General features: G+C 39.1%; 2 protein-coding genes across 14 annotated transcripts; both read right to left on the bottom strand.

The window, feature by feature from the left end:
• Window positions 1–1,117: 1,117 nt before the first annotated feature.
• SREK1 (splicing regulatory glutamic acid and lysine rich protein 1) lies at window positions 1,118–38,771 on the bottom strand. Of its 6 annotated transcripts, XM_075727051.1 has the most exons (14): window positions 28,657–28,684; window positions 28,551–28,579; window positions 24,664–25,845; window positions 21,127–21,250; window positions 20,721–20,836; window positions 19,194–19,358; window positions 17,998–18,176; window positions 17,277–17,407; window positions 15,674–15,788; window positions 13,045–13,164; window positions 10,166–10,708; window positions 5,354–5,449; window positions 4,735–4,870; window positions 1,118–3,637 (listed from the first exon to the last, which is right to left on the bottom strand). In XM_075727051.1, the coding sequence occupies exons 5-14, from the start codon at window positions 20,781–20,783 to the stop codon at window positions 3,485–3,487; spliced, it is 1,701 nt and encodes a 566-aa protein (XP_075583166.1). In that variant the 5' UTR covers window positions 20,784–20,836; window positions 21,127–21,250; window positions 24,664–25,845; window positions 28,551–28,579; window positions 28,657–28,684; the 3' UTR covers window positions 1,118–3,484. The 6 variants fall into 6 exon arrangements, with proteins under 6 accessions (XP_075583166.1, XP_075583163.1, XP_075583165.1 ...); XM_075727048.1 differs by lacking the exons at window positions 21,127–21,250; window positions 24,664–25,845 and adding an exon at window positions 38,610–38,771 and having other exon boundaries at window positions 10,166–10,314; window positions 10,423–10,708; window positions 28,551–28,684; XM_075727050.1 differs by having other exon boundaries at window positions 21,127–25,845.
• Window positions 38,772–54,462: 15,691 nt separating this feature from the next.
• On the bottom strand, window positions 54,463–193,114 carry ERBIN (erbb2 interacting protein). 8 transcript variants are annotated; one of them, XM_075726831.1, is made up of 28 exons: window positions 193,007–193,114; window positions 172,034–172,146; window positions 150,293–150,349; window positions 128,443–128,640; window positions 124,081–124,198; window positions 110,303–110,381; window positions 109,452–109,541; window positions 99,928–99,984; window positions 93,925–93,988; window positions 92,032–92,106; window positions 90,585–90,729; window positions 89,395–89,467; window positions 88,166–88,295; window positions 87,352–87,467; window positions 86,244–86,313; window positions 85,121–85,220; window positions 82,945–83,066; window positions 82,147–82,317; window positions 81,182–81,364; window positions 78,814–78,931; window positions 76,928–77,111; window positions 74,599–76,120; window positions 65,617–65,760; window positions 64,652–64,783; window positions 62,154–62,363; window positions 60,896–60,988; window positions 60,225–60,299; window positions 54,463–57,679 (listed from the first exon to the last, which is right to left on the bottom strand). In XM_075726831.1, the coding sequence occupies exons 4-28, from the start codon at window positions 128,629–128,631 to the stop codon at window positions 57,575–57,577; spliced, it is 4,365 nt and encodes a 1,454-aa protein (XP_075582946.1). In that variant the 5' UTR covers window positions 128,632–128,640; window positions 150,293–150,349; window positions 172,034–172,146; window positions 193,007–193,114; the 3' UTR covers window positions 54,463–57,574. The 8 variants fall into 8 exon arrangements, with proteins under 8 accessions (XP_075582946.1, XP_075582950.1, XP_075582947.1 ...); XM_075726835.1 differs by having other exon boundaries at window positions 78,814–78,928; XM_075726832.1 differs by lacking the exon at window positions 193,007–193,114 and adding an exon at window positions 192,206–192,220.
• Between the last annotated feature and the right edge of the window lie 38,418 nt (window positions 193,115–231,532).

Here is a 231,532-nt window from a genome sequence, read left to right as displayed (position 1 = left end):
ATCCAAGCTCTGCATATGTTGCTGCTGTTAGCCAGCTAATGTAAAGCTGGTTCAGATATATCTATCTGAAATTTCCATCAAAAAAATTAGCAGGTGACTAATGAGTAGGCAGAACCCACACCTCACTGATTTCTCAGGTATTCTTCAGATGTTTCTAGTTTCGAACTGAAGTGGTTTTTTCCTTTCTTAGTTCTAATTCTGAAATATGAAAAACAACATTCTTTAACGTTGCCTACTACTATCAGTGTTTGCAAACAAAATTTCATCCTTCACACCTATGCAAACCTATTGACTTCACTGAATTTATCTAACTCACAGCCACCCTTATTTTGATCTTGGAATCCTGTTTCATCCACCAGCAGCTGTCTTCTGCTACCACCTTCTTTCAAAATCCAAAGAAAATTCCTATCTGTTATCCAGAAACACTGCTGTGAAATAACTGTGGTCACTAATGGAATCTTACACGTATGTGCTTTACATGGTCTTAGCAAAATGGCACCATATCATCACTTTTCTGAGCAATTACGAGTCACAACATTTTCAAATAAAGGCTGACTCAAATTAAATTACATTTAAAACAATACAGCTATCATGAACGACACTGTTCTCAAAACCTCCACTCAATTTGATCTCACTCCTGTTGGGAGAAAGCAGGAACTTCATTACTGTGCTACACTACCAGTTTAAAAATGAGCTAACCTCTGCAGAGACAGGCATTTTACAGAATAACAGTTCTCCAATACTGGCTTTTCAGGAAGAGGGGAACTGTAAAACACATAATACAAATAGACAGAACTTAACTACCTCACTGCAGAGTATTGACAAAGCAAACCCAGAAAATACAGCATTTGTAAGAAAATATGAATTGAGGTGGGGAGGGAATGCATGTGTTTGGCGGTTGGTTGTTTTGGCGAGGGGGTTGCCTTTTTTTAAAAAAAACCTCTTTTCCTAAGGAAACCATTAATTCACATACAATATAACAATGTGCTGCATACGGACTTTCACCTGTGGTAAGTTAGCTAGTAAGGCTGCCATCCTAACTATTAATTTCTAAAGCCATGTTTCTTAGCTTACTGTACACAATCCTTTACATATTGGATTCCATTACATATGTAACTGATATGTAATAGGGCTATGCAATTTTAGGATAACAAATTCAAGAAATCAAACTATTCAACTGAAACATTATACACTGCAAGAATTCTAATGCCTCCTAAAGGAGAAACTTAGCTTTTCAAAGATATTATAAACAATACACGTATATTTTCACTGGTCTCCACATTTCAAATCAAAGAAGCTGCATGAATAAGACCAGATCAACTACAAATATTCCTTTAATAAGTACGTACCAGCAGAAACTTCCCTCTAAAATACTTAATTTTATTAGTGAAATGGTACCAAAGATAACAAGTATACAAACAATCTCTTTGCTCTATGCTACTTACACATCATAAATAAGACAGCTGTTGTTGCAAGACACAATCCTTCACAGTCTTCCTGTAAGCATACAGATTTGTCATTCATTTATCAGAATAAGCTGTTTATCAGCCAACAGCATGTGGCTTAAACATCACAAAAATGACTGTCTATACTTTACATGGTAAAGCATTTTCTATAGTCTTAAATGTACACAGTGGCAAGAACATTAAAACCTATCGAAAATGAAGAATGATTAAGCAGCTTCACAATCAAACTGGGTTTCATTACCTTAGGAATTGGGCAAATTTTTCGTTCCCTGTAATATGCTTTCTCTTTTTTTTCCCCCAGAAGAACTAACTATGCAAAGGAAAAGAAAAACAAATTGAAAGCAAATCGCTAATATGTTATTAAGTTTTATTTTTAACTGAAAGAAGTAACTCTTCCCATGAGGTAAGGCAATTAAGTCATTTGATTGTATTAAGTTGTATTAAAAATAACAGACTCCATTTCAGGTACAAGTAAGTTTTAAAGGTATGACTCTTAAGAAATCTCATGTAACTGATTAAATTAGAACACAAGTCATGTTTTACCATGACAAAAATACTTGCTTTGTCATTCTCTTCTTAAATGCTTTCTTCCCCAAAGAATGAAAAAAGAATCTCTACCATATAACTCCTGTGTAAATTAGAACTTTTTTCCCCAAATTATATATCCCCTCTTCTTTGCATACAATTCCTTTTATATAACCCAACAGGTATCAGAGAAGATGATGGAGAGGTAACAATTAAGGCCATCCAAATGTAGATTAAAAGTCTAAAGGGTTGTCTTTGATGCATGTGATCAGAAAATGCTTTGTATTCAGCTACTACTTTTGTACAGTGGTGGTCCCCAAATTGCATCTTTGCTTTCATCTATAAATCTCTTCTAAAAATAAAAAATAAAAGTAAAAATGGAGCTTTAGTACTTTAACAAGTGAATCAAACAACTGCTCTGACAAATCACTTGCATTCTTGTCTACAGTATGGTGGTGGCAAAACAGCAATAATGTAAGATTTAGCTGAAAATGAGTAATAGCACATATACATTTCTAGAAAATACCACATTTTAAGAAGGCACTAAAGCTTCTGCTTGTGCTCCCATATTTTTTTAAACAAATAAGAAAAATTTATTTTCATAATGGCACCTGTACTATTTGCAGCTGAACAGACACACTGCAGTACGGCTCAAAACAAAGCTGTAACTTCTAATAATATCGTACAGATGTGCTCACTTCTGGAAGGATAAAAGAAAACAGCAAAACAAAACAACCCCAAAATAATCCGCTAAGCTAACCTATTATCTATAACATGGCAGTGTTCCATTTAGGAACATAAAAGTAGCATGCATTGTTCAAATACTTCAAAAGAAATATTAATTTTAGGGATATTAGTAAGAAATTCTTTTAAATAATAAAAACCAAGAATCTCAAGCAGTAAGCAAATTAAAAACATACTACTCAGTGGGTATTTAACATACGAACCGTAAAACTGTGTTTATGTTTAAAAACCCTTTCCCTACAGCTGTCATTTACAACAAAAGAAACTGTATATTTATGCACCATTTCCAAGCACATAGAACAGTACACATTGAAGTTTTGTGGATTTTTTTTAACCCACAAGGTAAAACAATACAAAATTCATCAACAAGCAGTATTTTAAACAACCTTCAATGCATATACTCAGCTTTTTTGGGTAGTACAGGTTTGCATCTTTCAGTTTCTACTTATTTGTAACAGCTTACGGCAAACTTAACATAAATCATTTCAGAAATAAGTACAGCCATCATGGAAATGCATGGATTTTCAGAGATGAATAGTTCTGATGGCATCTGCCTTTTCATGGTATAACTACTGGTCCGTGCTCTCTTGCTGCACAGCAAGAAGACAACAAAGCTATCACAAGAATTGGAAGAGCTACTAGTACTATCAACACGTTCAGGTTGATTGCTTTGACATTTTCTTCCTCATTCTGGGAAATAAAAAGCTTTGGATTTCATTCCTTAGTTGAATCAGAAGTCCATTCTTTGCTTAAACCTCTTCCATTTTAATTGAGAGGTTTTCCTCATTGGGTTGACAGTTTCCATTCTGTTGTAGTTTGACTTCGTCTGTCCTTTGTGTATCTCTGTTGTCTACTTCCTTGTCAGTTTCTGAATTCTGATCCTCTTTAGTGTGATCTTTGTCCTACCAAAGATAAAATTATTTTACAAAAAAATCATATTCTTAGCATTATAGGATATGACTTCCAACCAACTCTTGGTTTTTCATTGGCTCAATTTTTGCATGCCTATCTTGTCTCAGCAGTTTTTAGAATAGAGGCGTCAGCTTCTTTTCCTTTTTTTAAAAAAAAACTTTCTGTTCCATTGGCTGAAGTTAGGCACTCATAACAACCCGTCATCCAAGAAATCATTGCCATGAAGTGATCTGTCTTTATCATCAATATCCAGAAAAAACAGAATAAGCAGCATCATGGAACCTATGAGAAACAGCTCCAGAAATTAAGATTTCACCATATTTTCTAAATAAAATACGATTCAATTTTTTTTCCTTTTTTTTTCAGGTATCTGATGCATTTTAAGAGAGTTCTTGGGTAAAATAATTACTTAAGCATGTGGACAGAGTCACCTAAACCAGCTGTTTTATAACAGTTGAATAATTCTGAGTACAACAGACTACTCTTCAAAGGCATACTGCTTTTCAAATTCTAAGATTAAACAATCTGAAAATGTTTCTTTTCTTAAGCACATCACCTTCTATTTTGCAGGGGAAAATCCCATACCACTCCTCCCCAACACTTCAACTTTACTCCTGCAGAGTCCAATATGCAGACCAGGACCAAAGCAACCAAGGAGCAGCTGAACCGCAGAGTGAAAATTTACTAAAAAAGTAATCTTTTCAGCTTGACAGTCAAGCTGCCCCTGAATGCTGCTCCTTAGTCGCAGTGTCTGCTTCCTGCTTGCTCATACAGATAGGCAGCCAGCCAAGTCCCAACATATGGCACAGAACAGGAAAGAGAAACCAAAACAAGTGTTTCCGTAACCCATTCGCACAAGCTCCTATAGGTCCAGTAAAGTTTGAAGACAGAGACTTACAAACTGGCCCACTAACACCAACGGTAGGTCTCCAACCAGCAAAAGCGAAACCCAAATGGTAATAATTTACTAAGGAAAATGGGAGAAAAAGAAGGGAGGAGGAAAAGAAAGAAAAAGAAGGGAGGGAATTTCAATAATGGCTCCACTAGCACCACTTCGCTCTGCTTATCACTTGGTCACACAGCTTACCTTCAAAGTAGTGGTGCTTTTGTCAGATTTCTCCTTTCCCTCTTTTTCTTTACTACTTTTTTTCTTGGAGGTGGAGCGTTCTCTTTCTCTTCTTTCATTATTTGTATCTCTTTCTCTCTTTTTTTCTTTCTTGTTTCTATTTAAGAAAATTTTCACTCAAATAAGAATTTGATCCAACAGCAACAACCTTCAAACCATTTAACTGCAAAGTAAACTCTCATCTGTGGGTTTTCCAAAAAAACCCAAACCATCATAAAAACCCCTTCATAAAGACAAGGGGATTTTTTGACTGAAGAGAGCTAAGGAATGCATGTGTTCAGTACACATGGTATTTGCAAAGAAAAAAACAGATTAATCTGTATCCAATGAAGGGTTTTTACTGACTTGAAGCAAATTTGCATTGCTCACAGATTTGAAATTCTCTAGTTGAAAGCATACCAAAGCTCAAATCCATGAAGGTTTTTGTTTTGTTTTTGTTTTGTTTTAAATTAAAACTGAATCATACCAACCACTGGAAATAATTTGAGCTGATTAGTGCAAAGGCAGTTAAAACAATGAAAATACTGTAAATTCTTCCTCGTTTACTGCTCATTAACTTTTATGTTTACATCAAACTGACCTTCTTGGAGAAGGAGTTCGTGAAGACTTTCTTTTTGTTGTTTTGGATGTTTTAGGAGACTTGGAGGGACTTCTGCTCTTCCTTTTACGCCTTTCTCTACAGGACCAAGAAATTCAAGATCATCAAAGAATAAAAATAATAAACTTAGGAACCAGATAAAAACAGAAAGCTCTTAAAATGATCTGACACAACAACTAAGTATCCTGAATTTAATATTATATATCACCAACAATATATGAACTGTACAAGTAGAAAAAAAATTTTTCATATGTTTCAGTTTGGTAGGAAAGGGGAGGCTGGAAGTGGGGAAAAAAAAGGTTGTGCCCTTTCAGATTTTATTTTTTTGTTTATCCTCACATGCTTGTACTTATACCTGTTAACAATAGAAATACACCAAATTCACTAATCCTGTATTAAGTAAGAGTTTCTTCATTCAGGAAAAGAATCCAGTTGAATGAAGAGCCACATTAAGACAAAAGGCGTAACCTGAACAATACAAACTTCAAAACATAACATTACAACCTGGAGACCACAGTAATTTCAGTTCAGCCTGGCTGAAGCTTAATTCCTAAATACATGAGCTAGCATTCCTATGGTTTAGAAGCAAACAGTGCAACATGAAGCTCAAGCTGTTGTCAAAATCAGAATAAATAAGTTAGTATCTGTTGTTTTCCTAGTAGTCCTTGCTCAGCAAACAGAATGTTATTCTGTAACACACTGAAGAGCTCGTAGTATTTTACAAAACAGCTGTTTTACATAGATGTATAGAATTTGCTGAAGTTGCTATTATGGAGTCTGATCTTGAATAGAACAAAGCATTAAGTAACCGGTTGCAAACATGCTGAGGCACATGTTAAAATAAAGCAAAAACTGAACCAGTGAAGGTCCATTCAACATAAACTTAGGACCTATCTCTGTCAAAGTAAGACAATTTTTTCCTATCACCTTTTCATAGAGCAGGAAAAGCAGACAGGATGAACCATCAAAGAAAAACAGGGAGGTTAAAAACTAATCGAGAGGGCACTTCAAGATACGGCACAAAAGCTATGCGCTTACGCATACCAGGTTTTGCAATTCACACCATTAGGTGTGCGTATTTATTTGTTCAATATTTAGAAAGGCCAAGAAGTCGACAGTTACTAGATAAATTACAGAAGGATATCTTAAGATATGCCTAGTATCACTATCTAGATTGACAATACCATCTACTGTGACCTCCTGAAGCTCCACAGGACAAAATTTCATAACTATTTCGTTCAGCAAGCTCTTGATTCAATCTTTGGTAAATAAAAATATAAAGTGGCCTCAAAATCATGGAGAAATAACACAATCACTGATCAGCTGTTCACTAGTTAACATGAATCTCATTTCGAACATCTTCACATTTATCATCACCTTTTTTCAAATGAGGATACTGGAAATTGATACATTACTCTGACAGTGCTCCCAAGTTGGGCTACATTGAGTACATCCCCACTTTATTTTGCTTTCCAGCATGTATATCTGTGAGTAACCAAGGGCCTTAGTAATGTGTTCGAACTAGAAACTGTTTATTCATGAAATCTAACTTTCAGTTTCTGCTTTTCATATTTCAAATCGAAGAACTACAACTGTGTCTGACAGTGTTTTCCCATCTCTATTACATTTGTCATACCAAGATTTTTGTGCACCTGTTTTAATGCTCTTAAGCAATACTAATACAGCAAAATTTAAGAAAAAAACCCAAGTCTGAATACTTTGATAGTGATCCTGTGTCTCTCAATACGCACAGAACTAATATTCCATACCTATCTCCTCTGCCAGCCTGTAGTCTGTTGGAAAAGGAGCCAGATCCTCCTCTTCCTCTGGTCTACGTCTCTTCCTTCAGCTAGGAATCACAAATAGCCATCTGACTCCTAGTACTTGCATGCTGTCTGTCAGTAAAGCAAAGTCAGCTGCCACCTAGTTCTCAAAAGGTCCTCTATGTCCTATTGCACCTTCACCTCTTCTCCAAATGTCTCCAACATGACTATTTGTCCAATATTTAAACTCGTCAGGTAAAGGAATCAGCAGTCCCAACTCAGTGCTACACTGTAAATCCAGGCAGCTGAAGTGCCAGTTTGTTGGGTAATCTTCTCCGGAAAGGTTTGTAACCATTTCAACTAGGCAACATCAATCACTAAAGTAAAGAGATACCCCTAAATGCAAGCTAACTGGGACTCTGTAGCCCAACCTATTCACAATCAGTTTTCAGAGGGTAACAGAATTACTGAGGTTGGAAGAGCCGTCTGGAGACCACCTAGTCCAAACTCTCCCTCCCCCACCTTAAAACAGGGTCAACTAGAGCAGGTTACTCAGGGCCACATCCAGTCAGATTTTTAGTATCTCCACAGATGGAGACTCCACAATCTCTCATGGTAACTGGTTCCAACTTGCCCAGAAAAAACCCCACAAATTAAACATCAGACAACACAATTTAAACATTAAATGAAAAAGCCTTTATTTCCCATATGTCAATATATGCCTACTGCCTCCTAGCCTGTCACTGGCCCCTACTGAGAAGTCTGGCTCTGTCTTCTTCACACTCTCCCACCAGGTACTCATACACATTGATAAGATGCCCCCTCAGCCTTCTCTTCCACAGGCTAAATAATCCCAGCTCCCGCAGCCTCTCCTTGTATGACAAATGCTCCAAGCCCTTTATCAGTTTTGTGGCCCTTCACTGGACTCACTACAGTATGTCTGTGTGTCTCTTGTAATGGGGACTCCAGAACCAGACACAGGACTCCAGATGCGGCCTCACCAGTGCTGAGGAGATGGAAAGAATCACCTTCCTTGACCTACTCACAACACCCTGTCTAATGCAGCTCAGCATACCACTGGCCTTCTTGGCTGCAAGGACCCACAGGTCCTTTTCTGCCAGCCAGCCCCCATGCTGTACTGGTGCAATGGAGTTATTCCTGACCAGGTGCAGGACTTGGTCTTTCTCTTTGTTCAACTCCATGAGATGCCTGTCAGCCGGTTTTTTCTGTCTGTCGAGGTTCCTCTGAATGGCAGGACACTGCCACTCCAGTGTACCAGCCTCTCCCCCCAGTTCTGTATTGTCTGCAAACCTGCCAAGGGTGCACACTGTCCCACTGTCTAGGCCACTGATGAAGATGTTCAACAGTATTGGCCCTAGTATTGATACTGTAAGGATAATGCTATATCTGAAGAAAGAACTGCGAATCCATACAAAAAAGTGTATTTCTCTCATCCTCCATCTTCAAAAGAACATTGTCTTTGTTTAGTAACATCTGTACAAAAAACATTAACTTCATATCAAAGTAAGGTTTTGTACTGGGAGTCCACTAGGAGAGATGCACTAATTTTCACTAGAATTCTTTGTCCAAGTACCCATTTGAGCCTTCCATGGCACTTTCTTAAATAGCAAGATCCTAAAAGGGAAGCATGATTGTTGCAAACTAGAGCATGAATTTTTGGAAACATCCAGCTAACTACAGTTGCTATTTGACATTAGGGACTGGGTCTTCCTCCAAGGTTCTTATATAAACTACACATTGTCAAAATCTTAAATCTTTTTTCTACACTTACCTCATTCAACACTCTTGAGGCCTACAGACAGAAAATGTTATGTTTTCAAAGCTGGCAGAACTACCTCAACTCTGTGAAGGTCTTCAACCCATGAAATAATGTTAAAAATGCATTAAAATAGGAAGCTGCATATGCTTAAAGAAGCCACAGTATTTTGCCCGCAAACCTCCAAAACAACACGGACATTTCATATAAGGCAAACAGAATGTTCAGAAACCATTACACCCTTTTCTGCCTTGTATGAACCATGAACTCCTGAATTTTGAGGACTGTGGGAATACTGCTTTTGTCCAGTGAAATGATTATAATACGTAGAACTTTTCCCAATTCATCCATCATTTCATTCTCTCAAGGTAACAGATAAAATTTGGTATCTAAATTTGACATGTGATATTACTGAACTCCCTAATTCCTGAGGTTATTCAGAAAGGACTTTTTCCACCAAAGCTTCTGAATTTAAGTTAGCCACAACACTTTTAGAATATGCCTGGAGTTAGTCCACCTACAGAGCTTTTAATCAATCTCACAACCTCCTTTTGCTGTACTGAATTTATCTGGACTTCCACCCAGTTTAGATTCCCTCAGAGGCAAAAACAACAGCTACCTTACCTTGAATGTTTTCCTGTTTACTATCAGCATTAAGGAACGTTACTTTTTACTTGTACCTGGCCATCTAACCAGCTAAAGAAGGTATCCTTATCCTCCAGCTAAGATTGATTCACCTTCTGAATGGTTAGCCAGCCAAGTGACATGCTTGCTTCCTGCTGTTCAGCCATTCAGCTGAAGAGTGGCAAGTACTATCACTCAACTGTTCGTAAGATCTACAGACCAACACTGAACAGTATGTAAGTAACCAAGGAACTATGTAACAACGACTCAAACTTTCATGAGGACAAAGATGATGTGTGATGTTGCTTTATCAGAACTTCTCGATGACTCCAACACCAAGAAATGGCACAAGAATCATCCACTGACTGTCCTCAAGGACTATACTATATAGTTATGTGAAAGGCAAGCATCAGCAGCCCAACAAGAAACTATGTTCTATCAGACATCATACAGAGCTCTCTGTAATAGCTTTTACTTTATAGGAAAATCTACAAAACAGAAATAATATCAATTTAAATAGTAAGAGACATGGTGATACTGATACATAAAAACTGGTACTGATACAAAAAAAAGGATGGTGCCTCACTGAAATGGCAAGTCAAAAAAGACAGGAAAAAAATCTAAACAAACCTGCTGGAGCTACGGGATCTTCTTGAAGAGCTATAGCTTCTTGGGGGTGTTCTGGATCTCTTCTCTTTCTTCTTTTTATCATCTCTCTCTTTTTCTCTTTCTCGCTCCTTCTCCTTATCCCCATCTTTTTCCTTTTCTTTGTCTCTGTCCTTCTCTTTGTCCCCTCCTTTGTCCTTATCTCCCTCCTTGTCCTTAATCTTCTCTCTGTCCTTCTCTGCTTCTTTCTCAATATCTTCTTTTTCCTTGTGCTGGTCTACCTCTTCCCTGTCTTTTTCCTTCTCCTTATCTTTCTCCTTTTCCCTGTCCTTGTCCCTGTCCCTATCTTTGTCCTTGTCCTTATCCCTGTCTTTGTCTCTGACTCTCTCTCGATGATCTTTGTTTCGCTCTTTGTCTCTCTCCCTGTCCTTCTCCCTGTTTCTCTCTTTATCTCGCTCTCTCTCCCTGTCTTTGTCTCTGTCTCTCTCCTTCTCCTTGTCTCGGTCTCTCTCCTTTTCTTTGGCCTTTTCTTTTTCCTTGACCTTTTCTTTGTCTCTTTTCTTGTCCCTGTGAAAAGCCAAACACAAATCCATTAATTAATCTTTGAACTTTCCAATTAAAATTACAACTACCTCTTTAGCATACATTAATTGCTCAAGATAAAGTATATGTCTCTGTTGAAAAATAGTAATTATTCAATATTCTAATTTTCCACCCCTGTTCACCATGAGGGAAAGGTTATATAGCTAGGAAAAATTTTGAAACCAAACTGGAGAAGAGGAGGCCAAAATCAAATCAAACCGTGATCTTCAGAGTGATGTTATTACACTTCAAGAGAGTATGTCTCTTCACCTCACACTTATGTTATTATACATACATAAATTTTCTACATCTTGTAAGGAGTGAGACAAACTCTACAATCTGTAAATCCACTCTTTACTAAAAGTGTGTCCACATAAAATGGACTGCAGATAAACCACCCCCACATGAACAATGACAGCTGACTGACAGAAGTCTTCATTCTACAGTGTTCTCTCAAACAGATATCCTGGAACTGCTTGGAAGTCCAACAACAACTAATACACAGAAATAAAAAACAGGGATAAAATTTCACCAAACGAATTCCCTCAAAAAGCAAATGTAAGGTCAAAACTCAATTAAGACAATTCAATTGTCTGTAATGTCATTAGGAATTCAAATATTTTTGAAAAATTGTTAATACAGTAAAAACAGAAGCAAGGACAACAGAACAAGTCAGCTTCTTTGGCAGAGGCAGAATGATACATGTTCATAAAAAGAAGTAGTGAGGAAAATTCCAACTGATGTTCTAGTCGTCAAGCCAAACAACAATTGATTAGATCACAGCTTTGGCTGGAAGATTACGTTTTGGTATGGGATTATTTGGAAGCACGAGATTCCATCTTTCCTTTCAGGCAGACACATGACTCCTAGACTTGCCTCTCGGACATATGAAAATGAACAATTGTTCAGAGAGAGAAACAAGAGAAAGCACAAGAGAAGTTATTAGCAGGCCTTTACATGTCCAAGAGAACCAGACTGACAGAAGCTGCTGTGTCTATTGGTATTGGTACCTATTCTAGGATTTTTAAAGATTCTCAAAGAGACCCCTTCACGCATGAAAGGTCCTAAGCACAGCCCCCACCTTTCTTCAAGGGAAGAAGTGTTTGGCTGTATCTTCTTCTCAACTACTAATAAATAGTAGGCTGTTGTATGCTCTGTGACGTGACAACTTTAGTTCCCATCAGGTTTTGGCAAATACTTCTTTAGAGAAGTCTCAGAGAAGGAAGGTAACATCAAAAAGGTGAAACAGCACACAATCCCTGCAATAGCAAAGTCTCACAATGACCCAAGAAATGCCTTCCAGTTAATTTAGCACAGAGATTTAATTGGACTTGCCCCTTCCAGTGAGTACATATCTCAAGAAGCTCCAGACAACAGCAAGAGAGAAGCAAAAGGATCCATCAATAAAGCCCAGCTAGCTACATAGCCTACTCCTGTTTCCACTGAGGTCCACAGATCTGCAGTTCTCTTTCCTATGAAACTTCTTCCCTCAAAAAACAAGAGGCAACTGCACAATCTAAGTATGAAACTCCCTTTAAATCAATCAGGGGAATTACAGAGATGAAACAGAAAGAAAAGTACCAAGAATTCTATTCATGAAGCTACTTTCATAAGCACTTTTGTGAATATTCACTGCTTCATCCCTCAGAAAATTATGTTATCTTGTTGGAATTTCACAGTTCAATAATTAGACAATCAGACTTAAAAAATAACAAACTAGGTAAATATAGGTGTATTAGATCCTGAAAGGCAAATAAGCCATGTAACAGACACATGCATTTGTGCCCACAGCAGTGCACAGCCAATATGAGACAGCCAAAGGTGAAAATAAAAGCTCATGCACAAAAACTTTATACAAGTTCTCAGAATGTGGGATCAAGTTCAGCCTGAATCCAGCCTTCTCAACAGACACAGATTGAACAAACATCATCCACTTTTTGTGGGTTGCACAAGCTACACAGAAGATTCCTAATCTATTGGTTAAAGTCTGGCAATTAAAGTTACCTATTGTCAGTCACCTTGCACATGGGTATAAATGTAGACTAGCCTATCAAAATTTAGGCACCTCAGTGTGGTGGTTTAACCCCTGTAGGCACCATATGAGCTACTATGAAGAAAATGAACTCTATGCCAGCTAAAACCAGTACACTCAGCATTAAAATTTAGTTTCTATTCTTTTGTTCCACAGACAAAGCCTAGGGACAGGCTAAAGCATTTAGAGATTCCACCTTTTACCATCACCTAAAAGGTTTGTTAGATTTTTTTCAAAAACTCTGTACTGCGTGCTAAGGAGAACGGTATTTCGTAGGAATGGAACTCACCGAGAATGAGAGCGACTTCTTGATTTCCGCCTTTCCCTAGATCTAGACCGTTTTTTCAGGGGACTTCTGGATCTGCGTCTATCCTTGTGTCTTGAGAGTGATCTGTTGCCAGATCTACTTCTAAATGAACATTGCCAGAAGAAAAATACTTTAATATGAAACTTCATAAAAATTAGGTCAACCAACAAAGGAAAAAAAACCCATAAATCTTGCCTCACTACAGAAAATTATATAAAGAGTTACACCTCAGCGTAAGGGCTCTGCACTTCCCTAGCCTACCAACATTTTTGCATATATGGACACTTTATTGTTCACCAGGTGCATGTGCCCTCTTTTGAAACAATGCACCATTTAAGCAATACCCATGTTTCATAATAACTTCCATGAACACTCTGGAAAATAGAAACTCTTGTCATATTAGGATAGCTGTCCTCAGCAAATTACAGTGCATAAAATCTACTATAGACAATTTCTAGTAGGTTGTAAAAATAATTAGTTACATTTTGTTTCCCTTCCACATCCAGTCACTTACTGCAGTCTTGGTCACTGGAGAAAGATGGCTTTAAGTGGTCTCTTTTTGCTTTGTTCTCCAGCCTTACAATTTAAATGAAGCTTAAAAAAAATCAAACCAAAACAAACAAAAAACCCCCACTATCTATGGTTCAGCATTTAGTCAAGTTACCTTTTCAGTTGAAAGGACTTGTTAGCATGGATTTAAATTATAAGAATTCTCAAGGAATGGAATGAGCATTTACTACATGACAAATAAGGAATGCAAATAATGTGCAGATACAGATAAAAATCCAATTAAAGTCTTCTGATACACATAGTATAGTCACAGATATGATGAATAAGACTTTTAAAAATTACTGTATTGTTTTTTTCCAAAATATTCCCTATTTTTGCAAGATCATACTCCCTAGAAAAGCAAAAATAAAAAGCTGAATTTGAACATTAAGTTTCAAAAAACCACACCATTGGATACTTTGCCTGAGAGGTTAAGGTACCATGAAGTTTAACTTACCAAAGACAGAAAGGCCATGTATATTACTCAATAAATCCTGAAGAACAGGGAGGTACAAAAAATACCAGCTCTACCCGTCTCCTGCAGCTCAAGACACACAGAGTAATACATACCAAGAGGAGAGGGGAGGCAACCTTTTTTTACCTACAGCTTTGCTCTGCTTATCAGTTCAGAAATACAAACTAAGTACAGGGCAAATTAATTACAGTTGAGTCAAAATTAACACCTTGAATAAATTTTGTATCATAAAGACAAAAATGATTTAAGTGTTTTATAAAACAGTAAAACAGGAAAGTGGTAAGGATAGTTTATTCTTAGGGATGAAGTTGCCTCAACAGATCAAACTGGCCTTTTTTCAGCATGTTCTCAAAACTGACAGTAGTAGTGGTAAATCATTTAAACAAAAAAAACCACCACCAAAATATAACCATCAACAGTTGTTTAAAGCACGGGTTTTCCACAAGTAAAAAAATGCAAGTTTATCTTCTAAGAATTGATTTGGTTTGTTATACAAAACAAAGATTGTTTTTCAGTTATGTCCTGAGTTAGAGAAACAGCACAGAAGCAAGCAATAAGGAAGTGACCAAATAAGTCTTCTTGCATTAAAAAGGTACTTAATATTTTGATGTCATTAGATAACATGTACAGTGGTGTCTCACTATTGCAAAACTGAAGCCTGCACTTGTATCGTATTTGTTTGGTAGTATAATTGATGGTAACTCTCTCCGGTCAGCTTTTCTGTATCTAAAAGAATTCTAGTTGCCTTGTTAAAATACGATGCATGAAAGGATGCAACAGAGCTGTTGCTGCAACACTGACAACACTCACCTTTTTAAAGTGTAAGCTACCAAATACATTCTGAATTTCTTTTGGTTTTTTAATACTTAATGTAGCCAAGTATGTTCAGATTGATTACACAGATGCTCAGAAGACATTCCTGACATTGAAAGAATCTGAACCATTTCAGGAAGCGTTTGTAAGTCTCACATAGCAAGACTGTCTCATTCTTGGAAAAAATCTTAGTGAGTATACTTTAAGGGTGATCTACTGATTTTATTTCCTCCCATATTCCAAAGCCTGTTTCAGAACTGAACCAATTCAGCCAAGCAAACAAAATCTGAAGAATGAAAAACTGCCCCTAAAGCCTTTTTCTTCTGCTTTTAAAAAACATAGCTTTACATTTACAGTACAGTAAATAAAAATACTGCATTTTTTAACTCTATATTTAGAAGTTCAGGACATCAGGAACTTTCTACTAGCAAAACCAGCCAGCCTATCTGCTCAGGGTGTTAATAGTAAACTACATGTTCGACTCACAAAATACAGGTAACTATTTATTTTTAAAATACAGGTCACAAAATGTGCCATGAAACCACAGAACTGGTTATCCTACACAGCACAAAAAAGTGCCTTCTAGTGTGTTTTAACTGAAGGTAATCCTGAAGACATTTAGCACTTAAAGGGAGAGAGTACCTGCTCAGAGACAAAGTTCCTATCTGCTCACCAGGGATACTTGCCTTGTAACTCAGTAAGAAATTTCAGTAACTACCATCACGCAAAAAAACCCAGTATGATCTCTTAGTCCAAAATAAAAACCATACCTACCTGTGTTTTGAGTGTGATCTTTTCCTTCTAGATCGGGATTTTGAGCTAGACCTGGATTCTGAACGAGAATGGGAACGAGATCGACCGCCTTTTCTTTCACTGCTCTTTCCAGACTCTGAGAGGAAAAAACCACTTTGCAGTGTAAGCTCAGAACATTTAAAGATCCCAGTTAACAATCTGGCACAAGTGGAATGTACCACACATAGTGCAAGGGGCCTACTCTTTGCACATCTTCCTTCTTTGCAAATATCCTTCAGAAACATCCAAGAAAGTCATTGCATATACTCGTTGAGTGCAGCCATCCTGCAGCAGTACACATAAACCAGATAATTATAAACAGCTAGCTCTATTAGGAATGGGATTTATGTTGCTGCCACAATGCACAAGATCACAACACGTTCTCCTCTTGGTCTATTATTTAATGTAATTACTTTCTTTTTTTTTTAAATAACCTGAGAAGAATGGAGTAAATTTAGAGGGCATAGTTTTGAAAACAAGCATAAAATGTAAATAATAATTAGTACTTTCTATACTTATAGATATTTCAACCACTGTACAAATATTCAAGTTTTATTCCTCAAACATTGTTTTGTGGGAGGAAGGGATGGAGAGAACAGGGTGAAAAGTTTGATCCAAAGGCCAGGAAGTCAACAGAAACCTTAACAGTGACCTCACACCAGACTTTGGTTCAGACTCTAAAAAACTGTTATTCCGCGCTTAACACTGAGGAAATGTTAGCGCTATTTTTCTTCCAACCCTAAAACCCAGAAAATACTCACCCACCCCGCCAAAAATGACCTTCAAGGCTCTGCACTACCTAACCTACATAAGACAACCTCTGGGTTTGTTAGTAAGAAGAGTGACAGAATCTTGCTGGTGAAAAGGAGGAGGATCTCAACTGCAAGTTTAACAAGTTGAGAATTTTTTTTATGCTGTGGTTTTGCAATCAGTTTAAGTCAGCATAAATCAGCACTGAAATGTCCGACTAACCTCTCAACCCACCAACACACCACCTTCCTCCTTGACCTAGCATCTCAGTGTTAACAGGGATCAGGGAACCAATCTGGACAAAAAAAAAGTCCTTTACAATATGCTAAGTTTTATCCCAGACTCATTCTCTGATTCCATTTGCTATGAGGATGCACATGGTCTTGGGAAAGCATGCAAAAGAGCATAGAATAGGGACAAAATTAACCTGCTGCAGCATAATGTTACTGCTTTCAGAACCATGCTAGCTCCCTCTCATCATGAAACTATGGCATTAATGGGTGGTAGAGGAGAACAAAACAAAATATAAAGCATTTTCTTTTAAAAGTTTCTAAGTACTTTGAACTTAAAAAGCACCAACATTAAGTATTTGGTATTAACGTATTTTTGAAAACATTCAGTGACTGTGTATCTGAAAATAAGACATGATGAAATAAAAAGTCAGCTTCATTCCATTGCTTTGTTGCATGAACACAATTTTGATCCCCACCCCACCCCCCCACCACATATTGTTCCCCTTTGAGTACCCTTTTCCTGTGTTTGAAAATGCTCATGAAAGTGTATGCCAAGGTACACAAAGAACGTGTCTGTTAGGTAATGAACATAATATACCTACCTGGCTCAATAGCAGCAGATATGAAAGACTGGGCTTCCCTTACTCTCTTCATCACTTCTTCCAGTTCCTTGGCAGCAGCTTGTGGTGTCATTTCAGGAGGCTTCACTATTGCATTATTGGAGTGATTTATTCTAAATTAAGGAAAAATAAAACTTTTAACTCCCAAACACTTGAAAAGAGAAAATTAAAAACAACTAAGAAAGGAAAACACATCAACTTGCATGTATAACTAAAAACTTCAAAGTTCAGCAAAAACACAGATTTGTCCTAAAACTCACCTGTTCTAAGTATCGGAAATGTCTTTAATTGCTTTCAAATCTTACGACTTTTAAATAAATGTGGCACAATATATCTGTGTTAAAATATTTTCTAGTAGAAGTCTAGGAATCTATTTATTTCAGATAAAATCTCTACGTTAAGGCCTACTAATTGCATACACATCATATAGAAAGCTTAATTAGTACTAAGGACTTTGCAGATTCTTTCAGTATAATAGCTTCCACTACCTCAAAATTAAATATAAATGTTTTACTCAATGCCACTCATACTCTTCTCAGAGAAAGATATGCCCAACCTTGAAATTGGAGTTTATAAAAATGTTCCCGTTTGCTAACAATAGGTCCTTGTATTGAAAAAATACTCATGCACATCAGAGTCATAAATGTATGAGGATACAAAGAAATCTTTCATTCAACAGTCTTATGGATAATTAATTTCTTACTTCAGTGGCCTGTCTCCAAACATAACTCCATTAAAGGCAAGAGCTCGAGGTACAGAGTTTTGGTCTGCAAATTCCACAAAAGCAAATCGTGTTGGTTGCGTCTCATCACCCGCCATTCGCACAAATTTCACTTCTCCAACTTGCTTAAAGAATTCAAGCAGCTGATCTGCTGTTGTGGTCTAGAAAGAGTCAAAGAGCTCAGCTGAAGTGAAATAGGTAATGAAAACCACTTTTCCAATATATCAGGTAATCTAAGAGCTACAGATTTTGGAAAGATATCTCATCATTATTACAAAGGCGACATGAATTTGGTAATGTTACACATTAAGAAAAATGTGTACTTTTTCTTCCATTGATCTAAAGAACATACTACAATATAAAATAGTGCAACCACAAGCCCTGAATTCCTACATCTAGGTTAAAAAAGCATTTGCATAGGATTTTGCACTTTTCAGGCAACTCATTTAAAATAACTGATGAGGAATTTCCTTATACACCTGTTTCCAAGCTACTGACTGTGAATTTTGATCAATTAAAAAAAAAAACATCCACACAGTGCTTTTCTATTAGCTTCCCACTCGGTTTATTTTATTGGTATCAACAGTACTTTTACACTCTAGTAGCTAGTTTGGCAGTCAAAAAAAAAACAAAATAAAATACTTGTATTGCCATCAGTCAAAAGTAAATTGGTTTTTAATTAATTCAATAAATTGCTGAAAAAACAAGTTTCTGACAGACCTAACTTTCCTGTTTTAGAAACTCGAAGCTATTTATGCTAATTTTGCAACTTCCACTAGGACACATCATTCCCTTTTACTGCACTTAGGCAACTGCACAGTGTTGTGGTGGACAGCTACCAGGATCTCATGACTTCTGAGGCATTACTCAGCTAACACAACCCAGCTGGACATTTGATCAACACACACAATCATAAGTATGTTTCTTTTGAATTCAGCTACAGTGTGATTTCTCTGATATCCTGCTAGAATGAATTTCTACCATCTGGTCTGACCTGATTGGCACAGGAGTATTCAAAATTCAAAATATCACTAGTAACCAAAAAGACACTTTTTTTTGTTTGTTTAAATTCCTACTGTCATCAACTAATGAAAACTCTTTACCATGTAAGATCAGAATTCATAAATTACAATTCTACACCTTCCATTAGTATTTCCATTACACAAAAAAAAAGCTACCTGGGAATTCAAGTTTCCAACATAGACTGTTCTCCTGATTTCATCAATTTTGGATGGATCCACATTCCCCATAATTGGTGGCTGTGGTATTTCTCCCAGTGCTGTAATGTTAGGGTCCAATGCTGCTGCTGGTATAGCCCCCAAAGTGCCAAGTGAAACACCAAGCTGGAAAACACAGAAACAGAATATGCTTTGCAATCAAGCACTGGTGGGAGATACTTCACTTGTTAATACTTGCCTGCCTTATGCATGTCTGTAAAACTAAATCTAACTAAAAAATCTAATACTTTAAACTATAAGTCCCCAGCTGAGCACTTTTTAAAAATAATAAACCCATAAATAACCTTCTATAGTTAACATCTTCTGTGGGCTATCAGTTAATCTGGCCAGGGATGCAGTGTATCAATCAGAAAACACATAGGCTTGAATTTCTAATGCTTGCAGTCAATCAAGTTGAGTAAGATGCCTTCAGACATTGCTACTATTATTTTTTTTTTTTTTTTTGCCACAACAAGTATTATTAGTAGATGAGGAACTGCTGAGCCCTTGCCCAGCAAAAGAAGGGAATTTGCAGTGCCCAGGGACAATTTGTTCTGTAATAGATATCAGTCCATCAAAGGGACAGATAAGGTACCTTTTGGACAAACACATCACATAAGGCGAGATTAATTACAGTTGAAATGCGAAGGATATTAAGTCTAAGTTCTTTCCCTAGAAACACAGCCACTTCCTAGAGAATGAGGGCAATACAGCTCTCATTTTTGGAACTGATAATTGAAATCTTTCCTGAGGAATGTTGTAAAAAATGCCACTTAAAATCACTACTAAATTGGTCTGCTGAGTTCCTAGTTTGAATTTTTTTTGCTCCACCCAAAAGCGACTTCCTTTCCAGCAAACAGATTTTCTAACAAGTGTGATAAATTCTCAACAAGCCACCAGTAATTTTTTTTCATGTCACAAGAGAAAACTATTCTATTATAACTTGAAGTTTTCCCTGAATAGGTCACAGCAGCCTGCTGATGTCAAGGAAGTATTATAGAGGCAAAAGGGAAATGAGCAGAAGTAGCAGCAGCTAGCTCCTATGCTTTTTGTAGTGAAAACATTGTTAGGCAAACAGTCAAAAGCCCTGTCGTAGGGATATCAAGTAAAAGCACCATAATGCAGCATTTTAATATTCCAAAGAACTGTGTCAATGTAACTATTATGTCTTAAGAAATTTTTAAAGTGGATAGCACTGCCACTGCAAATTAATGGGTCTAGGGAAGGACAATAATTAAAACGGACACAACCAAAACCATTATTTACCCACTATTTTGCAGAATAATAATCTGAAAGAAAAACCCAGGAAAGGTAGTGCATAGACATCTTGTGATTTACCCTCAAAAGAGGCACCACAGCTAAACCCTCAGGATCTAGCATGTAAGAGGACAACATCCATGGATCAGATAGTTCTTGTTCTCTGAACGCAGAAAAGGCTACTGAGTATAGAGGAAACCAGAAAACAATTATCAACTGAACTTTACTTACTGTAGTCAAAGGGGTTGGTGTAGGTATAGGAAGCAACCCTGCACCAGGCATCAGGCTTGTCATAGTAGGAGCAGGCGCCAAGAGAGAAAGGGCTTTGGCTTCATCTGGGATTTTACCTGAAGAAGCAAATGAAAGCGTTACACAGAGTTGGAACACTACACAGATGTTACTCTTTCTATGATTTTACAATTACCCTTGCATTTAAAAATGTAATAAATAACAATGAATCTATCTACCAGATCCTTACAAAGAAACAAATAAGAACTTAAGTTTTTCCTTTTACCCTGCTCTACTAGGAAAAACAAAAGTGAGCAAAACTTCAAAGACTAGCAATCTCATTAATGGATTATTATTTTAAAAACTGAATAATGTATACAATTATTTAACACTTTGAGCTATGGGTCACCTGTACTGGAAACTTAATGTTCATGAACCAAACGATATCAAGCATGGACGCTTTCCCAGGGCGGTGTTTTCGCGGTGATCGAAAGTTGTTTTACACATGACAACCGTTCGTGTTGGCTGCATCACTAATAGCACACAGAACATCAGATACAGAAAAGAAGAACATTTTTTAAAGTTTAATCCCCAGAAATGGCAAATAACCAAATCAGTAAAAGAAAAGAAAAAAAAAAAAAACCAAAGTATGTGCTAACTGAAATTTGTGCTTTTTTTTATTCCTTTGGTGCTACCTACTTTGGATGTAAAAATAAATAAAAATAAAATAAAAAATACTGGACTACTGTGACTGTACACAATACATACTACAAGCAAAACTGAAGGTGGAAGAAGGGAAGGCAGAAAAAAATTTAGATTTGTACTGTCTGAGATTCTAAGACACCTCAGTTTACATGAAACTTTGATAAATTAGCTTTAAATTTACTGAGATTGAAGAAAATCATAACTTATCAGCTAAGCAACCTGTATTTTCCCAAAATATGTATTTCCTACTATTTCAACCAGATTATACTCCCCCATCATGCCAGAAGTTTAAGTAATATCTAATCTGAATCAAGCGCAGGTTTCATTCAATATTAGTCACAATCAGACTGCTAAATGAACCCCGAAAATCTTCAAAAAATCAAAAGATTTAATAGTTAAACAATTATGATTACAATTAAATGTACATATTAAATTTGAAAAGCAATTGATTTAAACTGATACAAACATTAAACACTAAACTGAAAAACTACAGAAAGAAGCTCTAATTATACTAGGTTTCTATGAACTATTCAAAATTACTGGCATAATTGTAGATTTGCTATCCAGCTGAACCTTTTGGTATTACCCCATGCACTTTATAATAAAATAAATGCTTTTAAATAAAAGGTATACACACATACTGTGCCAGTGGCTTTTACTGCTTTGGTTCAAACTGTATATCTTTTAACTATAAACCCCCTAACTTCAGGATTTAAAAATTAATATATAAATATTTTTATCAAAAAGCAAAATATGAGGTAAGTTTCAAAACACTGTGCAGTTTTAGCTATACAAGTTCCAATAGACCCCATAGGAAACATACTACTTTAAAAAAATAAAAAGAAGAAAAAAGTGTTGCAAACCTGTTCTACAGATCTGCAGCAAGGACTGAGTTACAGTTGGATATGACCAAAGGACGAAACAAATCTAAATGAAACTTAATTTATATGTAGCATGGGTGGAATAGAAAAGATAAAATAACAGTACCCATTTTTTTTTCCTCATGCTTCCTATTTACATCTATTTTATTTATGTTAAATTTTGAGGCACCTTGCTCCTTAACATGTAACAAACCACTTGAGTTTGCTATCTAAAGGAGAAAAATAGGAAAATTATTAGCACTTAAGAATTAACTGTGCAATAACGACTTCCAGGGCTTTTTAAAAAACATGCATGAATCTGAGTCATCATCACAATGTTCAGTACTCTTTACAGATCTCATTTTGAAGTCAGGCATGCAATGAGAGGTATACCTGATTTGCCTGACTGCTCATGAGTATCAGGTACTTTCCTGCACATCCTGCCTAATATGTAGCTAACTAACAGGCTTCCAAATATACAGTTCCAGCAGCTGTGCATGCAAATTAGGCATAGAATTATGTACCAGTTCTTCTGAAAATTGAAAAACTTAAAAGTGTTTTCAAATGACTAATGAACCAGACCTTATCCTGAACAGCTAGTATCTTGCAATTAACTGGACACTCATGCAGGTTTCTACAAGATCAACAGGCATGGCTCAAGTAAACCCAATGGCAGAAATGGCTCCTAAAGTGGTGTGTCTGCATTCTAATTTAGATCCATGGCCAGTAATATACATAAGTATATGCCTAATTTAAGTAAGTGCTTACATACAGCCAATTCAAAATACACTTAACCAGATGAACTTAAGAGATGCTTAGGCATTTAGCCCTTTTAAATAGGAACTGAGTTAGGCACATAACTAAACAGACAATGAGTCAAGTTCAGAAAGGTACTTAAATACAAGCCTAAACTTTAAGTACACGGGTTATCTTACTGAAATAACTGGAGTTATTCATTTGTTCAAATGTTGCTCAAGGAATCCACTGAACACTTTCGGTTAAGTGCACTGTTACGGCAGTTCAAAGAATGAGTAACATGCATATCTAAATTGTAAAGTTAAGCAGCATTATTTCCAGAATACTTTGGTCCTTCAACAATGTCATGTTTTACTTTAAATACAAAATCTAGTTGGTCAGTTCCATGCCACAAACAAAGGTTTATTTTATTCAAGAATGAGAATGGGTCTACCTTTACAGACAGAACCCTGAAAATTTGCCTGTATATTCAAAGTCTTTTCAAAAGATCCTTCTCCAGTTTTGAAGACCAGGTCAAATTTTTTAACAATTCTACAGAAAACACACTGTTGTGGGGAAAAAAAAGAAAACCTGAAATATCTTGCAAATTTACTTCCCTGTTCTTCAGACAGTTTTGAAAAATAAATTAGAATGTGAGGCCAAATAACCTCACAAGTTACAGGCTTTAAGTTTTGGAGTTTTAGCTCCATGAATTTATTTATAAAAGGAATACAAGCCCACAAAGATAAAACAAAACATGTGGGTTATGCCACAACAAATTAGGACACTTTAGTTTAAGAATAACTGTTTCGTTCTTTAAACTCATGGTATTTAAAAGCTGAATGGAAATGAGGTAAAGATACTTATTTTCTAATGAGGGAAACAGACAAAATAAATATGCCACATCTATACCACATCCTTAGAAAGATTTCTTAGAAGCTCTTGTGTTTAGTAAATTACAGATTCTATGATAATTTATTTATTGATTCTTTACTTTGCAAAGGAATCTGGAAGCAGATGTAGATTAGCTCTGCACTGCCTAGAGACATCTTATGTTTCTTAGGAAATGTACAGTTGCCCTCAACTTGATTATTACTTTTTGTATTAGCAAAGTGCTTAAGAGCCCTAGTCAACCTAGTCCATACCAGAACCCATTTTGCTAAATGCTGAACAGAAGTATCTGCGTTAAGCAAGTACCAATCACAGTATTTTTATCCCCCTCCAAGTGCTTAGAAGAAATTAATTTCCTACTCTTTCTACTTAAACTACATGGTTAATCATCCACCCCAAAACTGCTTCTGCAATAAGTTTGCTTGTTTAAAAATACTTACAGTTCACATCTACTCTAAACATAATTAAAGGAATTGTTATTTTCCTGCTATTTTAAATCAATGGAAAATGCACACTTACAAATAAAATAATTTCTGTGTGATCCAATTCATGATTCTTATTGGATTTAGCAGCAGTGATTAAAATGATTACACCTACTAGCAATTACCTCAACTGCCACAGCTAAATCCAACAGAGATCAGGAAGCAAAGCTCTTCCCAGCTGCAGTGCACAGCCTGGCGCATTACCGGAGTGAAACCAATTGATCCCAATGCAGCTGGCTGGGAAGAGCAATGCCTGAGGACTAGACACACCACCTGGTCCACCACTTCTGTTTCAGGGCTTCCATTTCACAAGAAGTAAGAACGCCATTTAGGGATGAGAACCTTCTCAATCACTCCAGCATGAACTGTCAGGGCTTCTGAGATTGTGAGATGACCGAGAAGACACATTTTTTTCTTCCTTTTTTTTTTTTTTTAAAAGAAAAAACCTCTTCTTGAAATAACCACCACTGGAGCATGTCGAAGGGCAATATACACATACATACACACACACACAGAGAGAACTGATTCAATCTTCCCACAAATAACAGTGTTAAAAGACAATGTGCCTTACATAACACATTCCAACCAAAACTTCAGGCAGCATTTGTACTTATGAGTGGTAAACAGATTGTTCTGAAAATTACAAAAACAAAAGGATGAAATCTTACTGCCACGGACCTCACTGGAGTAAGGTTTCATCAGAAGCAAACAAGTATTTCATGACATTCAATATTCATGAAAGTTGAATTTCAGGAAGAATTAATTTAAACTCTTCGTATCAGACACAAATAGTAAGCCTTCTTTTAAACAGACCGTGCAACCCAAAATAAAACTACTCTGCTGAGAAGACAAATAGCAGAGAAAGATCATGACTTTTCTTCGTAAAGCAAATTTCTCCAGAATTAAGAGTTTCAACTGTCCTTTCCCAAGATAAACTCATAAGGCATAACATACGAAAGAATGATTCTTAAAATGGATATATTTTTTCACTATTCCTGTCTTCTGACACAATGTGCTCATCTGTTGAATTTAGATGCTTAAACGCATTCCAAATCAAATTTATCTGTAATTCACAGCATGAAAATCAATCATATTCTAAATTCTGTGTATACCATCCACCATTCATAAGCAGCTTCAGGTCAACTTCAAAATGAAACACTGTGAACCCTTTACAAAACACCATTTTTACAGAACTGAAGTACCAGTTCACAAGTACAAGGGAAAGAGATTTAACAGAACAAAACAAAAAAAGGGACAAAATAAAATAAAAATAAAAGAAACAAAGGAAAGAAAGCAAAATAAAATAAAAACAGAGACAGGGCGTCCATCTTCAGCAGGCCAGACTTCGATCTCATTTCCCCCATGAAGGTTTCACTTGGCGGCAGGTTTAGTGGCATGGCAAACAATGCCTAACTCAGGCAAGTGTAACAGGTCTGCCTTGGCCAGTCTAGTCATCTAATAATGCACAAATATCACACAGAGAAAACATACAAAACCAAATTAATAGTCAAAATCCATCTACCAGATAATGTGGACATAAAATTTAGAATGATTAGGGTGGCATCTTTGTTTATCTTTCAACCTTTGTGTTCTCAAAGTATAACTTTTAAAGAAAAACCTACCGATACACACACACAAGTCATATTTTGACACTTTAATAATGTTACTTCATTTACAATTACATTTTTGTTAAATTATTTACTAAACGTCACAAAATTGTTTTCATTGTGTAGTAATTCCCTCCTTATACTCCCTTGATTTACCACTGTCTAAATACACTCCAAATTTCAGATTTTATTCTGGTTTTTAAAACCAAGTTTTCAGAGTTCTGTTTTACCTCTCTTCTATGTTCAATTCGGCGCATGAGATGTTTTATTACTGGCACCATTGGCCAGGTGTATAATTTTACCTCCTGGTAGAATACAGCCATCACTACTATTAAAGCCCATGATACACTCCACTGACTCCATTAACAATGCATCATATGACACATAATGAATCAAAACTCTTGCGCTATGGTCTCCAAAGCCATACTTATTCCACACGATAAATTCCTCAGAAAGTTAAACCTATATAAATTCACATCATTATAAATTAAAGTTAGTGACTCTGTTAGGAAGTTACATAGAACCAGCATTCTGACTTTAAAAAAAATTTGAACTCACAACCAAATCACTTGTTCACCTAATTATGCATAAATCTCTGTGAGGTCCAGAATGATTTTGAACAGTGACAATTTTTCTGTAATACGTTTTCTGAGAAATGCCTAATAAGTCAGCTACAAATGGGGTTGGAAAAAGATTTGTCAAAACTTTAATTTTATTCTTCCATTCATTGTCTACCACCAAGAGACACAGGAAAATGGACCTTTACCTGCCCGTTGCCATATCATGTCAGGCAGTAATCTCATCACAAGAAAAACACCAGCAAGTGTTGTTCATTCATTAGGTGGCAATCTTCCCTCTCTGGCAACACTGAACCAGTGTTAAGGTCTTTTCGATGAAATGTAAAACTAAGATCCTGCGTAATTTGTAGTCAATTATTTAGGGGAAATTTTTCAGTAATAAGGACTCTGGTCCCATTAGCCTCTACAGAGCTTCAAGCAGATACAGCAATATCCTCTTTGTGGTTTAAGAACAAGTTCAAAAAATAAAATCAAAAAGCCCCCAAAACAAGGCATAAAAGCAACTAAAAATCTAGGCTTCACAAAGACAAATATATGTGCCAGATGCCCTATTAAGAAGGCTACAAGAATAGGCAGTAGGTCAATACACCCTTTAGTAAAAGTACTTATAGAGTCTATGAGATTTTGGAGACTTGTCAGAGTGTGCAAGGAACATCCCAGACCATTATTTACAACAGCACTAGTCTCATACTATCCAGATCATGATGTGGCAAACATGCCAAAAAGTGGTACTCTGGGACCACTGTTAGCAAACTCCAAGAAGTCAACAGTATTTTTTGAAACAAAGCCTGACTCTTGCAGTTAAGAGAAATTATGTTAACAGGAGGTATTTCTGGACTTGCTACAGTTTATGGTTCAATCATTCTAAATAAAGTTGTTCATGACAAAACAGCTAATATGTTCAAAGTGAAGTTAGGTTTACTCCACCAGCTGGTACGTTTCCACTCCAAAGAGGCAAAAAGTCCAGAACCAAATGGGCAGATCCTCAGTTCCACAGTGATCCCAATGAAGTCAATGGGGCCCTGCCTAAATCCAGCGACATGCCTACCATAGGGCCATGCTTCATATAACTGTATTCAGATCTGGGATATTACACTAACAATATGAACCACGTTGTATTCAACACATAGAAGTATGGCCTCAAAGCTAGTCAAAGGAACACATTTAGTATTCACCAAGCATTTTATTTGACTAAGAGTTTTAAAAATATTTTATGTTCAAAGCATTCTATACAGATCACTGCATTTTTAAAGAGATATCTAAATCCAAAATGGGGTACCAGGATACCTAAGAAAGCCTTTTTATGGCACACAAAGTAATATTTTTCACAATAACAAGAAAGGAAAATTGAATTTTTAAAATTAAACTAGCAGGCAAACACACATATTCAAACAGTAATTATCACCAGGAATGCTAAGTATTTTAGATTAGATTAATCTAAAAAGGCCAAATGCATGTATCACATGTCTACAAGACAAGACTGGGATTCAGTCTAAAAAAAAGGAAAAATAATCAGTATCTTAAAAAACCCAAACAAACAAACCAAAAAACCCCACCACACCAAAGGTGATACATTAAGATCCAAACTGCAATGTTATCAGTGCCAGGAAATTGCCTAATCTTTTCAGTGCTCCATTGACTTCAGTGAGAACTCTGTGTTAGAATAAGCTTGCCAATACAAACCATATTGAAGGGAATTATTTTACCTTCTTTTACTTCAAAATATGTAATAACCATGGAAAATTGAATTATCCTAATTTAAATCAACTGTCTTTTTTCTAATGCTGAATTTCAATTCAATCTACATAACTGGGTTTCTTCATTTAATTTTCAATTTTGTTTCAAGACTTTTTTTCAAAAAGCAATAAAATAAAATAAAATAACAACAGAGCACCACCTCTTTACATGGAAAGCTTAAAACAATTAGCAGACACGACAAAGACCAACATTACAGAGTAATATCTAAAATACTAACCTTCTGCACAGGGCACAACTATCAAAGCTCTGTCAATAAAAACCGTGTTAGTTAGATGCTGGGCCACACCAACACTCGATGCTTCACGAAACTTAATATAACATACTTTGGAGGAAAAAGCAAGAGGTGCGTTGCTGCAAGATAAAAGGAAAAAAACAATTAGTCACATTGAATAATTCTATGCATGTATTTTTAGCCATTACTCCTTAATAAAAAAATAGGGTTTTAGCCAAAAAAAAATAGGGTTCTAGCCAAAAGGCTAGAGTATAGAAATTTACTAATTTACCTACCTACTATGTCACTGAAAAAAGCATAGCATAGCACCTCCTCCTTTTTAATGGAAACTTACAGAAGCCAAAATCCCAAATTAACAAGGATAATTTTCTTTTTCTTTTCTTGCTAAACAACATTGACCAGTACATTCCAAATTACTACTGTAAGTAGCATATTTACTTCACATGTTTGTCAAGTAAATAATTTATAGCTTATCTTTTTTCCTCCAAATAATCCTTGTTTAAGAAAGTCAAACAAGCAGACCAGTCATTTTTCAATGGGTCCTTCAGATATTAGCCCATAATAACAGACACGTTCTTAGGTCTTTTCATTAATTCTTATTAAGATAAAAAAGCAGTTCTAGAGAGTTTTTTCAAATGTTAGGTGTTAGTTCACTAATGTAACAAAAATCCTTTTTATCATCTGCCTTAGTTTGGCTTAATGTAGTACAAGATAACACTGGAGGAGGTAGGAGGAATTCGCTATTCGGCTAGAAGAAGGAAGAAAATTTGTAATTTGCTTTTCCATTATAAAGTATACCAACAGAGACGTCAGAAAGCACAACACATAAACATTGTACCTTGATCAAAACCAAAGAAGTTTGCTTTAAGAAATGCATTCCCTAGTCAAGGTTTGTAACTTTTATACAATCAGTTTATTTCTTCATATGAAGGAAGTACAGGTGAAATCTTCAAAGAGTGAATGCAATAGGGTATTGCTGGAACATCAGCAATTTCCATTTGAAAAGACCATCTGCCTTCTAGCAAAGTAGTAACTCATGCAAAATACACTGCATAAACTGTTTCATCCTGACCCTCCCTCAGCTGAAACAGAAACACTTGTCAAGTTCCTGGAAGTACCAAGAAGCAATTCAAGTTTAGCCCAACCCATCTTGTAGTCCCTCAAATTCCAAGCAGGTACTCCCAAAGTTGTTGTTGGAAATAATTAGACTTTATTATTTAAATACAAGCTCAGAAGTTTTAGACACATTATTTCATCATACGAATTGCACAGATGAACCAAGAACTTAGTCTGAGGCAGGCAGACTGGTATATTTCTGGTTACTAGAAGGGTAACACATAGGCAAAATATCTAGGGAGCCAGTCAGCTTCAGAATGGCATTCAGAAACACTTATGATGGAAAATTCTGTGCAAACAGATACACTGAGGAGGCAAAAGTAAACTGGGAGTGAGAGACACATAAATATGAAAGTCAACTTTATACAATTTAGAAAAACATTGCAAGATGACTACATTTCTTCTGCCCATTTGTTTTGTTTGTTAGTGGCCAATGTTTTCACAGTTTCAAGTTTCCACATTCAGGAAGGAAAAAATCGTATAGAATGGCTTCTGAGCCACCTGTAAGGTCTTGGTTCAGAACAGTTTCCAACATCAGAGGTGGCAGCGAGCTATGACCTCAGCACTCAGCAGAAATGTTTGCATATAAGTTTTAGTCCTACATATTCTGAAAAGCCAGACTTTGATCACTGCAAAGATTGGGTTTTTTATGGCCACAGGGGTTTTTTGTTTGTTTAGGTTTGCTGGCGGAAGGGTGGAAGGGGGTGGGGGGGGGTGGGGGGGGGGTGGGGGGGGTGAGGAGAGTGTGTTTTGGGTTTGTTGTTGTTTGGGGTTTGTTTGTGTTTAAATACACATGCCAGTGTTACAACACAGATAGCTGAAGCCTCCACTAAAGATTCTGCGGTGCAGACTGTTGAAGACTCCTAACATCTCTTGTTTTTTTCTTTTTTGTTTTCATTGCTAACTCAAGAATGTAACTCTGTTCCAGGCAGTTCCAGACCCCATAAATAATCCTTATAAATAAATTTCAGCATCTATAGAGCCATCTCTGACAAGTGTATTTTTTATAATATTCTCCCCCCTTATTTCCTGGATGTCAATCACAAAAGCTATGTGGAAAGTATGTTAAAAAATATTAATATCAGAACATTGCTGCCAACAAGGCTCTAAAAACAAGTCTTGACACAAAGTGTTTTCTGAAGGTTATGAAGAAGAAATTCTCTAAAAGAAGACCACATCTGCTGAAAACACATCAATGCTGCATCTACATCACAGGAGATGATTAAGACCCAAAAAATCTTAAGTTCCAAAATGTTTCATAGTGATCGAGTCTTCTCCTTTTACGAAGTGGGCCTCCTAAGCCTCCCCAGGAAGCTCCTTAGGAAATTTTTCTTAAAACAGAAAAGTCCTATTCTGTTTTAATTCCTTTTGTTTCATTTTTTTCTGCTAACCTTTTCTGAGGCTGAATTGAAGTAGAGTCATAGATTTCTTCCTAAGGTTGCAAAGCACCAATGCAAAAAAGCAACTCCTACATCTCTGATTCAAGGTTACTATAATCCAGTTTCCTTAGGAAAGCAAGAAAACTCAAAAAAGAAAGAAATAACTACATAGTATTCAGACATTTACGTCATTTTTGTTCTCCTCCCAACAGAGTAACAACCAACCAAAAATATTTCCTAAGAATACCTATTCTGAAAGCAACAGTGAAAAATCAAATAAAAGACTACAGAACATTCCTCTAAGGGTCCGGATTTTCTCAGGGTCATGGTGGTGGAGCAGACAACAGAAATTAGTAACTTATCAAAATAAGATGCTACGGAATAATTGTGCAGACGACATTTAAATAAGGCTGTGTGTGTTTTATCTCACAGGCCTCATCTATACTGCAGTCACCGCAGGATATAACGAAGTCCAAGAAACACTTGTGTGTTCTAGCCTCCAAGACCACTCCAAACCACCCAGAACCAAACAGTATTACACGGCAGGGCTTTCAACACCTAACGGAGACAGCTTGTGCCTCCCTGTTTTCAAACACCTCATTCTGCAAAAATCCAACTGTTGCTCAATGAAGCTTTTCAATACTTAACTGTTCAAAAATACTCTTACAGCCACATTTGAAGGCTTATTGCAACAAATATAACTTTGAAGGTTCTCTGAAACACAGACTTCACATGGGTGACAAGCGTAACACAAATGCATGACTGGGACTAAGAATCTGATTACAGATGTCACTGGTCTTCTAGTAAGCCAAAAAACAACTCCAAGCTGTATGAATGGTTGGCATACTGGAGTACATACCCAAGGCAAAAGGCCTGTCACACCCTGCAAACCAGCTTCGGATTTCAACTGTACTGCAAACTGAAAGTGATCTATAAAAACTGGTCTCAGTCTTGCTCAGAACTGTGAGAAAAAGAAGCCACACTTTTCTCCTCACAAAAGTCAACAGAAAGGTACCAAATTAATACTTTCTTGAACACATCTTGTAAATTTAAATACAAGTAACTTTAGGCTATTAAAAGCAACACACAACAAAGAGACAAGTTTCAGGGAATATTCTACAGAGCAAGGAACACAATATGCCCTCTCATGCCCTTGCATATTCAAATGTTGGCATCATCACGCAAGCGTGGTTTCTCGGAGACCTTCTGCACATGCAGGCTTACAGGAGACTTCCTTCCTACCTTCTTAATGGCCTCTGTGCACTCCCACTTGAGAAAACTTAGTAAGCACTGGAAGTTTTGCAAATGGCAAACTGAGGAGCGCTTGTTGAACAGTGACAGCAATTCTCCACTCCCAACATGGGAATTCAGATCCCTAACCAAATCAGGACCATACACAGGTATTCAAAACTTCAGGAGTTTGTCCTCAGACTTAGTGACAAAATATCACTGTAGCTGACAGGGAAGCCACCCTCTTCTACACAGAAGTGGTAAAACCACATGGAGGCCCTGGTGTAGTAACAACTCTTAGTACGTAAACTAACTCTCTACAGAGGCTGCAGTCGTATTATTTTCTGTTCTCGTTGACTTTTTCATCCTATCTACCCATAATTTTTCCAAGTCATTTTCATACACATCTGTAGCTTGTCTTTACAATATTTAAGTCTTTAGCTTCAGGAAGAAACCAGAACTCCTTTAGTAAAACTAGAAACCTGCAATTCAGTCACCCTGCTTTCCTCAAGATGTAAGCAAAAGGGAAAATACTACATGTACAAGTAAATTAAGAAACCAAATAACACAGAAATCGTATTTTCAAAAAGGATTTTACAATCATCCCTTACTTTCATTTCTGAGTGTCTTTTATATAAAGTTGGTTGGAAAAAAAAAAAAAAGGCAAATTCTCAAAGGGTCTCTGAAAATCCTTCTTCTCAAGGTTAAAGCTCTACTTATGGGACAGGGAAGAAGAAATGACCAAAAGGCTTGGTAATGAAGTGGAATAAAAGGGGTCTGTGAGCACTGAAAGCCACCTATGGCAGTCTGTAAGAGACAAGTCTTACAAGGAAAGGGTTAAAAAACTCTCATGAAGTCTAAGTTTCCTGTGCAAATTTTTGACACCAGTGACCAACCAGGTTAAACCAATACAGCAGACAGATGCAGCACGATGAAAGATAAACTCTGCTAGTCTCTTTAAGATCTGATAATCATATACAAATTAAGAGTGAAATGAGTGGATTTAAAAAAAAAAAAAACCACAACCCTTTTCCCACCTCCACATAACTTACACTTGTTTACTGATGTTATTCAAGGTCCACAAATAGGTGCTTTCCATTTTTAGATTAAAGTTTCAGTGGAAAGCCTTCCAGAGAGCAGAACAGTATATAGTTGTACAATCAAATCAAATTTGAAATTTTCTTGTAAGAAAATAAGTAAATATAGAAACCAGCCACCAGTAACAAGCATCTCTGACCCACTGAAAGATGATTCACGTTAATGGTTTTTCAATTAAAAGAAACACTGCTTTCAGTGCCAATGAAGCCTCACTGACAAGTAGCTAAAATTGGGATGATGACCATATGGAAACAACTTCTTCAGTGCCAAGAGTTTCCAATGCCCTCAACACTGAATCTGAAGGTAGACTACTCGCAGTTCACATATACCTCTTTGGAACATAACAGTAATAATAAAGTAGCATTTACTGCCAGCTGCATAAAGTGTGAAAGCCTCTAATACACAAGACAAAAACTTCCCCACAGAGAACTGGCCTTTCAGGAACACAGCAGGTATGAAAACCATCCTTCTTAAAGGGATGTCTGATTAGCAGTGACCGAAGAAACTGAAGGGCTTTGATCAATGAAGATAAAACATGAAGTGACAAACTACCGAAAAGAATAGCATGATTTAACTCAACATTCATCAAAAAAGTCCTCCCAATCAATATGAGATATAAAATAAAGGCCTCTAACAGAAACTGCTACTTTTAAAACCATAGTCTTAAGATACGAATTGCTGAGAAAAGTCCCTGGGTTCAGGAAGGTTGCTGGGAATACCAAGGAGCCATCTTAAAGAGCCTGCTTTTTATTTAATGTATGAAAAAAAGTGAGGTGGTTTCTCTCTTCGTCTCCACATTTTGCAAGCTTACAAGAACTTTAAGTAAACTACTCTTAACATTAACACGCTTTCTATTCAATATAACCTGTAAGTAATTATATTCAGCAACTGGACTTCCTTTTAGTTTTTAAAGGAAATTCTCTGCTGCATCCTGTGAAACTGAGGTACATGTTAATAACAGGAAAAATGTAGAAAATGGGTAAAAAGGAACTCTTCTCTCTAATAATGCTAGTTCAGACACAGCATAGCACTGTGCTTTGCTCGACAGTCACTGGAGCACAAAACCTATAGGTGTCAGAGACATCATGTTCACTCCTAGTAAATAAAAAACAGGGCAGGGTGTTACACGATGAATTAAGAGTGGAACAGTGCTATCAAAAGAATTTCATATAAGGTGGAAATGATCACCTGACCAAATTCACCATTTCTACAGTCCTCTTGGATTACTCTGGCAGGGCAAAATATCAGAGTATTAGGGGAAAAAAATCCAAAGCAAACATGCAAAGCTGCATCTTCCAAAAATGGGAAAAATATTTTAAAAATCAATTAAATTGTCAAGAGCAATGCTCCAAAATGGTCCATGTCCCTGGCCAAGTTAATGCACAAATACCAGAATGAGAGTTTTTTGAGACTTGCTGCTCCAGCTGGATGCACATAGTCTATGGGGCCCAATGGGATTCATCCCAGAGTACTGGAAGAGCTGGCCAGTGTTACTGTGGGACCTCTCTCCATTATTTTTCAATGGTCTTGGGAGTCTGAAGAGGTCCCAGTTGACTGGAAGCTGGCAAATTTTCAAGAAGGGTAAGAAGGAAGACCCTGGCAATTACAGGCCTGTCAGTCTCACTTCAGTGCCTGGTGAAATTATAGAGAAGGTTATTCTGGGAGTTACTGAAAAACATTTGAAAGACAATAGTCATTGGTCATAGCCAACATGGGTTCACAAGGGGAAAGTCACCCATCTATGAAAGATCATAGAGAAAAGGGAGTTTATATGCTTTATAAAGTGTGTGTATGCATGTACATATACATACATCTGTATATATATTGTTTACTGTTGTACACTGTTAACAGAACTGGAAGTTCACCTCCATTAGAAACACATATGCCCAGCAAAGGCAATGGGATTACAAATATTACCATAAATTCCTTAACATGAATGCCTTTTTTTAAATATACATGAAACGATGCATACAGAAGAGAACACCACTTCACTCTGCTCTGCAAACTCCTGCTTGACTAAGTAAAAGTATTTTGTGTGTAAGCTGAATATACAGAATTAGAGAGAAAACAGGCTGCAATTCTACACAATGTAACATGTAACTTTATTTCACTTCATTGCTTAATCTATTAAAAAAGTTAGGCCAATACCTTTTTAAAATTACACCATGTATTAGTCTTCAAACAAGAATTGTTGGTTTTATTTTTTTTAACTATGTACTGTTGTACGAAGGCTAGCAAACGGTGTCCCAATCTCAGTGAAAGCTCTTACTTAATTTAGGTAACACAAATACTCTCAGATGACTGAAAGCTACTATGTCACCTTCCTCTTATTCCTCAGCATGAAATAAATTTAAAAGAGCATATTAATATTTGTCATTCAGTAATCAATATCCATGAGACCTGTAGTTCACTAATTCAACTTACTGAATTACGGTTTTCACCTAGAAACCAGACTGAAAAGTGAGTTTCTGCTGTTCCAGGAAGGTAGCAAAATTCATGCTCTAGAATACACGGGAAATTTGGATTTCGTATAGAATTATTTTTAAAGCAAAGACAGATGACATGATTTTTTGCCTGATGTTAATTCTCATGTAAAAAGCAAATTTCCCTTTCAACTGAATTAAAAAAAAGAATCAATTTTAAAACAATCTAAGCCTTAAATCGTTAAATACTTAAGGAAGAAAACAGTAGCAGAAAATAATTCTAACAAATTGCAAACATCTTTTTGCTTGGGACACTTTTGCTTCCCATGCACTCATCAATGAAACACTATTTTCTAGATTTATCATAATATTATTCAAATATATTTTCAGAGAGTCAATAGGAAGCATGTCTTTTTTTGTTTCACAAGAAAGGCATTAGAGTAAATATTTAATTTTTTTCCAAGGTAATAATTTGAAAGTCAGGTCAAATGTCCATTAACTATTAGGCAAGGAAATCTGTATTTCTACAAGTTATGCATAAAAACTGTGAATAAAACCAAGAGTAAAATAAGTAGTCACAATCCCACACCCTATCTCCAAAAATTAATCATTTAGAACTGATGTTTACAGCATTATAACCTTGACATTTCCATGTCATTCATTCAATACTATGATACTGGATTTTAATATTTTATGTGTATATACACGCTGGCTAAATTTCATACATAGGCACAAACATTATTTGCATATGAATGTCAAGAAAGTATCTATTTGCCTTAAAATCTGTTATAGAACTCGGTGAAAAATAAGAGCACCAGCTGTAACAAAAAATATATTCAGTCAGGAGAAAACTCAAGTGTATTGGAAAGCAACTGCGGAACAAGTCCAAAGTAAAACTCTAGAAAACTGTACAAAAATCAGCATAAATATATTAAAGAGTGTTTAAAGCTCAGTAAGGCTGTTTTAAGCATATATTTACATGAATGGATGCCTATTACATATACTTTTGTGCTGGCTTTGGCTAGGGTAGAGTTAGTTTTCTTCATAGTAGCTAGTATGGGGCTATGTTTTGGATTTGTGCTGAAAAGAGTGTTGGTAACACAGGGATGTTTTACTTACTGCTGAGCAGTGCTTACACAGAGTCAAGGCCTTTTCTGCTTCTCACCCCACCCCACCAGAGAGTAGGCTGGGGGTGCATAAGAACCTGAGAGGGGAGACAGCCAGGACAGCTGACCCCAACTGACCAAAGGGATTTTCCATACCATATGACATCATGCTCAGCAATAAAAGCTGGGAAGAGAAGAAGGAACAGGGGAACGTTCAGAGTGGTGTTTGTCTTCCCAAGTAACCATTATGTGTGATGGAGCCCTGCTTTCCTGGAGATGGCTGAACACCTGCCTGCCAATGGGAAGTACTGAATGAATTCCTTGGTTTGCTTTGCTTGCGTGCGCGGCTTTTGCTTTACTTACTAATCTGTCTTTATCTCAGCCCACGAGTTTTCTCACTTTTATTCTTCTGATTCTCTGCCCCAGCCCATTGGGGGGGAGTGAGCAAGCAGCTGTGTGGTGCTTAGTTGCTGGCTGGGGTTAAACCACGACAATTTTATATGCATAATAAATATCATCTAATTTTTCTGAATCATTCTCATTCAAACCTACTCATGTAATGTAGTAACATATAAGCATGTCTGGGGTTTTTTGCTATTCAGTTTTAAAAATAGAAATTTTGTTTATCTGAACTTCTTTTTATTAAAACTAAAGTATCTGCATGCAAATGACTCCCTCCCCTTTCTGCCTATCCTATTTAATTTTCAGAAGAAAACACATAAATGGTTTGAAAGGACACATCTGTCATTCACTTCCTAGTACAACAGATGCAGTAAGAAAAAAAAAATTCTCTTCCTCCCCTGTTCTGCTGACCATCATCTCGTTGGGAGAAACAATATTGTTAATTTTATGAACCTCAGCTGTCTCCCATCTGAGCGCATCCCTCGCATGCAGATAATAAGAACAGGTACAATTTAGAGAAACGTGTCATGGTCCGTTATTAACTTTCATTTACTGTACATGTCTTATCAGGGGCATTTCTGAGCACAAGGCAGGGCTGGTTCCGTCCCTCTGTGAACAGCTATTTGGGCTTCTGTTCGAGCGGCCCCTTCTCGGAGAACAGAGCCCTTCGAACAAAACCAAAAAAACAATTAAAAAAAAAAAAAAAAAGAAAAAGAGTTGGTCCCGCCGGCAACGCACTACCCGGGCAACGCGGCCTGGCAGCCAGCCGGGCGGGGGTCAGGCCTGGGGCTCTCCCGCCCGACTCCCCTCCACTCAGTCCGAGTGGAGAGAAAGGTGGGCCACAGAAAGGGGGGCTTCAGGAGAAGGGGGGAAGGAGACCTGCGCCGGGGAAGCGCTCCGCGGCAGCCTGGAGCACGCCTCTCGCCAGGCCTCTGGCTGTGACTAAGTGCCGGCACCCGCCGCGGGCGGCCGCAGCCATGGCCGCCGCCGCCGCCAGACAAGAAACCCGCCGTTCCGGCGGTGCCGCGGCGGCTCCCCTCCTCTGGGCCGGGGCCGCCATCTTAAGTCCGGGCGAAGCTCCTAATCCCTACCGCTCCTGCCATACAAAGGGGTGGGACCACGTGACACCCGCCCCCCCGCGCGGGAGGCTCTGGTGCCCGCACTCAAGATGGCACGCAGGGCCTTCTGCTTCTGCCTCTGCCCTTCCCGCCACCCTCCCGGCCCCTCTGGGCCTCTTCCTCCTCCCAAGTCTCTATCGCTCCGGACGCCGGCAGCGCAGGCCCCACTTACTCCGGTGGATAAAGGCGCAGCTCCTCGATATCTCCCAGGAAGCCGAAGAGAGTCCGCATCTGCTCGCTGGTCACTGCCGAGGAGAGGTTCGTGACCTGGATGACGGACGTGGGGCCCAGGGGGAAGCCCAGCGGCACCCCGATGCCTCCGCTGTTCATCATGGCGGAGCCTGCACGACCGCTCCGCTCGCGGCGGTGCCACACGCAGCCGGAGAGGCGGGCCTGACGACAGAGAGGAGCGCGCGGCGCCTGCCAGAGCGTCCTCGCGCGCGGGCGCTCTAGCGGCGGACTCGACTGCTCCCTGGAGGAGCCTCTGGGCGGGCGCCCGCTCGTCCCCCGCCGGCCCCGGGGGCTCCCGGGGGAGCGGCCGCCGCCGCCCCGCGCAGGCCGGCCTCCGGCGGCCGCACTGCCAGCTCGGCCGCCTGGCCAAGACCGCCGCTTGCCCACGGAGCCGGCCGGGCCGCCGTTGCCGGGGCGGGACCAGCGCCGGGCCTCGGCCCCGCCTACAAAGGGGCGCGGGGCCGCGCGGGCGACCGGGCCGGTGGCGGCCGCCCCCCTGCCCCCCTTCCCACGCCTGCCCCTCACGCAGACGGCGGCCGGCGGGGACCGGGTCGGGGCCGGGTCGGCGGGGAGGAGCAGCCCCGGCGGAGCGGAGCGGACCGGAGAGGAGCGGAGCGGGCGAGCGCGGCGGCCCGGGCGCCGCAGGCGGCTCCAGGCGGGGTGCCGGCGGCTGGGTCGCCGCGTCGGGCGTGGGGACGGCGCGGCTGCGGGCGCCTTGGCTGATGGCAGCGCCGGCGCGGCCCGAGCGGCGGGCCAAGCCCTGTCCTCCTTCAGCAAAGCGAAAGGGCTCTCCGCTTACACCCGGAGTACCGACGAGTCTAGGTACCAAACCCCACCTGTCACAGGGTCCGTTAATGGGTTTGGCATGAAAGCCACTGAACGTTCTGCCAGCAGATTAAAAGCGGGCTCACAAGGAATGGAAGAAAAAACAGGTTTCCCGTTCAAATGCTCTTTTGGCAGCCAAGTTCAGTAAGAGGCAGTTTGATTACCCTAGGGAATAAACCCTTACGAACACCCTAACTACGTTTAAACAGGAAGGGGTTGTGATGGAATAAGTTGTTAATGCTTTTGTTATAACTTGACTGGGAATCTGTCGCAATTAAATTGATTTTTACCTGGAGTTTCAGATCGACTGGGGAAAATGAAACTGAGCACCGCGTGTGGGTGATCACTACTAAGGATCTAACTGCAGCCTCTCTTAGGTGGTAAAGAACTGGGCATCTTGGCGTTGAAAGTTTTAAGGTTTCAGACATGAATATTGTCATTTTTAAGACTTCCCATACCCCAGACCTGAACTGAGAAGGAACTGAAGTATTTTTGAAGCTATCTGGGCCAAGTAGCATTGCAAATTTGTGATACTTCCCTGAACAAGTAGGTCAGCTGTTACAGAATCTCCATGCATAAGCCAGGGTAGCACTTCCTTTATTGATGCTAAGTATGTTACAGAATTTAAGTCATTCCAAGGAATTGTCGAGAGATTTGTTTTATTTAAAAAATGCCTATGCATATGTTTCAGGCAGTACTTATTTCAAAATGATAATCAGTGCACTCATATTATTCTTCTAAATTGAATCTGTATTCCAAAAATACAAGATTTAAGATCAAAGTTAAATCCCATCTTTCAGCCATCCTGGTAGCTTTTAATTAGCCTAAGTTTAGAGAAGTTTAACTGCAGAATTCAAGATTTTTTTGTTATATATTGTTCAAAATTGAACTCTGGTATGATTATTCTGTCTGTAGGAACGTTACGTAAAGATTTCCTGTGTTTTGGCTAGTACATCTCATCCAAAGATGGCTAGCAGACGTGTAGAAGCTGTTACTGCTTTGAACGTTCTTGGCCTTTCTCTGTGCATCTCTTGGTGGAGGGTACCAGAAAAATGAGCTCTAAAATTTGCAAATAGAAAAATTCCATGATGTCAGAACTGACTGCGATACCTGCCTTCAGGTAAAGCCTTTAATAGTACATACACAATTCTGAGCTACTGTTCAAAAACAAAACAGAAGCCAAGCTGTTTAAATTTTGTACTTGTCAGTCCCTGCCACAGGACAAAATTAGCTTGGTAAACAATACAAAGAAATAAATCAATTTGGATTTCAGAAGAACAGCAAAAAAAAAAAAACCCCAAACCCAATGCCACCTGGTTCACACAGGCTGCCATTAAAATGCCAGCAGCAAACAATGACTCTATTTTAGACAAGCTTTTCAAAATTTAAAAGTATGTAAGAGCCACTTCCTCTCCTATAATAGAAAACAGAGCTATTGAGAAAAAAAAGTTAAAGAAAATAATTTTAAATCACATGCATTGGAAGCTGGCTGAACTTCCCTGCTGAAAGGGTTGGCATCAGTGGCACAAAATCCAGCTGGCAGTGAGTCAATAGTGATGACCCCAGGGTCAGTATTGGGTCCAATACTGTTATATCCTCATTATGTCTTCATTAATGACCTGGGCAGTGGGACATAGTGCAACCTCAGCAGGTTTGCAGATGATACAGAATTCAGAGGAGCAGCTGATGATACCTTAGGGTGTACGTGCTGCCATTCAGAGGGACCTCAAAAGACTGGAGAAATGGGCTGACACGCGTCTCGTGTCATTGAGCAAAGGGAAACACAAAGTGCTGTGCCTGGGCATTAATAGCCCCGTGCACCTGTACACGCTGGAGGCCCACTGGCTGGAAAGCCAGCTGGCAGAAAAGGACCTGGGAATCCTGTTTAACAAGTTTAATATCAGCAAGCAATGCACCCTTGTGAAGAAGGCCAACAGCCCCCTGGGCTGCATAAGCAAGAGCATCATGAGCATGTTGAAGAAGGTGATCCTTGTCGTCTGCTCAGCACTGGTGAGGCCACATCTGGAACGGTGTGTCCAGTGCTGGGTTCACCAGCTCAGGAGGCTTCTTATCAATGGGAATAAGTACTGGATGGAACAGTGTAAACAAGACAGCCAGACTCTTCTCTGTGGTACCCAGTGACAGGACGAGGCAATGGGCACAAATTGAAATACAGGAAATTTCAATAATCATGAGAAAAAAAACCTTTGTTTTACTGTGAGAGTGGTTGACTGCTGGAATTGGTTGCCCAGAGATGATGTGGAGTCTCTCTTCTTGGAGATACTCAAAACCTGGCCTGAGCAACCTGCTGTAGTTGACCTTGCTTTGAGCAGGGTGGGGTTGGACTGGGTGATCTCCAGCCTCAGGAACTCTGTGATTCTGTGAGAATTAAAGGTGCTTTCTTGAACAGAGTTCACTTATTCAATTATTCTTAATTGATAAGAAGCCTGGAATAATACTTTTTGTTAAGTTTCTGTAACAAAGGAGATACTCTGTAGTAATCTCAGGAAGTCTTTGAATAGCCATTAGAAATGCTACATTACTGCTACCTTGCTCGGAATGTCTGTGGTCGATGCAGGTCTACAATTGGTGGAATAGTTCATTCTTCGATTATTTTTTACATGTATTACAAGATCTTTGACCTACTTCACTGATGTTTTCCATTCTCCCGTATCTTCTTCAAGGAGAGAGAATCTAACAGACTTCAATTCTTCCCAGATTCTTGCCAAAACCATTGATTAGAGGGAACCAGCAATGCCTTGCTGAATTACAGCTACATTCAACAGGATTTGATGGAATGTGATCAACAAGTGAGACTAGTATTACTAACTCAAATAGGAGAATAAGCATGAAGAATTTCTGTTTTTCTGTTCTCCTGTGATAGAAAGGAACAATGCTTGACTTCTACCAAGATGTGATTAAGAGCAAACAGCATTTCTGCAAGGAAAGCCTAGCTGACAGTTTCCCAGTTAATGTTGTAGCAAACAATGTTTGGAAGCTCTCAGTAGATCATGTAAAGTAATATTTTGTATTGGCGAAGCAGCACATAGAATATCAAGCATATTATTGCCAACTTATGTACAACTGTAAGATAGTCTACAAAAAGCTTTGTCTGAGAAACCTTCTGTGGGTTCTTGAAAATCTCAAAGAATTTGCATCACTGTCAGCAAAACCAGCTCTTCTCAGAGGTTCGTATCTGTCAAAGTGTTTGCCTGTATGTCAAACTGCTTTCCTACTTGTCATAATATTTTTTGCATTCACCAGTTATTCTTTGTGTGGTGTTGCAGCACCTGTTGCTCACCTGACTTACTCAACACTCTATTAAACAAAGAAAAAAGACCAACTGGTACATTGGTCAGGGAGGAGCCGCACATGTAGGATGGCCATATGACTGATATACCTTTCAGTGGGCATTTCTCAGCTGAGTTTGGTTGTCAGATGACTAGACGTTTCAGTGCAGTCTAGTTATGTATCAACTCCCATTGGTACATTTGCAGGGTGCTAAACACCACACTCTTGGTTCTGTTTTTTTTTTTTTTTTAGTCAGGCTTTCATAATTCTGCAGTTATGCACTGAACTAAAAAAAAAGCTAGCAGTCTTTAGGGAAAAAAAAATATCCAAACATTAAAATAATCATTGTATAACACAGTTTGAATTTAGGGAACTTCTGACATCTTAAAATACTGCCATCATTTAACCATAGCTAGCAGCTTTGGTTCTCATTAAAGCGTTCCAAGTTGCGTTCAGTATACTACTTTTTATTTATTTAAGATGATGAATTTATATGTTTAATTTTCCATATGTAAGAGTGATTAAAATAGACGTGTCAATCTGGTGAACAGATCCAAATAAAAATAGAGTGTTTTTCTTCTGAATGTTCTTTCACTAGCTGTACTAGAATGCCACTAGAAGACAGGATATTTGTATGGCTTTTGCTACATAAGTTTGTTTCTATACACAATAACTTTACACCATTTGCCTTACCATATAACCAAAATACCAATGTTTTGCATAGATGGGCGATGCAGAACACAGGAAACGAATGTGTCTTTTAAAACATGAATATTCCTTCTCTTGTGAATTAACCAAGAGGCATAATCTTCAAATGCCAGACTCCTACTACTGCTTAAAGTAGACTGCTTATTCAGTCTGACTGCTGATAATACTCTTACTCTCTCAGTTTTTGCCCAGATGCACGCTCTAGGTCAGTGTATTTTTCCACCTCTCATAATCAGCGAGGAATTTCACTCAATGTATAAATTCATGCCAAGATGCTTGCCAAGTTCTGTGTGTGGCCAAAACCTCAGTTCTGATAGTATGAACTGTTTCTCGTCAAAGTAGGAGTTTAATTGAAATCTGAAAACAGCACTATATGTTTTGCCTACATCTACAGTTATTTCAGCACATTTTATTTTGGAATAAAACTGCATGTGGAAGTAGGATTTTTGAAATACCTAATGCACTTCAGATTCACCTCAGTTTAGCTTGAACTAACTTTCAAATACAGACAAATCGAAAATGTTAACTGTAGTATTTCAGAGACAATAGACTTTATTCTAAACTCCAAGAAAACCATAGTTCTTCCCAAATGCTTGAAATTGTTTTCACCCCCTTTACATAGTTACACTCTTAAAGTTTATCAGGTAGCTGCTCTCTTTTCTGTATAGGCCTTAGTATAATCATAGAATTGTTTAGGTTGGAAAAGACCTTTAAGATCATCCAGTCCAACCATTAACCTAACATTACCAAGTCCACCACTAAACCAATTCAGGGTAGAGTAATAATTTCATGTTTTCTGGCTTGGTGGCTGGATTATTTTTTAATGAAAGTAAAAACTAGGAATCAGCAAGGTTGGAAAGGATCTCTAAGCATTCCAACCATCAACCCAACACCACCATGCCCACTAAACCATGTCACAAAGTGCCACGTCTACCTGTTTTTTGAACACTTCCAGGGATGGTGACTCCACCATCTCTCTGGGCAGCCTGTTCCAATGCTTGACTACCCTTTCTGTGAAGAAATTTTTCCTAATATCCAACCTAAACCTCCCCTGGCGCAGCTTGAGCCCATTTCCTCTCGTCCTATTGCTTGTTACTTGGGAGAAGAGACCAACACCCACCTCACTACAACCTCCTTTCAGGGAGTTGTAGAGCACGATAAGGTCTCCCCTCAGCCTCCTCTTCTCCAGGCTAAGCAATCCCAGTTCCCTCAGCCGCTCCTCATAAGACCTGTGCTCCAGACCCTTCACCAGCCTTGTTGCCCTTCTCTGAACACGCTCCAGCACCTCAATGTCCTTCTTGTAGTGAGGGGCCCAAAACTGGACACAGTATTCCAGGTGCGGCCTCATCAGTGCTGAGTACAGGGGGACAATCACCTCCCTGCTCCTGCTGGCCACACTATTCCTGATACAAGCCAGGATGCTGTTGGCCTTCTTGGCCACCTGGGCACACTGCTGGCTCATGTTCAGCCGGCTGTTGACCAACACCCCCAGGTCCTTTTCTGCCAGGCAGCTTTCCAGCCACTCTTCCCCAAGCCTGTAGCGCTGCATGGGGTTGTTGTGACCCAAGTGCAGGACCCAGCACTTGACCTTGTTAAACCTCATACAGTTGGCCTGGGCCCATCGTTCCAGCCTGTCCAGGTCCCTCTGCAGGGCCATCCTACCCTCCAGGAGATTGACACGCCCACCCAGTTTGGTGTCATCTGCAAACTTAGTGAGGGCGCACTCAATCCCTTCATTCAGATCATTGATAAAGATATTGAACACGTCTGGCCCCAAAACAGAGCCCTGGGGAACACCACTTGTGACCTGTTGCCAACTGGATTTAACTCCTTTCACCACAACTCTCTGGGCTCGGCCACCCACCCAGTTTTTTACCTAGCAAAGAGTACACCTGCCTAAGCCATGAGCTGCCATCTTCCCTGGGAGAATGCTGTGGGAGATGGTGTCAAAGGCTTTACTGAAGTCCAGGTTGATGACATCCACAGCCTTTCGTGGGTCACCAGGTCATAAGAGGAGATCAGGTTGGTCAAACAGGACCTGCCTTTCGTGAACCCATGCTGGCTGGGCCTGATCCCCTGGTTGACCTGCACTTGCCTGTTGAGCACACTCAAGATGAACCGCTCCATAATCTTCCCCAGCACTAAGGTCAGGCTGACAGGCCTGTACTTCCCTGGATCCTCTTTCCAGCCCTTCTTGTAGATGGACGTCACATTGGCAAGCTTCCAGTCATCAGGGACCTCCCCTGTTAACCAGGACTGCTGACAGATGATGGAGAGTGGCTTGGCAAGCTCCTCGGCCAGCTCCCTCAGTACTCTCAGGTGGGTGCCATCCAGCCCCATAGACTTGTGAGCGTCCAGGTGGCGTAGCAGGTCATTAAGTGCTTCCTCCTGGATTATGGGGGCTTCATTCTGCTCTCCATCCCTGTCTTCCAGCTCAGGAATTTTTTTTTTTAATAAAACTGTTGTGTAGTAGAAGAAAACATCTTACAGAAAACAAACTCTTAATTCTGTGAAGTAATTTCTAATCCACATCTGTAATCTCAAAAATTCTATGAAATACATGTAACAAGACCTATTTTTCACAAAGTATGAGACCAATTTTATATCCCTACCCAGAAAAATTATAAAAATATTTGTCTAGCATAAAATTTCTCTACTAGTACTTGTTTTTCTCAGATGAAGCTTGATCTAGAAATCTTAAAATCCTGCCTATATTGAGATTAACAGGTGAACTCAACAGAGTCAATGTAAGCAGCTGAAACCCTTTCAAAGTTCCTGCCTCTGGATGGCAGTCATTGATATAAAGTGGTGTTGGTAAACTGAAACAGCCATGAGATTTCTGAGTCTGCTTTTTATCTGTTTTATGGCAAACACATGAAAAACATTAGGATTGTTGTATTTAGCATAGTAATATCAGTTATAAGAGTCATACTAGTGGCTATATGAGTGTGTTGTATAATGAAGTTCCCCTTCTCCCCATAACGTTGCTTAAATCAAAGATGGAGTAGCTTTTCTCAGCTTTCAATTCTTTTTAAACTTACTCTGAAATAAGATGAGGGACTTAGCTGACAGCCAATAGCATCTAGATAGTATTTTTTCTCTCTGAATCTCCAAGTGCATATTAACAAAGATTATCGCCACCATTTACAGACTGGGAAAATGACCAAAGTGGGTGAGACCTGAGAACAGATTCTGCACCCAATTATCATTTTAGGGCAGCATTTCTTCAGTCACTTATGAAATCTATTATTTCTTTTCCAGATTTCCAGAAACATTTCTTCTTCAAAAGCGGTTTTTAGAAGACCCTCTTTTAAGCTGTATAAAAGTCTACATACCAATTTTGTAAGTTTATTGTAAACTAAAATTTTTATGATACACTTTTAAAATCAGTATGTGTGGATATGTATGTGTAGGAGAAGGAAAAGAAAATGTCAACATTCTGCTTTTTTTTTTAATTTATTTGTGTGTCTGCTGAGAGATCTGCTACTTGCTATTTTTCTTGCAGGACATGCTATTGGAACTGTTTAGGTAGGTCCCTGCTATTTCTGGAGGGAAAAAAAGCATCACTTTCCTTTGCTGTGAGGTTCATCCTGCTGTGAGTCAAGCATATAACTCTACATAAGGGAAGATGTTTTTAAACCTCCAAAATACCTATCTGAACAGGATAGCTCAAAGGAACTGGATAGAAAATTCTGTAATTCATTGGGAAGACCTTCCTCTGCCTTCCAGCCAGACTTTGATGGAGCAGGACAAGAAGTTTAAATACATTTAGGGCATGAAAGCTTCATTCTTCTAAAGCCAAATAATTTCACTTATAGGAGAGAAACTGTGGAAATGGGCCTTTCTATTTTAGTGCCTGACTCTGGGGTGCAAACACAGTTCCAGTCTACCCATTAGACATGAAATTTCCTTTTTTTGTGCAATAGTTGAATTACCATCATCACATGTATTGGTTTGGTAAACCGGACTTCATAGAGTATCATCTTCAGCTGGCTCACATCACCTGGAACTGAAAAAAATCACAACAATAGTGAGTTTTTGGTTTGGGGATATTGTTTTGAAGGACGATAATCCAGGTATTGTTGCAGCTAAAGTGGTTGCTTTAATTTGCTCTTGCATGCTGAATTTCAAAGAATATTTCTTTTGCCTTAAGTTGGAAGAATAATATCCGTTTTGCTTGTATGAGTCAACCAAATTCTTCTTATGTGAGACACAGAAAAAAATATGAATAATGGTAACTTGCACACTTAAAAATCTAATCATGTGTGTCATGCTGCATGATGAGATGAGGAGGTCTGGGCACAGTCGCCCTTTGCTGGTAGTTCTAGTTCTCAGCCTCCTTCATGGTGACAGAATATAGGCTTCCACTGACAATAAAAGGATTAGAACCTTTATAATTGTGAAGTTTGAAAACATATAACTGTGAAACATGTAACAGTATAACAGGATAACTCAGTGCAAATAAACATTAACATTTTATTTATAACTTTTATTTGAAAGTGGTATAAAATAGACAAATTGCAAAATTAATTGAGTTCAGTAAGTACTGATGCTGAAAATTCTTTTTGGTATGCTAAGATGTTTTGGTATCTTAAGATGTCTTAAAATATAAGCACATCATGATTAATGCTATAATAGAATAATTACAATCTACAATTAAAAGACCACCACATGTCACTTACTGCAGTCAGTCCCATTATTCAAATCACCAACTCTATTTTCATAGCTTTTTTAATCAAAATGCAGCGGATAAGAATTGTTTGGAGATTTTTATGTGTCTGGAGGCTTTTCATCATGGTTTCTAACCCTTGCATGCATCAACTCCAACCTCAACAGTCATTTCTCATTACAGTTAGCAAATTAGACAATTTTACATGATTATTTCATTTTTTTCCCAGGACTTAGTACTATGTCAGCTAACCAGCTGTTAAGATCCATTTCAATATTTATTTGTAAACCTCGCTTTCTCAGTGGAGGATCCATGGCTTTCAACTGAAGTACTGCTGGCAGAAACATTCTCAGCAAAAATACCTTCTCCATATTCAAAACCAGTTGTTGATTATTCTATTGTGAGTGGAAGTTGTTGCAGACAAAAATCAATCAAATATGCTAAAATGTCATGATGTTAGGAGCCTTGGCACAATACTTTCAAATCATGTATTTTGCCAGTGCATACTTATAATTCAATAGAAAGCTTTTCCCCTTTTTTTGTTGTTGTTTTTTTTTTCCCTCCAGAGTTTCCTTCACAAATCATCAACATTAGCAATTTAATGAGAATTTCTCTGTAGAGCATCTGGTTCATCTGCTACCAGTTTCTCAGTTAAGAGAGAGCCCTTGAGGAGTTTGTCCAAATGGTTATTTTCACATGTCTGGCAAACAAGAGTGAATATTCCATCACAGTTTTTTCATTAATTTGGACAATACTGAAACATAAGCAGTCAGCAATTTGCAGTGTCCAACCATGCATCATGAAATGTATGCAGTGCAGAGGCATACTCCCCTTCATGTTATGCAGCTGCAAAAATAGATGTTGCAGACTACTGCAATCAGAAATTTAATTCCCAATGCTCAAAAGTTCGGGCCATGCAGAAACGCTGTGTCATTTCAGCAATATGACCTTTCATGGGGAACTGTTCTGAGCCATCTCAGGAACCTTGCCAGCCCAGTCACATGATACTTGTTCTCTTGCACCTCCTCATTACATCTCTAAAACTTCTACTCAGATATTCATATAAATGTGAGTGGCTGAAAGTGTCCTCACGCAGCCATTACAAGCTACATCTTGTACGATGCTTAACTGCATCTTTCACAGTAACATTTATCCATAGCTACTTAATAGATTTTTCTCTCAAGTGGGATAATTGCAACCTACTTTTGAAATGCACAAAATCCTGTGCAGTTATTTCTGATGTAGTCTAAAATATGTAGTTTGTAGTGTTTATTTCATGTTTTCTCCTCCTTTAGGCCAAAACCCTGCTTCTTTTTCTATGCATCTTATCCTTAATACAAAGCAGTATTTCAAATTGCAGTATGGAAATTCAAGTCATGTTCTTGCAGGCAATATCAGGAAAAGCACACACGAGAAGGCAGAGAACTGGAAACCAGGGAGTGCGGCAGAGGAGAGGAGCTAGACTGCAAGGGGGGGTGAGGCTCTTGGGGAGTGGAAGAAGGGGAGGGTCTCCTGGGAACCCTCTGAGAAACTTGAGGGTACCTGCTGCTGCCAGGTACGAGGCAAGGGGAGCCACAGCGCTGTGGGCCTGGGGAAGCTCTGGCTTTGTGGCAGCTGCCCCCGCTTTGGGAAGGTGATGCTCCCACCCTTCCAGCTGGTGCCAGAGAGAGGCCTGTTTGAGAGCTTGGTGGGTCAGAGGGAGCGCCTGGGATCTCTCCTGGATGTTTCCTGCAGGAGGTGTGCTGCTAAGCAGAGGAGTTAGGAAAGTCAGGAGGCTGTGCAGCATCGGAGAGAGACAGGATCTCCTCGGAGACCCTGCAGCTTCAAGACCACAATGCAGTCCTGGGCAGAGTCTGCCACTAGCGGAACCACAAGTGGAAAATCAGTGGAAGGCAATGGCAGGAAGCTGGTCTCTTCCAGCACCACATGTAAAGCTCCTGCTCCACCTGAGGTCCACTGCCCTCAAAGCTGAGGAAGAGCTGGGAGTGCTTTCAAGCAAAGCATCTGGGCAGGCTGACCCTCACCCACACCAGACAGCCTGCAGAAAGCGGTGACACAGCGGGCAGCTCCCTGCTGCGGGGCTCAGATGCACCCATCTGCTGACCTGACCCACTGGCTACAGGAGTTTGCTCTTTGCTGGGGACACAGATCAAGGATGCTGCAGAGAGACTGCCAAAGCTTCTCTGACCCTCTATGACCCCACGCCGTTCTCCTGTGGGGGCACCAGCGATAGCTCCAGGGGCAACCAGGAGAGGATCTATCACCCCCAGTCTCCAGGGGGATAGTCATATGCTATGAATGGTCCCGGGTGCTCTTCTCCTCAGTCCAGCTCGTGAGGGGAGAGGGCATGAGGAGGAGAAGACTGGTACTGAGCATCAACAATTGAGTGCAGAGCTGGGGTCAGTAACACAGTTTTTGTTTCTGTCACTATCCAATCCTCTTTGAGGACGAATGTCTGCTTAGAGAGGTGGGATCCACCTCACTAAGTGGTGGTGGGAATGCAGTAATTCTTAAGATTCACATAGTTAAGTAATCATATAATCTCTAGACATCACTTTCAAAAATGTGTCAAGTCTAGAAATTAAAAATATATTCACTACTGGAGCATACATTTGTACAGAAACTGTGTGTGCACCTCCCCTGGGTAACCTGAAAACCCTGGCTACTCAATGAATAGCATGGATAGCAGTAGAAAGCTTAATTTCTTAAACAAAAATAAACTACAAAGACAGTGATATGATGTGAAATGTGATATGAAATTAATTTTTATCAGTTTCCAGTGGCTTTTTCTTAGCTCATCATTATAAAAGCTTCCTCTCCCTCCCAACAGTCATCAGTAGTTTTCTTTAGTCTTCATAATCTCCATCACTGTAAGAAGAATCAGATGGGAGTCATGTCACAGAAAATTAAATGAGGTATTTTATGGCTTACTTGTTGAGGATAAGAATGTGAATTAAAAACACTGGGTTCCAAAACCTAGAAACAGCTACCTTATAGATACATAATGCTTCTATCAGCTTGTTGCAGTAATACTTCTGTATATTGGAGATCATTCTGCCTAGTGAAACAGTAGCATTTAGCAACTGTCAGTTGAAGTATAAAATCATAAATTCCTAAAGAACCTTCACTATTATATGGGCTAAGCAAGAACTACCTAAATGACCTCTCCTGTGATAAGTATGCATCAATGCTTTAGTGGAACAGCACAGGTTCATTCATTCCTGACAAGTGTCAACACACTCTTAAAATAGAGTGAGAATATGCAAGACATCACTTAAGGTACAATTCTGTGGAGCTAGTAAAGACAAACCCAGTTTTTCCAAAATCACCTGCTGTGGCATAAGGTGAGGTTTTGTTTTTGGATGTTTACTTTCAAATCCAAGTTGTAAGGCAGAACTTGACCTTCATTTGGCATTAGCCAATCGTTCAAAGTAAGAGTTGGTTTTTTGTCTTCTGTTGAAGGCAGTTTGGAAACTTACAGGTTTATCCTCTTGGGAAGAGTGAAAAAACACCGAAAAGCCCCTGAAATCCCAGAAATAGTGTACTTGTGTCAGCCGAGATTCTCCCATGGTGCAGAGGCACTTGGGGCCAGCATTATTTGATACAGTCCTGTCACAGATAGAGAAATTCTTGCAGAAAAGTATTCAAGGAACAAGGAACTCTAGGTCCAAACTTAAAGAGCAATAAAGGACTAAAGACAGAAGTTACTTACATTGAGCTATCTAAATTAGATCAGTTATTACAATCATGATTTGTCTGGTTTTTCATCTTACAGGATAGATTCTTATACTCACAGTTTTCCAAAGAACCAAAACCTTTAACTAATGATAGCCGTTTTTAGATGCGGTATCAGCCATTTATGATGAAGCCTCTGACACAAATGAACAAGATTCTAAAATACTTCTAGTTTCCTTAATAAGAGGAAAGTTTTATTTCAGAAAGTATACTTGTCCTGGTTGGAACTAATGTTCCAACATTTATTTTCAGAGGGCAGATGCACATTTGTATCTTCAAATGAAAGCTATACACAGTGCTGTAGTACATCTTTAATTTTCAATATAAGACCATTCAGAACAAGTGATCTACTCTGAGACACAAAAACTTTTTAAATTTCCTTATTCAAGGGGTCCTCTGGGAAAGATAATTCTTGATGGCAGAAGAGCAGAAATTATTTGATACTGTAACTTGAAAAAAGTTTCCTAAAATCAGCTATACCCAGCTGAGTATCAAAAATTGAATAAAGGAAGGTTTTGAGAAAGATGTTTCTTCTGTTGTTTGATCTTTTCGTTTTCCAATATTTGCCACAGGGAAAACTTACTGAACTAGCATCCTTGTTCATGACAAAATATGGCTCCAATTACACAGACTGTGAGAAACTGCAGAATCACATAAAACTGGCCAAGATGGATTCAGACACTACAGAAAATAATTTCTAGCCATATTTTATACACTTCAGCCAAGAATTCATCAGTGCTGCAGGACCATAGCATGTTGACTAAGCAAGGCATTGAACTGACAATCATTAGGTTTGAGGTTGTTTTCTGCTGACTTCAGTTGACCAGTGTATGATCTTAAATAGAAATTTCCACTTCTCTTACTTTGGCTACTTCTGGTTTTCATTTGATAACTCCTTTAGAGCGGGGCAATTTTACAGTGCAGTTGTAACGTTTGGTGTAGTGGAACCCCAGTTTCAAGGTAGTCTCATAGATGCTGCAACAGAATCTTCTGGACACATTCCAAAATTGAATTTAATCCAAGGCAACAGAAATAACACACCAAAAATACACTTTCTCTCCGAAAAAGTGCCTCCAGTCAGAAAAGCACAAGTTGGACACAGCATTCTCATGTGCTTGATGAAAAAGTAAAGTAGGAGACCAAAGGCTCAGTTGCACAGGAATGAAGCTTACCTAATACCTGCAAAATGGAAAAGAATAAATTCAAAGTCTGCTGCATAAAAGGCAGAAAAGACAACAGTGGTCTTCAAAAAGAGAGCTCATAAGGAAAAAATGAAGGGGGGGGGAAAGTCCAAAGTCCAAGTAGAGAGCAGATACAGAAAACCTTAAATAAGGAGAGGCCCAATACTCCAGGGCCATCAGGGCTGTAACCCATTACAGTTATAATCAGTTTTCTGTGTAGAGGAAGTAGGAAGTCAAGCAGTTAAGTGATGCCAGATCCACATATACAAGGCAAAAAGACTAAACAGTTTGTATTACTACATTGTCAGGTGGTTTCCACGAAAACTGAATGTAAACCTGCATTTGCCTCTCCTGTGAAATTCTGTGCCTAGCTCTCCACTTTCTTCACCACATAACCCCTGTACATCTCACCAGAACTCTCTCAAGACAGTCTTAATTTTAACCCTGCTCTTTGACTTAGTCACCCCACTCTGCTGTTGGAACTACATAGTATGCATCAGATAAAGACCACTCATCTCTTTAGGAGAGAAGCCACTGGCTGCCCTAGCTGATTTCATTGCAAGACTGGGCTATTCACAAAAGTATTTCTTTATTGTGAATAACCTAGTCTTGCAATGAAATCACCTACAGCAGACCCCAGGGCACTGAGACGCACATAGCCTGAAACACAAGTAAGACTTTACTAATTGTCCTGGTTTCGGCTGGGATAGAGTTAATCTTCTTCCTAGTAGCTGGCACAGTGCTGTGTTTTGGATTTAGTAGGAGAAGAATGTTGATAACACACTGATGTTTTAGTTGTTGCTAAGTAGTGCTTATGCTAGTCAAGGACTTGTCAGCTTCCCATGCTCTGCCAGGTACACAAGAAGCTGGGAGGGGGCACAGCCAGAATACTTGATCCAAACTGACCAAAGGGCTATTCCATACCATGTAACATCATGCTCAGTATAGAAACTGGGGGGGGGGTTGGCCAAGGAGCAGCGATCGCTGCTGGGGAACTGTCTGGGTGTTGGTCGGTGGGTGGTGAGCAATTGCATTGTGCATCACTTGCTTTGTATATTATTATTATTATTGTTATTATTATATCGTTATTATTACTAGTACTATTTTACTTTATTTTATTTAAATTATTAAACTGTTCTTGTCTCAACCCAGGAGTGTTTCTCACTCTTACTCTTCCAATTCTCTCCCCCACCCACCAGGGCAGGGGGAGTGAGCGAGCGGCTGCGTGGTGCTTAGTTGCTGGCTGGGGTTAAACCATGACACTAATTTATACTGATAGAGTACTAAGGTCTACAGAAACTATAATAGAATAAAATGGTGTTATGGAGAATTTCCTAGAACTTAAATAAGTCAATTACACGCAGCTTTAAAGAGCATTAGTTTATTATCTATTCTCCATGTGTTACCTCAGAAACAGTCTAATTATATACAAAAATTTGGAATGTTGAATAAATGCTGATCAATAAAAACATTTTGTAGCTGTTGAAAAGTGAATTATTTCTAAACAAAACCAAAATAATCATAAAGGTTAGATTCTGTGTGTTGTTTATTGCTATGTTTGTGTTCATAGAATGCTTTCAAGTATATACACATTTTTTTTAACTCCAGTCCAAAAAAGAAACTAAAAAATATTTACATAATAAATATGTGGGAGACTTCATCTTTTCATTACATCAGATGAACTGATTCTTTAATGAACTATTAAGAATAGAAAGAATTAACAGAGTTTGCCTCAACTCACTGCCATGCTGAGCAACTTAGGCTGCTGATGAATTTTATTCTATTCAAAATATAGTTTAAGATGCATTCAAAATGAAAAGTGCTGATACTGTCTCTCCTCCTGCTGAATCCTGGCTGGACTAGTTCAGGACACATCTTTCTCCCACTCGCTGCAAAATCATCTAGTTTGACATGTGTTTACCTTTACACACAGACACTGAAGGAACAAACACATTTCGATCCACTGAAAACTCCAACATTTACTGAGTAAAATCAGCATAATCCATGTTTTATTAGATGGTTAATTTGCTAATTTACTGAAGACAAGCTTTGGCCAAGTATTTCCACAAGAAGTACTAAACTTCTTGCTATAAATCTCTGCTTCTATAGTTCTACCATAGCCAAACAGGTTTTGGTAGAATTTTCCTGTGATACATAAATCTGAAAATTAAGTGACACAACAACGTTTAAAACTTCTGTTACCATTAAAGCAAAATACAATACAGTATAATTCCTCAGTGATATATTTAAATGTGCTGCAAAATGTATACGAAGTCAGTCCAAGATCAGTAAAGAATCAGTTCTGCTTTTTAGACTTTTCCCTTCCCAAAGATACAGGTTATGCAGAAGACCAAGGTAATTTAGGACTTGTCTGTATGCATTCCCTTTAAAAGGCAGTGTGTGATAAAAATAACATGATTAAAAGTAATGAACATGTGATGTGAACATTTTGCATTTTCAATAAAAAAATAGAAACTAAACAACAAGAAAACACATCTTAGAAGGGGAACACTGAAGCCTGCCATTATATAGCTATGTTTCTCATTCTTTTCTTTGAAGATTAACAGCACACAGAAAATAAGTGAATTTTATCAAAATACAGCACATTTCTGCTAATATATCAAAAAAATCATTTTCTATGTAAATATTACTGAAAATCAACTAAAAAGAATTAAAATATACAAAGTGTTAAAGGGTTTCAATTAAAATTATTAGAACTATACACAGTACAATAAGCAATAGTTAACATCTTTGAAAGAAGTGCAATAATATTGGAGTTCACTTATTTAAAAGTACTGCCTGTTTATTACCGCTAGCTATGTATAATTCCTCTCTCTCCCAGCTCATTGTCCCAAAACTAAAGGAGGCTGGTGCTTTTGCTAGCTTTATTAAAAGCATTTACTTTTGTACACATGGGTTGAAAAAAACCACTTACACCTGTCTCAGACTACCAATTTGTATGTAATTAAAAATGAACTGCAATAACTGAATATTGCTCCAATGACAGGCTAATCATTAGCCCTGATCAAAAACAGTTATTGGTCTTCTATGGCACTTTTCCCTGGTCCATAACAACCGTGTATTAATTATCACTGCAGATTATGCAGTCTCTATTCAATTACAAAGAAGAGAAAAATAAAGTTAATGTTTCTGGTAAACAAAATTAATAGAAGCATAATTGAATATTTTATACAGTAATAAGGAACAAAGGCAGCCTGTGGTAAATCACTATTACATTAATATAGTTAGAAACCCTTTAATGATGCTGAAGTGTCTAGTTCACATTTCATGTTACCTGTAGGAACAGCCCTTTAAGAAACATCATTATGAACTGGTGGGTTGTAATTACACCCTCCTTCGGCTTTCCATCTCACCACAGCAATTCTCTATCACTGTTCAAAGTTTCACAAACTGGCTTTGGTTACCTAGCTCCATGCGTATGCTTTCCTCTTTGATTAACAAGGCAATGCAAAGGCCAAACAAAGTTGAGATGTCTTTCATAACCCTTCCTGCATCATTTACGTTGTGTGTGTTTAAATATGTATTACAGGCAACAACCTTAAAAACTGGCCATTTCAGTTTCATTTTTAAAATCCGTAAGGTTAAAATGGAGTACTTTTTATAAAGATAAAAGTATCACCATTTGCACAAAACTGGGGATTTCCGTGGCAGAGAAAAACCTCTGGGCATGTTTCTACAGTACAACTGAAAAAAATTATGTATGCAAGAAAACCCAACTAAAAATTAATCACATGTGGCAAATGAATACTCAATGACTACATTAAGAACAAATCCTGTAGAATATCACAAATTTGTAGTTACAGTCTTCCTAAAAAACACCGTAAGCTTTTATTGCATTATCTATTGGTAGACGTACACTCCAGAACTAATCACTTTTTCTTCTTTCCTGATTCCAGATTTAGATAGCAGATAGTTGTTTCACCTGACCTTTATTCTGTCCAACCAGCACCACCTTCCATCTACCCATTCATCTATACAATGTGCACATAGCAAAGCCAACATTTCGTATCTCCTGTCCATATCTACAGAAGTGGTTCAGCATAACACATTAATATCTGGTGAATAAAAATAAAGGCAATAAACAGCTACAGGACAGACAGCCCTGCCATCTATCCATTGGCTACAACCGAGGCTTCACAAAGCCTTGCACAAAGTTTAGTAATGTGTATGAATTATCCAAAAATAAACCTACCATGTGTACGAAAAAGCAACATAGGTTTGTTCTTGGAGGAGTGATCCATAGATTGCTATAATGCTTAAAAACAAGTTTATTCACCATATGTATTTCCAAAATGATTTCCTGTATGTTCTATACAGTGGTTTTTTTCCCCTTTAACCACAAGTTCAGTATTTCCTGTACAAATTTTGATCATAATTCTTTTGAAGTTCCTTTCATGTATAAAAATAGGCAAAATATTCAGTTTCCCGTAAGTCCTTCAATGAATCCTGCTGACTTTTCTCCCCAGTCCACAGTATTTAAGAAACTTCTCGCACAATGATGAGTTCCACTGCATTCTGAAAAGTCTTTAGCAAAGATACTGCTTGCCCATGATCAATATTGATGAAGCTGTATCCATTGGCCTAAAAAGAAGTATTTAAAATTGAAAATTACAGTCTCATATGCTATGTTAGTGAAATATGTCTCATATTTCATGTTAGTTTATTTAAGCTTTAATGTTTAAAATAACCAAATTGTATATGAATGAAGACAATAAAATACTGCAGATTTGCAGATTACATTGTTGATGTGAGTTGAACATATACCTGTATGGTACAAGAAATTAAACTGCTGTGTTAGCCTTGGAAGAATTTTGCCCCAAAGGTATTGCAAATAACCAAAAGAGAAGACTGAACTTTAAACCGTTAACATCAGACATCTAATTCATCAACCTTAATATAGCCACACCAAAAAAAAGCAAATGCAGTACAAAATAATACATCCCAGTTTAAATATCAGAATATTAGAAGTGGCATTTATTGAAGCCTTTAACAAAAAACATTAATGGCACTGGAAGCCATTTTAGGGTGTGAGACCTCCTGAGGTCATCCCCAGTTCGAATCTTCCCTTGCCTCTAAATAATGCTGTCATTCTTGGGACAGGTTTGGCTTGGCAAACACAGGCAGGCCTAACTGGCCTACAAAAGACAGGGAAGACATGGCTATGGTTCAACTTGTCAGGGTGTACTACTATAAATTCATGTTCTGTCTGGGTGGTAAAATCTTGCCGAATGACAGATTCATTTAGTTCAAACTGTTATCGCTTCCAGCTGTGCATCCCACCTTTCTCCCTGAGCTACGGCCTCTCATGTGGCAACAGAGAGAACTGATCATGTGCTCTGTGCCTTAGCGGTGCCATTTTGGAGTTGCAGTTCCCTATCCCATCACTGAACACTGGCTGTTGCTACCAGCTGAATCCTTTGTTGTAAAGGCAGTGGGTTTTAAATCTGTCTAGGTTGCAGAGAAAGATTTACATATAGACTGTTCAGAGAGCAAAAGTGGCAGTAACCCTTCCAAATCATCATCTGTGCAGAATATCCTAGCCCTAACCTAATATGCAACAGTATCTTACGAGTTAGATGCAATTATCTAGTCACTGATCATGCAGACTATTTTTATTAGACATATGTATTAGACATGCATTATAATATGCATGCCTAATGCCTGTTTTACAGAGAACATTGCAAAATCAAGCATAGCAAAATCATTTTGGGAGAGATGATATTCAGTCAAAAACTGCAGAAGTTAGCTAAGCGGCAACAAGACGGAGTGGGACTGTCATTACATCATCACTGGGATTATCACGGGTATAAAGAACGTGCTGTTACACAAAAAAATATTCCTAGTTATGAGAAATGAAACAGCCTGTAATTGTCTAAGCATGCAAATGCAACTCCTCCTTCAGCTCTTTTTCAAACTATGAATTCCTCATTAAGCAAAAAGCAAAACCCAAGCAGTGCCAACATAACAAAAGGAAACTTCATTATAAATGTCATGCAGACAAATGAAATCCCATAAGGACAGGAATAAACTTTTAAAACAAAAGTCACCTTTCACACATGTTCCACTCTATAAATAAGTAATCAAGCCATCTTTTAGTTGGAACAACTCGATCTCAGTTTAGTTTTCTTATGTGCTTTTTGGCTTACCTTTCATTTGAAGGATTTGGCTGTGTTTCGGTTTGGATTTGTTTTAGAAAACTGTTCACATAATGTTGTGGTTTGAGATACTAGTGGGTTTTTCTTGGGTTTATTTTTTTTTGTTCTTTTAGAAAACTGTAATGCAGTAGAGTCAACTCTATCAATATTCTCAAACCAGTAATGTGGTGAATAATCAGTAATTTTTAACAAGCACTGCAACTTTAAGTAAGGCAGGCTTATGTAATTCCCTTGTCTATTTCCTTGACCCCTCCGCCAATAGCTTATGAGCTTATTAGACAACTTCAACCAAATCTGATACAGAAGAGGCCTGAAAGGTACTAACTTCCTACAGAAAAGAACTGCACAGCTGCAGCCCAGAAGCCATGGCTCCTGAAGTAACCTACTTGGCTCACCTGCAGCAGATGGGGCAGCCGGGAGGTACATGCTGCGACCAGCCTGCTATCAGACAGCCAAGAGGCAGCTCCTGCCAGCGCTTGCGTGCATCCAGCCCATCAGCTGGGGGAGAGGCAGCAAAGACTGGCAGGAGCTGCAGGATGGAGGAGGGTGGAACAGCAAGGTGCAGCTGGGGAGAGGGGTTGTGAGGGGCAGCGGCTGGTGTTCAGACAACACGTTATTCAGAACATCGCATGTGAATGACCACAAGTTAAATAACTGAATGATAGTGAAGCCTAATGAAATGCTCACGTTTCATCTTGAATGACAACGTTAGGCCTGTTTTTTTGTCTTTAAAAGTGTGAAAGTGTTCAGAGTTTGAAAAAATTATCCAACTGATTACTGCTTCAGCCTATATCACCTATCCTAACGTTAGGTGGAAGAAAATGAAAAACATCACCCCAGAATACACGAATGCTTCTGGAAAAGATACTGGCAATCTATCTAAATATTTAAGATTCTGCTCTTAGTAAATGGTACAAACTAAAAATGAACTGGTGTATTACACAGGCTAGTTGATTAGATGACCACAGTACCTGAATTATTTTATCTCCAGGCTGCAACAACTTAGATGCTGGTCCTTCTGGTTGCACTCTGGTTACAAATATACCCTTGAAAAACAGAGGTGGAAAACATTTTTGACAACTTATTTCATGAATGGTAGGGTAGCATGAAACAGATGTAGTTCAAAACATTATTTCAATTTTCCATCCTAAGTAGAAAAGAATCCAATATTATTCTACAGGTCTACTGGCTTTTGTGACTGTCTTCCTTTTCTGGTGTTAAATCCAGGAGAATTGCCTTTAAAGGAGTACTGAAGAGCAAATTCTGATCTGCCATTGTTTAATTTGGCAAATGTGTACGTCAAGATGAATTATCAACCACCAGAAATAAGGCTGTAGGTTAAATCATGTTCTCTTTTAAGAGGCTTCTTAATTGCAAACTCTGTAATTCACTATCTCAAATCTGTTGACTGATACCTGGAACTGTGCAAGAACCACTCAGCTAGAATAACCCTCTGTTTCATCATGTAACCACTGTGATCACCTACCACCTGGATTTTCCATATCATTTGTCCCCAGTTTTCTCCCCTCCAGTCCTGGAGTTTACTGGTTTGGGAAATATATGTACTCCCCCTGCACACACTGAACACTAGAAATATTATTAATCAAAATGATTTTAAGATGCATTAGTGTAAAATACTCACATCATCTTCAGGTCTGAATGGATTCCCTCTGCCACCAACTCCTCCTGATATGCTAAACCCAAGTTCTGGATCCTTGTCAATTCTCACTCGAATCTAAGTAGTTACAACCAAAGTTAGATGAACTGGCTGAAAATCTGCATTCAAAGCTACCATAATGAAATTATTACTAAGGAATTCAGGTGAACAAAAGTTTTAAAAAGAAAAAGACTTCCAAAAAATGCATTTATCACAGTTCAAGAGAGTATTAAATCTAAGATTAATTCAGAACAAGATTCCAATACAACAGCATTGTGTATCGCTGTCCTAAGTTTTACTCCAATATCACTATTATTATAATCATAGCTCATGTGGGCTTTAAATTCAGGGATATTTAGATATTATATAAGTGAATTTAATGCCCCCCCGCAAAAAACATGTTCCTATGAGAGAGTCTGTTTCTCCTGTTTCTTTGCTACCTCCAGCTGAATTTTAAAAATCAAACCTCGCTCCTACATTCACTCTAAGTTCTACATAGCCAACACTGTCTCCCCTTTCTCTTGCCAGAACAGTTGACTAGAAAACTCATTTTACACAAGAAGTGGATATTCTTATTCTAGCACAGAATGAAAATAAAAATTCTAGTATTTTCTCAAAAAACCCAAAACAATACAGATGAAACATCCTGTGTCCAAGAGCAGAAAGAAAGTTGCCACAATGAAAGAGCCAATAAATGGTATAAGAATTTCTTACCCACATCCATCTATTGTAAATAGAACCGATTATTATCATGCATGCATCAGATGCTCACACTTTTTTTATCCTGGCTTTTGTTTATGGATGCACATTTCTACATTTGCAGGTTTTTGAACAATTCTGGATAGCAATGAATAGATGCAAAGTACTCTAAATTGTACTGCTACTTTGTATTTTTCTAATTACTAGATAAATAATGAGTTGGTGATCAATAAATGTAGTTGAGAAATAAATTTCTAGCTCAGTAAAAAGACGCAAGCTTAAGTTTCTGGTACATTCTGTTAAAAATCTACCGCATTTCTCCCTTAAAATGTTCATCTAAAAAGTAGGAAGAGCTCAAAACTAGAAGGAATGTGTGATTTCAGTAGTAGAATTGCACTGAGATAATGCTGTCTTCTGCTGGAGATAAATTCCTGTATGATTTCTGTCACCATCTACAGAGAAATGGTAATAAACAAAAACAATCTAACAATGCACTGCCACTGAGTGACAGATATCATAATGTCAAATAAGATTTTATTCTTACCTCTTGCTTTGCCAACTCATGGCCTTGTCTGGGAGAACACTGGGACTGGGTATACGGAGGTTGGTGGGCAACTTTCAACATCAGATAATCAATTAATTGCTCTCTAGATGGATGTCTTGCTACTGATGATTGAGGAGGGAGATGATGGACTTGGCTGTAGTTTGCCTGAGGTCTTTGAGGTTGGCACATCTGTCCATTTGTCAAAGGTATCTGAATAAAACACGAATATTCTATGTCATACATTCTATAAGCAGCGATTATTCCTCAATTCCTCCTTCATTATTTCAGTATTTCTCATGCTTGACTGCTTTTCATTTTAGGAACATGTTGTGGTTTAGCCCCAGCCAGCAACTAAGCACCACGCAGCCGCTTGCTCACTCTCCCTGCCCCGGTGGGATGGGGGAGAGAATCAGAGGAGTAAGAGTGAGAAACACTCCTGGGTTGAGATAAGAACACTTTAATAATTGAAATAAAGTAAAATAGTAATGATAATAATAACAACAATATAATAACAACAACAATAATATACAAAGCAAGTGATGCACAATGCAATTGCTCACCACCCACCAAAGGATACATAGTTCCCAAGCAGAGATTGCTGCCCCCCAGCCAACCCCCCCCAGTTTATATACTGAGCATGACGTCATATGGTATGGAATAGCCCTTTGGTCAGTTTGGATCAACTGTCCTGGCTGTGCCCCCTCCCAGCTTCTTGTGCACCTGGCAGAGCATGGGAAGCTGACAAGTCCTTGACTAGCATAAGCACTACTTAGCAACAACTAAAATATCAGTGTGTTATCAACATTATTGTCATACTAAATCCAAAACACAGCACTATGCCAGCTCCTAGGAAGAAAATTAAGTCTATCTCAGCTGAAACCAGGACAGAACATTACTTAAAACTACTCTTCTGGACCATGTACAATTACACTCAATTTTCTTTACAGTCATCAGCTCTGACCTCCTGAGAACAAATCTGAAAAACAAAACTTAGTTTGAGCGCTAATCTACTAGAACAGACTAGACAGTATTTGCTTTTAGCACTTGTTTCACTGAGTTATCTCAACTATTATTTTCTAGCAGTGCAACTGACAGTATTGACACTTTCTTGGTGTCATTATAGTTTGCACTTTATTGCATAAAATTCAGAGATTTTGTAACAATTCCCAGTAGATCATACACAAAATAAAAATCCCATACAGCTAGCAGACAGAAATTATATGCTCTCCAAGCAAGAAATGCTCCCAGTTCGCAAGAAAACCTTCTGAGCAAATTCACATACAAGCTCAAGATTGTAATATCAAAACTGTAATGATATTTCCAACAAATGTTACTCTTTCATACATCTGTCACTGATTTGATAGGTATAATGATGACAAACAGCAGTAAGGTACACGACTGTCAAGACATACAATGCATTCAAACCATTTCACTAGGAACAATGCTGGAGATGACAATGTTTCTGTTGAAGGCCTCAGAGTTACTGCTCAGCTCTGCAGCTCTGTGTTGAGATGGGCAGCCTTTTCCCTCCTCACCCGTATGCCTTGTGCTCTTGCCTAGCCTAAGTAGTCACTCAATCCGTCTGTACAATTCCCACATTCCAAAAACACTACAGTCTTGAGGTTTTTAAAGCCTGCCACCATTACCCCATTAGTTACAGGATACAAGGAGATTAAAATACTCCCTCTCTCAATGTTGTAAATGACTGAAGCATGCAAATTCCAACCTTTAACCATGCTGTGTTAATGGACACATATCAGAATCTATTCTGTTGAGTATTTTATGTCAAAGTGATTCTGAGAAATGGTAATGTGTGTATATATATATGTTTTAGCTTATTTACAGATCAGATGTACTCAATTTACAGGATTTTCTACTGCCTCTTCTGAAAACCTAAAGCATGACAGGAAAACTATTTTCTGTTGCACTGCCAGAGGTAGATCATACATAGGCAACATGTATCAATAGCTATGCAAATTCCCAATATCCAATGTCCGTAGAAATGCAACTGAAATTACTGAAGTTATAAAACAAAATCAATTGCTGCACCGTAATAATTTATAAGCATCCATTTAGTTTCATTGTAGTAAGTCCTGCCTGTATAGATGGTCCTTACAGATGAATACAGAATGTCTGCTACAAATTCTAGTTTATCATCACAATTTCATCACAACAGATTTCAAGTTTCTTCTTTTTAGATTGCTTTCCTGAAATCATCTGCCACATTCCAATTTCCACTTGCAATTACATCTTTTGCTGCAAATTTCTTCTTTCAAAGCCCCTGCTGAAGAAAAATGAGAACTATCCCCCTTCATATAGTTAAATATTTTGTCTTCCAAAAAAAGGATGCTATTTCATTTATGCCACCTTTGATACCTGGGTAAAGAAGCCCCAGTTCCAACTGCTATCCCAACATATGTTTCTACTACTAATAAAAAAATATATCCTTACAAATAACAAGAAATATATCCTATCCATGGTGTCATGTAGATAATTACCTGCACAGCTATTTTCTTCATGCTGTCCGGAGGAACATCTTTGAGACTGAGTGTGGCAGATGAGTAATTCTGCTGTCCTGAAATGAATACTTCATCCTGGCATTGGTCTCCGGCAGTAGAAGCTTGGGGATGCTTTAAAAAGAATGGAGCAGTAAAGATTATTGTCTTTATATAATTCAAACTAAAAAATTCTCGTAAGAAGCCCATAATAAAACATTTTAAGGGCTTTATCATTCTTTATCTTCTTTGATTAACTAGTACATTGTTTATGAAGAAAATCTTACTAGCCAAAATACCCATAAAATATTGATGGCTATTTACAAAAACTAGCAACTGCAGAGGTGTCTTCAATCACCAATAAACTGATAAGGAAAGTCAACAAATGCTAAGGACTGCTTATTCAGGGATTCATATGGTTAAAAGAAGTCTTCTGCTGACTTTATCCTGCTCACTATGGATACCATAACATCACTCAGGATGCTCAGAGTTAAAGAGTCATTTCCTCACATTTTCTTACAAACTAAAATATTAGTTTTCTTGAATGCCTAAGATATCTTACAGTACAGTTTACATAATCAGAATTTGTTTGGGGACGAGAAAGCATAGTAAGATTTTGTTCAAACCTTTATCAACCTATGTTAAATTCAGAATGGTAATCTCTTGTTCACACATGTACAATGAAACCAGACAGTTTTTATATATGTTCAACCATCTATAAAAGCCAATTAGAAAACTCAATTTCATGACATTAAATTGTAAAGTCTTGCAATAAGCTTAAGGTATATGAAGTGAAGGCCAAATATTTGATTCAATGCCTATAAAAAAATTCCAGCACATAAATTGTATTTGTTTTATTGAAAGCATTGTCCATATGTAAAAGGATAAGTCTATCAATTTAAGGACACCTCTTAACAGTTTATTCTTTCCCCCTCTACATATTTCAATAGCCTCCTGTAGGTACTCACTCGAACAATGTGCACACCAGAACCTCTTCCGTCTGCAACACTCAAGGCAACACTACCCTGGCTGCCATGCAGATCCCTAGAGCTGCCATAGTGAAAGCTGCTAACTGCAGCATAATTGGAATTAAAGGACCTAGACAGCATGCTCTGAATAAAGAGGGGACAGATTTAACACAGAGATTAGTGCAGCATGCATAAACCACAAGACATGTTATACATAGACTAATACAAACATATTCCATTGTCATGCAAGATAAAAACCATGCAAGAATAGTACCACTGTGATATATAAACCACAACTTGGTGACCTCTATGTACCTTTATTTACTGTAAATCAGCATGCAATCAGGAGTTAACATGCAGAATTACACGTAAATAAAGTCATTTAAATGTTCACGTGTCTGGAAAATACACAAATGTGCACAGCTTATAAAAATTTCTAGGTTTTAATTAAATTTGCAACATATCAAATATGTTGTAGGAAGAGAAGCTGGCAGTCAAGCACCAGTGGAAAATCATCTAATTGCCAGTTACTATTTTGTCTCACTCCCCCCTCCCCCCCATTACTGGTACAGTACAAATAAAAGTTTACACAGAGACAGAGATTTGACTGTTTGACTGGATTTTCTTGCTGTCACAATGCTGTCAACATCCACAATGTATTCCAATAAAATTTCATTCAAGAATGTGAGTGAGCCTCATTTAAGAAAAAGAGGCTTAAAAGAAACCTTGGTGTCCACCCATGTGCCCCTGTAGGCAATCAAACATGTAACATGAGCTCAAGGACAGAAGTGATAGTGATTTGGTTTTGAGCTTCATTACCTTGCCAACCTGACCTCTGCAATAGTGGCAAGGGTAAGAGAAAGAAAGCAGTTGACATTACTGTCTTGATACCATGGACTTTTGTAGTTGTAAGAACAAAACAAAATAAAAAGACTGCACAAAAGGAGAAAAGGAAAATCCTCCATGTGCCACCTGACAAATGAAACAAACCTGCCTTGAAAAAGTGACAAAGACCCATGAAAAAATATGGTCACAGTAAAAGATACACCACAAAGCATCAAAACCCAGCAAATTCAAAGTTTTTGGTTTTTCATAAAGTTTCTAATTTTTCCAAATTTAAAAAAAAAAAGAGTCAAAATATATATCATTTGACTAAAATACTGCAACAACTCTTACATAAATTGACACTGTTTCCTACAGCATTCTCCTGGAAAACTGGCTGCTCATGGCTTGGACGGGTGTACTCTTTGCTGGGTAAAAAACTGGCTGGGTGGCCGGGCTCAAAGGGTTGTGGTGAATGGAGTTAAATCCAGTTGGCGGCCAGTCACAAGTGGTGTTCCCCAGGGCTCCATTTTGGGGCCAGACGTGTTCAATATCTTTATCAATGATCTGAATGAAGGGATTGAGTGCGCCCCCACTAAGTTTGCACATGACACCAAATTGGGTGGGAGTGTTGAACTGCTGGAGGGTAGGATGGCCCAGCAGAGGGACCTGGATAAGCTGGATTGATGGGCCAAGGACAACTGTATGAGGTTCAACAAGGCCAAGTGCCGGGTCCTGCACTTGGCTCACAACAACCCCATGCAATGCTACAGGCTTGGGGAAGAGTGGCTGGAAAGCTGCCTGGCAGAAAAGGACCTGGGGGTGCTGGCTGACAGCCAGCTGAACATGAGCCAGCAGTGTGCCCAGGTGGCCAAGAAGGCCAACAGCATCCTGGCTTGTATCAGGAATAGTGTGGCCAGCAGGAGCAGGGAGGTGATTGTTCCCCTGTACTCCTGTGTCCAGTTTTGGGCCTCTCAATACAAGAAGGACATTGAGGTGCTGGAGCATGTTCAGAGAAGGGCAACAAAGCTGGTGAAGGGTCTGGAGCACAGGCCTTATGAGGAGCGGCTGAGGGAACTGGGGTTGTTTAGCCTGGAGAAGAGGAGGCTGAGGGGAGACCTTATCGCTCTCTACAACTACCTGAAAGGAGGTTGTAGTGAGGTGGGTGTTGGTCTCTTCTCCCAAGTAACAAGTGATAGGATGAGAGGAAACAGCCTTAAGTTGTGCCAGGGGAGGTTTAGACTGGATAGTAGGAAAAATTCCTTCACCAAAAGGGTTGTCAAGCATTGGAACAGGCTGCCCAGGGAAGTGGTTGAGTCACCATCCCTGGGGGTATTTAAGAGATGTGTAGATGTGGTGTTTAGGGACATGGTTTAGTGGTGGACTTGGCAGTGCTAGGTTAACGGTTGGACTCAATGATCTTAAAGGCCTTTTCCAACTTAAACAATGCTATGGTTCTATGAATAAATACATTTTGGTGTTTGTCTGTTGACTACATATACTAATTTGATTTTGAAAATGGTCACTAGTCCTCAGGCAGACAGCTGCTCCTTTATACTAGCTTTATCTTGTGAAACTAAAACTAGTTTAATAATCAAAGTCATATGCCTCTGCATATTCATACTCCCCAGATGCTCTGGTAGCACAGTCATTGGAAACTCCCTTGGAAAACAGTATTTACTGACAATACGTGGCTTTTCTTGGCCAAGTCTCTTAGATAACCTCTCTCTCAACGGCATAGTAAGCCTTCTTCATGTTCCTCTTCTACAACTACTCTGTTCTCTAGTCAATGTTTTTTTCAAGTTTCCAGACAAGGTTCCAGAGGCTTTCTTCCCCCTCTTGGTGGAGGAGGAAACTGTACTTCGCATTGGAATCTCTCTCTACTAAAAATTCAATCTGAGCTTACTGCTCCTCTAAGTTTCAGGCCAAACACCCAGATGAAACTGCCAAAGCCAGTTTTCCTTAGCTTCTTAGTGCCTCAAAGCATCTTCTGACAACTCCTCTCAAAATAGTCTCTATAATTAGCCAGGTTGCCTTCTTCCCCCACTTGTACAGGCAACTCCCTGAAGTTTCCTTACAGGAAACTCCTCTCAGAGGCTCCTGTATCTCTCAATCTTCTGTAAGTGGCAAAGAGGCAGATAAAAATAGAAGGAATGCATGGTGGGACTAGAAAGTTATCTTCTGAGAGTGTCTCTAGCAGACCATCTTACTATAAAGATCCCTAGATCCACTAGATTTACTCTTCTCTTAGAAGGACCCAAACAGATGGTCAATAGTGACAATCCAAATCCAGATTTGTATTTACAGTCTTAAGATAGATCTGCAATAGGAGGTAGAACTTCCTAAAACTTGCAGAGGTATGAACTTGTCCATCAGGAATTAAGATCTCAGTTAATTCAGTTTAGTGAGCTTCAAGTTGACAACATAGCTTGACAGTAGTTTTATTCAAGGGTTAATAAAATCTCCTTTTTTGGTAGATACTTTTTCCAAAGCACAAAAAATGACTGTGCAATTGATGTGGGGAAGACATGAGAAGTACTGCAAACACCATTTTTCTCCTTCTCTACATTGGGCACAGGGTCTCAATACTAAATTAGGAGGAACCCACAAGTACAAAGTGTACAGAACAAATACTATTTAAAATTACATGAGCTGCAAGAAAGTTTCAGCTTAACACAAGAAGAGATTCTTAGTGACAAATCTAGGAAGTATCTTTCCTCTACCTGTTTTTAGCTAAGAAGAGAGAAACTGAGGCATTTGGAGTGTCAACAGTATTCCTCTTAATTTTGCTTCTCAATATGAGCACAATGAAGATCGTACATTTCCTAGTGAGATTCCTGAAGACTGCTGCACCAGAGAAGACACTTTTGGAAATCTGAATATGCAGATGCCATTAAACCCCCTGATTTTTATTCCAATTTATTAAAAATTAAATATGGAATAAATGTATGGTCTAAACTTCAGATTAAATATGTATGTTAATTCCAAGTACCAACTCCATTCTCCACCTGATTTGCTACAGTATCTTAGGGCCTAATGGCCTGCAAAATGATAATTCAAATATTTGAGGCTTGAGAAATCTCATTTCAGTTACTCTAAACTAATATACACTAACCAATATACATGCCATGTTCCACTGCATTTTTGTGAAAGCTAAGTTTACTAGAAATCAGTTATTCAACTGTGAAGAACACATATTAAAAGCTACAATACATCAAGAAAAAATGGTTATGTACAAAGTAAAAAAAAAAAAAAATATTCAGCACATAAATCAGGATTTGTAGTCAAAATGAGCCTCTAATGGAATCAGTTTAGATGCAGGCAGCTAGTAGCCCAGTTTGGGGGTTTACTTACATTCTTTTTGAATGCTAAGAGTCAGAACATATTCTCCATTTTGCAGCTTACAAGAGAATTAACAATTTCAGATTTCAGAAGGGTGTCTTTTGAGACTTGAAGTGCCTTAACACATATACATAGGTGCAAGACAATAAACAGTGGAATCTACCTAGGAGAATTTCTATTGGATAATACTGTTGAAATTTTAAGACTGGCTGGAGTCTGTCACAACAATCCATGAAATTTGGTATAGAATGGGAACTAATAAAATTCAAGTATCTGCAGGGACGGAGGCTCTACATTCTACTTATCTTGGAATAGCCTTAACTGGTAACTTAACTGCTAAGCCAAAATATTAGCCTATTTATTTATTTGAGAGTACTTAGAATCAATTGCCAGCTAAAGGTGGACATAAGTTATCCTTTGAGGCTATATTCAATGTCTAGAAATCCCTTCACTTTTCATTCCCACCTTGACTATCTAAGATTCTTTAGAAGAAGTTTGCTCAAGGTATTCTGAAACACTTGAAATGCCTAAGATTAATGCTTTAAGCCTTTTGGAATAAAAGCACATAAGCAAAACAAAAAGCTTTGTTTGAAATCTGATAGAATTCTAGCAAGATACCAGTTTATCCCAAAGAAGAAGAAATTTAACATTATGAAACTATTTTTCAGTCACGAGAGAGGAAAAATAAAGAAGCACGAATTTAGGTCTGATCCTGAAAAAAAAAATCTATCTTCAATAAGTGGCAGCATTCCTACTGAAAAGTTACATATGGAAAATGGCATGTAATTTAAACTCTACAGTTGTAAAATGTCTGCAGGGTCAGAACATTTGTTGTTTACATTCCAAATGCACAAGAATTTTATTCCTTTTGAAGAGTGATGTATTGACTTCTGAACTCCATAAAATATCATAACACCACATTGATAGTTCAGTAGTCCATTCAAAATAGAGAAAAAAATAAAACTAAAATAAAAATTTAACAACTACTGAATGGATAGCATTCCTGTAATTTATCAGTGTCAAAGCATTCTTCAGGCTATGATAAACACTTACGCACTTAATTTTATGTGTGCACAGACCCACTGAAGTTACTTTCCTTGACATATTGAAGCAAGCTTAACTTGCAGAAAATCAGAGGCCATATCAATTAAAATATTTTTGCATGTTAGGTATGTAGCATAAAATAATCAATTCAAGAAAAACTTCCAAACTTTGATTAAAACTTCAATTCTATATCAATACTGAAATGTGGACTTTTTTCTTTTAATAAGGCACTGTACACTGGCAACTTTGATAATAAAACCACCTATTCCAATTTCTGAATTGGAAAACAGGAATCAAACTTTATGACCTCTTCTTTGAAAGCTCTACAATTTTAGATAATAGTAGATAAAGTAGATAAAAAAATGGAGGACTTATTTCCAGACGAAATTAGAATTGAAAGCAAACACGCACCTGATGAACTCCCGAGAGATCCACATCAAAAAAAGAAAATATACATATGTAAGGAAAGGACAGAGTCAGTTCCAGTAACTGTTTCTGCCTACTCAGCACATAGAAATATAATAGATATTTGCCAATAACTGTTGCAGATATTTATTATTGCAATTTACAGATGAAGAATTCCTCTACCACATAATAAAATGTGTGTGACACTAGTGTTTTTACACAGGCAGTATTTTAGTTTAAATTCCTAAATGAAAACTTTCAACAAGACTACTATAGAAGACTACTGCAACATATCAGGTAGTAAAATTGGCAAGTCACACTCAAAAAGGAAAATATGCTGAAAAATATTACTGTTGTTAAAAACTCACTTGTGCACTAAATTTATGAGGTTGGGGGTGGGGTAGAATTGACTGCATGCTTTCCAACAGCTTACATACATAACCACTAGAGAGCAGCTTGACATTTAAATAAGCTCTTTTCTCTATCCCACAATATAATATGCTTTGCATCAGGTAAGCAAATTGTTTCTCCTGAATATATGCAAAATTTGTATTTACAAATGGTCTCATGAACTGCTTTCACCTTCCTTTAGTCAGATGGATAATTTTAGTTGATTGGCATATGTGCCCTTACTGTTTGTTAACGGGATTACAAATGCTGGTTACTCGGCTGGAATACATTGTTAATAATTTTTGCTGGACTTAAAACTATCCTGTATCTCTCTCATGCAAATTAAATTCTTGAAAGTCTGTGTCATGCCCCCCACCCCCCGCCCCAATCAGGTAAAAAGGGCTAATAAATAAAACAAGAACTAGCTTCTCCAATTGTCCAACAAGTAGACACTGTTTATTTAAGTGGGATCACCCTCCTCTCCCTCTTCCTCCAGTTACTAAATGTTATAAAAACAAAATAAACAAGTACTTCAGGAGCTTAGCCAAGAGAAAAAAAAAAAAAAAAACCCACCAAAAAACCAAACCCACAACAAAACCAACCCCTCAAAACCCACTATACCCTCTTTCCTAATAAGCACAGGATGGAAATAATTATTAAATTCAATAATAGACTCTTCTGAGTCACGGCAAAGGTAATACTATTAACCCATACTGTTGTGTATAACCACACGCAAGAAGATATGAATTAAATATTCATCATAAGGCTTAATTTTGTATACCTGTTTTTGTCAGTGTTGTGTCTTATGCTTTAAAAAAAGAAATGCCATTTTAAATCCAGGAAAGCTTTGTCAAAGCAATTTCCAATAAATGTTCCTTAAATGAGCTCTGTAACTGAACTTGTTCCTTAAATGCTTATTGCTTAAATGAGTTCCTAATTACTGAAATTTTTTTCAGACTTCAAAACATTTCAGAAGTCTGGTTTACAGATTAAGCCCCCCCCAGCTAATTTTTAATTACAAACAGAAATACTGAAACAATTATTTTAAAAGAACAAAGAAATATCCGGTAAATTCCTAGAATTTCCGCATTATCATATTTGCCAGCTGCCATATAAGACCATATCTACATTTTTCACAGTTCAGATATTTCTTAAGTCAGTCATATCCCAGAGAATATAAAGTAGACAATTATATACAAATTCACTTTTAAATGCATAAGTAAGTCTCAGATTGCTAAGTAAAAGCTACTTTAAAATGCTTCAAGGCCAGAACAAAAGAAGCACGCGCATACAAACAGACTTCTAAGATCTGTTAAATTAAGACGCACAGCTAAGATCTCAATAGCAGCTATTCAATATCACTCTAGTAGCAAACAAAAATTAAGGTTTACATATAAAGCATGGAAGAAAGTATGGACAGACATAAAGGGAATCAAGTCAGGCAATCAATTTCCTTTCAGTAAAGGTGACTACACTGCTACAGTACCTGAACAGATATCACTGGTGTGTTAGACATTGTTCCTAACATGTCAAATGTAGACGATATAAGAACGAGCTATAAACAAACTGCATGAGCAATGCACTGAAGTTTTGCTTCCCTCTGCATTCAGGGATTGCTGGGATTTTTGCTTCTCTGTCATTTTCTGTAAGATTTCATGTATGCATCCAGGAGAATGCAAGATCAGAGAATGCACCTTTTATTAAGGTTGGAACATGGTGAGGTTTGTGAGTGCCTTGTGGGACAAAGGGTCCCCAACACTACAGCACAGTACAGTGAAAGCCTTAAAATATATCATGTTATATGTGACTCAAACTGGATCAGAAGAGCAGGTGCAGCTGTTGTGCAGGTTTCTTTAAAAAACAAACAAAACCCATCCCCTTCTATCACCAGAAGTTATGCAATCTTAAACAAACAAAAGCAAATCCATCCCTCCAAACTCTTTTAACTCTAATTTTTCTTTGGAAATCCAAGTAATTTTTTCTACCATCTCCAATTAAACTTCTTTAGCTATCACAGGTATTAAAGCATTTAGCATAATAATCACAAACCAAACCATGTTCTTTCGAAAGAAATTAAAAAAGAAAATCCATCTAGCTAGCATAATCAAAACTTATTTTGGCTGCTTTACTCACTTCCCCTCCAAGGAAACAGGATCAGGCTAATGACATTCTACCCATTATTTACTGATGGTATTTTAAACTGGTTTAGCTGGACAGTATAGATTACACTCTTCCAGTTTCTACTCAAATTCTTTGAAGATATATAATTGTTCAGCTCTACATATCAGCTCATATTCTTGATAGCTTTTACAGTACATAAAGAGTCCTGTTCATCATCTCATTATATCAAAACCTCCTGTGATTTCCTGAAATGAACAAGATTTTTAAGTGTTCTCATCTCACAGCAATAAATATTCATTCAACAATCTGTCAGATATCCAACTTCAAAAGACAACTGGCTTGGAGGCAAACACATGTTAATTATGGCTTTTGAATTCTTCAGCAACTGAAGCTGTAGACCTATACTTCCAAATAGATTTTACTGATTTTCTGCTCCTTGTGCTTAAAGAGAAGATACAGGGGAAAAAACGCAGAACAGAAAGATCAAGAAGTGTAAGGGGATATTTTAGTATAATATGAATACAATGCTACAATAAAAATTACGTGGCCTAGAAGTGCTGGCGTTGCAAATCCAGCACATCAATGTGACATTATTTAACGTATTCTAAAGTAATTGGACTAAGCTGGCAAGTATGATGCAAAAACAACGACTTTTTTTTCTTTTGGGGAAAAGTTCATTTACAGTCTACCATTCGACTGTTTCTCAGATACTCATCACAAACATGTTTATCCTTTTTAAGGCAGTATCAGAAGTACATTTTCAGTGGTAATTAAAAGCAGTTCAAAACACAGAGTATTTAACTTATTCCCCATCCAGGTAACAGAAAGGTAGAAAAGTTTTAAAATTATTATTTTTACCTTTTCTAGCTTTTTAGCCTCAATATGTCGCAGCACCTGTTCCCTCCAGTCATGAGGGACTTTACTTTTTCCTGGAGGATCTAACAGAGAGTGCTCAGAGCTAACCCTTGGGTTTGATCTCTTTGAAGGGCTAGTCCGTGAGTAATTGAAGTCACTAACTGACATAGTTCTTTCTGGTATTTCATTCACTGACGGCCGAGCACTCTGCGGTCGGGGGACATTTGGACCATCAATGCTATATGTCCTGGCAGAAAGAGGTCTCTGTTGCCCAGACATTACTGGTGGAGCTCTTCCCATTGAATGCAAATCTCTGTATGTTAAATAATCCCCTTCAGGAACCTGGGTCCGCCTTGAAGGTCCAGTATCCCCAACATTTATAGAAGCTGTAGAAGATACACTGCTCTGCCTCTGAAGAGTGTGTCTGGTTGCTCCTGCGAGCAGTCTATCATTCGGTGGAATAGCCCACATATCTATATGCCTCCCAGCCATCCGTTGATGAGTGTTATACACAGCGCTGGCTCGGACATTGTTATGATTGGAGAAATTCATATTGGCAGAATGCTTTACATAGCTGGGGGTTTCTGTACTGTCAGACCTCAGCAGACGTGAAGGAGGTAAGCTGCCTTGTTCTACTTGGGTGTTTTGTTTCTGGGGCCACAAGGTGTCTTTCGCTGTTGCACTGCTGCTGTACTGAATATTATACTGCGGAGCACAGAACACCTGTGCACCACTTGTTACTGAACCTCTCACTACATTAGCACCTTCAGGATTGTGATTTGAGTCAAACTTGAACGCTGTTTTTGCAGAAGATACTAAATCAGATGATGACGACGACCCAGGAAAAACCTGCAAAGGCTGATCATACAGAAGAGTAGCGGATTTACTTCGGACTATGTTTTTTCCATCTGCAATATCAGATGCTGATTTTACCACTGCATTTGGCTGTTGAGATCCATTCTCATTGACAGTATCATAGATTTTCAGACCACCAGTGTCCATATTGGTGATGCTGTGAGATTTCATCACAGGACCACTTCTCTGTGGGGACAAATCTTCAATGCTCCTTGAAACAGACAGCTCAGCAGAATCGCCATCAACTGTAGTGCTTCTCATTAGTTCGTCTTTACTGGGAGAGTGTACTGCTTCCTCAGGATGTCCATTTACTTTATTTACAGGATATTTATTTCCATTTTCCAAGTGCTCACTTTCTTCTTTCATGTTGTTATTCAAAAAGCCCTTTACTGAAACTATTTCCTGTGTTTGTAACCTTTCTACAGGAACTGGCACTGCCTCTTCACTAACCAGTTTATTGATATTCATGTTTATTTGGTCTAATTTCTGAGACTCCTCTGTAGAATTGCTTAGATCAACACCTTTTCCCATCAGGCTTAATCTTTCTTCAATGCTTAATTCATATTCAGACAGATTTGTAACCTTCTCTTGCACATTTGTTTTTTCTTCTACTGTAATGCTCAATTCACCTCCATTTTGCAAAAGATTGTTCAAATTTTCGTCTTCTCGCCTGGAAAAAAAGATGTCTCTTAAAAGAAATTCCGAAAGGAACCAACATATTCCTTTAAGAACTGTTTTAGAAAAAATAATAACATGCAAAACAGCCATAGTGTGTGTACAAAACAGGACAAAGACCAATATACAACCAGATTTGTGACCTGCTATCTTATCATTACAAAAATATATTATATAGAGGGTTCATTCTGGCAACATTTGCGCCATCTGATTTCAGAAGTTTATTTAAATTCAACAGGAATTATTAAAGACCGTTAAGAGTGTCAAAAAGTACAGTGACAATAACTCAATTTTTTTATCAAATACTTGCAAGTTCCACAACAATCTTGGCCAAGTGTCTTGTTTCTATTGGCAATTTTTTTAAAAAATGGCACCTTCTAACTAAAACCTCAAGAAGAGTAGCAACATGTAAGTCCATTCTTTGTAAGTTTCTAAAAGTCTTTTATAATTATGTTATTAATCAAACTGATCTTCAAAATCATGCAAATAAAAACACAGAACTTTTAAAATGGTGTATTGAAGTATTTTGCAGGGATAACAAATTATAAGGATGAAATTATTATACACTATTATTAAAACAGATGGGAACCATGTCTTGTATAGTAAAATTAGCCTCTGACTTTTATTGTCTTTTTTTTTTTTAAAGAGAACTATTCCATTCTTTAACATTATTTTAAAAATTAAAATTTAAATTATTTAATGAATGATAAATTAATGAATTAAAGGAACAGACATATAATATCAAGAATTAAGTAATATTTTTCTATTATATTTGCTCAGTGGTATACGGTAACTTACAAACCTGATCTTGGATAAAACAGCAGCATGTGTTTCTTTGTCTGGAGAACAGAGAGAAATATCTTGGCTACTATCAGTATTCAAGGAAACAGAATCTGACATTCGAGAAGGAGAGGAACAGTTGCTGTTATTTTGATTGCTATTGTGGGTAGCTTCATCTGATAAGGAATCAGCATCTTTTGAATCATCTGAAATAAAAATTCGCCACTTTAGTTACAGACATGTACATCTGTTTAATAGCCATTTAATGTGTGTATGTTATGGTATTTAGAAATTGCCTCTTGTTCTTCAGTAATTCTTAGTACTGGAAACTAAAATGTAAGCTAACACCTTTGCAAACTTCATTTAAACTTACAAAAGACTCTTGGCAATAGTTCCTATTTTTTAAATACTTGGCTCAATGTAAACAGCCCTCACCTGTTAATGAAATTTAACTTGTTGCGTTATTCCAAGTTTCCTTGGCATAAGCTAGTGCTACATTATGTAATATCTCTCCAAAATATCTATCAAATCATATTTCTGTTTTTGCCATGATTTCAAAGTTTTGAATTACATGAGTCTATTAGCCCCTATGAAAATGAAGTATACTGCTTCACATGCAGGATTTTGAAAGTGCACACAGTTCCTGGTTTTTAACATTATATAATTATTAAATAGCTATTTATTAGACAAGCAGTCTCAAAAGACCTAAATCACTGGATAAGCTCTGTCTAGTTTCATAAATGTAAAAAAAAAAACCAGGAAAGAAAATGTTCTTCTGCAGAGCTAAAATCCAATGCATTCCTATGATTTGCAGATCCCTTAGGACAACATTTTCAGAGTAATTTACACCTGTGCACACTGATTCTTGCATAATATATCCATAGTTACATACTACATCCATATAAAAATAATTTCTCTGTGGGACCCATGATTTTGATATAAGTGTACAAACAAATATATTTAAATTTTTGCTTCAAGACATAGTTACAGGTGCCAAAAGCATAAATTTTGTGAAACTAACATCTATCTCCAGACACAAGAAAGAAGTTTTCACTTAGTACTTTAGTCAGGCATAACAAAACCAAGATGGCACTGATAAACATCAATCTTTTCACTGGCATGTGATCCTCAGCAGACACCTCCTGCTACCTCCATGTGGTTTTCCTTCATCCCCACTAAATCTCACCCTTTTACATCTAATGGCCAGAAAAGCCTTTTGTCCTGGAACATATTGGACAAGTATGAAGCAAAATACAATTTGCTCTCCAACTTTAAAATTATGTTTTCTCTGAATCCTAGGTCGTTCTGTACTCTTAAGGAAACGGTTGTCCAGACTGAAATTATCTTTCAGAGAATATAAAACTTAGGTAACAAAAATAATGTTCTGAAGTTTTCTGTTAGAAAGAAGAAAAATTAAAGAGTAAAGTGACTCTGGAAAAAGAGTTGCCACAAGAGAAGTTTATTCTTAAACCTTAGGAAGAGAGCACAGCTTCTCTGAGAAATTGGAACAAGTGATATTGCTGTCTACAGCAAAATCAGGGGGGAGAGGGGGAAGTACGGAATATTTCCAAGGTAAATACCACTTTCTGCAATCCTTTTAAGCATATCAAGAGTGTCTTCAAGCTAACAGTCCCCCAAAACACACACATCTCCTTTCCCCCTCTGCTTTTACATTGATGACAAGAATCAAGAAAATTAGCATATCAACACAGCTTTCTCTATCACACACTCAAGCACAAGATATTGCAGAATTTTCTTCTGCTTGTATTTCTTAACTAGAGAATTGATCATCTTTCTTTTAAGACACACAAATTAAATCTACTTTACATAATTTAATTGGAAAAACTAGCCACTTTGAGAAATTATCAGGATCACACAACATTTCTATTGCTTTTTATGGTATCTAACCTTTTCTGTTATTGCTAAGAGCTACCACTTTTGGTTGGTTTATGGAGGTTTCTATCAGTGGTGGTCGCATTTCTGCCATTTTCATCTCTTCATCAGAGGAGAGTTCTTCTGACTCCTGCTAAAGGAAAAACAGCTTTATGCTGTGCATTTTAAAGAACTGCTTAAAGGTTAAGTAAATGCTATCTGAACCGTCACCCACTGAACAATAAAGGGGAAAAAATAAACAAGCAACATAACATAGGTATAACATGACAAACGTGTAGTGCACTTGTACTGCAAGTCAACTGAATTTAGTAATTACCACTGAATTGCCTTTAGGAAGCAGAACATGCAGACTTGCATTGTCACTAATGAACTCCATGTGAATGACAGTCAAACCTTAACTTCAGCTGCAAAAACCTACTTGAAGCAAGCAGATGCAGCTTCTGTTCCACCATTGGAGAGAACCTCCAGTTGAGTTCAAGTCAGAAAGTTATCACTGAACCAGCGAACACCTCAGACTGACTAGCTGGGTATTGGTTTTGCAGAAAAGAGCTCAAACAAACAGCTATAGAGTAGCATGACCAAGACAATCTTAGGAATGGAGAACTATGCTGTGAGAAAAGACTGAATAAGCTTGGCTTGCCTAGTCTAGCAAAAAAAGAGCAAGTGTAGCTTGGGCTTATATTTTTAAATTTACACTGGGTGTAAATTCCAAAAGTAAGAGAAGTTATTTGACTTCAAGAACAATGGCAGAGGAATAAGGCAATGCTGAATACATTTAAGCTAGAAATCACTAGCTCCTAACCATAAGATGGAGCTCAGTGCACTTACAAAAGAGATTAACTGACAAAGCTGCTGCAACAGCAGCCATGTGACTGATCCAGTACCCTATTGAAGCCGGCCCTATATTCCTAGCATCTTCAAAAAACAATTGTTTCCAGTAATATTTTGAAGGAAAAAGCCCCCCTTCCTTCCCTGAAGTGGAAATTTCTTTCTAGTAAACTTGCTTCCTATTACAAATGCTAAAAAATCCATGTTGCAGATTGCAAAAATAGTGTGTCAATATTCATTTTTTCTTACAAATTTCGGAACATTAATGCATGGAACTTACTGGAGCACCACCTTTCCCATGATACTAACTACCTGGACAGTTCTTTGCACTGCAGAGGGGACAAACCTGATGGAGATGTAGCAAACAAGTTACGACAGTCTTCATTAAAAATAAAAAGTAAAAACCCATCTGTTTTTCTCTGCAATTGGAACAGACAACCTCTTCACTGCCTCTGCCACATTGCCTTTCCTCTTGGATGTGACATACGAGTGTAATCAATGTTGAAATAAAAAACTTACATGCATGCAAAGTTTAGATATGCAGATTCAACTGCAACAGAGTTACCAGCAGGCTATTACATGGAAGTAAGGAATCCCTATCCCTCATTGACTACATGCTGCTGCCTCATTTACTTACTGGCATACAGCCAGCTACAAAGAATTGATGTCACTATCATTAGACAACCAAAATGATTTTCTGAAATTATGTTTTTAAACTAAAGAAAGATGTCAAAGTCAGTATTTTCAGAAAGTATGTAGAAGCAGGAACACGCTACTGGGGAAATATCAGCAACAGCCACAAGTGCTTGCCACAAAGTCTCTTCAGCAAAAGTAGATATATGCATGTTCCATGGCTTACACAACACAGGCAAAAATAATCTGCTTGTGAAACTATGAAAAAAGCATTTTACAGATTGTGACTGGCAACTGATTAAGTGACAAGTTCCCAAATTTGTCATAAGTCTGAAACATTCTAAACAAATACATGATGTTTGGCAGAGAGATATGCAAAGAGTTTAAAAGTTTAAAATCTCTGACCCTTTATGACGTAAATACAATCCAAGTCGTATTCATGACAGCTCACTAATAAACACAGAGGAATACATATTTTTAAACCCACCTTTCATTTTTCATTTGAAATGAATGTGCAGAGTCACTTGGATGTACAAGTTGTTGACTACTCCCACTATCAGATATTTTGTCATTTCAGTGACAATTAAAATAAATTATTTAATGAAGAAATGACAAGCAAAACCTGGGAAATCCTGAGTATGAGTCTTTTCACAGTTTGATACTTAGGGTCAACTCTTAATCAAATTTGCTTTTTCTTTAAATGCATGTATCTTTCATTATGAACTTTTTATTAGCTATTTCAACTTTTACTTAATATAACCTCAAGTGAGAAAAATACTGCATTGCAAACTATCTGTATTTGGCACTTAAGGATGGCAATTTTCTGCTATTGTCAACATAAATTTTCATCTCCCAGGTAATAAATTCAATACACCACCAGCACAATTCTATGATTGCAATGACGTTCATCGCAATGCCATACCTCAAGCATGTCTTCATGGTTGACAGTTGTTTTTGTGTTCTGCAAGGTTTTAACAAGTGCAGCCATCTGCGAATTTGTGTTGCTGTACTCAGCTTCTGGTTCAGTAGGCTTCTGCACAGAGCTTCCTGCTGAATACTGCTTTCTCTCATCTGCTTTGTTCTTTATTGAAGCAATTTCTGAAGTCTACAGGATTAAGAACATTAGCAGAAAAAACATCCTGAAGGATTTTCAGTAACATATGGTATTTTGAGTTAACATTATACATTTTGGGAAACAATGGAATGGGAAATCTGAACTTTGAAATTATAAAGTATTAAATGAACCAGGTATGAAATGCAGAGAAACCTCTGCAGATTACTGAGGTACAGTTCCTACCCTTTGTGAATCAGTTTGACTCTTCTCCTTATTGGGGTCAATTTGTACCATTAAATTTCCAGTTAAATAAAAAAAAAAAAAGGCCAAGAATATCTACAATGAGACATGTCAGCACCAAACAGTAGTCCTATCACCTACATCAACCTGTTAGAGACTCCTGTGCCAACCTTCCACAAATGCCTTCCCAACTTAGCATATAAAACCTCCAGTCATCAGGGCAGCAGTAAGATCCTTAGAGATTATCTTGAATTTCATTGTGAAGTCCAGCGATAAAAGAGGATCAGAGGATGACAAAGATGCCATCCTCCAGAAAACTGAAGAAGCCAGCTTCTTAACACATCCATAGTTTGTATTTGCCTGAGAATCAAGTCACTTTCCTTGTTCTTAGTGTCATAGGAAAATTGCTACTGCAAACCAGACATTTATTACAGACAAATTTAGATGGTGAAGAGGTTAAGTTCTTGTTCTTTCATCTGACAATTCTTCGTGCTAAAGCATTAGTGGGGAGGGAGAAAAGAATTGAAAGGAATCAATGACACTCTAAATCTTTGGAAGTTCTTGCAAAGTCATAACAGAATATTATCTCTAACCTTTACCCCCACATCTTTTACAGAAACTGTCTGGCTTTCTCGTTTTGACTCCTTGGCAGTATCTTCAGTAGATTCTTCATCCTTTAGCCTATGTACAATTGTCTGGACTGTTTTGACCATATTCTTCAGTTCGTCAGGATATGGAGTTGGATATCTCTTCAGGTTGCCTTCCTGTATAACGAAAAGCAGTAATGTTCTACATTTAATTAAATGCCATGATTAAAACATCAGTTTTAAAACAGACAGTGAATTAGGACAAAACACTGAACAATCTAGGATCTCCACTTTGCTATTTGAGTCTACCTGGATTGATGCAGACTTAAGTTTATAAATAAAGATAATATAAAGCAAGATTATGACTGACTTCCCACCCCCCACCCCCAGCAATATGTCCATTGATTACAAGCAGGAAGAATTATTACAACTATAATTTACTTAAAGAAAAATCAGGATTAATCATTGTTTCCCCACTATCCTTCTCCATGGCGCCACCAGTCAGTTAGTCTCCTAGTTACGCCCTGCATTGCCTTACCTCAGCTGAGAGTTCTTCCCTTGTGCTCCACTTACATGATCTGGCCAAAAAAACCACAGCCCACCCCCCAGAAAAACACAAAACAAAAAAAGCCCACCCCAAAACCACAGTGTTTCATCCTGTTAGGTACTCTTAACTAATAGTCGAAGACTTCATTTCTTCAGCAGGGCGAAATCCACAGCCAAAGTAAGGAAAAGGATGAGATTCAGGGGTGGGAGTAAGAGGAAGGGAAGCACCGAGTATTAAAAAGCAAATTCAATACTAACCCGAGGCGGTGCCTCTCTCTCATCTTTGTCTTCATCACACTCAAATGCCACCTGAGCACGCTGTTTCCGCTGTTCCTCCCACAGAGATGGATTGAAACTTTCATTATCAGATATGAACATAACTAAAAAAATAAAAAAGAGAGACTCTCATAAAAATAGGATACATTATGCAAAACAAAAATCCCCCTTTCCTTTCTCTTGGATGGGATTGGTGTGCTTTTGTATGCATTCTTAAAAGACAAGAGACTAGCAGCACCATCAGTTGAAGACTAGCTGCACTGCCACTGCTTTATGAACTTGGCTGTGTTTTCATAATAGTAAAATCCCTATCTGTAAAGTAAAAAACTTCATACACACAGCTGTACACTAGTCTTAACACTCACACTTGAAAATTTTCAGCAGAACTCTCTGCTCCCAAGTATTTTTATTCATATATATGTAGAAATATGAAAATATGTATTTGTGTATATATAAAAAAGTGTATTATATTTATATAATTTATATAGTCTGTGTTCAGTGAGGTGGCCTCATTAAGCATGTTTAAGAGCATTCACCTGATTCCATTTAATGCAAATTTAAAAATTAAGAATGACTTAGGGACAAAAACCTGTATTATTACTAATCCTGAAAAAACCCTGCAGCATCTAAAACTTAAGGTAAACACATGATTTGACAGAAGTTATACAATAATGACAGGAGCTTTACAAAGTATTTCTTAACTTTACAAGAGATTAATTAAAAAAAAGGTCTTTTGGGCACCCAGTGTCTCTAGTACCATGTCTCTATGTCTTGTGTTACATCAGCCAGGTTCTGCTTTAGCACGCCAAATAGTCTAATAAATCTACCACCACCACCCCAGCAAATGTATATCCTTCACTAGCAATGCCAAGACTTTTCATATTAACTACGTCTATACCTGAAATCGAAAAATACTTAATTATAGGGCTCAATAAATGCATTAGAACATTTGTTACTCTGCATTTATTAGGTAAACTTACATTTTTAACACATCTGAAAATATTCTAATAGACTTCACTATCACCAAAACTGTTCCTGACCAAAACAAGTACTTGATAAAGAATTAAAAAAAGAATTCATGTTTAAAAATGCTATCTATTGAACTTTAAACCTTCCATTTGGAATGACCACCTCAGAGACAGGTATTCTGTCAACTTAAGGCAAACAAGCAGCCCTTTCCTTGTCTACAGAAAGAAAACCCAGCACCTGAGTTAAAGTTCAAATGGAGAGAATGCTTTCAGGAAAAATCTTGAGCTTCACTGCATCTCCAAATGATTTTGTAATTCTCACATTCTATCAGAGATACTGCAGACATATTATCCGCATTAGAAGGCACTAAAAGAGATGCACAATTTACTGGTTTTGCTCATATTTTTGATTACTCCTCTCTCAGTGTACTAGACACTTGTGCCATGGAATAGCAAATGTTGCCACTTGTCAGTTTTTAATTATTTCCATTTATATTTGCCTCCCCCTCCATTTCTGTTAAAGCAGCACAAGCTTTTTCTTTTTGCCTGCAGGGGAAAGAAAGTGAAGAATTAAAGAGATTTATCTCTCTTTCCCTAACTCCTGATGGGGTTACTTATGGAATGTTACTTATTTTCCTATTTTACAAGTGTGCAGAAATAACTTTCTGGCAAGGTCTTAATATTTTGGGCCTAATTTTTTATAAAACAGTTCAAACTAAGTGTTAGCAAAATGCTTTTTTTCTGGACCAATTTCTTTCTTCTATTAAACACAGAATGCTATGTACTTTTCCAAAAATATGTACTTAGTAATGGGGGAAACATTTTGTCTAACATTCTGTTAAAATAGTCAGTTTGAAGCAGACACTTGCTAAGGATTATTTCACCCCAAACCATTAAGCTCTGCTGGAATGAAATAGGGTGGCACACTGGGAAGTGGCAACCATCGCAGAATGTGATCCTCCCAGTCCATTCCTCACCTCACTCACTGAAACATTTTCACCTAGAATTTACCAATAAGTAGATCACGTTAAGTTATTGTTCTCATTCTGCAGATGTAACTCTTCATCACTTACAAGTTTACTTCAAACTTGTATTTAAGTATTATCTACTGAAAATCATATTGGCTGGACAGTTTTCCATTATTATTTTCAAAAGTGAGCATTCTGACAGAGTATTTCAGAAATTCTTACCATCCTCGGTCCTTGGTTGCTGGGGGAACATGTAATTAGTAAGCACTGTTTTCTGTGTGTCAGGGTCAGCTTCTTTTTGAAGAGGGATAAGTGGTTTAGACTAAGAAGCAAATGAAGGAAGGATATGTTATGAGAGTATACATAAAGAAGTAAACATGACCTACATCTCACAGAGCATGCCTGTCCCATTACTTTGAGACTACTCTGCCTTGTATTAAACTATTTCTCCTCTGAATAATTTTCACACAATGAAGTTATTAACAAGTCTGCCTTTCATTGACGACTGGCTTTGACTGAGAACTGAAACTCAGTAATAGCTTGAAGAGAAAAGCAAACACTGGATATTCAAAAAATAACCCAGTTTCTTGCTAGGACTTACTACTATCACAAAGCAGGCTGATCTGGAATACACAAATATATTTGGTCATTTAAAGCTGCAGACAATCATATAAAGAGAAAAATTTTGTACTCAGTTTTTCATATTGATACCTGATTGAATATCCCCCACATTTTACAAAAAAGGGCAGGGGATTCTGTAGAATTGTATTAGTAGAAGCACTTTCATTACACTACATCTGAAGCTAGTGGATTTCTGGCAGCCCTGTACACCTTAATGCCATTCAGGAAATCAGCATAGTACAATACAATACACAGCAAAAATACAAGCCACAAGCACATCAGTTGGTCCTGAATAGCTTGAAACTCGGACAGTCACAGAGTTCAAAGGTGTGGCAAGACACCTAGCTCAAAAAAAGGCATGCTAAGTTTCCCCAGTGGTACAGCTGTGGAAGAAACAGCATGCTACACATTCATGTGCTAGCTTATCAAGCACTAACTCTTCCATGTAAACAAGCCTGAATTAAGAAAAACAAAACCCCAAAACACCCAACATCTGTTAAATCGCATTTCCTAAGAGCACAGAACTTTCCTAGAAGTGTGAAAGTCTGCAAAGACAGATAGGCTCAGTGTTGTTTTTTTCAGGAGAACTGACACAGAATGTCAAGAAAGTATTGATATATATACACAGTACCAGGTCTCACTACTTAACAGATGGCTCTGTACTTGTCAATTCCATTAGGAATAAAGTCAACAATCATCTATTTTTAATTTTAAAAAAGTTCACCTGATTGTCTGATAGCCACATAGCAGTGAGCTGTTGCAATTTTGTAAAGGAAAATGGCAAATTCTTCAGTCTGTAAATTACAACAAGAATTTATGTAAGTACATTTATGAACACTGTTAAAATATATTAAGAAACAATCCTGCACTAGCCTGTAAAAATACTTAAAAAGGACATTTACATATATAGTTAAGTTAATAACTATTGACAGTTGAAAGGCAACAGCATTTAAGTTAGCTTCAAAGCTATACCTGGAATTAAAAGAAAAAAACAAAAACAAAAACAAAATTTCTGCGCAATTTAGCAAGCAGCTTAAAAAAGGAAGTGACAATGTAACTTGAATTTAACTCATTTTAGTAACTTGAATACAATTTTGAAGACAATTAACCTGAATTAATTAATCTGAATCCTGAGCATTTTATCTTTCAATATTGCACGCCAATTAAGAAAAAAAAGTGCTACACCTGAAAATTCCTGGTTTTTATCAAGATACATGTGTGGGAAAGGGGCTGCCTTGGATAATGAAAGCTCTGGCATTAATGGATAAATCAAGCTACAGATTGAGTGCAGAGAAGCTGGACTGACAGAACAGGAGGGAGAGCTCAGTTAAACTTATCTCTCCCAATGTATTTAAATTCTACAAATTGGCAATTCCCAGAAGAGAAATGTTTTGTCAGTTTTTAATGACCAGCTCTAATAAAACACAACTCTCTTTTCCCCCTTCGCCAGCACATTCAAGTGTTTTACACTATACTGTGATATGCTTTTGTATCCTTTGTATGCAATAGAGGAAGCTAGTAACTTTTAAATACGAATCGAAAGTTTTATGAAAATAACCGACTGAGTCCCCAGAAAAATACATGCTAACAATCATGAATGTATTGAAGCTGTGCTTCAATGCATGTGCCATGTGCCACATCATTAAAATAAAGACAGCTTAATACAACAGAACTGCAAGATCCAGAATATAACATTAATACATTAAATACATGTATCTCTGTCAGCTTCTAAGCTGTGCGTGAAGTAAGATAGCATAATATATTCATAACAATACCTCTACATTATTATTGCATTTTATACAACTTCTACATGAATAAATGCATTCACAAACCTATTGTCACTCAGATTGATGACTTTTAATTTCTGCATATCACCCATTTCTTCAGGGAGAAATTCAAGCTTATTAGAATGCAGAAACAACACTGTTACATTCTTCCAGTTTCCAATCTGAAAAAAACCCAAAGAATTAATTCATCTTAATTCATCATATAAGGGGGCCTACAGGAAGGATGGGGGCAATCTTTTCAGCAAGGCCTGTTGTGACAGGACAAGGAATAATGGATTTAAACTAAAGAAGAATAGATTTAGTCTGGATATAAGGAAGAAATTTTTTAAGTGAGGGTGGTGAAGCACTGGAACAGGTTGCCCAGAGAGGTAGTGGAGGCCCCGTCCCTAGAAACATTCAAAGTCAGGTTGGATGGCGCTCTGAGCAACCCGATCTAGTTGAAGATGTCCCTGCTCACTGCAGGGGGGGTTGGGCTAGATGATCTCTAAAGGTCCCTTCCAACCCAAAGCATTCTATGATTCTATGATCTTCACAACTCTAAATACACAAATTATTACTGTTTTAAAACAGTATTAGTATTACAGGTATTTTTGCCTGTAAAGTATAATTAGATCTATTCTTACACGTTAAACCTTCTTTTAGTTTCAATACACTAGCAACAAATTTCTACTTCTTGCTTAAAAAAATTCAGAATCCCATTATTTGAAAACTTACATATTTATATACATCCTCCTTTACAAACACACATGAAGAAAAATCTACTCAAGAATTATCAACTTGTCATCCAAAAGTTGTACAAGCTGCATAGTTTAAAATACATTTAAAAATTCATTTTACAGTTTTGTAATTAAATACATACCTCTGATGGCAGCTGTGTTAAAAAGTTGTGATCTGCAGCAAATGTCCTTATATTAGAGAGCTGCCCAACAGATGAAGGCAATGTTTCAATCTCATTGAAACTACAGTCCAGTTCTTCTACTGATATTAACCTGAAAAAAAAAATGCTCCTCTATACAGGTTAATTCATCCAACATTAATTGAATACTTTAAGTTTAAATGAAGTTAATACCACTATTAATTACAACTCTCAATTTCAATTCGAAATAAAACTCTGAAACCCAAGGGTATTCAAATCCAAGAAAAATCCTTTACTAATTGCCTAAAACGTGTTTTGGGGTTTGTTTAGTTTGTTGGTTGATTGTGGGGTTTGGTGGGGTTTTTTTCGTGGGTGGTTTCTTTTGTTTGGTTGGGTTTTTTTTCTTTACATCTTCTTTACACTGTCCTCAGAACATTCAGTGAAAACAGGAGGGTCAGCAACATCAAATATTTGTGTACTACATGAAAATGTGCTAGTGAAAGGTGCTGAAAACATTCAGAATGGGACAGCTCATAGCCAAACAGGAGTTGAGTGCAGTTTCTGAACAAGAAAAGAATTTCAGGAGTTAGAGACAGTGAACCTAAGAATCCAGCAGTGAAGAAGTATTTTGTAAATTCTGACAACAAAAGATAACCTGCATTACTTGTAATAGGAGAAAAGAACCTTCATTTGTATAGCCCTTAATTCTGAACCAATTATTTTTGCCGTCATTTGAGAGTTTTAAATTAAATTGCTGAATGCCAAATTATACATTAAAAAACCTGCTGACGGACAGGTGAAAGGTCTCCTTATAATATACAAAAGAAAAATGTGTCTTTAGAGTCACTTTTTTACAAGCTTTTTGATAGTGGTTCAATCATTTACAATATTTACCATAGCCACAGCTATGTTACTGCCAAAAACCAGTTTCAGGCAGCTGACTGCCTTTTAAAACATCTTGTTTTCTGTCACATTCAATTTTTCTTTTATAGATTGGTAGCTGCATTAATAAGTAAGGAACATAGGTCTTTTGATATTAAGTAATACACAAAGAACATACATACTGCAAACTAGAAGCAAGATATGAAAGCACTTGCTTTCAATTTTATTAAGACATTAACATGTAGAAGAAATGAAATCAAGTAATTGTAAAAACATTCAAAAGAGGAGCCATTGTTACAGAAAAGTGTGCAGAAAGGCAATTCAACCTTTTATTCGGGTGAAATACCTACCCTCCTATGGAGTCCGGCAAATAAATCAACTGGTTTTCGTCAATTTTAAGTGTTGTTACCTTCTTCAGGGAACCTGTAATAAAATGGACAAGTAAATCAAAAAGGACATTTGAGTTCATTAAGCTTAGTTTTAATTTTAAATTAAGGGGAAAAAACCCTATAGGCAAGTAACCACATCTTGAGGCCGCACCTTGAATACTGTTTCCGGTTTTGGGCCCCTCAATACAAGAAGGACATTGAGGTGCTGGAGCATGTCCAGAGAAGGGCAACGAAGCTGGTGAAGGGTCTGGAGCACAAGTCTTACGAGGAGCGGCTGAGGGAACTGGGGTTGTTTAGCCTGGAGAAGAGGAGGCTGAGGGGAGACCTTATCGCTCTCTACAACTCCCTGAAAGGAGGTTGTAGTGAGGTGGGTGTTGGTCTCTTCTCCCAATTAACAAGTAATAGGATGAGAGGAAATGGCCTCAAGATGCGCCAGGGGAGGTTTAGATTAGATATTAGGAAAAATTTCTTCATGGAAAGAGCAGTCAAGCATTGGAACAGGCTGCCCAGAGAGGTGGTGGAGTCACCATCCCTGGAAGTGTTCAAAAAACGGGTAGATGTGGCACTTTGGGACATGGTTTAGTGGGCATGGTGGTGTTGTGTTGATGGTTGGACTGATGATCTTAGAGGTCCTTTCCAACCTTGCTGATTCCTAGTTTTTACTTTCATTAAGAAATAATCTAGTCACCAAGCCAGGAAACATGAAATTATTACTCTACCCCTATTTGGTTTAGTGGTGGACATGGTAATGTTACGTTAATGGTTGGACTGGATGATCTTAAAGGTCTTTTCCAACCTAAACGATTCTATGATTCTATGACCTTCTGTATTCCCTGGCATGCCTATAGTGCTAGGCACCTCAGGAAATAAGCAGACAAGCTTACAGAACTTGTTTGCCAGCTTACTGTGTGCCAGCCATGGCAGAGAAGCGGAGAGAAAATTTTTTTCATCCATGTACAGACTACTGTATAAAGTCAAGAATGCTCCAAAACAAATATGAATTTTATTATTCAGCTACGCATTTCAGCTTTATCCAAAACTGGCACTTTTAATCAATTGAAACTTAGATCTAAAATGCCATTTGTCTACTTTCAAGTCTCTGTGTCTAAACTATAAGCTTTTAAGAACATGAATTAACTGAAAATACAAACCAATAGACTCTGGTAGTTGCTGAAGTGAATTACTGGACAACAGTAGGTCTTGCAGGCTTTCACAACCTGAAATACCTTCTTCAACTACTTCAATGTTGTTTTTAGAAACATCCAAGTAGGTCAGTTGTTTCAAAGTGCCTATGAACTAAAAGCAAGAGAAAATAATGCATTCTAGAAAGTGCAAGTTTAAAACAAAAAATCCAGCAGATTTGACAACAAACTGTCTCTTGTGTAATGCCAGAGGAAAAGAAAAAACTTAATAATGCTGAAATACAAAATATCCAAGCTTTATAATGAAATATTCTGCGCAGATATGCACAGATGATGTTTTTCCATACACAAAGACACACCAATTCTGCAGGTCTCTCTAAAGTCAGTCTGCTGCAAATTCAATGGTTTGATCAGTTGCTGTTAATCCTCTAATTGAAGCTTTAGAGCAGACTTCAGACAGATAGATAACGTAAGGATGTCATTAGGCTCCAAAGTCTTTTAATGCTTATTTTTACCTTTTGTGCAAAACTGCACCCTACTTAACCTCAAAAACAACAACAACGAATCCCTGATTGTACTAAACTGAAGAAACAAGCCAAAATATAGGGCTACATTACCTTTCCATATGAATGGAATAAGCTTGAAGATTTGTGCACGCTACTCTACTAAAATCTTCACAGGGAAGATGCAGTCAGTTTCACAAATACAGTTTTACTTTTACTGTAAAGTAGAAAAGTTTAGTACATCCACTCAACTTTTCAAGGAGAATTAGCTGAAGTGAGGAAAGACAGTAGAGAAGACTACTGATCAGGCAAGAAAGCCTCACCTCAGAAGACTGCTAGTGATTTTAAGTCTGAAAAGAGACCAGCTGCTTCCCAAATTTCAAATACTCATTCACTAGTTTACTAGAACATAAGCACAGGTTCACAAGTACTGCAATAATAGGTCAGTCTGGACCCCACGCAATTCTGAGAGATGTCAGGAACCCAGAAGAAGTCAACAGAACACTTCCTCAGGAGTTGGCTGTGGTCCCTGCATACACGGCACCTGAACAGGCATTGCTTGCTTTACAGCCATGACCAGTAAAAATTCACACAGCATATTTATCCTGTAAATTCCTGCTTGCTGTCTACCTCAAAATAATTCCTTTTTGGAAGGACCAGTCAACCCTAAATTTGATCCAGGATTTGATCTAGGAATTTTACCCCTCTACTGAACTGGAAGGTAATTTTTATATGAGAAGTATTTAACTTTCAATGAAAGAAAACCTGTGTACCCAACTCTCATGATGGATGACAGTTTCTAAGTAGACCAGTTAAGCATTTAAATGGCATTTAGCCTTTTGGCTGTAAGTAAAACCAACACTACGTAGCAACTTTAACATAAATGATAGCTAACAAAGCAAATACCACTGTAAATTAAAATACTAAATGTTTAACACAGTAAAAGGACTTACCCCTGGAATAAGTGTTAGTCTATTACCATCCATCCAAAATTCCTTTAACCCACTCAGTTGTTCAAGTACTTCAGGCTGTAAAGGGAAGCCATTTTTTTAAAAACTTCATACAGGAAATAATGAAAGGCGAAAACAACTGCAGTGATTTATCTATCACAATTTTAAGTAATGTCTTATTATAGCTGTTATATACATTTGTTTCACTGGGTCATCAAAGAAAGCCCAAATAATTCACTTTTTGAAATGTAAATATATACTAGATATACAAAAATCTTTTAAGAACTTGATCACAGCACTAAATAATCCTTACAAAACATGTTGGGGTTTGGGGTTTTTTTGTTGGTTTGGTTTTTTTTTTCAGAAAGTATTATTTTTCAACTGGAGCGCACAATAAATGTTATGCGTATAACTTCCTCTCTCACACAGGAGGTCTAAAAACCCTTAAATTCCATCAACTCAGAAGACCTGTTTTTCAAAAACCACAAAGTTTGTGGTTTTGGGGAAAAGGAAAACCAATTTTAATTTTCTAGCAACAAAGGGTGCATCTGCATGATAGAAGCAAACCAATCCATCCATAAAGTGAAGTGCACAATTGTGCTTCCATTACAGCTTACTGTTAGAAGTATCTTATGTATCGGGGAAAGACCACTCTCCTTGGTAAACATCTATGTTGCATATGCTTTCCATTTTAAACTTCCCTCCTGAGAAAGTAATACAAAACAGGTGCTACCGCACCTTAACAACTACAACCAAACTCAGTTAAATGCAGAACTGCATTTTGTTATATTGTAAATATACAGCACTCCTGCATAAGTTGCAGTCCTGACTCACAACAATTTGTTTTCCAAGCGAAAATCTTAACTGAAGACTACCTTTCAGACAGATCTTTATCCAAAAAAGTGGTTTTAAACCTTTTTGTGCTTTTACCAAAAGATCTTAATGAAATGTTACCAGTAGCTGACTCTTGTAGCTAAAAGGCTGGGAGAGATGAAGCAATCAGCCAAAAATATACCCAAACACGTAGTTTTGCAGCCTATACTTAGTTCCTGGCTGTAATGGCTTAACATGGGCCTGGGCATTTTAGTTTGTCTCCCACACAAGTATCTACCCTGTAATGAGAATATGACAGTAATGGTAATGGCTAGAAGTGTAATAATACTAATGAACAATTCCTTAAATACACTTCCCTATCTGCCAAAACATACAATCAGGCAAGTGTTCAGCTCTGCATCATCTGCTGGTGGCACACGAAGGCTTGACTTTATTATATGGCAGGTCAGTATGTTCCCCTATACTTCTATTTCAATTCCTTTATCCAGGAAAGTACTTGTAGAAGCGAACAGATGTTAAGTGATTGTAAATGTAAGATGTATTTGTCTGTGAGATCATGAACAGGAAACAAGCCAATCCATGTTGAAAGAAAAATCTGAGCACCTCAACTGTAAATACTATTTTGAACAATATTAAAACTCAAAATTAATATAGTTTCCCTTGGTTCTAAAGTTTGTACACAACAATAAAAGCAGGTTATGCACAGCTTATACAGAACTTGCAACATTAAATATATGACAACCAATAAGTGTTAGAATGTATTATAAGCCAAACAATTATGTTTATAACTCAAACACACATTACCATTAATTTTTTACCAGTACAGTAACCACACTATACCACAGTGTTATGTTCAAATTGAGGAAAAACATACTTATATTCATCAGAATATGCACGTAATTTTTGTAACAGGCTCCATAACGTAGTATGAGGTATACATAATATTTGCTCAGTAGCAGAACTCTTAAGCTGTTGTTTACATTTTCATATTGATTAAAAACAGATTAAAGGATAAAGAGATCTACAAAAGATCCAAAGCTCTGTTACTAAGGCAAAACTCACCACTTCTGTGAATTCATTACTTCCTAAGTCCAGTCTCTCCAGCTGAGTCAGTCTGGACATGGTTCTGCACAAGAAGCATATTAATAAGGAATTAGATTTAAGAAAATACCAATTACATCCAATCTTCCTGTATTCATACAAATACATTACTTTAATTGGTATTAAGTAGTGATGCTGTTCTGCAACTGGACTGATGTCTAAGTAAGGTCAAATTTTCACACCCTGTTCAACCAGGCACATATTAATGATCATGCCAAGTGTTGACTGTCACACAAAGAGTACACTGCAACTCATCTATAGATTAGTTTACAAAAAATAAAGATCACTAGAGTAATCTTTATGATAAAGAGTAACTCAGTGAAGTCACTCTTATTTTGAGTGCTTCAGCTTTTCACTGACAGTCACAGTTAAGTCTTCTCAGAAGCAAAGGCTGGTTAATTAGATGTTTTCCTCCCAAAGAAAGACCATTGCCTTATGATCAGCTAAAATAGAAAAGACCACTGTTGCATCACAGTAACCAACACCACCTTTCTCCCCACCCTAGGCTGTTGACAAAGTTGTTTCCATATGATATGGTCTGGAATCCTAACTATTCATCTAGTCCTACAACAAATCAGATTACTAAATTGGATTTTGTGACACATCAATACTCTTTAAGCTAATTTATGGCAAAGATTAAATCAATGACTGAAATAAAATCCATTATTTCAAGCTGTGTTTTGGCAAAATTTTTCCTCCATTTAAAGTTTACTTTGGGGACCCCACAGAGATTATCCAGCACTACACATGGTGGTCTACACAAATTGGTACTGCAGTCAACAGCAGTACTACCTAATAGTATTTTCACAGGGGCTGTGAATCCCTCATATGACATTATGTTCTGTATTTATTTAATAGTAGATTTCCATAGAACAACTAATAATATTTAAAACTTTCAAATATAAACTGTGTGTACATCCTATAAAATTCTGGAAAAACTAAATATAAGAGCTTCTAAATGGTAGAGTTTTTTAATATTATCAGAATATATGTATGAACACTAATATCTTTAAAAAACATCTGCATGAGCACAAGATGTTCTATGCAGCTATTAAAAGCTTCAGTTGTTCTTCAAATACACCGAGTATTAGAGTTGTTCTGAATATACAGTTCAAAAATCACATTGTACTGAAAAATGCCTTATTTATTGAAAGTAAGTTAATGTGATTATTAGTGTTATTCATTAAATAATCTCCAAAAAGGACTACACTCAGCATTTGTCTATAGATTTGATTTTCATTGCATTATAGTAATCAAGTTGGGGACAAACTAGAAATTTAGCATATGTACGTAAAGACATGATCAAGACAAAAGCAGAAGCCATTTTTAGTACTGCACACATGGTATACACAGGGTTCAGGGGAAAGCCTTTAACTCACATTCCCACTGTCTCGAAGAAGAAAAAGGAAAAAATACAGGAAAAGGCTACTTCCAGAAGAATCTGAGAAACATTTTCCTTCATTTCTCAAAGCTCATGAACCGGATGATTATCAGTAAGCCAACTGCTAAAATTAATTTTCCAATCCTAACATAAATTAGTTAAGTCCCCATGAAATATTGCATAAACTGAATTTCTCAAAGCTTTATGAGACCATGCCAATACCCATTTTAGTCCCATATGTTGCTAACAAATTTGCCCCAATGCATCTCTCAGAAGCACACCTGAAGACTCACTTAAAGGATCTAGCACATCATTCTGCAGCATTCAAAACTCCGTGGGTAACACCATACTGTACTTTTACTGATGGCTTCAATTTAAAAAGGTTTTAGATTTCTTCCGTTTTCAAGCTATGTTAGCTAGACTGTAGGCTACTAGAGAGAGCAGTCCAAAACTTCACCAATGATCTAAATTTCAGCCTTAAAAAGTAGACTAAGGGAGATTCACAGCTATGTGGGATTGAATTTGGTACATTAGTTTCAATAAATGATGATTTGGAAGAAAATGGCTTATTTTAACATTGTTATAGTCTTTTCATTTCAACAGTTTTAAGACAGTGCCTTGATTATTATTTGAACTGAATTTTCAGCTTAGAAATAAATACAAATTTTAAAAGTAAAGAAAAAAAAACCAGGTTAACAACAACAAAATGAAAAAAGTTCCATCTGATTTAAGTGAATTTTGATGAGGCTCAATTGAAACAAAGTCAGACAGGGTTTTTTACTGCAGCTTGAGATGAACGGAATTTTCTCTTTCAGTTCAACATGAACTCAACTCTTCTTATTTTAATGATTTGGTAAAAATACACCAAAAAAAGAAAAAAAAAGCAATCTCCCAGGCCAACATACTCCAAGGTCTGAGTGATGTTTTTTTTTCCTTCCTCTGGTACACCACTCAACTCTGAGGCCAAACTTTTTACACAGCTAACACCAGATTAACAGAATCTAAGCAATAAAGCTCCTCTCTTCCCCTCACTAGATACACAAATTCCAGTCCGGTCCAACCCAAGATCTAGGTGCTCCGTTCCCTTCCCATCCTGCTACTGCTACATCCTTAATGGCTCTAAGGCAACCCAAAGTTCCTATTCTTGCCTTAATCTTCACTGTCTTACTAAAAAAAATAGTTACAGTTTTTCATCAAGGGTCCTCGTCAGAGCAAATATCTGCAAATCTCTCTCAAGTAATTGCAAAATTAACGTTATGTAACATTGCCAGTATAACAAAGTCACTTTACCAATTTGGGGCCCTTTTTTTCCTTTGCCAAAATGTCTGTAACCTAGCAAACACATCCACTTGAACTGTCAAACATAAACAAATGTGTTTGCAAGACCAGGGTCTCAGTTATTTCCCTCTCCTTCCCCACTGCCTGCCTAGTCTATAGCACTTTCAGCTATTCTATGACTAGTATCACTTTGCTTTTCTGCATTGCTTAGAGAGCAACTGTATCTTCAGACAAAATGCAAACAAAGCTTTCAATAATGTTAAAGTAACAGGAAAATTCAATGCTAAAGGAAGAGAAATACTGGAGTGGAAACAAAAATTTACTAGATGACTTGAGTTACAGCTATTTCTATCTTTGCCATGGCACTATGTAATCCCTTCCATAAACTGAAAAGTCTGTTTCATAATCCATATTATTGAACTTGCTGTCAAATCAATCCAGCACTAAGGGATCAGGTAGCCTAAATTACGCCTCAGATTCTGATGTTGTAAATACTCAGCTTCACTAAGGTTAACAGAACTTACTTCAAGTAGCATACAATTCAAGAGGTGTGTGTGATAGCAAGATTGGGCCCTGAATCATTGTAATTACACTCTCAAATAACTTGCTTCTTTCTAAAAATGTTATTCTTTTTATTGATAATTAGGCAACAGACAGAAGCTTAAAAAATTTTTTTATTCTATTTCCATTGGACCATTTTCCCAACTTTCAGCTACCTATGAGATAAATGCCTCTAAAATAGTCTATGTTTATTTTTGCTTTTCTTTCAGTAGAAATATTTTCATTGAGCTGGTTTGCATTATAATACTGCCAGTTTTGCAGTCTCTAGCTGTGGATAAGCTCCAAGCAAAATGATGCATTTGGCACAAAGCAAGGTTGATTTAGTGTGTTGGCATTAATTACCCATTTTGATTAACCGTCTTTCACATGCTTTATGCTCTAGTGTTAAAAATTATGTGCATGTTTAATGCAGCAAGAGGGCTAGCTGATTTTATAGAAATTTACCTGAATACATTTCTCATTACAGTGAATTCTTTCATATTTGTAAGTATGAAAATATTAAAAAGGTGAGAGTGACGGGGAAAAAAGAAAAGACAGTTGCATTCTTTAGCAAAAACATTAGCACGTATTGCTACATCTTATTAGCTTAAAAAAAAAGCCTTTGGGTTTTCTACACTGTTATACAGCTGTATAGCATGTTCCTTTTAAAACACATACTCAGGTTTGGAAAACTGTGCAAGTTCAAATTTCATATCAGCTTCTCCCCTAACATAATAGTTAAAGCCAGGCCACGGATGCCTTTGTTGGCCAGGTGAACTGCTACATGGCTGTATTAACCTTCAGATACAACAAAGCAGATTCACCTGTTGCATACTATGGACACCACAATAATTTTTTCTCTCCTGTGTACATCATACATAAACAAAATATGTTTCCAGTCCCTCACTGTAGCAAAAGCATAGTAATGTGGTTAAACAAAACAAACCAAACCAAACAAAAGGAGTAGTCTCAATAGCTTTAGTCCCTTAATCAAATGACAAGGGTACCAGAAGAGAATAATAAAGGTGGCATCTCAGCATGTACTGCAGATCATTGTGGAGGTGCTGCAGAGGACATCTTCATAACAGCTGCTATTTAGTTTTCCAGCAAGGATGAAACCCTGAAAACACTGAAGTCAACCAAAAAATTCCCAGCAACTTCAACAGAAGTTGTGTTTGGTTTAAATACGTTATAGGATTTGTTTAAATGTCTCTTATCACTACAACAGACCTCCATAAACTACTCTTTTTAAAATATCGCACATAATTCATGCTATTAGTGTTAATTATGCCAATTAAGGTCAGAGTAATTTTATATACGAAATCTGTATTAGCTGTAAGTTTTAATTATAGCTACGGCTCCTCAGTTGGGAGTAACTTAATTTACAGAGCTACTACCCCAAATTACACATCTTCTGATTTTTTTCCACTGAAATTAGTGATAGCAGAAAGAGCAAAGGAGGATAAACAGCATTTATATTACATGAATGAACAGAATGCTTCACACTTGGAAGATTTAAATTCACACCTTCTGATGCTACACATTTCATTCCAGATATAAGTTCTGGCATCTTAATACAGCAGACACCACAGTACAGTATCTAGGCACAAAAAAAGGGAATTCCAATGGCACATACCCCTTGGTCATGTCTTAGGCCTATAATTACCTACAGTCATTAAGAAAACTGGCTGCTGTATTTGAAGGGCTGGCAATTCACACTTCAGCCTGCTGCATGCAAGTCTCTACTAGCATATGAGCTGGACAGAGTGATACTCAATTGTTAGCTCCTCCTCTTCACCACCAAAACGTCTTACGTCCACCAAAACCAGTACTTGTCTTTACCAGTCTCTGTTGCCAGAGGAGGACCCCTTTGACAGCACACCACAACACATTCAGGACTCTACAACTGGTTCTTCACATCCTATCTGTGGGATCTCTGTTTCTCTCTTCATTGACCTTTTATACTTCTGTCAGCCCACTTACACCTCCAGGGTCCAAGTCAGAAAATTCAGAGCATTGCTCTAACTCATAGAAACAGCAGGAACTGCAACACCATCAGTCTGGGTTTGTTTGATGAAATGAGTGAGAATTGCAATGCAGGCTTTAGAAAGGTGCTACATTTTGAGAGGTACAATTGGATTTACATGTCTGAGGAATATGCTGCCATGATATTAAACAAGCCTGTTGCATTATAGAATAGGTACAGCATAACAGATTCCATGAAACACAGGAATGTATTGTTACTTACTTCAGCCTCGAAGTATATTAAACTAAACAAAGTGTTCAAGTCATGTGAATCACATTCCCTCAGTCATTCTGAGCAAGTATCTCAAACTCCACATTTGATTTAGAGATAATGATCTTAATTACCAATGCCTAAGTCTCATACACTCAGCCATCAGAACCGTACCCAGACAGGCATCTGGGCAGCCATACAATACTGCATGCAAGAAGCATCAGACATCTCAGAACTATCATCCTGAGGTGTCCACATGCTGACTTAAAAGCTCAACAGGTGGATCAGAAATCCACAGAGCTGGACAGGGACAGAGAAAAAAAAAATTGTCTTTGAATAGGTAAACCAGTCAGTCTGAAGAGAGATACAACTTCAGCAGTATGAAAGGAAAGTTCCTTGTGAGAGCTTAGTCCAGTTACTTAGCTACACATTTTAAGCTGTGATCTACTTTTCAATATGCACTGCATTATTAGTATAACTACAGAAAAAACTCTCCAAAGTAGTTTAAATAAATGGCATCCATACTTACTTTGGCAATATTTTTAACTGGTTTTCTCTAAGTTCCAATATCTGGAGTTTAGTTAATCTGTAACAGAAAGACATACTGAATTATCACAATATACTGCATTTTATGACAAAAGCTATCTCTGAACTTATTTATATTGCTGAATTTCAAAAAAAGATCTACATGATCGAAATAGTTTTTCTGTAAGAATCAAAATATGTTTTGTGCATAAATCTGCATGTTATTTTAAATTCATTTATTCATTGGGGTTTGGTTTTGGTAAAGCAGCAAACAAACTAGATCTTGCCTGCTTTTCTGCACCTGTTTGAACACATTTATTTTCCTTCATCCCAGAGATTTTAAAGCACTTCACTGGATTCATTATGGGTACACATTAACATCATATACAGGAGTACACAGGAAGGAATAGAAGAAAGGTAGGATCAGTCCACACAAGTTAAGATGCTGAATTTCTAATATTGGCAATGTATCAAACCATTTCATATAACAAGCCTCATCAGAGGAATACCTGTGGTTTTCCACATGGTAAAAACAACCTTTAAATTCATCTTGGATTTCCTTACATATTCTCTTTCTAGTCAGCTTCTTAATCCATGTTGATATTTCTGTTAGAAGGCAGTTTGACCTTTCTTTCAAGAACTATAAACTATAAATAAGATAAATAAAAGGAGGACTAGGGAAAACGTGGGCCCTCTCCAGAAAGAAACGGGAGACCTGGTTACCCACGATATGGAGAAGGCTGAGGTACTCAGCAGCTTTTTTGTCTTGGTCTTCACTGACAAGTGCTTAAGCCACACCACCCAAGTCACAGAATGCAAAGGCAGGGGGACTTAGGAGAATGAAGAACCACCCACTGTAGGAGAAGATCAGGTTCAACACCATCTAAGGAACCTGAAGGTGTACAAGTCCATGGGACCTGATGAGATGCATCCGCAGGTCCTGAGGGAACTGGTGGATGAAGTTGCTAAGCCACTACCCATCATATCTGAGAAACTGTGGCGGTCTGGTGAAGCTCCCACTGACTGGAAAAGGGGAAACATAGCCCCCATTTTTAAAAAGGGAGAAAAGGAAGACACGGGGAACTATAGGCCAGTCAGTCTCACCTCTGTGCCCAGCAAGATCATGGAGCAGATCCTCCTGGAAACTAAGCTAAGGCATATAGAAAATAAGGAGGTGATTGATGACAGCCAACATGGCTTCACTAAGGGCAAATTGTGCCTGACAAATCTGGTGGCCTTCTACAACAGGGTTACAGCATTGCTCGATAATGGAAGAGCAACTGATGTCATCTACCTGGACTTGTACAAAGCATTTGGCACTGTCCCACATGACATCCTTGTCTCCAAACCAGAGACATGGATTTCATGGATGGACCACTCGGTGGATAAGGAATTGGCTTGAAGGTTGCACTCAATGAGTTGTGGTCAATGGCTCAATGTCCAAGTGGAGACCAGTGATGAGTGGTGTTCCTCAGAGATCAGTACGGGGACCAGCGCTGTTTAACATCTTTGTCGGCAATAGGGACAGTGGGATTGAGTGCACCCTCAGCAAGTTTGCCAACAACACCAAGCTGTGTGGTGCAGTCAACATGCTGGAGGGAAGGGATGCTATCCAGGGGGACCTTGACAGGCTTGAGAGGTGGGCCTGTGCAAACCTCATGAAGTTCAAAAGGTCCTTCACAGGCTGAGCAGAGAATGGATTGAGAGCACCCCTAAGGAGAAGGACTTGAGGGTGTTGGTTGATGAGAAGCTCAACATGACCTGGCAATGCGTGCTTGCAGCCCAGAAAGCCAACCATATCCTGGGCTGCATCAATAGAAGTGTGACCAGCAGATTGAGGGAGGTGATTCTCCCCCTCTACTCCGCTCTCATGAGACCCCACCTGGAGCACTGTGTCCAGCTCTGGGGTCCTCAGCACAAGAAAGACATGGACCTGTTGGAGCAAGTCCAGAGAAGGGCCACGAAGATGGTCAGAGGGATGGAACACCTCTCCCTATGAAGACAGGCTGAGAGAGTTGGGGTTGTTCAGCCTGCAGAAGAGAAGGCTCTGGGGAGACCTTATTGCGGCCTTTCAGTACCTGAAGGGGGCTTACAGTAAAGCTGGAGAGGGACTTTTTACAAGGTCATGTAGTGATAGGACAAGGGGTAATGGCTTTAAACTGAAAGACGGTAGATTTAGATAAGATATAAGGAAGAAATTCTTCACTATGAGGGTGGTGAGGCACTGGAACAGGTTGCCCAGAGAAGCTGCAGATGCCCCATCCCTGGAAGCGTTCAAGGCCAGGTTGGATGGGGCTTTGAGCAACCGGGTCTAGTGGAAGGTGTCCCTGCTCATGGCAGGGGGGTTGGAACTAGATGATTTTTAAGGTCCCTTCCGACCCAAACCATTCTATGATTCTATGAACCTCTAGATCCCAAACTCAACTGCTTGGCCAAGATAAGTTCAAAGTAGTCTTGACATTCAAGCAATGTGCTATCCCCAGTGGAATTTTTTGCATCAGGACAGCAGTGACAAGAGTATCTCTTCATTAAGTGAACTGCAGAAACTGAATTTCGTTTAAATACAGACGGGATTCTAAAGTCAAGAGTTCTACATGTGACCCACTAACAGCCCTCATACAACACAAAACAGGGCATTAAGCTCCCTGACTCAAAAAGGAGCATAGTGAACAGACCAGTCTTTTGTGAAGGTGCTTAACTGAGTATGTTGTAAGGACAGAGACAAAAACCTTAGTTTTGATTAAGTAGTAAGAACTATACTTGAGTAAAAATAGAAAGCTGAAAACAGTATTTATTTTTCCTCCAGACATTTGCTCATTTTTGGATGCATTTGAAAGTAGCAATCTGCCACGCCTACGAATAACCTAAGAATATAACAGTCACCTTGAAACAGAGCAGAGGTCAACATAGCCCAGCACTGCAAGCGGTACTTGCCATCTGGTAGCAACTGCTGGAGGGAAACCTCCTCCCCCCCAGCCTCTCAAAGAAAAACCAACACACTAACAGTGCTGAAAGAATACCCTAATAAAAAAACAGTTCATGGTAATCTCACTGCTGTCAATCTAGGACATACCTGGAAAGGACTTCCTAGCCTTCTTAACCTGCCTGCACCCTAAGATACCAATTTGTGACAAAACAGAACATTTGTTTAAGCACCCTCAAGATTTGAATGGTCATTTTGGGCTTGGACTTCTGAATCCACGAACAATCAAACACTGCATTAGGCTCCAGCTGGTGTTTTGCTTTGATGACAGGGAAAATAGCTACAATTTGTAGGTTTTCTTCACAGCACAAGTATGCAGTCAAATTTCTCAGTTGAAAACAGTAGAAGCAAACCGCCATTCATATGCTAAACTATATACATATGCATGCCGACACTTTGTTGACTTTAGCCAGAACTAACTGTACTACACTTTTAATAAGCTAATTCTCTGAACTTAAAGATTGCCTTTTGTGATAGAAAGGTTCATAGCTTTGTGACCTTGTTTCACATTCTACTCTTTCTTCAGCTAACCCTAAGAAATTGGAGGTAGAATTATCGAATTTCTTTCGTATAGAGCTACACAGAGGCTGCTAGGGAAACATTTTCAACCTCTCCTGGCTGGGAGATACAGGCCGTATCTAAAAAAACTAAAAGTAGTTTTCTTGCCATAATTGATGAGAAATACGGGACTGAAGCACTTGCCACTTCTTTATGACAGGAAGGGTTAATTCAAGTTTAATATAATAATACACACCAAATACTCAGCCTAGCTGCTCTTTAAATTGCTGGTGTAAACACTCACGCTAAGCATCTGAATTGCTATAATGGAACAGAAAAACTGGGATTTGATTTGGAAAAGAAATACAGACAGAGAACTAGTACACCTAGGAAAAACAGAAGTCATAGTGGCAGAATATATTTCCTGCACCATTGTATCACACAGATTTGTCATACTCATACAGAAATATTTCATCTCTCAACTGTAAAAACCCATAACCACAGAAATATTTACACATCACCTAAACACAAAGCTGTAACAGAGTATTATTCAACTTTAAGTATACCTGGTGTAACAGTCAAGAAAATTATTGCTGCAGTATTGTCATTTAATGTAACCATCTTAGCATGCTTGTAAAATGTAGCTCAATTTTTAAATTAAAAAAAAAAAAATCTCTACATGAACACCTTGCCAAAATAAGATCAATATTCTTCCTAAAACTGATTTCTTTAACTATACAATCTGTAAAAAATGTAAAAGAAATATATAGCAGGTATACTTAGAAACTTGCTGTTCAACAGCAGGCATTCCTTGGAAAGCTAAAAATATTTCATAGAGACATGTTCTTTATTTTTCACCTCCTTTACACTTTTGCTAATGCAGAATATATTTTTTTTTTAATCGTAACTAAAATACAAAGGCAGGAGGACTGAAATATATGTATCCTATAGCAGGCTGCATTTGCAAAAGTTTCAGCCAAATTGCATACATGTAACTAAATTAAGTCCGCAATTTGATTATCACTGTACATTTACGTAAAAAAAAATCCCGAAGTAGATAGTACTAAAAATACCTACTACCGCAAATACTACTCGCAAATTGTTGAGAAAGCAGATTAAAAGTAAATTTGTTGCAACATCACAGTAAAAAGTCTCTGGAAGCAATACCCCACTGTAGACAGCATTCTCAGAGGTTTTAGAACTGCACTGAAGATAAACTCCTTGCTTATCTTAAACACCTATCAGTAAATAGTGTTTCCCTTTTAAAGCCCTGTCTCAAAATTAGCATTCAGTGAGCTTCAAGTTTAGAATGCTCTGCTTATATATTTGTATAATTAAATGTAAATATACATGGTGTGTTTAGACACAACAGATATGATTTTCTTAGGAAAGCATAAGCAATTCTCAGATCTCTGTGCACTGGTTAGCAAAGGCTAACTCTGGCATCTGTGCCAATATTAATGCATTCAAATTAGAATTTGGGAGTGGAGGAAAAAAAAAATTAAAACCACTTTATCACTCCAGAATTCTGAAGGAACTGGCACATTTAATCAAAAGTCTGGTGATTTTTAATAAGTCTAACAGGCTGGACCAGTCCAGCATCACTGAAGGACAGCACGCATATAATGCTCATAAAGAAGGGGAAAAAACATTGTGTAATCTTGACCTCAATAGTATGCAAAGTTCTAGCACAAATTTTGAAGGCAAGAATAAACATGGAGGTAAATGTAATAAAACACTGCATGGATATACTAAAAGTAGTTTGCATTACACAAACTTCTCTTTCCTGAGCACCAGGCTGAATGTTACTGACAGAAGTGCTCAAAGACTCATTTCGGGACTCTCCTGTTCAATATTTTTTGACAGCAATCTTAAAGGATAGGAAAAATGCTTAAGTTAGCTGATGCCACAAAAGACAGTCACAGACAATACAGTGAATTATTAAGATGCTGTAGGGAAAAAACCTGTACAACCTTAAGTACTGAAAAAAATACAAGAGGGACAACATGACATAGCACCAAGTCAAGTACTCATAATTTCCTTGCAGAGTCATCAGCCATTTCTAACTGAGCTGTCCAATGCACTAGTCGATCATGTGGGAAATGACACTAGCCAGCTGCAAAAAGGGCTAGTGGAACACTAGAATGTAACTACAGACGTTTCCAAGAGAAACAAGAAGATAATCATGACATTGTACAAGCCATGAAGAGGTCTCAATTTGAATTCTAAATATAGCTATATATGTCATCATCATCTGTCAAAAAGAAGAGGAATTAAAACTGAAACTCGTTCCAAGATACATTAATATAATCAGGCACAAAGGAAAACCTGCCATACCAGAGGGAAACAGAATTTTGTTTACTCTAACAAACTAAAAGAGAGATATGAGAACACTATAAAAACAGCAGGTGAGAGAATGAGGGATAACACTCGTGAGAGATGACAGCAATGAAACTGTGGAACAAATGAACAGTCAGAGAGAAACTGACATGGGAAACCAGGTTTCTAACCTGAACTGCTGGAACAGAGACCCTAACACATGGAGCACAAAAACATCACTAGCTTTATAAGGCACTGGCTTAGTTTTTAAGAGGCATTATTACCTACAGCAGCCAGTAAGAGCAGGCAACAGAACTCCGTTACTTCATGTGTCCCCATGTAATCAAAAGTAATAGCTTTAAGGCCATATATAAAACAATTAATGCACCAAATTGAAAGAAGCTGAAGGCTTGTCCTTGATGGGAGTAACCAATAATGTTCTAAATTCCCAAAAGCTCCTACCAGAGCTTTTCTGTGTGTTTGTTTTTAAAAAAAAAATTCTCATATTCTGAAGTACAAGATAAAAGACTGTTAGCCCTAGCAAGTGTTTATAACTGGTTGTAAAGTTGTGGGGTGGCAGGGCAGTCTGATCCCTTACAGAAGTACTCAGTGTCAAAGGGGTCTGAACCTTACACTGAAATGACCCAGCCAGCATGGGTTCACGAAAGGCAGGTCTTGTTTGACCAACCTGATCTCCTTCTATGACCTGGTGAGCCACCTGGTGGATGAAGGAAAGGCTGTGGACGTCATCAACCTGGACTTCAGTAAAGCCTTTGACACCATCTCCCACAGCATTCTCCTAGGGAAGCTAGCAGCTCATAGCTTGGATGGGCGTGCTCTTTGCTGGGTAAAAAACTGGCTGGGTGGCCGAAGCCCAGAGAGTTGTGGTGAAAGGAGTTAAATCCAGTTGGCAACAGGTCACAAGTGGTGTTCCCCAGGGCTCCATTTTGGGGCCAGTCTTGTTTAATATCTTTATCCATGATCTGGATGAAGGGATTGAGTGCGCCCTCACTAAGTTTGCACATGACACCAAACTGGGTGGGAGTGTCCATCTGCTCGAGGGTAGGATGGCCCTGCAGAGGGATCTGGACAGGCTGGATTGATGGGCCCAGGCCAACTGTATGAGGTTCAACAAGGCCAAGTGCTGGGTCCTGCACTTGGCTCACAACAACCCCATGCAACGCTACAGGCTTGGGGAAGAGTGGCTGGAAAGCTGCCTGGCAGAAAAGGACCTGGGGGTGCTGGCTGACAGCCAGCTGAACATGAGCCAGCAGTGTGCCCAGGTGGCCAAGAAGGCCAACAGCATCCTGGCTTGCATCAGGAATGGTGGGGCCAGCAGGAGCAGGGAAGTGACTGTCCCCCTGTACTTGGCACTGGTGAGGCTGCACCTGGAATACTGTGTCCAGTTTTGGGCCCCTCACTACAAGAAGGACATTGAGGTGCTGGAGCGTGTCCAGAGAAGGGCAACAAAGCTGGTGAAGGGTCTGGAGCACAGGCCTTATGAGGAGCGGCTGAGGGAACTGGGATTGCTTAGCCTGGAGAAGAGGAGGCTGGAGGGGTGACCTTACTGCTCTCTACAACTCCCTGAAAGGAGGTTGTAGTGAGGTGGGTGTTGGTCTCTTCTTCCAAGTAGTTAGCAATAGGACGAGAGGAAATGGGCTTAGGCTGCACCAGGGGAGGTTCAGATTGGATATTAGGAAAAATTTCTTCACTAAAAGGGTAGTCAAGCATTGGAAGAGGCTGCCCAGAGAGGTGGTGGAGTCACCATCCCTGGAAGTATTCAAAAAACGGGTAGATGTGGCACTTTGGGACATGGTTTACTAGGCATGGTGGTGTTGGGTTGATGGTTGGACTGATGATCTTAGAGATCCTTTCCAACCTTGCTGATTCCTAGTTTTTACTTTCATTAAAAAATAATGTAGTCACCAAGCCAGGAAACACGAAATCATTACCCTTAACTGGTTCAGCAGTGGACTTTGTAGTGTTAGGTTAATGGATGATCTTAAAGGTCTTTTCCAACCTAAACGATTCTGTGATTCTATGACATTGTACCAGTTCATTGTTTTCCAATTTATATAATCTACACATTATCTTCCTATAAAGTAGTATTTATTCTGTGCAATACCACTATTAGCATGTGCACTTATATAAATACTTTGAATTAATTTAGAAACAGCTGATGAGAAAAGTCTTAATTTCAGTTTCATTCTCCTAGCTAGAAGCTAGGATGCTGCAAGTCATTATATTTTAAAAACCAAGGCTGAATTCTTCATAGATATTAAGAGAAACACTATGCTGGAGAAGTGGCTTTCAAGTTGCCTTCAGTAACTGATTTATTCTTAAGCTGTTGGTAATTAATGATGTCACCATTTCCCTAACCATTAAGTGTTCCAGAAGCAGACAGTGATAAAGAAAAAATTATAATGAGGCTTTTTTTAAACTATGTGTAAGATTAATTACTAATAAGGCCAACTGTGTCAACGTGAAGTCTTCAATTTCACCTGTAGTGCCTGGTTTTTACTAAGAGAATTTTGCCATTTGGTTAGACTATTAAAAAACAGAACAGAAAAAATGTATAGGCAATCATTAAAATGCCAACAAGTAAAGACTACACATCTTCCAGATATTTCATCTTCAACCTTAATGAAGGCTTTTGAAATGCAAACGTTGTGTACTAGAAACAAGCACAACGATTAATGCTTCTGCATCATAAGCAGTTTTTTTGTTAGCTGAGTATGTAACAGATCTGGTGCTTTTAATTGTTCATCAGGGAATGACTAATAACTGGACAGAGAAGTATAGGCCCACAACTCCAATCACAGATGACTAATAAACAAAGAGTCACTATGGACTGCACCTGTGCTCATCTTGCACTGTACATCTCCTGATCTGCGAAACTTCTGCAGCACTCTATTTAGGGGCTTTTCTAATCTCTTGTAAACTGTGCTGACCCTAAGGCAATTGCTTTCGTACAGCAATGTGCCTGGTTAAGGGTTGTATTTCCTGAAAGACAGGCTTGCTGGACATGGGATAGGGTAGGAGAGTGACAATCTACGAAAAGAGAGCATAAGAGTGAAGAGACGGGGGGGAAAAGCAGAAATGGCTCTATCAGCATGATAAGAACAGGATGAACTATGATTAACTGGGAGTCTTCCTTTTAACAATATTATCCTTTCACTTTTGCTCCCAAGATTTAATCCATTTTAAAGAGATACGGGGTTTAATATTTGTCTTGTATTTACAGTATTACATGGAATAATTTTTCTTAGTCAGCACACCATAAATTTGCTATGTCTTTCAGAAAGATTCCGGGCAACAAGGTACTTGAGAATTATAGATGTGCATGAAGGGATCTGTGCATCCGGGAGAGGACAAGTGGAATTACAGATGTCATTATTTGCTTCACTCCAATTACTGAATGATAAATAACCCGTATTTCAGAAATACTAGTTTTCCATACTTACCAGACTTGTGTTGTAGAAGAAGCAAGTATGTAAACAAGTTTAATTTCTTGGCTTTTTACAAGAATTCTGTCTGTCCTTCAAAAGCCCAATTAAAAAATGGTGATAAAAATTCAGGGTTTTTTTTGTAACTAACACGTGGCATAAATGGATTGGTCATGTATACTTCTTCCCCTCCTCCAGTTCACACTTTGCTTGAGAAGCAGCAGAAACTGCTCTGCATTAAATTTAAAACTAAACGTAGACTAAGTTTCAAATTCAACTTACCTGCCAAAATTGGCTGGCAAAAACTCAAGAAAAGCATCATTCAGGTACAACTGTGTTAGGTTTAACAGTTGGGAAAATCCATCTGGAAGCCTATATAGAAATAAAATAATGTAGTGCCTTTGCTTCAATTATATTCAGGGCATTAAGACATATTTTCTTAAACAACAGTATAGTATTGAAGTCCTACATATTGATAACATTAAAATTAAGGTGGTACCAGAAGTTCTGCAAAATTGCACTAGATATTTGTTCTCTGTAAGCTTAGTTTCAAATTGAGGATAATATCTACATGCAATAAAAACTACAAACGTAGTCTTGCTATGCATGTGTGATCTCCTGACTCCTAATATGGAGGAGGCATTCACTAGAGACAGTAAGATAAATTAAAACCTATGCAACACCTTTTTTCCCCAGAAGAGTTATATTGTACAAAGTTTGTATCTCTGGCAGTACTACTTCTGGCAAATTAATTTTGTCAGTATTGAAGGTGACAGGGAAATCTACTCATATAACCTAAGTTTGAAAAACAGTGATACAGGCTTCAGAGTAAAATTAGTTATTGTTATTAAGAAAACTCTTTGCATGTTTCTCTATGTTCACAGATAAGTGATGGGCTTAAAAAAGCCGAGAAAGCCACATGGTATAATGCAGGATTGCCCACACAGCCTGTTAACTTGGGCAAAATACTTGAATGACATAGCTATGCTGTATCACAGTGCAATGAGGTCAATGAAGATACTTCTCAGGTAACTCTGCTCCTTGCATCCAAGAGCTGGTGCATGTCTGGGGCAAGTCTGAGACTCAGTAGTGTTTGAAAAAAATATAGAACATCAAAAGAATGACAAACTTACTTTGAAATTGGATTTACGCTGGCCTCAACAACTGTCAAGACTTTACAGTTTTTTATATTTTCTGGAAACTCCTGTATGCCTGCAAGACACAGGGAGAGGTAGGGAAACAGTCTTAAATTATTAGAGTCCATCACAGGCATACAAATGATGTACATAAAATAGCTAGCCATAAAAACTTTAATTCATTTAGCAACCAGTGGACTGGTTCTCTAGTATTTCATTTTAGATACAGTCTTCATTAAAGCAATACTCTTATGCAATATCAATTCTTTTAGTATTCTATTCCCAAAGCATGTCATACTGCATCTTAGCAGGCAGCTCACCATGCAGCATTACGGAAACACAGTACACTTAAGAATTCCCACCACTCATTACCATATATTAAAGTACGGTACTTTGTAATGTACTTAGGATCAGGCCCTTGGTCCCAATGTGATTTATTTAAAAAAAAAAAAAAAAAAAAGAAAAAGAAAAAAGAAAGAAAAGAGAAGAGAGAAGAGAGGTGAGAGGCGAGAGGAGAGGGAGAGGAGGGAGAGGAGGAATAGGAGGGAGGGGAGGGAGGGGAGGGAGGGGAGGGAAAAGAGAAAAAAGAGAAAAAAGGGGGAAAAAAGAAAAAAGAAAAAAGAGAAAGAAGAAAAAAGAAAAAAGAAAAGAAAAAAGAGAAGAGAAGAGAAAGAAAAAAGAAAAAAGAGAAAAAAGAACAGAGAAAAGAAAAAGGAAGAAGAGAAAAAGATAAAAAGGAAAATAAAAAAAAAAAAAGAAAAGGCATTTATAGACATGGTAGAACAAAGGTTCCAACAGGATTTGTTTGTCAAATGCATGGCCTGTATGACATCCAGGTGAAATGGTAAGGCTTCAGATCTTGAAGTATGTTTACAGTATTCATGGTTCTGAATAGCCATCTCAAAATGTGACATACGCTTGCTCTTAACTTCAGATTATTTGTAGAGAAGGACAAAAACACTGCAGACTTATATCTGCATATCTTATATTTCACTTATATCTGAAAATTAAAACCATAAGGAAACTCTTTTTCCAAGGTTATCTCCAGAAGCACCAGAGTGTATTTGCAACCCACATATCTGCCAAATTTGTGTTTGTCAGAAACTGACAAAGAGGCCTTGAAAACAGAAGACAGGTACCCACGTCAGTAGGAAATCAGTACTGAACCATTCTACTGCCCAAGACTTTCACCTCAAACTGTACTATACCATAAAACCAAATAAAACCATGGTTATCACAATTGCAGTTGCTTTTGCAACATATCACCACATTGTTCTTATACCATGGGACAGGTGTTTTTATTTTAAATAAACTTGTCCTAAGTATAGCAACCATTCATACTGCAATCCTTCCAACTGGATTACGAATACACTATTTTTTCAAGAAAAACGCATACACTAGTAAAATACTGTTAGTTTAAAACAACTGTTTTTTTCAGGTAACAGAAATCTTAGCTCTTTGTCTTTCAATTAATGCCTGTAATTGTGTCTGCTTCTAGAGTGCTTTATCAGGTGCGTGGAGAAAGCAACCTGAACCCAGGCAATGAGACCACTAAGAACGAACTGTACTCTGTGGATGCATGCTTTTAGGCTACTGAGAGTGTGACATGTCATGCTGGTCCATGTGACATTAATTCTCTTAGAGTCCAGCTGCAGAGAGAAAGACAAGGGCAGTGTCTCTTCTCATTCAGATTGGCAGGTGGGACTTGGCTGTGTCTCTCCATGTATCTGTTCTGAGAATATCGAAGCAGAAAAACATGGCAAAGCATCAACTGCTAAGTAATGCTTTTACTTACGTAAGAAATTACACAATTTCTGATGTTAGCTTTGAGTTTAGTTCTTTCTATGTTTGTGCAGTAAAAAGATTGACCTTGTATATTAGCACTTAAGAGATGGCAATACCACCTGACAAGCAGTCACAAAACACACATTTTCACATAAAGTCAATTTGTGATGTTGAGGGGCAAAGTCACGATGCTGACTTTTCCATAAATTCAACTTAAGTATTCACACCACTTCTGTCAAAGCAGACTTTTAGGTCATTCTTGACAGGAACCTGTTTCCCATACTAAATGGTTGAAACTATTACTTTTGACTCATACCAGGTGTTGTACTCTGTTATTTAGAGGTGACAGGCAAGAAAAGCATACTAAGCCATACAGTTAATCCAGGTGTTTAAATACCTCTAAGTATCATGGATCCGTTTGGGAAATAGCTTGTTGAACAATAAAATATAAAAGCAGAGGGTACCAGGAGGAATTGAACCATCAACTGTAATATAGGTAAAGATTTCTGACACTTCTGGTTCACTACCATGTGTGTTCATGCATATGCACACAGGTGTAAACAAAAACGTAGCTTTATATATCTGGCTTGAGCCACATGAAATTTACGGGGGCTGTGAGTGGAGTCAAAGCAGAAGATGACGACATGGGATGCTGATTAAATTCACTTTATCACTCCCTCAGTTCAAAATCAAAACTAAAAAGCTAACACTTATAATGTAATGAAGCTTAATTTCTGGAAAGCAGCAGTGATATTTTGAAATCCAAAGATAGGTTTAAAGAAAGATCAGAAAACTACCATTGAAAGACTAGAAATGCATCTTACGTATTGCTGTCATATGATCTTTCTGTTAAGAGAAACACATTTCCAAGAAATTAAAATGTACATGATCTTAATTCCAGTTGTAGCAAGAAGCCTCTTTCACCAAACAAGAATATCCAAACGTACAGATGCAAAGCATCTAACATGACACAGTATCTGGAGCCATGGCAGATGAACAAAAATCTCGCACATAAGAGGCCTGTATAGATGAAGTTGATGATGATCTGTATGAAGTGGTCTTCTGTTGTCTAAAACATACATCAAGACCTCTTTATTGCTGATGATATAACTTCACCTTGTTAAAATAAGTGTCTACATTAACCAGAGTAAACCACTGCTAAGCTCTTCGTTGGAGGCAGAGTTGTGTTTCAAACTGATTCTGTGCCATTAGTTTTGCTGTCTGAAACACACTGAGCGATTTTGTAAGCTTAGTTTTTCTGAAAGATGCTCACACTGCTGGCCTTGGCTTGGTCCTTGGGTGAAAGATTGCTCTCATCCAACATGTTAAACCTCATGTTTTTAATATTAATATTAGTTTCCACTGCCTGTGTCAAGAATTCATTGAAGCACAGAAAACTTAGATCTGTGACAACTACCTAGAAAACAAAATACACAGCACATCTGCTAGAGGAGAATGTCAATGTACACTTAAGTCTCAAAAGAACAGCCAAATAAAATATTAGCTATCCAAATACAGACATGTTAAATCAGCATGCTTTTGTACATAATTGGAGGACTTTACAGTAGTCTCTTGTTTGACTATGCCTTGGGCAAGAGGCAGCAACAGTTTTAACAACAAATTAATAACAGAAATTCAACTGATAATAGAACCCTAACAACAAAGGAGCCCATGAATTCAATTTTGCTGCTTCTTAGAGCCAGAATTGTTATGGTACACACCATCTCTACCAACCTCACTCAACACCTCTGTATGGATAAATGGCAGCCATCATTCAAAAGAGCAGTAAATTGGGAATGACAGCATGAAATATACCTAATGTTTGTAGTACACATTCAGAAGAGGAAAAAAAATTAGGAGACTGCGCCACTCTACCACATGATATAGGAAGTTGCATTTACTAACTGGCTATACAACAGCCTTCAGACATTCACTTTTCCTCAGCTATATTCCTCCTACATGCTAGAAACATGCAGTTACTGTTGGATTAGTATTCTTTCAGTTCTCCCATTAAGAAAGTGAATTCAAAAAGCAAGTAAGAAGGAAGAGTAAGTAAGAAGGCAGAGAGACACTGGAAAAAGAGATGAGAGAAGGACACAGGGCTGTAAAGAGCACTTTATAAGAGAACCTGTTCCTCTTTCTCTACTTTCCATCTATCCTTAAGTGTCCTGAATCTTCTTCCCCATTAAGGAAGCTCAGCAAATCTCAAGGATCTCTGTGACCACATCTTTCCACCCTCCTTTTGTAACACTGTGCTAATTAATCCATTTGATAGCCACCCCCACCCCCACCATCCCATCAAATGAGCACTGCAAACTAAGATCCACATTCCTTTCTAAATCCCATTTTTCCTTCTGTTTTTTCCTGCTTCCTTTACCCACTGATACTCAAGTATTATAAAAGAGGAAGACAGTGCAACAGATTACTTGGGGGTTATCTAGTTTGTTGCAGCCTTACCCCACTTCTCCTTGAAAAGCATTGTATGGTCAGGTTTTTCATCCTGCCGTTTCCTACTTTGTATGGTAACAACCATCACCCCCAACCCATTTCAGTGCTATAGCTGACTTACAGATGATGCTTACTGTTTTCCAAAAAAACCACAAACCATCGCACTTGTGGACTATGACCATTTGAAGAGCACAACAGGAGGAAATACAATTTGCTGGTAATCTTTAATTCTAACTACCAGATCCAAACTGAATTGAAAGCAAAGTTCTTTTTGTAGTGTAGTTTCCCACAGAAGTGAGATTTACGTAATAGCTTTTAGTATTTGCTTGTCTGTTCCTTCCTCCCTGATTTCCCAAATTTCAGGCACTTTAAAAATGCCTCTCTGGCCAGTTTCTACCAAAACCAACACTTTAGGAGGGAAAAAAAACCCCAAAACAAAACAAAACAAAAAAAACCCCAAAAAGGCAGGAGTTGGGGGGGCAGGACTGGAAGATTGTTAAGGAAAATTTGGCAGTAAGGTAAGGAAGAGGAACCTAAAATTCTTGTCTGGGCTGAGCCAAAAGCAGAAAGCATTCATCATTCAGAACTCTACTTGGCACAAACTCACCAGCTAACCAGCCTAACCTAGAAAGTGGTGTTTAATCAGCATCCCAGACCAGCTGTGGCACATGCCCAAAGGGCATACCAAAAAGGTCATATAGGGATTTCGGGTCAATGGCCACAAATCTGAAGGTAATCAGTCTCAGTTCTGGATCACATAACAGAGCTGAAATACAGAATTTTGCCTGATCTCTAACTCCCCCGAGAGAGCAATGATTGTTTTGGCACAGCTTGTCAGAGCAAATGTGCACAAATGTCCCTCTCTTTGTTTAGACTGGATTAAGGCAATTGTAAGTGTAATTGGGGTCCCACTCACCATCTGGAGTTACACTCATCTCCTCTCCTGCATAGCATAATCCTTTCCTATCACCAGGGTCATCGTAACTTGCAGAGCAGGAGGAAAAACTGGGACAACTTTTTCTCTCCATCAGATAAGATTTTTTAACTCAGAAATACTGGCAATTCTGGATTTACAGAAAATTGTGCAAGTCACATCCGCTGCTGCCAGTATCCTTCACTGCAATGGATCCCAGAGCCGACAGCCCAGTAAGCTACTGTTTCAGCTCTACTGCAGATGGGGGCTTGCTCTGCTGTTCATACTCTAGTCATGTAGTCGTATTTTTCTTCACAATCAAATGCTAAAACTAGTACACCCAGACTTCAGTTACTGGAACCATTACTGCTACACAGCAGTGGCAGTACCTCCAAACCAAATTCCACCTCTTCTCACACAGAAACATTTTAAATAGGCTTAAAAAAAAAAAAAAAAAAAAAAAAAAAAAGTATTGGTTCAATTCCTAAAAAGCACAGAGAAAGAAAATCGCTAATAAATACGAGACCTGTGGAAGCCATATGGGTGATGTCCCCAGGAAAGAGTTTACAGCCAGATCTCTCAGTTTGTGGGGCATGTGAGAAAAAAAAATAATTCTCTGCAAATAGCAAGCACGCCAAAAAGCCTCTTGCGGCAAAATGAATGAAACTACAGCCTGCTGTGCACCCATCCCACTCTGCACCCTTACAAGTATGGAGGACACAGAGGCAAACATAGAGGCTCAGTCTTCATGAATATGAAAGCAACCTTAATTACATTCATTCTTCCCTCAGCTAATCTATTCATCCTGGTCTCAACTTCTGGGCAAGTAGCTATTAGGACCTGCCTGAAAGAGCTCCACCATAAAAAGAGCAGCTTTGGTTTGTTCTTCCACTCAGACCTCTGCTACAACTGTCCTTCCAGCCATGGATCAAACATGGCAATCAAAATATTTTCAGAGCTCAAGAATACACGTCACAACTCTCCCAAAGATAACATAGAATCTGTTTACAAAAGCTGAAATTTTAAACTGAAAGCTTAAACTGAAGCATCAGTCATGGTCTGTATTCTTATATATTTATATAATTTGCTTTAATTTGGGATTTCTGCATACCTTCTGAACTAAAAGCAGCATTTTTCATTATTAAGTAAGCAGTGTGTTAGAGCCCAGTCAATTCACTGCACAATGTTGACCCATTTATCCTTCCTTTTGAATGTTCATTCCTCTTTCCAAAATTCTTAGAGGATCCCCTGCCAAAGCTGGTTTCAGATCAACCAGGGTGTCAGGTTTCCATGAAATGCCTGACCAGCCTGCAGGGCAGCAGTAGCAACTTCCTACTCAGAGCTGGAGTTGCAGCTCAGCACAAGGTTGGCCTCCATGTACCTGTGCACAAGGTAGTACTCAGTACACTAGTTGTCGCCAAGCAGCTTAGGAGCCTCTGGCTCATTTAGTAAAAACCTGTCCTAAAAAAAAAAAAACAAACCAAACCCAATCGTTTCGAGAGAAAGAAGCAACTATTGCAAATACATTTTCACCTAGTTCCGCAAACAGATATCCCAAGGTTTTTGAAACCTGCTATATGTCACATCAGTTGCTCCTCTTGCACTCTCAAGAGTGTCAGAACTGTGAAATTCCTTACAACTTGGTTTTCCTTGTATATGAGCACTACAGAAGCTGTGGTTTGTAAGCTTGGACCTGTGGAAGAAACCTACCTTTCTTAAGAAGTACAACTCAAAAAAAATCTGTCATAGATTTAACCTATCATCATTAAACTTGTTACAGATTTAATAAAACACCAATTTTAATACATTTATATAGCTTTTCATTCTCTACCCTCTCCACTTTGTTCATGCAGAAAAGTTCCCTCCCTAGAAAAACTTTTGTTTTTATCAAGGAAATCACTAATCTAAAAAAATCTCTCAAAATGTTTACAAAATTCTGAAAATGAACTCCACTGGATTTCCTGATTTTTTGAAGTGACTGTGCTTGACAAGTATCTACTTATACCTTAGTAAGCAGAGTCACCTCTCCATCTTCACTTTATAAAGTCCTTTTCTCCAATTCTACATGCTGTGAAAGTTTTAAAGTTTCCTTTCCCATTTGTCCTCCCTTTAATGATGGTCACTTGCAGGGTTCTAAGCTACAACCATGCTGGGGACTCCTTTCTTAAGTTTACACAATGAAAAATGGAAGTTGAATCTTTATTTGGAGGACTGTTTGGAGGTTTTTCGTATGAGAAAACAGATAACGTGTACCGTCCATGTAATGATTAATGCAAAAATGTCAGTTGAGCTACAAATCTGACAGAAACAAGTTAAACGGTGTTTTCATTTATAAAAAAGGAAAAAAAACCCCAGGAAATACTTCCATAGGGAAATTTTTAAGGTTTTCTAATGAGTTTTAAAGAAAAATGTATTCATTGATTGTGATAACTATTATAAAACAATTAGATTTACAATAAAATATAGTATTGACAATATATTTGGTGCTCATTTTGTTAATGAGGTGGGTACTCAACTACATACATTTGTATATTAATAAAATATTTATTCACAATTAAGACAAAAGGCTCTTTTGCAGAGTAAGTGTCCACACGTGGAAAAAGCAGCCGCATTAAGATGTAAACTGCTTTTCTATAGCTTTGAACCCATTCAAGTCTGAGTCAAGTTTAGTAGTTCTAAAATTTTTGGTTTGAGACCACTTGTGAAATTCAAAATTTTAAGATTTTACTCTGAAAGCTAGAAAGTCTCACCAGTTCTGTGAGGTTCAGACAGTAATGAATCCTGGTTGATACTGTGTGTTAGCCTCCTGATCTGTTTAAATGGATAATGCCTCCTCATCACTTTCTCCAACAACAGTAACTTGTACTGCTAAATCATCAGAGCTGATGCAGGCACAGAAAACAAGATGACAGTTTAGTGGGGTTTTTTTTGTGGTTTTGTTTTTTTTTTTAATTCCTTTTATACACATATACTGGTATAGCTAGGATACTCCAGCAAGCCCACAAGAGTCTTCCAAGCATTCATCCTCAAACTGGTTGGAAGAACTTCAGTTTTTAGAGTAATGTACCTCTAGGCCTGCTCTAGCCTCATTCCTTGCACAGTGTAAAGGAGAAGGAGTGTGAGTAGCAAGACACATTCCTAAATGCCTTTTCTCTGGAAAAAAAAAGGATAGCGAATAATGCTGCTTCTTGAAGACATGCCTGACACACTAATTTACATAAACCTAGACATGCCAGGGCAGGGTAGAATTGCAGAATGTGGAATACTAGGAACGTTGTGGGCAGCAGTTTTGTTCTTAATGCTGTCTTAGACAACTACCAAGGTTCAGGTGATTTTCAGCTATGCCTAATTCATGGCTGGAGTGTTGTTGAGTCCCCAGAGTAACCTGAAACTAATTTCTTTGAGTCCAGGAAGAGATCTGTATTAAAGTTACTTCAGAATTTCAGATATGTATGCTCAAATTCCACATTCAAGACCTTAACTGCATTGAAATGCTATTTGTTTGCATCCTCTCTTACACACAGAGATCATTTTATTCTGCAGAGACAGATTCTCTTCAGTTACATCTTTAATAAAACAGACAATAAATTTTAGAAAAAATACTATAAACACTTGAATAAAGAACTTTAAATAGAATAGCTGCCTACATTTAGGGTAAATCGAAGACCTCTATATGATGACATATTACCATAAAGCTACAGACTCAGGAGTCAGCACCTGATCAATGATCTTTTCTCTTATTTCACCCTCATAGATGATATAAAAAATCTGCTCCCATCTGCCCCATTCCAGCCCCCAGTACAAGCACAGAAATAGCAAATTTAGAGCAAGTTATTTTTGTATTCATGATCTTCCTTTCTTACTTCTCCCTGCGGAAAATAAAACTTGGATCTGTCTCCCTATTAACCATGAATAATTCTAAATTCCTAGAAAAAACATATTCCTAAATGCACCAGGTAGGCAACATAAGACTAGATACTCTCCTGAATTCTCATTTTCCAACTCCTCAACTTCTGGCACACAGTGTACTAAAGCTAGTTTGCCAAATTAGCAGATGATTTTAAAACACTGAAGAAAACATTTGATCTAAATTTGCATCTGTTAACAAAATTCTTTAAAAGTACTTAAAATAATTTTATAGGCAGATATGCCTGGAGGCTGGGGGGGAGGGGTGGGTAGAGGAAGGGTATCTTTGCTTTTTGGGGGTTTTCTTGGGTTTAGTTTGTGTATTTTTCCACGAAGATTCCTTGCAATACAGACTGACAAACTGACATGTTTAAATTTGCTGTGACACTGCAGTGAAAGAGAACCACTCCTTAATATCTGATATCCTTACTTCTAAAACACCATGTTTCTTTTGGTCTCACTAGTTATCTTTTCTAATCTTGCTATTTAATCCTCCAAAGGCCCGAATAATATAGAACTTAAAACCTCAATCTTTTCCTTTTACCACCTGCAAGGAGGGAAAAATAGACCACCTCACTGTTTCCCACTATGCTAACTCCACAGGTACAAGCGATTTCAAGCCCATTTCCCAAGCTTCCAGGAAAGCCTGATTTCCCTGGCAGTCACCTCATTGTGAGCTTCAGCCTTTCAAATCACTTGATTCTAGTAAACTGTAAAGCTAATATTTCTGTCCATTTATATACGCCATCATACACTGTACATGAATGCTTTCCCCTTCTTCAAAGAGGTAAAAATATTTCCTTGACAGTCTTTCATATTGTCCTAGGCACAGGCTAAGGCTGCCATCCTGAAGCCATAAGGAAATTGTCCCCTAAAGGTTAATAAACCCTGAAAGAGACAGATTTAGGTGTGAAGAGTGGTGGTGTGGTTTTTTTTGGTGGGTGGGGTTTTTTTCCCTGTACAACTGTCGATACATAAGTAACTTGGCCATAGAGGATTAAAAAATTTTAAATTTTCCTTTAGCTTCATAAATAAAACACTCATTTTTTATGTATGTCTTACATCCTGTATACTGCAACTTCTCTTTAGGATGTAACCCAGTATGACCGGGAGAAAAGAGCGTCTCTTTATGCCTTCTAGAATGTAGGATGTAATTTCTGGTATAAGAAGTTTATTTATTGTACCATTTGTTCAAGTATCACTTCATTTTTGTGACTAGGATAGCATCAAGCTTCAGGTAAAAGCTTCAAAGCTGAAGTGTACCTGGAAAGAAGGAATGGAATACCTCTGACATTAAGGGTTCACAATAGCCTTGGGAATCAGGTTAAAATGCCATAAAAGGAGAATGGACGTACTCACTACCAAAAAACTACAGAATTTATTGCCTATTGCCAAGACTAAAGGCAGAGTTAAAACTAACTCTATTCCATGCTTGCTGCACATATAGCAGCAGTTTGATATTTTAGGCCACATCTATGCCATAACCTCTTCAGCAGCCATGAATAATATATTCCAAACCAAATGCTTGTACAAAGACTTCTGTATGCTCCAGAACACACAGCTGCTAGAGGCTTGTACTCCGTAACTCAGCACATGCCTCGAAATGTACATCCTTCTGGCGAAGCCTAGATACATTGACAGAGGAGTCAAATGAAGACTACTAAACAAAAACCCCACACTGCCTGGCTCAAGAAGCCCAATCACAGAAGGTGCTGGACACTGGGAGAACACAGGGAAACATGCATGTCTCCAGGCTTTCTGTGCTTCACTAAATCTTCCCTAGGCTTTAGCTTTTGGTCACTGTTGGAGACAGGACACTAGACTAGATGAATCCTTGTTCTGATTAAATATTACTAAGTATCTGCATTTGCACATCTGCTGTGTCTGTTACACAGCTTTACATACAGTATATATGAAATCAGACACATTTAAACCTGAAATTAAAAAGGCAAGACCTTTTATGAGCTATTAAAACATAAAGGTTGCTTTCTTTGACTAATACCTTTTAAGTAACGAATCTGCTACCTTGAAGAATTTCTGCAATTTTGATCTTTCATCTAAACGTTGAATATTATGCACACACATATATATGTATGTAGTTCTACTTGTAAAGCTGGATGCTCTCCTGTGCAATAGGTCTCCTTCTGTGAGCCAGACTCCACAATTCATGAGGCAACTTGAACACATTTTGAAACTGAAGCTTCATTCTTCATTTTTGTACCAGGTCTTTAGAAAATTAAATACCTCTCCTCGGTCAATACATTTGATTATGCCTATGCCACAAACACAAGCTCAACTAACTTACACGAAAATCCCATCATATTTCATGTATGCTGGTATTTGAAAACTAAAGTCTAACTAACTACTGTTCTAAAATGCAACCTTTAAAACTAAATGCATATGTGACCGAAAGGCATCTGCACTCCATGATTTAGCTGCATCCAGATCAGAAGAAAACACTTACGGTATATCCATACTACAAGAAAAATACAGGAACTATCTATCACCTTCACTTGCCACAACCACAGGAATCTGAAAAACACACTCAATTCTTTTAGAATTTGGCATCGCTCATCATCCTGCACTACGATTGGTGATTAATCTCCAGTAATTTAATTATTTTTTTTAAAATAAATTAAGGGAAAGCAATCTCTGTGCTTCCTACAAAGTCCATGGCTTCTACACTGTATTCTTTCAATATCTAACAAAGAAAGAGGATGAACCAGAAATTTTGATCAGTTTTGCTAGTCTTGGAAAACTAGTATAACCCCTTCTATTTGGCTTATTATAGACACACATCAGAACAATCGTGGACAGTGGGAAACCAAGCAGTAAATTCTTACCAAGAGAAAAGGAGACACAAGGGAAGAAAATAGCCTTTCAGTTGTCAAGAGAAAAATGTTCTGTGGTTGCAACAGTGGATAGGAAAACAGAAAGGGAAAGGCACTTAAGCCAACAAATTCTGAAATCTCAAGTAATATCAAATTTATTACAGAATAGGCAGCACTATTTCTTACCTCACCCAACAGGGACAAACAGGGACCTTTATTTGGTCTTTTGAGTTTTACAGAACTTTCAGTAATAGTGGGAGACAAGATGTCCCAAGAAAACAAGCATGTGACCTCAGAACTATTTTTCATGTGCAACACTAGGCAGAGAAGCTATCCAAACTGTGATAAGATTGAGAACAGGCAATGATAATAATTTAAATAAGCTTGTGTCCTGTCATTTCTCTGAAAGCTGTTAAAACCAAACCAAACCAACTCCTAGAAAACAGAGCTTCACAGTTTACTGGGATAGTGTATCGTTCAGCTATTGCCTCAAATCTTTATATGCCTCAGAGGAACAAGTGCTCTTTCAGCAGCTCTCTGAAGGCTTAGCTAAAGGTTACGCCATTTTGGACAGACAAGTAACTCTCTAGCTGGTAAATGACCAGCTGCCTATTTACGTATATATAAGCTGAGGAACTTGCCAGCACTAGAACTCAAATGCCCTTTTGCTGCTTTTAAGTCCTCTGCATTGAGAACTTGTGTTGGAAACAGTTAATCCTTTCAACAGTTCAGTCTAGGACAAAAAGATGATTCTTTCTTTGTTGTGTGTCACTATGAAAGTTTAAGGCCAGTGTTCTTTAAGAAAGACTATTAATCCACTTGTACCAGGAACAGAGCAGTGACAATCAGGTCAATTTATCATACTAAATGCTGCGTTCATTAGACAGAAATAATAAAGTAACAGTTTAAGTACAGACTGGGCTACAATGGACAATCAAGGAGAATGCCAACACCTCAACAACAGGAATACCTTCTTAGTAAAGCAGAACTTATTTAACTTTGTGGAGTCACAATTAGCTAGCTGTCCAAATAAAACAATGAATTTAACATGATAAAATCTTTGGCATATTTATGTAATTTGTATTTTCAAATAGGATTTTAAGGAGAAGTCCTCTTCCTTCACTTTGATTTAGTAAGAAAAGACTATTACATCCTCATCAATTAGCATGATTGAACTTTTTTTTAACCTCAAATAAGTCACACAAGTAAGTCTGATGACAATGTAAGTTATTTCAATTTCCTCACAGTTGCACACATCTGCCAGCTTGCCAAAGCAGCACCATTAATAAAACCCCATGTATACAATACTTGGCTGACGTTTCATAATTTATAGAAGGCTGACTCACACATAATGATAGATTTTTAACAAGTTAGACAAGTGAACTATTTATTGTACATAGTCATTTTCCCCCATGTGACAGAGGATACCATCCCCAGAGCTGGACAGCAAAGCAGCCAAGTCCTACTACAATTTTCAGACAGCTCATTAAAATATACTGAAAACAATTTTCATATGAAACAAAAATATAACAACAGAATCCAGCAAAATTTTACAAATTCTTGTGCAAACTCTCTTCAGTAGAGCAAAACATGAGGAAAGTCACTAAAAGTAATAAATTTGAGCATATGCATTTTGAGAGAATATGGAAGACTTTACAATATCAGTTTTCAGTAATGAATCTCAAAGGACAAACAAATCAATTTGAGAGATACAATTAAATATCACAACGAGACCATAACAGAGCATCTTTTAGGTTAAGCAGTGATTCAGAGTAGTAATTTGAAATTTACTAGATGTGTAGCTTCTAGAAATTATACTTTCACTAGTGTCTTTGTACAATCGTGGTGATTTGCCTTTTAGCTACCCCAATATATTAAGTGAAGTGACTTACCATTCTTGCTGACATCCAGTTCCCTGAGATTAATGAGATTTGCAATGGATGCTGGCAATGTGGTTAGATCATTGTCTGGCAAACTCAGCTTGTGCAGAGACTGACAGTTAAAAAGTTGCTATTGAAACAAAGAAAAAAAGTGAATGTGACTTTCTCTTTGTTTTCTCTATATATAGCTTTTGTTTTTAATCCCTTTAAACTTCTGACCTCACAGCTCGAAGGCCAGACTACTTAGAGTCTTTGACTACAAAAACTGTATTTAACTAGTTTTATTCAAAACTGACTAAGTCTACAATGCTTAGGAAAGCAAAAAACTGCAAACTGTCACAACAAGCCAGCAGCTATGCTTAACACTTCCTACAAATTCCTTCCAGTATCTCAGAAATTGTGATCTGTAGTTACACATAGTCCTGCAAACATCGCAAAGTATCTTCCATAATAGACATGCCATGTGATACCCCCCAGAGGTAATTAGAGTTTCTTCAAAAAAGAAAAAAGTAAATTGATAGATGCAGGTCAAATAGTTCTGGAACACAGGATTTGAGCAGGTATTGATCTTCTCTAAAAGTTTAAATCTCGTTCTGTTATATCTTACAATTTTCTTTTCCCTTCCAGGCTTCCTAGCTCAAGTACACCCACCCCCACCCCCCACATTATGATGAAAACTAGTGGAAGTTTGATATAAGGATCTAGAAAACTGTATGATCTCTTCTGTACATATGCATTAGAATTTGTATCAAATATTAGCTCAGAGCCAGATCTCTTCCTATATGCAAGGTAACTTGCGATTCTTACCCAAAAGCTTTACAAATTGACAAAACAGGGCAAGTAATATTAGTGTAATGGAAGAAAAATCCTCAAATGATATGTAGGAAGCTTACAGATAGTACCAAAATAAATATCTGTAAGGAAGTGGTTGAAAATGTTCATCTAAACAATTTACGATGAATATTTCTTTCCCAACAATTTTGGATAAGATCATTGCTAAATACCTGGACTTAGTGTTCTGTTCTTTTGGAATTCTGAGAAAAGATCATACAAAACGAGGAAGTGTTCTGTGACTAAAAAAAATTTATCCCAATCAACATCATAGCAATGGGGTTGGTTCAACCAAAATGCCTTGGGTCTCAACTACGAGGCCATTATTTCAACCACAGACTGTTGAACAAGCCCCATTCATGTAACATTTGCATATACCACGCCAGAAGAAAAGCAGACATAAATTAGCAAGATGAACAGTTAAAGCAATGAGCTTTAACTTGCCTACTGATGTTTCCAATTCCTCAGAAATGTGCACCTGTTACAAGCAGTTGATATCATTAAGGCTTTGAGAGTTTCCAAGTTACTTAGGACATTATATGGGAAGGAGAACTTTGATAAGCTCATGTGTTTTGGAGCCGTTCCTTCAAGGAAGAATATATACTTAACACTCACCCCTGAAAACAATAATCTGGACTCGTGGAATCATTAGAAATTTCCCCAGTTAGTCAGGTGAAAGCAAATGCAGCACAAGGAAAAATGGGGGGGAGGGACACGGGGACACTTTTGCATGGTGTTAACTTTGTAGTTGTCCCCTTTGTTGTTGTTTTTCTTTTTTAATGTTCGCATATTCAGTGATTATGTAGATCATCACTACCGTTAGTAAACACTAGAAGTCATATAATTAAGAACTATTTTACTGCAGAATTCCAGCTTCTTCCTAACAGCCAAGTGAGAGGGAAAACTAAAACTGCCACAGTTTGAGCTTTTCAGCTCAAATGCACACTGTGGCACTTGGGATAAACAGGCTACCTTTTCAGATGTGATTTAGCACACAAGATGAAAGCATTTCAAATGCCCAGTCACTTTTGAAACAGACTACACACCAGTGCTTCACATAAAGCAAAGTCCTTCTCTACCACCAGCTTTCTCCCTGCTGCAGTTTGCTCATGCTGCGCCCTCAGCCAGTCAAATAAATTAAGGAGCCATACTCTAAGAATTGATTTTTGAAGTATGCTGGAGTTCTGAAAAGGTTGGAGGCAATTAAAAAAGAAAAGCTACACATACTGACAGGCCATTTCAGTGATCAGGTTGACAAGACAGCCCAAACCAGCTGCGTTGTGGCATACAAAGGGCAGCAGATTGCAAAACAGGGATAAGAACACACCACCAGGGCAAAGAGGAAAGGGGAAGAGTGGGAATGTCTTAACCAGGCTTCAGAAAGCTGGAGACAGCCTAATAAGTACCACACCCTTCATCTGAGATGGCTTAATTAGAAGCCTTTTTCAGAGTTAAAAGACTAAATAAAAGCTAGGGTTAGGGAAAAAGCATGCACAGCTTGAAACTGTGGCTACAAATGAGCTAGGATCATTTCAAACATTACAGGCCTTCCCTTACAGATCTTCTATGGATAGTTTTAACATACCGATTTCTGTCAAATGATTAAATAGAACACTTTTACTACATCTTCACTACTCCCTAATCTCTCTGCTTGTTTCCTTTACAGTATCTGAATTTATATATGGAGGTTTTTTTCTTTTGAAAATTGGAAGGGTAGTAAAAAATAATGACCAAAATTACTTAAAAACTGAAAAAAATGCTTAGCTTCTCAAAAATAAGCCTATAAGGATGACTTATTATAATGTACAAACACATTAACATGAACCAAATACAGGTTATTACAGGTCCCTTGCAGTTCAGCAAAAAGCAAAAAGGCACAAAACATAAATGTTCAAGCAGTCTTTCTAATCACATGGATAATTTAATCTTAGACAAGACCAAGGCAAGTGGTAGACTGCCCACCTCTTAGTTTACTCACATATCAAAATTGGATTTCATACAGGAACTTACTGATGAAATCAAATAGCATGTAACAGAAAAGGAAGAAAGTAGACCAACCGCTTCTTCTGGTCTAAAATGCCAACATGCATCCATTTGATTGCTACAGTACACTCTTTCTTCCTTAGAGAATTGAGTTTGGGAGGAAGATGTTTGCTTAGTTCTTATGATTTTGGAAACAGGAATTTAATGCAAGAAGAGTTCAGAAGATTTCCTCTTTTTTTTGGCTAGGAAAGGTATTATGTTCTGGTTTTTAAGCATTCAATTTTATTCTTCTTCAATAAAGAGTAAAAGACAGGAATGAAGTTCTGAAACCATCTGAAAAAAACCTCAAAGGCTGATACAAAGTCTTTAAAAGCAAGCTACTAAAACCTGAAGTGACTAAGTCTGGAGTAAAGCAGTACGTGCTTGGGAAGAGACAAGAATAAAACAGTGGAAGTTCTGAACTACAACAGACTTTGACAAAATGTCTAGTTTTAACTTAAATGTTATTAGCTCTATTCAACATACAAATACAGATTTCCATTGATGGCTTCTCAGGAGCATTTAAGGTTGGATTTTCAAAAGCATTCAGCTGGCTTAAGTCAGCTTTACTGGAATCCAGGGTTTCTGATACCTGTCAAGTTACTATCCTGAAATTCTTTTACTTCCTTATTTGTTTCATTTATCTTTCAAAAAATCCAAACCAGCAAAACCTGAAGTGGTTACAGCAAACTTTCCAAAAAAATCTAACAAAGCATTCCACAGTTGTCCTGTAAGATAGTGAAGATTTGCACACAATTGTGACAAAACAATTTTAAATATTATGCCTTTCATCTAACCACTAAGTTTTTAATTCCATCAAGATAGAACCTAGTAATGGAAACAAGTCTATTGCAATGATCACTTTGTACTTCTCAAAAGTCTCACTGGCAAAAATTTTCATTCTTTTCTCCAGTATCCTGCTAATTCAGCATGCTGTTTCTCTTCAGATTTCAGAACAAACAACAAATACTAATTTCTATAATAACAATGTAATCAAAGTGGTATTCCAGCTCTCTAGTTTTTGACCTTAAGTAATCTGAGATACTACAGAAAGTCTCTTCAGTCACGTACCAAAGAAGAAAGCAGGACTTCAAGTAAATAGATACTTTGGATTGTAGCTATCTTTTGTGGGCATAGAAATCTGAACAAGACATTAATCTTGCTTCTTCCAAACGTCACGTTATCAGAGATTCAAAATGCTGCAATTTGTTGAATACAGTCAGTCTGAGCAGACACTGCCACAGAAATAAATTTGCCTGCCTCTTCTGCTATGCACCTCTCTTGGGCTGCATCAGCTGCTTAAGAAGTTTCATTGCAATTCATGCAGCAAAGTAGTCAAGCTGGAACACATAAACATTCCTTCTACCAGGACTGCTTCTTCTGGGACCAATATTTACTTAAAAATATTTGGCAAACTGTAGCCTAAAAGCTGAAGTGGGAAGCTAGACACTATTAGTTTCTACAATGTTGATGAAGTAACAAGTTAATAAACATAACTAAAAGGAAAAGCACCCAACATACCTTTGGAAGCTCTTCAATCTGATTAGCATCTAAATAGAGTTCTTCCAAGGTCTTTTCAAAAGTGAAAATCTCCTTAGGCACCTGTTCCAGGCTGCAGTGAGAATAATCAAGCGTAGTGACTGTTTCCTCCTCTCCACGCAGACAGCGGCATGGCACCAGCCGCACAAACAAATTCCGCTTTGTTGTCATTTTCAGGCACTGTAAACCAGAAATTGGTTGATTTAAAAATCAAGACAACTTCAGAAACACTCACATGGGCAGCTTCTCAAACTTCCACTGGCTGCTAAATACTTGAAAAACACAGGAGTGTATACATACCTGCATATGTGTGTGTGTGTATATACACATATATGAGAGCAAGGGGGGAGAGAGAGAATTTATTTATTTTCTTTTAAACACAATAGATCTGTAGTGGCATTAAATGGGGTTAAAACACCTACAGACCCCAGAAGATGAAGTCAAAATTTAGCCTGTAACTTGTCACCTGCTAACACAGCCCTACATTGCAGCAAAGCAGAGAATTTTGAAACAGTAGTTCTTAAGTGTCAATTGTGTTTTTACAACATAGCTTATCCCTACCTTTACAAAGGTTACTGGGATGATATTTTTGTTTAATATAATAAAACCCACCCTCTACAGAGCATTAAAATGTAGCTACAGGAAAGCTAAATTTTTTTTTGTGATTAGTAAGATTAAATTCATGCACCCTAATTTCAAATCCCTCATTTAAAGACAGAATACAACAAAAAATCAACATGGTTTCTACCAACTGTTCTATCTACAGGTTACAGATTGGACAACGTGATCATGTAAGGTTTATTTTCTCAGGAAATTGGTCCAAAAATACATACTTTTCCAAAACAGTACTAAGTATTTATTTTCTCAATGAAACTGTCAATACTCCAAATTAAAATGCACTTTTTTTAAATCTCCATTTTTTTTTAATTGCAGAAATTATGTTTCAACTTCTGGATTGGTCACAGGAAACTTTCTACTCCAAGTGCCAAAAAAGTCTTTCAGATGCACTTAGCAGACTGCACTTCAACTTTCAGCAGTATGTTAGTAATACAGGGAGAAAATAAAATACCATGGCTGCTATATGAACATGGCACTATATGAATTCACAGGCTGCGAGACCCCTCTTCCTACTAAGACAAGAAAAAAGGATTTTCCTTTATAAGCAGCTAGCTTGCCGAATACTTCACAGTATGTTTAATTTATATGACAACAGGTTGAAGGACTGCTATACTATAGTGTTTTCACTGAACAGAAGTACAACTTACCACTCAGGCTGGATACAGTCAGATTGTACTTCCATCCATTAAAAGGATGGAAGGAAATCCTTCACTGTAATAGTAGGATGTCAAGACTTCCTTTTTTAACAATGCTTCAATATTGCTAGGATTTTGTTACAATGTTGATTATCTATCAGAACACTTAACACCTCCTGTAAAACTCCAGCCATGTCATTTAAAGAAAAAGTTCTTTAAAAATAAAAATATTTAACTGTTTTGCAATGCAAAGAGCTTAGAGAATGCAAATTCCATGCTGTGGACTTCCACAGAATGGGAAAGTCAGCAAAAGAGGCAGTGTAACCTCCTCCTGCTTCTTCCACAGGAACAGGCTCCAGCATGACATTCTCCAGCCACCCACAGCCAGATGCCAAAGATGCTACAGAAGCTGATGTGCTCACTGGGTCAGAGCTACCCACGCCTTCTCCAAGCCTTAGAGGCTGCACGTGAAGACATAAGAGGAATTCCACGGCCAACATTTACAAATGAAAAAGCGTTTAAAAAAAGAAATATTGTCTCATTTTGCTATTACTTCAGAGATCTGCAAAGCTGCGGAAAAACACACCACTTCAGAACGAAGCACTAACAGAATCTCTTCAAATGGGAATATAAACAGAAGAACACATGCCTTGGAAACAAGGACTGGAAGCAGATATTGTACGTGTGAGCTCATTACCAGAAGTCTGCCGGGGAAAACACACCTATATCATACCAGCTGCAGCCATCAATAAGTTCGCTTCGTCCAGTCATTTCAACTTCTGAGAATTATGTTTTGGCTTCCAGAATATGAAAAATTTCACTACATATAAATATATATTTATATAAATAACAACATAAGATACTCTCTTTCATTCAAATCCCTCAAAAAGAGCATACATTACACTATTTCCCCCTCTTTTTCAGTGGCTGTTTCTCTTCACACCTAATTAATTGCTCAGGTCTCAAAGATTTCTGAAGGAACAAAACTCATAAGGTTTAACAATGCAAAACACAAATACCTAGGTTTCCTAATTTATTCCTTTATTTTGTAAGAGAGATCTTGAGCTTTTGGAGGGGTTGGAGAGGAAGGGGTTTTTGAAAGATCACATGCATCCACAACACTGTAAACATGGATCAGTAAACAAATGCCTGTACAGCATCACAGTGTTGGGGCGTTATCTTCAGTCAGTTATCATGTTAAAGCACCTAAACTCACAGGTCACATCTCAAGTAAAACTCATGTTTAAGTAACAAATAAACAACCCTCCCCCAAAACCACTGATTTGACCAACTTGGGCGTACACCTAATTCTAACTGTCCTGGTTTCAGCTGGGATAGAGTTAATTTTCTTCCTAGGAGCTGGCATAGTACTATGTTTTGGATTTAGAATGAGAATAATGCTGATAACACACTGATGTTTTAGCTGTTGCTAAGTAGTGCTGACAGTAGTCACGGACCTTTCAGCTTCCCATGCTCTGCCAGGTGCACAAGAAAAACTGGGAGGGGGCACAGCCAGGACAGTTGATCCAAACTGACCAAAGGGCTATTCCATACCATATGACATCATGCTCAGTATAGAAACTGGGGGGGGGGGTTGGCCGGGGAGCAGCAATCGCTGCTTGGGAACTGTCTGGGTATCAGTCGGCAGGTGGTGAGCAATTGCACTGTGCATCACTTGCTTTGTATGTTATTATTATTATTATTATTATTATATTATTATTATCATTACTATTCTACTTTATTTCAATTATTAAACTGTTCTTATCTCAACCCAGGAGTTTTTCTCACTCTTACTCCTCCAATTCTCTCCCCCATCCCATCGGGGTAGGGGGAGTGAGTGAGGGGCTGCGTGGTGTGTAGCTGCTGGCTGGGGCTAAACCACAACAGTCCTTTATGGCACCCAATGTGGGGCATGAAGGGTTTGAGATAATAGCAGATTAACCAGAGTGTATTAAGGAATCTGTTAACAGTTGCCAAGGACAATATTAGTTCATCTGATCTATACCATGCTCCTGTTTTTGCTGTACACGTTAAAGACTGTTGTTGGTGCTGTGCTCTGCAGTGATAGTGATGTTTTGCCATGGGTATTTCTTATTAAAACACTGCCCTTGAGCATTGTTTGGTATTCGGGCTTTGTATTGAAGCCATTACTGTACTTCAGATACCACCTCATGGAGAGAATTAGCAATTATACCTCTTTTTCTGAGAGGTTTGTTGTGGAGGAAATACAGAATGGCACCGTCACTACCTTCTTCTATGATGTTTCCTCCTTCATTACAATAACTTTTCAGTATCTTGAACATCCCGAGGCAGTTAAGATACTTCTGTTGATACTTCTTGGGAATATTGTTTCGGTTTTGATGAAGGTTAGTAAGCAATTTAAGAATATCATCCAGAGATCTGCCCCAAGGCTGGAGAGTTATGAGTGGCAGGGTATGTGGGATAGTATGGGCAAGTACCTAGGGCAGTGGGCACCTCCAGTGTTTTGGAACTTCACCCCTAACAAGTGCAGAATCCTGAAGAACTAGTAAAGTATTTGGAAAAAGTATGTTGTCACCCTGGCAACTCCAGAGAGACACAAATCATGGCAGCATGCTGGGGGCTGGCCCATGCCTATCGAACCCTGTTCAATGCTATTCCATACCCTCGAGGGAAAGAGAAGGTCTCTGGATCTGATAACAAAATGACAGGCGCTGCAGCCACTCCAACCCCGGCCACAGGCACTGTGGCCACTCCAACCCTGGTGGCAGGCATTGTGACCAAACCAGAGAACCAACCCGTGCTGGTATCAGTTGCCCCTATACACAAGAAAAAATACACAAGAAAATCAGCTCGTTTAGTAAGAGGTGAAGATGAACCAGGGCCGTCACAAGAACCAGAGGAGGAAGAGGCAGAACCTGTAAATGAGATGGTAACCACCCGATCACTATCCTTGAGTGAACTGCAAGATACGTGAAAAGATTTCAGTCGACATCCAAGCAAGCACATCATGACCTGGCTGCTCCGATGCTGGGATAACGGGGCCAGTACCCTGGAATTAGAGGGTAAGGAAGCCAAGCAGCTGGGATCCCTTTCTAGGGAAGGGGGCATTGACAAAGCAATTGGAAAAAGGGGCACAAATCCTCTGCCTCTGGAGGCAACTTCTGTCAGGCGTGAGGAAAAGGTATGCCTTCAAGGAAGATGTTACATATCGCACAGACCAATGGACCACCACAGAGAGAGGTATCCAATACCTGAGGGAATTAGGCATGCTGGAGGTGATTTACAGTGACCTGAACAATGAGCAGTTACCCAAAGATCCAGATGAAGTCGGGTGAACATGACCCGTGCGGCGGAAGGTGGTACAGAATGCACCAGCATCGTACGCCAACTCGTTGGCAATACTGGCCTGGAAAGATGAAGAGAAACCAAAAGTAGGTAAAGTGGCTGGCTGACTCCAGGAATACGAAGAAAGTCTCTCTTCCTCCCTTTGGGCCTATGTCTCGGCTGTAGAGAAACTGTACCGGAAGGTCCAGCAACTCAAAGAGGATATATCCTTGTCCTGCTTTTGGCTGCGGTAGAGTTAATTTTCTTCCTAGGAGCTGGCATAGTGCTGTGTTTTGGATTTAGTATGAAAATAATGCTGATAACACACTGATGTTTTAGTTGTTGCTAAGTACTGCTTATGCTAGTCAAGGACTTTTCAGCTTCCCATGCTCTGCCAGGTGCACGAGAAGCTGGGAGGGGGCACAGCCAGGACAGCTGACCCAAGTTGACCAAAGGGCTATTCCATACCATATGATGTCATGCTCAGTATATAAACTGGGGGAAGTTGGCTGGGGGGCAGCGATCGCTGCTCAGGAACTGTCTGGGTATCGGTCGGCAGGTGGTGAGCAATTGCACTGTGCATCACTTGCTTTGTATATTATTATTATTATATTGTTATTATTATAGAATCATACAATCATAGAATGCTTTGTGTTAGAAGGGACCTGTAGAGGCCATCTAGCCCAAACCCCCTGCAGGGAGCAGGGACATCTTCAACTAGATCAGGTTGCTCGGAGCCCCATCCAACCTGACCTGGAATGCTTCTAGGGACGGGGCCTCCACTACCTCTCTGGGCAACCTGTTCCAGTGCTTCACCACCCTCACTGTAAAAAATTTCTTCCTTATGTCTAGTCTAAATCTATCCTCCTTTAGTTTAAATCCATTATTCCTTGTCCTGTCACAACAGGCCTTGCTGAAAAGATTGTCCCCGTCCTTCCTATAGGCCCCCTTTAAGTACTGAAAGGCTGCAATAAAGTCTCCTCAAGCCTTCCCTTCTCCAGGCTGAACAACCCCAACTCTCTCAGCCTGGCCTCGTAGGAGAGGTGCTCCAGCCCTCTCATCATTTTTGTGGCCCTCCTCTGGACCCGCTCCACCAGGTCCATGTCCTTCTTGTGCTGAGGGCCCCAGAGCTGGACGCAGTGCTCCAGGTGGGGTCTCACCAGAGCAGAGTAGAGGGGCAGAATCACCTCCCTCGACCTGCTGGCCACGCTTCTTTTGATGCAGCCCAGGATATGGTTGGCTTTCTGGGCTGCAAGTGCACATTGCCGGCTCATGTCCAGCTTTTCATCCACCAGTACCCCCAAGTCCTTCTCTGCAGGGCTGCTCTCAATCCCTTAATTATCCCTATTATCACTACTATTCTACTTTATTTCAATTATTAAACTGTTCTTATCTCAACCCAGGAGTTTTTCTCACTCTTACGCCTCTGATTCTCTCCCCCATCCCACCAGGGTAGGGGGAGTGAGCAAGCGGCTGCGTGGTGCTTAGTTGCTGGCTGGGGCTAAACCACGACAATCCTACTCCCGACCTGTATGAACCACTATCTCAGCCATTAGGAGTTAACATCCTGCTCAGGAGAGAGGATACAGAGGATACACACCATGGGGCACCCTGTGGTTTTACCTGCGTGACCATGAAGAGGACATGAGGAAATGGGATGGAAAATCTCCCTTAACTCTACAGTCACGGGTGCGTGAGCTGTAAGGAAAAACTATTACACAAGGTGGTTCTTCCAGGAAAACTGCTGCTCCAGTTTCCAGTGAGCAGTTCCCCAGACAGAGTAGAAGGGTTGATTTTACTTCCGATCTTAATCAAGGGACTCTTGATTGACGTTTACAGGAAGTGAGTAATGAATACTATGATCAGTACTAGAGGGGCCCTACCTCCAGCCAGGTGGAGGAAAGGGACAACCGGGTTTACTGGACTGTGTGAATTCAATGGCCTGGCACATCAGACCCACCGGAGTATGAGGCTCTAGTGGACACCAGTGCACAGTGTACCCTAATGCCATCAAGGTGTACAGGGGCAGAACCCATCTGTATTTCTGGAGTGACAGCGGGATCCCAACAGCTAACTGTATTGGAGGCTGAAGTGAGCCTAACCAGGAATGAGTGGCAGAAGCCACCCCACTGTGACTGGCCCAGAAGCTCCGTGCATCCTTGGCACAGACTACCTCAGGAGAGGGCATTTCAAGGACCCAAAAGGGTACCAGTGGGCTTTTGGTATAGCTGCCTTGGAGGCAGAAGACAGTTGCCCACCATGCCCGGTCTCTCAGAGGACCCTTCTGTTGTGGGGTTGCTGAGGATCAAAGAACAACAGGTGCTCATCGCCACCACAACAGCACATCGACATGAATTCATGGGTTCATGAAAGGCAGGTCCTGCTTGACCAACCTGATCTCCTTTTATGACCTGGTGACCCACCTGGTGGATGAAGGAAAGGCTGTGGATATCATTTACCTGGACTTTAGAAAAGCTTTTGACACCGTCTCCCATAATATTCTCCTTGGGAAGCTGGCAGCTCATGGCTTGGACAGGCTTACTCTTCGCTGGGTAAAAAACTGGCTGGGTGGCCGAGCCCAGAGAGTTGTGGTGAAAGGAGTTAAGACCAGTTGGCAGCTGGTCACAAGTGGTGTTCCCCAGGGCTCTGTTTTGGGGCCAGCCTTGTTTAATATCTTTATCCATGATCTAGATGAAGGGATTGAGTGCACCCTCACTAAGTTTGCACATGACACCAAATTGGGTGGGAGTGTCCATCTGCTCAAGGGTAGGATGACCCTGCAGAGGGATCTGGACAGGCTGGATTGATGGGCCAAGGCCAACTCTATGAGGTTCAACAAGGCCAAGGGCCGGGTCCTGCACTTGGGTCACAACAACCCCATGCAACGCTACAGGCTTGGGGAAGAGTGGCTGGAAAGATGCCTGGCAGAAAAGGACCTGGGGGTTCTGGTCGACAGCTGGCTGAACATGAGCCAGCAGTGTGCCCAGTGGCCGAGAAGGCCAACAGCATCCTGGCTTGTATCAGGAATAGTGTGGCCAGCAGGAGCAGGGAGGTAATTGTCCCCCTGTACTCGGCACTGGTGAGGCTGCACCTGGAATACTGTGTCCAGTTTTGGGCCCCTCACTACAAGAAGGACATTGAGGTGCTGGAGCGTGTCCAGAGAAGGGTAACAAAGCTGGTGAAGGGTCTGGAGCACAAGCCTTATGAGGAGCGGCTGAGGGAACTGGGGTTGTTTAGCCTGGAGAAGAGGAGGCTGAGGGGAGACCTTATCGCTCTCTACAACTACCTGAAAGGAGGCTGTAGTGAGGTGGGTGTTGGTCTCTTCTCCCATGTAGTCAGTGATAGGACGAGAGGAAATGGGCTCAAGCTGCATCAGGGGAGGTTTAGGTTGGATATTAGGAAAAATTTCTTTATGGAAAGGGTGGTCAAGAATTGGAACAGGCTGCCCAGAGAGGTGGTGGAGTCACCATCCCTGGAAGTGTTCAAAAAACGGGTAGATGTGGCACTTTGGGACATGGTTTAGTCTAGTCTACCCTTGATTGGTTTAGTGTGGACTTGGTAGTGTAGGTTAATGGTTGGACTGGATGATCTTAAAGGTCTTTTCCAACCTAAACGATTCTATGATTCTATGACAGCAGTATCACACCAACCCACTCCCTGATTCCCATCCATAAACTGATTTGTCAACTGGAGAGCCAAGGAGTGATCAGCAAGACTCACTCACCCTTTAGCAGTCCCATATGGCCAGTGCAAAAGTGTAACAGGGAGCAGAGACTAACAATAGACTACCATGGCCTAAACGAAGTCATGCCACTGCTGACTGCTGCCATGCCAGATACGTTAGAACTTCAATACAAATTGGAGTCAAAGGCAGCCAAGTAGTATGCCACAACCGATATCGCTAATACCTTTTTCTTAATCTCTTTGGCAGCAGAGTGCAAGCCACAGTTTGCTTTCACGTGGAGGGGCGTCCAGTACACCTGGAATTGACTGCCCCAGGGGTGGAAGCACAGCCCCACCATTTGCCATGGACTGATCCAGACGGCACTGGAACAGAGTGAAGCTCCAGAACACCTGCAGTACATCGATGACATCGTTGTGTGGGGCAATACAGCAGAAGAAGTACTTGAGAAGGGAAAGAAGATAGTCAAATCCTTCTGAAGGCCAGTTTTGCCATAAAACAAAGTATGGCCAAGGGTCCTGCACAGGAGATCCAGTTTTTAGGAATAAAATGGCAAGATGGACATCCTCAGATCCCAATGGATGTGATCAACAAAATAACAGCCATGTCTCCACCAAACAGCAAAATGGAAACACAAGCTTTCTTGGGCACTGTGGGTTTTTGGAGAATGCATATTCCGAATTACAGTCTGATTGTAAGCCCTCTTTTTACCAGGTGACCCAAAGAAGAAAAATTTCAAATGGGGCCTTGAGCAGCAACAAGTCTTTGAACAAATTAAACGGGAAATAGTTCATGCAGTAGCCCTTGGGCCAGTCCAGGCAGGGCAGGATATAAAAAATGTGCTCTACACCGCAGCCAGGGAGAATGGCCCTCCCTGGAGCCTCTGGCAGAAAGCACCGGGGGAGACTTGAGGTCAGCCCTTAGGGTTTTGGAGTCAGGGATACAGAGGATCCGAAGCCCGCTATACTCCAACTGAAAAGAGATACTGGCAGCATATGAAGGGGTTTGAGCAGCTTCGAAGTGGTTGATACTGAAGCACAGCTCCTGCTGGCACCCCAACTGCCAGTGCTGGGCTGGATGTTCAAAGGGAGGGTCCCCTCTATGCATCACGCAGTTGATGTTATGTGGAATAAGTGGGTCGCACCAATCACACAGTGGGCTCGAGTAGGAAACCCCAGTTGCCCAGGAATCTTGGAAATCATCATGGACTGGCCAGAAGCCAAAAATTTTGGAATATCACCAGCGGAGGAGGTGACACGTGCTGGGGAGGCCCCACTGTATAATCAACTGCCAGAAAATGAAAAGCAATATGCCCTCTTCACTGATGGGTCCTGTCATTTTGTGGAAAAGCATCGGAGGTGGAAAGCTGCTGTATGGAGTCCTATACAACAAGTCGCAGAAACTGCTGAAGGAGAAGGGGAGTCGAGTCAGCTTGCAGAGGTGAAAGCCACCCAGCTGGCTTTAGATATTGCTGAATGAGAAAAGTGGCCAGTGCTTTATCTCTATACTGACTCATGGATAGTGGCAAATGCCCTGTGGGGGTGGCTGCAGCAATGGAAGCAGAGCAACTGGCAGTGCAGAGGCAAACCCATCTGGGCTGCCGCATTGTGGCAAGATATTGCTGCCCGGGTAGAGAACCTGGTTGTAAAAGTTCATCACGTAGATGCTCACATACCCAAGAGTCGGGCCACTGAAGAACATCAAAACAATGAGCAGGTGGATGAGGCTGCTAAGATTGAAGTGGCTCAGGTGGATCTGGACTGGCAACATAAGGGTGAACTATTTATAGCTCAGTAGGCCCATGATGCCTCAGGCCATCAAGGAAGGGATGCAACATATAAATGGGCTCATGATCGAGGGGTGGACTTAACTATGGACAGTATTGCATAGGGTATTCATGAATGTGAAATATGTGCTGCAATCAAGCAAGCCAAGCGGTTCGAGCCTCTCTGGTATGGTGGGTGATGGCTGAAATATAAATATGGGGAGGCCTGGCAGATTGATTATATCACACTCCCAAGAACCTGCCAAGGCAAGCGCTATGTGCTCACCATGGTGGAAGCAACCACCACATGGCTGGAAACATACCCTGTGCCCCATGCCACCGCCCAGAACACCATCCTGGGCCTTGAAAATCAAGTCCTGTGCCAACATGGCACCCCAGGAAGAATAGAGTCTGACAATGGGACTCATTTCCAAAACAACCTCATAGGCACCTGGGCCAAAGAGCACGGCATTGAGTGGGTATATCACATCCCCTATCATGCACCAGCCTCCGGGAAAATCGAATGATACAATGGCCTGTTAAAGACTAACCTGAGAGCAATGGCTGGTGGGACATTTAAACATTGGGATACACATTTAGCAAAGGCCACCTGGTTAGTCAACACTAGGGGATCTGCCAATCGAGCTGGCCCTGCCCAATCAAGGAGATAAAGTTCCTACAGTGCACATGAAAAATATGCTGGGGAAGACGGTCTGGGTTACTTCCCCCTCTGGCAAAGGTAAACCCATTTGTGGGATTGCTTTTGCTCAAGGACTTGGGTGCACTTGGTGGGTGATGCAAAAGGATGGGGAATTCCAATGTGTACCTCAAGGGGATTTGATTTTAGCTGAAAACAGCCAATGAACTGAATTGTATGATGTTAATTGCTATATAATACTGCATGCCATCTCTTTTATGGTTGCTATATGCCACATCAATGGTATTACAGTAAGAACCATCCAGCTTAATGAAGATGAGCTTTGATGAAACTGTGCAAAGTGCAGCAGTGATGGAACGCGAACTGGCTTCAGCATGCAACAGTCCAACACTGCACACCATCTCTCCTGCTTTGAAAGACTGTGATGACAGACAGAACCCAAAGTCATGGACTAAATGACTCAGTGGACATTTTAGAGGGATGGCCCATAGACAAAGGGAGTGATACCTGTGTGTATATATATATCAAGACAGGGAAAGTGGTGGTGATTAATTAGAACATACTGGAAAGGGTAGGACCTGTGCATGACATAGATGGTATAGAATAAGGGGTGGATACTGTCCTGGTTTTGGCTAGGATAGAGTTAATTTTCTTCCTAGGAGCTGGCATAGTGCTGTGTTTTGGATTTAGTATGAAAATAATGCTGATAACACACTGATGTTTTAGTTGTTGCTAAGTAGTGCTTATGCTAGTCAAGGACTTTTCAGCTTCCCATGCTCTGCCAGGTGCACAAGAAGCTGGGAGGGGCACAGCCAGGACAGTTGATCCAAACTGACCAAAGGGCTATTCCATACCGTATGACATCATGCTCAGCATATAAACTGAGGGGAGTTGGCCGGGGAGCAGCGATTGCTGCTCGGGAACTGTCTGGGTATCAGTCGGTGGGTGGTGAGCAATTGCACTGTGCATCACTTGCTTTGTATATTGTTATTACTATTATTACATTATTATTATCATTACTATTCTACTTTATTTCAATTATTAAACTGTTCTTATCTCAACCCAGGAGTTTTTTCACTCTTACTCCTCTGATTCTCTCCCCCATCCCACCGGGGCAGGGGGAGTGAGCAAGTGGCTGCATGGTGCTTAGTTGCTGGCTGGCATTAAACCACGACAATAACGCGTCAAAAACCAGAACGGACCAAGAGAGCTGCATTTAAGTAAATGTAAGAAACTACACAATGTGATTTGGTCAAATTTGCCTTATGTTTGTTCAACTTTTACTTCTACAGATACATGCAGAATTGTTTAGCACTGGTGTTCTACAATACAGATGGCTGCCAATACTAGAAAATGGGTGCGGTAGGATAGTCGCAGCAAGTATTCCACACCACCACTCTTTTGCAGTCTGCATTTGTATAGACATACAGTAGAAGCCCCCCACCTCCCCCCCATCTGTCTGTCTATCCACCTATCTTGTGGTCAGTTGCCCAAGCAGAAAAACTGTAATGGAGGAAAGGAAGGATGTACTACAGAAGAGAGTCCACTGTTATAATTACCAAAGACAGGAAAATGGGATGTCGCACAGAACATGTGTTTTTCTTATATTGCTCAAAGTAAGAACTTCTCCACGGATAGTCTGTGTAAATACACAGAAGGTAGAAGCGAACATGAAGTACAGCACTGTTTCCATTCCCACAAAACAGGGAAGTCTAGCAAGCAGAAAAATCTTTGTTTCATAATATACCACAATATCAGACCATGTGAAGGCACCAAATCAAACAATGTAAAATTGCTTTGCAGATCGACAACACTGTGATGGCTTATTTTTCTCCACCACTTAACAACTCCAAATTTTTACGAGGCAGACCTACTAAAGAACTGAGAGGAGCAGGGAAAAAGCCCACAAACAAAATCCCCTTGTTCTCTAAACCATTAAAGCCTTGATGCAAGTTTATCTCAGGTTCAGTATTCACAGCCAACAAAGGAAAAATTCGGATCTTCATACAGTTGTCTTTGTTATACTTCTCGAAAGAATAGGAAGGGAAAACCATCACTCTATAATCAAAAGCTTTTCCTTGTAACCCTTAAAGGCTCAAAAGTTGGAAGGAATAAGGGAGAATTAGCTGTGTTCTGTTTGTAAAGACAATCTACCACCCCAAAAAATTCAATGTTAAAAAACTACCTAGTTTAAATATATGTTTGCTAATTATAAACTATCAGATTTCTGATAATTTTTTTTTTTTTGCTCCACAAATCATTTTTAGCATTTATTTCAAACCTCCTCTTCCAAGCTTATTTGAGGATCACACCTAAGGATCAGAGACACTGTAGCATCTGTAGTAAACTCAAAAATGGGTGGTTTAAACTACACAGATATGTGTATTTCAGTGAAGTACAGTCTTCACTCATTCATATACATTAACCATGACAGTAATAGGAAACTGTAATGAAACAGTAATAGGAAACATGACAGTAATAGGTGGATATCTGCTTCACGGTGGGCTGCAGGGGAATCTCTGCTCTGGTGCCTGGAGCACCTCCTCCGTCTCCTTCACTGACTTTGGTGTATGCAGAGTTGTTTATCTCACAATAACTACACGAAATGGAACAGAGGAAAATGTTATCTATTGACCTGCCTGTATCCTGAAGGTAACAATGACCATGCAGACAGCTTTTCCTCTAGGGGTTCAATGGTGGTAAAGGCTAATTATTCTGTGAAATCTCGAATTTGTGAGAAAACTTCAGTGTCTTCTGATATAAGTACAGTAGCATATATAAGTAGGGTATAATGGTAGTAGTGCTTAACCAGTATGATCAAAAAGAGGGAGATAAGAGTTTACAACTGGAAGATGTTTTGCTGTGAAACTGTATACAATTTATTTAATATAACCTATGTCAAAGCTTCATCTTATTTTTTCTGCCTTGTATGTATATAACTAGATGGATAGATATCAGTTCATACAGTCTATCCTGTTTGAGACCATGAATGACTTTGAGCACTTTAAAGTTTCAGAATTGATAAGCAAGGCCAAACTGATCAAGCGGTATCATGGCACTTGTTCAAGAATGCCACAATAGCCAATAAAAAAAAAAGAAAATAATCAATTCTTCCATTTTGAAATTACAGGTTCTCTACTTCCAGATACATATTTGCCCCTCCCTAACTGATCAAACAACAGACAAAGCATCTACTACCAGCCTCTGATTTAATTATAGCTATCAGCCCTCCACTGTTACAAGCAGTGGTTGACACTTGCTAAAAGCCAAAGTGGAGAATACTGTGTAATTAATCAATATCCAGAAAAAATGACTGGGGAAGCCAAGGCAAAGCAAAGACTATAATTCTACCAGATCTACACTGTAACAACAGTGGACTGTATCTATGCGGTACGTTGAATTTGACTGCCTGCCAAGTACCCATCAAACTGCTCTACCAGTCGCGACTTCTCTACCTCTTTCTGCCCTGAGTGGCACAGGGGGACAGGGAATGAGGGTTGCGGTCAGTCCATCACACATTGTCTCTGCCGCTCCTTCCTCCTCACACTCTTCCCCTGCTCCAGCATGGGGTCCCACCCACAGGAGACAGTCCTTCACAACCTGCTCCATCATGGTCTTTTCCCACAGGATGCAGTCCTTCAGGAACAGACTGCTCCAGCATGGGCTCCTCTCCACAGGTCCTCAGGTCCTGCCAGGAGCCTGCTCCAGCACAGGTTCTCCATGGGGTCACAGCAACCTTTGGGTGCATCCACCTGCTCTGGTGTGGGGTCCTCCACAGGCTGCAGGGTGGATATCTGCTTCACCGTGGGCTGCAGGGGAATCTCTGCTCTGGTGCCTGGAGCACCTCCTCCGTCTCCTTCACTGACTTTGGTGTATGCAGAGTTGTTTCTCTCACATATTCTCATTCCTCTCTCCTGGCTGCTGTAGTACAGAGTCTTTTATGCTTTCTTAAATATGTTATCACAGAGGCGCTACCAATACCATTGACTGGCTTAGCTTTGGTCAGTAGCACATCCATCTTGGAGCCAGCTGGAACTGGCTCCACCAGACACAGGGACATCTTCTAGCATCTCGTCACAGAAGCCACTCCTGCAGCCCGCCTACTACCAAAACTTTGCCACCTACACCCAATACAATCTATAAACAGTGAAACATTTTTACTGAATAGAACAAAATCACTGGAAGCAGAAAAGCATCAATTTGAACGACCATGACCAATGAAAGAAAGAAAGATCAACAGCAAGCTTGGATACACATTAAATACAAATCCAGAAGAGACAGCATTATCCAGTGAAACATCACTCTTTCCTGGAACTCTTTGATGATTCCCTGCACACCCCCATCACCCAAGTACCTGGCAGCCCAACAGCACCTGCAGATCTGCCAGAACACCATGGGACATTTTCATTTAACCACATGTCTACCTACGTTTTGATGAACATTTAAAAAACCCCAACCAACCTAAAAAACAAAACACAGAGCCCCCAAGGATCATATTTCTTAGAAAATGCTGAACTCAGGCTTGTTACAAGTAGAATTTAAGTTCACAGTAGCTTTGTTCGTAATCTCTGTTAATTTGCTCTAAAAGCAATAGCTTCACTGTACCATTATTCCCTTAAATTTCCTGGCTGATGCTAACAGGATGTGACCGCTTATGCTCTAAGCTGGTGAAAGCACTTTTTCCCTGCCTCAAGCCCTTCAAAAGGGTGTTTACCAGTTACATCAGCAGCAGAGCTGAAAACGAAACCAGCTACCAGATGTTTACACAGAAAGGCACGAACAACTAGGCAGAAAAATATCTGGTCACATTCTTTTTAGCTCACTCCACTACCTACAGACAAGTTCAGAATTATGGAACTGAGGATGTGTAATGTGTAAACACAGGAAAGGGAAAGATTGCATCAGGCAGCACATAACCTAACACACAACCTAACAAATACAAGGCAGCTTATTTGGCCAACTGACAGCAGTCTCAACATACCCCTGTTATTTATTAAGAGTCTTATTTAATGCACTAAAAACCCCAAAGAATTGATTACTTCCTCTACATTAAAAAATCGGTAGGAAATGAAGCTTCCTGTACTGGACAAAAAAAACACGAACCACTCTGTCTTTAGAGACGTTAGAGGTTTTTCTCTTCCTAATGCAGCAACACACACCACAAAAGATACCAAGACACAGGCTATTGCACTTGTTGATGAAAGAAGCTATATTGCAAAAACTCAAAGCACAATTTAAAGTGGTGGTGATTAATTAGAACATACTGGAAAGGGTAGGACCTGTGCATGACATAGATGGTACAGAATAAGGGGTGGATACTGTCCTGGTTTTGGCTAGGATAGAGTTAATTTTCTTCCTAGGAGCTGGCATAGTACTCCGTTTTGGATTTAGTAGGAGAAGAATGCTGATAACACACTGATGTTTTTAGTTGTTGCTAAGTAGTGCTTATGCTAGTCAAGGACTTTTCAGCTTCCCATGCTCTGCCAGGTGCACAAGAAACTAGGAGGGGCACAGCCAGAATAGTTGATCCAAACTGACCAAAGGGCTATTCCATACCGTATGACATCATGCTCAGTATATAAACTGGGGGGAGTTGGCCAGGGGGCAGTGATCACTGCTCGGGAACTGTCTGGGTATTGGTCGGCGGGTGGTGAGCAATTGCACCGTGCATCACTTGCTTTGTATATTATTATTAGAATATAATTATCATTACTATTCTACTTTATTTCAATTATTAAACTGTTCTTATCTCAACCCAGGAGTTTTTCTCACTCTTACTCCTCCAATTCTCTCCCCCATCCCATCGGGGTAGGGGGAGTGAGTGAGGGGCTGCATGGTGTGTAGCTGCTGGCTGGGGGCTAAACCACGACAGGTGACAATGCCAAGTTAAGGTATTTCCAACTCCTACTCCCTCTCATTCAAGCTATTTCTTTCTGTCTCACCTAGAGAAAGAAAAAAAAAAAGTATTTTGCAAAACTGGATTGGTTATGTCATTCATTTCACTGAATGAGACTGGCGAACACTCAGGTCAGTACAAATCAATGACCCGCAGTGCTGCACTCTGGGGGAGAAAACAAGCAGTACGAAACAAAACGGATTTTGGAACCATTTCACCATTTTAATGTGAAGCTATAGTCTGAGCCTCCCCACTCCTGATACAAAAACAATGCTCCACTGCATCCATGGCTGCATGTCCTCATGCAGGCAGGGAACACCAAAAAACACACTGTACTTGCTCACATACAGCATTCAGAGCAAAAGAAATAAAAGGCATTACTCATGAACAACAATGGTGAATGGTTACAACAGGACAAGGAACCTTACAGGAGCCTGACCCTTACAAATTGATGGGCCCTGACGTTATCCATCCAAGGGTGTTAAGACAACTGGCTGATGTCATTGTGAGCCTGCTCTCCATAATCTTTGAGAAGTTGTGGGGAGACTGGGGGATGTCCCAGAAGACTGGAAGAAGGCTAATGTCATCCCCATCTACAAGAGGGCTTAAAGGAGGATCCAGGGCATTATAGGCCCATCAGTCTCACTTCAGTCCCCAGGAAGGTTATGGAACTAATCCTTCTGGGAGCTATCACAAGTCAAAAGAAGCACGTGACTGGGAAAAGCCAGCACAGATTCACCAAGGGCAAATCATGCTTGACAAACCCGATTGCGTTCTATGACAAAGTAACCTGCTCAGTTGATGTGGGGTGACCGGTGGACATTGTCTACCTGGATTTCTCCAAGGCTTTCAATATGGTTTTCCACAGCGTTCTCCTAGAGAAACTGATGCATCACAGTCTAGACAAGTGGTCCGTGCAGTGGGTGGGGAACTGGCTGACAGGCCGCACCCAGAGGGTGGTGGTAAACAGCTCCTCTTCAAACTGGCAACCTGTGACAGGTGGGGACCCCAGGGATCGATATTGGGCCCAAGGCTGTTTAAAATTCTCCTAAATGATCTGGATGATGGAATCAAGTGTACCCTGATGAAGTTTGCTGATGATAACAAACTGGGTGGGGAAGTGGACACTTCAGAAGGAAGAGCCACCCTGCAGGAAGACCTGGATAGGCTGGAAGAGTAGGCTAACAAGAACCTTATGAAGTTCAACAAGGCTGAGTGTAAGGTCTTGCACCTGGGAAAACATAATCCAGGAGTGCAGCATAGGCTGGGATCCACCCAGCTGGGGAGCAGCTCTGTGGAAAGGGACCTGGGGGTCCTGGTGGACAACAAGCTCAATATGAGCAAACAGCATGCTGCTGCAGCAAAGAAAGCCAAGAGCATGCTGGATTGCATCCACAAGGGCATCACCACCAGAGATAAAGAAGTCATTATCCCACTCTACTCAGCGCTTGTCAGGCTGCACCTGGCATACTGTGTTCAGTTTGGTCCCTGCTATGCAAGAAAGATGTGGACAGGCTGGAGAGGGTCCAGACAAGGGCCACAGAGCAGATCAAAGGACTGGGAAGCCTGCCACATGAGGAAGGCTGAGAGAACTGGGTTTGTTCAGCCTTGGGAAAAGAAGGCTTAGGGGAGACCTCATCACCATGTTCCAGTATTTAAAGGGTGGCTACAAGGAAGATGAAGACTCCCTTTTTACAAGGAGTCTCATGGAAAAGATGAGGGGTAAAGGGTACAAGTTACTCCTGGGGAGATTCTGATTTGAGACAAGAGTAAAATTTTTCACAATGAGAACAATCAGCCATTGGCATAATCTCCCCAGGGAAATGGTGGATTCCCCAACATCAGACACTTTTAAGATTCAGCTGGACAGGGTGCTGGGCCATCTTGTCTAGACTGTGCTTTTGCCAAGAAAGGTTGGACCAGATGATCCTTGAGGTTCTTCCAACCTCAGTAGTCTATGAAATCTACAAATGTTAGTGAATACAGTAAGTAATAACCAATTGTTAAGTACAAAAATATGAAGGATGCTTGCTACATTTTTCAAGAAAATAAAGGGAACAGAGAGGGCAGAAATCAGTTTTGCTTTTACTGATTCAGCAACTGCTAGGATATAAGCAAAACCAGCAACACTACTCCTAGCTTGCTGAAACATGAAACTCAAAGCTGGTAACAAAACTCAAAGCTTCTCTTAGGGTTAACTACTTTCCAAGCTTTCAAAGCCTATATATATAAAAAAAACCCCAAACCCAAAAAACCCAACCAAACAGAAAAACCCACACAAACAAAAACACACACCCAACTCCAAGGGCCAGGTAAGTCCCAGAAGATCAAAGCCAGGTGTTAATTCTGGAGACATTTGCTTAAATGATCTGTTTCTTGTATTCTATAAAGTAAATTCCAACCAGATTTCAATTTACTATTTCTATTTTGTTTTGCTTTAAAATATTCAGAAATCCTTTATACAATTAAGATCTGAAGTTCTTCATCGAACGATTTTACACAACCTCTTTACTTAGTTGTAATGGTGTTGATATTTTCCATAACATTTTCTTGGTTCAACAACAGCATTCTCCTGCTTTATTGAAACTAGAGATTATCTAACCAGATACTTATTGCAACAGTTATTTTCCAGCTTCGCAATTTATCTAAACTGCCTATGCAAAAAAAAATCCTGAAGGGTTATTATGACAAGTAAAACCCACCCTAAGTATATCAAAAGAAATCTTTGGAATATTTATTTCTATTCATTTCTGTAACTGTAAAAAAGCAGCAGTATAACAAAGGAGTCAGTACTTGGCCTTACCATGCCAAAAGCTTAATAATGACAAAACCAGATTGACTTTGTAAAAACAAAGCAACAAAAGTATTATTTTTAAACTGAGAAAAAAGCAAAACACCTCTTGGCAAATATGTATATAACAAAATATTCTACTGCAAGTACAGCCTTTAACTGAAATGCAATAATATTCAATATTCTTATAATGCTAGACCAAGGCATCAGTAAGGCACAGGTATATAAGAGTACAGATCTGTAATTTAAAGACTGCAGAAACACCTTTAGCAAAAAAAGATGATGAGAAAAATTAGAGTGAATTTACAGTGAAAAATAAATTTTAAAATGCTTAGATACCCAAACAATTGTAATTCTGGCTTTTTTATATTTATATTGACTTTTTATAGTAACACTACATAATAACTACATAGTAACACACCCACCCCCTGTCACTACACAACCATAGCCCAGGTAGCTGCATCCTAGTTCTCACACATTTCCTTTTGCTCTTTTTCTGAGGCAGCCCTGGAAACTACCTTCCATCTGGACAGCCAAACTATTCAAGTAAGTGCCACTGTAACATTTCATCTGAAGAATGGTCTCTAATTGCACACCATTAACAATGCTACTGAGATTAGCATTAGATCTGAGCTTCATTTCTCATGTTCTACTTGATTGCGTATTCTTTGGGTACATATTTGTAGTGTTACTAAGAAAACATTAAGAGGAATAAATTGATTTTTAAAATGGCTGTGCTTGAATCTCACCATTTCTCCTCCCAGAATCAAAAAAAGCCATATAAATCCAAGAATATCTACTACAAACTGACTTTTGAAGGAAACTGTAGGAGCCTCTCAAACCTTCATGGAATATTCAAAAAACTGAGCTTTTTTAAAAGCTGTGACATTGATATTTCAATATTTCAACACGGATGTTTTCAAATGGCTAAAGATTTCCTTTAAATTATGGAACTGACATGTTCAGGTTTTCGTGTTTGCCGCTTTTACATTAATACATAGCTGGGAACATGAAATATTTATCCCAAGAAGATATTGAAGACTTTTTTTTTTTTTTTAAATGTGCAGTAGAAAGCGTCACAGCTACTGTACAGCTAGTAATCACAGCTGTTTGGTACAGCTAGCTGTAACTGCTGAACTGAAGTAACTGAAGCTGTAGCTTCAGAACTGCTTTGCTTTCAGAATCCACCAATTTCTACATTAAGTAACTCCATTTTCTTTCATTGTTGCTGTGAAAAAGATCCATGGAAACAAACAGGACAAGTTCCTGACTTTCTATACAAAGAAAACAATGAAAATTAAATACACAGAGCAACCAAACTAAGAGATGGTAAGCCTCTGGAAGAGATATAAACCATATTAAACCGCTTATGTTTTGGGTTTAGTCCTTTGATGGATTATGTCTGGATCTGCCATATGAGTAAATGCTGTGTATCACATACTGTCAACGTCTATTCAAGCAGAAAGGAAGAGATACTGTCTTAATTCCTCCAGTCATAACAACATAGTCAAAAGAGATGAACCAGCACAGGGGAAGGGAAGAGGCACTGCTACTCATCTGCCCATAGGAAGCAACAAACCTTACAGAGCAGTAAGCACAGTCTGAGCAGCACTATTAATAAAATCAGAGCAGATGGAGGCTGCTGTCAGATGTTGCTGGAGGGGTTTTCAGCCAGGGGGGGGTGGGGGAGTGGGCAGGGTGGCATGCAATAACAACTCTTCCACAGAAATTCATAGAGTAGTTCTGGAAACAAGATACTCTATTGGGCATTCTTTTTATTCATGAGAAATACTTGCCTCTAGAAATCCTTACAATGAGGCAAAGGCAACTTAGTGCCATCTGCACTGGCACTATTTAATAAAGAAAAAAAGCTGATTCTGAACATGTGTTGCTTCTCCATACAGCTTTGAACAGAAAGTTGAACTTTATTTGGTTTCTTAATACTTTTTATGTTCTAGCTAAAGAATGTTAATAGACCAATAAGAGAGAAACGACATGATACAATGTTTGCCTAGGCTTTAGATGAGCAAACCAGAAAGAAGGACAGCAAGAGGCCCAACAAACATTGGAAAGTATTTTTTCAAGCATCTTTTATCCAAGTTATTCAAAAATATGCTTATCATTCCTTAGAACTAAAAAAAAAATTAGTTAAAAAAGAAGTATAAAATGCTAAATCTCCACAAGCCAAAACATTTGATAATGGACATTGAGCTTTAAACCAGAAATATTTTCCTGCAACTTAGTTTCCCCATATATTCCCCTTTCTACATATGCACACAATTACATGGAAATACGTATCATTCACTTGGCTCTTCAACAGATATTTATAACTAAAAATTTGCCTTCAGAACAACATGAGAGATGATGCAGAATAAAATTCAAGTGCTTTGGAGGTGATTATTACAACATATGAATAAAGAGGGATTTCTATTTTAATATATTGTGCAATTAGTTCAGAGGAAAGAAAAATAATGTACTTACCACTGTGTTACGTTTTTCTCCCTGCTGCTTCTTCCCTGAGCTTTCAAAGCCAACATTCTGTTCAAGACAAAGGCACAAAAATTTTAGTCAACCCTACTGCTACTACATAACAACAAACTGGTATTTTATTGTATTGGATATTTATTTTGCTTTCAAAGTTTTGGTTTTGTTTTCTAAAAAGAAAAGCTGTACATATGTGTGAACAGTAGCTTTAAGATTTCAGAGAACTTAAAACACTTTCAAGACAGTAAAAGTTACATATATACTTTTGTGGGAGATTATTTTGCATGTGTATAATACAGTACAAAACATTGCTTTTTATCCCACTTTAATTTTGATTTTATAGCATTCTGTCTACAGAGTCGTTTCATTTCGTCTCCATTTTAATTACTGTATTAACTTATTAAATCTCTTATATAAGACATCTCTTGTACACAATTCTAAAGCAAGTTAAGAAAAATATACGTCAGAAATTAACAGAACACGAAAAGAGCACACTTCTGTATCATTAACTTCAGGAATTTTTTAGAAAGTTGCAGCACATTTAATAAAGCATATCAGATCACTGACACTATCTTCACTGAAGTAGAACAATTATAAACAAACAAAAACATTCAGCACATTCAACTGACAAATTAGTGACTGGACAAATTTTAGTGGTTGGACAAGTTTTGCCTCCAACAAAGACAGAAGTAGAACATATCGTCAGAGGGATTAAACATCACTGTGGTCAGACAGATCATCTAACAGCATCAAGTCATGTAGAACAGCTAAGGAGCTAAGTCAGGCAGAGTATAATCTGTCAAATTTGTAGTACCTAGAAAAAAATTTAAATTGTGGGGAGCACAAGTAGTAGCTTCATTAAAAGGATGTATCTATAAATGGAACTATATTTAATTTCTTTCCAATAAAAAGCAGAATCGGCCCATTGTAAAATCATCATAAATGTGTCCTCAAAAAAGTCCTAAAACAGATTTAAAATCAGAATTTTTCCAGGAGGAATGAAAGTTCCCTGGTTTGGTGTAAGAAGCAAGCAGCAGTACAATCACAGAATGATGAACTCCTTAGGAAGTCAGGACTGTCACAGCAGGATTGCACCATAACCAACTTTCACATTACATGTCCTATTCCTCATTCAGGAGTCACTGGTGCCAGCTTCTGCATTCGTACAAAATGGACTCCAGTGCACTATACTGCATAAATCTATTCATTTATTCTCAAAAGACAACCAGGACATGCAAATAGCAAGGAGAAAATGTAATGTATATAAAAGTAATATTAAAGCCTCAAACCTGCCAAGTTCCCTGCTGAAAAAAAGCCTCTATCAGTTTAGCCAACCTCAGAAATACAGAACGGCAGCACTCAAGACAATTAAAAAGATCAAGACAGACAGCAAGGATCAAACCAGATTCTGAAACCTGGAGTCTTAGGAGAGAGTCTGTCAAACTGCCATGGCTGCATGCTTCTTTCCCTTCCCACAGTGCTTTGCTCCTACTGAAATACTATGTAATCTCCACAAAAGCTATTCAAAGGCACTGTACACAAGCTCCCAAACAGAAGAAATGCGGGTTTGCAATAGCTCTGCTAGGATAAACAGAATTAATCCCGAGAATACAACAGTGCAGGGCTGGATCTGACAGCGGGACAGTCAGGTGATTGTGCCTCTGGAAAGAAAAAGGCATAAGGTCAAGACTTTGCAGGCAGAGCATTCAGACTAAGAAAATGATCAAAGAAATAGCTAGCCCCATAATAATCACAAAAACAATAAACAAAAAGGGATTACTCTTGCATCATTTCCTGACACCTGTTAGGCTGCCTCTGTTGAAATGCCCAGAAGAATAAAATCCAGTGGTAGGGAGCCATTACCAGATTATGAACTGTTTGCAGGCTTCCAAACCAAGCACAAGGAACTCATCTGATCCCAACCATCCAGAGGAGATAATACGGCAAGTGGGATGTGTGTGGGAGCAAAACACAACACCACCTGGATATTTCAGGTCATTCTGCTTTGGAGGTTAAGCAGCTATACACTGAACAAAAGACAGCAGCTGCAGAATCAGACAAGAACAATGCACTCACTGCAGCTGATGTTACCTTAACGACACCTGAAACTCTGACATTGAGTCAGATAACGTTAAGCTTGTATCAGGCTGTAACTACAACTGTAAACTGTAACTTCAACAGCAGGAACCCTCCAGGCTTCCACACACTCACATCACCAGGTCCAGTCTGCAGGAAAGCACAATGTCCCAAAGAAAACAGACCAGGGTATTTGGAAGAGCGCAAGGTAACCACACATCAGGACCTCGACTAGCTCAGATCACCTCTTTCCTACTTATTTTGCAGTCATATTAACAGGTGCTTTAGATGACTAGTGATAAATAACCCTCAAGGTAAAAACACCTAATGAAATCTTACTTAACCCTACTCTAGCACGATATCAAACAAATCAGACTGAGTCTCAGTATCTGTCAGGTTCCTCCAACCAAAAAGGCACAGCAGAAGAGTCCTAGCACTCTGCTTAAAGTATGGGGAAGAGTACTTGGGGGAACTATCACATGTGTTCATCCTGTTCTTACTCTTCCTTGGTTATAACCCAACTGCTGCTAGAAAATGCTTGCCAGATGGGCTGCCGGTCTGCTCCAGTGCAGCTGTTCTGATCACTTCACTGTACCCTGGAGGCTGTTCACATCTCTAAGTACTTCAGTTCCAGCTTACCACTGGTTTTAGACAAGCGAAGCCTGCAATTGACTCAATAAACATCCTTCTTACTCTAATTTTCATACACATACATCTCACCTCAAATCCTCATCATTCTTTCAATTGCTTATTGGAGGACTTTGAATGGATATTGATGCACCCAGAACACTAGTGGCAAACTTTCACACAATAGGGTTAGAAAACAGGGTTATACTTCAGTTCACTGAACGACAATGAATAATCCCCAAGCAGTTTTTACTTCCTCCAGTCTGGCTTTAAAAAAAAAAAAAAAAAGGACGGGGAAATCACTTATGCTCTTCATTTAAGGGAAGGGTTGGAAATAAGTATCTTAAAAATTGCTTGCTTCAGAGACATTTCAGGCAGCTTTCAGTCCATGCCAACCATCCTCCATTTTAAATAGTGAAAACAGTAAAAACAGTGAATTATTTAAGTAATTCCAGGAGAGTATTGAAGCCGCCAGATTATCTATGCTTGCCCTTTAAACATCCACTCACAGTCAGTGAGAAAGTATGTTAGCTAAAAAGACTTTAGATTGATCAAGATTATCCATAGCACAGACGCACATTAAGCAGAAATAGATCCCATACTGCAGCACTAAAACCCATCTTGCAAACCAAGAACAATTTTAGGGCAATGAGATTAGTTACACTTTTTCCTTTCAGAATGGGGAGCAGGAAGACGCAGGGTTCTGCAGCAAACCAAGGAAGTGCAATGTATGCACAATTGGTATCACTGTCCTCAATGAAGCAGGTCTTGCCTGCAGAAGGACACCCACAACCAGAATATTTTTATTAAGTATCAGGGGAGTATATACAGATGCACACAATCATAAATAATAATAAATAACAATAATGAAGAAGTTTTACTTTCAGAGGTTACTGGCAAGATTCTTATTCAATCACAACCTGCTACATAGGTGAGAAATGTGTGCCTTACAGTGAGCTAGATTTGAAAAAAGAGTAACATATGATCTTGACTGAGGAAATAAACACAGCTGACAAAATATTTATCTCTAGATAGCATACCTTTTGAAATCAAACAGACATTTTGCACAAAGTAGGAAGGTCTGTAGACCACAGACAGTTTAGTTAATCTTGGATCTGCACACTGGGGAACAGGGAGGGGTGAGAGGGGAGGGCCAGGGAGACACAAAGGATTCAGAGACAATTCTCAAGAAAGAGTGCATCTTGTTTTTCCTGGAAGGAGATGCTGTCACCATGTCTTGTTGTTTCCTATTACTTTGGTGTCTGAACCAAAGCCAGACATTTAGAGTAAAGCATGGATAGTCTCATTGACGAGAACCTGACAAGCTTCAGGAGCAGCACTATCTTTCCACTGGTCTTGGGTGGAGGAGTCTAAGATGTTAATTATGATACATTACCTTAAGCAACACGAGATTGACCTGCTTGAGGATTTGTTACCTCCTAGTACCAATGCTGTTGCAACTGTTGACAACCAGAATCCTTCAACACAGGAAGAGGACAGCTGATGGCACATTCTCAGTGAGCACAAGAAGATTCACATTTGCTGCCAGTATGCCCCAAAATAACCTGTATTTGGCAACACTGTTGGAATACTGCAGGGGACATGCAGTTGAGAAGTGTTCTGCCAAGGGATACGGGTGTGCTTATCAACAACAATGGAATGGAAAAGGCACTTTTACAGGTCCCTGACTGGCTAACTGACTATATGAACTATATTTTAATATTAAGAGTTTCATTGTTGTGCCAGATTATCTACATTTCTATTAGAGATATTTCTAATTATCTTAAAACTGAATGAAGTGCTTAGAAGCTAGCAAAATGAAACTTTGTTCATTAGTTACAATACCGTAACACCACTTTTGGACAAGATAGTTAAGGAAACACATTCATAACTGCACATACGCAGACAAACCAGATATGCTGAATTTTGTTGTTGATTGCTTTCCCTTGGGGAAGCTGGTCAAAGTAGGGTCTCCAAGGCATAAATGAAGATTGCAAATTTGACCTCAATTTTTTAAAAGAAACTATTTCCAAATTATTTCTCTCACCTGTATGGACATAGCTGCAAAAACTTCACTGTGTGTTCTGAGTACAATGTGTGATTTTGCACAAAGTAAGATTTAGAAAAACTGCCTGGAGTTCAAAATCCCCCTTCACAGTAGTGCAATTAGTGCAGAAATTACTGACGTGGCTGAGTTTGATCTCACCAGCGAAAAACTGCTATAATGCATGTGAACCAGATGGGAGGAGTTTCTCAACCTTAAAACTTCAAGGAATCATTTATGAATCAAGATGCCCATTTCTCAAAGTATAAGCCTCAGCACATATGCTCTGAAAAGTTCTTCTATAAGAGGAATGAAATACATTGTTCTTAAGCATAAACAATTATATCTACAATACCATCAGAAGGCCTAGCTGTTGCAGATAAGTAATCATATTGCAACTTTCAATTACCTTTAAACCAAATATTCCCCCTAAAAGCAGCAAGATACAGCAGTATTTTCCACTGTTTGCCCCAAGTAATTAGCATTGCAGAATGATGGAGGTTGGAAGGGACTGCTCCAGGCCATGTGGTCCAACGCACCACCACCACCACCACATTAGGGCCAACTTCAACATTAGATCCAACAACAGCAAAAAACACTTTTGAGTTAAGGTCAATGTCAGTATGTACAAAGGGAAGCAGGTCAGCTGACTTATTTGGAAACATTTCCAGGGTAGAAAGTTGAGATTTAGTGCTTTCCATGAACCATGGAGATACATGTTTCCGTGCCTCCACTCTACCAAAATTATCTAGTCAACATAACTGCTATTTGAGATACTCCTTCCAAGTCTTACTAAAGCAGCTGAACAATCACACATTGATTCAATCATTCATGAATTCATGATATACAATGCTTGATCTCACAGTAATTCCAGTATCCTTTCCTTCTATGAAAATAAAAGTATCAGGAAAATCCCTTTATAGAACTAAGATGGCTTATATGGATGGACAGAAATGAAATTAGAGAAATCACCAGTTAATTGGAAATTATTTCTAGTTTACAGGAGATAATAAATACATGCACCAAAGTAGATCAAGTGTTCACAGACTTGCAAATTATTAATTTCCATAAACCAAGGTTGCTTTGCAGAACAGTAAATGTGAGGAAGATTAAATTGTTACTGTATACTGTTGCTAATAATTCTGCTTATGGCTTTACTAATGTTTACTGGCTCTTTTACCATGATGCCATTGCATTAGCTCAAATAACCAGATACCAAGCCAGGAATGAAAACACAGAAAACAGACACATGACACTGAATTTATGCTCCAAACTTAATGCCAAAAATTAAGAATTTTAGGAAGGCTTTAACAAGCATTTGAAATATTAATACACCTGGCATCCTTAAATACTGTATTCATTTAATATACATGGGTTTTTTTTTTTAAACACTTAGTGATCTATTTTCACATCGATTTGTTTCTTGTCTCTGAAGTACACAATAAAGCTGTATCTGAAATTCAAAAAACAAGAAACAACCATGCACAACAGACAACTACCTGAGGCCTTTGATCAAGGAGACATGGCTTCCTGGACCACTTACCTTAACCTCACAGGCCACCCTTAAGTACCGCCAAACCAGCAGGTCTTGGAACAGCAACAGTCTGCATCCCATGCACTGTCACAATTCTTTACTACGTTACTTTTCTGTAAGTGGCATTTGTGCTAACTCACTGACTAGAATTGAGTAGCTGTGCCCAGCTACACACCAAGCTCTAGTTAAGCCTGAGGAAGCTTTGTTGTTAGTAGTAACACAAAGAATCCAACTTGATTCAATCTAGGAAAAAGAAAAAAACAAAAAAAACCCCATTCTTTTAAGTTATGACAACTCTCATCCAAGCTTCAGCCATTTCAAAGATTTCCACTGCTGCTACAGAATTGACAACAATTTTAGAGAGGACTGGACATACCTACGTCACATCAGGAGGCCAATTAGCACCACAAACAATGTGACATGAGCACTCAGGATAACAAGAGAGGTTGCAAATCCATGAGAAACTATTTAGAACTGGTGCCCTCACCCTTTGCTCCTATGTGACCCCCTTCTGTTTCACCCTTTTTTTCCCCTTCCATTCTTGAGAGTTTCCCATCAGCACATGGATCCTAGACAGTGACAGCTCCAAATGCTCAGAGCTTTTTCAGGCCTATTATTGTTAGCCACAGCAAATGTGCTCAGACCTCAGCCTTCTTTCACAACAGCACAAAGAGAGACTGATGACGGGAAAGAAGAGGAATGTGGAAAATTTGGGAAACAAATGACTAAGAGATTAAGAATACTTGAGAGACGGAATATACCAATTTAATTACTAGTAAGATTTGTAATTAACAACATCAAACCGAGTCATACACACACACTCAACTACACCAGAATGTGTGCCACCATTTCTAGAAACGAAACATTTGATCTAAATGAAATAGGTGGTTAACTTGTATGATGCTATCATCACAACCCTTACCTCTTTTTCCTTACTGCCATTTATCACATAAACCCTAACTTCCCTCCTCCACTTCATCACACCCACATCTTTTATTAGATATTGAAATACTTTGGGGAGGCACATATCTAATTTTATTTGCACAGTACTTAAGAAATATGGCACCATGTCTTATAGGGACCGTGGGCATGTGTAAAATGCTGGTGGCACCCAACACCCACACTTCTATGAGCAAGGAGCGACTGGCTAAATATTGCATTAAGTAGATGCTGACTCACTAACACAGATATCCTGTTAACTACTTAGTATGACAAAGATAGAAGTGATCTAGATACTAAAGTGAGTATGATTACCAAGCATGAGAGAAAGAGAAAGCACACGGAATAAGAACCTTTGGCAAAGATTTTGAGCACAGCATTCATGCCTTCTTTGCCTCCGTCTTTAACAGCCAGACCAGTTATCCCAAGGGCATTCAGCCCCCTGAGCTGGAAGACAGGGATGGGGAGCAGAATGAAGCCTCCATAATCCAGGAGGAAGCACTTAATGACCTGCTACGCCACCTGGACGCTCACAAGTCTATGGGGCTGGATGGCACCCACCTGAGAGTACTGAGGGAGCTGGCAGAGGAGCTTACCAAGCCACTCTCCATCATCTACCAGCAGTCCTGGTTAACAGGGGAGGTCCCTAATGACTGGAGGCTTGCCAATGTGATGCCCATCTACAAGAAGGGCTGGAAAGAGGATCCAGGGAAGTACAGGCCTGTCAGCCTGACCTTAGTGCTGGGGAAGATTATGGAGCGGTTCATCTTGAGTACACTCAACAGGCAAGTGCAGGTCAACCAGGGGATCAGGCCCAGCCAGCACGTGTTTATGAAAGGCAGGTCCTGTTTGACCAACCAGATCTCCTTCTATGACCTGGTGACCCGCCTAGTGGATGAGGGAAAGGCTGTGGATGTCATCAACCTGGACTTCAGTAAAGCCTTTGACACCATCTCCCACAGCATTCTCCTAGGGAAGCTAGCAGCTCATAGCTTGGATGGGCATACTCTTTGCTGGGTAAAAAACTGGCTGGATGGTCAGAGAGTTGTGGTGAAAGGAGTTAAATCCAGTTGGCAACAGGTCACAAGTGGTGTTCCCCAGGGCTCTATTTTGGGGTCAGTCTTGTTTAATATCTTTATCAATGATCTGAATGAAGGGATTGAGTGCACCCTCACTAAGTTTGCACATGACACCAAATTGGGTGGGAGTGTCCATCTGCTCGAGGGTAGGATGGCCCTGCAGAGGGACCTGGACAGGCTGGAATGATGGGCTGAGGCCAGCTGTATGAGGTTCAACAAGGCCAAGGGCCGGGTCCTGCACTTGGGTCACAACAACCCCATGCAACGCTACAGGCTTGGGGAAGAGTGGCTGGAAAGATGCCTGGCAGAAAAGGACCTGGGGGTGTTGGTTGACAGCCCGCTGAACATGAGCCAGCAGTGTGCCCAGTGGACGAGAAGGCCAAGAGCACTCTGGCTTGTATCAGGAATAGTGTGGCCAGCAGGAGCAGGGAAGCGATCATGTCCCTGTACTCGGCGCTGGTGAGGCCACACCTCAAATACTGCGTCCAGTTTTGGGCCCCTCAATACAAGAAGGACATTGAGGTGCTGGAGCATGTCCAAAGAAGGGCAACAAAGCTGGTGAAGGGTCTGGAGCACAGGCCTTATGAGGAGCGGCTGAGGGAACTGGGGTTGTTTAGCCTGGAGAAGAGGAGGCTGAGGGGAGACCTTATCGCTCTCTACAACTCCCTGAAAGGAGGTTGTAGTGAGGTGGGTGTTGGTCTCTTCTCCCAAGTAACTAGCAATAGGACAAGAGGAAATGGCCTTAAGTTGTGCCAGGAGAGGCTTAGATTGGATACTAGGAAAAATTTCTTCACAGAAAGGGTAGTCAGGCATTGGAACAGGCTGCCCAGAGAGGTGGTGGAGTCACCATCCCTGGAGGTGTTCAAAAAACATGTAGATGTGGCACTTTGGGACATGGTTTAGTAGGCATGGTGGTGTTGGGTTGATGGTTGGACTGATGATCTTAGCGGTCCTTTCCAACCTTAACAATTCCTAGTTTTTACTTTCATTAAAAAATAATGCAGTCACCAAGCCAGGAAACATGAAATTCATTGTTATAGAACCACAGAATCATAGAATGCTTTGGGTTGGAAGGGACCTTTAGAGATCATCTAGCCCAACACCCCTGCGGTGAGCAGGGACAGCTTTAACTAGATCAGGTTGCTCAGAGCCCTGCCCAACCTGACCTGGAATGTTTCTAGGGATGGGGCCTCCACTACCTCTCTGGGCAACCTGTTCCAGTGCTTCACCACCCTCACTATAAAAAATTTCTTCCTTATACCCAGACTAAATCTATTCTTCTTTAGTTTAAACCCATTACTCCATGTCCTGTCACAACAGACCTTGATACTCTTAATTGGTTCAGTGGTAGACTAAACCAATAGTTGGTTTGTGGTTCGACTTAATGATCTTAAAGGTCTTTTCCATCCTAAACAACTCTATGATTCTATGATTTAAGTGTATAATTAATTTTCCAACAGAAACTTGTGAAACTGAATCAAAGAAGTCCCAGGATGAGTCATCCATCCAAATGACCTCAAGACTGTCACAGAGTGTGCAATCCTGTCCTAAAATACAAATGCCTGAGATTTAAGTCCTCTTGGACAACATTTAAGTATAGGTTTCCAACACCCCAGATGAACAACCTATTACTAATACCCTATTAATAAGAACAGTAAAGGTGGTATATTTCTCTCCATTTAAAACCTACACAGACAGATGCACTCTTGATATACCTCCTGTATCAGGCAGACACTTTATCAGTTATGCCACAGCTTATGCACAAAACTGGATCCTAGAGCTGTTTCAAATTATTGAAACACAGAAGGCTGTGGATACATGCTGCGGCAGAAACCTAGGCATAGGCAGAATTCCGACTGCAAATTTTACAGATTCTGTGAATGTTTGTGGTACTCTAAATGCATGAATTTGTCTTGTACCTGTGCCCTATTATTGTTACTGGCAAGTCCAGGAGATTCTGCAACACAGTTTAAGCTGCTAACCAGCTGAGGCTTTATGTTTGAATTTATCAAATTATGCATAAAATACTAAATTGTTAGAACCAATAACCACCCAGTAGTTGTCTGAAATAGGTTAGAAAATAGGTGTTAGGAACCTGATGAATGTTTTACATTTCCCATGTTTCAGAAACACAATTTTACAGCATAATGGAGATTTCAAAGTAAAATTGTTTAAAAAAAAAAAAGGCAGAAACTAACAGCAAACAGTTGCTATAATTGTATACTTAATTATAGATCTCACTCTACCAGCCAATTCATTGTTAGGGTATGTAAATTCCTGAGTTCCCTTTCCTTCCAGGGCAGAGGTGAGCAGTGCTAGTTGAGCAACACTTGAACCTATTTTTAGACGTCACTTCCCCCCCACACATGTACAGGCATAACTTTCCAATTAACAATTGCTATTATGAACCTTTTACTGCATTTATTTTGCTCCTCACTGCTTTACAAAGATGAATTAGGAGACATAACTGACCAGTTTGATTACAGATACAATTAGCAATCTGAGAACTTGCTTGTGAAATTGCTAAACATTCATAGCTACGAATGAAGTTAACCTTAGCGGTGCTCTTAACATACAAAGTGATACAAAAATATTGCTTGTTTGAGTGAGTTTAAAGAAAAAAAGAAAAGAACTCTCAGATACTTTTTACGCCTTCAACTGCCCATTATTGTGCACATCAATTCACTATCATAACAATATATCATTAACTCACCCCATATGCACATTATCAAGATCAGTTCTTGAATGTCAGTGTTCTCTACAAACAACAACAAAGGAGGACACCAGGAGGAATAATACACTTCTATATTCAAAACAGGAATTAGATAGTGAAGCAGGACAAAACAGAATCACAGAGATAGGACTTTTTAAAAAACGCACTGATCTGAAATAGGGATCTCTCAAGGCAAGCGTCTGGTATTCAAACTTTTTAGTAAGCTGTGAACAATTGAACACGTGTCTTACTGGAAGCTGAAGTTCCTGTTTGAGTCGATATTAAACCACAACAGCTACTGATTGTGACTAACCATATTCAACATCAAACCCAAGTGTATTTTTACTCTATTACACTTCACACAGGCATGCACCATCTGCCACTGAGGTATGATCTGCTCCTCTATGACATTATCACATTACTCTTGAAAAGACTAATGCTGCTGCTTAATCTCATGGTTTGAGTCAATTTCCAAACACTAAGCCTTGGCTTGCTGTCAGATCTCCTCACTACCTGCCTGAGAGTCAGTGATGAAGGAGCAGATTGTTACCATATAATTTAAAGCTACCCAAACCCCCACTGCAAGCTAATTTACATTCTGCAAATACTGTTCCAGAACTCATTTGTTTCATGGATGGAGCGGAGCTGTAAAATCCCCCTGGATTTTTACTATGTAACAGGGTAACAATCCTCTTCTAATACACAAGAACAATCCAGGACCACAAGCCACCTGAACTAAAGAGCAAACAGTTCATTAAGGTAATAAAGATTTTTACAGTTTGAAATCACAGAGCTGCAAGGTAATTAATCCCCAGCTCACAAGAAAATTTAAGGAAATGAATATGCTGAATTCAACTGATCGGAAAATAGTCCTAGTTCTTTCTGTCTGGAAAAAAAAAAAAACCAAACGAAAACCTCTGCTGATTGAAGTAACCAATGCAGGGATAGCTTTTGAATCTGAAAAAACAAGAACACAGTTGTTATTTAAATCCCTGGATAGAAGATGGCAGTGTCTGGAAAAGAACAGGGTACGAGTTTGCTGTGTTCCCTCTGATAATGAGGTTATAGTGAGGGTTGTTTTGCCTCAATTCTTAATGGCTTTTTATTAAACAATCTAAACTAACACGGCATAAGTGTAATATGCAGAAATTGCAGTTTGTGCACGGTCTGCAAATCACCAGCAGGTTTCTCCTCATTCTTTGAAGGGCCATCTTAGAGAAATATACTACCTGGAGGAATGTGCCCTTCAAATATTGATAGAAGTGCTACCAAACTGCATGCCCTAAAAAGCATTTTGAAGGCTATATTCACAAATCATCCAAAATCCTTTTTACTGCAGTTGCCCATTCCAGTTCACAGTATCTTCCAGTAATACGTGAAATGCATTACTAGATCTGATAGCCAAATAACAGAGGTTTGGGGGGTTTTTTGGTTTTTAGATACAGCTCCATTCTCACTTCTGAGTGAAGAAGGAAACAATTAGATGCAAGCTCTAAAACCAACCTGACATCTGTTTAATCTAATCTAAAATCAATTCTTCGGGATCTTCCAGATCTTTTCCAACAAGCCAGTATAAGTTCTGGACAAAACAAGTAAGCCTGTATTTAAAGCTTTCATAGCAATAAAGCAAATCACCTGTTTACCTGCAGATTACTGAACTCTAAATTCTTAGAGAGAAAAATGGATATTTATTAAAAGGCATTAGATGACATGGCTATGCAATATTCTGTCCAGCAATAAGACACTGCAACTAAAAAAAAAAAAAAAATCAACCTTTTCCAACAGGTTGATTTTTAACATATCAGTCATCTTTGTTAACAGCTGAAAAAGCACTAGATTTTTTTTCTAGTATGGAAAAATCTCAGCAATAAAGATCAGTAGTGAGATTAATGGACTAATTCCATTCTAGATACCAGCTTTCATTTTAATACCATCAAGGGATCAGAACTGAGACAGACTGATAATGTCATGGATAAAATCATTCAACACAGTTTTAATGCATGCGCTCTATGACAATATACATAGTCCGGTTTTCCCATAAAACTATACAAATCTAGAAAATAATGCATTTGAAGTTAACAGTTGTCGGGTCTTCACACCAATAAGAGACTGGGCTGAGAATAAATGCTAACAGCATGATCTATAAAAACAGAGACCAGAATGAGCGCTAGCAGTTAGACAGCAGCAGTGCTGTTAGCACTCCAGTTAAAAAGAAACAAACATTCTCAACAGCTTCAACTAGACCTGGCAGGCCACTATCTAAACCCAAAACAGCAAACACTGAGACAGAGCTTAACCAATTTACCTAACACCCACTAGTTTAAGACTAATGAGCCTTAAATCTTGCTAGGTGTAAAAATGCCTGGGTAATCGCTCCCTACAGAAACCACATCTCTATCTCCAATCAGTTATTGTTTGCTGCAAATGCACATGTAAAGAAAACTACAGCTGACATGCTTCAAAAGGAGGGAAATTTAAAAGAGGAGCCTTTACTCTCAGTCAAAATTTTCACTCTTAAAGAGGTATGGGAATAAAAACAAAAATAAGGAAAGACATACAAAAAAGGGAAAGATAAACTTGGTTGGGTTGCTAATGTCTCCTATCAGTCCAAGGTTTCTCAGAGACCTAGTACTGCTTTACAGGTGATCCTTCCAATGAAAAAGTCCACAATAAAAGTGAGAGCCCCTAAAGAGTCATCTCTTTTGCTTCCTCATCCATTCCACTGTGATTTCTTGTGCTGTCAGTTAGCCCATTCCTCTTCACTCTTTTGCTTCTTCCTCTTTTTCAATATGTTCTTTCCCACTCCGAGTTGCTTCCCCCGCCTTTCTAACACTACAGTATCCCTGACACTCTTCCATCTCACAGAAAAGCTCCAGATGAGCACCTCTGGGGATTGGCTACTTAAATTCAGTGCATATAAAACCAGAACTTAATGTCAATCACCACCACCAACTGTTCTCATCAGCCGCTTTGATTATTTCTGTGGAAATCACCGGTATCCTGCCCACTACTCTGACCCACAACTCCCCTTAGTTGTTTCTCCCTTGAGTTCCTGTAGTCACACTTCCCCCCTGCCCCAAACACCCAAAACAAAACCTTAACCACACAAACTTGCACCACTTACTACAAAAATCATTTCTAAGACACTGCTTGACTGTGTTGCTGATTTAACAGAAAAAGGGGGAAATACAGGTGCTTAGAGAGATAACCAGCTTATTTTCACTTATTTTTCCAAACTGTTTTCTCATTCAAAAATCAAGAGGGAGCCTCCTAATCAGTCAATAAAGTTAGCTTCTATCACCATCATCAATTTTTTGAAACATTTGACAGCATCCCCACACAGATGTCTAAAATTAATTCACTATGAATTCCTTCATCTTCTTATCTCTCACCTTCACAACAATGTTTAAAAAAATAAAATCCTAACAATTACCAGGCTACTGATGTGCAAATATCATTGCTCGTCAAGCTAACCAATGCTTCCCACCACCAACCCCTACATCATGTGCTCCTCCATCTAGGTCATCTTAACCTGTCCTGGAGGACATACAATCTGTTGTCTATCCCACACTTGTGCTGAATCATGATCAATTATTCCAGTTTGTTTACTAAAACTCCTTTAGGTTATATCACCACAAAGCGTGATCATACTGTTTGGGAGAAAATTGATTTTACCCATCCTGCTCTTTAACACATTAAAATGCATTACACATGTTCCATCTATACCAACATATGCATAATGAAACCGGTAGAGTTATGCTGGTACAAGCATTTAGGCTAAGTAGAAAACTTAAAGCAGAGATATCTAGCTGGTCTGTTTCTTTACTGTCCCAAACAGTAGCAAGCAAAAATACAAATAAAGTTTAATAAGAACATAAAATGCAAGAGAAGAAATACACTAAGTCCTGATTGTCTTCCAATATAGCAGGGAAAAGAATGAACTGTGGGAATCTGCCCACACTTCTACCTTGATATGTGCTGAGAGCAATTACAGAAGGCAGTAGTCAAGCAATTTCCCTGACATCTGAAAGAAGGCGGGTTTTTTTCCCCTCGTGCTCTGATTAGCTCAGTTACAGCTCTAGAAACTACCTTCATGCTGTAATAGAATCATAGAATGGTTTGGGTTGGAAGGTTCCTTAAAGGTCATCCAGTTCCATCCCCCCTGCCATGGGCAGGGACACCTTCCACTAGATCAGGCTGCTCAGAGCCCCATCCAACCTGGGCTTGAACACTTCCAGGGAGGGGGCATCCACAGCTTCCCTGGGCAACCTGTTCCAGTGCTTCACCACCCACACAGTAAAGAGTTTCTTTCCAGTATCTATACAAATCTACCTTACTTCAGTTTAAAGCCATTACCCCTCATCCTATCACTACACTCCCTGATAGAGTCCTTCCCCATCTTTCCTGTAGGCACCTTTTAAGTACTGGAAGGCCGCCGTAAGGTCTCCCTGGAGCCTTCTCCAGGCTGAACCACCCCAACTCTCTCAGCCTGGCCTCATAAAGGGGGTGCTCCAGCCCGCTGATAATCTTTGTGGCCCTCCTCTGGAGCATCGCAAGCAGGTTCAAACTTTCAGAGTTTTTCCTCTGGCTTAGAGGGGAGGTGTTTCAGCTCCTAAATAAATGAACACATTTGTAACTGTGAATAGACATTTAGAATAAATCTGGAATACATTTTATGTGAAGTCTGTATTTTAGCACAAAAGGTAGGGAAGGAATGAAGGACCATCAGCAGCCATATAAGCATCTAAATTGAGCAAGGGAATAGCTTGCGTTCTACATAGCTTGGTACTAGCAAAAAGACCACAGAGCCTTCTTCATCTAGCCAAGAATGACAGGCAGATCAAGCAGTTTCGTATCCTCAAACAGCAAAAATTACATGGAAAACATAAGCAGTGCTCCTTTCTCACATATGCAATTAGTTCAAGGGGGAGAGGAAGGCAGCATAAGAATAAAACATTATTTCACATAATATACTGGGGAAAATACGAATCCTCTAACCTAAAACTAGACCGAACCAAATTAATTATAGGATTGTAACCCAGTAATTTCCTGACTGATCAAGAAATTTAAGAAGTGAGCCACTTGTCTGTTAAGCCTACAAAGGAGTCAGTTTGATCATCAAGTTCTTCTCAATTTTCTCAATTATGAAAGTCTCCTATTTTGTCAAGTAACTGAAACATACCTGTTAGGTACATAAAAAACAAAGGGTTGGTATATTTTATCTCATTCTCAAGCACCTTAGTGGTCCTAACATTAGCATCCCTCACTTTCTGCAACCTTTAGCTTCTAACCTGCAACTCATTGCTGTAGCTTTTTTCTGTTCATTTAATTAACAGATGGACACTTTTCACTACTATGACATTGCCCTGTTTTAGATTTGTTTTCCAAGCATCTCATAAAACATCCTTTAACTGATTTCCCTTTAAAACTGGAGCAGAAAAGGAATTTCTATACAGATGATTTGGCTGAATTGCTTCCAAGTGCTCTTTTTAAAAAGGAACAAATAAATGCTGATGATTAAACTTTGTATCTATTACGTACAATCAAAATCAACTCATAGTCATTTCTACTTTATCAAACACAAAGAGGTTTTAAATACGCAACTCATTACTTGGCACCTTTCAATGTCAGGTGTGACTCCAAATTCTTCTACACTGACTTTTAAGAATATTGCATCCATCATCTTTTTTAATGAACATTTTAGCATTAGCTGTACAAGACCACCTGCACATAAAAATTAAGTTTCCTGTACTTATGGAGTTCATCATCCTGTACGTGACTGCAATCTGATGGTCCATAGCAAGCTATTTATGCTGTGGCTTACCAGAGAGAATACTTAATTAAGAAGTGGGGTTTTTTTTTCAGTTCTCAAAAGTCAAAAATAGGCAAATAGGTAAAGCTATTTTAATCAAAATAGCACTATCCTTTCCCTCACTTTGCCCTTCCTAAATTACAGGCAGCTATTTTAACCACCAAACACATCACTCTTCCTACCAATAGCCAGTGATACTAAACAGACCAGCCATAAGCTTTCCTTTTTTCCCTCCAAACTGGGAAGGAAACACATCTTTCTTTATAAAGATCCTTAAAATTATTCATCAGTCCTTGATGAGCGGTATTTCCAATATCTTGGTTGTATATTAGAATAAAGTCTGTTTTCTTCTTTCTGCACATGTTTTATTAGCTATTCTATTTGCCTCTCCTCTGTAACTGATGTTCACTTCAAGTTACTCTCTTTGGAGAAAAATCTGTCATCTCTTTTTGCCCTGAAACCAAGCTACCACTTCGTAATAGGAAAACCCACTCCTTTTGCACTGCTTACCTAGTCAGCTTTTATCATCATCTGCCTTTGTCCTCACTGGCTCACCAGCAGGAGAAATGTCAGAAGACCACCTGGACCTCCAGAAACACAGTGCACCTGCCTTTTGTCCGTTTATACATTACTGTCTTCCAATTGTCTTGGTGTAAATTCCTTCAGAATGAGAGTTAGTCTGGCTTGGATGGCTAAAGATCTTTATGGACATGAAATCTGCAGGAGAACAATTTGATGGTAACCGGATATTCCTAAATACACTGCACTTCCCATACTACCCCTTCCCTACCACTCAAAAGCAACTCATTCTTCTTGCTTTCTGTATACAAGGCTTCTCTGGCCTGAACTTGTTGCAGACTGGCTAGCTGCAAACCAGCCTGCTCCATTTTCTGCTCTTAGTGACAGCCAGTATTTCTCATACTGATGCGGAGTTCTATAATACTTCAGTCTGTGCAGCTTTCCACACATAGTAACAGTACTGTAAGAAATCTGTACTTCGTGCAATTAAATTTGTAAACTTGTACAATTTGTACTTCGTAGAAAAGAAAGTATTCTGGCAGAATAACTACGGCACATCCATTACAGCTCCCCACAGTTGTTTAAGGCATCACTGGAAGTAAAGCATTTTACTAGGCGTTTCTGCCTTGTCATCATTTCTTCCCATTAGCAGGAAAATACACTTTCATATTATAAGGGATACAATTACATCATTAAGAAAAATATCCATGGGGGGTGGCAGGAGAAAAACAAACAAAACAAAATGAGAACACAGTCACTGAGGACTGTGACATAGAAGCCGTACCTTAACTGAAGAAATAGGCACAGGCATCCTGAACCAGCAAACAGCTGGTTGGCCAAGACCTTCAAAGAAAACTGTGAAAAGGAAGTTTGCTTGCATAAATTAGTTAGCACTTGATTCTATCTCCACTGAACAATGTAGCTGGAAAAGAAGAGGCAAGAGGAAAGAGGAAGAGGAAGCCAGAATGCGACACGTTGTTTAAATAAGCTAGAAGTATTCTCTGCATACTTTTCCTCTGAAACCACCACGCACATTTATGGCACTGTATAAGAAGTTTTTTATTTGCTAGTTGCTGAATCGACAAATACAATTCAAGAACTGCTTATGCAATGCAAAAAAGGAGTTTCCCAATACCTAGCCTTTGCACAGAATTAAACAAATTTGCCTAGACGCAGTCAGGATGAACATTGTTCTCCTTAGAATATCCAGTTCTGGCCATGTGACAACCAGGAAGCTTATCATGCAAGCCAACTCTCTGATAACCTAATCTTGTTTTAGACAGACTCTGTTACCAATGCACATATTTTAACTGACAAACCAACTACTATCCTTCATAAGTCGTTAAGCTAAAATAACATTCAGCAGTCTAAAAATATTTTAATGTTGAAATGCCCATGGGCCTGAGAATTGTTTCACCTATTGAGACAGCCTGTCTATACCTCTTCTGCACTACAGGGAACACCAGGCTGACAGAACGACGGGTTCCCGAAGTGCACTGCCAACATAAAACACATCTTGTGCTGACTGGATTAACCTTCATAGCTGAACCACCTGAGATGAATTTGCACAGGCAATTCATGCCAGAACTTGTCAATAGAACTAGGAAGGGGGAGATTTGGGCCAGCATTTATTGCTACAAGGAGAAATGAATCAGCAAGTCAAGAGGGCTCACGGAGTAAATATGCAAACCAGAGCTTATATAAGAAGCTTGGAACATGTCCAAAACCTATTGAAATAAAGGAGCCACAAGAATACCGACGGGATGGGATACAGGGGGCCCTCTTTAGCCAATGTTGTTTGCTTTATTCAGGTGGAAGTCTTGATGGCAAGACAATGAAATGGGATTTCCCTTAACTGACTAATTACACAGAGCTTCAAAACTGCATCCTTAAATAAAGCATAGTCAGAACACCAAATATACAATATTACTGCATTGCAAAAGAAGCTGCAACACTCTGCAGAAGTAAAGATTTCAGGGACTTGTCAAATTCACCTATTAGGCAGAGTATGGATTACAAAAAGAAAAAAAATCTGACAAATTCTAATATTTAACATTTGGTCTTAAGTTTCTTTCATATATTTCAGCTATACACAAGAACTCATTTATGGTCTGTATATGCACTGTGTATTTCAGTACCTGTAAATACACATTGATACATTACCTTCACATTTGACCTAAGCATTTAGCAGTGTGCTTGTTGCGGATTTAGCAGCTTGACTAATTACGGCACCTCTTCCAGAAAACTATTCATTACAAAACTTTGAGAAGCTGGAGAACACACACTCAGCTGGCATTAAGAAGCCTCTATCCACAAGGATCACTAAACATCAGAAACACTTACTACGTCTCTTGCGATACCTGCAGTAAATAGTTCATCATAACATGCTTTACAATTCAACTACTCAAGATCTGCCTGCAGCCACAAACCTAACACAAAGCCAGCATTCTCTTCCCAATTCTGTTCTTTTTAGCTAGTGAAGATTTTCTGCCCCCAATAAAGGCTAATTAATCAAGTCTGCCAACGAGCCAACAGTTAGGAGTGAAAAAGGGACTAGACATAAGAGAAAACTACTGCAAAGCGACAAAAAAATAAAGTCTAGACTAACCTTTCTATTTTAATTATTAGTAAGACTTAATAAGCATTTCAATGTGAAAACAAGCAGATCCACAATGAAATTAGGATTACAAAACAAGATTCTAATTCAGCATAAGATTATTCTCAACATTCAAATGTGTATCAGCCTATTCTCTTATACATATTAGGGAATCTTATTGAACAACGTGAATAGCGTCACAAAGGAAAGGACCCTTTCTAAATCAAGCTGCACACTGTTGCGTGAACTCCCTGTTTTGTTATTGTTAGCTTGGCAGTCAACAGGACAGTAAAGGCTTATTAAAAGTCTCAGCCTATCCATGTGATAAAATCGCTTCTCTTTTTTGAGAATTTCTTCACGGTATTACTCACTAGTTGGAGAACTGTGGAAGAAGTCTCAAAAGTTTAATAGAGAAAAATAGCACTTTATCCAATTCTCTGTAACCAAGGATCTACAGAAACAATAATTCTGAAGCCCTCACACAGAATATCAAGTACCTTTAATAACTATAATTAGGATTTCCATCTCAAAAAAATAAAATCTGTTCCTCAGAATAAATATTCTTGCCTCTCCTCTTTACTAACGTTTTTTATTAAAACCTTCTCTTTTCCCACAAACCCATTTTCAAGCAAAAGCTCCCACACTCGTACTATCTCTTCATAATGGCTCCCAATTTAAATCTCAGAAGGCATCTGCATTGCCAAGCACATCATTTCTACAGTACTATTAAGCATTTAAAACAGTATTTTTGCTATTAAAATATTTCCCCTCTCAAAGTCAAACATTTTCTGTGGATAGTTAAAAATATTTGTGAGTGTATTTTACCTACATTCTTGAATCAGATCAAGGGATGGAGAGAACAGAGTGAAAAATGCATTTGCTCAATGGTCCTAATTAGGACTAAGACAGTATACTGAGATCAAACTTGTCCTACTGAAGATTCTATAGTAAGATCAGAACATACTGTGATCTACTGAAGATTTTTGTGGTGCTTCAATGAGGCATACACTTACCAAAAAACCATCATTCTGCTTATATAGTCCCTGTAATTCTTTGCAAGGAGCTATGTGCATCTGCTATTGAATTACAGGATTAAAAATAAATTGAAACAAACCAACACCCCCCCCCCACTTCAGTCTCAGCCCCCCCAAAAACATACCACTAACAATGTAACAGGCATACAGAACCAAAACAGTACATGCTTGCAACTGAAAAAAACCAAAGCCACCCCCCCCAAAACAAATAAATGACAACAACAACAAAAACCCACAAAACACCGCAATCATACTAACCTTTCTCTAGATAGGAAAATAGCATTTAGATTAGCTTACCCAGGCCAGAAGTATTTGTTTGAAACTACTTTCATTTTTTTACACAGAGCTACCTGAAGGTATTACTATAAAATGTGTTACTGCCTTGCATACATTATGTAGCATTCAAAGTAAACAAGTAATGCAGAAAATTATAGCAGAAGCATTGAAAGCCAGGTTGCCTACACACAAGTGCTCACACAGAGCCATATCAACATGTTAAAACCACAGACACACAGACCATGTTCTGTGACCCAAGTGCAACAGACCATGCCACTACAGTGAATACCCCTAGCGCTTCTTACCAGAAAGCAACCACAATTCACAGTTCTTAACGCATCTTCCCTACAAGCTACTGTAATACAAATTCAGCAGTTAAAACAGAAAGTTTGACATTCTTACATGTGAGGGTAAGAGAAGATACTATGAGCACATTGTAGAGTAACTGACACCATAAGGGCACCCAAAACATTTAGGACAGTCACCTACCCGAATCACTCCACCACTGCCAATTCACACCATAGGAGTCTGAATCAGTTTCTGAACTTGGACCACAGAAGTCACCAGGATGCAGAACAGTTTATTAGACCATCCACATGGATCTGTGAAAAAGAATTAAGAAGTGTTTTCAAGATGATGAGTATAAGGGGCCTTGCACAAAAACTAAGTTTTAAATCCACACATTAACTTTCTTTACACTAGAATTAAACACAGAAGACCCAGAAGTGGTAATATGTAACTTACCACAACCACCACCATTCTACGATTACTCATTCTTGCCCTCTGCCAAATCTCAAAGTAATGCAAACAGAGAAAGCAATGCGCCAAAACACAAAAAAGATAGAACTGATTATCATCATCTCCTTCTATGCCAGGCAAAAATAAAACATATGCATTGCTAGCAAGCTTGAGTTCCAAACTGCTCCCTGTTACTTGTATGGATGGAGTTTTAATGCAATTATTGGGTTAACAAAATGTAACCAAAACCAACAAGAACTTATGCGCAAGACCTCAACTGGACAACTTCCTCTTAAAACACTGCTGTTCTGTTGAGTCTCAAGCACATTCTCTGAAAGAGAATCTATACCACCCACACTGTCACAAATACTCCCACAGCCCTCATGGGGAAATACAACTCCTTGCAACAGATGAGGCTTTAAAAAAAGCTGTAATTATTTTAATTGGACCTGCCAGCTGCCTTTCATTTAGCTTAACATGAGGTTTTACTGAAAGTCTGTAGCCACAGCCATTGGCAAGAGTGGAGGCAGTTGCTTACAAGTAGTTGGACCTATTTCTGAGAAGCTTACGCTGCCTGGTGAGCTTTTGTGGAGAACTGCCATATACTCTATATGTTGAGGATACAAAGTTTTATCATGTGGTCCTGGCTAGTAGGCCAGAATAATGCACTAAATTTAAGATGTATATGGAACACACCCCACCCATAGCCTCATCTTGATGACATTTGTTGGGGCCAGTTCAAATAAGGTACCAAAATACAGAAGAAAGAGAGGACAATAAACTACAGAAGAATGGTTTTGTCATCTGCTTTTAAAACAGCAAACACATCCCACACAGAAAGAAAAAAAAAAAATTATGTCTAATACATCTAGGTATCCGAGTTGATAACCGGAATCTTTCCTGAAAGAGAGATTCTTCAGGAGATGAGACCCTGATTAGCATACTCTTTCATAAAGCATTCAATATACAGACGCAAAACTGAGTTTCATGAGTCCTAAAGTTTCTAAGACAAAGAACAGCAACAGAATCATCAAAGTCACTGTTTCTGCCACTTTCAGAGCACTCTGCGAGATTCGGCAAACTCTAAAACCTCCACACTAATACGATTGTTTAACAGATCTCAGCTACCTTTTCCAAAATGCTGCTGGTATCAGCTCCCCATGGTGCCATGGCCAGCACAGCTAGAAACTCTGAAGGATGCCAGGGTTGATGACTGTACTGCTACTTTCCTGGCTTGCTCAGGAATAAAAAATTTGGGTTGCTGTCACTTATAGTGGTGGTTCTGGAACTTTCCTTCCGAAATTTTCCTACTGCTTTCCCACCTACAGCCAAAATTTTTGCATGACTAAGTATACTAATGTAAGTATTGTATTAAATCAAATTTATATCTGGCCAGCAATCCCCTTCATACACACCCCATTTAGGAACTGCTGCTCTATGATATAAAGATTTAAACAGCCTTCTTGGCTCTTCACTAACAAGAGCTGAGCAACTTCCCTCTCCCTTGTCTTCCAGTCTTCCACAGAAGGTTAAACTTTCAGTTCAATATGAGCTCTAAGTGGTATCATTACAGATGGATAGTGGACTGTTGAACATGCAGACTTCTCCAGATTACGTGTCTGAGTTTGTGACTACCTCTAGCAAGTCTCGAATTCTGTGGTACCTTCCGTTGGTGTTTCAGCACTGACCGTTCCACTATATGCCAGGTAGCAAGAAAAAGAATACAGCAATTGTAGGGCTATATAAACAATGGACAATTGCACAGATCATTATGTAAAAGATGATTATCTAAGCATTATCTGAGGACTGCAAAAGAGGATTGGAACACTCCTCCACCCTCTGTTCTTTCCCCCTACTGACAAATAAGATGTTGTTTCACCTATTGAGACAGCCTGTCCATACCTCTTCTGCACTACAGGGAACACCAGGCTGACAGAACGACGGGTTCACAAAGTGCACTGCCAACATAAAACACATCTTGTGCTGACTGGATTAACCTTTGAGCTCAAGAGACAGACATCACTTTACTCCACTGGCAACTGCAACACATTTCCCGTGACCATTAACTACCTTGTTATCAAGTCAAAAATTCAAGACTTTTTTCCTTGATAAAAAATTGACTACCCTGGCACACATGCTCCAAGTGCTCAGTGTTAAGCTAGACCCCAAAAGTTAAGGGTTGGTGAGGAGTAGGAAAATAAGCATTTTACACATCTTTAGAAAAAAAGATCTTTTACTCTGGTACTTCTCCCTCTAATTCAAGTTTTTCCCACAGCATGATAATTTAGAAATTAAGTAGAACTAAGGCTACAGCTTTTTCCTAGCTTTTTCATTATCACACACTCCTATTGTTTTAATTAAAACACATGCTGCCTAATTAACACCATGAACCAATTCCAACTCAAAGCCCTGATGGGCAGGCCACTGTATGAAAAAACACCAATACTACACGAGTTATCAACTAATTTCACGAGTTATGAACAACCAGACTTTTCAGAACTAGACAGATTTCTGTTGTTGAATGCACAAAATCATCCCTTGCAGACAATGTCTGACAAAGAACAAGTATTTTTATGGCTGCAAAGCCAAATATGAGAACAATCAACTTGGATTTTATTTCACTACTACATTTCTGAAAAACATGCTGCATTTCAAAGAAAGTTGTGAATTAAAATCCATTGGATCCTAGATTCTTCTCCCGATGAAGGGGAGGGGAGGAAGGGAACCCTCTTCAGCAGTGTATGTTAATCTCACTAAGCTCAGCTTCACTACTGGCTATAATTACAGCATGCAAGACTCACAGTTCGTATCCAAGTATCAGGACGGATACCAGAAGATTTATGATCTTAGCAGAGACAGAGTACTTCCTGGTTTTGATCTTAAAATTAAGGGATCTTAAAATATCCACTTTCCCTCTTATTTCAAGATATATGGTATAAACATATACACATACCTAAAAAGTGGTGTCCAACCTGTATTCTAATCACACAGCAGAATAAATAAATGTAAAAATTTCTACACCGTTATGTTTCATATATCTTTTCTGCCAGTGTTTTAAGACATGACAGACACTGAAACTAGACTCCAATCTCTCAAAGGTCTCTCTGACTCTCCCCAAGAGACAAGACTATCTACAGCACCCAATGCAGTTCATAATATTTCAATCAAATACTCGCTTAGAGGTGGAGGGATGAATACAAACATGAAGATACACCAAAAAAAGATACACATGCCCTCAGGTTCAGAGTCGATTTCAATTTACCATGCTCTAGATTCTTATTGCAGCTAGACTCTCACAAATGACGTAGACAGATGAAGGAAACATGAAAAAATGTACAATTATTTCATGCTCATTTGCAAGGTCAACAGACACTTCATTTTTTAATTCCTAACTGGACCATGAATGTATTTAAGAAAAAATCCTAGTATATTTTGAATCTGGGGGTGTTGCGGAAGGAAAAAAAAAAAAAAGACTGCACCACATTTTATCTTATGAAACCAATTCATGGTTTCCTAAGATCAAATTTCAGTCCCAGAGAATTTAATATCATTACAGGAGTTCCTCCCAAGTATGCAGAAGATCACCATTCGGAAACTACCTTAAGGAAACAATTCACTATCTCCAGACCCTGCATAAATTAATCTTTGTAATACACAATTCGAAAGAAAAACTAACACATTATTTATCTTCTTGAATATAACATTCAAAATAATTTGGGACTTAATACATTCTGTTGAGCTTTGTTTCCATCCTTGCACCCTAGGAAAAGAATTATCTTCCAGCAATCACTATCTCCTCTGATATGCTACATGAAATACTTACCAATCAACTCGAAGGTATGCAGTTACTTTGCAGATTAAAGAGCAGGACATACAAAAGACAACTACTGGCATGACAAATAGCTTATCATCTGCTTAACCATGTTTTCAAAACTATCCATTTGACAAGTTACTACTCCAGTAAGCAGGCAATGTCCAGCAAACCTTCTCTTGCAGAAGTTATTGTTACTAACACTGGTGTGACTGAAGAAGGAAAAAGTCCATACAACTCAAATGTTTCTCATACAGTGGCTCTGAGAAATGCATTGAAAGGAATAGCAATGTAAACTCAGATCTCCAGCAATGAATTTCACTTGAGACTACAGGAACCAGGATGCTTTCCCCCCTTTCTAATAGAAAGGGGACAAAACTCACTAGTGCTTTTCTACATCACTCCACTCTAGTCTGTTCAAAGAAGCAGAGATAAGCACAGTATCAGATAGTCTTAAAAAGCTGGTACCAACATGGGAAAAATCTGTTTCTGTCTACCTGATGCCCACCAATGCCACCTCCCTCCTACTGGCTTGGCCCTTCTGGGAGAGAGCAGAGAAAGATCAGAAGCTTTGTCACCAGCACTTCATGAGCACAGGACAGGCAAGCGAGACTGCTATACTGTACATGGCCCCATGCCATGGTCACACGGCACCTTCACACCCAGGCAGCAAATCTCCCAGAAGGTTTTAGAATGATGAAGCTAAATGCCTTCTGTTCTTCCATCCCTCACCTCCTAATTATGTTGCACCTTTAATCCCTCCATGAATGAAGGTGGTTCTACATTGCCCTTCTGAGAGGAAACAGTAAAACATAGTAATGACATCCCACATTATCAGCGACAGAGATTTCTAATTGCATCATTGTACCAGTAATAATATAACATATGAACCTGTTTACTAATCATACTGACTGCCCATCACCTGTCAGTTCTCCATTCACACTAGCCTTGGGGTCTAATCTGAAAGCAGAGCATCCCACATTCAAATACTGTTGACGTACACAGTTCAACCAAGAGATCCGTCCAGACAATGAAAAATATAAAGCCACCAGAAACCCCTAGGAACTAAAGAAACTAAATACAAAAGTCTCAAGAGCAAGTGCTCTGGAAGTTAGCTTTCAGGAAGAAAGGACTTCAATGCTTCTTCTCCTTTCCCAATTTCAGTTCTTACCGTGGCTAGTTAATTCCCACTCCTGCAGCCATTACAAACTATTTTACAGATAGGCATGAAATTCCCAGCCTACTGTCAAAGTCCAGAAGTCAACTTGCATATGGCAAAAAAGCAGGTAAGATAGGGGGTGGTACACTTTACATCTGCCCAAAAAGAGGTAAAACTGGGTAACTATCCCAAGTTTTAACTGCACTTCTGACGTTTATGGAAGGATTACTGAGGATCAAATCACTGATGAAGAAAAGAGCAACAGTTACACTTACTGTGATCAAGCAAAAGATTATTCCAAACCAACAACTGGAACTCAAAAGGCAAGTCAATTCCTATTGTGCTAATTCAAACTAGAGACTGCAAAAGAAAGAGCAAATCCTGCTTTTCTTTCACACCTGCCTTTTATTCAATCTCGGGTTTGCATAACCACACCATGAGTCCAAACAGTAACTCACCCAAAAAGCCTAACCCTGCAAGATATTGGGGGAATTTTTTTCTAGTTACATCAGCTTGCTCATTAACTCACTGACCTTCAATAACAAGTCTTCACCTGTGAAGCAAAGGACCCAACAGAAAGGAAAGAGGAGCATACTGCCTACCGTCAGAGGAGACGCAGCAAAATGTAAGACTACACATTCACTCACAGGCTTTCTAAATTAAGACTCTTTTAAAAGTAAAGGTGATAACTTCATTATTATTGATATTTGTCTCTTAGAATCAAAACTATGTGTCAAAAAAAACATATGCAAGCACAATTTAATGCTCACTACAGCACATTCCAGTAGCAAAATTCATTCATGTGCGCCACATTTTCCAACTTAGTCGGCCTCGGATTCAGTTTTGGTGGGGTTTTTTCCTGAAAGAATCAACCAGTGAAGACAAGAAGTTTGGAGAGGGGGCAGGAGGGAGTAATATTAAAAAATACTAACCATACCAAATATCTGCAGGCAACCAGGAAGCAGCAAAGACCTCAGTTAGGTCAGTAAATAGTTATGGCCCAGACCATGACTATGTCAGCAGTTCATGTTCTACATTCTGAGTTCAGAACTGAAAGAAATATTTACAGGATGTGGTCGTCTTAACTGGAAGACACCCTTGCTCAGCAAGTGCTGCGCATGTTTTTGCGACAAAAAGCCAATTACTTGCCTACAAAGCAATGCTGTACCTTTTTTTTTTACTGTTTTTTTTATAAAAGGCTTGAGGGAATGGGACTAAAGTATACAAAATAGATCGGCACCCCCAACATGACAAGCTAAGTATTTATTTACACTTACTTTCTTTTAACAGAAAAACCCTCTTAAATTCCAAAGTGACAAATACACGAAGGTGCCTTGTCAAGAAATGCTCATGATACAGAATTTCAGTTGTTCACCTGGGGCTAATCACAATATTAAGGTTTTTAAAAAAAATGTAGAAAAATATTAAATTAATATCAACCTGTAATTCAAAGCCTGAGTACTGAATAGACTGGTAAAAAGGAAAAAAATTGACATGTGAGATACACAACAACGGGGCCACTGATCTAGATGAATCTTTCATCTGTCCCAGTGCTCTAAAAAAGTAACTGAAGATTCACAAGATGCACCTCAAACCTCCTATAGCATCAGAAGCTGCCACTTTATAGTAGATGATGCCCATTACTTAAAGCAGGATGCACCTTACTTCCAATCTTAAGGATGATTTTGCCCATATGAAGTCCATATAATAAGACAGTTCCTGTTAACCTGTACGTATTTGGACATAAAGCAAGTCTAATAACTGGTATGGATGAAACCAGTCTCTCTGCAGTGCACACAGGCTTCTCACCCAAATTCCTCTTCTGCTGCCCCTCCTAATTGGTTAACTAAAAGCCACCCACATCACACAGCTGAAAAACATAACAGTAAATCCTGATAGGAAGAAATGGAAACAGGGGGTTTGATTTTTTGGGGTTTTTGGTTGGGTGGGGTTTTTTTAAACTCTTCCGTGATGCTGTTTTCTGGCCTGCTCCCAAGTCAACATTACCAGTGTCTTGGAAAGCCAAAGGAGAAGGGACACATTTAGGAAGAAACCACAAGAAAGGATGAAACAAAGCATAACAGCCAATATACTTTTAAAAGTCACATCAATTATATATCATGTTTAATTAAATCACACAGATTAGAATTAAGTTGCAAAGTACCTTAAAAAAAAAATAAACAGTTGTCTTGATACTGATATATAATAGAGAGGTAACAAAAGAGATACGGAGTAAATCCAAGAAGTTGGTTCTACAAAGCTATCAACAGCACAGAAAGATGTTAGCAGAAAATCTGGAATGAACTCCAAAGCAGGGGTGGGGGGGCTGTGTGTGTGGAACAAAACAGTAGACTCCACAGCCTTACTTGTCTACTAAAACCTGAAACAGCAAGGAGTTTAATGAGAGTTTAAGTTGGTCAAACAGTCAAAAAAGACAACGTATTATAACTGTTGCAAGTATACTGCCATTTGCCACCATTTACAGGTTCTGAACAGCAAAAAACAATCTTGTATTAAGATTAGGTTTTGTGGAACTGCATTAACACTATGATAGTAGCAAGTCCAACCTGAACACAGATGTCCGAACCAATTTCCACGTTCATTTGAAAATGAATTCCTGCTACTAGTGATGACAAAGATTGAACTGGGAAGGTTTTAACTTGGTATTTCACACTGAAAATGTCAGCAAACCAGGCCAGACTCTAGAGAAATAAGAGATACCTCTAAGGTGGAGGGATGAGGTGGACACCCATGGATACTTGCTACAGTTCACTGCAAATACACTTCAGAAACACAAAGGAAGAGATGGAAAACATAGGTCTGATAGTACATTTCTTTGTGCTACTATTTCTGGTACTTCCTACAATTCAATAGCTACAGAACAGAGCTGTAGCCACCGATATCTGGGAGATGAGTGGAAACACTGGAATGAATCATGCTTGAGCAGGTCAGGCCTCCCTTTGACTAGCAGAACCACTACTCACTCATGAAACACAAAATTTAGTGACTAGAATGAATACAGACACCACACTTCACAGAAGAATGAAGGCTGAGAAGGAGAACAGCTCCTGTGTATCTGAACATGTTTTCTAGATATTATCCCGTAACTATCCCAAAGAAGACCAGACAAACTAATACACATCACAATCGGGGACTGCCAGAACAAATACAAAAGCACATGAGAACCCAGCTGATGTGGACCTAGACACAGGCAAGCAACTCCAGAACTTGTTTTGGACCATACGCCTCCTACCTCAGCAGATGAGCACATCCTTAATTGGTGGTCTCACTACCATGGGACAGCTAAAAATTTCAGGGAGCAGGAAGGACAGATTTTAAAATAGGAAAAGAAACACCAGCATCTCCTCTTTCAATCCAGCAGACAAGAACACATCAAGCTTCCACTCTGCTTCACATCTAAGCTCCTAGTATCACCAAAAAAAAAAAAAAAAAAAAAAAAAAAGCATAGAAATTATGGTAATTATGGCCTCTGCTACAGCCAGGCTTCAGATGAAGCTACTTTATTATCAGCTAGGAAAAGAAAACACTTGCCCTCACTCACTCCCCTCTTTCAGCGACCTATCACTTCTTACACAAGACAGAAGACAACTAAGGACCTCACATAAGACAATTCACTGAAGTTAAAAATCAACTGTATGTCTAATCATAGTGATGGAAGAGAAAAAAGAAATGAGAAAACATTCAGAAAGAACAAGCAAAATTGCTTTAAAGACACACACTTCATTCCTCTGGGTTTAAGAGAGCTATAAAATCAAGGCTTTCAAATTATTTCAGGTAAGAAATCTATGCAAAATATTAGTTAGAAACTGATCAGATGGAACTACAGCTTCTAGAGATACATGTAATTTTTTTGTCATTGCAATTTTTAATATCTTTGCCTTCCAACTAGGAGGAGTCAAAGTGACTAATGCCTCCTTTGCAAACAAGGAAGTAATATGCAACAAAAACGCTCTGCCCTGGACTTGTTTCTTTATCATAACAAAATCCTGCAATATTTGAAGCTTTTAGTTGTAAACATTCCCACTTCCTGTCTTGAGAACTTGCTGGAATTAGAGTTTGGGCAAAAGCAACATCCTTTATTGCTCATTTTTATTTTCATCAACCCTGGTTTTCTACCTGCGGTATCAAGCAATTACATACAACTCACAGGAATGTAAAGAAACATGTAAGCTACCAGCATTAAAAAAAAAAAAAGACGACAAAAACCAACAGCCAACCCCCACACCAAAAACAACCAACCAACCCTCCCTCAAACCCCACCAAAAAGCTGTATGCTGTGCACAGGCCTAGATACACAAGGAGGAAAACATAACACTCTTCTTCCTATACAGCACCTCTATTGATAGCCTCCTTGTTTCAATTTCCATCTATGGCCTATGTTAATCAAAAGAAAAAATAGGGTCTAGGGAAAAACAACGGTAGTGAAAATGCTGAAAGTGTAAGTCAGCAACTGGTATTTAATACTATCCTCAACAGAAGAAGTCCTTTTTAACCCCTTAATTCAGGAAAGAAACCAGATTTCAAAAGCATAACTACCACATTCTGTTCCGCACGAGTGTGATATTTTTATTCATTTGACATATGTTGCTTCCTGAACAGATTCAATGTATTTTGGCATTCCAAAACAAAACTGCTCTCATCATGTTTGGCACTTCATGTACAATGCAGCCAGGAAGCCACTCCTTAGACTACGCAGCCATCTGCAGCAGATACCAAAGGTTTTTAAACAAGCAAGTTGCATTGCTGTAAATACGCAATATTTCAATATACAAGAAAATTCTCATCTATTAAACAGACTTGCTATCTAATTGCCTGCAGATAAATTCAGGCAATCTGCAACACATAACAATTCAGCACAAACAAAAGCAGAAAGGGGGAAAAAAAACTATTTCTTGTCAGAAGATTCCTGGTTACTTAATTATTTTGCTGTCTAAATTGTGTGGTCTGTACATTAAAACAAAACAGCTCCTGATGCCCTGCTTTACATGCACTGCCCCCAAAAAAGTAATTGCCAGAACTCCTAGCTAAAACTAGCATGGATCAAACAGAGGTCAGAAGAACGTATCAGGCCCAAAACAGTATGAGACTTTTGAGATACAAAGCAAGCAGAGGTTGGGTACATGGGAGGAGGAACCACACTCAAAAGCCTCTAGCTAATAATATGCATAAACTGCCCAGAAAAATTGCTGCACCAAATCTAGACAGGTTACACAATTCAATCTGTGGTGACAGGAACACAAGTGGAGACACATTCACAGACCAGAGTTCAAAAAAGAGGAGTGCACGTGGATATGTGTATTCATTCCCCATGTTGGGACTGTTAGATTTCAAAAAAATATATCCTACCAAAAAAACACACAAAGATGCACCCCAACACTTAAAATACTATGCAGTGTATTTTGCTTTAGAATACTTCCCCCTTAAAGAACACTTCTGTCTTGTGTTACCCACCTCAACAAGCAGAGTTTGTTTTTTGCTTTTACATGTTTAGTATAAAATTCAGTACTAAAACCCATAAGCTTTTATTGACAATGTAGCTTTAAAAAGAATTTTACTTTAGTACAGCTTTTTCACTGTTATGATAAGGAGTAGCTGGTATTTCTACAAAGAGCAAAAGTTAAAAAAAAAAAAAAAAAAAGAAAAAACCCACAGTATTTTCCAGATTCTAAGCATCTTCTCCCTCTAGTTTATAGAATAATTATGACACATATCAGCTCAACATTATTCTCAGCATTTTAAGAGTTACTGTCCAGAGCAAATGAAGGAATCCCTGAACCGTACCTCTGCCTACTTTTTTTTACATTGATTTTACAACTGATATATAAATCCTGATCCATTCCAATTAGTTCCTCACAATTATGATGCACAAGGATTACTCTTCTTTGCATTAACTGTGGTTCTAACGACAAGGCTCTTCAAATCTCCCATAGAATCATAGAATCGTTTAGGTTGGAAAAGACCTTTAAGATCATCCAGTCCAACCATTAACCTACACTACCAAGTTCACTCTAAACCAGTCAAGGGTAGACTAGACTAAACCATGTCCCAAAGTGCCACGTCTACCCATTTTTTGAACACCTCCAGGGATGGTGACTCCACCACCTCTCTGGGCAGCCTGTTCCAATGCTTGACCACCCTTTCTGTAAAGAAATTTTTCCTAATATCCAACCTAAACCTCCCCTGATGCAGCTTGAGCCCACTTCCTCTCGTCCTATCGCTAACTACATGGGAGAAGAGACCAACACCCACCTCACTACAACCTCCTTTCAGGGAGTTGTAGAGAGCAATAAGGTCTCCCCTCAGCCTCCTCTTCTCCAGACTAAACAACCCCAGTTCCCTCAGCCGCTCCTCATAAGGCCTGTGCTCCAGACCCTTCACCAGCTTCGTTGCCCTTCTCTGAACACGCTCCAGCACCTCAATGTCCTTCTTGTAGTGAGGGGCCCAAAACTGGACACAGTATTCCAGGTGCGGCCTCATCAGTGCTGAGTACAGGGGGACAATCACCTCCCTGCTCCTGGCCACACTATTTCTGATACACACCAGGATGCTGTTGGCCTTCTTGGCTACCTGGGCACACTGCTGGCTCATGTTCAGCCGGCTGTCGACCAACACCCCCAGGTCCTTTTCTGCCAGGCAGCTTTCCAGCCACTCTGCACCATTATTTTTGTCCCCTATTTACTCAGCGTTGCTCTCACAATGTGCATTTGATTTTTGCCATCTTATAATCTCTTTTCACTCCCAACACAGTAATGAAGCCTTTAAGCTAATACTTTTTGTACTAAATTATTTTTCTCTTTACTTAGTGTTGTGTTCCTCTAAGCCAACAGATAATGATTAAGGAAAAAAGAAGAGCTGTTATGTTATTTTTATTTTACTACATCAGGCATTTTGGAAATCCCATAAGCAACTGTTATAACAAAATTAACAGAAGGCTATCCTTGAATGGTTTCCAATGTATTTTTGCCTCTTTATATAGGGAAGAACGATAGCTTACTGCTTACAATAAAATATTTAAGAATTACTTGGAATTTCGAAAATTATATTGAAGTACAGTTTCTCTTAAAGTGCTGTTATCAACATAGATAATAATTCACTATCTAAAGACAAAAACAAGTTTTCCACCTGACAGGAGTTTAAGTAGAACTAAGATTCTTCCTTCCCATCACAGTGCAAATTATAGCCTCAAAACTAACTTCAAAGTTGATTTAATAATAACTCATCTTAACGTGTTACTTAACTACTGACATCCTGTGCTTTCCAGCAAGAGAAAAGAAGACGTACAATACTACTCTGACACTACTGAAGTAAAAAGTGGGACAGTGCCGTGCTGATTTGCTATTAACATGTCAGCCTCTTTTTCTCAGACTATGAAAATGGAACTGAATAGCACAATGTAGGAATTTCAGAAAATTTCATAACAGTGATTTCAAATAATTTGAATTGTCCAGTACGTACTTCCCTTCAGACTTTTCAGAGTTAAAAACAAGGTAATACCAGTTTAGGGAAAATGAGCAACATCCTGATTTTGAGTGAAGGTTATTCCTCTGTAGATAATTAATACTCAAGTTGAAATTTAAAACTTCATCAAGATTTCACACAAATGGAATAATGCATGATCTATGGATCTAAAATGAGCAAATATATATTTGAATTCAGTGGACATAGGCAGGGACTCACTCCATCACAGACAAGAGAAAGTGAGCACCATTTTTAAAAGTTTAAGGAACAATCTGTTGGTTCTTGATCAGTTGGTTTATGGAGAGGGAGAAGAGACGTAAGAAAAAGGATAGAGAAAAAAGTATTGATTAAAGATGTGTTTCTCTCCCATCCCATAAGACTTTCTTTTAACCTGCTCCATTGACAGGGCCATAGTATTTCCCTTGAGACATCATAGGCTGCTGCTGCAAAAAGAATTCAGTAACACTTATGTCATGAAAGGCTACAGAACATTTGAAATCTTGACAATACCTCTCCCACAGATTCCACGGATTTCCCACAGGAAAGTCCCACAGAAATGTTTGCCTGCTCCACTGTCTTTCTCTAGCAAGGACAGCATTGCAAGAAGCACACAGGAATGCCACGATCCTTCAGCAAAGCAAGACAAAATAAATGCTCCTTGAAAAAGAGCTCACCCAGATAAATACAAGCAGAAGAGTAAATTATTCTCATCTAAAGCTATTAAAATCTATTTTAAGTCTATCTTGCATTTCTAGTACTTGTATTGTTTGTATTTTCATGTATTTAGATGAAATCTCTGGTACTGGACCCAAAGCATTAACATCTAGATAAAGAATAATGCACAGGAAGAACAGGATTTTCTAATAGCCACAGAAAGCTCCCTCCCCCACAAAACACTGTTCAGAAAAAAAAAGTCTCCTAAAAGAAAAGACACAAATAAAATGCAGTACAGTTAAACAATAGTGTAGTAAAATAGTAAAGCTCTGATACTTTCTCCCTCCCCCATATGAACGTTTCTGATCTTATCCATCAGAATCAGAGCCAGATGGCTTGCCAAATTCAGAGTGCCAGTTGATTTCCCCTTCCTGTCACGTTCCCTGAAAGGCTGGAAACACACAGGTTTAACCATCTTTTTCTCCTCTTGCTACTTAGAGTTGAGTCCTTAACTTAATTGTTACCTTGTTTTTAATAGTTTCCCAACACCCATACGTGAACTGACAAAAGCGGCCTTAAAGTAAAATTCTAGGTTTGTTCCAAATACTATTTTCTAGCATTCTACACTCAATTCCCTCTGCCTGTAATTCCTCCCAGAGGGAGATCCACTAAAAAAATCATTAATTACTTCAAATAAATCACCATGTATAAGTTTACTAAAGCACCTCTGAAATAAACGGTATAAAGGCTGGATAGCAATGAATGGCAAAGATGTGAACTTCTGAATTCTCTCCTTCAATTTTATTGCCAACCCCCCAAAAATATAGAGCACCTCAGAAATCAAATGACCCGCAACTCCAGGGTTAACATCACATACGATTATGTGACCAGAAGTAACCCAAAATGAGTATGTTCTCCGAAAAGGAGCTAACTACCAAGCTGACATTCCAGGTTGCCACAGACTAATTTGCCACAGCATGCAAACATACCAGCCTCAGGGTATCAGTGACATCAACAGCTGTCTGCACATTCATCTCCTCCTTCAGTTACACCTACCTCCTAGACCAAAGTGGAAACTAAGTAAATTCAACACCTGCTTATTACACTCTGTAGCATGAGCATGGAAAGTGAGTATTTACAGAGCATTTAAGTCATGAAAGATTTAGATTGCTATGCTGCCATAGTTTTCAGTTTACTTTTACTGAAAACACAGGCCTCAACCTTGTAAATACTTCCGCAGTCAAGATTTTTTTGTTTGTTTTAACCACAACTATGCATAAGCACATACAGATTATTAAGCATAATGTTTCCACAGAGGAAAAAAAAAATGTAATTTGCATTAGTATCATTATTTAAGAGTTCTCCGATATCCAGTTTCAAATGTAAACCTCCATCCTATCCTCAGGGTTACCTGTAAGTAAAGACAGAAGACCTGCAGTAATTTGATCAAATTGCTGCAATTGGGTTGATCTTCTAAACTATCATGTCTCCCCTCAGGGAGAGTAATGCTAGGACAACTACAGTCACACATGGGGGAAAAAGCAGCGGTTCTCAAAAAGTTTCTAAGCAGCCTACCAGAAGTCTTCCAGATGAGCCTGGAAACACTTTCCACCATCCAAACGCTTAAGATGGCATCCACAGTCATTTTGGATGACTTGTGACTGACATTCACAGGCATCTGGCATTGCATTTCAGACATTTGTTCAGATGTACTGATGAAGCATCTATGTCCTCTCCTCTCCTCCTTAGGAGGCTTGGAAGTTTTGGAACATACGTACCAAAAAACCCCAGGGACAAGGAGGGCAAGGAAGGCTGAAGAAATAGTTTCTGCAACTATACTAAACTGAGATTCCACATTATGGGACAGAGGACTAAGGAAGAACATGAAATTTACTTCTAGAATTGTCTGGCAAGATGGAGCCCCCTATGCAGCTGCTAAGGGAACTTATCATGCCAACTGGAGTTGAAAAGTGAGGAGAAGGCTCCAAACGCAGCAGTAAGCCTCACAGCACAGTACTTCAGACACCAAGACCATCCATTCTGCAGCTACCTTTAACATACTAACAAAACTCCAAACATTTTTATTTTGGTTATTAACATTGGAGCTTCCCCCACCAAGGAGAATAAGGCCGTGGCCACTTCACAGGGAGGTAGCACCCATTCCAAATGAAATTAAAAGTGTTTCATTGCAAGTATTTGTAACTTTCACTAACACTTCAAACCACAGCTTCTTCTACTCCTAAAGCTAGCCCCAGACAACTGACACAAGAAGTAGCCACTGAGCACTAGGAGCTCACAGGAAGACAACTGTACCCCAACCATCTACTTCAGAAGTGCAATTTTAAGTTCAAGAGAACACAAAACTCAACACTCCTAAAACAAGTATTTCCTTCCTACCTGTTTGTTCCTAGAAAGGAAATTCTACTCAAACAGCTACAGTCTCTCCCACTGGAAGCATGTGATAGTCCAGAATAGTCAGACCATTCACTGCTTGGACCATGTCTATATCTCTGTTCATTCCACCCCAGCCAACTTCATGATGGGGTCTACAAGGCATGAAGCACAGCACTGTACGTATTGAACCATACAAACTTGGAGAATTCAGTGTGATTAGAAGACTTTTTTGTTTGGAAAGGGACCTCATGCACCCAGTGAATTCCGAACTGATCACTCTGAAGATACTGATCTACAGTTTCTTCCAGTTATTATTCTCACAATATTAATCGACATAAGGGAATCTTAAGGAATGCTTGCTTTTAGCATTGTTTTACTTTGCATATACAATATGGCCTAATGCTTGCAGAATTCAGTTCTACAAAAGCATGAAACAAAAAGTTTGAGAAACCATAGTTCTATTTACAAAAGATACAAGAGTGTATAATATTGGATATTTAAAAACTGAGAAACTATGAAAAAAGTTGCGTATTTTGGAATCATTTACCTTCCTGCTGGTAGCTTTGCTCTTACAGGGACAGAAGTTGTCCTTACTATCATAAGTAATCTTTAGGGTTTAGCCTGTGCCTAATCATTGGACAGATACAGAACAGAGGAAGGCACAAAGCATTCCCCCGCATTCCTTAATCCAAGTTGTATACAAGACTTGTTACCTAACGTTTTCTTGGCCATGCCAAAAAATGGGATAGACAAGTATGACCATCCCATCCATTATCTACTAAAGTGGATAAAGAGGGGAGGAGAGTACACACTATCTTATCTAGCCAGACTGAGCCTTCAAACACAACAAGCTCCAAAGGCTTGGTTACCTTCTGACATTACAACTTCCAGGACAGCCACAACAGCCAAGATCACTCATATTGTTCTCAGACTCTGCTTAAACATCACTTTTTGTTCCCATGTAAACGATTGCTTAGTAACAAGTATCTACAAATCAGTTCCAGATACAGAAAGAACTAATCTACTTTTCAACTTAACGTACTTGGGAAGCTAGTCACAATGCTGATGTTCTGCAACATAAGTACATTCCAGTTTGGTTTCATTTAGACCAAATGAAGAGGTTTGTTTAGCTTTATTTCTCAATTATGCAAAGTCACAATGTATTTTTAAAGGTGGAAGGTGCAATTTAGTGTTGAAACATCATGCTTCTGTATCACCTTCAGGGGAATTACAAGTGAAACTAAACAGAATAATAAACCAAATACCCGTATTGAAATTTAAGCATCAGACAACAAGTATCTTAAAAGGAACTGGTAACTAATGAGGGAGAACAGCAGAAAAAGCAGAATTATCCCCAGATTACTATATAATAAAAATACTACCATTCTAGCACAGCAATATTCACTTCTTCCATTTTTCTTAGGCAGGAGAGATTTATAAATCTCTCCCAAATCAGCATCCTTACTTTCAAATCTTAACATTAATAAGGTTTTACTCAAAATACATGGAACATTGTATTCTTAATTAGAAATGAAGGCTGTATGTCAATAAAGTAATCTTTTTACAACAAAAAAAATCCTTAAAAAAAACCCCACACTCATCTTGTCATTGGAGCAGTCAAGTCTCCCTATGTATCACCTGTCCCCTTATAATCTTAAACTCAATAGAATTGCTTAACAATTACTTGTTACTGAAGTACACTAGGCAGTGTTATTTAGGCCCACTAATTTTTACCAACAATTACTCAGCAGGAGACAGTGTGCCAGCTGTGCTGATACAGTGGGCTCCACCCGCCACCTTCACAGTTGGAAACTGCAGTGGCACACTGCAGCTGCTTCCCAAGGGACGAACGAAACTATACGGTCTGTGGGAAATCCGTGTTTGAAGCTTTGACAAGCCTCCACCCCACAAAGAAAAAGTACTTCTTGTCCAGAACTGGACCAGAGTCTGCCGTGAGAGTAGCCACAGAACTTTTCACAAGTTACCCACAACACTAACAAAAAGATATTCCTTATGCATTCAAAAAATTAAGCAAAACTCTCAAAATCAGTTAAACTTTTAGAAGTTGAGAAGACATAACCTATACCTCACACGTGCACACTGGACTTCAGGGATGTTCCAAAGACACTAAGCTAGCCATATAACAGGTGACCACAACCACTGCACTTTCTAAACTTGGGGGGGGGCGGGCAGGAACACAGCCTACTATGTTCATATCCATAAGAGCATAAGAGTAGCTTTTCCGTCAACTCAACTAGTTACTCATTCGGAAAAGGTTAGGTTTGTAATTCCTCTATGCGGAGTAAATGTCAGACCCTCCTTTAGCAGATCAGGTTACTCCACAGGGAGAATCTGCTGAAGAGATGACATATCAACCATTTGATCTTCACGTAACATTTTCCCTAGAAGATCTTCCTTTTTGCTTGGGAGCAGGAAGGATGAAAAAAAAAAAAAAAAAACCAACACAAAACACACAAGGAAACAAAGCGGACAGACAGTGATTCATTACACCCCTACAGGAAAGCTGAGTTGAGGAATTTGCTCCCATGCCTTTCTATTTCTAGAACTTACTGCTGACATGCTACGTATAATGTACGTTACACATGTGCAAGCCGCTCCTTAGCTTTGATGTTCAAAGCATGGCGCTTTATCCCTGGGACACCACCAGCTTAACACACTGTGCAACTTTCAATCAATAATACTTTTTCCATGGAGCCCCCTCACCAATTCTATATGAATGTGATGTACAAATGGATACCCGATAGAGCACTACCTTTATACCAAACATTATCTACTGGGCAGGTTATTCATAAGACAAATCTATTCATAGTTTTACTAATATCATAATCATCCTAATGATAATCGTCTTCCATAGTATGCCATATGCTGTAACTTCTAGCTCTTTGATTGCAAGCATACCTACTTAAAATAATAGATGTTTACTTGAGCTTAATTTATTCATGAGCAAGGAATAGCCAGGTCAGAAGAATGTTTCCCCAAGCCATCAACACATACCTATGAAAGTGTTGTTCCAAGCAACATGAGCTACCATGTGTATACTTAAATCATTTTATTCATAATTGGATATCAATGTCAGACTGATTTTTAGTTGAGACGGTTGATCTCAAGAAAGAATACACTCCTTCATAACTCCTAAACTATGTTAATGACATGAATGGCATTCTATGATATAACCATTAGCTGTAAGCAGTACTGAATTACACTTTCATCGTTAAAAAGGGCCTTATCCATAGCTACCATGGAGACAAAACACTAGCGTAAAAAGTTGTGGCTCCACTACAAGGATCTATTCTTCTACATGGCATTGAAAAATATCAAGTGCATCATGAGAAACACAAAAGGTCTGAAAAGAAACAAAATTGCATCCATTACGAACATAGTGGTTTACAACTAAATTTGTCATGCATTGCTACAATTCCCCACCGCCCCCACCCCTCCCCCCAAGAATCTCAAGTCATTATTGGGACTGAAACACGGCTTTGGAAAGTGATCGTTCTTTGTAAAAGGATTACTCTATTTAGACTTCATTGCTTTTCTGCCAAGCATCAGCCATATAAGGAAACCGAAGCACTGCCATCTATTTTGTTCAGCCCTTCCTGACGCCCAAGAATAACCCTTACTGCTGCCCGGAAAGGTAAGTCTATAATCGCAAGCCAAATCATTTACTTGTTATCAGCCATAGAAGCCGCTTTAGGTCAATTAAATGTTAACATTTTTCCCCCTCACAGTATATCCAACAGATGGAGTTGGATTAATAACTTTTTCCTGGATTAGTAACTTTTTTTTTGAGTAACCTGATCTGGTTAAAGGTGTCCCTGCTCACTTCAGGGGGGCTGGGCTAGATGATCTCTAAAGGCTCCTTCCAACCCAAAGCATTCTATGATTCCTCAAACACTACATTACTTGATGCAGTTAAAGAACTACATACATACGAGCATTGAAAATTTTGCATAGAAATTACTTTGTCCAAGCCTCACAAATACCAACACATCTCAGACTCTTGAGAGACTGAAGCACACACATCCAATCTCACCAACACACTGCTTTCGAGTTTGACAAACAGGAACGAAAATATAGGTAAGACAGCACAGAGCTATGGCTTCTAGCTGATTCTGAACATTCACAATACAAGAAATTCCTTGCCTTCACAAAAGAGCTAACCAATAATTGCCTCTTTGAGGCATGTGAAATGAATCTGCGGTGAGCGATACTGCTTTCACTACACGCAACTAGTTAGATGGCGTAACTTAACAAGCACCAGCAGTACAAAACCTTACACCAAAACTTCGCATTTAGTTTCCCCTCCAACAGCTTCAAATGGGACTCCTTTCAAAAATGCTAAAGGAGAAAGTGGTCACCAAAACCAAACAAGGCTACATTAACTCGGAGGTTCAACTGCACATACCTTTAAGAAGTCAGACTTCTGGCTAGCTTGTTTTGGTTTGGTCTTTTTTAAATGGAGGTTCTTAAGATAAACTTGTGCAAGGATCGAAGTGCAATACAGACCTCCCCTATACAAGCTGAAAAATATGCAGTCCAACTTGAAGACTGAGAGGGGGCGGAGGGGAGGAAGAGAGGTGGTGGCGGCAGTGGAGGGGAAAAACTGCGACAGCATTTATGGAGGACTACTAGGGCATTTTCATAAAGAAATTTTAACAGCTATCTTGAAGACGACCGGCCAGACACTAACCGATATTCCAGAAAACAAGGTGAAAGACAAACAAGAAACGGCAGGCACAGGCAGCGCCAAGCCTCAAGATCTTTCAATTAAATAAAAGATACTACCTCCTTTAGGACTTTCTTATTTACCGAGAAGTTAATTATACTCGCAGGGTTAGCAATTCTGGAAGGGAAGGAGCTGAAGAGGCAGAGGCAGGGAGTCGAGCCGTTTCACTTCAATACCTTCCTCCGACCGAACAAAGAAACTTCTGTGTCTGACGAGCTTAAAAACTTTCGGTCTCTCCAGACTCTTTCCTCAGCCTCCATGAAACCAGCGACTACGTTCATACAAACAGCATTTCGGCGAGAGGGGGAGAAACACAAAGGAGAGCTAAACTATGCAAGGCGGAAAACGCAGAAAAATAAAGGCCAAAAACAGGATATCAAAATGAAGCGTGAACTCCTTCCTTTTCCCCCACCCCCTTCAGCAGAGGAAGGATTTTTCTGTCGCTGCTGCTGCTCGCCAAGCCTTCTCCATTTAATTTACCTTGTCTGTCGGGCGTCTAAGCCAGATCCAGCAGGCAGGAGTTTCTTCCGACCCCAAAGAAATATATTAAATCCAATCGAGCTTTCTTCTCGTTAGGGGGGAAGGGGGCAGGGGGCAGGGGTAGGGGGGGGGAATGCAACAGCTTTCGACGAGGACGGGGGCGTTCGCGGAGCGGAGCGGAGCGTGCGACGTGCGTGTGCGCGGGGGAGGGCGGCCGCGGAACCGGGCTCCTCCCGGCCCCCGCCGGCGGCGGCGCCGGGGTCTGCCCCGCGGGCGGCCCCGAGCCGCGCCGGCCCCGCCCGGCGCCGCGACCGCCCGGCAGAAACGACGCCCGGCGGCGAGACCGCGGCGGCCCCCGCCACCCAGCCGGCCCCGGCAGCGCGGCCCGGCCCGGCCCAACGCCGCCCCTGGCCCGCCGGCCTGCCTCCCCGGGGCGCTGGGCGCCGCCGCTCCGCCCCCAGCTCTTCGCCCGCGGCCGCCGCCGCCCCCCGCGTCGTCCCCCCCCCGCCGCCGCCGCCGCCGCCGCCAAGGGCAGGAGGGGAGCGGGATGGCCGCCTGCCTCACCTGCCCGCCCGCCGCCGCCGCCCGCTCTCCCCGCCTCCTCTCGCACACTTCCCCCTTCTCCCGCCGCTTCGGCCTCCCGCCCCGCCTCCCCGGCCTCGGCAGCGGGGGCCCGGGGAGGCGGCGGAGCTCTGGGGAGGGGGAATGCCCCGGGGGGGGACACGCGACCGGGGGGGGGGGGGGGGCAAACGGGGGAGAGGCCGCCGCGCCTCTGCGGCTGCCGGCGCCCGCGCACCGCCGCCCAGGCCGGGGGAGGCACTGCAGGGGCGGGGCGGCGGCGGCGGCTGCGGCCGGGGCCGGGGCCGGGCGGGGGCGACCGCCGCGGGAGCGGGCGGGCGCGGCGTTCGCGCCCCCACTGGCGGTGAGGGGCGGGGGGAGGGGAGGCCGGTGCCACCCGGCGGCGCTACCCGCCCGTCTCCTCCCCCACACCGGTGTGGGGCTGAGCGCGGGAGGCCCCGGCGCAGCCAATCCCGAGGCAGGGGCCTCGTGAGGGACGGGCCGCCGCGGCCAATGGGGCTCGGCGGGGGGCGGGAGCGGGCTGTGGAGGAATGGGGCGCCGAGGGGGCGGAGGGGCGGCCCGGGAGCGCCGGGGGGGGCGGCGGGGTGGGGCCGGGACGTGTCCCGCGGCCGCGGAACGGGCCCTCCCGCCTCTGCCCGACCTGCGGCCCGCACCGCGGACTGGGATGGCGCCTGTCCGCGGGGCGGGCGCCTGGGGGGGGCCGTCCTGGCCCGGTAGCCCCGCGGGGTTGAGACTCCTGCGCTGGGGTGCAGGTGTGGCTCGTTTTCCCCCGCGGTTTTGGCGTAGTTTGTCTTCTGCGGGGGCACGTCGGTTGCCCAGACAAATTCAATCCCGAATGATAAAAAGTTTCCTCGGGCGTAAGCAGATCAGCTTCCTAATTTAGTAATTAGGCATATTCTATCCAAATGGCCGACAGGATTGATCATGTATTGGGCGTTTGCGGTCTTAGGTTCGTGGCCGTCCCAGCAGCTGCCCGCTCCATTGCGCCTTACGCTCCCTAACTTTCAGGATCAGGGGGAACAAACGCATCTGGGGGAAAAACTTAACAACCTCCACCCAAACATTGTGTTTGGAAATGTTAATATTAAGCTTTGATGCAAACAGCAACGATTTAAATAATGCTGCATATATAGTCACGCTCTTTCACGTAAACGCTGGAATACAATTGTATTTTTGAGTATTTCAGTGCCCTCAGTACAATATGATGGTACTGAAAATGCCATTAACTGTAACGTAGTCGCGTACAAATATGCCTGAAAAGCAGCTAGTGGGTTTACTGTAGGTCACATGACTTTTCGATATTGGTGTTTGTTGGATCGCAACAGTACATTGATGGAAGTGTTTTTCTGTTTAATTTCCTTGATTGTTTGAAATGGGTATTTGATAACCTATTGTGTACGCAATATGCTATTTTAACAGCCCTGGAGCCTGGCGTTCTGCTCAGCCACAACAGAGCGCACAAGGCTGACAGCGGGGTGGATTTGTACATGCTGCTCACCTTATGCTCCTTAATTGCGTTCTGCAGAGACCACGTCTAAGGACAGAGGTAGTTTTGTTTTCACGCCCATTTAATCTCTGGCTTCTTTACTGGCACTGCCACCAATTAAGCTGGGATAGTGTTTTATTATGATAATCTGTTTACGGAGAAATGGACAAAATCCTGAAAAATGCCATTTTACATGAAGCCATTGAACAGCAAAGTAAAATGGTATGTCAGGTTAGTATTGACCTGCCCCTGATTTTAGCATACAACTAGAGGTGAAAAGTCCTTTAAACCTTCACCTGCCCCTGAAAGTAACTCCATTTGGTATTTCCTGTTTGGGATCAGTAGTTGCTTCATCCAATTTCTTAACAGGGCTTTGGATGAAGAAGGTTTAATCTTTAGCAGCAAAACGTACAGTTGATCACATTTATAAAAGTCCACTATGTTTAACAATACTGTTATTTATTTAAAACTTCCTGTCCGTGTATGGGAATTGTATGTTCAAGTATCCAATTTGTATCCAGATACAGACAATAAGTATGCATTTCTACTAGGGTAGTAATATTCCCTTATTTTTTCTTTACTTTTCTACAAATCCTCTCTCCGTCTTTACAGAACATACAGTCCTCTTTGGGGACTACATCTATGCCTAGATTTAAATAAACTAAATTCAATACAACCATCAGGATTTGTAAAAAATAAAATTATATATGTGTATATATATTTCCCAAAACATTAAATCGCTTCCATTTCTTCCTGTTCAGATAAGCCATTTTCTTCAACTGAGTCAGCTTTGGAATAAGGCCGGGTATGAGAACTTCACCCCCACTGACAACAGATTTAGAATTTCTCACTATAGTGCACTATACTGGTGCTATAATAAAAATACTGATTTTATTATCTCATGCAAACAATTGATCATTCCTGTCAAATACCCAATAATGCATCCTTATCATAATTAATATGAATGGCTCTCCGTAGCTGATATCCTCTATCATGAACTCTTCAAGGCATCTCTTTTATGCATGAATTATGATAACTTTTTTAATGTTAAAATGTTTTTCAGCAGTGTTTACTGCAAATTGCCCAATGCATTTATCAGTGCAGCAGGGTAATAGATGGGTGTGGAAAATCTGTAGCAACTGTTGCTCCCGTGGTGAATCTACCATAGTTGTAATGTTAGTTTCAATGTAAGACACTATTTCACTTACAGATTTAGCCACCAAAAATAAAAGCCTAGCCAAGGTCTGCTGAAACTATTGCTAGCTAGACCACAGCTCCTGAAGACACTTTACATAGACAAGGTACAACTATCTTTACAAATTAAGAAAATACCGGGAGTTATCCCAGGGATTTAAAAGTGCTATAAATATCAAGACAGTATTTAGATTACAGCTTCAACAGAGTCCCCCGCAACATTAATTCCCAGAGTTGGTATCCCAGTTACCAAATAATTACAGATTAAGTGCACAAGGTACAAAATACAGAGTTACATAACGAGTCTTTCAAGTGAGACTATGCAACTGATCCCACTGAAAGTTTAAACAAATTCTTTACACACAATTTCACGGTAGACACCAAGCCCAAACCCCTCTCATTCAAATTACTTCTTTTCTATCTGAACAGGAACACTAGTAAATACTGCAGCAACATGCAGCTAAACTGAAAGAACAGTGGGAGAAACAGCCACCTCTATGTTTGTCCCTTTCAAGAGTGCAACAGTCTGAACAATGTATACATAGTTTTTCGGAGTAACAGGGTTTAATTGCTGCTTTTCCGTGTTCTTACTACTGTTGTTCATTATGTTCATGCGTTTCCACTTTTCCAAGAGCTAGATTGAAAGGTTTCCAGGGTAAGCGCTTCTGCTTATTAAATCCTCAGGTACTGACTTGAGTGGTGGATTTTAACTTGGTTTGAATTGGGACTTCTGAACATCATTGCAATATAAATATTAAATAATAATTTTGGAAGTAATAACTGCCTGAAAGACATAAAGAGACAGCAAGTAATCTTTTCTTTAACAAGTATATACTGAAGTTATTTTAGATACTCCATAATTTAAATTTGCACATGGTCCATTCAAAATGTCTTATTGTACCATTTTCTGAATTGATGATTCACAGCTGGATTACACCACATTTACGCTGGTGAAATCAACACAAAACTGGTATAATTCAGTAGCAATTAAAAGTCTTAGAAGTATATTGTTACGACTTCCTAAATGCATAATGCCTATCTGCTATATTTAAAGAGAAGTAAGTAAACAACCTCTGTTCAGTCTAACTTTGATACAATCCCAAATCTGCACTGGTTAAATATCATGTTACACCACACAAAGAAGTTTTCTCTGTATTTGGTTGCATTATTTTTCAAATAGTAAAATCAAACAGAGCGATGAATGTAAATGTGTTGTATGACTAACTTTTGGAGTATTATGCAAGTACTAATAGAAAACCTTTGTAACACCACAACCTATTTTGTATATGCTGTGTTCTAGAAATGGTTAGGAATGTTTTAGAGTTATTTTTAAACATTTTATTGTGACTTTTTGTTTGTATTTCTCTTCCTTGGTTACCATGGGTGAGCTCCTGAATTCTGACTGAGGAACGCTTGGCACAGCGTTTCACACGGAGGAGAAAAGACAAAAAAGTGGTGTTAAGGCACCTTTACTCTTGCCTGATTTGGACTGCTTTGCTCCTGGACAGTCTCCCTAACACTGACTTTAAGCTATGCTGCAGCCTCTTAGCCTAAGAGTCTGTTTTGACAGCTGATGCCCCCACATAAATCTTGCACTCGTCAAAACAAAACGGAAAGGAATGAAAATGCAGCCGTGCCGTGTGAGGACATGGACATCTGCAGTTTGTTACCATCAGTCTTTTGCTTGCAAGGTCCTGCAGAGCTCCTTCTGGCCACACTGTAGACAAAGAGTTAAACATGAAGTTGGCAGAAACAGCCAAGCGCAAAGTTGCCTAATGTAAGCCACGTGCTCAGTATTTTGCCTATGTGCCAACCATGGGTTTGGACTACCTTTGGTAAGGTTCTCAGATCAAAAAGGGCAACAAGGAATACTGCTGAGGATATTTATGTCCAAAAAGCAATCCTAAAATAATACTGTACCAGCTTCTAATCAGACCTGGGGTAGCTTTTCTATAGGAAATCGGTTATGCTAGCTCTATGGTAGCTCTGTAAGTAACAAGTTGGTGAATAGGTGATGTGTAAATAGACACTGTAAATGTTACCACAAACATAATTCCAGAATTATTCTATATAGGCATGTTTATGGTGATACGCATCATGCTAACCATTAAATAAATCCAGATTTCTCTAATTGTAGGATGAATTGCATTTATTTCACATTTTATTGCTTCCTTATCTCTATTCTGACCATTAATTTTTTCTTAGAAGGGGCTAACACTGACAATACAAATCTCTTAGTAGTTTTTAGCAACACGGTTGTATATGTGCACACTTAACAAATTCCTTGCTTTTTCCTTGTCATCTTATTTTTTGTGAATAATGTCAGTCATGTAAAAATAAAGAGTAACAATATGTGAATTCTTGGCTTCAGTGTTGGCTTAATGATATTTAAAGTGGAATTTCTTATGGGCTACCATGTTTGGAAACACAGGTTAAATCCTTTTGAAGCAAGGAGATCCAGACAGTCCAGTGAGATGAACTATCCTGTCTCTAGGCCTGTTACACTAATAGATTGTACCTTAAGTAAAGAGGTTTCGATTTGTAGAAAAGCTACCGTGGAACATTTTTAGGAGAGTTCAAAACCCAATCCTTTCGATTGTCCTCCATCTGCAAAATAAGGGTCACAATAAAAGATGACTTTAGTTTGGGGAAAATAATTACTTTTTTCAGAATCTGTCAAAACAGTTGCAGATTTTTTTCATTATGTAAGAAATCAAATTTTAAGTGCAATTAAACAAGAATCAGTTTGTCTTCCTCGTTTCTCTTCTTTATGAAGCCTTCCGTTCTCTTTCTTCAGTTATTTTTTCCCTTTCTTCTCCCCACCTGACAAATATAAATGACATAGTTCTAAGTGCTAAGAAATGGTCTCCTTTTTTAAGTATTTTATCCCTTCTTCTTTGAACCAGCAAAATATAAAAGATTCCACTTTTATGACTAGTATAACAGAAGACCATTATAGACACTTTCAATTTTCCTTTGACAAGAATGGTTTCAGAGTGGCTTTTTAAAATCTAAAGTAAACATTTTTTCAGTTATATCTGTCCTAAGTTCTGAGGCATGGTAGTTGTAAACAATAAAACTAAAGTATTATTTTTAATGTTTTAGTTCACAGGTTTCATCTACTGGTTTTCTTCATCAAAAAAATATTTTAATACAAACCTTATGGCAGGTATGAGTATTATGCTACATCAGTAAGGAAATAGTGACTTTCCAGGCCACAAAGGTGAAAAACTTGTGTGTTAACTCATTTCCATGCCCGCAAACAAGCAAAAGCTCTCAAAAGAGGAAGTGGCTTTACCACATGCTTTGAGAAGTGTACCTTAGTCTAGAGCTGTAATTACTCTTTATTATGATTTCTATAAATAAAATCTTTTAAATATTTTACTTTGTTAAACTAAGGTTGCAAAAGTGTGTAGATTCTGTAGATTAACCATGCTGTTAGCAACATAGCAGAGTTTACAGCTAAGCATCATGACAGCATTAACTCAACACATTTTCATGAACGTATTTCCCAGTGTTGTGATTAGACAGCGTACATTCAGATTAAACAGACCCACGACTTTGGTGAGAAAGCCCCCCCTTTGAATTTGCACAGAAAAGGTTTAATCAAGAAAAAAAATAGCCTTGTTTTTTACCGTTGCTGAGACAAATCCTCTTAAATCTAAATGCAGGTGGCACAGAAACCTCTCAATACATGCAAAAACATTCAGTATAAAATACAGTTGCTGTTGTGAGTCCTTTGGGGCACTGCTTTCCAGCCTTCATATAATGGTCTGCCTTTAGCTGAAGTTAAAATTTGTTGTATATTTCCTTCTCCCTCCCATACCCATTCCATTTGCTGTAAAAGTAGGAGAGAAGTGTTTCAATTAAAAGTTTATCTCACTTCTGTGCATTTTGAGAGTTATGATGCCATGGCTATTACACTGTGTGATACAAATGAGACAAGGTTTGTAGAAGAGGTGATATCTTTAATTAGATCAACTGATAGAACTGGAGAAAACAAGCAACTTTTTGACTTGACTGACATTCATTAATCAGATCTGACAAGTAGCAAAATCCAAACTAAATACAAGTGGAACGTGATTGTTCTTAGTATAATAAAATTATTTTAATCAGTTAAACCACTGAGGAGAAAACAGTTGCTAACATGAATGTACACGGATGAATCAGCAAGAAAACTGTAAGCCTTAAAAACAATGTCGCTACTGAGTCCACAATTTGTTTATCCACCATTAAGAATTTAGTTCCCAGTATTGTTTTTTAAATATGACTTGTAGGTCCCCTGTGACCACCCGGACTGTGCAAGAGATGGAATATTTTCTTTATGAAAAAAATATTCTCCTACCCTTTGCTGTGTTTTGTCCTTGATCAGTTTTCTATATGAGTTCATTGTAGTGAATAATGGTTGACTAGTTTCATGCACGTAATTCTCATGAGGGTATGTGATGCGTTTAGTGTAATATATCACATTTCTAAAAGTATATGAAGAAGACTGATGGAAATTAATAGTTCTTTTGGACAGTGACATCAATTATGTTAAATAAATCATTATTCATGAATTTTGCATTTGCTGTGCCAGCAAGGTTTGATTTTAATGACTGTTTGTTAGTACAAAGGAAATCTGCTTTGGATTGTGAGTTTAATACTGGAACTGTTGTTTGAAAAGAGAGGTGGAAAAGGGTTCCAGGAAGAGCTCTTCAAGGATGTGTTTTAGATGCTGTAATTATTTAACAATTTTCTGTATATATACCAGCATTGAGTAGTACGTAATAGACAGGAAGATACCGTCATCATTGAGGACTTCCTTTTTACATTATTAGATTCATAGATGGTATTTGAATGGTTAATTCAAATACAGAGCCTGCTCCTTGCAGGACAGTTCTAGAAACTTTTTTTCTAGTGTGTTTTGCATGGTGGCTGATTTTCTGAAGAGTTTGTTGATTGTAGTTTCCTCTACACGGTAATTTGTATTGTCACTTTTTTTCAGCCATGTTATCAAGAAAGGTGAAGTTCATATTCTAGTGCAGGTGGGGCAGTAAATACTGCATTAGCAGTGGAAATCAGTGAAGAAATTCAGGTGATAGAGATGTGTATCTTTTACATACAGAGTAGGTTTGGTGGCACAGTTCTCTCAAATACCTTCCCATGAGTACTTCATGAACAGGCTGCCATTACTGGTATGAGAGACACATTTTAAAATATTTTCAAACTTTGGTTGCCCCACCCTACTGACTTGCACACTTCCTTATGAATAGCAGCCACCTTCATCTGAAAACCACTGATTTAGGTGTATCAGCACTGTATTAAATGAGAGAAACAATTGTAGTGTTGTCCTGGTTTCAGCTGGGATAGAGTTAATCTTCTTCCTAGTAGCTGGCATAGTGCTGTGTTTTGGATTTAGGATGAGAATAATGCTGATAACACGCTGATGTTTTAGTTGTTGCTAAGTAGTGCTTATGCTAGTCAAGGACTTTTCAGCTTCCCGCGCTCTGCCGGGTGCACAAGAAACTGGGAGGGGGCACAGCCAGGACAGTTGACCCAAACTGACCAAAGGGCTATTCCATACCATATGACGTCATGCTCAGTATAGAAACTGGGGGGGGTTGGCTGGCAGGCAGCAATCACTGCTTGGGAACTGTCTGGGTATTGGTCGGTGGGTGGTGAGCAATTGCACTGTGCATCACTTGCTTTGTATGTTATTATTACTGTTATTATTATATTGCTATTATTACTACTACTATTTTACTTTATTTTATTTCAACTATTAAACTGTTCTTATCTCAACCCAGGAGTTTTTCTCACTCTTACTCTTCCAATTCTCTCCCCCATCCCACCAGGGCAGGGGGAGTGAGCAAGCGGCTGCGTGGTGCTTAGTTGCTGGCAGGGGCTAAACCACAACAACTGTTGACAGAAACCATCTTGAATTAAGCCACTGTACAACCAAGTGGCCTTTGGGAGAGAAATCCTCACAGATATGAATATTGATAAACTGGTTTTTAAGACATTCACATGTTAAATGGCACTGTCCTTGTCAGGCTGTTCAGCATTTTAGATCTGCACAGACATTTTCTTACGCCAGCTCTGACGAAACAGGAAATTGCCAGGGTATGGTTGCATTCTTTTCCATCACATATCTATTTTTACTATATGAGCTATTTTGTCTGCAGTTCATCTGTGTATTTATGTTTCAATACAACCATTAATAAATAGAGTTCTGGAGACAGATAGATAGATAGATATGCACACACATCAATCTGCTAAAGCCTAAATCTGAAATATGATATGAGACATACATGTATATAAATAACATATGTGCCATATATATATATGCACAAATATTTAAGTGATAAGCATTCACCCATATAGTGTAAAACACCTGTGGCATAAGTTTAATTAGTCTTTAATTTTAAGCCAAATAAATGTCAATACAAATATATGGACACAAAAGCTATGTGAAACACACAAGAAGTTTGGAAAAAATGAGTGATGTCCTAGAAAGTTAGGTAATTTAACAGGCATGTTGCTGCCACAGAGATTTAAAATATAAGGATCTGCTTTTTCAAATGCAGAGATATTTTTCATATGAGTAAGCTTATTGCCTTCACTGAAATTGCTAATAGAAACAGTTGTACACCTGACCCTAGAACTGTGACCTAAGGGCTTGTTTACACTGAATCAGAAAAGCACACTAAATCTACGTACATAAACACCTTAATTTCATGTGATACAGTTCTAGTACGTACTAGCTGTTAAGATAACATAAAGCCTATATACACATTTGAAGCTTATGAAATCGAATGTGTAATGTTTTACTGAGCTACCGCTCTCCTGCCCTTCCCAAGCTGAGAATATCCTGGAGGGGTTAGGAAGGTAAGAAAGTCCCTATTTGTCCCTGAATTCTGCTTCCTCATTACAACATTGGAGACTCACAACACAGCACTGCAAGCCCTTTTCATCTCCTTGCTCCACAGAAATCAGATACAGAGCTTCAGAGAGCACTCACGGACCCTCGTGACAAACACTCCCCTCATACAGGGCAATGTGGAAGGAGCTCAGACCTTGTTGAAATGAGGACCACATCTATCTCTGGCTGCCGTAGACAACTCGCCACACTTGTCCTGCCGCTCTATTGCCATGCCAAATAAAATATCATAATCCACTGCAGGAGAACAAAAAGTAGGTAACCAGCAGTTCTCCTTTCACCTGCATGTTAGGAAAAGCCTGACTGGATTTTGTCATGGAAAGGCATATGGAAGCCAGTTTGCCGTAGACAGCATTGGTGCTAGTGTATACAGTGAGGACTCTGAGGCTGACACACACTGTTGTGGAGAAGGCTCACATAAAATCCAGGACCGCTTTGCCTCGGTGCCTGACTGAAAGCCTGAGTGTTGGCTGGATACATCCAAGGGTACCAGGACGGGTGTTCAATTTGACCATCTTATGGACTACTTGGGCTGGCAATCCTGAGAAAGGAACACCAGCCAGTAAATCCCCTTGTTTTGCCTGGTTAATAGGCCATTATTGTGAAAAGCTGCACAAGAGGTAGCAATCTTGTAGTTCTCAGGTGAGGGAGTATGACTTGCAGTGTCACTGTGGGCATTTTAAATTTCTCTCCTCCTAACAACCAGCTGCACCTCTGCAGATCTCTTCTTCCCCTAACTGCTCATTTCAGTTGCCTTCATTTGTATGCTCCAGGTGGCGACCATGCCAGAAGTTTCAAGGGCTAGTTAAAAATAATGATGTCTCAGCAAATATAATAGTTTACTCACTCTCAGATATTGAGTGGAAAATACTCCTTTCTTTCGCTTGCTCTCCTCCCCCACCACACACATTTTGTCTTTCCTCACCTCCACCTCAACTGCCTGAGCTTAGAAGGGAGAAGTCCTGAAAATCTCAATATAGCAGCAAACAAGTCAAAGCTCTCTGCCATCACCCCTCATCAATAAAAAAAGGGGCACAAGCCACTGCTAGCTACTGAAATTTTGAATAACCAAGCTTCACTGGCAACTTGAAGCATTCCTTAGGGGAATAAAAATGGAACTTAAGATGCCAAAATTATTATTTTACAGCTGTCTTGTTCCTCAGTCCAACACTGAAAGCAGTGCCTACCCAGTCATATGTGACTGTCCTTCCAGAGGAGATTAGACTGCTTCTGTTCCACCATGTATAGGAAAAGTCCTATGAATTCTTTCTTCCAATAGTGATTGCATGAAGAGGGAAATCACCTGGAGCAGTGCTGCATTCTGTCTCCTATTTTATGGGACTGCAGTAAAAAGGGGAGTGTTTAGCCACCACTGAATACTGAGGACCTTCCTCACTTCCTGGAGCTGAATGTTGGAGGGGAGTTCAGCTGACCCTGGAACTCTATGGGTATTGGTCGGCGGGTGGTGAGCAATTGCATTGTGCATCACTTGCTTTGTATATTATTATTATTATTATTATCATCATTATTGTATTGTTGTTATTATCATTACTATTTTATTCAGAGAAGGACCGGCCTTTGAAGGGTGAAAAATAGAGTGATAAACAGAGGTGTTTTTGTCCCAGATGAAGAAGAGTGCTGCCTCGGGAAAGGGAAAGTAAGTCCAGGCAGACCACAGTGGAGTGAGTTGGAGGAGAGGCCAGTTCTACCACATCTGAATATCATGCAGGTGCCCCAACAGGTTCTTTACTTTCTTTTGTGTAAAGTAGATAAAAGTACTGGCAAATTCCAGTCATGCTGCGTGTGTATAGAGGATTCTGGAAATGAAGAAGAAAAAGCAGATGTAGTTCTCTTGTAAAGGAAGGATCAGCACTCTGAAAACTGTGGGAGTGATTCTTTAGGAATGAAATGCAAGTAAAGATTCGATTAAGAAGGCTACTATGTAGGGAGGAGCTGCTGATACTGAGAAACATGAGGAATGATACTTAGGAAGTAATACCTGTTGGTGACTACAGAAGAAATGGATGTGAGCAGTTAGCACGTACTCTCAAAATAATATGCAACTGCAGAGCGATGAAGGACATAAGTGAAAATAAATATTATCAAATAGAGCAGAAGGCTATCCAGTGGTCTTCTCAAAGCCTTGGGAGAACAGAGAAGCAGCTGAAAAAGGAAGTTAAAGGAGGTAAACTAATTTTCAAAATCAGCGTAGTCACATATGGCTGGGAAAATATAGGCACTCTGCAAAATCATTCAGCAGCATAAGCAGGGAAATGCAATTACGGTGAACACCATGCTAGGCAGAAAGCTGCCACGTCCATTTTCTTACTGCAGTGGCAACAGTCATACCACCCTTTCATCAATTAGTCTGTCTCTCCCTTCAAGGTAATTTGCTTTTTTCTCTTATGGCTTTATTGAAGAGCAGAAGTGATGGTCTGATGTAAAATGAGGTAAAGACAAAGGATTGGGAGAAGGGAGAAGTCATTAAGTCTGTGGGTGAAGAAGACTACAAAGGAGAGTGAGATTAGTAAATGAAGGGATAGAGAAGAGGGAAGGGTAAGGAAAGGACAGAAGAAATGTAAAAGTAATAAAATACCCACTCTCAGCCCAGCACATCACTCCAAATAGAAAAAACCCAGACCTATGCAAATATCATACTCCACTTAATGAAATAAATGCATACATATCATCAAGTCTCTGGAACTTCTCGCAAAATATTTAAATGGGGTTTCAGTACTTTCCCACTTTCAGCCTTACACTGCTCTGCCAGAGCCTTGTGGTTGTTTACAGCCACCTGAGGATTAAAGACTGAATATGTATTACTTTTGAATAAAAGGATAGTATTTTGGCATTTAATGCCATTTGTTTTAGGGAAAGTAAGATTCTTCTCCCAAGTAGTTAGTGATAGGATGAGAGGAAATGGCCTCAAGCTGCGCCAGGGGAGATTTAGATTGGATATTAGGAAAAATTTCTTCATGGAAAGGGTAGTGAAACATTAGAAGAGGCTGCCCAGAGAGGTGGTGGAGTCACCATCCCTGGAAGCGTTCAAAAAACGGGTAGATGTGGTATTTTGGGACATGGTTTAGTGGTTATGGTGGTGTTGGGTTGATGGTTGGACTGATGATCTTAGTGGTCCTTTCCAATCTTAATGATTCCTAGTTTTTAGTTGCATTAAAAATAATCTAGTCACCAAGCCAGGAAACATGACATTGCTACTCTACCCTTAATTGGTTTAGTGATGGACTTGGTAGTGTTAGGTTAATGGTTGGACTGGATGATCTTAAAGGTCTTTTCCAACCTAAACGATTCTATGATTCTATGATTCCTAAATACTTCCTCTGATGTGGTCTGGATTTCTTGTTTATGAAAAGGACAGTTACAGTGGAGGTCCTAGGATTCTGCTGATTTATCCCACTTGATAATTCTCATCACAGATGCAAGAAAAATCAACTGTGTCAGTGTCATAGTGCAGCAAACACAACCCATCTAAATTAATGATGTCTTGCTTGTAGTTAGTAAGATATACTCAGAATATGCTTTGTTAATCCAGTGCCCAGTTTAAAGAATTAAACTGGGATATATTTTAGTTGTTCTCTAATGCTTGCAATTAATTAGTCAGGTGTTAAGTATTATTTCTATTTGCTGGAAGTATAAAGCTGAGACATCCAAATGAATCATATTGCACACAACGATTTTTTTAATGTAACTTGCAGCCTTTTAGGTGACTGCAGTACCAAACATTTTCTAAGTATATATGGATACCTATACTTGCTATTGTTTATGTTTTGTATACTTTTTTAATTTCTCCTTGCTTGACTACTGAATAATAAAAAATGGCATTTCAGTTCATGTGAGCTTTGCTGTCTAATTACTCAGATTTTAAACAGAGCAAATAATTTTTTTATATGTAGGAATCATGCATTCACTGCTTGTTTTTAAACAAAAAAGTGTGGAAATATTCCTTTTTTCTTTTTTTTTTGTCTGGTTTGTGTTTTAAGGAACATTTTCATATATATTGAAGCTGACTGTCGTGCCTTTTTTAAAGAACAGTATCTTTTTGAAGAAGGCTGCTAATGCTGTGTAGCTGACACCATTGTAAAATTCATCTCTTACGCACATCTACTTTGACATACTACATACTACTTGTTAAACTTTGTTGATAAAAATATTAAAAGAGTGGACAAGACACACCTCAGTTAAAAAATGACCTGGAACAATCTACATTTGTCTTATAAGCTTCCCATTTCCATTTATAGCAATTTACATAACACAAACCTAAGATAAAATTAATTCCTTGTGCTGTTTTGGGAATAATAACACACAGAAATCCTTTCGTGTTTCCCTCTCCCACACTCAGATATTTTTGCATAGATCTCAGATTTCAGTGACAAAAGGACAAAGTAAACACAGCAGTAAAAAAAATGAGCTTGATTTAATCACTCTTAAATATAGCCTGTCCCCTTCTTTTTTGTCTACAATACACAAACATTATTTTCCAGGTGGGATGTCCCATGGTGAAGAAACACAAGACAAACCTCCTAGCTGTGTATTTATAGAATATACAAAACTAGCTTGAGTGAAACAATAGCATTTGTAACGATATTGTTACGCAAGGTCAATCTTCTGTTTATCTACAGTACAGACTGTTATTTTACAAAATTGAAAGAGAAAGCTTTACATGTGTCAACCGAGTATAGAAAATGGTTACTGCCCTGCAGCAGCTTGACAGCAGAGGGAAAGCGAGGCAAAGGCAGAAGTTTAAAAGCTACCATTTCTGCTAAATACACTAGAACAGTAGTCAAAGGTGGACTTTTACTGTAAGTCTACATTTCTTTCTCTTAAAAATGTTCTCAAAAAAAGTTCTAAAAATGGCAACCAGATCTCATTAAGAAACAACTACCCATCCAACGCAGACAGCTTCATATGGGAAAGGTGATAGACTGGCCTACTCTCTGACTGACATAAAATCATCAGAAGATTCTCATATTCTCCAAAATGTTTTAATGTTAAATGTTAAAAATGTTTTCAGTTACAAAATAAAATCACCGTTATGAGTATTACATTAGTCTTCATCCAGAAAACACAAAATCAATATGCCTTAAACTATCATTAATTTAGCTTTTTCTATAAAATGTGAAATTTAAATAATTTTATCTTATGTTTTCCAGCATTTAAGATTTTGTTTTGGAAAAGATATCTGCATTTTCTCATTTAAACCATGCTCATGAGATTCTGAGCAGCACCTGTTAGCACTGGGAATTTCCTGCTGACTCAAATTAAATTAAGAATTACAGTAATAAGAATCTATGCAATAAATAATAAGACTCTCTAAACCCTATTACTAGTTGGAAAAAGATAGAAACATTTGTATTTCTTACTGAAAATGCATGTTTAGATTGTGAAGAACTGATTTTCTTTAGGCTAGGATGGAGAAGGAATGTGCTTTTTTAGCATAATAAAGCCAAGCATAATATGGTAAAAGTATAATTACATTTGTTTAGAGTTCTTTTGTGTGATGCATTTTGACTGTAAAATACAGTCTAATCATTAAGAAGTTAGGGGTGCTAAATATGCTAAAAGAAGCAGAGGCAATTAATTCATTCCATTCCATTTGTTGGTTTTGTTACTCAACATCCAGTACTATTTTCTCCAGTAAAATATTTTTCTGAATGCATGTACCATTTGAACAATGTTTTATCTGAAGAAATTAAAAGATAATTTTTTCACATTGGCCAAAGTACAGGTTTACAGCATGTATGCTAATGCATCTTAGGTAATATGGTAAGAACAGGATTCCTTTTTTTGATCATCAGAAGAAAGCAAGCAGAACAAGTAAGGGTTTTGTTTGTAATTATAAGTAATCTGAACTGGTCAGGACACAGGAAAGCAGTTTTTAAGATTACAATAAGCAGGTACAGTTCTGTTCCAAATCTGAAGTCTGTACAGTAGTCATTCCTTGTATCACTTGTGGAAAATGCTTTAAGGAATGGCATTTTTATGCTGTGGCATTATCACAAACTTAAAAGAGATACTAGATTCTTTTTCTCAATCATTCAGCTCCATTAAAATATTGAAAGCTCACTTACAAATAAATTCTAACATTTGTTGGCTTGAAAAATATATATCAATGGTTTACTACTTCTCTCAGCCTTCAGTTCGGGAAGGAGTGCAGCACCCAGGTAGACAGCGCACCACTGCTTTTATTACTCCTGTCTTTGTGCACTGAGAATTGCATTTTCTAAGCCATTTTTCTGCTAAGTGGCATTGTATCGTTTCCACCATTCTCTCTGCCAGTGATGCTGCACTTAGCCTCCAAGAAAAAATAGCAGTCTTTTGCAGGGGCCTTAGAAATTAAGCAGATGACAGTGATAAACACCCAGGATTATTGACTGGGTTCTAACCATATTACACATGTCACTAGTGTATTCTGTTCCTTTTGAGGAGAAAAAGACCTCGTGGAAGGGGTGCGCCAAAAAGGAGCATTCAGTAAGCAATTAGCAATCAGATAAGCAGAACAGTCTGAAATACAATTAGAATAGGCTGAACTGAAGCGGTTTAAGATTTTCTTGAGTTCATGGAACTCTCAGGCCTGTTGATGTTTTGTTTTTCTAAAATACTCAGGAGGATGTGAATTTTCCAAAGTCAAACTACTAAATATATATTTTTAGTGCTCTGCCTTTTTCTAATGCTCCTACCCTGTTGTTTGTTAACTTGTTGCTAAACTTTCTTGTAGGTATTTATCATTAATCTTGACTGTATATCCATGTGCTAGATAATTTCAGAAACGTATTTTAACTTATTTTAATTTCATAGCTAAGAGTAATATGTTATGAAATTCCCACTGAACTTTGGACCTGGCATAGGTGTTCAGCTCTAAAAATCTTCCATTTAAAATCACTTATCTCTTTAAAATAATTAAGGCTTTTCTCCCCTGTGTTCATATGCCATTTTCCAGGCAGAGAGAATTTAACAAGTGAACTGAAAGCAAAAAAAGACTGACATTAAAGCATGTTTAGACCAAAACACAATACAGAATTGTCAGAAAAATATGTAGAGTAATTTAAGATTCAGTGTTAGTACCATGTATAACAATGGTTTGGAAAAGAAGAAAAGAGATTTTATGCCAATGGTTTATCCACTCATGCAGAATCAAAGTCTCCCCATGCAAGTAGTTCTATAATGAGCATAATGAGGCAAGACTTTAAAGGTATATATGCTATATCACAAAATTTGGCGCAAAGACTTGGCTACAGCAGCAGAATCTGCATACCCTTTTCTCTGTAGATTCACAGTTTCCAATGCTAAAATACCTGTGGAAAAAAAAGGAAACTTTTCCAATCCTCCGGTGCAGGCAGGCTTCATGCATAGAGGATTGTAATGGCGAGAGGAGCCTCTCAACTCCAGACCTGGAGGAAGACGGCCGTCGCCGCAATTTATACCTGAGGTTAATTGTGTTCCTGGGATGGAGCGGGCAGCGGGGTGCCGGCTGCTGGGAGCGGCTGTGCTCAGTGCCACCGCACAGTCACAGCCTCCCGCGTCACGGGGTAGGGAAAGCACCAGGCATTTTCTCCCTGTTCCCCACCCAGGCTGTGCGGTTTGCACTTTGGTGTGCACCACTGACTAAGGTGTGAGCCACAGCATAGCGCACAAGCGGCGTTTATTTATTTATTCTTCCTGTCAGCCAACAGGCAGTGACAGAGGCGTGAAGCAGCCCAAGGGGAGGGCTGATGTTTGACAGCTACTCTGCTGGAGCCTGATCCTGTGACATGTGCAGCAATGTGCTGAGGGCAGTAGGATGATTTGCAAATCTGTAAAATCCCTTCCCGGGCATTCCTAAGGCAGTCTAGATACTGCATATTTCTGATTTCAACCTACAGTGGATTTCATACAGGCAAATTATAAAGAACGGGAAAAATTAATGGAATCATAGAATATAAATGTGAATTTAAACACCTAAAAATGGATTTCAGTGGGAAAGTGGGAGTCTCTTACTCTGGGAATGTGGTAACACTGGGAGATGGCCATTAACCATTAGTACGGCTCTGCTTTACCTCACCCTCATTATCTGCCTGAGTTTTGCTGTAAATGCAAGTCATTCCAATAAGCTAAATGATCCAGCAATGCAGTACCACAGAACTGGGCTAGGATGAATTGTTGTTATTATTATTATTATTTAATTTTAGTGGATAGCATAGATGTTCTTTCTCCATGTGATAAATACCAATGGGAGTGCAGATCCAGTCCTGCAAACATGTTAAAGATCGTTTTTTCCACTGCCCATATTCTTAACACGTAAGTTTCAAGAAATACATCTACAGTTAGGTCATCTTTTCTCCCCTCCCCATCCTTAAGGCCGTGCTATGCAGCCCTGGCAGCTCCTGGGCACAGCCACCGTTGTCCTCAGAAATGGGTGTCTGGTGCTGAGATGAAGCACTCTGAGACCAGGTCAGGCCAACAGAGCCTTTTAAGGAGACACTGGAGGGGCGCATGGACAAAGCTCCTTCCATGGCATGTACTGAATTTAAATCTGACGTGACCAAACCCTTCATAGCCTCCGCCGTGTGCTGAGTGCACATCCAGCCGTATGACAGGGGGCAGCTGCTTTTGGCCCCACAAAGGGTACGTAAGGCGCCAGATGGCAGGATATGCCCCCCTGCGCACGCAGGGCAGGCAGGCGGGAGGGTACGCTGTTGTGTGATGTCAGCAGACACCCATCCACCATGTCCTGGGGCGAGGAGAGGAGCAGTTATTTCCCCAGGGCACTTGCTCGCCCTGACGGCTCTGTGATGGCACTGAAGTGCTGCCATGGCTTGAGTGCCGTGTGTGGGAAGGAGCCGGAGGGAGGCCGGACCCTATGGGGGCATCCCCACACCACTCAAAGTCATTGCTCTGCTGCAAGAGAAGCTAGGCAAAGTGTGTCGCTGGATCTTTGCCAGAGACCAGCTGAAGTCTTCCTTTGGGTTATGGACTTCTTTGCCAAAGATATATTTTAAACGTAAGGTTTGTCTGTGATCCCCTGAGACAATTCATTATTTTGGCCTGACTTGATCTAGTGCTGCTTGTGTGTAAAGCAATCCTTCATATAGACGTCACAAATGTCAGGAAAGACTTTATAGTTGAAATTCAGAGACCAGCCTAAGTGTCCAATGCCAGGAACTGCTCTGCAGCGCTGGATGCACCCAGCCCTTTGTAAGAAATCTGGCCCATTAAAACTCTTGTTCATGGAAGACCCACCTGTTCTGGCTCTCAGTGGCATCTAGGACGTCAGCAGAGCTGTTGATCAGGACAAACTACCGCTTCTAATGCCATTAAGCAGAAGACTTCAGCATGGCAGCACTGTGTATTTAAGTACCAGGACATCTGCTCTTTCATGGAACAAGTTATTTTAATTATGAAAGTATTCATAATGTCATGAGAGCTATTAAAAATAAAAGATGTCAGTAGTATAACTTTCAAACAGCCTTGCAACTGACTTGTGACTGTAGCTGTATGATCAAGGTGGCACTTCTACACTTTACCATCAGAGTTGTGGGTTTGTTTTTTTTTCTTAAGTATACATGCAGTATAAAACCTAAATGTTTCACAGCTCCAGGCAATTTAATGTAACTTAGGTTTTGGGCGGCCTGGCGTTATCAAAATCTCTCTCAATCTTGTTTTCAGAGTGAAAGGATAATCTTGTTAATTCGCTGATCTAGGATTTAGAAGCTCTGAACTCTGCGTCCCAGTCTGCCAGGGATGACGCGTAGCGGGAGCACCGTAATCCCTCCAGCTTTGGATGGTACCCAACCCAGGAGAGGGAACCTCCCTTTTGTTCAGTATTTGCAGCACTCGGTGTGCCGTTGTAGTACAAATCATAGGTGGTGTAGTATGAGAGGAACCCATCACAGCTGCTGGACTCTTCTTAGTCGTGTGCCAGTATCTGCTGGAGCACCGCAGGAAATGCGACTGCCAGAAGCAGCTTGGCTACCCCGCACGGGGCTAGGCTGCAGCGGCACGCCGAGTCTGGCCACCGCCCCTGCGGGCAGGGCTGTCTGCCGGCCGCTGTGCCGAGACCAGCAGAGCGCGGCCAGCCGCGGGGGGACAGAGGCCGACGGACCCGCAGCTTCTGGCATCTGACGAACGAGTCCTCCAGAACTGCTGGCCAACCTGAAGGCCCCAGGCAAACCACAAACTGCTGACACCTAGCAGGGAAAGGAGAGATAAATCAAAATAAAAGGCAGTTCAGCTTGATAAACCGGGTAAGTTTCTACACTTGCAGGCTCATGACATCTAAACATGATGATAATAGCTCACCAGCAGAATGGCAAAAAAATGATCATACGTGTTTTCTTCAGCCATTCAAAACTCCCAAGGCCAGCACAGCCCTTGCGTGGACTTTGGCATGCCACCTGCCTTACAAAAGCCTGCGACGTTGCGCTTCACGGCTCAGAGGTGGTGAAGGGCACAATATGGTCGTGTTTTACTGTTTTCTTCCCTGTAGGCCAGCCTTGGGCCTATGAGAAAACAAGTATTTTGCCAATTTAGCCTGCCAATAAGAACAGGTGGTTGCACAGCTTCCTCTAAAAGGTGCAAAAAGCCACACAGCCAAGGAAGTATTAAGGGAATAAATAAAATTATATGGGGACAAACTCAAGGGCAGAAGCAGCCCAGGTGAATGGCTTTGTCATCAGGACAATACAGCTGCAGGGCCTCATTACTGAAGGTACAAATGAAGGCAAATCCAAACATGGGAAACGCATTTCAGTGGGGTACGAGCTGCAGCGTGGGCAATGCAGGATCTCTCTCATCTGTGAGCAGTCGTAATAGCATTTATCAGTTTGTTTCTGCGAAGCGGACTTAAACATGAGTGCCAATATATGGAAATGGTTCTCCAAGGTGCTGATTTGAGGTGTTTGCATTATGTGCTAGGAATAGGTCCTACCTTCTCCCACCCCCTGTCCCGTAAGCTTTTCCTCTTCACTAAATTGCATCCGTATTTGCTTTTCACGTGATTGTCTCTCCTCTCCCTCCTGCTTTACCACTTTTTTCCTTCAGTCTCCCCTACTTCTGCTTCATAAGAGTTCTGCTTTCAAATACAGAGACTTAGAATTAAGTCAGTCAAATTATTAAATGTTCTGCACATAAATTTTAAGTGTCAGATGAACCAGATCAACCGTCCATTTCTCTGACCCAGCAGTCTGCAGGCTTGCTGTGTTAGATTCCCCATCTCCAGATGCCAGTTGTTTGCCCGCTCTGCAGAATGCAACTGAAGATGACCAGAGTATGTTAGTGTATACGCAGAACAGCTTTTCTTTCAGTTTTTCAGTTTCAGATCATTGTTGTTTGCATTTAGGATAAACATCCTTAACTTTGCTATTTATTTATGTAGACATTTTTAAGTATGCTATTGGTTTACCCTAGACGCTGGGTCCAAAAGTTCTGCTAAAGTTCTCTGTGAAAGAAATTTGGATGACAGCCATCTCTCTGCCAGAATGTAAAATAACATCATACACTCTCATTTAGCCTGCTTGTTTTCCAACTGTGGAGAACTCTCTGAGTTTTCAGGAGATAAGGGCATCAGGCTCTGTAGCTGGTCTGCTTGGATGCAGAGGAGCCTTGTTGTCTTTGCAGCTGTAGAGATTTATAAAGAATCGGATTATCCATGTTTCTCTTCCCAGAAGATTTATTCAAAGTGTTATCACAGGGACAAGTGAGTGAGATACCTCCTCTGCTTTAGTCCAACTCCTGTGGGGCTGGAACATTTGTCAGACAGACATGTCCCACAAGACAAAGCAATCTGCAGCTAATGTGCAACCATGCGGAAAACAGAGGAGTAACACGATGGCCCTTTAACCCTGGGCGTAAGGACATTAGTAAAATAATAATAAGCCGAATGAGGACAAGAGGATGGTGCAAGATGGCTTAGCCTCATACCGTTGTCTCTGTGTGAACACACTATCAAACTTTGATACTCAATAACATGGGTTTTTTTCTGTAAGTGGGAGGATCCAAGGAAAGCAGATGGGCTCTACAGCACAAACATCCTGAGAAGAGAGTACGTCTTTCCCTTTGCCAGTACAGGAACTAGTTGTAGTTAGTAACCATGTCACTTGTCAGTAAAATAACAGTAGCACTGTATGAATGTTATTGTCAACAATTCTTTCTCTTTCCTCTGCCCCCAAGTTTGCCAGCCATCAAAACCACTTTTTATTTTCTTTTCTAGAAAAGGTAGACCCATCGTTTTGAGTTTTGTCCCTTGCTAGTCCATTAAGGGTTTTGCTGGGTAGAGGACAGTATACCTTGTGAAGTTGTGAGGTATCTCTTAGCTTTGAAAAGCCCTATGAACTTAAATCAATCCTTCTTTGCTTGAAATTAGGGAAGATGAAACATGTCCAAAGATTAACTGCCACTTATTTTAGTTATGTAGAATTAGAAAACTGGTCCTGTGTCATGAAAGCAATGCCAAGAATAAAAGGAAATAAATAAAACAAATGCAAATATTTAAGGTCCTTCTGACGTAAGTAATTAAAGTAAGTGCCCCAATCTTCAAAACTGATGATCATCCAGTTCCTCCTTAAGTTCTAAGGCACCGTATATTATCTATCTATGATTTATTTATTGTCCTTATTTATTTCTTTTAAATAAACAGGATAGGTATAATCTCACTGTAGACAGCAGACTTGCTCAAGAGCAAAATTTAGTATCAGTTGCACAATTGAATAAACTTTATTTAGATTAAATAAAAAGAAATGTATTAGCTAACAAAGAATTTTCCTTTAAAATGTTTCAGTGCTAATCACAGAAAAAATTAATATTTCTAGATGTTAATATTTCCAGAAGCATGGGAAAGGAATCGATATTATAGAATCGTTATGGGCCTTATTACATTATGATGATGTCATTTTTTTAAAATGCCCTATGGAGATACCTGTCTGTAAAGCTAAACATTTTGTTCTCCCTGGTGAAGTGCTCTTGTTGGAGCTTGTCTTGAGCTCTGAAGCTCACCCAGGCGGAAAGCAGTACACCTTATGATTTTCTTTTGCTCACGACTCCACTCAGATCACTTTAGAACTTTCACTCCAGAACATGGACATGTCATGCTCGGCTTTGCTGAGCACGTGAGTAACCAGCCACAACAGTCTGGAATCGTTGCTGCTTCATAAAGAAAATGTGAAAGATTCACATTTGCAACATGTGGGGAAATACCACAGTTACGTGCTAAAAGCCTAAATATCTAGGAAGTTGCTGCAGCTGATGGCAGCCTAAGTAAGTTTAATGCTGACTGTAAATCAGTGACATAAACCACTCCAAACAGAGTCTGTTTACAATTTCAGACACGCTTGAAGCGCTAGTGGGAATTTGTTTTTTGAAATTTGCCTGGCAGACAAGGCCCAAGAGTCAGGAAGTGGCAAAGCTGTTGTTCTCAGCCGAGGAGGCTGAGAAATAGTTGCTGAGTCAGACAGAATTTCCCCTGAGGACTTTGGCTGCAGTGCAGCCTTTAGAAGACCTGCCAGCTCACCTAAGGGTAAATCAAAGCTTTAAAAAAGCCTACACAGCTCACAAAGAGGGAATCTAATTTTTAGGTTAGCTTTTTGATATTTTAAGTTAGATCTGTGGCAAAGAAATCTCTGGAGTCTTGGAAAATCTGTACGCACAGTTTGTGTAATGTATTTCCAACCTCAGCCACCGCTGACATAGCCAAGAGCTCTGAGCCGCTTGGCTGAGTGCTGCTGTACCTGCTCCTGTTACCATGGAAATGGACACTGGCAAAAGTAGGATAAGAGCTTTAAGTAATTACCAATATAATTAGCACTTTCACCTTTTTGGAGATTGGCTTCTGAAAGCCCCCAAATAGTGAAACTGTCCAATTCAGATGGCAATCAATACAGCAACAAGTGTTTGAAGAGGCATCAGTTAACATGATCCATGTGGGAATGACACACAAAAGGAAGGCATTGTTGGAACCGGGAAACAGTGGGTTCCTGTCGCCTTCTTTGCTTATTAGTAATAAGAAACTCTCCTCCTTTGCTATGAGTCACTGTTCCAGTTTCACCCTTAATTAATTCAGAGTCAAGAGAAAGGGCACTAACATGAAGAGAGGCTCCCAGTGATGGCTCAATAAAGTTTGCAGGAGAAGGGGGGGAGGGGAAAGAAGTCATTATAGTAACAAATCTCGAGATGACAGAGAGGAAGAAACCTCAAGAAACATGCTGTACAGCACCCTTCCTGGGAAATCTAAGTACCACTGTTTTTCTTATTACATTCCAACTACCTGAATTAAATGCATCAGACAATTAAATGCTCATCAGAGCAGCACTACCCAGCTGCTAACGCACACCACGAGTCTTTCATCCAAGCAGTAGGTGCATCAGTTGGCACACTGTGATCTGCATCAGCTCCTACAACATTGCAAAAGCCATCAAAGACCTCTCAGCTTTCCCAGCAACATCTCCGTTACCTACAGAGGAGTCAGAAGGGAATTTTGGTTTCCGATATATAATTTCACACTTCTTTGCTAAAAACACGATAGCCTGCTTGTATTCACGTTGAATACAGAACTCACCTCCAGTGACCAGTGAAGTGACTGCTTGCATAATTATTACTGCTTCTAACAACATTAATGTTTGGCTGCGTACAGCCTCAAGGATTTTGGCTATGGTTATTTAGTAGAAAGAGATGCACTTTCAGAAGAAACGGATGAATGCTCTGAAGAAAGTTAGGGCAAGATAGTTGGTAAATTTTTGTAGTGGATTTCTTGGCTTACTAGTGAATTTTGACAATCTCTAAATGCATACTGTAATTAAAAAAAAAAAAGGATACTAATTACCTCTGTTCATCTCATACTGTTCTTCCAGGGCTTCCTGAGACTGTGGGCTGCCTATGGCCAGGGCTGGGCAATAGAGCCAAGCTCCAGGTGGAGCCATCTGAAATTAAGGTGTGTCCCTGGGGATGTCTTTTGTGCAAGCCCGACTCGCTCCGCTACTTAAGTGTTGTCACACAGCCTAGTCACTGCACAGGAGAGCTAATAAAGCTCCTTTGTACCTCCCAGCCCCATCAAAAGGTAGCAAGATTCAACAGCACTAGGTGATCTTTCACTTTGTTAGATAAATGCTGGGTTTTTTTTTGCTTTAAGCTATACATTGTGGTACAGCTGGTTCTCATGCATCTGGATTTTCAGGACCCTTTAAGATGACAAGGAATTTTCTTTTACTTATTCAGTGCAGGAATTTTTCTTAAAGACACTGAAATCCAAAGTTGTTGTTATTCTTCAACACCAAAATACTGTTGAGTTGAAAGATTGTATCATCCAGATGCATTTGTCATAGTCTGTCTCCCTGCCTACCGCTGTTAAGTGTTTTCAAATGAGTGTGAGGGTTAGGCTAAGTTCTTCCATTAAGGGCAAAACATTGCTGTGGGTGGAACACTTCTCTGCTTTCACTATGCTGACATAGACCTAACTGGCTGGACAGCTTCCTTCCAATAGAGCCCTAGAGACGTTTGCGCATGAGACACACACGCATTTTATCATGGCTCGTTTCAGAGAAGACCGAGGGGTTTTCCCACAAAGAAAGGTGGGTAGGGGCAAGAGTGGTGAAGATCATCCAGGTGGAGAGTGCTCGAGGGAACAGTCATGCCACATGACTGACTCCATCAGGAGGTACTGCGGCTGCTAGGCCCTGTGTGTTGCTCCGACACTCAGTTTGGACAATTTCCAAAATGACGCTATCTGCTCCAGACGCTCCAGAAAGCTTCCAAGATTCCTGGGCTCCCTAGCTGCTACCCTGAGCCCTCCCGAATAGCCCTCATTTCCCAGAAAAACAAGACAGCCAAACCCCTCAGTAACAGCTTTATTTTCATTAAAGTCTACTGCCAAAGTTCTTCACTAACTAGCTTTTTAAGTTAAACACATACAGAAAACCCACTGATGCTTGCATTAACCAAGTAACTGTCTTTAGCAGTAAGAACGCATCACAGCTGATACAATCATGGTGTGTTTTGTAGGCCAGCAGAGCTACACCAGACTGTTCCAGGGCAAGCACTCAAAGAGTTACGAGGTGCTATAATTAAGGTACACAAGGTTAGGAGGTGCATAATTACGTTCAACCACAATTACACCCACTGGTGACTGTGCTTTATGATACAGTCTTCAATTACATGACCACCTCCTTTCCTCTTTTCCCTATGGGATCTTTGCCTGTGTCAGGACTGTCTCCATGGCACAGCACTGCAGGATTGCCCAAACTGCCATTAAATGTGCTGTTTAGGGCACGGGAAAGTGCAGTAGCATTTGCATGGCACTCCGTCCAGGACAATCAGCCTTCGTGTGAAATTAGGCTCACAACAGAGATGTCTGAGGCATAAGAAGTCTGAGCCTACAACTTAAAGTGTTCTCATGCAGATTTGCAAAAAATTTACAGATTTGCATGTCTGGCTTGCACATTATTAAAGCCTATATTTATAAGTCTCTGCTGATATGCAGCATCTTTATGAGCTGCTTTCTTAACTATAGCATAAGAAGCTACTTACCAGGACTTAACTTTTTCAGACAAAAGGCCTTATCCAGCCTCTATTTCTGTGGTAAAGTTTTATTCAGTAAAACGGGAGCAGGATCATGCCTCTGGTACCTGCTATCCCACCCCACTCCCAACAAAGCATTGTTCAGTTCAGCCAAACCAACAGGAAAAACTCTGCAAAAGTAATTTCTCAATTCATAGCACAAATATATGCAGATAGCATGACGGGCTGTTACTGTTGGTTACACTGAAAAAGTGAGCTGTTTTTTCAGATACACCTGGCAAATTTTTGTGTGCATGCTGAAAAGCAGAATGGAGCACTCATCTTTTACAGGCACTCACATGTCAGCATCATGAAGAAATATTTACACTGTGAGCAGCTAATAGCAATCTTTCATAATTGCTGCTTATTAACATCTCCATACTTTTGAAGCATGGTAGAATAATTGTTTCAGTGATACTTTTGAAATAACTACTGCAATGGCAATACAGAAATTTAACTATTCATAATCTTAGGCTGTCTGTCTGAAATGAGTGTAAATAATCTATATAGCATATTGGTGGCACTACAACACGGTCCCAAATGACAGGCTAACCTAAATCTGATTTTTAAAAAGACACCATTAAACTATATATCTCCTTATAATGTAAAACTAGACAACTAAATCATGGAGCTTGGTCTATAATACAAGTGTACTTGAAAATTCAAGATTACATGCACTGGGTGAACCATATTTTTGTTTAATTAGCAGTATAACTATCTAACCTCTGAAACAGGAAGACCTGAAAAAGAAATTTGAAATATGCATCTATCAGACAAACATGCAAAAGAGGTACAAACTTACTAAGGGAGTCCAAATAAGAAGAGACCACAGATTTCAGAATTCATTTTTAATTTGCTATGACCAACTTGGGCAACGATTCTATGAAATAACTGAGGGTACTTGCCTTCCTGCAGCAGACCACTTGGTGTGGCATTCTTATTCAGCACCACAAATTCCATCAATAAAATATCAGCAAGATTTTTGGCAGCAGGAACAGAACTATTTCTACCTTCCTTTAATCACACTGGACAACCCAGAGCTGTTATGATTCAGTGCCCCGGAACAACTGGAGAAGGTTATCTGATATATTACATTACACCAGGATAAATAAGATTAAAGATCTTATTTTATATATGTAAAGAAAACAAGTGTTTCAATAAAGTTGTATTCCCTTCCTCCATCCTCTCACAGCAATAAATATTTTCAACCTCAATCTCTTATTTGTATCCTGTTTATAAACACATGGTTTTCTTACCAATATCTCATTTACTCTAGTTCATACTCCTGGTGATATCTTTTCATGTTTCCACTTTCAAAAGTTAAAACATCATGATATCAGATTTCACTATCAAGGAAGGATTAACTCTGAAGCTGAAGATTACAGTCACCTTCCTGTTTACTCCTATAATTACTATTCACTCAAGTGTCATCCCACTTTTAGTTTCAACACATCTTCCAATTAAGTACACATTGTTGTCATTTGGCACGTTGCTTTCCTGTCCTTGGCTCCCTTCTTCATGTGTGACGTCTACATTTGCATGTCAGCCTGACATCCTTTCATCCACATCTGCAAGTATTAGACGCGGAGGAGAAGCCACATGGATATCTAGCCCATTTGACTTGCAGCAGCAGCCTTGTCAATAGTTGTTCTCACCAGCAACAGCCAATTCTCGCTTTGATGTCTTCTGTTGTGGGTTCCCTTCTGGGAAATAGTGCTAACTTCTTCATTCAATCTTTGAGCCTACCATTGTTTGAAATAACTGCCTTGATAGTTTCCTCAGCTGAGACAGAGTATCTCCGTGCCTTTCAGGCTTTTGCTTTACAGCTCTTCCCACACTGTGAGATTTCAGGTCTAATTGAGAACTAGAGGTAGTACTAATATGTATCAGTTAAAATGATGGCTGAAGTAAACCTATACCTTACACAAAACACAGTATTTTCTCTTTTTAAAGTTAACCAGAAAGTTACCTTAGGAGACACTTAAATATTTGATGACTCTCACAGTTCAGTTATTCTGTTAATGCAAGCTGCCTAGACAGCTCTCAACATAGCTCCACTGACTTTTAGCAGGCCTGTATCAGTGAATCCCTGCTGAAGATGCATTTCCATACAGCGGTGACCTGACAACACATCTTGTGCATGTTAGGGTAAAACTTAACTCGAAACCTGACCATTGTATAAAAACTCTGCTTTTAATGGAAAGGAATATTTCTGTAAGCATCCCAACTAAAAAATTAATAATTTTCTCCACTAATACCTTTCAGTGAAAAGTCTTAGGGAATTTTTCAACAAGTCCTACCACTGACCAAAATCTGAATGATACAAAACCACCTGATGAAATAAATGTTGGGGAAACAAATCATGTTATTGAAGTCCAGAGCTCCAATTAAAAATATATGTCAACATTAAAAATATTAAAACATTTTAGCCAGTACCAGCTCTGACAAACCATACCAAGAAACTCTTTCTCCACCTACTTCTATAAATTATCATCTTACACTTACAAGTTACTTTCTACGTGTGGTAAATTATAGTTTGGGCTTGTAGACCTGCAAGCAATTTAGGTTGCCCAACACTTCCTATCATAATAACCTGTTTTCAATTGCTTTTAAATTTCCCAAACTGTAACTGTTCGAGCTGAAACTCTCCAAACTGAATATATCCCACAGGCTGCTTTTGATGAGGAAAATTTCAGCTGAATTATTTTGGCTGCTTCTGAAATCAAAGCAAGGTATTATACATATTATTTCAATAATTAAAAACTTCTCATATCCATGTTTTAGAGTAAGATTTGAAATTCGGCAGAGAAAAATTTTGTTTTGAAATGTCCTTTTTGCTATTCTCATGCAGATACACCTACAATTACCCAGGTTATATACCTCTAAGAACATGCAGTTCAGCAAAAACTTGCCGTGGTTATATACATAAAAATCTCTGAAATCCCTTGAAATGCCTGAGTGTCCCACAGCTTCTAGTAGGCTCAGCTGTGAACAAGCCATTTTATCCCACGCAAGAGTTCCCTCCAGGCCACGACCACAGGGCTGAAGCTGGGCAGACTATAATAACAGCTGCTAACCAGCTCAGGCTACAGCAAGATAAACCAGCAGAACTGTGGAAGGGCAGCTTGTCCCTCATGTGCCCTCAGTGACGGCTTTCCTGGCAGCAGGTGAGGAGGTGGGAGGGAGCTCCCTGATGCTAATGCAGAAGGAACAATCTGCAAGGGGACTGACAGAACAATTTTTCTAGATCTTAAATCTAAGACACAAACTGTAGACTGTGAGCTACAGCAAGTTGTTGCACATAAATCAGTGTTGTAGAAAAGATTATCTAGATAGTATCTCATTATTTCCTTTATGTTCTCAGTGGACTGTGCATATATAATTAAAAACAAAATGTACTTTGTGCCCTGTGTTTCCTAGTGTAACTTAATCATTGTGTCCTTGTGAAATGTATTTGAAAGAGGTATTATTCCTCTCCATGTCAGGGACATTTTTTTTTTCCTTGAAACTGATGATCTAGTCCCTCACCGGCAACCACAATAGCACCAGCACCTAAGATCTGTGAAACTAACAGCATTAGCGTCTGTAATGCCCAGCATAAAGGGCCCCAACTCTCTTCACCCAAGCTCATCAGCTTCTTTATTATAAGAAAATTCAATGCCAAAAGCAATGAATTACAAGGCTTAGAAGTTAAGGCTCTTTAATCAGCAGAGCATTTGCTCAAGGGCTCTCAAAGTAGGGGTGGACTTGCACATGTTGGTGTGTGTGCTGAATTAGGCAGAGAGCATGCAAAGTAAATCATTCTTTTCATAGCAATTCCTTTTGGGCATTTTGGTCACTGAAATTGTACCAGTCAGCATAAAAGAGTCTGAAATATTGCTGTTTCCGCCATATGAAAATCACTGCAGTACTTTATATGCCTCTTTTTACAATAGATGCTAAATAATGACCCTAATTTTATATTTTCATGTATATAATAAATGATGCATTCATATTTCTATTTTCTGGTGAAAAGTTGTAGCTATACAGTTCTTCCAGTGAAGGGAAATTTTATCATCACGTTACTGATCTCTCCCTATCCATATTCACATCTCCTGCAGTCATACCATATATCTTCTACTTTTCTGGCTGAACATTATTTCTCTTTTTTTTTTTAAATTGTCTACAGCACTTGAATACAGGTTCTCTAAAGAAAATGGAGAGGCTGTCATCCCCAATAAGTACGGCATAAGGAGACAGCCATCCTTGCTTACATTTTCAAATCTGAGAGACTCATTGTTTGACAGTTGCCAAAATACTCACCTTCTTTAGGTCTCACTTTTTTACATGTAGAGAAGAATATTCTTATCCTTGTTATCCATTCTGTAAAATGCTTTAGACAAAAAATGGTCAGTAAGAGGAAGATAAAAATTTTCAGATGTTAGGCAAGTTTCCATAGTATGATTTTTCAGCTCCCTTAACAATGGCTCTCATTGAGCTCAATAGTTCCTCATTCTCTGAAAATCACCTTCACTTAAATAACTAACCTTGGGCTCTGTATTTTCACATGTAAAACTGTAGCCATAAAATGCTGTTAATAAATACAGGTTACATCTATAGGAGTTATCCTTTCTGCTTGGGGAAAAGTCAAGTGGTTATTTAGATTCACTCCCTCCTTTTCTGCCAGCAGAATGAACAAAGTACTTACAAACATAAAACATTTCAAGGTGAAAGTAGCCGCAACACAGTAAAGGAGCTTCACAGAGGCATAACTGCTACCAGAAGACAAGGCATAGCCAGTACTTATGAAAAGAAATGAGGGGAACTTGTAACCTTCGTGCTCAAGCTGTATTTGCAATTTAAGAAGATTCAGGTTCTCTAATGACAATCTGATTAAAAGTGAGTACAGAAATGTTACTTTAAACTACTCTCCATTCTGAAGGCTCTTTCAGATGTATTAAAGATATCAAAAGAATCATATATTATTCAAAGGTGTGTTATTGCTTACACTGAGGTATTAATTTGCAAGTCATGTACTGAAAGTTTTCAAACACTGGCAGAACCATTTCAGAATTCACTAGCCTGAACTCATGATATTATCCAATTATTGATAAAACTGTGCGACAGCCAAATCTAATTAAACATCAAGAACAAAATGATACTCTCTTGTACTTTCTTTTAAACTAAAGCAATTCTTTTTCATTAAGTCTATAAAAGAAAACTAAGTCTCTGGTATTTTCTTAGACATCTTGTTAATTTGTATTTGATGACATACAGCAATATTTTAGAAATGAAGTCATTATTCGTTTTATATAACAAACTGGACAACGTTCCTCAGCCAAAATTTCTCCTTTGGGGATAACTAGCCTAAATCAGAAGAGAAAAAGTCAATATAAAATGCGTAATACCTCAAAATTAGATATCATCATACCCATTAGATGCTAAGCTCTGGGATAAAACCCTGAGACACTCAACGCTAGAAATGATTGAGAGATTTATTCTCTTACATCTAAATTTTTGCTTCTGAAAATTCCAATTTTGCTGCTGCCTAACTTTATTATCCTTTATTTTTATGTTAAAATCTATCTTATCATAAAGCTTCTGCACAAAACCAGAACTGCCTTCTTTTTAATGAAGTCAGCAATATCGTTACACCTTCGATGCAACTTTCCATTTTAATTCATGTTGTACATAATTAAATAACAGGAAAATTATATCAGCAACTGAAATGTCTTTGTTATCATGAGGAGGTAATCTAGAGAGGCATAATTTTTGCTACAGATGTCAGACAGCAATAGTAATAAAAAGATTCAATACCCATTTTTAATATTTTAGGGACTTTGTTGATAACTAAAATGCTACTCAAATAGACATATTAGGGATTTCTGTTTCGCAAATCATTCTACAGTGACATAAAAAGTCACACCTGCATAGCTTCCCAAACAATGTACTAAGCTACAGAAGTGAGCCCATATTAATCAAGTATGTGTATCAGACAAGTAGGATTTCTACTCTCCAGGGCTTCTCCAGCCCAGAAAGCACTTGAAGAGGCTTGAATTGTCTCTTTTCCTCTTTTTGTATTGAGATAGTCAGCCTCAGTCTCTGCTTTGGGTGTGGACTGTCCAAAGCAAAAAAATTTGAAAACACAAAGCTACTCTGTCACCTTTTCAAGATCAGGGAACACTATCACCTTCGGACACAAATAAGAAATGGCACTGCTTCTGCTGCAGAACCAATCTGTCTCTTGGATCCTTGTTAGTTATCTTCTAATTTCAAGGTGCTTAAGAAGATAGTATGTGATATAGCAAATGTAACTCTCTCCCTTCCAGCCTGGGCAATTGTTCTCATTTGAGAATTTACAACGCCCAGACCCTGTCCCAGGTTTTAGACATGCCTTTGCAGAACCCAGCTACGATTTTCCACTTAAGACTGGCTTTTTTTCCTTGAAACCTATGGATGGGCTATAGTATATCTGCTTCTGTCCAGGAGAAAGTCCATGAGACATGGTTATGTGACTAAACTGACTAGATTTTTCTCTGGTGTGCAGATAATTCTCTCCCTGTAATGAAGGCCTCTTTCCCTGTAATCCTAGATCATGTCTTGGAATTCATTACCCAGTTCTTTTGTGTTTCCTCAGTGATCACCATTAGTTTTCTGTAAAGACTGTTTGAAGGTGGGTTTTGGTTGTTTTTTTCTCTTCAAGGATCCTCTCTCATAAGGGGTTCTGAATTTTGTTTTCACATACATCTGGGGGAACAGTCACCTTAATAAGACGTCATTCCTTCACCAGAGCAAGCTTACCCTTGTATACCAAATTTATGTTTTACCTAAGCAAGAGTATGACCACCCCCTTAAGTTTTCTCCTAAAAAACCTGACCCACTGCGTTCCAACCCAGACATCATGTTATCTGTCTGTTCGGGCTGAACAGATAATTTAGGAAGACCTCTTCCCTTTTTTGTCTTCATGGCAGACAGGTTCCTAGGTACAGCTCTACTGAGGGCTTATCACACTGGATAGCAGATGGTATGACAGGAGTGCTAAAATGAAACCAATTTGTGATTTAAGCAATTTCTATCAGAACTCAAGCAAACCCAGTGTCATCCCTAGGGAATGAGAGAGAGGAAAGCCAGCCATCTTAAGACTTAATCCATGCCTTTACCAAGTACTATGTCACCAAAAAAATGTGGTTCAGTTCTTGAGAGCCATCCTACACTCTGGTTCCTCCTTCAGGTTAAGGAGTACTGCTGAATGTCTCCAGCAGCGTAAACGTGCATACAAAAAACAACCTGAAGGAAAAAAATACGGTGATTTGCCAGTAAACCAGAAGATCTTCAGGTATGGTTTTTGTCTGTATGCAGATTCACACTTGCTCAATCCTCCCCTTGCTCACTAAGTTCCATTAGAAATGGTGAAGGTGCCTATGGCTGGGCTTACCCAGGGTTTACCATGCTTGATGGCAAAAAGGACGAGCGTATCACTGTAGTAATAGGTAAGGCATAAGCATACTTGGGCATAAGCACATTCATAATGTGAATATGTATACAGACAACATATCTACACCACCTTTCAACTTCTGATTATTTTTCTGTAAAAAATATGAGCTTATTTGTATAAAAATAAAATTTCATTCTAAGGGATAAATGCTATGAAGTTTAATTGCACTATATTCATTAATATTTTACAGATAGCTGATTTAAACTCTGTAATCTCTATGGGTCTTACTTCTGAATTTTCAATAGGATGAAATTCTTTTACTTCTTGATCAGGTTTGAAATATAAAAAATACACTTTTAGAAAATTATCAAGGTGACTAAAATGTGTTCCTCTCAGTGCATCCTCTCAAAGCACAACATGCCATATATGTGTCCTTTGAGACATTTCTTATTAATGTTTTAGGACAAAACTCTTTCATGCTTAGAGTATAGAACCAATTAGTCCTTGTAAAAACTTTCTGTTACTGACAATATTCATAACATTTTATAAATTGCATGGTTGTATATATCTGACTAGATTTCCGATCTTTTGCCAGATTTTGGTTGTAACTTATCTTGGATGTTGAGCCATGACTGATTCTTAGCAAATAAAGAGTTTAGTAAGAAAACAAGGAGGAATACAAATTGCTCAGTTCTTTGCCAGGTGCTTCTCCCAAGTTTAAAGCATACATCTCAGCTAATGGGTTGACTAAATTCCTGAAGAGAGCAACACTTTAATGGAGAGGCAAGGGAGAGGGAGGGGGAGAGGATAAGGTTTTGGCTTGATAGTGAGCCCAATCAGAAAGTATTAGCTCTGCAAAAAGAAGTCGTATGTCAAAGCCTAACTGAAATCTGGAAATCCAAAGGGGACAACTCGATGAAGAAAAAGCAACTAGCTTTGGCTTGTTAAAAATCCTATTGTAACAATAACTTGGGAACACTACTCAGTTTCTACTTTCCACAGAGAGAAATACTGCCACCTTCAACCAGAAATCAAAGGATAAAAGTTTATCCTTTGTCATGTGGGAAAACATTGTCTGCTGTTTTCTTACAAAAGCTTGTAAATTTCACAATTATGCAGTTGAAGAAAATTATTTCAGGTTAAAATGATTGTTGCATTTAAAAGTACTTACTCCATTTGCTTTTGCTTTCTATTAGTGGTTTAGAAAGCAGGAAGTCCTCAGCAGTGAATTACATTGGGCAGGTTTACACCTCTGCCCTGAATAAACATGCAACAAACTTTTTGCTAAGATAAGATTGATGGAATTGTAGAGTTTTAAAGGGAAAAAGGCCCATGAAATCAATCTGATCTGTATATCACCAGCCATTCCATTTCACTCAGTTACTCTCAATGAAGTTTAACACATTGTGTTTGGTGAAAGCGTATCTCCTAGAAGAGCTTTCATTTGTCTTGATTTGAAGACATTAAGAACTGACAACTCTACCAATTTTCTGAGCAGTCTGGCCCAACAGTTACTCTCCCTCACTGTCAAAAATGCTGTTATTTTCTCTTTGAAATGACTGGCCTCAGCTTCCAGCTGACATTCTCCTACTAAAGGCTAAAGACCCTTTAATATGTAATGGTAATACCTAGAGACTATAATTATGTCATCACAGAATCTTCTTTTTTGCTAAGCTGAAAAGATAAAGCTTTTAAAAGTCTTCCTTTGAAAGTTCTCCAGCTCTCAGGTAAGCTCTGTGGCAGCTCTCTTCTGTTCTTTCTCCAGCTTCCATACTGGATCAAACAGCAGGCTGATCTGATAGAGTATTCTATCTCTAGCAGTGGCTAAAAGCAGATGCCTAAAGGAAGTATGAGTAGGGCGACCATATATATGTCCTTCAGAATTCTTCTGGTTTCCACCCTCTACTTTGCAGGGACTTCCTGAGGATGAAAAGGGTTTTATGTATTTAAATACCCTTCATTGGCTTCTCTTCTAAGACTGGAACTTATTTTGAACCCATGTAAACCTGTTGCCTCTACAATATCCTTGGCAAGGAGTTCCACCGCTTAACTCTATTCTACATACAGAACCATCTGTGTTCATTTGGAACAAGTCCTGCTAGCCCCAGTTAAAAATCAGGACACCAAAATTGCATGCAATTGCTGTGCCCATTTTACTGCTACGGCATACAAAAACAGCATCAGTAACCTGCTCTGATGCAATATTCTTGCACTCATCCACCATGAGATTGCTTAACCTTTTTTGCTGTAGTCTTGTAACAATTCAGATTGAACTATTATAACCAGACTCTAGGATACTTTCAGAAGTCAGTACTTTTTAGAATACAGTCTACCAAGCTGTCCACCAACGTACATTTTTAGTTACTACACGCACGTTACGTGTGACTTCGCCCATGCTGCAGAATTTTTTAGGCCGAACACCCAAGCTTTCAAACAATCCAAAGAATTCTGTGTGACTGCTCTTTTTGGTCACTTGCTTACAAAATCAACCACCAGCGATTTTATATTACTAGCCTCTACTGATCCCTGAAGAACTTAGATCACTTTATTCTGTTCAATGGTAATTCTACACCAACAAGTATACTCTCTGGGAACAGTTAGCTGTTCTTAATCCATTTTACATATTCTCTATTGACACCCTATGGTGTTATTTCAAATGCAAATATACAGCACTAAATCAAATACCCCTTACATAAATCTCTCTGCAATCACCTTTATCAAGCATGTAATGGCCATAAATGATTATATCAGGCTTGTCTGAAAAAACTTTTTCATAAAATCGCTTGCACTGTATGAATTACAATAATTGTTTAATTCTTCAGCAACAGAACCATGTTTATTCTTTCCCAGTGTTTTACTAAAGACCGATTTCAAGCTATGTGACCAATAGTCACCTATTTGCTCTTTTTGAATACTGGAACTCATTAGCACTGTTCTAGTACAATGGCATATGCCCAGTATTCCAATATTAACAGGTCTGGGAAAAAATTCCCCCCCAGTTCTTGTAGGTTCATAGAGTGCAAGTTATTCAGCTCCAGTCCTCTAAACATGTTTATTCTTAGTAGGTGTTGCTTAATATCCTCCTCACTTAATAATGGACTGGAAAGTACCCCATTGTTCTCATATGATATCACGTTGCTTCTTTCTAAATGCAGAACAGAAACAGTAATTTAAAAATTGTCTTTTTTGTCATTTGCAATATTAGCATTTCCATCTACTAGAGGGTCTAGAACACAAATGGAATTTATTAGCTCTTAATAGGTTAAGTTATACATCTTATTGGTTATAATCCTTTCATTCATGGTTTTTTTTTTTCTTCAGAGTCTTTGCCTTCCTAATCATTTTCAACACTGTGCAATTCCTCATTTTGTAACTATTTCCTACTCCTGATGCCCCACTTCTGTTTTGTTTATTATTAATTGCTGGTTTTACTTGTGATCAGATTGATTCTTAGTCAGAATTGTTCTCAAAGGTTTTTAAGTTGTGGAATTGTGGGATTTTGGCCAATTGAATTTTAAAGATATACCACTTCTCATTCACAATTTTTCTTCCAATAATTCTACTCATTGGTTCTCTTAGCACCAATATCTTTAGCCTTTTTAATTCAGCAGGAGTATAGTGCAAGAAAGTATTGGTTGAGTCTGTCCTCTGTTAATCAATACTGAACAAAATTAGGTCATGATTATTGGTTTCTAGGCAACCACTAACTTCCAATTCATTTAATTAATGTCTTTATCTATCCTAATTAGGTCTAAAATAGATTGATTGTTGTTTGGTTCCATGTATTTTGTATCATCTACACTTTTTACAGCGTTTTTTTCTTAATGATGATTAGCTATACAGGGTTTCCAAATCCAGACCCACAAACTGAACTTCCCCCATAACATCGCACTTTTTTCCCTTCACCATAAGAAACTATTATTTAAAATATATTCATGAAGAAAATAGTGATGAAACAAAAATTAATCTCCAGGTATCAGGAAGAAGTGCAACTATTCTGGAACAGGCTGTCCAGAGAGGTGGTGGAGTCACCATCGCTGGAGGTGTTCAAAAAACATGTAGATGTGCCACTTTGGGACATGGTTTAGTAGGCATGGTGGTGTTGGGTTGATGGTTGGACTAAGAATGATCTTAGAGGTCCTTTCAAATGTTAATGAGTCCTAGTTTTACTTTCATTAAAAAATAATCCAGCCGCTAAGCCAGGAAACATGAAATTAATTAAAACCTTAACTGGTTTAGTGGTGGACTTGGTAGTGTTAGGTTAATGATTGGACTGGATGATCTTAAAGGTCTTTTCCAACCTAAACGATTCTATGATTCTATTCAAGCAACAAGCTGGTGCATAATCCCTTGTTCTTTGGCACACAAATAAAAAGATAAGAAATCTATCAATG

This window comes from Pelecanus crispus, chromosome Z, assembly GCF_030463565.1.
Source record: "Pelecanus crispus isolate bPelCri1 chromosome Z, bPelCri1.pri, whole genome shotgun sequence".
NCBI lineage: Eukaryota > Metazoa > Chordata > Aves > Pelecaniformes > Pelecanidae > Pelecanus > Pelecanus crispus.
The sequence above is the reverse complement of the archived record's forward strand: the minus strand, read 5'-3'. Positions and strand labels throughout refer to the sequence as shown.

What these genes read in the sequence shown, in the direction of transcription:
- SREK1 (XM_075727047.1), bottom strand. Translation starts at nt 38,770, where the DNA reads ATGATGAACAGCGGAGGCATCGGGGTGCCGCTGGGCTTCCCCCTGGGC. An exon ending in TTTGGAGACAGGCCACTGAA is followed by an intron (nt 17,408 to 17,997) that starts GTAAGAAATTAA and finishes TCCTTAATTTAG; the next exon opens with AATAAATCACTCCAATAATG. An exon ending in ATCTGCTGCTATTGAGCCAG is followed by an intron (nt 15,789 to 17,276) that starts GTAGGTATATTA and finishes TTTTCCTCTCAG; the next exon opens with AGTCTGGAAAGAGCAGTGAA.
- ERBIN (XM_075726831.1), bottom strand. Translation starts at nt 128,631, where the DNA reads ATGACAACAAAGCGGAATTTGTTTGTGCGGCTGGTGCCATGCCGCTGT. An exon ending in ACTGGATGTCAGCAAGAATG is followed by an intron (nt 110,382 to 124,080) that starts GTAAGTCACTTC and finishes TGTGTCTTGCAG; the next exon opens with GCATACAGGAGTTTCCAGAA. An exon ending in TTGCCGGACTCCATAGGAGG is followed by an intron (nt 88,296 to 89,394) that starts GTAGGTATTTCA and finishes TTTTTTTTTCAG; the next exon opens with GTTAATATCAGTAGAAGAAC.